Here is a 288,358-nt window from a genome sequence, read left to right as displayed (position 1 = left end):
CGTCATAAATCAAAAATCGTCAATTTTCAGTTGTGCATGTTTTCGGAATGCCCAGAAAATGTACTATTGTATATCCCAGCAAAAGCGGCGTATTGAAGAAAAGGTATTGTTAAATAATAAAAAAATTACATATACTAAATATTTTTCAAATGGAGAAAAAACATTCAGATTTTACCCAAAAAGATGTGTTTCACAGTAAAAAGATCAATAAATGGCTTGATATTTATTTTTAGTACATTGCGTTTTATTTTTAAACTTTAAAAACGTTCTCCTGAAAAATCAAGTTTTTTGATTAATGACGTTCTTGAAAGGAGTGAGTGATATGTAATGCACAGACTTCCAACTTCCTTTTGTATGAAAATAATAGATGCTTCATCTCAAATTCCAACACCTAAAGCATTTATACTCAATAATTATTATATGTGTATACATCGGATCTCTTTGGGTGCCAAAGATCAGTTAAACCGGTTCCAGATCACCTGTTTTAGCCACGTGAAGTGTTATCAAAGCGATAATTAACCATATATGTTAATGACATCTCGCACGCGTCGGTAATATAAAAATGTAAAAACTTATTTTTTTATATTATTTTTTGGAGTATATTTTTATTAGTTTTGAAAACATTGAAAGCATATAAGTTTTAATCAAGTTTTAATAAAGCAATATAAGTTGAAATCTCCATTTAACATTGTAAATTATTATTTGAAACTGTTTTGCTCTACATAAAGTAAAATTTATTGAGTTCAATATAGAAATATTAAGCGATAATTCCTTAAAAAATTAAATTCTTACAGATTTTCAGCAACAAAAAATTCAGCGCTATTTTAAGCAAACCAAAACAAAGGTTTTTTTTATTTATTATTTTTTATTATTATTTTGACTTGATACATATATGTATTAATAATATTTGGACATAAGTGAACTGCAAAATGTAAAATCCAGTGTCGTATTTGTGTTGCGTGTAAATTCTACAAAGAGGACAAATCGTATTAACCCGTTCGGCAGGAAGTTATTAAAACAGGAAGCGTGAACCAAGTAAAGAAATAAAAATAATTTAGTACAGTGGTGTAACGTGGTGTGTATCTACGTCAAAACGCCTGTTTTATTACATCGGTGGGCTATAGGTTACGGTCCAAAAATTGCATTTAGCCTACAATTAGTGAAATACAGGTTGTGATTCTAAAAATTGGATTTACTCTATTATAATACGCATGTTTTTTTATTATTTTTTGACATCTCATCAAAGATGAAGAAGAATATGGAAATCTGGGAATTTACGGGGCTGACGGCCGTCATAGGCTGGTTGAAGTGCTCACTTCACACACGTGTAATATTCACCAATTCTACCCATTATTGACAACCACACTACTCAAATTCTTGGAAGTTCTATATGTATGAACCAATTCAGAAACATTGTTATTGAATCACTAGAACTTCACTAGAGACATCTATTGGTGAGATAAAAAGAAGATTTTTATTGAGCAGAAACTCTTATATCAGTATGTGAGGTCCGAATTTTCGATTTTCTTTAAATAACCAAAACGAGTATATGACAAAATATAAAAACAATCAACAGGTATAATAAATAGGCATAAGAAGCATGTTTAAAAGAAATAAATGAGAAAAACATGAGGTAAGAAGTGAAATGAGAAAATTGACTCAATCATTTTACAAACGCAGCCTTATGTTAAATCAAATAAAAAAATATGGCATTTGGAATTGAAAAGGCTCTGTATCCCTGGTCTGAACATTTTCAGTTATTAAAATGAACAAATAAGAAAATCCATCAAATATGTTATAAGTTCCAATTTGTTTGCATAATGCGGAAAGCTCAAAGCGTTCCAATTTAATTCAGTTTTATGAGAAGTCGTAAACACTCACAGTTTGTCTAGCATATTAATGTGTTTGATGAATTAAATTAAATTATTTAATTGATTGAACATTTATCATTCGGATAGTATTATTAAGTCACATGCATTAAAAGTTGTACCTTATTGCTTTATACACAATTTTTAACACAATTTGACAAGGCCATTAAAAGAAATTTACCAGTATTATAAAAATATTATTTTTTGGTTTTTTAATGTGCTTCAGATAAAGCTCAATCCTTTCAACAACGTCATATATCAAAATTCGTCAATTTTCAGTTGTGCAGGATTTCGGAATGCCCAGAACATGTGCTATATCCCAGCAAAAGTGGCATATTTTAAAACTAATCTTTACCCCCTACAGGGCAGAAAGTGATGTTTTAGCATTTTGAAGAAAAGGTATTATTTAATAAATTTTTTTTAATAAACCAAATATTTTTCAAATGAAGAAAAAACATTCTGGTTTTACCTTAAAAGATCTGCTGCACAGTAAAAGTTCAAACAATGGCTTGATATTTATTTTTAATACATTTTATTATTTTTTTAAACATTAAAAACGATCTCCTGAATAATCAAGTTTTTTTATATATGACGTTGTTGTAAGGAGTGAGCGATTAATTATATTTTGAATACTTTGACATACACGTCAATTTAATAATTAAATTTATTTTATTATTTTTTTTTTTGGCATTAACTTTTTGGAATAATATGTTAATTTAAACATAAAATTATGATATGTTTAAGACCACTGTTTGAGTTGATCAATGTAAACATGACTATTTTGCTAACTCAAAGTTAATGGCAAAAAATGTGAAAGTCTAGATTTCAACTTATCGGCTCGTCATATGTTGGTTTTAGTTATCACTGTATACACTTGTACAATTTACCATTCTACCCATAATTGGCAATCACACTAATAAAATTTCAGGAAAATAATCTGTTTTTATATTATTTAGGTACGCCCTGTATTAAATATCCATATTATTCGTGATCTAAAAAAAAAACTAACTAACCATCACGCCGTTTCCCCGCAGGGGTAGGCAAAGAGAATAGAGCGCCACACCACTCTGTCCTTGCAAACATTCTTCGCCTCTTCCACGTTCATGCATCTCCTCATACATACCCGCCGATTGTTACGACTCCTAACCTTACCACTTTCAAGTATTTGGCATACCTGATCGTGCCATGTTTTTTTCGGTCTTCCTCTGCTTCTTTTCCTTTATTATTATTCTTTTTTTTTCCTTTTTTTTTATTCTTGATCTATGCTAAGATATTAATATTTAAAATATAACACCTAAATGGACAAAATCCTGATTTATAAACAAAGATTCGGACACACAAGCGTTGTAAACATGACTTGTTTTTACAAAACACTTTGAGAACTACAAATGTTCACAGCAACAGGTGAAAATACAATGTTTAGTTTATAAAATATTGTATTTTAACGTACCTTAATGAAAACATTTACAAAATACTTGAAAATACGTGAAAATACAACATTTTGTAAATAAAAATATTTTGTTTTTCACCTATTAGTGAGTACATCTGTAGTTCTTTAAGTATTTTGTAAACGCTAATCGTATTTACAAAAAAATAAGTTTGTCCAAATCTTTGTTCACAAATCTGGGTTTTGTGCACGTTTTTTTTGTGGAACTACATTTCATAAAATAAAATAAAAACTACATAAGTACACAGTCTTTTATCGTATATTTTATTTGACCAGTGACCTGCTTTTTTCGTTACTGACATCAGACTGGGATCATGATGAAAAAACCACAAAGTTGTTTTTATTTTATTTTTTGACATTGTCAAGATTAGTTCTCGAGACTAGTCGTGTTTTCATGAATAAACTAAAAAGTTCTCTAAAACGAGTGTTTAATTTTAATTTATTTTTATTTCTAAATTAAATTTATTTCAATACTTGGATACGTTCGATGTCAACGTATTTCTTTAGTCATTCAATACATACGTCTTCCAAAGAACCGTTCCCTCAGTAACTGCTGCTGAAACTGTACGTTTTTTTACTCATGACGGTAAATCCACATTTCATGTCATTCTTCGGATTCTGCATCTCTTAATGACAGCAAATTAGCTTGAAAATCATCTCATGAATTGTACCAACTAACATAAATACTTTGAATGATATATATTTACTAATAATTATTTTAACGTCTCAGTATACAGTAATCATTTTGATATTTCAACATAGAAGAAGAAAAATATAAACCTGTCGAAGGCTGGTTTTAGAGCTAAGTTTTTTCACGAATAATATTCACTATGTCCGCTTCCGTAGTGTAGTGGTCAGCACGCTTGGCTACCGTTCTGGAGGTTCCGGGTTCGATTCCCAAGGGGGGTAAAATAAATATTAGTAATTTTTTCACTGTAATATTTATTCAAAATTACCATGGACTGGTACCTGAAGCGGAGGGCTGATCACCTTTCTTTCATGTATAAACGATCAAGATAACACTGCGTTTATATGACAGTGCCCTATGCACCATTTAGGTGCGGATAAGGGTTTTTTATATATTATATAATATTCACTATTCTACTCATCTTCTATCATACATCGTTTTGCCGCACATTCGAAGCATTCAGTCTTCTTTCATGCTTATTTTGCTAACTTAATGCTTCCCTTTTATTCGATGAAAGTTTATTTTTCTTTATGTATATTTAACTCAGACTTCCATATTCTTCTTCATTTATGTCGAGACGTATTTATCTGTTTGAGAATTTCAACGCGTACTTACATATGTAGGTAGAGGTATCTATGAATGAACGCCCTAAGGTTTTTGATTTAAATTTAATCCCTGCATGGCCACGGTGACTCACTTTATATGAAGTAAATTGATCTTAATCTAAAAACCTCAATGGTTATATGCGTATTTTACATGTAAGTCAATATCTGGGTCACTTTGTAGCTAGATGTATGGATATCAGATAAGGCCAACATCTAAACGTGAATTAAATCTTATTATTTTTGACATATCGCTCACTCCTTTTAAAAACGTCATACATCAAAAAACTTCATTTTTCAGGATATCGTTTTTAAAGTTTGAAAATAAAATAAAATGTTTTAAAAATAAATACGATATGCCACTTACCACGTGGCATATCGCTCACTCATTTCAAGAACGTCAAAAATCAAAAAACTTGATTTTTCAATAGAACGTTTTTAAAGTTTAAAAATATAATAAAATGTTTAAAAAATAAATATCAAGCCACTTACTGAGCTTTTTACTATGCAACAGATCTGTTTAGGTAAAACCTGAAAGTTTTTTCCCTATTTGAAAAATATTTAGTTTATTTAAAAAAATAATTAAATAATACCTTTTTCTTCAAAATGCGAAAACCACTCTTTCTGCACTGTAGCGGGTAAATATAAACAACATTTTGAGTGTGTCCAAATACTTGTTCACAAAATCTGGATTATCTCCAATTACAAGAGTTATTTTCATATTATTTTTTGACATCTCATCAAAGATGAAGAAGAATATGACGGTCATCAGCGCCGTAAATGCCCAGACTTCCATATTCTTTTTCATCTTTGATGAGATGTCAAAAAATAAAAAGTAAATATTAAATCTAAAATATGTCGCTTTTGCTGGGATAAAGTACATTTTCTAGGCATTATGGAAACATGCACAACTGAAATTTGACGATTTTTGATATTATACATGACGTTGTTGAAAGGAGCGAGCGATATCAACACACATGAAGAAGAATATGGAAGTATGGGCATTTGACGAGGCTTACGAATACTTCAATAGCTAACCAGTGTGCGAAATAATCGCGCAAGTCCAGTCATCTCACGTAAAAATCTTCCATTTCTAAACCGGTATAGAGAAAAGGCTTTAAATTCAATGAAGCATCTCGCGGTTTCGTAGCAGGCCAAGCTCCGTACATTCATGTAGCGGTATCTTTTAGCCACTGGTCTAAGAAGTCAACTATCTACTTGCCTCAGAATACTTCGGCCAACATATATCTCTTGCTCCTTTCAAGAACGTCATAAATCAAAAATCGTCAATTTTCAGTTGTGCATGTTTTCGGAATGCCTAAAAAATGTACTATATATATCTCAGCAAAAGAGGCATGTTTTTAACATAATATTTACCCGCTACAGGGCAGAAAATATTATTTTTGAATTTTGAAGAAAGGGTATTGTTTAATTATTTTTTAACCATACTAAATATTTTTCAAATGGAGAAAAAACCTTCAGGTTTTACCTAAAAAAGATCTGTTGTACAGTAAAATGTTCAATAAGTGGCTTGATATATATTTTTAAAACATTGTATTTTATTTTTAAACTTTGAAAACGTTCTCTTGGACAATCAAGTTTTTTGATTTACGACGTTCTTGAAAGGAGTGAGCGATATGTGAAAGAGAACTGACGAATTGTCCCACAAGTAGAAGTGTTTACATACTAGTCACTATTTGTCGTTTAATTTTTATTTTCTTTATTTTAAATTCTTTTACAGTTCACAGTTTATTATAATAACAAGTACCGTAGAACGAGGCTACTTAAACTTTGATGTGTTACTTGAGCCCAGAACAAAAAAATCTGTATTTGGTCTACAATAATTAACGCATCGACATGATTCATTGTTCCCCTGACAGGTGACTTTTTGTCACGATACTTCGATCGATACCACGATCTAAATATTTTTTTGTACTGGGCTCAATCAACACATCAAAGTTCAAGGAGCCCTGTTCTAAGGTACAAAAAAATATATAATATTAATACAAAAAAAGATCCCAAAAAGGCATGGCCTGTTTGGGAGCATACATTTTAGTTAATGTTATAATAAAAGGGCGCTGGCAAGAATACAATAATTATTAGAAATAAAATCAGATTATAAGTGCTAATATAAACTACAAATATTTGGTTACAACAGAAAACAAAAAATCAAAAATATGAAGAAAAAAAAAGTTAGCTAATATAAACTTTATGAGTTAAATGTTTAAAAGAAGAAGGTATTTAGATCTGTTTTTTTTCATAAATAAATTAAGATTTTTTAAAAATTGAAACAAACTTGAGAAATTAATGTGTAACATGCATATATTCTTTGTGGAATGAACTCAACAGTTTTGTAACTCTATTTTTCATTTCATTTTAAAAAAATCATTTTAAAAATATTAATTAATTTTCTATTTATCAATATTTTTTAATTATATTAGCTTCAGACGTGATTATGCGTTTTTTAATAAATTTTAGTTCTAAGAGTTGAATAAAAATATGACAAATATTATGAATCTATAAAAGGTTACAATTGGAAGCGAAATTTCACCAAAAATTAGGTTTTTACGGGGCTTTTTTCCATATAACGCGGTGGAACGGCGTTTCAGTACCTTTTTTGGATAGATGGATAGATTTTCTACCGGAAAATACCCAAATAACATTTTTTTATACTTTCAATAAACTATTTTTGATATTCTACCCTTTTTAAAACTTTTATAAAGATCAGTGAATTTTTTTAACCATATTAAGTAGTGAATTTAAATTTATTTTAATGGTCATGAGAAAAATATTTCCTTAAATTTATAAAAGTTCCATTTATTTTTGTAGGTATTTGTATAAATTGTATCCAACTTTCTTAAAGTTTTTTTTTACATGTTTCATAACAAAAATGAATGTTTATTTTTTTTAAACGATTTATCGTTGTACAAAATTGAATTTAGTAGAATCAAATTTAGATATTTTTAAATCGTTGTATTTGATCTCATTCATTTGATTTTTAGCACGTATTTTTCCTACCATCGTTAACCTAAATTCACTTGCTATGAAACAGCGATTGACTGCACAGTAATAAAAACAAAATTCCTTCAGATAACTGAATGGCCAGTTGCATCAATTAAAACAATTCGCGTTGTGATGCCAATAATCCAAAGAGATTGCACTTTGATTCAAGGTCTGTGTAAAATACCGAACCATATTGGTAATATTCGATTGCTGACTTTTACAACGACTTGTTATATTAAACGTAACAACGACAAAGTAGTTGCCTGTTATTGTAAACCGAGCAAGACAGCAGATCGATGCAGATAAGATTATTTGTCAGAATAATTTTAACGATACATACATCTTTCAAATAAAACATAAAATTATAAATAATAATAAACCCATAATAAAAGTTTGACCACCAAAAAACTTCCACACACTCCGTAAAAATCTTTAAAATTTCCCTGATGATGACAAGGTTCTTTTTGAAACCGGTAGGTTAAATTGTATTAATAAAAAAGTGGTTATAACAAAGTTATTTTATTTTATAAAGTTTATAAAATGTGCCACAAATAATCTGCGGAAAACATTCAAGAAAAAAATCATGTTATAGACTAAATTGCATATCCTGTGACAAGCAAGTACCTGCCCTATAGCCAGCGTGCTAAGTGACCTTGTCCTTTCACTGTAACGATGAATAGCCGATATGGTTTACTTAGTACAGTGTGGAACTACAGGGTATTTATTCAATAAATAGTACTTTTAATCAACGTTATTTAGCTTACATCTAAAACGATTACATTATAGATATTTCAGAGATAGATCCATAGATTTTTCAGGACGTGTCGGAGTTTTATGATATGGGTCTTTTTTATACTAATTATTGTTTTCATTTGGCAGTCATCCAGTAAAAAGCCATATTTTTCTATACAAATCAAATAATAATAAACAGTATTTAACAATAAAATATTAAATTTATATAGAAACGAGGGTTGAGAGGGATATCGATACAGAAAGATAATAAAATAAGACTTTTATGCAATAAGCACACAGTGTTCAATTTAAAACATAACGTAAATTAATGTTAAATATTTCTTGAAGATACATTATGTCTGCAAAAAGCTACCTCTCTTGTAAGCATATTTCTTGTACTCGTATTTAGGGAGCAAGCACGATTTAAAAAATTCCTCTAGATTGAAATTGTAATTATTATTCATAGGAAAAACGTAAGCAGACTTAAAATATCAATAATTGAAGTTTTACTCAGTAAATTCCACTATTTGTAAAACGTTGTATTTCCTAAGAAAAACTTACATAAAAAATGGATAGATTTACCACAAAGTGACTGCCGAATCAATCAATGAAATTAAAATATCATATTAAAGAAAGCTATAAAAAGTTGGGAGAACAAAAGAGGTTTCGGAAGATCCCAAAAGAGATGGTCCGATGACATAGTCGCTGTGGGGGGTAAAAACTGGCCGCAAGCAGCAACCAACCGGAGGAAATGGAAAAAAGGAGAAGAGGTCTATATCCAGCAGTGGAGGTCAGAGGGCTCATAAAGAAGAAGAAAAAAGATTAAAAATTGAAGAAAAAAACTTGAATGTTTAAAAAGAATATGCGTTTACAATGATTTGAATATTTAACTAACAATAATCTAAGCAAAAAAAAAGATTATTTCAATTATTTCGATGGTAAAAACTACTTTAAATTTCCTTTTTTAACTTGTTAAAATCTCTGTAAGAGATATCAAGTACCCTCATTATTAAACAATCAAAAAAATAATAGACACTTGCAGTGCCCTTTGCACGATTGGTTACAGAAAGGTGTTGAAATAATAAAAATTCAAGCGGTTATACAAAAGATCTTTTTTTAATCTGACCTTGAATACAATGGTTTCTCAATTTTACTGTCACCCTGTCGACCAAACTACGGATTGCAACTTGCATAGATTTTTGTCTTCTCATGAATCAGACATTCTCTTCTGGATAGCGCTGTGTACCTCTGGCCATAGAGCAACACATAAAATATATTTCAACAATAAATAATGTGAAATTTGCATAAATGCATCACGACCACATTAAATAGCGATGCAACGCAAAATGGCGGCCGTCCCACATTACTTCTAACCAGGCAAGCCAAAGGTTAATATATAGTTTGTGACTGTCCACTCTACGTTATGAAGACTTGATTTAATTTTACAAAGGCTATTTACGATTTTTTGAGATATGTTTCTCATAATGATGTGTTATTCTATCAAAATAATTTTAAAAACATATATTTAAACGAAGGGCATTTATAATAAAAAAGTTCCCATATTTTGAAAAAAATTATAGGTTTATTGTTTTCCTTGGCATTATACATCATTTTCAAACTTTAAACTTATTCTTTTTTGCTACATAATTGCCGTTTCTGTGTTAAAACTTTTACAGACGATGTTCTAACTTTTGCATTTTAATTTTAATTTCTAATTCCAACTTTTGCATCCCCAAGTCATAAAATTCTGTCGCCATTCCAATACACAAAATTTTAACGGAAAAATTAGATTACAGAAAGGTGTGTGTACGGTGGATACACGAATGCTCACAGAAAACCACAAGCAGAAAAAGTATTTTATGACTTATGGGTACAAAAGTTGGAGCATCGTTTGCAAAGGTGTTTGGACAGAAACGGCAATTGTGTATATAAAAAATAAGATTTAAGCTTTAAAATGATGTATAATGCTGAGGAAAACAATAAAGCTGTATATATATATATATATATGAGAGCTTTATTTAATGAATGACCTCGTATTAAACTATTAAGTGCCCAGTTGTTTTATTCAGATAATTTTGTAAACAGGGTTACTCAAAATAAAATCCTAAATAAATCATAAAGTAAATTAAACAAATCTTACTAAATAAGTCTTTATTTAAAAAGTTCATTTCTTTGAACATAACATTTTATTTTTATATTGTCATATCTTGGTGGAACTGCATTTAAAATAATTAAATAACAACCATATATTTATAGATTTGGCATTTAATTTGTAGAACTCCATTTGAATTTGTAAATTAAATGTTAAATTCAAACATTGATATTTTGTTTACAAAAAAATTAATTATGATTCATCGTATGTTGGGCCTTTACTAATACGCAAAGGCAAATAGCCGCAAGTTAAAATTAGTAGTTTTGAGATAAACGAGTATTACATTAACTTTAAATTATGCTTTTTGCCTAAAAATGTATCAAATAAATAAAATAATGGGGCTATTTGGATAATTAATATCTTGGTAAAGGAAAGAGATTGAGGAAAATCAGTGTTTGTATCCGATAGAGGTTAGTTATAAGAATTCTCTGAGCCGTGTAACGCTAAACAGCCGCAACTTGAGTTTCGTCTAGTTGCCTTTACACATTAGCTTAAAGTAAAAATGTTTATTTTTGCTAAAAAAAAACTAATTTTGTAAAAATTTTGTAAAAATTTTAAAAGCTAAACTGGCAGTGCACAACGGAGTCCTGGTTCCAACTCTAATGTATGGAAGTGAAACATGGAGTTAGCAAAAGAAGGATGAAAGTAGACTGAATGCAGTCGAAATGCGATCTCTCAGAAGAATGTGTAACAAAACGATGTATGATAGATGTGCGAATAGTGAAATAAGGAAGGAATACAAAGCTGAGATAAGCATTATCGATAAAATTAAGAAAGGTGTGTTGAGATGGTTTGGACATGTATAACGAATGAGTGAGGAAAGAACGGTAAAACAAATTTATGAGGCGAATGTTAGCGGGAAAAGAAGCAGAGGAAGACCGAGAAAAACATGGCACGATCAGGTATGCCAAATACTTGAAAGTGGTCAGGTTAGGAGTCGTAACAATCGGCGGGTATGTATGAGGAGATGCATGAACGTGGAAGAGGCGAAGAATGTTTGCAAGGACAGAGTGGTGTGGCGCTCTATTCTCTCTGCCTACCCCTGCGGGGAAGCGGCGTGATGGTTAGTTAGTTAGTTAGTTTAAAAATGTTTAACAGTTTTAATAAAATATTTAAAGCAATAATTTTGAATCATTGTATCTTAATCTCCAGAAGCACGCAATCCCTTCTAAGCTCGAAGGCTATTCATGTTCCTCGAGATATTTCATTTCAAATTCTTCTGATAAGATCAGTTTTTATTCTGTATTGAGGTAAAGGGTAAGGTATTAGTAATTCGAAAGGTTATTTCGCGTTCTTGACCTGCTAACACAAAAAATAACTCATAACTATTATGAAAACTAATATTTAGCGTAATTAAGAAGTAAACAAGGCGTCGATTTGCATAATGATAACTGTGGGTTTAACTCCTGATTCATTTAATCATTAGAATTGCGTTAAATTAGACCAGGTCTCCTAAATTTGTGTAAAATAGAAGCCGATCCAAAGGGGTCCAAAGTAAATTAACTGAAAAAATACTTCATGGAAAGGTATTTGCGTTAGCGATTAGTTATATTTTCTTTTTTGTTTCTTTTAAACATTCTTTTTACCTTGTGCTTTTATATGTCTATTTAGTATACCCATTTATTGTTTTATATTTTATATTTTTCCCTGTGTTAGTTTTGTTTCATTTTTTATCTTTTTATGTAACATTCTTATTTGTGTTTCAGTCTTGTTAACATAAATCTTATGTCCCAAAATGAGGAATGGAAATTACTCATTGAGAATATTATATATTTTACATGACTTATGTATGATATATGTTTTGAAATAAATAAATTTAAAAATGTCGGTTGGAGTCCAAAAAATAGGATGCATTTTCCTTTATTTTCATATATATATATTTTTAACCTAATAACTTATCATCATCCCGCTTCTCCACAGGGGTAGGCAGAGAGAATAGGACGCCACACAATCTATCTTTGAAAAAATTGTTCGCCTCTTGTACATTCATGCATCTCCTCATAACATGCATACCTGCTGAATATTCCGATTCCTGACCAGTTCGTTTTAAAGTTTTTGAAATACTTATTCATGCCAAGTTTTCCTCGATCTTTCTCTGCGTTAAAAAAAAACTGTGTTCTAAACAAAAAATACAATTTTTTTAAATTTTACTTGCGTAGGTTTAAAGAAAATTTAGTAAGGGCTATTGATTAACCAGCCTTAAGGGGATATTCGCAAACATAGAATTCATTCCACCGGACACCACCGGAGAGTTTACATGTCTGTTCACGGCTGACTTTTTTAAATAATGCATATTGGATATTTTAAACTTTTTGGAATACATAGAGAGAGAAAAATTACTACTCGCCTTACCAAAACTCTTCTTTTCAAGACCTATAAATATAAGAAAAACTTATTTTCCAATGCAAAAACGGTGTTTTAAGGAAGGAAGAAAAAACAATTACGTAAAATGTTATCTGGATTAAGAGAAAATTAAGTTGTGCCTTAACGAATACTAGGCCTTAAGTTCGATCGCCCATGTCACGTACATTTATTTATTTATTTCTTAAAAAAACTTGTACATACATGAACATATGAACCAAAATGAAGATAAATTTATCAGGCTCTTAAGGCAAAGTCTGTGTTTAGCCAAAATAAGGTATTGATTGAAGTACGATAAAATATATTCTCAAACAATTCGGTATACACTGTAAGTGTAAATTTCCAAAGATAAAATTTCAAATTCATATACAAGCTCATAACAGCTCTTGTTTCTTTAATGCATTGCATTTTTTTATTGTTTTAACTCACTCTGGCTTTATATGCAATTTTTAAACGCGTGATTTAGCGTGTGATGCTCGGTTACCTACCAGAGTTACCCATAGCACATCAGACCATACACAGCTCTCGGGTACAGGTTGGGTTAGGTAGAACGACATAATGATAGGTTAGTCTCAGATGGATTCGAACAATTTTCCAAGTTACCACCTTGAAACGAAATTCACTGAAACAAATGGACGGCGCGCTTACATAACAATACAACAGAACAAAAAGTAATCGAAAAACAAAAAGAGATATTTTACTCTTTGGCATCAAATATTTGAACTAGAAAAAATGTAATACAAACCTCATTCTTTCTATAAAATTAACCAAATTATACCAATATTTTAGTTTTTCTTTAATTAAAAAAAATGGATATCTAGTGAAGTTCTAGTGATCCAAGAACAAGGTTTCTAAATTGGTTCATATATATAGAACTTACGAGAATTTGAATAGTATGGTTGTCAATAATGGATAGAATTGGTGAATGTTACACGTGTGTAAAGTGATCACTTAAACCAGCCTATGACGGTCGTCATCCCCGTAAATGCCCAGACTTCCATATTCTTCTTCATCTTTGATGAGATGTCAAAATAATATTATAAAAAAATTGTTTTTATCTTTTACAAAAATACATCAATGGCATAGTACATATTTATATGAGTCTAAGCAGCTTATTAGTTTCCTATTCACTCTGACTTTTTTGGAACTTTTGCATTGCTGATTATGTCCATTCAAGGTATCCGAAGCATTCTTTATTGCATCTAAATCTTAATTGCCTCCAGACGGTTCACGGTTACTTATTTTAAGGATAAACGTTATAACTCCTATTTTGTTATCAGTCTAAATAATTACCATTTTCATTTTTCTATTTCATAAAATTTTGGTCACTGTACGATAAAAAATATATTTAACCTTTCTAGCATTCTAAAACACTCGCGAGACATTTGCAGCACATCAAGAAAAAATGTCAACACTCGCGGTTGGATGACTTGTGAATCAATTGGATGCAATTATTGGTTACATTTCCTTATTTGAACTGCTTATGTACCTGTATGATGAAATGAAAAATCAATTATATTTTTAGCACTTTTATTTAAGGAAATAGTATAAAGCATCCATTGTTTTTCAGATACTTTTATCATTTAATTCCAAATATTATGTACATTTTACCAAAAAGAACCTTTCCATACAGCATTACAATAGTCTTCAATGGCAGACCTCAAATGCATCTGACATTAGAACATGATCGCACCAATACACGCGAAATAAATCGGACACAACACAAACACACTTGAAGTGAATTCACCTGCCCACCACTACACTGACAGCGTGTGGTAACTGAGTGCATGCACACACACAGCCAAACACCCAAACTGGCGTGGCAACGTACATCAAATTACATGCAATTGCGATATCATTACGCCATTTTAACGAATGCATTAGCGATAATCATATTTCAAGAAATATGTTTTTTTTAACTGAAATAATTTTATAATTAAAATGTAACTTTGTTTTAAAATCACTTTAAATATTAATTTTAATTTAATTGCTATGTCTAACTGTTTCGAAGCTAACCGCTTAGTTATCAAGACTGATTAATACTGAAACACTATCTACTCAACACAATTCAAAATATTTTGATGATTGTGAGGCAAAAAGGTGTATAATACTTGTAAAAGTCCAAATAGTGATACAATGAAAGATGCAATGCTGAGATAAACATTATCGATACAGTTTAGAAATATGTGTTTAAATGCTTATGGGCGTATGGAAAATGAGTGAAGAAAGAATGGTAAAATATATTTATAAGGCTAATGTAACTGGAAATATGAGCAGAGGAAGACTGAGTGAAACCTGACATGATTAGTAAATCAAATACTTTTTACTTGAACAAATAGGAATCAAAGGTTTCTTTTAGACCCTACATACGATAAATCGCAATTTAATTATCTTTTATTTAAGCCCAGGTAACATTTATAAAACGGAAAAAATGGTTTTGAAAAGAAAAAAGGTTATTGAACGGTAAGGTTTTTTTAAATTTAGTTTTAAAGGTATCAAACTTTTAAAAACTAAATAAAAAAAATACATATAAGACTCTCCCTAACCTAAACTCCATACCAAAAAATATTTTTTTAATTTCTAATTTACCTTGTTTTAATTAACTTTGTTTAAAACAAATTATTAATTGTAAAATGAACTCCTTCTCTAAATATAAGTATCTACTTTATAAGAGAAGTAGAAACGTCATATTCTAAATTTTTGTATATTTAAATATGTATTTTGCAAAAAAAAATCAATCAAAAAGGAGGGAATTTTTATTTTATTTTATTGAAATAAGTTAAACTGTAATATATATAATAAATAACAACTATATAATTTTTTCTACGTAAATTCTGTTTGACTAACAATTGGGTTTCGTCGTAACCGACATCATCAGACTGGTGTCGGTTATGACGGAAACCAGTTGCTGGTCAAATAAAATTCATTTGGAAAGAATTACGTTGTTGTTATTTTATTCTATAAAATGCAGTTCCACCAAGAAATGTCAGTACAAAACTAAAATCCAATATATATTTTTTAAATCGTTCGCATTCTGAATTTGAACGTTTGAGATCTCACCCTTAATGTGTGTTTATATGTAGGTAATTTTTGATGAAGATGTTTGACTAATCATTAAATAAAACTTTTAAGTAAAACTGGCGTTTCTTTTATTTATTTATTTTACAAAACATATTACATACATAAGTCATATATATAATATTCCCGTTGAGTAATTCGTATTTTTCATTTTGGGACATGGGATTAAGGTTAACAAGACTGGAACACAAATAATAAAGTAAATAAAATAACAAATAATAAACCAAAACTAATACTTTGCAAAATAAAAAAAAAAACAATAAACAGGTATAATAAATAGGCATAAAAAAGATATTTACAATAAATAAATAAGAAAAAACATAAGGTGAGAAGCATATTTAAACGTTAAAATTTTACAATGATTAAAGAAAACACTTGTTTTTTACCACTTGAGTTTTATTATAGACTACATGTTTCAGAAGTTAAACTTCCATCATTCAGGTCTGTATAATAACTAAAATTTAAACTATAAAATTGTTCTATATACTTTCCCCTCTCCTTATTTATAGAACAATTTTATATTTTATATTTTAGTTACTATACAGACCTGAATGATGGAAGTTTAACTTCTGAAACATGTAGTCTATAATAAAACTCAAGTGGTAAAAAACAAGTGTTTTCTTTAATCATAGTAACGTGTCTTACCACAAAGTTAATGCCGAAACAATAAATAAAATATGTTAAAATTTTACATTTCTCATCTCACTACCGTACCCAGAATACAAGTCTCCCATTCTGGCACTGGTCCACTGTTTAACATTGAGCGCAATAACGCAAAAATGCATCATAGCAATGACGGGGCGACCAAACTTGTTTGCGCTACCAACACGCGCACACGCCACACACACAGGCCGGACACACCAACACAGGCGCGGCGCAGTGTGTGCGGCGCTCCTGAGGCGACCCGAGGTACGGCGTCGAATGCGCGCTGAAAAAAGCGTGTGGCCGACGGCGTACCCCATTTTACTTCAAGACCAAACACTACTTACCAAATGTGAGGGGAAAAAACGCACCTGATAAATACCTTTTTTTTTACCATACCATATAAACTTTATAAAATATATAAAACTAAATGTTTGTGTTAAACAATTTTTTTTAATTTTTTTTATATCGTCTCATCAAAGATGAAGAAGAATATGGAAGTCTGGGCATTTACGGGGCTGACGACCGTCATAGGATGGTTTAAGCGATCACTTTACACACGCGTATCATTCACCAATTCTACCCATTATTAACAACCACACTACTCAAATTCTTGGAAGTTCTATATATATATGAACCAATTTAGAAACCTTGTTCTTGAATCATTGTTCTTCACTAGAGACATCTATTGGTGAGATATAAAGAATATTTTTTACCAAGCAGAAACTCTTATATTAGTATGTGAGGTCAAAATCCTGGATTATTATCACACACATGAGAAACGCCAGAAAATACCATTTTCATTTTTATTATTAAGCTTATAATTTGACCAGATAATTTATTTTCAACATTTTGAGTATGTCCAAATACTTGTTCACAAAATCTGGATTATCTCCAATTACAGGAGTTATTTTATATTATTAATAAAATGAAAATAACTCCCGTAATTGGAGATAATCCAGATTTTGTGAACAAGTATTTGGACACACTCAAAATGCTGTAATTTTTTTTGTGTTTCGACACGCACCTTGTCATTTTTAAGGATGGATATGTACTAAACATAGAGCTGAGAAATGTTTATTTTTATATTTATTTCAAAACTGAATGTAAAGGAAAACCTGCACCAGATTTTTAAAAACGTTATAAAAATTATTTCTTTTTTTATTTATTTTTCAAAACATATTACATACATAAGTCATATATAATATTCCCGATGAGTAATTTCTATTTCTCATTTTGGGACATAGGATTAAGGTTAACAAGACTGGAACACAAATAATAATATAACAATTTTTTTATTAATAACCAAAAGTAATACATGGCAAAATATAAAAACAATTAACAGGTTTAATAAATAGGCATAAGAATATTATTTAAAAGAAATAAATGAGAAAAACAAAAGGCATGAAGTTTATTTAAAAAAAAAAAAACAAATGATAAAATACAAAGAAATGAGAAAATATAAAAAACGAAGGAATATAAAAAACATAAGGTAAAAACAAAATAATAAAATATGACTAAACACTACGTTTATATCTTTCCACAAAAGATTTTTTCCGATCATTTAACGAAGCTCAAATTTTGTTTTTAAGCCATTTTGTTTTTGGTATTCTTTTTTCAAACGTTTTTTACAAGCATCTAGTAATCTTTAGGGATATATATGTAATAAACTTATAACATTTTTTCTGTTTCAGTTTAGTACGTATCCAATCTAACAATGACAAGGTGCCTGTCAAAACCGTTTGGAAAATTTGCTAAAAATAAAATATGTTTAAAACTTATTTTGTGTTTTATTTATTTATAAACTTTATAAAATGTGATACATAGTTTCATAAAAAAAGAACATTCAAGAAACTATTTATTTTATCTCAACATATGGATGAAAAATATTTTGAAGTCTACATATTTATAAGACTTACGACTTGCTATAAGACTATAAGAGTGTTTTGTTGAGATACATATTGTGTAATATTTATCATTCTACTCATAAAAGACTCCATAAGATTCCATAAAGAAAGCCATTTTACTCAAAATTAAATATGAATTTAAAATACAAAAAAATAAATTGTGTAATGAAATTATTGGATGACTAAAAAATGAGCAATTTAACAAATAAGATTCAATTATATTACAAAACACCTTAGTAAAATCAATGTACCCTCAGAGTAAAAGGAAAGTTTTATTTTTGTGATAAAATATTATAAAATTATATATTCTTGCTGTTGTCTTATAGCACTTATTTTTACTTTATTGTTCTACTCAAATTACGCATCTTATTACTGTGTATGTTTTTATTATTATTATTTTTACTTAAGCTCTTAAATAAGTCTGCCTATGAACTTTTGCTATATTTTATTCTTTCTGTTTACTTTTAACTGATTTAACGTTTATGATTTTTTTATTGGAATGTTACAATTACCTGTTTTATTTGTTATTCATTATTGTTAATGTATTTATGTTAATGTTCTGGTATATTTCTAAATAAATAAAAATAAAAATATACTTTAATGTTATCCTGTCAATCCTCCTCAAACTTGCACCACAGTTGAAAACTTTAAATTGAACAGTTAAATTATTACCCTTTTTTGAGTTTTTTTTGCGCCCAACTGACAATTATGGTCCAATAATGCTGTGAATAATTTGAATATTCAAAAAATATGAAAAATCATATTTATTTTTCCTGTTTTAGATATTTGCTTTTGTCTTCTTCGTAATATTATTCGTAATTATTTAGTTCATCTCTTTTTTCGTAATCAGAGTTGAAAATAATTTCGAAATCTGAGAGAAAAGCATTAAAAACGAAATAAAATATAAGCACTGCAGTATTATGTAGATAAGGCGTGTCCTTAATTACGCCAAATATTTTCAACCCAATTAAACCAGACCTACTCTAACATAAGCCGTATTGTCTGAACGTATAACACTGAAATTGTATACATTTAATATGCTCCATTTCTGGCCCAGTTGTTGAACGGCTGATAAACTTAAACTGACAGTTATCATCGGATAAATTATGCACGATTCCGAGCCGCAGTCGGTTAAACCTTCGTAATTGAATAAATGATATTTTCGTCAGATGGTTGACATGTTATATAGTCCGTTCACGTCTGGTTGTCAAGTACTAAGCACTCCCTAATTTTTAGTACATGCCAGAGGTAACAGACTATAACTTCCTTTAACAGTAACGAAAATATTTTAATGTAATTATTAAACACATGAAATAACTTTTTTGTATTCTTCTTTTTTAACCCTTATTCGCACCCAATGGTGCATAGGGCACTACATCGTATTGACGCGGTGTTATCTTGATTGTTACTAATATGAAGGCAAGGAACACACTCCTGCGCTTCAGGGTCCAGTCCAGGGCAATATAAAAGAAATATTAGAGTATAAAACCACTTTTAAAAAATCACCCTACCCCCTAGCAACCGAAACCGGCACCTCCAGCATGGTAGCTAAATTCACTAACCATTGTACCACGGAAACGTACAAGTATTTTTAGTGAACAAAAAGGGAAGGGGTAAAAGAAGGGAGAAAAATCAGGGATCAATTTTTGTTAAGATCATTGTTAATATTAACTATTTTTGTAAAGTAATACGTATATGTATATATATATATATATATATATATATATATATATATATATATATATATATATATATATATATATATATATATATATATATATATATATATATATATATATATATATATAAACATATATACGAATCGCATATGTTATATTCAAAATTATCATGTTTTATAGATGGTTATGTGATTCTTCATACGGAAATGTAATAAATTCATTTATGTGTCGTGAATTTGACCCACTATTTTTTCATTCCCAGATAATTTATTTTACAATATAAAAGGAGAATGTTTATTCATTCGTTCTAAGTTATTAAAATCTGTTTGTCTAATCTATTTCAGACTTTGCATCGCTATAAATATACATATTTACCTTGAAAACCACCAACATCTGAATATATTAAAATTGATTGCACGAATCAAATGCAAGGAGTTACGTCTATACGTACCTCGGTCGCTACGAATATGCAGTAACAGACTGCATTAAATGCAATCTTAAAACATGTTTTTCTAATCAATTATGGAGATACAGTTTTATGTCCCTGAATGTTTTCAATTACCGCCATTGTAATTTATCTCAGTGGCGAGAGATGACCTAATATTATAAATTTCTGATTTAACTCTTAAAAAACAAACTAATCATCACGCTGCTTCCTAGCGGGAATACTATATGCAGAGCAACAATATTTTTGTCGTTTTATCTCAGGAGTATTTCTTTAGTAAAAAAGTCATGTCAAAATTAAACATAAAGGTGGAGACTGACTGGAGCATTTCGTCGTAACGATGCGAGCATTCAGGCAGTCGGTACATCGAGCCGAGCGCTCCATCCATAGTTTCGGGTGCTCGCTGATGCTCGCCGCGAGCGATGTTACGACGTTATGTTACAACGAAATGCTCCGGTCAGTCTCCACCTTAAGATTTTGTTTAAATAATAATATAAAGCGAATTATTGGTTAACAACATTTTAACAAGTGTGTCAAAATACTTGTTCACAAATCTGGATTATCTCCAATTACAGAAGTTATTTTTCATATTATTTTTCATATTATCTCATAAAACATGAAGAAGAATATGGAATTCTAGGCATTTACGGGGCTGACGACCATCATAAGCTGGTTTAAGTGATCACTTAAACCAGCCTATGACGGTCGTCAGCCCCGTAAATGCCCAGACTTCCATATTCTTCTTCACGTTTGATGAGATGTCAATAAATAAATTGTTATCGTTTAAATATTAATTTAGGTAAAGATCTAAGCTAACTATCTAACTAACCATTACGCCGCTTCTCCGCAGGAGTAGGCAGAGTGAATAGAACGCCACGCCAATCAGTCCTTGCAAACAATTTTCCCCTCTTCCACGATCATGCATCTCTTCATACATACTCGTACACGCCGATTATTACGACTTTTTCGGACTTTCCATTGCTTAGTTAGCACTAGGCCCCAGTACTCTTACAAGTTCGTATAGGGTATAACTAGACTAAAATTAAAATATCGAAGAACGCTGAAAATATCGTACGCAGTTATAAGTACGCTTGCAGTATCACTAAGTTGCCTTTTTCGGACTTTCCATTGCTTAGTTAGCACTATGCCCAAGTACTCTTACAAGTTCATGAAGGGTATAACTAGCCTAAAAGAAAAATATCGAAGAACGCTGAAAATATCGTACGCAGTTATAAGTACGCTTGCAGTATCACTAAGTTGCCTTTTTCGGACTTTCCATTGCTTAGTTGGCACTAGGCCCCAGTACTCGTACAAGTTCATATGTATTTATTACACGAGAGCCATCTTTACGAACAGGTGCGAGTAATTTCTAGTTTTTCTTACATCTTCCATCCCGCTCTCACTTCCTCTTCCATATCCGGTTCTTCCATCTGTCCTCTTCTCTTTTTCTCCCTACAAAGCTGATTTAAAACCTCGTCCGATGTTTTGTTAATAATCTACTTCGTAAAACTTCACGCATACACACATACACAGATGTAAAGATACATACATAGGTACCTATGTCGTACGAACGACTATGCACAATTTAACACAATTTAACTTTTTTTATTTATTAATTGTTAAATCAAACACACATTTTTTAAATCCACTAATTTGTATTTTATCAATAAATAAAACGCATAAAGATTAATATTATGACATTTTTCGCCTAGTTATGGCATTTTCAAATGACATTCGTTTGAAAATGTCTTAACTAGGCGAAACAACTGTCACAATATTAATTTTTTTAATGTTTTTTGATAATAAATTAAAACTGGTGTTTTATTTAACAATTAATACTTAAATTAAAATGAAGTTCTACAAATTTAACGCCAAATCAATAAATACTATTTTCCTCTTTAATGAAGATTTTTTTTAAATAACTTTATAGCTATAATTACATAACTAGTTGGCCAGTAAAAATGTGAATGGATAAAAAACAAAATGTTTTTATTTCTTAAAATAATATTTCAATATGATCCACAAAGTAAATGCTTTCAATATTTAAAACATAATTAATAATTTGGTCGGGGTGTTTGTGGTGTATTTTACACATTTACCATTCCTCTTCTTACTATCCTACCTGCAGACAAGCCTCTAAAAATAGGGGCTTTGCGGGTTATTCCTATAAAAAAATTAACACAACAAAATCATTTTATTTGTACAATGATTATCATAATTCAAAAGTCAAAATTCCTCAAATGCTGAATATGATAGATACTTTACAGATATAGTGTTTTTAATTGACGTTACAACTTTATTATTCTTTTTCTTCACACCCTTTTCATACCAGATGGTGTAAAGAGCACTGCATCATATAAACGCAGTGCTATCTTGATAGTTTACACATGAAGGGAAGGTGATAAGCCCTCCGCTTATCCAGGGTAATATTGAATAAATATTAAAGTGAAAAATCACTTAAATTTATTCGACCTCCCCCCCTCCTGGGAATCGAACCCGGGACCGCCAGTACGGTAGCTGAGCATTCAAATTCAAATAGGCTATGTATTTTTCGAAAAACGGATTTCGCCATGAAGCTCGAAAGAAAAGCTTAAAAGACCATCTGAATACTAAATTCAGTATCCCCTAATTGTATATTCTGGCCACGAACGGGTGATCGTGCGGTTGTGAGAAAACTTTATCACTCGACCACTAACACTTGAAATAGAGAGCAATGGACCCTGTTATGTGAAACAACCTTTCAAATAGGTGCGCAAAATATACTTTATTTATGAAAAAAAAATTAACGTGAGAAATTTATTTTAGTAACAAAAAATATTTAATAACTATAACGATTGTAGTTAAAAAAAATAAAACAATTATATTGTAATATAAATTAGACTAATATCAAGTTATTTGTTGTTTTTTTACTAAATTTATATAAATTACAAAATAAATTCACAATATTTTTGGGTGTGTTCATACTTGTTCACACATCTGAGTTTCTCCACTTAGGAGCTATTTTTACATTTCGACGAATTTTACCGAAAATAATTGGATCTTGCATATCGTAGTCGTACAGGAGAAAGTGACCAAGTGCATTTGTTTACAAAAACGTGATCATTGACTATTTGATATCTTAATAATAAATAATAAAAACCTCATCCGCACCCCAGTGGTGCATAGGGCACTGCGTCATATAAACACAGTGTTATCTTGATCGTTTACACATGAAGGAAAGGTGATCAGCCCTCCGCTTCAGGTACCAGTCCAGGGTAATATTGAATAAATATTGCAGTGAAAAAATCACTTGTATTTATTTTACCCCCCATGGGAATCGAACGTAGGACCTCCAGAACAGCCGAGCGTGCTGACCATTACACTACGGAGGCGGACGAAATTTGATATCTTACTAGCTTAATATTGCCCTGAAAAAATCCCAAAGCGATTTTAAACATGGAAGTATATTATATTGAATTGTTAAAAATGACAAACTGCATTGATGTTTATTTTCTTGCCAAACAAAAGTGACTTAAATGACCCTCCTGAACTATTTATATTTCGTTAGTTGGTCACTTTCTCCTGTACGACTACGATATATACTTATTACTAAAAGGGTCTCTGCTAAAGACAAACTTTATCAAACTATCTTTAGAATGGTCCCTTGAACTCAAACATAAAATGTCATTGGATTTATGAAAAATGGATGAGTTCCAAAAAATTTAGTTCCTAGTGTGGTTATCGATCATAGGTACAATAGTGAATGTTATTTTTGACATCTCATCAAAGATGAAGAAGAATATGGAAGACCGTCATAGGCTGGTTTAAGTAATCATTTTACACACGTGTAACATTCACCATTCTACCCATTATTGACAACCACACTACACAAATTCTTGGAAGCTCTATATATATGAACCAATTTAGAAACCTTGTTCTTGAATCACTAGAACTTCACTAGAGACATCTATTGGTGAGATGATTGATTCAAATCACTGAGTGCATTAAATTGAATTTGTGACAATTGTTTCCGTTAAAAAATAGAAACCCTACAAAAAAATTAAGATCTTTACCGAAAAGTATATTTAAACGATTAAAGTACATGTATAATAATCATTATTCACTCGAATACAAATTGTTCTCTGAATTTTCTTATCTTAACAACATCTTATCTTATCATTTTAACGTAATGACTTTGTAACCAAAGAAAAACACTTGAGATAAAATAACAAGCACTCATTAGAAAAAGGTTGTTACGCATACAATATTTTTTTTATTATTAAATTGTAACGATGAAATTATTTTGTTTTTATTCATATTTTAGTTGTCTGAACTTGAGATGAAAAATCTATATTTTTTTAAATATAAAATAAGATAGAAATCTGAGTATCTCAGGGTAATTGTGAAGGTTATACTGTATAAGACCGGGTAATTTTCTGGCTCAAGTCATTTTATATACTAACCATTCTATATAAAATGTCTTGAGCCAGAAAATTGCCCGGTCTTATACAGTATAACCTTCACAATTGCCCGGTCATATACAGTATAACCTTCACCATTCCGCCCGTAATTGAACATCCCTATTGAATTAATTTTCGCTACTTTATTTAAATATATATATTTATATTTTGTCCACCTCCGTGATGCAGTAGTCAGCGCGTTTGGCTACCGTGCTGGAGGTCCCGGATTCCCAGTGGGATCAAAATAGATACAAGAAGCGCAGGGCGTATATATATATTTATTTATATATATATATATACATATATATATATATATATATATATATATATATATATATATATATATATATATATATATATATATATATATATATATATATATATATATATATATATATATATATATATATATATATATATATATATATATATATATATATATATATATATATATATATATATATATATATATATATATATATATATATATATATATATATATATATATATTTATATAGTCCCTGGAATACTCAAACTTCTATTTTCTTTCATAAAAATTATAGATGTTTACTTTTGTGATATTATCAATTGGGAAAATAATCCAGTGATTGAAAGAAAAAGAATGATAAATGTCATTTATATTTGTTTATTTATTCAAATAATGCAGTTTAAACAACTCTTAATAATAAAATGCATCACCGTGCATTTTGGTTGTCTTAGTGAAAAATTCGCAGAGCAATGAACTTCGGCATTTTGTGTATATATGTATTACAATATTAAAAACTGTGGACCTTGCAGCGTCTGTGTAGTCGTAAGGTAAAACTGACCTATCCCAACTCAAAATTCGTTGTGACCAAATCTGAATAACAAAGAGCCCAAATAAAACAACTTCGTGCGAGTCTAACGGGTGATTCAAAAGTTTATTAATATTTATTATTAATCGAAATGTATATTTCTGCAGAAAATTATGTTTATATTTTTTAAACAGATTCAAGAAAGAGGGATATTTTCAAGAAAAAAATATTTCAAAATAATAAAACTTATCCTCTATTCACGATAATTTAAGGAAGTGATCAAACAAATTGATGGTTCAAAATCGTGACTCTCATAGTTATCAACTAATATTTTTTTTAAATACTCAATTGAATTGACATACATCCATAATCGATAAAGGTAAGATATAGATTTTTTTTAATATTATTATAAAAGGAAATAATGTTTTCAAATACACAACAGGTGTGTCATATGAAAACAACTCTTAGAAAAACATACAAATCATTAATAACACACTATATGAAAACATAGTACATATTAAAAGCACCAGATTAAAAGCACAGAAATACATTTTTAAAAAGAAATATACTCGTATTACTAGTTTGGTCCAAAGTTTCTTTTGGTTTTACGCAATAAAGCTGTATAAATTGCTTCTATTGTCCAGAAAATTTTGATGAGATGCCTGAATGTATGAAGAATGAAAAGAGTCTGAAAGAGTTTAAAAATATTTTTTTTGTTTACTGTGAGGAAATGAAAATATGTATATGTAGACGTGTTAAATTAAGTGTATAATAGTTTATAATAGTTGTAATATAAGCGTGCTTAAGAAATAATAAAATAAAAATAGTAAAAATAAAGCAAATAAATAAAACTTTTGAATGAAAACATATGAATAATTGGATAACAGAGAAGGATAGATAGAAAAAAATATTCAGCGATCCCTTTTATGATTGAAAAAAAAACTAATCAATAACTTAAAAAACGAGTATGGAAAAAATTCTCCTTGGCATGGGAAAACACCTAACGAGACATTGTTATTTTAACATAAATGTATTATTTTCTCGTCAGCGTATTTTAGCCTAACGGATTTGTACAACCTTAAGTTCTTTACTACTAAGTATCCTATTCAATGCTCCTATTTCAATTTTCCTCTTTTTTAGAGTAATCATTGTCATCATCCATTTCCATTTATCATCTAGCAGTGATATATTTGACCCTAAATTCCTCACTTACATCATATGTGTCACATGGAATCCAAAAGTCTGAACTGCAGGACTTATCATTCTCCCTTCATGGAATCATCGATTGAGGTAAGACCCGATACCTTATGCACCATTTTGGTACTATTAAGGCCATGCACAAAGGTTAAGGTGACTTACGTCATGCTTAATAAATTAATTTAGTATTCAATATTTACCTCTTGCAATTTTATTTATCTTATACCATTCAATCAACAGTACTACATTAAAATATATCAATAATTTTCTGATTATCCTGTAGATAACGATGCAACTGGTTATGTATTAGAACATTCGCTTAGAATACGTTTACGTATAAAAATAAATGATATATGTACGAGGAAAACCCACACCACAACGGCTCGGTTGCTTTGCCAAATAAATTTTGGACCTTTGCGGCCAAACCAATACATACTCAATGCAGGTGTTATCAAAAATTTTTAACAGTACCAAATCATTATATTGAATCTTATAAATATTAAATTCAAATAAATAAAAATTCAATGTACATATATTGTCACATTCAAATGTAAAAAATCACTGTGTAATCAAAGTAATTAAAAGTTATAAATGTTAATTTACGAATTAAAAAAAAATGGTAAAATTTACATGTAAAATAGGTTTATATATATATATATATATATATATATATATATATATATATATATATATATATATATATATATATATATATATATATATATATATATATACATATATATATATACATACATATATATATATATATATATATATATATATATATATATATATATATATATATATATATATATATATATATATATATATATATATATATATATATATATATATATATATATATATATATATATATATATATATATATATATATATATATATACTAATATATATGGTATTACACAAGCTTTTACGAGCACAGGTAAGCAATCTCGAGTGTTGTAGATATTTATACTATCATCTTGCCACTAACTATTTTTCTTCCTCCATTTGAATTCCCATAAAGCAGTAATGTCCTTTCACAGTTAAGTCGAGTTTTCTTCTCAGGGTTTCTTTACTTCTACAGACTGATCTTAGTTCAATTAAATACATTTCCCTTATAGAAAATCTAAGGACCTTACCGGCTTATCTTGGCTTTATGTGATTAAATGAACGTCGTATATACTTGTCACGGTATCCTATCCGAGTAAGGGTACAAAAAAATATAGACATCTTTGTTTGAATTGCGCTGCTATAATTTTTTTTTAAATTAGTCAAATTCGAATCACATTACCGCCTCTTATTGAATTCAGACCCACTTTAATAAAATGTTGACAATCCCTTCTATAATCACACACCTAACCCTTTGGATACCAATACATATGAACTTTTGTGTACAATGTTTTTTTTCAAACTGCTAACACAAGCATGTATTAGTTTACTATGAATTTTAGCGTACGCCGAATAATGAATGAGTCGAATTTGTGAATGAATAGTGCACATTTAAAGTTGAATGTACGACACGTTTTTTGCAAGGTGCATAATATATTACGTCTCATACGGATTTACAAATATAACAGTTGGATCTTGTAGTGTTAATTTTACATGTTCAGTTCAGTGATTGTAGAATATTTGCATTAAAGTTTTTTTTAAAATTTAAGTTGTGTTTTTTATTTAATTTATTTATTCATCACGTTTCAAATGATAATCAAATAAGCTTTAACATTAAAAAAAAAGGTAATGAAACATCGCAACTAATACTTTTCCTGTCTCACAATATAAGCACGTGGTCTGTTCAATACTCACGTCATAAAACAAAATGTATTTAAAGGCACTGCATCCGTTTTTTTTCTTTTTCTATTATATCAAAGTTAATATATATTACAAATACATAGCTTATATATATATATATATATATATATATATATATATATATATATATATATATATATATATATATATATATATATATATATATATTTAAATATATATATATATATATATATATATATATATATATATATATATATATATATATATATATATATATATATATATATATATATATATATATATATATATATATATATATATATATATATATATATATATATATATATATATATATATATATATATACAGTATCTACTCAATGAATTAGGGCCACCCATTATTTTTTTGAATACTCTGAAATCTTTTGGATTATTATATTTATTTTACATAAATACTTTAAGTTTTCTATTGACATCTAATATCATGTATATTACCTTCAATAATATGTAAAATATACCTGGATAATTTAAGCCTTTATAAAATTTCAAACCCTTTTTCTGAGAAAGGTCCCTAATTAGCACAGGTAGACAGATAGTTGAAAGTTCAAAAAATAGTCCTATCTCATTTATTAGTGAAGTTTCTTCAGTTCTGGTTGTTGCTTTGTTTAGAGAGGTTATATAGCTATCGTGTCTTGTGAAAAAAACTTAATTTTTAATTTTAGTTCATAAATTATAATTTTTTTTTGTAAACACAAGTGTTTTTTTTGAAAAGGACAAAATGGGAAAAAGTAAAGACATTTCTGAGGAAAAAAAGTCTAGTGTTATAGTGCTACTGAAATTAAGAATACTATCTAATAGAGAAATTTCAAAAAAAAAAAACGTTTCTCGTCAAACAGTGGACAGAATTTCAAAATCAATAAAAAATCAGTCACCCGCCACCAGCAATCGGCGAAAGAACTGTCGTAGGATTAGAAAAACAACACCGAGGACTGATCGAAAAATCGTTCAAAGTGCCTTAGAAAACCGTAGTGCATCAGCAAAAACATTAAAAATAAAATTGGAAGAAGAGGGTATAAATATATCGGTATCAACACTGAGGCGACGTCTTTACGAAGTAAATCTGAAATGCAGGCGCCCTGTAAAAGTACCAAAATTGACACCACGAATGAAAGCGGATCGATTAAAATGGGCCAGGCTACATCGAAATTACTCGGTAGATGATTGGAAAAAGGTATTTATTTAAATGTAATTTTCAACATATCATTTTAGTAAATAAACTTATATATTTGAATTAAACTTAAATTTTCATTATTTTTCAGGTCATCTTTAGTGATGAGTGCCGGTTAGAAGCCGTGACAGAGAGCCGTCGATTCGTCAGGAGAACACCAATGGAACGTTACAATGAGGCCTGTGTGGTAAAAGTTATCAAACACCCCCTGCAACAATGATATGGCCATGTATTATTAACAATTTACCTGGGCCGTTGTTTTTCGTGGAAGGAACAATGAACCAAAATTCCTATAAGCAGGTCCTCGAACGAATTTTATTGCCTTTCTACCATACACTCGACCCAACAGAAGGTCCATACACCTTCATGCAGGATGGGACACCTTGCCACCGGGCTAAATCAATAATAATTTTTTTTTCTAACAAAAATCTGCCTTTGCTCCCCTGGCCTGGAAATTCTCCGGACCTTAATCCTATAGAAAACGTATGGAGCATGTTAAAAAATAAGGTATACTCATTTCCAAATCTGACAGTAGACTGTCTAAAAAAAAATATTCAAAAAATTTGGTCAGAAGACGAAGAAATAAAAAACATGATAAAACAGTGCATTTTAAGTATGCCAAAAAGAATTGAGGCAGTTATTTCTGCCAAAGGTGGAAATACTAAATACTAACTATATTTATATGAAAGTGTATGCATAATTTAAGCGTAATAAAGTGTTCATGTGTAAATAAAATTCAAGTTTGTTTTATTCAAGGTTTTCTCTGAGTTATTCCTGTTTGAATTGAGAAATTGCGCGAAATTCTGCGTGGCCCTAATTCATTGAGTAGATACTGTATATATATATATATATATATATATATATATATATATATATATATACAGTATCTACTCAATGAATTAGGGCCACGCAGAATTTCGCGCAATTTCTCGCAATTCAAACAGGAATAACTCAGAAAAAACCTTGAATAAAACAACATTGAATTTTATTTACACATGAACACTTTATTACGCTTAAATTATGCATATATTTTCATATAAATATAGTTAGTATTTAGTATTTCCACCTTTGGCAGAAATAACTGCCTCAATTCTTTTTGGCATACTTAAAAAGCACTGTTTTATCATGTTTTTTATTTCTTCGTCTTCTGACCAAATTTTTTGAATATTTTTTTTAGACAGTCTGCTGTCGGATTTGGAAATGAGTATACCTTATTTTTCAACATGCTTCATACGTTTTCTATAGGATTAAGGTCCGGAGAATTTCCAGGCCAGGGGAGCAAAGGCAGATTTTTGTTAGAAAAAAAAATTATTATTGATTTAGCCCGGTGGCAAGGTGCCCCATCCTGCATGAAGGTGTATGGACCTTCTGTTGGGTCGAGTGTATGGTAGAAGGGCAATAAAATTCGTTCGAGGACCTGCTTATAGGAATTTTGGTTCATTGTTCCTTCCACGAAAAACAACGGCCCAGGTAAATTGTTAATAATACATGACCATATCATTGTTGCAGGGGGGTGTTTGATAACTTTTACCACACAGGCCTCATTGTAACGTTCCATTGGTGTTCTCCTGACGAATCGACGGCTCTCTGTCACGGCTTCTAACCGGCACTCATCACTAAAGATGACCTGAAAATTAATGAAAATTTAAGTTTAATTCAAATATATAAGTTTATTTACTTAAATGATATGTTGAAAATTCAATTCAAATAAATACCTTTTTCCAATCATCTACCGAGTAATTTCGATGTAGCCTGGCCCATTTTAATCGATCCGCTTTCATTCGTGGTGTCAATTTTGGTACTTTTACAGGGCGCCTGCATTTCAGATTTACTTCGTAAAGACGTCGCCTCAGTGTTGATACCGATATATTTATACCCTCTTCTTCCAATTTTATTTTTAATGTTTTTGCTGATGTACTACGGTTTTCTAAGGCACTTTGAACGATTTTTCGATCAGCCCTCGGTGTTGTTTTTCTAATCCTACGACAGTTCTTTCGCCGATTGCTGGTGGCGGGTGACTGATTTTTTATTGATTTTGAAATTCTGTCCACTGTTTGACGAGAAACGTTTTCTTTTTTTGAAATTTCTCTATTAGATAGTATTCCTAATTTCAGTAGCACTATAACACTAGACTTTTTTTCCTTAGAAATGTCTTTACTTTTTCCCATTTTGTCCTTTTCAAAAAAAAACACTTGTGTTTACAATTTTTTTTTATACTTTATGAACTAAAATTAAAAATTAAGTTTTTTTTCACAAGACACGATAACTATATGACCTCTCTGAACAAAACAACAACCAGAACTCAAAAAACTTCACTAATAAATGAGATAGGACTATTTTTTGAACTTTCAACTTTCTGTCTACCTGTGCTAATTAGGGACCTTTCTCAGAAAAAGGGTTAAAAAAATTGTAATGGCTTAAATAATCCAGGTATATTTTACATATTATTGAAGGTAATATACATGATATTAGATGTCAATAGAAAACTTAAAGTATTTATGTAAAATAAATAAAATAATCCAAAAGATTTCAGAGTATTCAAAAAAATAATGGGTGGCCCTAATTCATTGAGTAGATACTGTATATATATATATGGTAAAAATAGTAAAGGTTAAATAAAAAATTACAGCTCAAAATATATCTTGCTTCAAGTTATTTTACACTTGGCGGGAATCGATCCCGCGACGCCAGTTTCGCAATCAAGCGTTTACCCTACTACACCACGGCGCCTATCTTAAGTGATAATTAATATGAGAAGGACCTGACGTGACACGCAGAGAAGAAGTATATATATATATATATATATAAATATATATTTATATATATATATATATATATATATATATATATATATATATATATATATATATATATATATATATATATATATATATATATATATATATATATATATATATATATATATATATATATATATATATATATATATATATATATATATATAAATATATATATATATACATATCAGGTGATTTATTTTTTTTAATCTCACAGGGAAACGAACTCAGAATCTGGTACATGGTAGTTAAATGTTGGTAGTAAAGTATCGGGTTGTGATTAGTGTCACGGACTATTGAGTCAAGATTTTCTCGGTTCGAACCCACTCTACCACAATTTGATACCTATTTCTAATAATGAGCCGCCTTGGCTTACAGAAAAAGTATAAAATTGAAGTATTTATAGAAATAATAAAAACACGAATATTTCTCTAAATAGATTTTTAGGCAAAATAATGACAGATGAATCACTTCCAAATGATTTACCACAAAAGAGATACTCATGGCAGTATTGGAATTTCTTAGAATAAACCGCACACTTATTATTAGTAATTTCCCGAAATATTTTCGTTTTAATTTTTTTTTATAAACAAGCGTAGGTGTTGACATTTAACGACATTTTGTGGTTGGCGAATTTTCGGTAAAATATTTCTTTCCAATGTGCATCATGTTTCAATTCATTTTTAGTGATATCCAACATTTAATGACGAAAGTTTGGGTCACAAATGTTACAATGTAACGTAGGTACCTAATTTTTATTAATTCTGAGTTATACAGTCAAAAGTGAAAAAAAATGTACACGTGCAGTTTAAATGGAGTCGCATCAAGAAATGTGAGTAAAAAATTAAATTTAATCCGTTTATATTTAACATTATTTTATAAATTTTAGTTCAAAACTGAAATATTATTCATTGTATCCGTTTATGATTTGGGGTTAGAATATATTCATGATATATTCGAACCCCAAATTATTTTTACATACCTGTAAAACGCCTGAAATCATTATTTTAAATTTTTAATAACAGGTCGTAATCCCTGTAAATGTCTAGAGTTCCGTATACTTTTTTATCTGTGTTAAGTTATCTAAATTTAAAAATAAACTCCTACGTGGAAAAAAACTAAGATTTGTGAACAAGTATCTGAACACAATATAAAATGTAAATAATTTAATATTGATGGTAACCATATTATTAAAATGTCACTTCAAAACTTAAATTTAATTCATTTACGTATAACTAATTTTTGCTTTGCTTGATACATTTCTTCCTAATTTTATTAAATTTTAAACATTGAATATCGTCTGTTATCAGTTTTATTTTAGTGATGACCTGATGGTGGAATGGTTATTGCGAATCTGGTAGTCACGAAGTAAAATTATCAAGTGGTATTACACAAAGTGAACGATGAATGATAAGGAGAGTGTCAAAAGTGGAAAAAGAAACTATGTGAAAAGGAGTTCTTAAATGAAATTACAATGCAGAACAAAAGTTTAATTCGATTCCTTGAATGTTTTTTGCAGACACTTTGTGGCACATTTTATAAACTTTATAAAACAAAACAACTTTGTTTTTAACCACTTTTTCATTGGTACACTTCTTCTCTAACAAATAAAGAAGGAAGGATTAAACCCACCCACTCACTTTGATATGAGTATTTCAATGTTTTAGAATAAGTACATAAACCCTGATGATGACAAGGTTCGTGTCGAAACCGGTTGGAGAAGAAGTGCACCAATAAAAAAGTTTAAATTTAATTCATATATGTTTAAATATACCTATTTTATATTATTTTTGACATCTCATCAGAGATGAAGAAGAATATGGAAGTCTGGGCATTTACGGGGCTGACGACCGTCATAGGCTGGTTTAAGTGATCACTTTACACACGTGTAACATTCACTAATTCTACCCATTATTGACAACCACACTACTCAAATTCTTGGAAGTTCTGTACCAATTTAGAAACCTTGTTCTTGAATCACTAGAACTTCACTAGAGACATCTATTGGTGAGATGTAAAAAGCTTTTTACTAAGCAGAAACTCTTATATACCTATTTTAGAACTTTCACTACAAAAATTAAATTAAATTAAAAAATTATGATTATTCATAATTGTTTCACCGTATTTTAGAAATGTTACTACAAAACTTACATCTAAAACATTTATGATCTACTACATTTTTGCTTAGCTTGGTACATTTCTTCCTGATCAGATTAAATTTGAAACATTAAATATCGCCTGTTATCAGTTTTAATTTCATGTTATTCAGCAAAACGAGCATCACGGTCAACTGCAGAGATAATATGCAAGCACTGGCCTACGTACGCTTCACAGATACGTATTATGTATTAAGCGCAATACATAGATGCATTTAGTACTCAAAATGCAATTCGTTTAAAAGTGTCAAGGTTGTTTTAAATTAAAACATACAACGCAGGCGGCCATATTTATACATGCATTTATAATAATGATGACACAAATCCTAGTTATCAATGGTCCTCAATATGTGTACTGAATCATTTTTAATTCACTGTTATTAACTAAGCTAGTCGTGATGAGAGAATATACGATCAAATATATTTCAAATTAAATGTTTTGATTCGATAACGTTATGTAACCGTACAAAAGTACGTTAACCTATAATTTGTTATGAAATTAAGAATCATTTTGACATCTCAATATCTTCAAACCCTTATCCGCACCTGATGGTGCATAGGACACTGCACCATATAATTGCAGTTTTATCTTGATTGTTAACACACTTCAGTTTTCCTTTAATCGAATAGATTTTTATTGAACACCTGAAGAACATTTTTCATGCCCTTTTTTCTCAAAATTTTGTTTATTGTAACTGTTGGTAGAATTCCTTTTAAAATTTTTGGGTAAAAAAAAACAAGCATCCAAAATTAAAGCAGGATTAAAATCTACTTTTATTTACATACAAATTATAATATGTTTATCATAAACATATTATCATTTTTCGGTAGTGTAATGACAAAGGGGTCATCTGTCAAATTTTTCATTTTCTATGTTTGTTTCACAAAATGTCTAAAACAGTGTATTTCATAATCTGGCAAAAGGATATAGCTGTAGTTGCAATACTTATTTAGTTTTATTAAGATATGTTTATATAAAAATACATAAAACAAATGAGTTATTTTATTTCACAAGTTTGTTTTTGCTCTCCTGTAAAATTTGGTCTGAGACAGAAATACCCTTTTGTCTTTACACTACCGATATGTATATATAAATATTAATATTATGTGTGTATTATAAACATATTACTACAAACATGTATGTTAATAAATGTACAATTCAATCCAATAATCTATTCAATTTTGGATATATTACTTAAAAAATCAACAATATTTTGTGTCCAAATTTTTTATCATTAATTCTCCATTTGATTCACTTAGGAGTTGAAAAAAGTGCTCCAAAAATCCTTTTGTGATTAGAGCACTAGTTTTCAACTCGTTTGTGGGGCAAATATACATTTTGGAAATAAAATTTAAAACTTAAAATATTGAGAATAAAGAAACTAGTCTAGAAATAACTTAAATTATATTTTCAGGCGTCTCTTAGATTACAAAATAATTCCTTAAAAAATCATGGAGGTTTCTACGAATAAAAAAATGATAAATGTCGCCCGCCAAATCACATGTGTTGGATCTTTTCAATTGAAACATAACATAAATACAACTTAAGAAAATTTTAATAATGTTGCTGTCAATAATTACTTCACTAGCCAATGACAGATCATAAGCCCTGTAAATGTTCAAATTTCCATATTCTTCTACATATTTTTTGAGATATTAATAATATAATATTGATAGATTATTCATTACTACAGCCCAAATGTCATTTTATTTTATGAGGTAATTTGTAATTACTGGGTGATCATAATGAGACTACCCTCTTAAATAATTATCATATGATGGATAATAAAATTGCAAAAAAATCTTTTTAATACTAAATACATAAATTTGTATTCATTGAAGTTTATCGAACTTTTTTTTCACGTCAATAACACCTTATCTCGTATGAAATTTGAAAAAAACTGATATTTTTTTCCTATTTTATTAAGAGGCCGTTATAATTTTTCCAATAAACTCACAATATGCATTTTTATTTAAATACAACTGCAATATGAAACAAAATAAATATAAGTGATTTTTCACTGTCATATTTATTCAATATTACCCTGGACTGGTACCTGGAGCGAAGGGCTGATCACCTTTCCTTCAAACGATCGAGATAACACTGCGTTTATATGACGCAGTGCCCTATGCACCATTGGGGTGCGGATAAGGGTTTTATTATTATTATTATATGAAACATGTTTATTTATTTACAACATTTTGAGTGTGTTCAAATACTTGTTCACAAATCTGGATGAAGAATAATATGTAAGTCTGGGTATTTACAGGGCTTATGACTTGTCGTAGGCTGGGTACCACCCACCGGGCTACTTTTTGACATCTCACCATAGATGAAGAAGAATATAGAAATCTGTCTTTTAATAGGGCTTATTATCATAGGCTTGTTACTAGTCAGCTGGTTGCTTATGACAGATCATAATCAAACACTCATATTTTTCTATATCTATGATGAGATGTCATAAAAATAGTAAAAATAACTCCTAAGCGATTGAAATCCAGATGTGTGAACAAGTATTAGTAACTAGTTTAACCTAGTAACTACTTTAAGCTAGTAACCAGCCGATGACCAGTCATAGGTTGGTTAGAAGCTATCTGAGTACTTACCAGCACATGACAGTTCATAAGCTTTGTAAATACTTAGAATTCCATATTCTTCTTTATCTATGTCAGAAAAACTAACCAGCTGGATGGTTACTAACCTATGACAGGTCATAAGCCCTGCAAATATCCACACTTACGTATTCTTCTTCATCTTTGTTGAGATGTAAAAAAAAATAACCAGCTGGATGGTAACCTCCTATGATACGTCACAAGCCCTGTAAATAGCCAGACTTCCTTATTCCTCTTTATTACTATTCTTTTTCATCCTTTGGTCCATGGCCTATAACTACTTTTATCAAACCCTTACTGCACCCTAATGATGCATAGGGTACTGCATCATGTAAATGCATTGTTATCCTGATCGTTAACACATGAAGGCAATGTAATCAGCCCTCCGCTTCAGATACCAGTCCAGGGTAATATTGAATAAATATTAGAGTGGAAAAATCCCTTTTATTTTTTACCCCCCCCCCCCATTGGGAATCGAACCCGGGACCTCCGGAACGGTAGCCGAGCATGCTGACCATTATACTATGGAGGCGGACGTACTTACTTACTTTTAATTTTTTTAAATACTGGTTATTTTTTTGGTTATGTTGAAATGTCAACAAAATGCTTATATCAATAAAATTCATTATTTATTGATTTGGCGTTTAATTTGTAGACCTCCATTTTAATTTATGTATTTATTTTTAAATCAAACACAAATTTTAGTCTAGAAAGTTGTATTTTATTAAAAAAACTCTTAAAAATCAATATTGTGACAATTGTTTCGCCTTGTTTCGGCATCAAATGAATGTTCAAACGAATAGTTATGAAATTCGTTTGAAAATACCATAACTAGGCGAAAAAATTGTCACAATATTTTTTTTATGTATTTTTTTAAATAAAATACAACAACTTAGTAGACTCGAAAATATGTTTTTGATTTAAAAATTAATACATAAAATGCATTATTTTGATAAGTGGATTGAGTCAAACGAGAGCATTGACCGGGTTCATTAATACTTAAATTATGATATCTAATTGTAATAAAATTGTTGTGAAGATAAATGCAATTTAGGTAATTCAGTCGGGGCAGATCCGCACAGACCGCGTTGTTTTGCCAGATAGCGGATAGCGGCGCACACATGTTTGTTCGGCTTAAAAAATGTCATCGCCCCGTAGTGTAGTGGTGTGCATTCGGCAGATAAAAGTGCATGAAACGGTTCGCACATCGGCCTGGGTTCGTTGCACCTTGCCAGCCGTAAAAATGTGCACTCACGCGGCTTTCTACCGCATCGGGAATTCATGCAAAATTTAATTTGTCTATTTTTTGGTCATTGTTCATTGACTTACATTTAATTAATTAATCTTTCAAGTGACATTATGTGGGATGTAGATATTATTGTTATATGCTATATTGGCTTATATTTTATTTATTGTAAAACGTGTTATATACATAAGCTACATATATAATATGCCCGATGAATAATTTTTACCGTTCATTTTGGGACATGGGATTAAGGTTTTAAACCCTTATCCGAACCCCAAATGGTGCATAGGGCACTGCTTCATTTAAACGCAGTGTTATCTTGATTGTTTACACATGAAGGAAAGGTGATCAGCCCTCCGCTTCAGGTACCAGTCCAGGGTAATATCGAACCCGGGACCTCCAAAACGGTAGCCGAGCGTGCTGACCATTACACTACGGAGGCGGAGTCGGAGGGATTAAGGTTAACAAGACTAAAATACAAATAAGAAAAAAAAATCAACTTTACTAACACATGACTAAATGTAACATATAACACAATAAACGTGTATTGTAAATAGGCATATAAAAATTGTAAGGTAAAATGCATGTTTAATGAAACAAATTGTAAAATAGAACTAATCACTGACACATTTTTTTTCCATAAAGTATTTCTTTAGATCAATCATTTTGGATCCTTGACTGGGTGCTATTTGATATACCTACAAATATATGTCAGGCAACTAGTCAATTTGGGTGTTCTGTGTTTAAACTCACTCTTCCACTATTTGGTAACAATATTTAATATCAATTCCCTTAGACATATGTGTATAGGATAAAATTGATACATTTGTGTATATAATAAAAACGCAATAATTTCGATACTTTAAGAAATGGGATGTGAAAACTAGGCTTTTGCTTACTGCAAAATGCTTCAAAAATCACATCAAAACAATCTACAGTAATAATTACAACATTTTGCATTGAATTTTCTCTTTTATATATTTTTTTACACTTTTGTATATTTATAATTAATACGGCATTATTATTTTCTTAAATAAATATATTCTTTCAAATCGTTCGAATAATAATTTTATTTTGTAGATTACCTAAATCGTATCATAAATTGGATAAAAAAAGAGTAATCGAATAATAAAGAAAAAATTAAAAATTCAACAAAAAATTTAGTACATGTAGATAACTAATTTAGTAAGGTATTACGCTCTTTAGAAATATTATGGAGAACGCAAAAATTGGCAATACAAGAGTAGCAGTGTATTCGGTATTCAAATCACTTTTCGTTGCAATTATTATGTGTGTAGCTGTATGTATGATAGTAGCGTTCAGAACCTACATTTCATGTGAGCATTCGATCATCACTTGTTTCAAAACAATTTCGTGTTATTGTACTGAAAATTTAGAAATTGAGATAACCCAAGCCAAGTACAAACATACTCGTTCAATATAGTTTAAAAAAAAACATGCAAAAATCATAGAAAACTAATTTTATATGCAAACAAAATATATTTCTTATTTCTTATTGAATTAATGATACCTTTTTTTGTTTATAAAATAAAACAACTTGGTATTGGTACTTTTATTGGTACTTGTCGACACCGGTTTGAGAAAATGTGTACCAATAAAAAATAATATAATAATAATAATAAAACCCTTATCCGCCCCCCAATGGTGCATAAGGCACTGCTTCATATAAACGCAGTGTTATCTTGATCGTTTATACATGAAGGAAAGGTGATCAGCCCTCCGCTTCAGGTACCAGTCCAGGGTAATATTGAATAAATATTACAGTGAAAAAATCACTTGTATTCATTTGACCCCCCCTGGGAATCGAACCCGGGACCTCCAGAACGGTAGCCGAGCGTGCTGACCATTACACTACGGAGACAATAATAAAAAATAATTAAAAAATATTAAAAAAGTGGTTGAAAACAAAGATGTTTTATTATATAAAGTTTATAAAATGTGCCAAAGTATCTGCAAAAAACATAAATGAAAATATCTTTTTTTATTTTGTTAGTGGTAAAATATACCCAAAACTGAGTGATACATGCCACAAACTGGTACTTTCTATTTTTATGCTGTTTATAACTCGAATGATCACTTATACTCACTCAAATGTGTTTGCTTTACTTTTTCAAGCACTAAACTGATATCTTGATCATAAATAGTATACAGTAAAAAAAATAATGATCAAAATTAATAAAGTACACTTCAGGAGTGATATTGAAAATTTTCTTTTATGATTGTACTTATTTTGTAACATGCTTAAATAAGTTGTTATTTAAAGTTTATGTTTTGCCAATATTTACTCTGAGGATTTTTCTTTAGTTTATTAGCAAAATGGTTTGGAGTAAATAAAATACCTTAATTTTTTTCTTACTTTATTAAAATAAAATGTCTTCATTATTTTAAATCAATCTTAATAAGTACTATTTTTTTAACTCTTATTTTAATAAAAAATTAAACGTATTCACGTATTTATAAAAAATGAGAAAAATTAAATAAATTGAAAAATCCGAATTCTCAGGTGTTAGATTATTCAAATGGTTACATTTGATAGATACGAGAGAAAATTCTTCACTGCAAATCAGAGAACATTAACTATTCTGTATTAGAGACAACATTTGAATAAATTAGATACAACATTTGAATAAATGTATGATTAAGATCTTTGTAAAGTCAAAAACACAAAAATATATTTTTAATTATCATCAAAAATCAGATGATGAAAATCAGATAATTACTAAGGAAACAGGAGACAAATCAAGCTTTACATAGACTTAGAATGTACGAGAACAATCCTAAAATCTACTTTCATTATAAAGGCTTGTATTTTGGGAATATTATAAAATTTGTCCTGTATTCTTAATAAACATCATATATTATAAAACATTTAATATTATTTTTAAATAACATTGAATTATTCATAAGCATTAGAAAATAGATAAGTATGAAATTAATGTGTGGAATATTTCCTAAATTGTGAAACTAGCCATTTGGCGCGTAGTTCAACACAGATAAGCTATCATTTGGTTTTAGGAGTTGATATCGGTGTTATATCGGTCGGTAACTCTCAATTAGAGGTCTCTACAATGTCAACTATCTTTACAACTAAATATTTTATTATTTACAATCGATATAAAGCAATGGACCCAATATATGAAATTATTTTACGCAGCAGTGCTTTTTGATAGAGCAAAGAATAATTATTCGTATTCATTACACTAGATAGTGTTAAATCACATAATTTTTCAATCTCAATATAGATGAAGAAAAATATGGAAGTCTGGACATTTACGTGGCTGACGACCGTTATAGGTTGGTTTAAGTGATACACACGTGTAACATTCACTAATTCTACCCATTATTGGCGACCACACTACTCAAATTCTTGGAAGTTATATATATAAGAACCAAATTCGAAATACTGTTCTTGAATCACCAGAGCTTCACTAGAGACATCTATTGGTAAGATGAAAGAAGCTTTTTATTGAGCAGAAACTCCTTTTAGTATGTGAGGTCCGAATCCTGGATTATTATCATATACATACATGAGAAACGCCAGAAAATATCATTTTCATTTTTATTATTTTAGCTTATAATTTGACCAGTTAATTTTTATTTACAACATTTTGAATTTGTCCAAATACTTGTTCACAAATCTGAATTATCTCCAATTATATTTGGATTAATATATATGATAATCCTTTCAGTGAAACCTATCCGGCAGTTTTTTTTTATTATTATTTATTTACACACTTATTTCTCACTTTGCAATATACTCAAAATAAATAAAATACACTCGTATGGTATTTCATAATTACTTAGTTACTATTTAAATTAAATAAAAAAAACATCATTTTAAATAAGTATTTTATTTCGGTATAGCATTCAAAATTGACAATATTTGTTTTGCTTTACATTAGAATTTATCTTCTTTTTAAGTATTTGAGATAGGAGTTTAATTTCATTGTTTATTAAAAAAATATGTTATGTTGTAATATTTTGCAAAAGGTCAATTCTATTTAAAATTATGTTAGGTATTTTAAAAAATCTCGCCTCAACTTTAAGACTCCGACAACAATCCAAATAAAAAATGCAGCCAGTAAAAACATAAAACGAACATTCGTATTTAATCGCGCATCCAGTACAAACATAAAAACACACATTTGTTACGGAACTTGCAACCAGTAAAATCATGTTTAACTATTTTTATTCGCACAACCAGGAAAAATATTAAAAACTGTTTTTAGTTGCGTAACCAGTAAAAACATAAAAACATATATTAGTTTTTGACCGTGCAAACCAGTATAAACATTAATGACTGTTTTTAATCACACGACTATTAAATTTCATTGATAACTTTATTTAATCGCTAAACCAGAAAAAAACATTAGTTTTTGATCGTGCAACCAGTAAAAATATTAAAAACTGTTTTTAATCGCACAACCAGTGAAACATTAATGACTCTTTTTAATCGCACAACCAGTAAAAACATTAAAATAAACATTATTTATTGAACTTGCAACCAGTAAAAACATTAATAACAGTTTTAATCGCATAACCAGTAAAAACATTAATAACTGTTTTTTATCGCACAACCGGTAAAAACCAGTAAAAACAATCATATTATTTCTTAACATCTCATCAAAGATGAAGAAGAATTTGGAAGTCTGGGCATTTACGGGGCTGACGACCGTCATAGGCTGGTTTAAGTGATCACTTTACACACATGTAACATTCACCAATGCTACCCATCATCGACAACCACACTACTCAAATTTTTGGAAGTTCTATATATATGAACCAATTAAGAAACCTCGTTTTTGAATCACTAGAACTTCACTAGAGACATCTATTGGTGAGATGTAAAGAAAATGTAGATGTCAAAAAAACTCCTATAATCGAAGATAATCCAGATTTTGTCAACAAGTATTTGGACGCACTCAAAATGTTGTAAGTAAAAAAATTTGGCAAGTCGAAAATCATCAGAATCGAAAGTGACCCAGCGCATCGCGTTTCAAACTGCGATGACATTGAACCGAGTTCCCAAACCTACCCCAAGCCAGACGGTAGTAAGGTAGAGCGGTGCGACGGTTCGGCCCCGAAACGCAGCTCGCCTGCATTTTCGGCCAAGTGCATACTGCATACATAATACCGAGTGCATGCCTTCTCGTTTGGCGCATTCAAGGTCAACTGACGAAATGCGAACGAAAGTGAAACGGACGAAAAAGATCGCAGCTGCCTTTTTCGCCGGAAACTATTATTTCACTCTCCGTTTCGAATGAATTTATTTATAAAATCGGTATAGGGTTGTGGTCCCGTGGTTAGTGTCGCGGACTCTTTAGTCAGAGTTTCTCGGTTCGAACCCACTCTACCATAATTTGATACCTATTTCTAATAATGAGCCGCTTAGGCTCATAGAAATAGTATGAAATTGAAATATTTATGTAAGTAATAAAAACACAAATATTTCTCATTAATTTAAAAAATAAATAAAAATGGAAATGGTACTTTCTGGCGTTTCTCGTATGTGTGATTATAATTCAGGATTTAAACCTCACATTCTAGTTAAAGAGTATCTGCTCCATAAAAAGCTTCTTTTCATCTCACCAATAGATGTCTCTAGTCAAGTTCTAGTGATTCAAGAACAATGTTTCAAAATTGGTTCATATATATAGAACTTCCAAGAATTTGTGTAGTGTGGTTGTCGATAATGGGTAGAATTGGTGAATGTTACACGTGTGTACAGTAATGAAAGTAAACCAGCCTATGACGGTCGTCAGCCCCGTAAATGCACCGACTTCCATATTCTTCTTCATCTTTGATGAGATGTCAAAAAATAATGCGATTTTATTTATTTTTTATTTAAGTTTTACTTGGTAAATACAACTTTTTCCTAAAAATCTGTTATAAAAAGTGTTTCAATGCATTCCGCATCATTTTCATCCATATCTCATTATTGATTTTCAGACAAAAATAGCGAATAATTTGTTTTGAATCTACCTTTAAAATAAACACTTAAATCCTTTATTTAGTTGAATTAAAACACAAATAAACCATTTTTAATTTGTGCTTTACTTGGTAAATGCCACTATATTTTAAAATCTATTGTGACACGTGTTTCGATGCATTCTGCATCGTTGTCAAATACAGTATGTGAAGCTCAATCTTAATTTTGATTTGTGTCCTTAGAACGTTGAAACTCTTCATCCTTCAATGTCTCAAGGACAAAACTCTAAAATTTATTGGCTTCACAAACGGTGTTTGAAAATTTTGCAGAATGAATCGAAAGACGTGTCTTAATATATGTTAAGAAATATTTGTATTTACCAAAAATTAAATTTTTTAACTAGAATTTTAATTTTTATTTACTTTTATATAGAAACAATTAGATATTTTCCCAAAATACAATTTTTTTAACTTTCAATGCATACTACATTATTAAGAAATATGTGCATTTTAAAAAACTTACTTATAAAAGTGGTATAAATTATGCTTTGTCGATATTAAAGAAAATCAAATCCTTGAAAATTTTCAAAATTCAGTTGTCTTGTTGTATTATTTTCTCTTAATCTGACTGACATATGCTTATTTTAGAAGCTTTTAAGTAACTGAATATACTTATATGGCATTATTTTTTTATGAATAGAAATACGTTAGTAAAAAAATATACTTACATCATTTATCTTTTTAGTTCGTTTGAATCATTCTTTATCATTCTTTAAGAAAAAAATTAAACATACCTTGGAATTAATTTAAATAATGCAATATGTTTATTCAGCCCTTTTTGAGATCTTTTTCTTTGGATGTATGCAGGATCCAGGACATTACTGAACATTTATTTGGACACACTCAAAATATTGTGAAGGGATGATTTTCACCCACAAAAAAGTTTCATATCACCTTGGAATACATGAACTCGTGCTATTAAAGATATATCTGCCTTTGCACCATTGAGCACGGATAAGGGTAAAAATAAGTTTTTTTTTCGTAAATCTTAAGATATGTTTAAGGTTTTTTTGTTGTTAAATAAATAAAAATAAATTAAAAAAATAAACTGAATTTAACCTTTTGACACAAAACTTCAATTTTATGTTTTGTGGTTGATTTTATAAGTTTTTTTACAACGGAGTTTTTTATTGCAAGTGTTTCCCTTAAATTCGAGGAGACAAGAATGATGATAATGAAAGGACCCGCATAAAATATAAGAATGTTAAACCACTAGCTTAAACAATGAACGTTCCAACCCTTTTCAACATAACCATTAACGTGATATTTTGTTTTATTTTTTACTTCAAACGAATTAAAACCAGTTCACATATCATATTTTTATCCCACATTTTTCATTATGAGTCCTATGCAAAACTGAAAAATCTACTCACAAGGTCGAAGGGTTTGAACAGGCGCTGTAGCGTAGTTGGGTAGACGCTCGACTACGAAACTGGCGTCGTGGACTCCTGCCAATTGAGAATTAATACATATATTAAAAAATAAATGTATTAAAATATTTTTTTTACAATTTAATTATTTTTACAGTGTTTAAATTAGTTACGTTGTTCTTTCCAATGAAGAGACTAAACTCTCGTGTTTGAGGAGAGACTTCATTCATTGTTTATTATTTGTGTTTGTGAGTGATATAATTTGTTTTATTATTTTTTTTTAAATTTTTTACAATTTAAATTAAAAACAATTAGTCTACAATTTTTCTTTATATCTGTAAAAATTGTTTGACATTGCTGTTTGGTATTGTCATATGTCCAAAATGCCTTCACAATACCAAATTTCTTTACATATAAGTATTTTTCACCCTTAAATAGTTTTAAAAAATGTTGTTTTCAAGTATTTTATATCAGCAAGCAATCAGCCCTCCGCTTCAGGTACTAGTCCAGGGTAATATTGAATAAATGTGACAGTGAAAAAATCACTTATTTGTATTTATATTTAATAACAGTATTTTTTAAGGTAGGTGGGAATGGGTTAAGGGAAATAAAAGATGCGAAGGAGAAGCAACGAGGAGTCGTCAGTCACTATATAAAATGTTTAATATACACGTATGTACCATATGAAAATACATATCATGAGTATGACATATTTTATTTGTATTTGTGAATGAAACATATCAACTTATTATGCTGTCAGCATTTTCGGAGCATCAAGGTCGGCCAATGAACGGACTTTTAAATAATAAATATATTTACTGCACTCTAAATTGAATGCATCTTTTCAGTGATTGCGCATTGTGAATGATTATATAAATGATTTAAACTAGAAGGAACCAGCTTATCTATTACTTCATTCAATTTTATTAGTTTTGTCAAAGAAAAGCAAAAGCTTAACAGCGAAAGCTTAACTGGAATAACACAATGGATCTCTGATACCAACCCTTTTGTTTGGATGTGAATAATGTAATCGGCAGAAATTCAATGAATTTTTATTTTGAAAAACATATTTAATATATAAACAGGTCATATCTAGTGACCCAGTCTTTAATTATGTTTATTTTTTTAATCGTAAGTTTTCAAGTATTTTTTTTACCTTTACCAAATTACAAAATACTATTTAAACTGTAAATATCCCGACTTCCATATTCTTCTTCATCATTTTCTTGACATCATCATCTTCACATGTGATATATCAATTTAACAAAATTTGAACAGTCAAATTGTGTACTTTATTTTTTATTGTAAATTTTCTTTAGTATACACCACAAGATTCTTCTTAAAATCTATTGTGTTACTTATTTCGATGCATTTAACATCATTTTGTAACACCATGAAATTGATAATGATGGTGAATGCATCAAAATGCTTTTCTAAGTCAATTCTTTCGAAGCACAAATATTTTAGTATTAATTGATTCGACAGTCTAGTTCAGTGATTCCCAAAGTGGTCTATATTGACCCCCAGAGGTCTATGACAACTTGTAAGGGGTCTATGTTTTAATTTGAATTTAAAATATAAATGTACATGTGTGGTTCAAAGTCAGTAACACTACATATACTGGCTGTCAAAAATACATTTGAAGTTAATGAATTTGATAAAAATCAATATCAGGTAAGGCAAGGGGTCTACGAGATAAAAGAGTTTGGGAACCTCTGGTCTAGTGAAATGTTTTCATTTAAATTATAATTTAACTTGATAAAAAGCATATTTGTATTCTTTTTGACGTATTTTGTTGCATTCAACATCAATTCAATTCAATTCAATTCAATTCAATTCAATTCAATTCAATTCAATTTATTCAATAATTAATATATACATTACAAACAAACATTTAAGGCGTATACATTAAAAAAAAAAAACAAATTAAAAATTACACAAGAAGACTCTTGTTAAATGTGTAGAAGAATCTCGCTTCGGAAAACTCCTTCGGACACATGGAACAGATCAATATCAATATCAATTGAATGGTGTTAGAGAATGATGCTGTATGCGTGTCACAAAAGAGTTAAGAAATTATGATATTTTACAAGTAAATTTGAATTTAAAATGGATAGATATAACAAGACTGCAAAATCAATTAATGATAAAGTGTTTGTGCTTTAAAGAATTAACTTGGAAAAGCGAGTATTTTGTCCATTTAAAAAACTCTCAAATTAAACATGACTTTTTTTATTTTACCAGACCTTTCTTGAACAGCCCTTTGTTGTAAATAATATCTGAATAAAACAATTGGGCACTTTATTACGAATTAAGCCGTCGACCTTCGAAGTAATTTAAGTCTGCACCGCGTACTGTGTCCGGCCATTGGCCGGCCTTGATGCACGAAAAATGCATATAATCAACTTGCATACGACCAAAAATGCAGGAAGTTCAACAAATATCACCCGATATATTGACGCATTTTAATGCAATTAAAAGGAAACATTAATTAAGAAAATACTTTTTAATAAAATTGAATTTTTTGATGGAATTCATACGTTTCGATTTTCATTGTAATGATATTATTTAACAATGATTAAAAAAACACTTCGTTTTTTACCACTTGAGTTTTATTATAGACAACATGTTTCAGAAGTTAAACTCCCATCATTCAGGTCTGTATAATATAATAGTTATTATACAGACCTGAATGATGGAAGTTTAACATCTGAAACGTGTAGTCTATAATAAAACTAAAGTGGTAAAAAACGAAGTGTTTTTTTTTAATCATTGTAACATGTCTTACCACAATGTTAATGCCGAAACAATAAATAAAATAATGATATTATTTACTTGCATACTGTAGCGTAATTTGAAATACTGGTCACAATTTCATTAAAGGAGAAATATTTTACTGAATTATTTAACATTTAGTTTTAACCGTTAATTAGCTTACGTCCAAGTGACTCTGAAATCTAGCTATGGCTAATGCAACACCACTTATCATGGCCCTACTTAAACTTAAAGCAGTTATAACTACAAATAGTCCGCCTCCGTGGTGTAATGGTCAGCGTGTTTAGCTACCTTGCTAGAGGTCCCGGGTTCGATTCCCAGGAGGGGTGAAAATATATATTAGTGATTTTACACAGTAATATTTATTCAATATTACCCTGGACTGGTTCCTGAAGCGCAAGAGTGATCACCTTGCCTTCATGTAAGTAATGATCAACATAACACTGCGTCAGTTCGATGCAGTGCCCAATGCACCATTGGGTGCGGATAAGGGTTATAAGTAAGTAAGTAAGTATAACTACAAAGACATTCAAATGATGACAATTCTAAATCAAACATCTACATCAAATTTACCCTTGATAGATCTAGTAGTGGTATTCCAAAGGTGTTATGTACGAATATGCCATGAAGGTAATGCTATTAAAAAATCAATATTGATTTATGAAACTAACTAACCATCACGCCACACCAATCTGTCTTTGCAAACAATTTTCGCCTCTACCACATTCATACATCTCCTCGTACATGCCCACCGATTTTTCCGACTCCTCACCTGACCACTTTCAAGCATATGAAATTCTCGATCATGCCAAGTTTTTCTCCAATCACATTCATCTCATAAATTTGTTTTGCTATTCTATCTTCACTCATTCCATTCACATGCTTGAACCATCTCAATACATTTTTCTTAATTTTATCTATACTATAATGCTTATTTCAGCCATGCATCCTTTCTTTTTATTCATTTTTTCATGATTTTATTTATCTTTGCAACTATTTCATATAATTTTAGGTTATTTTTTACAAATACGAAATAATAGGTGACATTTCTTACTTTGTATACCAATCGCAGCTGCTAGGCGACAAAATATATTTAATGTTTTATTAAGTTAATTTGAGAGCCATTTTGAATGTGTCGTTCAATTTTCAATGTTGTGTTATTTTATACAAATATGTGTTTTAAAAATATTTTATACTATTTTGTGTTATTGTATACAAATACGAAAGAATAAGTGACATTTCTTACTTTGTATGCCTGTTGCAGCTGCTTGGCGAGCAAATTAATTTAATGTATTATAACGTCAATTTGAGAGCCATTTTGAATATGTCGTTCGATTTTCAATTTTGTGTTATTTTATACAAGTTTGTGGAATTTATACAAATATGACAGTATAAGTGACATTTCCCATCTTGTGTACCAATCGCAGCTGCTAGGTGAGCAAATATATTTAATGTATTATTAAGTCAATTTGAGTCATTTTGAATGTGTCGTTCGATTTTCAATTTTATGTTATTTTATACAAATAGGTGTTGTACAATTATTTTATACAATTTTGTGTTATTTTATACAAATATGAAAGTATAAGTGACATTTCCCATTTTGTTTGCCTATCGCAGCTGCTAGGCGGGCAAATATATTTCATGTATTATTAAGTCAATTTGAGAGCCATTTTGAATGTGTCGTTCGATTTTCAATTTTATGTTATTTTATACAAATAGGTATTGTACAATTATTTTATACAATTTTGTGTTATTTTATACAAATATGAAAGTATAAGAGACATTTCCCATATTGTTTGCCTATCGCAGCTGCTAGGCGAGCGAATATATTTAATGTATTATTATGTCAATTTGAGAGTCATTCTGAATATGTAGTTCGATTTTCAATTTTGTGTTATTTTTTATAAGTTTGTGGAATTTTATACAAATATGACAGTATAAGTGACATTTCTCATTTTGTATACCAATCGCAGCTGCTAGGTGAGCAAATATATTTAATGTATTATTAAGTCAATTTGAGTCATTTTGAATGTGTCGTTCGATTTTCATTTTTTATTTTTTAATACAAATATGTATTGTACAATTATTTTATACAATTCTGTGTTATTTTATACAAATATGAAAGTAACATTTCCCATTCGTATACCTATAGCAGCCGTTAAGCGAGCAAATGTATTTAATGTATTATTAAGTCAATTTGAGAGCCATTTTGAATGTGTCGTTCGATTTTCAAATATGACGACACCTGTTAATTTCCCGCGGTTGTTGGTGAATTTGAGTCGTTCAATATTTGAACCGGTTTAAATATTCAATTTTACGGCATTTTAGCCACTTGACAGTTCCGCTAAAACTTATAACAAAGGGGTTGATTCCATTCGAAGAATTACGTAAAAAGTACGATGTACTTTTACTGTAAGTACGTACGAGAATATTTAAATATCTGAAACAAAATAATTTTAAAACGATAATTAATTTCATAAATTATATCTACGTTCATATTTTTGTTTACATCTCAACATATATAAAGAAGAATATGGAAGTCTGGGCATTTACATAGGTTACGACCGTCATAGGTTTGGTTTAGTAATCACTTTACACTCGTGTAACATTCACCAATTGTGGTTGTAAATTTGAATTTAAATTTCAAGAATTTGAGTAGTGTGGTTGTCTACCATGGGTAGAATTGGTGAATGTTACACGTGCGTAAAGTAATCACTAAACCAAGCCTATGACGGTGTAAGCCCTGTAAATACCCAGACATCCATAATCTTTCATTAATTGATCCGGCAGTCACCTCGTGGTAATATTTATCCATTTTTCTTTTAAGTTTTACTTAGTAAATACCACTATTTCGCAAAATCTATTGTGACACGTGTTTCACTACTACGGTGTTTCAAAATGAAACGGAATACATCGAAGCACGTGTTACAGTAGATTTTTATAAATAATAGTATTTACTAAGTAAATCTTAAATGAAAAGTTCCGTATTCTTCTTCATATATGTTGAGATGTCGAAAATGCATGTTAATTCATGTATGTATTGAAAACTATTAATAGTTTATTATTTATTGATTTATAGTTTCTTTTAATCAAGAAAACAATAGAAATTTTTAAAATATAGCTATGAGGTGTTTAAAAAAAATTAATTAAATAAATAAATAAGTTTTGAACATTCATTGAAGTATTTTCAAAATGGCTGAATTTCGTTTCCGCCAGAATCGCCATTTTGGCGACTGTAATTATTTTAAGCCACATGAACAAACGAGCGTGGGTCATTTTTGATCCCTGTTCAAAAACTAAATATCAAAAGTAAACAAAAACATCAAAGGTAAAGATGTGAACTCGCAACAAAGTTGAATCATTCCAATCCTTCGTGAAATTCGCCATAATAATAATAATCGTGCTTTTTGAACCACGTGTTGTTTTGCTGTCCATTTTCTTGTTTTTGTAGGGCTTATTATAAAATAGTGTACTAGCGGCCTTTACTTTGCACTTGTGTAGTAGAATAAGACCGTTTGTATGTATTGGTGAGATGTACTATTATGTTGTAACCACAATTTTCCTCGTGAACTTGGTATCTTTATAAAATTTGCAATGTTTTTTCTCTTTATTATCAGTATAATTAGTTATTTCATACAATACCATTTTAATATGCGGAATAAAGATACGCTATAAAATCATAAAATGAAATAGTAAAAATGGTGGAAATTTATTCAGATTTTTTATCATTTTTTACCATTCAGGAATGGTAAAAAAATATATTAGCTTTTATTTTAAATGTTTTTTTTATAAAGGCTTTCTTGACTAACTTTATGAATACGGTTTCTCAAGCGGCTTAAAAATAATCAATAAAATGGCAATCGGCGAGTATGAATGAGGAGATGCATGAACGTGGAAGAGGCGAAGAATGTTTGCAAAGACAGAGTGGTGTGGCGTTCTATTCTCTCTGCCTACCCCTGCGGGGAAGCGGCGTGATGGTTAGTTAGTTTTTTTTAAATAAAATGGCTGAAGGAAAGTCCCTTTTTAAACCCTTATCTTCACTTATGTGCATAGAGTACTGCATCATATTGAGGTTTTATATTGATCGTTAATTGCTTAAATGAAAACCGATCAGTCCATTGTCTTTAGTCAATATGTTAGAGTAATATTGAATAAATAGCAAAGAACATATATTTTATTTTAAATATTAAAATCAAACACTGATTTATAGAGTCTACGTAGTTGTATATTTTCATTTTTAAAACATATAAAAATCAAATTCGTGACAATTATATAGCCTTCTTAGGGCATTATCAAACTACCGCAGTACTATCAGCAGTTTGATAATGCCATAACTAAGTGAAACAGCTGTCCCGAATTATGTTTTTATGTATTTTATATACAAATTAGTAGACCCTAAAAACCAGTGTTTGATTTTAATGTTTAAAATGTTAATTATGGAGTTCTATAAATTATACACCAAATCAATAAATAACATATGATCCTCCTCAAAATCGAACCCGGCACCAGTATGGTAGACAAACGAGCTAACCACTACACTACTGAGGACACCGTCAGTGGTTACTAGTCACCTGAAAGGTATTAAAAGCGAATGCATGCAAAAAATATATTTAAATTTTTTATACATATTATTAATTTCTTCAACAAAAAATAATAACTTTATACTATAAATGCTTTATAAAGTATAATAATTTTATTTTTTAAGTACTGGGGTGTTCATAATCCGCATCAGCGCTAATTGAGTGTCACCCTCCTGAAAATGCATGATAGGCCCATAGTACTGAAGTTCTATACAGTTGCAAAGGATCAATACATATGCAATCTTAGTAATATATTATGTATGTACGTACATTCACACACTTCACCTAGTGGTTGATACTTGTCTGGTAATGTAGGGTGCACATAATTTTCGCGTAAAATACAGTATGAATACAAATAAAGACGATAGTTTATGTGTTTTGAATTGTTTTTGAAAATATTCGTTCATTTATCGTGAATTATTAAATGTTTTGAAGTAAATTAATCGCCATAAAGTTTTAATCAATTTTATTATAACTTAAATTGCTTTTCAGTTACAATAATATTTACATACTTAATTGTTTTGCTGTCATAAATAATGAAATAAAACAACTTATTCTTTTTAAAAAATCATAATAATATGTTTTGATGTTTCTCATATTTTGATCTACTTGAGTTCTTGAATAATATTATTTACAATATTGTAAAATTGTTTATTTAATTTTGAAATGTTAAAATATTTTTAAAAAACACTTTTTGATATATCTTATAATTTTGTTAGTTACTAAATTCAGTTAAATCTACTATATAAACGTTTTTATAAAAATAAATAAATTTTTTGTTCATTTTTGAACTCTATATAAATTCATAGAATTCGGACGATACATACATTTCTTTTAAGGACAACTTTATCACCCAATTTTACTAATTCTCAAGACATAAAATATTTATTTAAATTAAAAGTATTATAAGTGTCGTTTTCAAAACTGTTTGTTAAGTATTTATGCTTTTTACGATGGGTTTTCAGAAAGTTAAAATTTTTAGCATTTTATATAGTTATTATATGTTTAAATATTATTCACCGTTTAAATACAAATTGATTTCAAAGAGCTCTACCTGGCCACGCGTTACTGTGGTAAAGTCTGGTTTAATAGAAAATGAAAAAATATAAAGCACACGTTTCTATATGTAGAAGTAATGAAAATATTTAGTGAATAATTTAACAATTGAATCGAAATAATTGAAAATGCTTAGTGACAGCCACATCAAAATATATATATCTGTGCGCCGTGAGTAATATTTAGTATTGCGTTCAACAGATGGAGCTGCCATTGCGATAACAAGTTGTTTTTAATAAACATGTTTCTTCATATCCAAAAATATGTATATAAAAACTAGCGTATATTTCGAACCAATCGTTGAATTACTCAAGAATTAAGATTTTGAACAAACGAACATTTGAGATTTTATTTATTTAGATTTACTTCGGTCTTAATTTTTTTATTCCATGTGCATATAATATTACAACATTTAGAGTGTGTACAAATACTTGTTCACAAAACCTGAATTTGAGTTGTGTGGTTGTCAATAATGGGTAGAATTGGTGAATGTTACACGTGTGTAAGGTGATCACTTAAACCAGCCTATGACGGTCGTCAGCCCCGTAAATGCCCAGACTTCCATATTCTTCTTCATCTTTGATGAGATGTTAAAAAATAATATAATATTACACTTACTATTACTTTTTTTTGTTATCAGTTGTTTTAACTCGCAAATTGGATTACCAGATGCGTAACGCGATGATACAATCTTATCTTCACTTTAAAACAAATTAATTTGTTTTGTTTTTTTGTGTAAACACGAATAATTTAATCTATCTGTTAACAACAATGACTGGTCGAGTTAGAAATATCATATCAATGCTTTAGAAAGTGTAAATAAGTATCGTAATTTTTTCCAAATAATAAAATGTATATTTTAATGATTTTGAAATAAATTTTTCTAATAATAGGAGAGAGGAAAATAAATTCATTTTTAATTGACAAAGATTCGTCTGATATTTATTAAAAGAAGAAAAATGAGGTAAAATAAAATCATTTTAAATAAAACTACCCATTTTTTTATAAATAAACACAATAATAAAATATTAAAGATGTTCCAACAGAAACTAGTTTTTTTTAAGAAAAGGGTTTCTTATCAAAAGGTTGCACAAAAATATTGACATTTACAGAATTTACGCCTTATCTTAAGCTATATCTTAATTTAGGACAATATTACATGAAATTTTAGGTTTTGTGAATTAAAAATTATATATTTAAAATATACCAAAAATATTTTAAATATAACTTATACCTAAAAATATACTTGAAATATACCTAAAACATTTTAAACATAAAATGTATTTTTAACCAAATTTTCAACAATTAATTTTTTTATATATATAAAATTTTATGTTCAGTCGAAAGAATTTATTTATTTTATTGTTTGAGTGCGTCATTGCGTGAGTATAGCGGAACCCCATTTACTGCTAAGTGCATCAGACGAATGCACTTTTGTCCCATTGCACACTGCAACTGAGATGCACCTCACCTTAGCGTGACGTTTACAGCGCTCGCTATAACAGCCAATAATCTCAGTACTCAAGCAAGACTAAAAATGGTCAGACCTCTTTACGTGGTACAGAAAACCATCACTCAAAATCTGTCCGGAAAATAGGCGAATTTCGTGACCTTTCGACTCGCAAAATGGACGATCACAACTGCGCCGAGCTGCTTGACTCTGCCCGCAAGTTCAAGCTTCAAAAAAGTTTTCAAATTACGTGTTTCAAGTTTTCGCACTCGTTTCTGGTGATTTTTTGTGCCACTTTGACATCGTTCTAGAACTAGGCGACTTTACAGTTATTTAATTTATCAGACTTTTCGTGTTGTCTTCAAACATTTCGATTAAATAAACCAACATATTTTAAACAGTGTTATTGCAAAGTTTTAATGTTTACATCCATTTGAATAAACGTGTTTGGTTCAAAACTTAAATAAAAAACTTAATTAATATTTATTTTAAAGTAATTAATACTTACTAAAGACAAAAAGTGATCATTTTTACTTTTGTGGCGTTTTAAATTCAAAATAGCGCGTTTTCAACGTCGAAAAAACGCGTTTTCTGAAGGCTGATTTAAGTGGACTCTCTTGACGTTAAGCTATCCTTGGCTATCAACTTGGCAAAAAGTGGTTTCGATGAATTTTTATAAGTGCAGTCCAGTGTGCAACTAGTTTTCATACTTTGCGAATGTGCATGCAACCTTCCCCGGTGACACTCAAACAAAAGGTTACTTCGAATTATCGTGTTAATAAGATGTGAAAAAACTTTATTTTTAAACATTCAACGCCAGTACAAAAATATGTGCAAAAAAATGTGTGTGATTTTTTAAACATTCAAATATTTTACATATTTTTTAAAATAGATAAGTGAATCTGATCAAATCGTACAAAAAATGCATTTACATGCCGTGCAATTTTATATGACAAAATGTTGAACATTTTTCAGTAGTTTTCAGTGTCGTGAACTCTGTTTGAATCCTGAAATCATTTAAATTGTCAATGATGAAAAGACAAGTCTTGCTGAAGATGTCACGTGACTTTAATGTCCGTTAAGGAAACGGAACTAAGGCCATTTTGGAAGGAAGTAGCGTTGGTCGTAAATCTCAAAACGCGGGCCCAAATAGCGACGGTAGGTGAGTAAACTTATTTGTTTTCTATCCATATAAGATTATCTGTGTATATTGTGGATCTAAAATATGTATTTAGATTCAAATGTTATGTTTGCAACCATGATATATCAATTCTCCAAGGGCTTGCAACTAGGTTCATAGTGGAACGTAATAGTTTCATAATTATTTTACTCTTTACATAGATGGCGCTGCAATCGTCACTAAAAATGGCAATGAAATATTACGCATTATTTTGCAACAAATAAAATACTAAAGTGAACGCTATTTTACTATTTTTTAATCATTATTTAATTTCACTTAAATTATTATTTTAAGGGGTAGATTTTCATACCACGTGTACGTATAACCTAGTTATTTCTTACCCTAATCCACACTCAATGATACATTGGGCACTGCATCAAATTGATGCAATGTTATGTTGATTGTTAATAAAAAAAAGGCAAGGTTTTCAGTCATAAGCTTGAGGATGTTGGATTACTTAATTTATGTTGTTAAAAATATTTTCCTGAATAAATATTAATTAAATACACATATAAACATACATGAGTAATAAAAGTATTTTATTTTTATTTTTAGTATATCATAATCGTACTGGAGAAAGTATTATTGACAATTTGATATCTTACTGGCTTAAGTTTGCCCTGAAAAAATCTCAATGCGATTCTTAACTTGGAAGTATAATATATTGACTTGTTAAAAATGTTTAACTGCATTTTTTTGCCAAGTAAAACTTACTTTAATGGCTCTCCTGAACATTTTACGTTTTGTTAGTTGGTCGCTATCTCCTGTACGAATACGATGTACTTAAATAACCCTGGATTCATAGCTAAAGCTCATGATTGATTGCCTTGCATTCATATAATCAACGATCAACTTAACATTTCATCAATTCGATGCCGTGCCTTATACACCGTTGGGTTTAGGTACGAGTAATAAAAAGAAGAATTACTATTTTTTTAAATGAGACACAAATATTATATTGTACCTGAAATGGCGTGTATCATCTAGATATATTTCAGTTAAATTATATTTAAATATCATTGAAACTCTTAATATCTAAAAAGTTATGTAATTTTTTTTATATAATACCATATTTTTTGGTGAGAGAGTGACACAATTTTAACAACCTTCATCCAATGTTTTCATACTAATCTTGTGTCGAAAATATACAGTACTCAGAAATTTATTTCAAAGCATTTTTAAAAATTCTAATCAATATGTACGAAGGAACTTTTTACTAATATTCACATTTTTATAATGTATATTTAACTTGTCATCGTTATCGGCACCAAAAGTTGCAAAGATCAAAGCATCGATGAAGTGTGTAAGCTCAATCTTTAATCTCATACCAAATTAATATGATAAGTATTGCGTTTTACTATTCAGTACAGGGTAAAATGTTACATTACATAGAGAAAAAAATATTTTTATGACGACCCTTCAGAGAATCGAACCAAAGTCTTAATGCACGGTTGTCATATACTCTAACCATTAGGTACACTATATTGACATATTATACAAAAACTCATATGACTTTCAAAATAAAGACAGATTCACAGTTTTTCTGGTTCAACAAAACATATATGAAATTTAAACATGATATTCCAATAAAAAATTAACAGTTTTATTTTTATATAATATTTGATCATAACATTAAATGACATTGTAAGTTTTAGCATTTCGTCACATTAGCATGTGACAAAAAAGAAAACACACACGAGTTCATATTTCATTCTTCGATAACTTTATTTTCGTATTTGTATACATATGTATATATATAAATATATATATATATATATATATATATATATATATATATATATATATATATATATATATATATATATATATATATACACATATATATATATATATATAAATATATGTGTGTGTGTGTGTGTTTGTGTGTACATAACATATGTATATAAATCAACCTTAAAACCTCAATTTGAAAAACTTGTTTGCAGGTAGGATAGTAAGGATAGGAAAATTATTTGTGAAAAATACAACACACACCAATTGAAAGTAAATATTTCTTGGATCATTTTGCAATACACAGATATCGAACCCGCAACGCCTGTTTTGCAGTCTATCGTCTATTCTACTACTAGTATCTAAACGCTGGCTTAGGGTTAATGCCAAGCATTTTGTCATAGCCCCTCACAAAAAAAAACACATTCGTAATAAATAAATAAACAGATTTTTTGCAATATTTGCTCGGGTTATCGCTTCTGTTTACACAAATCCAGTGTGCTAACATATTCTTTGTCGTGCACTTTCTTTTCTTACTAGAATCGAAAAGAATCCTTATCTGTGCCTTTAGTGTAACATTTGGGTTCATTATTCTGTGATTTACTACACAGTTAGTGACAATGTCTGGCTTTACGGAGCAATAACACATGTGTACATGATAACATTCGGTAAAAAAAATCAATGAATTCACAAAATAAACTATTTTAAGTAATACGGAGAATTTAATATGAATATTTCTCAAGACGAAAAAATAATCGTGACGATTGTTTTTATTTTATATACATATATATATATATATATATATATATATATATATATATATATATATATATATATATATATATATATATATATATATATATATATATATATATATATATATATATATATATATGTAATAAAATAACTAGGTACCTACCTATACATTTTATTAAGTACTTACAAAAAGTACCTACATAAAACAGTTCTACCACCAGATGCCGCATGCGTCGCTCAGAATAAAACAAAAGACTTCCGATAATATTTTTAACTGTCAGAATCACATAGATAGATAGATAGATAGATATAAAAATGATTATAAAGATAAATTAAGAATAAACTTTAATTACAAAGCAACACATTGTTTATTTTATTATTATACACCCACTTTACATATTATTTACACTTAATTTTCAAAAGGAAAATATTACCACGTTATAAAACGACAATTTTGTTAATTGGAAATGGATTATGAAACATTAGATGTATTAAAACAATTACTACAATATGTTCGGAGTGAGAGAGAAAAATTAGAAGATGATCAAAGAAAACAATTAGAAGATAATCAAAGAAGACGTAGAAATCTAAGAGCTAGTGATAAAATTAAAGATAAAAGTCCATGTAAGATTTGTGAAAATTTAAATAAGGGAACTCGATATCACCCTGAAGCAACGTGCTGGTTTAAAACAAAGGAGGATGATAAGATTAATAATAAAAATGAAGATTTACAAATTACACAGAAACAGTGCTTGAAGAATGAAAATAAAAATAATATGAAAAAAAATTCTACAAAATATAAAATAAAATATACTCCAGAAAAGAAGAATTTCGAAGCAGATTGTGTGAGCAGGAATCCAGTATTAGAATCGAAGGAAAATGCAAATGAACAATTAAAAGTTGTAAATTTGGTTAAATTAGAAGATATTTTAAAAGATCAGAATAAAAATGAAGACATACAAATAACACAGAAACAGTGCTTGAAAAATGAAAATAAAAATAAAGTAGAAAAAACTTCTACGAAAGATAAAATAAAATATACTCCAGGAAAGAAGAATTTAGAAGTAGATTGTCTAAGCAGGAATCCAGTATTAAAATCGAATGAAAATGCAGATGAACAATTAAAAGTTGTAAATTTGGTTAAATTAGAAGATAATTTAAAAGAACAGAATAAAAATAAAGACATACAAATAACACAGAAACAGTGCTTGAAAAATGAAAATAAAAATAAAGTAGAAAAAACTTCTACGAAAGATAAAATAAAATATACTCCAGGAAAGAAGAATTTAGAAGTAGATTGTCTAAGCAGGAATCCAGTTTTAGAATCGAATGAAAATGCAGATGAACAATTAAAAGTTGTACATTTGGTTATATTAGAAGATACTTTAAGAGATCTGAATAAAAATGAAGGAATTCAAAAGAAAAAAACAAATGAATTGAAAAAAAACTGTGTCTACTTTAAAAAGGTTAAGAAGAAAAAAAAAAATCAAAAAAAAAAGAAATAAAAAAAAAACAAGAAAGAAAAAAGAGAAAGAAAAAAAAGAAGGAAAAAAGAAAAAAGAAAACAACAACAACTTTATCATATCACTAAACTTATACCAGTCCCTTCACTACAAGAAGATGATCCGGAGGACGAGTGAAAATTTTACTATGAATTTTCATCCCCAAGGGGGGAGATGTAATAAAATAACTAGGTACCTACCTATACATTTTATTAAGTACTTACAAAAAGTACCTACATAAAACAGTTCTACCACCAGATGCCGCATGCGTCGCTCAGAATAAAACAAAAGACTTCCGATAATATTTTTAACTGTCAGAATCACATAGATAGATAGATAGATAGATATAAAAATGATTATAAAGATAAATTAAGAATAAACTTTAATTACAAAGCAACACATTGTTTATTTTATTATTATACACCCACTTTACATATTATTTACACTTAATTTTCAAAAGGAAAATATTACCACGTTATATATATATATATATATATATATATATATAGGTGTGTGTGTAATTTTTCAATTATTCATAACTTCAAATACACCATAGAAAGAAACTATAGATACCTGTCTATAGTCTCTAACATCAATAATTACTAATTAAAAAATATTTAAAAAAAAAAAACATTTTTTTATGTTGAGTGTGTCATAATTTTTGTTCACAAATTTGGGATTTGCTCTTTATTTTTGTTTGTAATGTGTTAAATTCCTGAATTTGAAAACGAAAATTGTATACTCAATATATTCTCAAAACAATTTGGTCTGAAAATAAGTTGAACGAAAATTGATATTTTCATTTATATTTTGACAGACGTCTCCTTGTATTAAAATAAGTACACATATTTTAAGGAACTTCTCGTAAAAAAAATATATTTGTTCAAGATAATTAATTTGATATAAAAATAAAATAAAAATTAAATATGTGTTTTTCAATTCAAAAAAATATAATGATAAAGGCATAATTATTTTATTTGGGTATAGTTTGTTTTCGAAAGTGGATAGTTGCTATTGTCCACAATAGTATCTCATGTGTGGCACATTTCTGTCGTGGATAATTAATGTCGAATAACTTTCGAAAAACTAAACTGAAGATAATGTCTAATCCGGTTTTCTTCTTAGCAAGAAATTTTCGAGAAACTTTCGAATGACCGTTTGTACCTAACTGCATTGGTCAACTGCGAAAACAGGCCATTTAATTTGAGAAAATATTTTTTATTTTTAAAATATTAAAATCCTTCCAATTATATAAAATATATTTACGTGAACACGTATATTTTTGGTTAAATAAATATTTTAAAAAATCTTCATAGAAGAAGAAAAACAAAAAAAAGTTTTTCCATGGATATTTATTCATACTCTGTTATGTTTACCATTCTACCCATAATTATGCAGGTATAATCACGGTAGTTTCGCAGTCGAGTAAACGCTTGACTGCGAATCTTGTGCTGCGGGTTCGATTCCCGCCAATTCCAAAATGAATTCAAGAAATATTCATTTTTAATTGGTCTGGGTATTTGTAATATATTTTTCTCTGATTCTCCCTTTCCTAAGTATGCTACCTGCAGACAAGCCTATAAATAAGAAGCTTTGCGGGTTATTCCTTAAAAATAGAATGATAATAGGTTTCCACGATACTTTAATTTATTATATATCTATAAATTATCTCCAATTAGGAGCTATTTTTTCATACCGTCAAAGGTGGATTTAATCCAACCAATGACGGTCTTAAGCTATTTAAATCCCTAAAATTCCTATATTCTTCTTATTCATCTACATATGTTGAGATGTCATAAAATAATTTTAAAAATAACTGTATCGTCACGGGTTTTGATAAGTGAAGCGTTCATCTAAAAAGGTATAGTAAAAAGTAATTAATAAATAAAACTTTATCATTGGAAAAATCTTCAAAATTCAATTTTTCAGTTAAATAAACTATTTGGAGGTTGCATCCTGAAATTTTCTCCAAACAACATTTTGAGTATGTCCAAATACTTGTGCATAAAATCTGGATTATCTCCAATTACAGGAGTTATTTTCATATTATTATTTGACATCTCATCAAAGTTGAAAAAGAATATGGAAGTCTGGGCATTTTCGGAGCTGACGACCTTCATAGGCTGGTTTAAACCAGCCTATGACGGTCGTCAGCCCCGACTTCCATATTCTTCTTCATCTTTGATGAGATGTCAAAAATTAGTATTTTCTCCAAACGTTCACATTTTATTCTAACGCAAAAATGTTTAATTTTGTGCTTTTCGATGTTTGGGAAAAAACTCTACTATTTCCCTGCTAGGTAGAGACGCCGATTGTCATTGCACATTGCACACTGTACACGGAGCGCACTGCACTTCTAGTGTGCATGGTGCAAGTACTCTATATATGCCTTATACCATTCTCAGTTAAGTGTGCCGGTTAACTCACGTTTTGCAGGTTAAGTTCGCTGGTAGTTAACTAACTGGTTTTCCTGGCTTGATTCGGACGAAGGTTTGTATCTTGAACTTCAAACAAACAGTTATATGTGTTTGTGGTAAATAATACAATTTTAAAACAATTATATGTGATATCGTCATGATACCTTTAGACCATCGAACAGAAATGTTAGAAATAACGTATAATTCAAGATGGCAGCTAATGCAACGTGATTGAATCACGTTTTGATTTAGACTGCCAATGACTCCCTTCAATAATTACAAAAAAAAAATTAAAAATAAATTCATTCGGTTTTAAGTCATTCACATTTCACAGTTTTTGCAGATTTTTTTTTATTTATAAGAGTGGAACTTCATCCCCTTAAATAACAACCATACGATTCGCTTTCTATATAATTTAACTTTTTATTATTTATCAGTCTTGATGAAGAAGCGGTTAGATTAGGTTAAGTTTGGTTAGGTTTAACTTATAACTTTTTAAACTTTTTAAATTTAACTTTTAATTATTTATCAGTCTTGGTAAAGAAGCGGTTAGCTTCAAAACCGGTAGTCATTATAAGTAAGTTATAATAAATTATTTATTATGATTTTAAAACAAGGATTATTAAATTTAGATTATTAAATGAAAATCACAAAGTTAGTGCTTCAAATATATATTATAACTTTTAATTATTTCATTTGTCTAAGCATATCAAAAACTAAAAATATTTTCAGTGTAAAAATATTAGATACATGGTAATCGCGCATATTAAGGTTGTTATCGATATTCTTAATCAATACCTCAAAATCGTTGTGGTAATTCTAACGTCATCAAGAATATAATACTGAAACACATGCAAAAACAAAGATTCAGCTCTTATGACTTTACATAAAAAAAATACAGCTTGTGCCTTTAAAATTAAAAAAGAATTACGTTGAATTGCTTTTGACATTTTCAAAATTTCAAAGATTTGTGTGTATGTAAATGAGTTTTATGGGTAATTATAGGTAATGTCAGATTGTGGTCCTGTGGTAAGTATCACTGACTCTTGAGTTAGAGTTTTTTGGTTCAAACTCACTCTACTACAAATTGATACCTATTTCTTATACTGAGACGGTTAGCCTCACAGAAATAATATTAAATCAAGTATTTTTATAAACAATAAAAAACGAATATTTCTCTTTCTCAATTATTAAATTGAGTGATCACTTACGCCAGTCAACGGCTTGTCATTTACCCTTTTGCTCACACTTGCGAATTTTAATCTTAATCACTTCTTTGCCTCTCTTCAGATATTCATAAAAAATACTTATTAGGTTTGCTTTTCCTGGTGAATATCACAAATCTTAAAATAAATAGAGTTTTGATAAAAAATGTAATTTTAAACTTATATTTAATCGACAATTTTTAAATTTGTATTTGTATTTCATCCTGAAAAAACGCTTTGGTAAAGTTCAAAAGGATTTAAAAATAAACCTTTTCAAAGCGAGGTCAAGCAGTGTATTTCCTTCGGGTCCTAGTCGCTCAGAAACTTGTTTTATTTTTATATTCTTCACTTCCCGTGCGAGGTTAAATTTATCGTTTAAATTTTGAAGAAATATCGTAACGTTTGCTCGCTAAATTTGAAACTTAAGTTACACGCTTCGTCAAAAGTGGGTCAAGGATCCAAGCCTCTTGAGTTTCGGATCCCTTTTTGTTTTTTAAGGTTTTGAGCCGTCAAAACAAAATGCAGTATAACGCGCTGAATGGGTCGTTAAAGCGAGGGAAAGGAAAATTTTCCCTTGAAGAAGGATGTAACCGAATACCAAATATGAAAAAAACGGATTTCTCGAACATTGTTTTATAAATATACATATAGAATAACCTCCCTTTTTCTCATACTCTTGTTATTTTTTGTATTATTTTAATTGGTGAAAATAACTCAAAATCTTCATGCTTAAAAGCACTGTACGTGAATATAAAAAAAATTAAACACAATTTGTTGTTGGTGCTCTTATATTTAGTTACTCTTAATCGACGATTTTATCTTAAAGTGATTTATTAATATAGCTGAAATTATGAATACTATATAAAAAAAACTAACTAACCATCACGCCGCTTCCCCGCAGGGGTAGGCAGAGAGAATAGAGCGCCACACCACTCTGTCCTTGCAAACATTCTTCGCCTCTTCCACGTTCATGCATCTCTTCATACATACCCGCCGATTGTTACGACTCCTAACCTGACCACTTTCAAGTATTTGGCATACCTGATCGTGCCATGTTTTACTCGGTCTTCCTCTGCTTCTTTTCCAGCTAACATTCGCCTCATAAATTTGTTTTACCGTTCTTTCCTCACTCATTCGTTCTACATGTCCAAACCATCTCAACACACCTTTCTTAATTTTATCGATAATGCTTATCTCAGCTTTGCATTCCTTCCTTATTTCACTATTCGCACATCTATCATACATCGTTTTGTTACACATTCTTCTGAGAGATCGCATTTCGACTGCATTCGGTCTACTTTCATCCTTCTTTTGCCAACTCCATGTTTTACTTCCATACATTAGAGTTGGAACCAGGACTCCGTTGTGCACTGCTAGTTTAGCTTCCGCTGATAGGTTTTTATTTGCTATAACTGATTTCAGTGCACCATTCACTTTGTTCCCAGCATTCACTCTCCTTTCTATGTCTTTATCAATCTTTCCATCCCTAGAAAACATACCAATAAGTGTCAGTAATATTAATTTTATGAGTTAACACACCAAAGTAGTTTACAAATACATCAACTGCATAGTATGAATCAATTAATTTCAATTCGGTATAGAACAGTAAATATAGTACTTTTTTCAGTGACTTTACTTTGCTTCAAATATGAACACATTGTTTGCATGAATATTTTATATTTTTTGTATGATTTTTTATATACCCTGGATTGTTACCTGAAGCGGAGGCCTGATCTTCTTTCTTTCATATGTTAACATAACATGCATTTTTTGATGCCGTGCCCAATGCACCTCACGTACACTCCATGAGGGTTTGAAGAAGGAGAATAGATCCTCATAAAAAATTATTAAAATATTACGTTTTTTGTCAAAAAACTAATCATATAACTGGATTAATATTAGTAAAATGTCATTTTCAGCAGGTAAACTGAATAAAACCATAATTTTTAATGGTTTTTTCTCCATAAAAGCTCTCGACATGTGGGTACGTGGATGTTTATAGTCGTACGAATGAATACACGTTACACCACAGCCCACATGCTTGTACACTCATTATGGTGATTTGGTCATATGACCTCGTTTTTGGTAAACTCCGTGACGAGGAACAAAGGCGGACCTTGACCACGCTATCCGTCCCTCTCTCGCTTCCATGTACCGACCCACTCGCACGCTTAACCCTTATGTAACCAGACATTGTGTTAAGTTTTGTGTTTTTGCAAATTTAATATAAATCATATGATGGATTGCTCTTTGTTTACGCCTTTATGGTAATTACGGATCTAAGTATGCATTGTATATGGATTGTGCAATATTTTGTATTCATTTAAAAATATATGGAGTATATCAATTATTAAAAATGAATATTGAATGTATACTGTCAAGAAACGTTGACTCTAAAATCCCTGTTTAAAAATCCCTGTTATTTAAAGCCTTTAGTCCGAATAAAATACCCGCCATTAAATTTTAAATTGCATTTACTTTTAAAACCACATTTATTATATATGACATTTCAAATTATTTGTGTATTTTTCTTGATAATACTTGCTTTTCATAAAGTCAAAATTCATTTTTTTCGAACTAACGTTTTTTGCCAGTATGCCCACGATAAAAAACCTTTTTAAAATAAAAATAAAATAATTTATTGCTTCAGCATTTACTTTGTAGTAATACAAGATGAAATTGTCAATGAGAACATTGATTTTCTTACCACTTGAGTTTATATTCAGACCCGTAGATGGTGGCATCTATAGCTTCCCAAACTAGTAATTAAAATAAAATAAATATTACTCAAGTGGTAAAAAAACAAGTCTTTTTATTTTCAATTTTGAAAAAATAAGTATTACATTATATGTCTTTTTTATACAAACCATATATTCATGTAATATACTTTTAACGATCAAGACTACATCAATAATATTCTGTGCCTGACACACCACTGATTTGGGTTAAAAACGTATATTAAATTAATTCTGTATCAACATCATATTGTTTTTACAATTTTTATTTTTTATTTCTTTATTATGTTTACTTTTTGGCAGAATTCCTGATTTCAGTATTTACGTACTTATAATTATAAAATACTTATAAAATAACACTAAAAAATTAAAAGTAATTACATTACTTAAAAAACCTATCAATAATTATAATGAATTTGCTTTTGCTTGATTTAATTTAAAAATAAATTTAAATGAATAGATTCGCCAGTTTCTTTGTTTAAATATGTTTTAATTTTATATTTCACATTGAAAAGTTTTGTGATACGTATTTTGATGCAGTCAGCTTTATTATACGATATTTTATAATACATCGAAATACTTGTCGAAAAAGATTCGAACAAATACTGGTCTATAACTAAGAAAAGTTGAATTTCTGGGGTATCTTTAATAAAAATAAGTTAATATGGGGTTAGACTGCACCTATGCTTCATGTCACATCTCCTACTTAATGGTACACCAAAGGATCGTCTCAATACTTCATGCTCCAGTTTCCAATTCATACAATCAATTTTGTATAGTAAACTTCTTCGAATCGGGAATTTGAAAAAAAACACCTTTGCGTCATACATACAATGTATACGTACACGTTATTTAAACTTATGTTGATTGTCAGATACTGGATTATTTATTATCAGTTTTATACATATCTCAACTCGAGATGAAACATTAGTGAAGTCTAGTGAAGTCAAGAATTTTTTTTGTGTTTGATCAATATACCTAGAAGCTCCAAGAATTTGAAAAGTATGGTTGCCATTCATGGGCAGAATTGGTGAATGTTACACGTGTGTAAAGCGATCACTTTAACCAGCCTATAATGGTCGTAAGCCCCATAAATGCATAGGCTTCCATATTCTTCTTAATTTATGTTGAGATGTCAAAAAACTAATATGAATAATAACTTTTTTTATAACCCTTATCCGCACCTAACGGTGCATAGGGCACTGCATCAAATTTGTTATCTTGATCATTACTTACATGAAGGCAAGGTGATCACTCTTGCACTTCAGGAACCAGTCCAGTGTAATATTAAATAAATATTACAGTGTTAAATCATTAATATTTATTTTCACCCCCCCCCCTGGGAATCGAACCCGGGACCTCCAGCACGGAAGCTAAACACGCTGACCATTACACCACGGAGGCGGACATATAATAACTCTTAATTGAAGATAATCCAGATTTGAGAACAAGTGTTTGGACACAGTAAAAAATGTTGTATCCCGATAATTTAAGCTGATAAAATTAATGGAATTAGTCACAGGGTGATTAAAAGAAAATTTTAAATATTCCATATCCTGCGTACCCTGCTGGGCAGTCGTTATGTGTGTAAAATCAGATAAAACAAATTGGAAACGTGTTTTGGACTGGTGTCACTTTTATTTTTTGTAACAATCGGTTCGGGAAAACAAAAATTCTCATCTCGACATGTTCAGTGTTTATAATTCCTCCTTTGTTGACATAATACAATTGTTGAGAAGAATCATAGCGAGCAAACGAACGTGTTGAAATCAAATATTTTCATTTTCGTTCCCAAACACGAATCGACAATCAATTGTATTCCATACTTTGGCATACCAAAAATATTTCAATCATTTTTTCAATTAGTGATGTCTTTTGTTATTTTACATTCAATATCGTACCTTGGGTGTTATGTTTTAAATAATGTTTTTTTTTATGAACAAGTCAACGTTAGGTTTCATTTCCTTTTTTTATTCTGTTGAATGTGTATATTGTATATGTGCGTTTAGCTACCGTTGTGAAGACCCGAGTTCGTTTCCCAGTGGGGTCATTTTTTTTAAAAAAGGAATAACCCCAAAGCCTCGTTTTTAGAGGCTTATCCGCAGGTAGAATATTTAGCAAAGGGAGCGTTTACGTAAAAAATACATTTCTAACACCCAAATCAATTCGAAATTAATATTTTTTGAATTTATTTTGAAATTGGCGGGAATTGAACCCGCAATGCCAGTTTCGCAGTCGAACGTCTACCCGACACCCCACGGCGCATGTCTAATTAATTTGGGGCAACACTTCGGGCTAGTCTTTATTCTTGCATTCTATTGATATGGGTTTTCCAGAATCGTGTTCCCCGTCTTTCCCATCTGAATATATCGTAGTCGTACAGGAGAAAATGACCAACTAACAAAACGTAAAATGTTCAGGAAGGCCATTTAAGTCACTTTTGCTTGGCAAGAAAATAAACATAAATGCTGTCAGTTATTTTTAACAAGTCAATATATTATAATTACAAATTTAAAATCCACTAGGATTTTTTTCAAAGTAATATTAAGTTAGTAAGACATCAACTAGTCAATGATCACGTTTTTGCAAAAAATACACTTGGTCACTTTCTCCTGTATGACTACGATATCCGCCATATTAAATTTTTAAAATACGTTAATTTCAATTTACCAAAATTACTCTACTCAAAATTCAGCAGCAGTTCCTTTATTTTAAGTACGAGTATTTCAGTCATGTTTATACATTCGCAATGAAATTATTACCTGATATTTTACAATGACCTAAACAAGAGAGGTGTTCGCAAAACAAATATTTATTTTACTACCTTCTAAGCTCTACAATGCATTGATAGCGTAATTGGGGTCAAGGCCTCTCATTCCATGTTTATGTTTGAAATACCTTTAGCCAATTCACAAATGAAAATTAAGATAATTAATGAAATCAGCACTTAAATTGTTTTTAAACTTAAGAATTATGAAACTTGTGCTTTTTTTTATTTTTCATTTTGTTTGATAATTTTTTAAATTATTTTATACGAGATCTAAGATAACATACCTACATTGTATCTAATATGTTTTATACGTTGTATGGATGATACTCATACAATGTAATCAAACGTTTTGTTTATATGTAAAAAATTTAATTAGCTTCACATACTTTTATTACTTTTTTTTTTATAAAATACATAATACATAACGTAGGATAGGTTTGAATAATTTCACATTATTTATTGCTTTAACCTTCGAGTCAGGCTTCTTGACATTCATCAAGCACAAACATGAGAAAATTAATGTTTTACGTATTTTTCTTAAAAGGAAATCTGGTATTTTTCCATCGACCCACGGCCATCAAACATCAGCGCTCTTGTCACGTGGTGCTATCATGACTACACACTCATTTCATGACTAACAAATTGGCTATCTACCATTAGGACGCTTTATTAATGGGTAATTACTTACCAACGTAATATTAGAACACCATTTTTTATATAAGTTAATATAATAATATTAATATTTTGTATTATTTTATAATAACCGGGCACTCGTTCGTCATAGTTTTCAAGAACTTATTCATTTAATTCAAAATTTTAAAAAATAATCAACTTGTGTGCGATCCATCATGACATATGAAATCGAATGCAAAACGTACACTGTAGTAACGAAACGTGCTAATAAATATCAGAAATTAAGACACCTAGGAGAATATTTGGCAAGAGTCTACAAGATAGAAAAAGGAACACCAGGATAAGAGAAATATGCGAGATGAAAGATATCTTTAGATGGGGAAGACAACGAAGAAGATAATGGTATACGCATGTGAGGAGAATGGACCCACGTTGCATTGCACAGCCAACTCCAATATAGACGACTCCCGGGCAAATAACCTAAGTGATGGATTGACTGAGATGGATGGATTGAGAGCTGGGAATCAACATGCCAAAAGTACAATCCCTAAATTCTCTCAAGGCCAACACACAGAAAAATAAGAAAATTATTTCATGAAAACTCTCTGAGAAGTCTCTGCCTACCTCTGCGGAAGCGGTGTCAACGTAGTTTTTTTTTATATTCCGCGTAATAAAATTGTTTTTTCATTGCAACTGAAATACGTGCAGTGCTACAAAGAATAGTTCAATATGCTTTAGGCATATTCAGTGACATATTTTAATTACGTTGACCCGAATGTTTCATATTTTGTGTGTAAAACTAGACGATAAGGAAATTGTTTTCACGAACGTAACACAATGGGGAGTATATTTGCACCTGTTTAACTGAGTCATATATTGTCATTTTATTTCACATTTATACAAAATTCTAAATAGTTCCCATCCCGTAATGTCTTTACATATATTTCACACCCAACTTTATTGAGCTTTTGGAGGGGCCAAATTTTCGTCAACGTGTTATGCGGATTGCCTAGTAATATGTTTAAAGGCGCCATAGATTTGATCTAGTAGAATTCAATAAAAATAGTAGAATCATTTTACGTATTATTTTTTGACATCTCAACATATATGAAGAAGAATATGGAAGTCTGGAGATTAACGGGGCTTACTACCGCCATAGGCTGGTTTAAGTGATCACTTTACACACGTGTAACATTCACCAATTCTACCCATGATTGACAACCATACTACTCAAATTCTTGGAAGGTATATATATATATATATATATATATATATATATTTATATATATATGTATATATATATGTATATATATATATATATATATGTATATATATATATATATATATATATATATATATATATATATATATATATATATATATATATATATATATATATATATATATATATATATATATATATATATATATATATATATATATATATATATATATATATATATATATATATATATATATATATATATATATTAATATGTGATCCAATTTTTAAACATTGTACAGGAATCGCTAGAATTTCCACTAATGACATCTATTAGTGAGAAGAAAAAGCTTCTTTCTTGAGCAGAAACTCTCATATTTGTATGTGAGGTCCGAATTCGAAAAAATACAATTTTTTTATTTAGCTTATAATTGACAAGATCTAGTCAAAACTAAACTAAACTAAACTAAACAATTACCGAAACCGCCAAAAAATAGCATTTATCTACAAATGTTAATTACTTTGTTTTTTTACATAACTTGTTTTCTTCCTTAGTACAGAATTATGCATATAATACGCAGAAATGTAATGAAAATGGCCAGTAAAACGTGTTTCAGTTGTTAATATATTTATTAATATATCGTCGAACGGTTCGAGGAATGACTAAACGTAATACTGTCAAGGTCTTTATAGACTGTGTACCTGCACTGAACAAGGGCCTCAAAAAAGGGTTGTCAAATGTATATTTTTAATAAAATAATTAATTTAATTAATCTAAGATAAATTAATTGGTAATAATGCTTACATTATATTTTGTATAGTAAAGGCATTGATAAAATTGTGGTATAGTAATAAAATACTCTCCTTATCATCAATGGTTCATTTTGTGTAATACCACTTTTATAAACACTTATTCGTGACTACCAGTTTTGGAAAATTATTTCTTCATCAGGTCGTTAAAATAAAATTATAACGATTTGACATTTGAATGAATTTAAAATTTTGAAAGAGAGAAAGTAGACAAAATATATACTTAGATTCACAATTTTTTTCAAGGCCCATCTCTTTTGTAACATCATAAGGGTTTCCAAAATTAAATATGTTGAATTTTTTTTTTGTACGTAAGAAGTTTATTTACCCTACATTAATTTTGATAGCACATTTTTGGTAGAGTTTTAACTTTTTGGGTTTATTTATGTGAACTCATTTTTTGTATGGCGCATTTTAGAATATTTAAAATTTGTCATAAATTTTATCGTTTAATAATACGTTTGAAATTTTAATATGTGATAGTTTAAATATTTACAGGTTTGATCCGAAATCATATATCCGCTTCTGCAGTGTAGTGGTTAGAACATTTATCTACTGTGCTGGATGTCATCGGTTCAATAAGGTATTTTTAAACCTGAACTTGAAGTTGAATCACTCGACTGATTGCTTTTATGAAAATATCCATCACGATTTCAGTATATCTATGTAACGCTATGCTTTGTGCACCATCAAGTGATAATGAGGAGGGGCTACAAGAATCTAAACATGATTTTTTTTACTTCAACTCTTTCAGCTATTAAAACTCGCTTTTTTTTTTAATTTGTTTCTTCAACACGCTATTTTAATTCTACGTATATGCTAGCATTTCTTTATTCTTTCTTTACTTTTTGTTTTTTATTTTCCTCTATCATATTGAATTTCTGTATTCTTTTGTCTTCATTAGCTAAGATTTTAATCACTTCTAAGAAACCTTGTTTTAATTCTATTCGGTCTAAAATATTATATACGTTTTAACCACTTTATTCTTAACGTTTTTTTTATGTTTATTTATCTATTTATCATATATTACACAAAGCAATTTTTGATCAAAATATAATCTATCTCGTGACCATCAACGGTGAATACAATGAATAAATTGGACCAGAATCTCTGTTGGTCTCTGAATACAATTAATAAGTATGCAGGAAGGCAAACAAGGTGTTCGCTAGAGTTTACACGTGTTTTAAAGATTTTTAAAAACAGTTTGATTATTCGAGCTACTGCATGCTGTTGCAGTTTATGTTTATACAAAGAGATAATGATAATATGTTCTCGAACAAAGGACGCAATAGAAAAATACACTTATTTAACCAAAGCATTATTTTTCTCATTTTTTCTCGGGGTTGTCCGATATTTATATGAAATGCTCATATTTTATTTGTAATAAGTTGTGACAGTTTCAAACAAACAAAAAATAACCCGGTTTTTTTCTAAAAAAACATTTTTTTAATATTATTTTAACTCCCAGATTATTCATTAGGTAAATAAAAAAATATGCCTGTCGATCCAACACTTTTTTATACTTACTTATTTCGTTTTTATTACACATAATTTATTTGTTTCTCTAGTGTAGTGGTTAGCACGTTTGAATACAGTGCTGTATGTCCCGAATTCCATTCTCAGGGGTCAAAATAAATTGAGGAAAATTTTCATTCTACTATTTATTTTTGACTAACCTAGACATACACAAACACTAAATTGCAAGATTTAACACATCAACTTATTTCTCGTAGATTTTACTTATATCGATCAATATAACATTGCGTCAAAGTAACGAAGTGCCTTAAACACCATTAAGTGTGAATAAGGGTTAGAGGAAGTTTTATAAAAAAACGCAAATTGATATGTATGTTGTCGTATGATTTTATGAAATATTTATTTATTAAATTATAATATTTATTAGAAGTTTGTTCCCAAATATTTGTTGAAACATGTATCATATTAAAACTATTCACTTGACGATAAAAGCAATAGAATTTTTCAAAACTAGTCGTGTGTAATGAAATAAAACTACCTCCTCTTCAACCTTCAACGTCCCAAGGACACAACTCTAAAATTTAGACTCAGCTTCACATACGGTGTCTAAAAATGATGCGGAATGCATCGAAACACGTGTCATAATAGATTTTGCGAAATAGTGGCATTTGCCAAGTAAAACATAAATTAAAAATGAAATGAAACTCAATTGGTGGTATTACACAATTGTTTATTTTTTAAATAATTTTCGAGTTATTCCACAAACTTATAGAACTTTGTAGAACGCAAAAAAAAACAATAAAACACAATACACTTTTTTGATCGAGCTTATCACGTTCCTCTTCTAAATACCTGGCATATTACGCGTACTGCGATTTACGCTCTGTGCAATATAATTTAGTACATACAATAAAAGTTGAAAAAATGTAATTTAAAACAATATATCACCACAATGATAATACCGTGACCTCAACATGTAATTTCCGTTCTGTTTCCGGCATTGCTTTACCATTTTGTGTGCATTTTACTATTCTTTATCAATATGCGAAAATACTTATATTCACAGTTTGTGATATTTCTAACATAGTTCTAGTTTAAATGTTTTTTTATGTGCATAATCGCTGATATTATTGGTTTTGAATATGTTTTTAAAAAAGTTTTTTTACACCTTGGGGATTTTTTTTTATTTGTAAATTTTACAGAACAGTTACATAATTACATTTACATTAATGAGTAATTAACACAAAACAGGTATTTGCACCATTCCAGTTACAAAACCTCTCATTTTTAATTTATTAAAAATACCTGGAAAATGTTATTATTAGTAATCATTCATATGATAATTAGATTTTTGTTCATATCTCAATATAGATAAAGAAGTTTGTTGAGATGGAAATATAGAAGTCTGGCCTTTACAGGAATTAGGACCTGTCATCAACTGGTTTGAGGGGATCGTAGCCAATCTCTCATTACTTTTAACGCGTAACATTCAATAATATACTACCACATACAATCTCCACAAGTATTGCAATAACGGCTAGACACTTTTTAACATTCAAAAATTCACTTTTTCAACAATACTTTTCTTGAAGAAAATCTTGCATTCAACTTTCAACAGTAGATTATGTTAATATCTAAATAATAAAAATTGTATTCTTTCATTCAACATTAAACTGCAGATTATTTTGGTTTTCAAATAATATTTACTTTTTTTTTCAATTAAAACATTTTTGGTGATCTGTTCATGCAATATGGAGTTATTATTTTTCTAACGTTCTTGAAAAAAAAAATCAAAATAAAAATCAAATTCAAATAACCTTTTCACCGCCTCTGCTTCATAATAATCAGTTTATCTGTGATAGAAACGTAAATTGTGCACTTTTTTCAGTCTAGGAGATTCAAATGGACCGAGTTGATGTGATCATATTGGATTAAATCTGTGAACACCGTTCTCTAGGGTAGCTTTTTCTATTATCGATACATTTTTAAAATTCTTCAAATACAGAAACAAAAAAAATCCAAACAAAATACGTTTAACATAATATATCCGTCCTTTATTTTTCTACACCCAAAATCAAAGTATTTCTCAAATATTAAATATATTAATGTTTATTTATAGTTACAGTGAATTTTTGAAACATTAGGATTTTTTTTTTACTAAACACAAGCTATTTTATATTTATGTAAGCACTGCAAAATTTGTCACTCAAAAAGATTTTATAATTTATGTAGTTCTTTTTTTTATAAATATATATGAATTGTAAATTTTAAAAATACGAGTATGTCATATTTAAAACAGTTTATTTTTTTATTTTTAAAAATATGCATTCTTCATTGTGTATAAGAAAATACATATACATATATAAGTTTCAAGGTATTTTCATAAAAAAAAGTACTGCTTTAAATATAAATATTGATATATTCTAAAAAATATATAATGTTTCATTTAAGATGTTTTAAATGGCAATGTTTAATACAATAAACAATATATTTTTTGCTATTTATTGGTATTAAGTTGTAACAAAGCACCAAAAAGATAAAATTTATTTTACAACTCTCCATATTGTATACGTAAAAATTGACCAAATAAATAAAAATTGCATCTTACCCAGCTCAAACTCATCAATAAAAAATTGATACTTTCCATTAAAGAAATAAAACATCGTTAGTAGGATCCATCGCTTTACATTTAAGCATGAAGTATGCAACAACCCTAGTTGCACCCCAAACAAGCCTAATTGCATCACCCCAACAGACTCAACAAAGCCTATACTAATATGGATCGGTTCGTTACAATCGGCACTGGACCACAGAAATGCATCCCTTAATTAATTTACATCCCTTACACTGCTCTCGTACAGGGATATTCAAAATAGTTTATCGCCTCAATGTAGAACCAAAATAATAATAAAAATTTTAACGTGTTATTTAACACATTTAATGTACCGTAGAACGGGGCTACTTGAACTATGACGTGTTACTTGAGCCCAGTACAAAAAAGATATTTAAATCTGTATTTGGTCTTCAATAACTAACATATCGTGACAATAAGTGTCACCTGTCAGGGAAAAAATTAATCATGTTGATACGTTTATTATTGTAGACCAAATACAGATCTAAATATTTTTTGTACTGGGCTCAAGTAACACATCAAAGTTCAAGTAACCCCGTTCTACGGTGTGTTTTTTTTTATTCAAAGTATTTACTTTTCGCCATTTCGCTTGATGAATAAATTTTCTCGGGCATATCTAGGATAAATAGCATTGTATTGGTAAATTCGGAAGGCATCAAACATTTGTATATATGAACTTAAATATCATGTAGATTGACATTTATTTGATCGTGTGGTATGGTATTATAACACTCTTCCTATCATTCATCGTAAATTTTGTGTAATATCACTTAAGTGGTATCACACGATGTTTTTAAAATGATATTACACATAGTGAACGCTGGATGATAAGGACAGCATTGGATTTTTTTATTTCAGTAATTCATCTTATTTATCCTCCTCCGTAGTGCTTAGTGGTTAAAGCTTTAAAATGCCGTGTTAGAGGTCTAGTGTTCGATTCCCAGAGAGCTCAAAATGAATATTTTTCTCAGGCTGTCTCAATCAACTCCTAGAAATCTCCTAGAAAAGTATATTTAAAGTTCTTTTTTTTTAGATCCCTGAATGGTTTCTATTTTATTTACATATGTCAGGCAGCTGGTTAATTTGGGTATAAGGTAAACACTTTATACTTTAAAGTTTTTTTTTATATGGCTATGAATTATAATAAAATATAATATATTTATTTTTTGTTTCGGCATTCACTTTGCGGTAAGACATGATAAAATTATATATGAAAAACACATGTTTTTTTATCACTTGAGTTTATTTTTTTATGATGACTAGTTTGGGAAACTATGCTTCCATCGTCAGGTCTAAATGTCAACTTTAGTTTACATTTAGACCTGAAGATGGAAGCATAGCTTCCGAAACTATTCGATGTGATAAAATAAAGACAAGTGGTAAAAAAACAAGTGTTTTTCTTTAACAAATATAATATATGTCCACCAGCAAGATCGATATGAAGCAATCGGTATCATACATATATCCAACGCTACTCAAAGATACTGAAACTAGCTTAAGGTGGCAATGACTACACTGTTTACCCTTTGTATGTGTGTTAGTATGGCTTGTGTCATGGTGCTAGTGTGCTACGCCGTAGCAATAGACATAATAATGGTGGCGTAGCTACATAGGTTTTGTAAGCCGTAGCAGCTTCCAAATATTCCTTTTTCACACCCGTCTGCCTCCCACTCCCCACCCACCCACTTTATCTTCACTCTCTTTTGTAACCAATTTAATTATATTATTAATTTAATTTAATTATTTTACACTTTTTTCCGCCTCCTTACTGTAATGGTCAGCACGCTCGGCTACCGTACTGGAGGTCCCGGGTTCGATTTTCAAAGAGGGTCAAATAAATATAACTGATTTTTTCACTCCAATATTTATTCAATATTACCTGGACTGGTACCTGAAGCGGAGGGCTGATCACGTTTCCTTGATGTGTTAACGATCAAGATAACACTGCGTTTATATGATGCAGTGCCCTATGCACCATTGGGGTGCGGATAAGAGTTTGAAGAAGAAGATACTTTTTTTTTAAATACTAAACTTCTGAAATTCAATTGCTTAAATGGTCAGCTGAAGTGTCTCTTAGAGACAAAATAAAGAGTTCACGCAATCGTGGAATACCAGGATAAGAGAAATATGCGAAATCCAAGATGTCGTTAGATGGGGACGACAACAAAGAAGACATTAATAGTATGCGCGTGTTAGGAGAATGGAACCATCCAGGCTCCCCCACATTGCACTGCACGGCCAACCCCAAGGTACACAGCTCCCAGGCTGACCACCAAAGAGATTGATTGACAGCTGGGAATCAACATTGCAGGAGGCTTATCCCTCTAAAAAACAGGCCACAAGGCCTACACCAAGCAGAAAAAGTATAAGAATCATCATTTTTGGAAACCTGGGTATAACTGATATCAATAGTGAGGTAAATAAAAGTCACTTGAGATGGTATAGGCACATAGAAAGTAGAGAACCTGGACATATTGTAAAGCAGGCATTTGTCATAGTTCTTCCTCGAAAGACATCTAGAGGAAGACCAAAAAAATCTTGGATGCTACAGAAAGATAACATGATTCGAAGGCATGACTAAGGTGACGTTGTATGTGATAGAAAGACCTATAACCCGAGGACGAGGAGACCTGACCCTAATAGTCTACAAAGATGATTAGTTAGGATGGAGCCTGGAAGATGAATAATACTTTTGATTTTTTAAATACCTTTTTTATTTGAAGATTGTATTTTTCATTTGAAAAATACTAAAACCTTTAAGCCGCTTGTACACTACACGGAATTTTACCATCTGGCAGTCCGGTTTTGAAAAATTAAAGCGACTACGACAGTTTAACGTGATTGAATTATCACGCAACGTGTTTATGCACCGTTCAAGAGCACCGATTCGAAGAAAGATGGACAAAAGCACAAGCCAATGCAAACCAATCATCCGTTTTATATGCTAACTGACGTGCCGGACGGTAAAATTCCGTGTAGTGTACAAACGTCCATAGGGGTCAAAGACGTTGATGTAATTTAACAATGATATTGTTACATTCTCCTGAATTGTATGGAGCTGTACCACTGACAATGTATTTCAGGTAATATACCATGTATATATTGTATATCAAAAGCATTGTTAACTTCGTGGTATGGTTATATAACACCGCTTATCATTCATCGTTTACTGTGTGTAATTCCACTTAAAAACACTACTTCTTGACTACCGGTTTCAAAATAACCTTTCCATCATCAGATGAACTGTCTACAGTTGACCTGGTAATGAAATGGTCATTCCAAATTCTTCTTTATCCATGTTGAGATGTCAAAAAATTTAAAATATGTGGAGAAACTCAAATTAAGACACACTCAAATATTTTATTGGAATAACTCGGTAGTGTAATGGCAAAGGGGTATATCTGTCAAATATTTCAAGTTTGTTCCACAAAATGTCTAAAATAGTGTATTCCATATATATAGTTATAATTGCAATACTTATTTACATTATAAAGATATGTGCATTAAAAAATACATAAAACAAATGAGTTATTTAATTTCATTAGTTTGTTTTTGCTCTCCTGTAAAATTTGGTGTGAGACAGATATACCCCTTTGCCTTTGCACTACCGAACTATTCTACTGTTTATTTTATTTTAAAAATAAGTTCAGTTTGTTCGTCAGCAAAATAATGACCATAATTTTTTACACGTGTGTACTGCTATACGATTTTTGAGCGTGTTGATAACGATTTATCAATATAAACTGCTTTGCAATTGTCATTAATAAAAATCGTTAATGACTGCCGCACCGCAAGCGTGACAGAATAAAAACATGATTTCATCATTTCAGTGCCACGAGTGATTATTGTTTTTAACTTTTGGGCGAAACGTGTTAAGCAGTTAAATTTATTTTATTTTATCGACACGGAATACTTGTCAAACACACGTTTAACCGATAATGAACGTTATGACGTGTCAACACTTTCGGTACAGAGCGTTTAGCATGTCGTTGTCGAAACGTGTTGCTTACCAAGGAGAGTGTTTAAGAAAATATATTACAGAAACGTGATGCGTTAGGCAAACATTGAAAGAAAACGAAAGTGTGTAAGGTCTTCAAAATGTTTATATTTACATTAAGATAACAATTCAATAGTCATATTATGTGCGCTGCTGATTTTAAAAAATATATATATTAGTCCTTTGTTTGGTACCGACTTTAAAACGTTTTCAACAAATATAAATGTCTTAACTCGAAAATCATTCAATATCATACATATTACAGTAAAACATCGATATTACGGATTAATTTGTTTAGGGGGTGTCCGTTTAAGCCGGAAGTCCGTTTATATAGCTAACCGTCATGAAAATTCACTTGGACTATAAAATCGGTTTAATAATTATTTAAAACAAATATTAATTATGTTTCATATACCCAATCGCTGGATTAAAAATATATAAGCCCAAATGAGACTCATTTAAAAGCACCGAGTATTTTTTTCATTTTTTTCTATATTTTTTATTTCTTAAGTTATATATATTTACATTTCCTAACAGCAAACAACACATTTATTTTTAAATTCTTTCAGACTTTTTTCATTTTTCATACATTCAGGCATCTCATCATATATTTTTAAACCCTTATACATACAAGCAATTTTGCGACTCGGTTTTTTTTCAACAACGGTAGTCTTATTTTATCCTTATTCCTAGTAATATTTTCATGACAATTTTTGTTTAAAACTATTTTATCCTTAAAATATTTTCATTATTTTGTACCTTAAAAAAAGTATTTAACAATACATTTACATTTGGCGTTAAGTCTGCTTTATTTTTCAGACAATTTTAATAGAACGTTGAAAATTTGGACATTGCTATAAACAATATATTTATAATATTCTTAAAAAATCGGTCATTTTAATTGATGTAATAAAATTTATATTAACTTTTTTTTTAATTCATCGTTTTTGGGCATTACGAAATGTGAACCGAATTTTATTCCACTACTCCACAGAGTAGACTGACACACATACTCCTAACATACCAATATTGGTCCAATCTATACTAAAGATGCAACAGTTTTCAGTCGGCACAAAAGATACTAAGAATTTAAATTTTATTATTTTATATTTGTAATATCATAGACAATTTCTTTCATATTTAGAGTTATATGTTTAAGAAACATAGATTAGGTCATCATCTCTACTTATGGCCTTGATGAGTCTCTAATCCATGATTTGTCCCCTTCCAGAATAATATTAAAGTCAATAAAAAATATAGAAAATTCCTTAAAAAATCATTTTCCCAAAGTCTTCTTTTTAAAATATTTTGACAAGCTTTGCTACAAAATTTTATAGAATAGCAACAACACAAATGAAACAATGTGAATAAATAAAAAATTGTATTGATATTGCACGTATTCAAATTTGTGTGCAAGAGATTTTATTTAGAAAATTATCCAATGAAATATTTGACACCTCTTCTTCCAAAAAAATGAGTTAAGTTTTTCTATATTTTATGAATTATTTTGTCATAAATCTCAAAAATATTTGGACATAATTTTAATGAATCGTTTAATTGCACATAAAAATGGTTTATCAGAAGACTGTGAACAAGAACATCTTAACTTCATTCAATTAGAAGAAAGTTGAAAATTCTGAAAGAAGGGGTGTCTTATAATGATGTCAGTCCAGAATTCTATCAGGAGCAATGGATAAAACATAATAATAAAAACTAAAAACATGAATTACTTTGTTTTCTGTTATTCCTTAAATAATCTATCGAAAACATTTTATCAAAATCCCATTAACATTTTTTTAACTTAACAAGTTAAAAAAATGTTAATCTAATGTTATAATTTTTTTTTAATTTTGAAAACAGTAAACTAACTCTTACCATATTATGGTAAATTTATCAGAGGAACCCTTATAGTATATGGCACTTTTGAACTTAATTTTCCTCAGCAACATGCCCTTGTTTGCTAAAAAAATATTCTCCAATATATTCATCTGTCCTATAAATGGTGAATTTCCACATTTTAAGTATGTTAGATGAAAAACTATATACCACAAAATGTTGAAGTGTAAACAATGATAAGGCTTATCTGTAATTTACACAGTTTTTAAATAAAATTGGTATTTGTATTTTATTGTATACATATTTTTCGGAAAGAAAATATTCCGACTGTACTGTGGGACGACACCTGTGGCTCTGAAAATTTCGCATGTCTCTGTCTCTGTCTCCCGTATAGCCGCATCCCTCTCGCTCTGACGCTTCCTACACGTTCACCAAACAGCAGCAACTGGTTGACGCTGTATGCACGTTAGAACGTTAAGGCAACGTTGTACCACAATCCTCAATTTATTTTGAAATACCCTTATATTTTCCAGCTTCTAGATTTAAAAGTAATCGTAAAGTGATGTCTTTCTACTCTTATTCTTATTTCTACTTTATTCCACTAGTATTTTTTCTATCGTAATAAGTGGTCCACAATTTTTTCCTTGTCTTCCGAATACTTTTTGGAAATACATTTTAAACTATTCTTATCACATATGTATGTATTACACTTACTTTCAATTTACTATTCTCTTTTCCAACCATATCTTGTTCCATATTTCAAATGCACCAAAATAGGTTTAAATATCTTGCACCAAAAATTAAGATATCGTATGTGCATATGTACAAAACTATGGTCCATTTAGATAATAATATGAACTCATTTACTTTAAAACATTAAAATTTCAAATAATAACGTAAAAGTATGTCTAACAATGATTTATTTTTTTAAGTATTTTAGCAGAAGTATATGTACTTTATTTTTGGGCATATTTTTAGATAAATGCAATTTTATGCTCAAAACTTTAAAAACCACGATTTAGCAAAATATGAAATATCTGAGAAAAATTGTTCAAATACATATTATCCTTGACACGTAATACTTTTTTCTCAATACAGATTTAAATGGCTTGAGTATAAAATTGTATTTATCTAAAAATAAACAAGAAATTTTCAATAAATATCAGAGTAAAAAAATACTTATATTTATTTGACCCCCCCCCCCCTCTGGGAATCGAACACAGTACTTTCATGTGTATTTATATAATTTCAAATAAAAAAAAAACAAAATTATATTATTTTTTGACATCTCATCAAAGATGAAGAAGAATATGGAAGTCTGGGCATTTACGGGGCTTACGACCGTCATAGGCTGGTTTGAGTGATCACTTTACACACGTGTAACATTCACCAATTCTACCCATTATTGACAACCACGCCACTCAAATTCTTGGAAGTTCTATATATATGAACCAATTTAGAAACCTTGTTCATGAATCTCTAGAACTTCACTAGAGACATCTATTGGTGAGATGTAAAGAAGCTTTTTATTAAGCAGAAACTCTTATATTAGTATGTGAGATCCAAACCTGGATTATAATCACACACATGAGAAACGCCAGAAAATACCATTTTCATTTTTATTATTAAGCTTATAATTTGACCAGATAATTTATTTACAACATTTTGAGTGTGTCCAAATACTTGTTCACAAAATCTGGATTATCTCCAATTACAGGAGTTATTTTCATATTATTTTTTGACATCTCATCAAAGATGATCATCTTTGATGAGATGTCAAAAAATAATATGAAAATAACTCCTGTAATTGGAGATAATCCAGATTTTGTGAACAAGTATTTGGACACACTCAAAATGTTGTAAACATAATTATAGATCATGATAATTTCACAATGTTTTTATTGAATCAATATTTTATTATTTTCAAAATTACTACCTGAAAATATTTCAGCGCAGTGTAAATAAGGCTCTAGTCTCGAACAAACGAAGTATCATATTATGCTGGTTATGTGCACCGTTTCTATCTTATTGTGAGAGGTGTCGGTCGGTCGAAGGCTGTGTGTACCCGGTCTGGAAGCTATATAGTTTGTATTGCTCACTTGTGTATCTTATACCTACGAACCCCCGTAGAGCCTGATACTAATATGTAGGTACTAGCCTTTCACAGCTTTCAAACGGTCTGTGAATATTGTATTATGGACTTGATTTTCTATTCTTTTTAGTTTATAAGTCAAGTTGCATTTATTTTAATTCGAAATATCAATTTTGAAAGCATACTTTTACATCGAGAAATATTTTTAATAAATTGCAAAAGTTTAAGATTGTTGTAGTCATGTTATCGTGAAATAACAAACTCAATTATCAATAATAATTTAGCTTATTTTTAAAAATGTTTATATTTTGATGAAAAAATTACGTTCAGAATAATAAGAAAAATGATAAATATTTTTTGAAACATTTTATTTCAAGCACGTATGAAATTATTTCAAGTACGTATGAAATTTCAAAATAAAAAATAATAGCACACATGAACATCATATGTAATTCATAGATTTTTTAAAAGTGTTAAAAAAAACTCGTTTGAAATTAAATTAAATTTAAAATTATTCAATCTCCTTATTGAGCATTCTAACATGGACGGTAAAAAATATTAGAAAAATATAAACTTATTTAAATGATCTAATTTATGTAATACAGAATATTCCAACACAAATACTTTCTCCATTTATTTAATTTGACTTAATATTTTATTTTATTTTAACTCTTATCATTGGTTTCGGATACGGGAATACTAATTTTAGTCATGAGGTTAATTTAAAATGAATGAACATCTTATTTAAGGAGTTAATTAATTTTTACTTCTATTTAAATCCATAAACGTAAAATCCCACACAGATACAGCCTATGAATGGGTATATTAAATACAATAAACACTAAGGTATACGGTTAATTTTATTAAATTTTAATTAAAAAACAGGTTGAAAACAAGACAAAAAAAAATATATTTTAAGAAAAAGTGCGAAATAAAAAAACAGTAATTGAATCTCGGTTCAGTTTTTTTGAAAAAAGACAGCTAAAAATGATGAAAGGGTGCTTTTATGTAGAAGAAGTTTTATTTGTAGAAGTATTAAAATCGTATTTCAATTATTAAATGTAGGGCAGAGGTTATTCAAATTTATAATATAATTTTTATTTTATTTTTAATCGAAAATCAGTATGGAAAATATTGCTGAGGAAGTAAAAATAAAACATTTGAGTCTAGATCGTTATCTACGAGATTATTATAACTCGTTTACATTTTTTTATTCTTAAAAAAAATCCATATATTAATCCATATAAAAAAATATTTTGTTTGTATTATTATTAATTAAATGTCTCCGTAGTGTAATGGTCAGCACGCTCGGCTACCGTTCTGGAGGACCCGGGTTTGATTCCCAGGGGGGGTAAAAATAAATATGAGTGATTTTTTCACTGTAATATTTATTCAATACTACCCTGGACTGGTGCCTGAAGCGGAGGGCTGATCACCTTTCCTTCATGTGTAAACGATCAAGGTAACAATGCGTTTATATGACGCAGTACCCTATGCACCATTGGGGTGCGGATAAGGGTTTTATTATTATTATTATTAATTATATTTATGTAGATTTTAGAAAAACATTACAAACCTTCATTTAATAAAGCGCTATGTTGTAAATTTGCGGTGTTCGTAAAATATTTCAATCGAAATGATTATCATTTAAAATAAATATCCAAGAAAATCATACAATTTTGTCGTTTGATATTAAATATTATGTTTTTTTTTCTTTTTATATTTAAGTAGGTTTAAGAAACATATTACAAAGATTCTTTCAATGAAGCTGTATGTCGTAAATGAAGGATGTTCGTAAAATCTTTTTACCGAAAGAATTGTCAATCCGAGAGAAGTTTTATTGATTATGTCGTTTGATTATAAAAATTAAAATTTTATGTTGCTATTAATTATATTTACGTAGGATTTAAAACAATATAAAACAAATCTTCTATAAGTAAAGCTCCATATTGTAAATTTACGGTGTTCGTAATATCTTTCATTAAAGTAACATTTCATAAAAATGGTTGCCATTAATCTATAGATTTTCATCGAGCGTAACAGTCACCCCGCACACACCGTCGCAAAAACGCACACTAAAGGGGTTAAAATATCCTGAGAAAAATAACAAAGCAATCGTCCACCCACCCCCTACCCCGAGCGGCGAGGCCGGGGGAGGGGGGAAGAAAGGGGTGCGTCGGGGAGGGAAATAAGATAAAAAGTGCACGAAAAATTGATATGGGGGTGCAACGAAAAGAAGCGAAGAGGAAGGGAAATAGAAAGAGACGGAGGCTTGAGACAGACACAAACTATTGATCGGCAACGAAAATTCGGTTGCGCTATAAGGGATGCATTTACGTCTTATTTTCCGCGTAAAAACACCCTCTCAAGAACCTCCGAACGATCTTATAAGACTTCGTTATTGAAAATGTTCTCAAGATATTTTACTCTCACATTTGAACACAAAATTTAGTGTAATCATTAATTATACTATATACTTTATTGATTCAGCATTTACTTTGTGGATTGAATGACGTTGATCTTTTAAAATTAAATACTCGTATAAAACCGTATAAAAAAATTATATTACACGCGATTAGCTACCGTGCTGGTGGTTGTCTTGGACTGGTCCTTGAAGCGCAAGAGTGATCACCTTGCTTTCATAAAAGTAACTATCAAGATAACACTGCGTCAATACTATGCACTGCCTTATGCACCATTGGGTGTGGATAAGGGTTAGAAGACACACGACTTGTTTTAAAACTACAGTTCTTTTCTCTATGAAAAGAATTGAATAATAAAATTTAAATAAAATTCAATTTGTATTATACAACTGTTATTTCTTTATAATTAATTATACTTATTGAAAAAATATATATATATTTTTGAATATTTATAATTTTTTAGACTTTTTTAATATTAATTACTGAAAATAGTGTGAAAAAAGTAACTTGTATTTTAAAAAATATATTAATGATATTTAAATATATTAATTTAATAAAAATTTCCTAATCAAATTATTTTTTTACACAACAAAGCCGTGTAAACCGAATCGGTCTTATTATAGGTAGTATCGTGAACATCGAATCTGTGTTCTCTATTCGATTCCTATTTTTTAGCCGATTTCCGCCTTCCTAGTGTAGTGGATAGCATGATTAGCTATTGTGAATGACATCTGTTTAGATTTTCGGGGAAATGCCATACATATTATGTTTTTTTTTTAAATATTAAACTGCAAAACAAATTTATTAGGTGAATTTAATTGAAAAAAGGAGCAGAGGAAGACTGAAAAAACTTGGCACGATCAGGTATGCCAAATACTTGAAGGCGGTCAGGTTAGGAGTCGAAACAATTGGCGGGTATGAATGAGGAGATGCATGAACATGGAAGAGGCGAAGAATGTATGCAAAAACAGAGTGCTGTGGCGTTCTATTCTCTCTGCCTACCCCTACGGCTAAGGGGCGTTATGGTTAGTTAGTTAGTTAGTTATTTGTTGCATCTTTGACTGGTTTACGAGTATATATTTGTATATATTTTTTTTTTAAGATAAATATTTTTGTTTTTTTTTTTCAAAAATACTTCAATTTCATGCTATTTCTGTGAGCCTAAGCGGATTATCATACGAAATAGGTATCAAACTGTGGTAAAGTGGGTTCGAACCGAGAAACTTTGAATCAAGAGTCCGCGTCACTAGCTACGGGACCACAACCCGACACGTGCAGGCCGGGCATCTTAGATTCATATAATTGAAGTATATCGATCAAATGCAGTATTCTATGCACAATTAGTACAGACAAGAGTCCCAGGAAGAAAAACGAATAAAATGGTGTTAATGGATAATATCAGGTACAAACATCAAAGAATCTATTCTTAACAAAATAAATACTGTATTATTTAATACTAATAATATAAAAATACTGTAAATTACTTTGTATTTTTTATAAAATTAAAAAAATCCTAAAATAATTTTTTAGGATTTTTTACGGAGTGTGTGTAAGTTTTTGGTGAGAGTATTTTAATGTTTTAAAAACCTTAATGATGACAAGGTTCTTTTCGAAACCGGTAGGTTAAATTGTATTAATAAAAAAGTGGTTAAAACAAAGTTGATTAATTTTATAAAGTTTATAAAATGTGCCACAAAGTATCTGCGGAAAACATTCAAGATATTATTTGTATCTTTACCTGTTGATGAGAACATCCGTTGTTCTTTAAACTAGTCCTGATAACATCAATGAACTCAAAAGTGGTCTGATGCAAATATTATATTTCTTTTAATTATTTTTTTAACAGTTGTTTATAGGTAAATATTAATACAATATTTTTTTATTGGAAAATGATTGGAATTTTAAACACCCATATGTTAAGTATTTTAGTTTCTAATGTGGCATTGACTATTTTTTAAACGTTATGAATCAATTAGTTGGTATCCCATAATTTGTCTGCGGGTGCAATTGTTAGCAGTCTTGAAATATGTATGTATGTATGCATACATAGGGTAAAGTTTTGGAAAAAACTGTATATTTATGCTGACATTGGTTGTTTTTAAACTGTAATGAGATACAGTTTCAATAAATTGTGATATTATCACATAAATTATTATTTAATTAAGTACTTATATACTTTTAAAAAAACCTGATGTTTTTTGTATAAAAAAATAAATACTTGTAAAACCATTATCGACTTTTTTAATGTATACACGGCTACTTTCTAGAATTTTAGATGTTTTCATCAGCAGATTAATATACAAGCTATTATAGTTTGTAAACAGTTCGTTTTTTAACCGGTAGATGAGAACATTAGCAGTTCTAGAAATAAACTCAAAAATTTGGAAAAAGGTGTTTTATTTTAACATTTAAAAAGTATCACTGGTTCACATTTTGCTGTATCTTCTTTAACATCAAAAAATATTTGCCAAGGACCAAAGCTGAACTTACACTCGGCATAAAGAAAACTTAAAATATGAAATAGAATTATTTATTCTTTATTTATTTCACCCTTACAGACTTCACACATAAAATATTGTGTCAAGACTGTAAAGATATTGGTACATCCTTTCAATTCTTTTTCTTCAAACCTTAAGCATAAAGCACAGCATCATATAAAGGAAGTATTTTCTTGATCGTTACCACATGAAGGAAATATGATTAGCCCTCCGCTTACATGGGTAATATTGAATACATAAAAGAGTGAAAAAATCACTTATATTTATTAAGCGCCTCCTGGGAATCGAACCCGGGACTTCCAATATGGTAACCAGTACGAAAGTGGACAAATTTGATAATTTACTTCTACACCATTCGACTCATTGTTACCATACGCGACTGGCGCGTATTTCTCACGGTGAAAATGTTAGACGAAACTGACGCGTACATTTTGGAGAATCCGTCATAGGTATCTCAATGGCAGGTGGTATAGATTTTAATAATATTGAGTACGCCCTTACTACCTTACTAATATGAATTAAAGTCTACGCAATCAGATTCAGAAACAGATTTTTCCCCACGGATATGATGTATTGGTACTCAACATAAAAGTGTGCGTGTTTCTGGGTGAAATGCCATCGAAAATACGGGGCAATCAAAAGACTTCTTTTAAAAATATTTCAAAATTTATTTTTATACAATACTTTCAATTATATCCTAAATAAAATGTGAAAAAAACCTTCTTTTGTACACGTTTTTAATATAAGAGAGAACGGTTATTTAATTGAAACTTTTAGTTTCGAATCTCATTTGCAATTAAATAATTACTGCAATATAATGTTATTTCTCCCATGCCAGATTTTAAATATGTATTTAGAAAATATTAATAATTTTTTAAAGTTAATAAATACCTTAAGGAATATGATAGGATAGGATAGCAAAATATGATATATTTTAAATATATCTTACCAAGAAGAAACAATTTGTAGAAAGGACATATAAAATTTTGGGTATTTGCAGGGCTTAATAGTTTCAATAGGCTGGTTTAAGTGATCAAATCAGCCAATGACACGTTATGAGACCTGTAAATGTCGAAATGTCTATTTTACCTTCGTTTGAAAAAATACTTTATCGTTGTTAAGACATTTATATTATATCAAGATAGTTTAATCGATCGTTTATAATGGCATTTTTTTATTAATAAAACTAAAATAGTATTAAAATTTAGTATTAAATAAAACTTAAATAGTATTTAAAATAGTATTTAAAATCTTACTATCATCGGATTTAATAAAAATAAACAGTGTTATTAAAATTTTCGAAAAATATTCACTGGTATAAGACCACTTCTGAGTTTATAAATGTAAAAAACAAAACTTGTGATTACATTAATAAACTTAAAAGTAGTATTGTACAACCGTTTTATTATTTTATTTAAATCAAATTGATTTCACAAGGTCAATGTTTACTCAATAAATAATAATAATAAGGATGTTTTGACTTAGTGTGACGCCTGTTTACAATAAGGAGAAAATACGAAAAACATATCTTACATATTTTATAATATCTCACGATTCGGGCTGAAAACTTTTCAGTCGCACCTCGTGAATCTGGGTGGGTAGCTTGTATTAGGGTAGAAAGATGTGGGAAGGGGTTAAGGTGTGTAAGGGGTGAAATTAGTGTGGGTGTTAGAAAGATGTCGACGGGGGCGGGGTGGGGACTACGTCTATGGAAAATTTATGGCGCTTTTAATGAAATTTATTTTCAGCAAGAACACGGTATTTTATAAAACCATGTCGAATTTCCTCTTTTTTTATTTCAATTTTTTTGTAAGAAATAACACTGTACAGATTTTTTTTCTTCACTCAAAAATTGGTAAGGAATTTCCTTTTAATATTCATTTTTATAATTTTTATACATCATAATTATTTCTTTTGGTTCATTGTTTGTCTTTAAATAAACAAGTGGGATTGCATACATTAACTTTGAATACACTCCATTTAAAGTAAAAGTATAAAAAGTAATATTTTTTTTACTTAATATAAATGTTTTTCAAGCTTTTTATAAATTTACCTTATACATTGTAATGAAAGCACTGCATAAAAATATACATAGGTACCCAAGTAATATTATTAAGATAAAAAAGTTAACTCTGCTACTAATAAAACCTGAATTTCAAAAAATCCTTGCATTTGTTTAGGAATTTTTATATTTACTCAAAAAAAATCTTTTTATCATTGTTTATCAATCTCAAAATACTTAAATTTTTAATTTAACTTCAGATGTTAATTTTTTAAAATTATATTTAATATCGTGGCATTAGAAGCAGCAGTTAATAAAATAATATCATTTTCGACATCTCAAAATAGATGGAAAAGAATATGGAAGTCTGGCCATTTCCCGGACGGAATGATCGTCCTAGACTTCCATATTCTTCATCGTCTATGTTGAGATGTCAAAAAATTATAAGAAAAATAATTCCTATAATTGAAGATAATCCATATTTGTGAACAAGTATTTGGAGTTAATTAAATCATTAATATCAAATTCTGTTTAATTATCATTTGCGTTTGTATGCTTAGCTGGTAACGTGTCAAAGCTAATAACAATGCCCATCAGACGGAATCCAATAATGGTGGCGAAACTCCGAAACCAGAAAGCAATTTCCTCTACGCCTCGAAAGTTATCGAACCCTCACGCACACCACGACAGACGAAATGCACCCGAATCTTGTCCCAATCCCAACCTACCCTTGCATTCTCCACCCACCCCTTGTATCCGCTCGTTCACCCACATTCGCCCCCTCTCATACCACCGCTCTTCTCAGACTTACCTAACAAAAATGAGTCTACGCACACAGCCTGAAGAAGGGGGGCAAGTTTCGTATCCCTAATTCTTTTTTGAAATCCATAGAAACAGCATGTCACGTTTTTAAGGTTTAATAACCTCGTGCTAATGGTGCGATTCTCAAAACCATGTATAGTGCAGGTTTGAAATCTAAATTTATTTTGAAGGGATCATATGCACGCAAAAAATGTATTGAAAATTAACATTTTTATTTTTTTTAAACTTTAAAATTAACATTTGTTGTTGTTATTAACTTTGTCCGCTTCTGTAGTGTAATGGTCAGCACGCTCGGTTACCGTTCTGGAGGTCCCGGATTCGATTCCCAGGGGGGTCAAATAAATAAAAGTGATTTTTTCACTGTAATATTTATTCAATATTACCCTGGACTGGTACCTGAAGCGGAGGGCTGATCACCTTTCCTTCGTGTGTAAATGATCAAGATAACACTGTGTTCATATGAAGCAGTGCCCTATGCACCATTGGGGTGCGGATAAGGGTTTTATTATTTTTACTATTATTTATTATTGTTGTTAAAAATCATCAATGTCAGGTATAATCAATCAATGTCAGGTATAATGCGAAATGATATAATAATATTTTATTGAAAACTTTTAACAATCCGTTAATTCTAATGGCCTTCATACAATATTTTATTTATTATAAGACAAAATAGAAATTTATGATTGCTTCATTATTTTAAACGATATACTGCATCGATCTTGTATGAAAACAATTTTTTTTCATCGGTGAATGAATAGAAAATAATAGCTTTTATCATATAATTTCATAATACATGTCTACAGATTTTTTTTAAATTACTGTGTAATACAAAAGATTTTATGCAACTTTTAGTGATTTTTCCTATTTTGTGTTAATATTAGACTACAAGTTGATTCACGTTTTTAAAATAATTGAATCGCACTATACTTTGTGCCCTTTTTTATTCCAATAAAATTTATTGAAATGATTTTTTTTAGTCTTAAATATAATAAATGTTTTGAAGATAAGTAAATTGTTATAATTTTGAAAAATGTTTATATGAAATTAGTCGAATTTGTAAGAAAAGTAATTAGAGCTTCCGTTCTATTTCCTAGGACAAAACAAAGAAAGTACTACAAACATCCGCTACGCACACATTCACCCTGTTTCCAGTTTTATATGATTCGGTCAGCGGGGGGTGGAAATCTACCTCCCCCACGGGGCTATTCCCCTCAGCTAACTACCCCTAGTAGAGAAGAAATAAAAGAAAAATGGAAAAAAACATAAGGCTAAAGCAACACGTACCTACAGATCTTTCAAATGACGTATTTTGTATTAAAATAGTAATCAATCTATTTTTAACGAATATTAATGAAATGAAATGAAGAGATGAAAAGAAAAATACATTGATACGAAATTTGAGATTCCTGTATTTTTAAAACCAAATTGTTATTTTTTACAATGTTTTTTTTACAATGATTAAAGAAAACACTTGTTTTTTACCACTTGAGTTTTATTATAGACTACATGTTTCAGACATTATAATAATATACAGTTATTATACAGACCTGAATGATGGAAGTTTAACTTCTGAAACATGTAGTCTATAATAAAACTGAAGTGGTAAAAAACAAGTGTTTTCTTTAATCATTGTATCATGTCTTACCACAAAGTTAATGCCGAAACAATAAATAAAATGTTTTTTTTTATTATTGTAAATAAAACACTTGTTTTTTACCACTTGAGTATTATATTGTTACGACTAGTTTAAGGTGTTTATTATAGAAGCGCCTGTAGCTTCCGAAACTACTCGTTATAATTTAAAACCAGTGTTTTATTTATAATTAAATCATCTTCTACCACAAAGTGAGTAACGAAACAAAAAATAACACAATGTGTTTTAATTCTAATGATATTTTTACTGACTTCTTTACAGTATGAGATCAGGATTGTATTTTTTCGATATCATCATATCTTAGCAAGATCCAAACAAAAACTTGGAATTATATAAACAAAAATAAAATCTTCAATTATCTTCCCAAATAGCACTTAAGATTTTTTTGAATGTATGACAAGAATATTTTGTTCTTGTTTATCATAATTATAAATAAATAATAAGAACTGATAGAGTCGTATAAAATCTTCAAAAAAATAAATGAATTTGTGCATAGACTTTATTGAAATTTAAATTGAAATAAACAGAATACTTAAATATTATTTTTAACATCTCATCAAAGATGAAGAAGAATATGGAAGTCTGGACATTTACGGGGCTGACGAGCGTCATAGGCTGGTTTAAGTGATCACTTTACACACGTGTAACATTCACCAATTCTACCCATTATTGACAACCACACTACTCAAATTCTTGGAAGTTCTATATATATGAACCAATTTAGAAACCTCGTTCTTGAATCACTAGAACTTCACTAGAGGCATCTATTGGTGAGATGTAAAGAAGCTTTTTATCAAGCAGAAACCCTTATAGTATGTGAGGTCCGAATCCTGGATTATAATCACACACATGAGAAACGCCAGAAAATACCATTTTAATTTTTATTATTAAGCTTATAATTTGACCAGATATGAATAAGTTGTTATAATTATTAGAAAATTAATTATAATTATTAGAAAATAACTCCTGTAATTGGAGATAATCCAGATTTTGTGAACAAGTATTTGGACACACTCAAAATGTTGTATAGAATACTTAAAAGCTATTAAAATGATTACGCACGCATAAAATATAATAATTTCTATGTTTATTTGAATTTCAGCATTAAATAATTAAACAAATAATGCAATATTTTAGATATCCGAAACTCCATGACCTTTCGCCTGAGTCAAAAGATAAATTTTGCCATCCGTTATCGTGACCTTTGTATATTGTGTGTTTAAATAATACACATCATAAATTGCATCAAAATACATATTACGAGTATTTCATGAAAATCAAATTCTCGTAATATGTATTTTTTGTTGTTGTTATTCATGTTTAAATTTTAAATTTGATAAGTCAATTATTTAAAAAAAAACATTTTATGTTTTTTTTTTATTATGGATACATTTTTTTGAATACCTATCAAAATTTATATTGATAGAAACATGATGATAGTCGTAAAAATATTTTTTTTATAATTTCCTAGAAAAAGATCTGAGTTCAAAAATTAATGTTCATGAAACATGAAAATTGCATTACACCACGAAAAAGTCCTTTTATTTGTTTTTGCGACTTATGTACATATATATGTGTAATAATGTATTTTCAAAACATTGTAGAACTAGTCATTCGTACACGTATTTCAAGATATAAGCAAAGTGATCCTAAAATTTTATGAAAACAATTAAGTTTGTCCTTATGAATGAAAAAATGTTTATTCAATTTCATAGTTTTTTACAGTTTTCCGTTTCTGTTTTTTTTTTCAATACTTTTTAAACAATGTCAACAATAAAATTTTGACCTCAGCTTTACTGTCCTATTATTTAAAAAGAATTTTTTCTCAAATTAAAAGGTTTGCATGAATAAAAATATCGTAAAAAAATATTAACATTTTTCTACCAAGTAAATTGATTGACCATGAGACAATCACCTTAAACTATGTTAATTCGGAGTAACGATAAAAAACTTAAATTAATTTTAAAAAAATTAATCTCACTTAAGGCGTTGCTATATGCAGTTTTTGGCTGCATCACACAACCGAAATTTATGCATCTATTCAACTAGGTTATCAGATCAAGAATTTAAATAAAATATGTTCAAATTTAAAAGTTTATCGGATTTTGAATTTGGTCGCGTCATTGAGAATGTAACGAGATAACGTTTAACTGATTGTGAAATTTTAGCGTGTAAATATTTACTATACAGGGTCATTTGTGGTATCTGTCGTTGCATTTTATATAACGTCCAAATCGACTATTCTTAATACCTATCTTATACGAACAAAATAAAAAAATTATAATTATTGTAAATAAATTTAACACTTTATTTTTATGAGTTAACATAAAATCTTGAGGCATACATAAATATTTAATGGTTAAAAAAAATAATTGCCCCATAATTTGAATGTGAATAATTATTTCAATTCATATACATAACTACCATTGTGATAAAAACAGTTTTTCAGATAAATTTAATAAAAATAAAAATTAAATAAATATAAGTATGTATATTTATATATATATATATATATATATATATATATATATATATATATATATATATATATATATATATATATATATATATATATATATATATATATATATATATATATATATATATATATATATATATATATATATATATATATATTTATATATATATATTTATATATATATATATATATATATATATATATATATATGTATATATATATATATATATATATATATATATATATATATATATAAAATATATATATATTGCACTAAAAATAGGATTTCATTTTATTCATTTGAATCTTTTTAAAGGCGGAATTTTTTTATTTAATAATTTATTTTTTTTAATAATGACAGAAGGATATAACATACATGATCATTAAATATGAAAACTCCATAAAAATAGATTTCTATATAGATATATTTAAAAAAGTGTCATTTTCTATGAATTTTCGCATCTTCGTAATTAAAACAAGTACTTTCTGCACAATCCACACCTAAACTGAAAAAATGACTTGCAAAACAAAAAACGTACCTTCGTCGCGTTTTTTTCCTGAAAATTTCCCAAGACAAAGGACGTCGGAGCTACTTCAAACCTCCTACGAGGTGTCCTGACTGCATTCAAAGGTTTTTGGGCTCGAAAATAAGTCTAGAGGGGATGAAGAGGGTGCTCAACTTTTACACTAGAACCCTACCTAGTCTGGAGACGTAAGATAGACACATGCACACATCTCACACATGCAGAGAATGCTTTTTATCGTGGTATTTAAAAGGGAAATAAAATTGTAGATTTTTTATTCAAAATATCATTATAAAATACTACCTTTGAGTACCCTATGTAATGCAATGTTTTCATTAATTTATTCGGTAGTCACTTTGTAGTAAAATCTATCCATTTTTAATTAATTTTTTACTTAGTAAATACCACAAATTAATATTTTACTGAGTATTAACTAAGTAAAACATTGATTAAAAATGCAATGTAATTATATTTTACTTATTGATTTGGCAAATAATTTGTAGAACTACGTAATATATATTTTAAATATTAAAATCAAACACTGATTCATAGGGGCAACTAAATTGTGCATTTTTTAAGTTTTAAAAATAACATCAAATTTAAAAATCATGACTATTGATTCGCCTTGTTATGGCATTACATTGCATTAACAGTAACTTGATTATGCCCAAACAAGGCTGAAAATTGTTTTGAATTTTATACATATATGTTTTTTTTAAATTGCAACTTAGTACACTCTAAAAATTAGCGTTTTATATTAAAATTTAAAATATAATAATTCTATTTATCCAAATTTTATTTTGAGAATATTTGTATTTGTATGTTCTTATATTTATTTTCTTTAAATACAGATGGATATAAAAACACCAAACAAAAAGTGATTTACTGCTTTATTATCTCATTCTATGAATATTAAAAAATCACATATATTCGAATTCATATGATGACAAGCCAAATATGTAATGATGAATACTATTAAGAATTTTGACATAGAAATAAATCCTCTTTATGACCTTTCCAATTAAGAAGCTAGAGAGTCTGTAAATTTGATCAAAGAGGTAATCACTAACCTTTTTAGCTAATTTTTATATCAATATTAATTTCCCTTCTTACAGTTATTATTTTACTTTTGTCCAGAAAATATTTGAACTTTATATATTTCATAAAAACACGTATGACACGTAAACACCGTCAACATGGTGTTTGAAAATGACGCGGAATGCATCAAAACACGTGTATTAATAGATTTTAAGAAATAGTTGTATTTACAAATTGAAACTTAATTTATTTTCTGACATCTCATCAAAGATGAAGAAGAATATGGAAGTCTGGGTATTTACGGGGCTGACGACCGTCATAGGCTGGTTTAAGTGATCACTTTACACACGTGTAACATTCACCAATTCCACCCATTATTGACAACCACACTGCTCAAATTCTTGGAAGTTCTATATATATGAACCAATTTAGAAACCTTGTTCTTGAATCACTAGAACTTCACTAGAGACATCTATTGGTGAGATGTAAAGAAGCTCTTTATTAAGCAGAAACTCTTATATTAGTATGTGAGGTCCAAATCCTGGATTTCAATCACACACATGAGAAACGCCAGAAAATACCATTTTCATTTTTATTACTTAAGCTTAATTTAATACCTGATTTATTTAATTTAAAAATGTGCAATAAAATATTCACAAAATACTGGCCAATGAAAAAAAAATTGGCAGTCAACATATAAAATACCCAAATCTTCATATTTATACAGTGCTGAGTACATTACGCTTTGGATAGGTAGTATTTTCACATAAGTAAATATTTGCTGTTATGCACTCAACACCTGTTGCGCTGTGAAAACACTGGTTTGTCAAAATTTGTGTACTGAATTTCCGAAACCGAAGGCTTACGTATATATCTGCTCACCAAAACCAAACCCATTACGTAATTCATAAATGAACTGATTTTAAATTTATTACTGAATATAAACTTATTTATTGTATGACTATAAACTTATTGCTGAATATAAACTTATTACTTGTATGACTATAAACTTATTACTGAATATAAACTTATTACTTGTATGACATAAACTTATTACTGAACATGAACTTATTACATTAAAAAAAAATAATGAATAAGTTCTCTCGTAATTTATCCTTATGCATAGAAATGAAGCAAAGAGTTGGCCAAAGAAGGATGAAAGTAGACTTAATGCATTCGAAATGCATTTTCTCAGACGAATGTGTAGCAAAACGTTGTATGATAGATGTTCGAATAAGGAAAGAATGCAAGGCTGAGTTAAGTATTATCGATAAAATTAAGAAAGGTGAGTTGACATGGTTTGGACATGTGAATCGAATGAGTGAAGAAAGGACAGTTAAACAAACATATTAGGCATATTAGTTAGTAATAGGAGCAAAGACATTTTCAGGAAAATTTTGCATTATCAAGTATTTTAAATACTTTGTAAAAATATGGGCAGGTCAGGAGTTGAAATAATCGGCGTGTATGTTAGAGAAAATGTATGAATATGGAAGAGGCAAAGATTTTTTGCAAAGACAAATTTATTTTGGTGCGGTGTTTTATTCGTTCTGCCTATCCCTACGGGGAAATGGCGTGCTGGTTATTTAGTTAGTTAGGAAAATTATGTCATATGTTCTTCACAGGTTTATTAAGGTAAAAACGCATTAAATCAATTATTTTTCAACGATTGGCTGGCATTCGTAACACCTGCAGTTCTACGATACTTTACTTCAATACGAACCCTTGTAGTTCACCATTAACCACTATCCAGCCATATTATGTATAATCTATCCTTGTATAATATTATACCAGTGGCAGTTGGTTCGTAGTGCTAGTTGTGTGGTGACTAGATTATAAACATATCGCTCACTCCTATCAAGAACGTCATATATCAAAAATCGTCAATTTTTAGTTGTGCATGTTTTTGGAATGTCCAGAAAATGTACTGCATTCCAAAAAAAGCGGCATATTTTTAACTTAATATCTACTGGGCAAAAAGTATTGTTTTTGTATTTTGAAGAAAAGGTTTTTTTTTGTTTTTTTTTTTAAACATATACATATTTTTCAAATGAAGAAAAAACATTCAGTTTTACCTAAAAAGATCTGTTGCACAGTAAAAAGTTCAATGAGGCTTGACATTTATTTTTAAACATTTTATAATATTTTTAAACTCCTGAAAAATCTAGTTTTTGGATAAATGACGTTGTTGAAAGGAATGAGTGATATGCCTGCTATGATGTATAGAAGAAAACAGTCTTTTTATGTGTTATATTTTAAGCTATTTCTGACCTATTCTTGTACTTTTAGTAACAATCACCCTGTACCACTACTCTAACAATATCCGAATAATTATGTAATAAAACGGGAATTTACAAGCTTTATTCCGTACTTGCAATATTATAACCTATCATAGTACTTTTGACGTTGTTTGATGACAAATTATGTCTTATCTTAGTACGTCTTGTTAGTCATAATGTGTGATAAATAAAATATAGTTTATATGACCTATCACACATTATGACCTATCCTTGTACTTCCAGTGGCAGTCGGCCCGCAGCGCTAGCCATGCGGTGACCGGGCGGCTGGCATGGCAGATACAGTTTATATGACCTATCACACATTATGACCTATCACACACTATGACTTACCCTTGTACTTCCAGTGGCAGTCGGCCCGCAGCGCTAGCCGTGCGGTGACCGGGCGGCTGGCATTTCAGATGCAGTTTATATGACCTACCACACATTATGACCTATCACACACTATGACCTACCCTTGTACTTCTAGTGGCAGTTGGCCCGCTGCGCTAGCCGTGCGGTGACCGGGCGGCTGGCATGGCTGATACAGTTTATATGACCTACCATACATTATGACCTATCACACACTATGACCTACCCTTGTACTTCCAGTGGCAGTCGGCCCGCAGCGCTAGCCGTGCGGTGACCGGGCGGCTGGCATGGCAGATTGCTCGTACGCTCGCTGCCTGCAGGAGAGACGCAGCATTAAACGAGAGCTGCAGCGTTGGACTAAAAACATGGTTTACGTAGTCGGTGAGTGTGTTTGTTTACTTTTGATTTATAAAATTTATTTTAAAAACCCATATAGTTAAATATATATTTTTTTATTTAATAAAAGATAAATATTTGATTTTTATCACGTACAAAAATACTTCAATTTCATAATATTCCTGTGAGCCTAAGTTGTTCGTTTTAAAAAATAGGTATCAAAGTGTGGTAGAGTGGGTTTAAACTCACAAACTTTGACTGAAGAGTCCGCGACACTTACCACGGGAATACAACCCGACTTCTCTTCTTTTTACATCCATCGGCATTTCATGTTTATGCAGTTAGGTAAAGCGTATAAAAACTTATTCCTTAGTACACTGTATAGATACAAGCATATGTAGTTTTTTCTTTTTTTTCGTTTCACGACGAAGAAAAAAATGTTTCCTTAATTTGCGACATATATTTTTTTCTGATATAATTTTGATTATTTTATTGATTTTTCTGTTTTTTTTTCATTTTCCAATTATGATTTTACTTTTTTTTTTCAATTATATAAAAAAAAGTTCAATAAATATCTGTGAAATACTTTTATCTCTTTTTATTAGTGATTTTACTATAAGTGTATCATTGGTTTTATATTCTATATAATTATGATTTTATCACCATTTTATTTTAAATTATGGAAATGTGTAATCAATTTTTATTTCAAACTTTTTTCGCTGTATTTAATTATGATTTTAACCATGAGTTTACTTTTGTTTTTTTTTTAAATAATATCATAAAAATTGATAGTATTATTATTAATTTTTATGAAGTACTTTTATATCAATTTAATTAAAGTTTAGCAGTATTACTTCAAAGAGGGTATAATTTGAAATTCAATACACCAGTCAACGTGGATTAAAAATTACGAAGTAGATTATTGAATGAAAAATATATTTTATGTCAAATCGAACCAGCTAGCGTAGGTTCGGGTTTAAAGTTAATCGAGTAGTGGCGCGAGCGCGGGGGAGGGTGGTTCACTGCCCGTTCCAAAGCCTCCCCAACCTACCCCCAAACACTCCCCATCCCAGAATATTATCCCTGGTGTATCTCCCCTTCTCTCTCTCTCTCTCTCCCCCTCTCTGTCGCCACCTGTTGCCAAGCCAACGGACCCAGCCGATGCACCAATTTCCCAGAAGAAAATTCTAAGTTCGGTCGGACTCCGGTGGCATTTTCCGGGTTTGAGAAAATGCGTCGCTGGCGGCTTCCTTTGTCTGAAAATTTTAATTACTTACCACAAAGCCGAGTGTAAGATTCGAAAAGAAAATTAAATTTCAATTCCTCGACAAACGTAAACTTTTCACTTTGTCTCGCACAAAATGAAATTCGACGTAAAAACTTAAAAATAAAAATAAAATATTAGAAATTTTTTAAAAAACAAATATTTTATGATAAAATGATTTTTCACAGAGAAAACTTATTTTATGTTTCTGTTTTAAATCCTTTTTATCAAAAAAATTAATTCAAATTGATATTTAAATAATGCAACTGATTACTATTGTGAGAATTCAAATCCTGCCTTTTTTATTATTGATAATCAAGTTCTAATATAAAAAAATTCCATTAAGTAAACAAGATTCATACGTACCTCTGAATTATCTAAAAATATATTTTGTATCAAATTACATATTGTTAAAGCCTTTTAAAAATAATATTTAACCACTCACTATGTAATATGTAACTTAACTGAAGACTAATATAAAATTTTAAAATTAATTGTAATGTTTTTTGTTATAGGAAGTTTAATATGATTAATTTTACAAAAAATCTAATTTTGAAACGCTTTGTTTTGAAAATTCCTTTAGTTCTATCAAGCTAGCTCCTGTCAATCGATACGATTTTAAATAAACAGTACTTTTTTTTTTTAACATGTTACACTACGAGAAATATTTTTATTTATTTTTATTATTTTAATAATCGAACAGAAATTCATATTTTATATTCAATATATGAATTTCTGTATCGTTTATTTTTCATACTTAAAACACATATTTAAACAAATATATCCGATGAAATCTTAAAATTTTGAAACAACTAAAATTTTCTTTGTCACCTAAGCTAATACAAAATTCCGGAAGTTTGTTTGGTTATGTATATGCATGTTTATATGTTTGTCCGTTAAAACCTACTAAAAAATTCTACGTTGACGTAAAATTTTCTCAAATCAATCAGATGTTACTTTCTAGGTCAACACATTGATTTCCATACATTCAGCTCTCTCATACAAATTTATTGTACTCATTTAAAATTACTGATATTTTTACAGTTAATATTTTACTATCTTAATGGTTGTAATTGGGGCGCTGGAGTCTCAGTGCCACCTATGATATAAGATACATTATTTTTGACATCTCAACAAAGATTAAGAAGAATATGGAGGTCTGGGCATTTACAGGGCTCATAACCATCAGGTCAAAAATAAAGTAAAAAATAACTGTTCATTGGAAATTTCTCAAAATATTATAAATAAAATAACGTTATCATACAAAAAAATAAATAGAATATTTTATGAAATAATACATTCGTCTTGAATTAGAAATAATTTCTAATATATTTTACGAAATTTAGTTTAATTTTTTTATAATATACAAATTTTAAATCCATCTTTAATCTATGTTAAATCATAAATTAAATTTGAAAATAAAATAAAACATTATCAATTTATTCAAGTTGTACCATCCAAATTACGGCTGCAGGCGGATAAAATCACGAGTTTGTTCATGAAATTAACAGGTGCAAAATAAAAATTAAACAAAAATTTAATATTTGTTTTGGGAAAACATTTTGTCAAAGTTTGAATAAAACGATTTTGTTTATTTGAATATGACGACAACGCAGTGGGGGAGTGTCAGAATTTGATTAACGTATTTTTTTGTCTTTTCTTTTGGGCATCGATTCCAAAGGGACGTTTAAGCGTTAACTGCGTAAGGTATCTAAGTTTAACTTTACTTATATTCGGTAAAAATACTTTTTTTTAGTTACTTAACGTCCTGTAAATGTTGATATACATATATATTTCAAAATACCAACGTTCGTAGATATAAAGGTTCAGGAATAATCCTTAAGTTGTCTACACTACATATGTAAGAGTGGTTTAGTAAAATAACATTTTAATGACGTAATAACTATATAATGGACTTTTAAAAAAACTTAAAAAAATTTATTTAAATTGGTCTGGGTTTTTGTGATGTATTTTTTACTTTTACTTTCCTTATCCTTACTATCCTACCTGCAGACAAGCCTCTTAAAGTAGGGGCTTAGCGGGTTATTCCTTTTAAAATAATGATATTTCTACGTATGGTATAAATTGCTTTAGTCATAATAAGTATTTTTTTATAAAACTAGTCATCGGATTTTTCTGAATACAGTAGAACCTCTCATAACGAGCGAAATTCATTCCAGAATCTTACTCGTTAAGCGAAACATTTTTTGTTTTGACTTCAGCGGATGTCCCGGATCATGAGTTAATGTCGTGAAAAAGGGACTTGACCTTTCTCTGTAACACATGCAAAATGTCACTCGTTAAGGGAGTATTTTCAATAAAAAATTGCTCGCTATGCAAATTACTCGTTATGAGAGGTTTCACTGTATTTTAAAAATTATAACAGCAAGCTTTAAGAAGATCTTGCGATATTTTTCCGAATGGAGATTTACCCTAGTAAAAATTATGATCCGTTGCTTTATTTTTGCATCTATTATTTTGCCATTAATAACTCATATTTAGATCTAAGTGAATTATTACTTTTGTTATATTTTTTAAAATTTAATTATTCGCAAAGCACGTCAAATAGCAACTTGGAAATAAATTCCACGAAAGCCATTATCCTTGTCTTAAAATAGCAAATAAAACGAAAAACTCAATTTTCCTTGCTTAAATCAGGAAAAATTGCTTCAGACCGTCTAGTCTTCGCAGGGTGGCGATAGGCGAAGGGGTCGCTCTAGGGTGGCAATACAGGGTGGTGTGGGAAATCCTCCCTTGCTGTGGGGGCATTTTCATCTGTAAAGTCAGTCATAACAATGAGCGTGTGGTAGTGTTCGGTAGTATAGGAGAAGTTTACGCGTTTTATTTTAATTTTTGTTTCTGGCGTCTAGTACCGTTATTTTTTATATTTTTTCCGGGTTTTTCTCCGACTATCCGTTTTAAAATAAATTTCTAACACCATAAACTTTTTGATTTCGATATTCACTTTATTGAACAATACCAAATTTACATGTTTCGACATTTAAACATAAATGAAGAAGAATATGGAAGACTGGGATTTTTATTATTTACAAGGTTTAAGACCGTCAAAGGCTTGATCGAGTGATCACTTTACACACGTGTAATATTCACCAATTCTACCCATAATTGACAACCACACTACTCAAATTTTTAGGACTTCTAGATATATTGATCAAACTCGTGACACCGTATGCGCGAGTTTCCTACAGGCATCTATTTTGGAATAAGGAATACTTTTTTAAGCAGACTTTTTTCCATTTGTATGTGAGGTACGAATCCGGGATTATTTTTGTACAAGTATTTGTACAAGCTCAAAATGTTATAAATACCATATTTTTATACAAACATATTGCTTGTGCAAAATGGTAGTGATCTGAGAGGTACATTTAAATCAACTTTAGATACTGTAACGTCTAACAAAAAGTAAATCTTTTTCTTCATTTTCACTGAAATTTCAAAATTGAAAAACGTTTAATTAATAATAGAAATAAATACCTCGAGTTTTATTCTTTAATATATATGTGTTATTTTGTATTTAAAATATCGATAACTTAGCTATGATCATTAATTTAGGGGACTTAAAAAATATATGTCAGAACTTCCAGGTGATGAAATTCAAAATTAATTTTAAATATTTTTTTCCTTTTTTGTGACGAACATCGAATGTTACATCATTTCACCAGATGGCACTTTATAGCATAAAGACTGAACCCACTGTCAAGCTTACAAACAAAAGTGCATCGGTATGTCGCGACACCTCTTTTCATCTCTTTCCTTCTTCTGGGGAGAAAAGAGAATAATTTTTCTTCGTCTAGCCGAACCGCGTCTGTGTGAGTGTGTATCCTTGCACGTGCGTAATGCTATCTCCGTGTTAAAAGTACGTGCAACGTGGAAACTCGCACACAATGAAGGGGGTTGGAATGTATTAGTGACTAGGTCAGAATTGGACGGTCCGAAGCCGCTTGGAAAGAACGTTCAGAGCCGCAAAATGGAAATATTCGTTCATCCCCATTTTTTCTCTTCGTTAATATGATAATAATAATGTTAATGTAAATAATGATGAAGATAATGTTAACGTAAATTGTGATAATGATAATGTTTATGTAAATTATGATAATGGTAATGTTAATGTAAACAATGATAGTTATATTGTTTATATAAATAATGATAATGCTTATGTTAATGTAAATAATAATAATGATAATGTTGATGCAATGTTAATGTTGATGTAAATGTTAATAATGATAATAATTTCTCTGCTTTGGTAACGTTCCATATGTAACTGATTTGTACATTTATCGTTAGACGTTTTGCATTTCAGAAACTCTTCAATGGTTCATTTAGCTTACTTTTTTATTATCATTTTATAATAACACATATAATACCTTCTATATTTGATTGGATTAAAATGTAGTAGTAAGTGCTTATGGTTATGGTACAAGAAATGACGGGTTCTTTCCTACAGAATTTTAACAATGAATATAGTATAATTATTATATTTTATATTTTTAAAGGTTTTAAATTTTCACCAATTTTTTTCAATTATAAGTTTTCAATTAAAATAGTGCTGTACAATACCAATGAATCTTTTTTACCTGTACATATAGTTTGTACATTTGGATTAAAATGTATGACATAAAAAATGAAAATTTATTTCACATTCATTTAATTTATTTACTTAAATTAAATGAAAGTCAAATTTAAAAAAAAGTAATAAAAATGCATACAGTAATGTACAAAATAACTAAAAGTCTTTTGCAATAAATGTAATTTAAATTTAATTCGCAATAAATTAAATATTTAATATAGCTGTGTTGCTTTTTACGAAAACCTGGCATTTTTTAAAGTAAAGTAAGTATAAAAAAATAAAAATTAAATGCACTGTACAAACAATAATTAACTTAATTAAAAAAATTAAACCGAAAATTAGTCAAAGAATGTAAAATTTTCATCTCATTAATCCCGAGAATTAAAACTCAATAACCGTATTTGTTTTACCCATTTCATCCCCTGTCTCGTATACTCGACTTATTTCACAAACTATGAAGTAACCCTCTGTCAAAACAAACAAATAAAAAAATTCCACATTTATTTTTTTTCAAAGTAAGCATAGGGAAAATTCCTTTATTATTTGATACTTACGAAAAAATTCAACAAAAAACTCTATGGTTTTAGAAAAGGGGGAAGAAAATGATATTTTTATTCAAAATTTTTGAGTGTGTCCAAAATTTTGTTCTCTTCAATTGAAGCTTAAATATAACTTCTGAAAATTGAGAAATATGGTTGCCAGACGTGGATCGAATTGGTTCATATTACGTAGATTTCTTTAATCACTGGTCGTAAACCTATGGCAGGTCGCAAACCTTTTAAACGCCGGGACTTTCATATGAGATATGAGATATCAGTATGAAAATAATGATTTTTGATTTTTTACATTTTTTGTAAAATCAAACTTCTTTTTTTTTACTTTTGGTGATTTGCAGATATTACTTTATAAAAAAATTGCTATTACAGATATTAAGTACAAACTTATGAAAAATTTTATTTAAAAAAAAATAGTTCCAAATTTCATTATTGTTATGTAAATATTTAATAAAAAAAGTTCCTAATTTTATAACAATTTTTAAAAAAAATTAATCCATTTTTTTCGGAAAAAATACGTTAAATAAATCACCGTTGTCCGAAAAAAGTCAATTTTACTTCACACTTGTTTAGACAGATGGTAATTCAAGTCTGAATAATAAAACACGTTTGAAGTAAAAATTAACTACATTTTGAGGAACTCGTTTGGATAAGTCAAATTTAAAATCTTGAGATATTTAAAATGGTTATGACATTTATCAGCATACCAGAATCATTTTTGATTCAATGAAATATGGTTTCAATTTACTGAAAACATTCACAGGTAAAGTGCAAGTAAAAATATTTTTTACGTGACTTTATAATTACAAAAGTACAAGAACAATATTTGTTTAACTTCTCCGTCAAAATCCGTGTGACTTTATTGTTTTTTATTTTCTTCAAACTATGTACATGTTACACCAAACTATGAACATATTTTTTTTTATATAGATAAGATTTGCTTTGATGGAAAATGTAATTATCAGGAATACACGTTTTTACGTTTATGTATATATATATATATATATATATATATATATATATATATATATATATATATATATATATATATATATATATATATATATATATATATATATATATATATATATATATATATATATATATATATATATATATATATATATATATATATATATATATATATATATATATATATATTTATATATGTGAATATTTATTTTATGAGATTTTTTATAATTTTATTAATTTTCTGGATATTACATTAGACTCTTATTAACAATCTTAAAATAATTACGAAGTAATCTCCAAAAGATTTTAAATACTGGAAATCAGTTATGTTATAGCAATATATCTTTTTAAAGAAAATTTATGTTTTGATGTCTTATTAAATTAATGTTTTTTTTTTCAATAAGAGACGAAATTCAAAGACCTTATTTAAATTTTCCTAGAAAAAACTTGATTTAAGTTATTACCCAGCTTATCAAAGAAGTACAATGTCAAAGACTCCCTCTTTACCCGGTATTTCGTGGACTATAGGACGAACTATTCGCTAGCGGAGCCGATACAAAAAAAAACACATCACACACACGTTCAAGTGGCAGTTCTTTACTCGGAAACTCACACAGTCTCGCAAATTTTTCACAAACTAACACTGAAGAAAATGATTCGACGTAGCGACGCGCCGGCGCACCTCACTCACACAAAGAAGAAGGTTTTACAGTAGTGTGCGTGAAATGCAGCCCATCTCACTCACACGCGGACGGAGTACAGCTGAAATGCACGAGCTCTCCGTACGTACTAGATGTCGCCGCTTCAGCGTGTGTGTGTCGTGTCCGTACGCCTTGCAGTGACGCACACCGACGCGGCTCCCTAGTATCGTGAATTCTAGTATGCACTTCGTCCGGTAGATTGCAGTACGGTTTATGCACATTCGACTGACGGTCGCCTTTGTATTGAGTAGTTATTAGGCCTTAGAAGTATGCAGAATGCAATGTTATGATTGTCACAATAATTGCAACGCGTTATTGAATCACCGCGACAGGACGTCGGATAGCTTACGTCACGACGGCCTTACTTTGGGAAATTCGGGGGTGATCCGTTCTCGAGCCGATTCGCGGAAAATCTTGAAAGATGCCGCTAGTTCTGAGGAAGTGCGAATAGTTTTCCGGATTATTATTCTACATCTTCTCCCGATTTTCGCGTCGGTCTTTTATAGTTCATTTTTGCGTGCTGTTAAATGATTTGTGGTTTTGTACTGCTTCTGTGATGTGATAGGAACTCGCTTCAACCTTGTCCTAATTTAAAACAGTGTGGAATTAGCTTAATTAATTTAATATCATAGAATCACTTATCAGTTTCAATTACAGTAATCGTAATGTGTGAGTGAATTTATTAGTTCAAATGTGTTTCAGGAATACGGTTTTAAAATACTTTGAATCAAATTGAAACAGGTTTCTAGTTTTCCATTTAAAATTTTTTTTAAACGATACGTTTTTTTGTTATAATTTTAATACTTTTGTTAACTTGTGAGTTTTCAGTTCTGAATTAAAACATTTTATTATTCATTTGTTTTTGTTAAAAGAAACGTTGTATATAAATAATTATCTTAATGATATCACATCACAGTACGTTTAAAATCATCTCTCGTATTAAGACGGATTAATAACCAGAAAACATTATCCTTATCAAACTGTTCAAGGCGGCACGACAAAGGAGGCTATAAAATTGTACATTTATTTTTCAGATAAATATTTTCCATAGTTTACAAATCAAATAAACATATCTCGGCGGCGAACATAATATTACACTTTCTCAGAACATAAATTTGAAAATCATACACATACAACGTCGACCAATGGACCGTTTAAAGTTTAAAACAATAAACAAAACATCCTTTCGAAACCATAACTCAAAATGAGGTCAGTGATATTAACATTAACATTTTTTTGACGTTGAAAACAAAAATAAAACAGACTATACTTTTGTGTGTAATTAAAGAAAAGGCCGAAATACCTATCAAAGATCGCGCGTGGGTATTTTTTTAGCCTAAGGCGACCGGAACTCCGTCGGAAAGAAGTCGGCGCGCTTGCGAATGCATTTTCGACTCGTTGCATCACAAAAGTGAGTCCAAATTGAAAGCGAGTACGTATCCCGAAGGGCAGCTGTCGCCGGACCGCAACCATGCCCTAACCCAACCTCGAACGAGACTCCGCAACGTTTCAACTCCGAAGAACCGGAATGATACATATCAATCAAAACGCAAGACGAAAATTGCGGCCAGACCAACTCAAATTAAATTGATTTATGCCCAGACGAAGCCATGTCAAAATCGGCGGGAAAAAGACGCTTGAAAAACAAGCGCTTCAAAAGCTTCCCCACAGATGTCAGCTCGTAATGAAAATTGGCAACACAGCCGCTGTGGAAACTTGAATACTAGGGGGCTACCCGGCTGCCTAAAGTGCGTGGCGAACTGCACATATCCTTTATTTTATTGTCAAGTACCTACCCGCCGCAAGTAGAGCACGAAGTTTGGGGAGAAATTCGGAGGGAGTTGGATCCTCCATTCAAAGACGGACCTACCCGGCGGCCGACGTCGGAGGGGGCCCGCAAGTAAGTACTTTTAACTTTTATGTAAATTAAAAAGTGCGCCACAGATGTGTCTGGGTGAATTCTCGGTGCATTTTTATTTTAAGCTGCAATTCACTTTTTGGCGTAACCGTTGTTTTCGAGCACTCAAATTATTTTATGTGCGTGAGGGAGTACATCCACAGACATATTTATATATACTGTGTACACTCGTACCTTTACAAATAAACGTGTTCGTATCTTCATTCGTCATTTTCTCCGAGTATTAAAATATCTACCTTAAATATCCGTTAGACTAACAATAATTGTAATATTTTTGACATCGCAAAAAAGATGAAGAATTTTTTATTTATTTCTTAGGTAAGCTTATATTACAAGTTATATAAACTATTATAAACACTTAATTTACATCATCTATATATATTTACATTTCCTTGCAGTAAACAAAACATTCATTTTTGAATTCTTTCAGACTCTTTTCATTCTTCATACATTCAGGCATCTCATCATACATTTTCAAACCCTTATACATTATGTGACAACAATTTTGTGACTTAGTTTTTTTCAACAATGGTAGTCTTATTTTATCCTTATTTTTAATAATATGTTGATTTAAATTTTTGTTTTAAACTATTTTATCCTTAAAATATTTGGGAATTTTCGTTAAAAAAATTATGTATAAAGATCAGCGTGTTAAATTTTAATCTCTTATATAATTATATGGAAGTCTCGGCATGTACAGGGCTTACAACCATTCATAGGCTCGGTTAAGTGATCACGTGTAACATTCACCAATTCTACCCATGATTGACAACCACACTACTCAAATTGATTTTTTTTAATGTCTATAGTTTTTGTGGCTTGACTTTGTGAGGAACGAAGAGATAAGGCGTTGGACGCAGCAAATCTTAGTCACAACTGTCGTTAAGAAATGACGATTATAGTATGTTGGCTTGGCCTTTTACAAGGCATCAGGTTCGCGCCGCCCAGGACGATTAGCCCCTCTGCTGACAATTCGTCGGCAGTTCTTGTCAGAACTTCGGGACGCGGATCTGACTTGGGAGGACATAAAATCCTGAAGACAGTTTGTAGACTCCATATACTACACTTAGGGAGTGGATTTGGTTTAATCTAATAATAAAAATTAAGTTTCTACTGAATAAAGTACCTATATCAATATGGATTTTATTTAATTAAAAAAAGAAAAATATTTGTGATTTTATTATTTACACAAATATTTCAATTTCATACTATTTCTGTGAGCCCAAGCGGCTCATTATTAGAAATAAGTATCAAATTGTGGTAGAGTGGGTTCGAACCGAGAAACTTTGACTTAAGAGTCCGCGACACTAACCACGGGACCACAACCCGATAGTATATAACTTTTTCGATCGAATAGTAAAAACAATAACTTAATGCTGTTATTTTAATAATATTTTTTAATTACTTTTAAACATTGTAAAAACTTGTAATTAAAACGTTTGCCCTCCGAAGCGTCTATATGTGATTTGCTTGTACCTAACCGACAACTTGTTTTAAAAGTGCAATGCCATAAACTAGTGCAGTTACTTTTTGCAACAAAATGCATTTCCTTCACACGATTTTATCAAGAAATGGAAAAACTCATGTTTACTTGATGCATTCAGGTTTGTGAACCGAACACTCGTTTATTTTTTCGCATGTACTAAAAAACTTTAAAATAAAAATATGCAAGGCCCTTCCAAGTCGAAGTTAGCTCTTAATATGTACAAATCAATCTGTTATTTATTAATAAAAAAATATTCACATCATTTTAGGTGTGTCCAAATACATGTTTACAAATCTGGGTTTTTCAACTTGGAGGTTAGTTAACATATTTGAAATTTCAACATAGATGAAAAAGAATATGAAAGTCTGGACATTTACAGGGCTAACGACCTGTCACAATTTGTTTAATGTCAGGCAACCAGCCTACGATTGGTCGTAATCCCTGTAAATGTCCAGTTTTCCATATTTTTCTTCTTCTTTGTTGAAATGTCAAAAATTACAAGTATATATATTTATTATAATACACAATAATTCTTCAAAAAGTAAGCCATTCCAAATAATTATTTTTGGGTCTGTTTAAAATAAATAGGGTCGGTCGTTCAATTCATGATAGTACTGCATCAATGTTAATATGTGAATAACAGTGAAAAAAAAAACATTTTTATCTTTAAAGTTTAAAAATACTTTTTTCTGTATACCGTATAATTTTCGGCCTCCATAGTGTAGTGTTTAGCACATTTAGCTACCCAGATTCAATTCAAAGGGGGACAATAACAAAAAAGTCTCTATGGTATTTGTTCAATATTGCCCTTCGCTGGTACTTGACTCGCAGGACTGATTACTTTGCCTTTATACAATAATCGATCAAATTAACATTTCATACATTTAACGCAGTGCCCTATGAACCATTTGGTATGAATAATGATCAGTTGTACTAGTAGTAGTAAAATACTGGGTTCGTTTCCTGGTAAGTCACGGTTTCAAACATACTGACTAGGATATTTCCTCAAGAGTATGTATATATAAACGGCTTATTCCCTTGTCTACTACAATAAATGTTAACACTTTATCAATCCAATGCTGTACTGTATTATTATTAATATATTTATTATTAGTTTGGAATAAGGGTAAGAAAAACGCAATCAGAAATATTTTCGTTTTGATTCCGAATTTGTATTACGGTTATTTTTCCTGTCTCATTGTTTCAAAAATATAAATGTAATTAAAAGTTTTAATATTTGAAAGCAAGTTAAATTTTCTCATAAACAATGAAGCTGCAAATATAATGCCGTCTCATTATTTCTATCTTAATTATCCATTTCCTTCTGTAACATGAAAATCGACACTTGTTTGAAATAATGCATACATTTTTACATTGGGAAAAATTCATGGCTATTTTTAAAGGCACTAACTATTGATTTTCCGACAAAAAAGGCGAATATTATATTTTACTTCTACTTTATAACAAAGAAAACGTATAAATCATTTGTTTTGATGAATTGAAAATTTAATTTATACCATTTTTAATTGAAGTTTTTCTTGATAAATTCATACCACTATTTATTAAAATCTATTGTTACACCCAACGCATCGAAATTCATGTCACAATAGGTTTTTTAAAAATGTGGTATTTAAAATAAATTTAAATTAAAAATGTACAAAGTGACAAATTTACAACATTTTGAGTGTGTTGACTTGTTCACAAATCTGAATTTTCTCCAATTACAGGAGTTATTTTTCATATTATTTTTTGACATCTTTGATGAGATGTCAAAAAATAATATGAAATCAAATTTAACCACTTAATACAAATCAATATAAATAAAATGTATGAGACAAATGTGTTTGGTAATAGAAGCAGAGGAAGATCAAGGAAAACTTTACATGATAAAGTATTTTTGCCTAGAATTTTCACTCATGAATTACATGAAATTAAAGTAACTATTAACATAAAGATTTGATACACTCACGAGTTGGCATAAGCTATAAAACTTAAAAAATGAAGCCTAAGTGGGGTCACGATAAGCGGTGTTGTTTAAACCGTAACTAGATTTTAGAGTCACTTGGAATTCAAAAAAAAATCTAATACTTTAGACATAGTCGTCAGGATAGGAATTGGAATAATCAGTGAGTTTATATGAGGGGATGCATAAATTTGTATCATTTTGTTACAATGATTAAGGAAACACTTGTTTTTATAGCACTTGAGTTTTATTAAAGACTACTAGTTTTGGAGGCTAAACTTCCAACGTCAGGTCTTAATAATAACTAATATATAAAATAAAAATTGTTCTATAAATAAGGAGAGGGGTTAGTTAGGGTAATCATTGTAACATGTCTTTGTAAACCACAAAGTTAATGCCGAAACAATAAATTAAATATCATTTTGTTGTTTTTTTACGAAAAACCCTAATATTTTATTATTTTCACCTATTTATTGATTAATTTAAATTGCTTTGAAAAAAATAGCTGTAAATGGATAGTAATACAAAATGAATTATGAAAATTTCGCTAAATACATTTTCAGCTATCTGAAATTCAGGAACGGGCTACCATAAAAGCTTTCAAAGTTAAACAGCGCGCTGTCCGCTCCAAATTTAAACACTGTCCGCCACATCCTCTCGCCAAATAAACAATACCAACACAGCCTCCACCGGATCCGGCAGCGAGAACACCTGTTGGGCTGCTGGGAGGATAGTGTCCGTAAACCGAACATGTTCACCGTACAATACTTCCGTCTGTACCCAGTACTTGCCTAACTAGCGTTATATATTCACTCAATATACACGTGTTTCAAATTTTCACATATGTATCGTATCATACAACAAACAGAGCTCCTAGATACACGTAGAACCTCGGCGTATCGCTCCGTTATACCGTTATTTTTAACTAACCCTTTTATAATTGAGTTTAACTTTGTTTTTAAACTACTTTATTAATTTAATTACTTATTGATCATTTAACATATGATTCGATATTGCAAAAAAACCTTTAAATAGAAATCTGTTCTGTTTACTGTATTCTATCGAAATTTTAGTAAAAATTGTGACAAAACGTGACTAATCCTGTGTTAAACCAATATGAAATCATTAAATCGCACCAAAAGGTAACAATTTTACAAGCTAGAATTTGATCCTGATTTCTTAAAATCATTTATTTTGGAAATTTAACTTTTTGGTGAGAACCTCCACATATTATATATATATATATATATATATATATATATATATATATATATATATATATATATATATATATATATATATATATATATATATATATATATATATATTTATATATATATATAACGTGGTAATATTTTCCTTTTGAAAATTAAGTGTAAATAATATGTAAAGTGGGTGTATAATAATAAAATAAACAATGTGTTGCTTTGTAATTAAAGAAACGACAATAAAAGTTTATTCTTAATTAATCTTTACAATAATTTTTATATCTATATGATTCTGACAGTTAATAATATTATCGGAAGTCTTTTGTTTTCTTCTGAGTGACGCATGCGACATCTGTTGGTAGAACTGTTTTATGTAGGTACTATTTGTAGGTACTTAATAAAATGTATGGGTAGGTACCTAGTTATTTTATTACATCTCCCCCCTTGGGGATGAAAATTCATAGTAAAATTTTCACTCGTCCTCCGGATCATCTTCTTGTAGTGAAGGGACTGGTATAAGTTTAGTGATATGATAAAGGTTTGATTTTATTTTTTTGTGACCTGTATCAATTCTGTATATTGAGTTAGAAATTTTTTCAATAATTTTATAAGGTCCAATTTTTAGTTCATCCAATTTTTTTCTGTTTAGCTTGTTTCCATTTTCCACATACACCATGTCTCCTACGTTGAATTCGCAGCCTATTCTATTTTTGTCAAATAATGTTTTATTGCAATTATGTGATTTTATTGTATTTTCAAGCGCTATTTTCCTGTCTCTAATCCAGTCATTATTAGATTTTCCTTGTTTTAATTCGTTGGGTAAAATATTTACATCTGTACCATATAAAAGATAACTTGGGGAAAAGTCAGTGACTGAGTGATTAGTATTATTATATTTATTAACACATTCTTGAGCTATTGTGGTCCATGCTCTTCTTTTCCCTTTTTCATTTATTTTGCATCTGATTTTGTTCACCAATGTTTGATTCAGCCTTTCATTTAGGCCATTTGAGAATGGTGCATTTACTGCAGTGAAGATTATTGGGATCTGCTTGTCATTTAAGAATTCCTTGAATTCTTTCGAGTTTATTCCTGGGTATTGGTCGGTGAGAAGCATACCAATATCCTCGGTTTCTGTTATTTTGATTAGTTTTATAAAATCATTTGCATTCTGAGTTTTCGAGGTTAAAATAAATGCGTATCTTGTAAAGTGATCCACTAAGAGATGTAGATATTTTTTTGTTGATCTTGAACCTCCTAAACCTCCAATTGTGTCTAAAGATATTATTTCAAAAGGCTTTGTGGCCGGGCCTAGATGAGACATAAATCCAAATTTCTTTTGTCCTCTTGATTTATTTTTAATACAAATTTCACAATTTCTACAAATTGTTTTTATGTTTTTCGTCAAATTTTTGGCTGTGTAATGTGGACTAATAGTCTTTTGCATTTGTCCAATTCCAATATGGCATAGGTTTTCATGTATGTCTTTTATGATTTCGATGCTAAACGGTTCTGAAAGAATTATTTTTTCTTTTTTCTTGACCTTTTTAAAATAGACATTGTTTTTTTCAATCCATTTGTTTTTTTTCTGTTGAATTCTTTCATTTTTATTCTGATCTCTTAAAATATCTTCTAATTTAACCAAATTTACAACTTTTAATTGTTCATCTGCATTTTCACTCGATTCTAATACTGGATTCCTGCTTAGACAATCTGCTTCTAAATTCTTCTTTCCTGGATTATATTTTATTTCAAATTCATATTGCGATAAATAATATGTTAAATCACCTAACTCTTCATCGGTCCTAGATTTCAGATTCATATTTTCCAAAGGTTTGTGATCTGAATAAACCGTAAATGATTTACCTATTAACCAGTATTGCCAGTATCTTACCGCTTCCTTAATTGCTAAACATTCTAAATATATTGCTTTTTTTTTCTTCTGGGCTTCATTTAGTTTTTTTGAAAAGTATGCCACTGGTTTTTCTCTACCATCGGGCTGCTTTTGTTTCAAAATGGCCCCAACACCTTCTAAAGAAGCATCGGTATAAATGTTGATTGGTAAATCCTGATCAAAAATTTCTAGAACGGGCTGTGAGCAAAGCATGCTTTTTGTTATTTCAAATGCTTTTTGGCATTTATCACACCAAATAAATTTTTGATTTTTCCTTAGTAAGTTATGCAATGGATCTAGTATTATTGCACTCTTTGGTATGTATTCATGGTAAAAGTTTATTTTCCCCAGAAATTGTCTTACATTTTTTATCGTTTTTGGAACAGGAAAATTCTTTATTGAAATCAAATTATCCTTTACTGGTTTTATTGAATTATTTTGAATTATATGACCTAGATATTTTACCAAGTCTGACGCAAATGCGCATTTTGTAAATTTTAACCTGAAACCTTCCGTTTCGATCGCTTCCAGCAACTGTGTTAGATGTTTAATGTGCTCAGCAAAAGTTTTAGAAAATATAAGAATATCATCTATGTAATTAACGGTGAAATCAGTAAGTTTATACTTTCTTAATATGTTACCTAGTATCCTTTGAAAAATTGCTGGTGAGGTCTTCAATCCAAATGGTAGGCAAGTCCATTGGAAATGTCCTTCTTGTGTAACAAATCCCGTCTTTTTTCTGTCTTCGATTCGTAAAGGAATAGACCAAAACGCTGAGTTTATATCTAGTGTTGAAAAAAATTTGCAATTCCTGGTCTTTATCATTAGGTCTTCAATTAAAGGAAATGGTTGAGCTTGAGGCACTACTATTTTATTCAAGTCTCTGAAATCTATACACAGTCTGAATTTTTTGTTTTCCTCTTTTTTAAATGCCAATGTAACAGGTGCAGCAAATGGACTGTAGAATTCTTCTATTATCTTATTATCCAGTAATTTTGCAATTTGTTTTTCTATCTCCTTTTTATCTTCTACAGTACATCTGTAAGGCCTCTTACTGCAATATCTGTCTACTAGTAAGTCTATCCTCGCTTCGTATCCACTAACAGTGCCGATATCATATTTGTCTTTTGCAAAAACGGATTTATATTTGCAAATCAGTTCATTTATTTTAGATTTTTGAAATTGATTTAAATGATTTATTTTTATTTCAAAATCTTCTTCTTTTACATGTTCATTATAATTTATTTTGCATTCCTCGCTGTTGTTATTTTCTGTATTTTTAAATTCACTATTTTTTATTTTATATTTTGTAGAAATTTTTTCTACTTTCTTTTTATTTTCATTTTTCAAGCATTGTCTTTGTGTTATTTTTAAGTCTTCATTTTGGATTAGTTTAAATTTTTTTATCATATCTAATCCTATCAAAAAATCATATTTGAAATTTTCTTCATCAATAATATATACATCAACGTTTTTTTCCAATTCAAATATTTTTATTTTCAAAGTCGTCAAACCGTTTGTCTTTTTAACACCATTAATTGTTACTAAATCTGCTTCATTCATATTGTTTCCTTTTCCTTTTAGTTTTAATAACTTAGAATTTATTAGAGAAACATTTGAACCTGAATCGTAAATTCCAAATATTTCAATTTGATCATTTAGTAATAGTTTGACATTTATTAATGGTGTTACTATTCGTTTTTTTGATCGGTTTCGTTTAACTTAGCTTCTATAACTGAATTGTTTACATGTCTGATAGTATTTTTATTATTAAACTTATCATCCTCCTTTGTTTTAAACCAGCACGTTACTTCAGGGTGATATCGAGTTCCCTTATTTAATTTTTCACAAATCTTACATGGACTTTTATCTTTAATTTTACCACTAGTTCTTAGATTTCCATATCTTCTTTGATCCGAAAACCTTTTTTTATTTATAATGTTTTCGTGTTTTTTTACTTCATTGAATAAATCGACTGTATCTTCTAATTTTTCTCTATCAATCTTATTAATTATAAATTCTGGTAAACCAGCCACAATAAGATCTACTAAGGTACCCATGTCGATCGTTCTTCTCATCTCCAACAAAAGTTTTTCCTTCCTTATGGCATAGTCTAACAAGGAACCGTCGTTATATTTAAAAGATAATGCAAACATTACATGGTTCCATCCCTTGTTTGTAAATGTTTTACAAAAGTTGTTTTTCCATACTATCCATTCTGAGTTCATGGAAAATTTTATCATCATCGAACTGTACCAATCTTCACAACTTTTATCCATAAACAATCTTAATATTTCAATTTTTTTCTCATCCGTTGTCACCTCAAAACGTATACATTCTTTTTCAAAAATATCCATCCACTGGTTTGCATTAGGATTTTTGCTTGTAAATTTTTCAATGATGAACTTCTCTGAAATATCTTTTTAATTTTGATGTTTGCTTACCTGAGCATTTTGTATTAATTTTTCTAGTAAGTTTTGTAATGTTTGAGGAGCAGTATCCATTTTTATTTTTATTTTGTTTCTTTATTTTTGATTAACAAAATTGTCGTTTTATAACGTGGTAATATTTTCCTTTTGAAAATTAAGTGTAAATAATATGTAAAGTGGGTGTATAATAATAAAATAAACAATGTGTTGCTTTGTAATTAAAGAAACGACAATAAAAGTTTATTCTTAATTAATCTTTACAATAATTTTTATATCTATATGATTCTGACAGTTAATAATATTATCGGAAGTCTTTTGTTTTCTTCTGAGTGACGCATGCGACATCTGTTGGTAGAACTGTTTTATGTAGGTACTATTTGTAGGTACTTAATAAAATGTATGGGTAGGTACCTAGTTATTTTATTACATATATATATATATATATATATATATATATATATATATATATATATATATATATATATATATATATATATATATATATATATATATATATATATATATATTTATATATATATATATATATGTACATATATATATATATATATATATATATATATATATATATATATATATATATATATATATATATATATATATATATATATATATATATATATATATATATATATATATATATATATATATATATATATATATATATATATATATATATTTATATTCATATATATATATATATATATATATATATATATATATATATATATATATATATATATATATATATATATATATATATATATATATATATATATATATAAATATATATATATATATATATATATATATATATATATATAAATATATAAATATATATATATATATATATATATATATATATATATATATATATATATATATATATATATATATATATAAATATATATATGTATATATATATATATAATATATATATATATATATATATATATATATATATATATATATATATATATATATATATATATATATATATATATATATAAATATATATATGTATATATATATATATAAATATATATATATATATATATATATATATATATATATATATATATATATATATATATATATATATATATATATATATATATATATATATATATATATATACGTGTTTCAATTTTTCACTGTAATATTAAAATGAAATAACACTAACATTTATTTTAACTACCCTGTGAATCGATTAGAGCCTCCATAATGTAGTGGTTGGCGCGTTAGGCTACCATGCTGGAGATTCCGGGTTTGATTCCCAAGAGGGTCAAAATAAATAGTAGTGATTTTTCAGTCTTATATTTATTTAATATCACCCTGGAAAGGTACCTTAAGTGCAATTCTGATCACCTTTCCTTCGTGTATATAAACGATCAAGATAACGCTGCTTCTATACGAAACAGTGCCCTATGCACCATTGGGTATGGATAAGGGTTAGAGGAAGGAAATCGAACCTGAGACCTCCAGCATGATAGCCAAATGTGTTGAGTATAACACTTTGGAGGCAGATAGTAATTTAACACTACAGTAAATAAATAAAAAATCAATGAAAAGAACTTATAACGATTGTATAAATGCAAATATAATTTCGTCGATTATTATAGTTTTGACAACGTTGTCCTAGTTTAAAAAGCTGCTAACATGACCCAATACGTACAACCCCATAATAAACCGCGTATACATATGATATGCATACAATACCCACAATGCATTACTGTCGTGCTAGTGTCATTCCTTTGCTTTCTCATTTCTCTCTTGATCATACCTTTAGAGAGTTTTTTATTCGATTCTTTAATTTTTCTGATTTGTTAAAATACTATTATTCTGTTTTATAAGAACATCATTTTCATATCAGGGAGTCTTCAAACATTAATCATTAAGTTTTGTATTAAAAAAATATAAATTAAAACCAAATATCGATATTTACGAACTAGGAGACGCCCCATTAATAAAATACTCAAGAGCAGCCGACTCTATGACAGTTGTGCACTGTATACTTACTACGTATCGCTAAATTATCGTTTTCTGACTTTTTAATATTGTAGTTTTTTGTTAAATGACTTTGAACTTAAATAAATATAAGGTTTTCGAGACAAAAGGATATAACGCTTTACTATTTATACATTAAGTGTCTTATAAACCTTAGAAGGATACTTCACCTCAAGTTTTGAAATAAATAAAACAAAAAATTAAAAGGTAACTAAAAATCTAGTTTATTATTTTTCAAAAATAGTAATTACTACACCCATGTACATATCGACTAACTGACTAACCATCACGCCACTTTCTACAGAAGTAGGCAGCGAATCTCAGCGGATAAAATTGTCAGGCGAATGACATGCAGCATCATCAGTTCCGGCTCTAAACTTCTTATATTTTAATTCTTAGTATCTTCCATATTTTAGGTAAATATATTTAACGGTTTTAAATACTAAAACTACCTAACCATTACACCACTTTCCCAAAGGGGAAGGCAGTAAGTATAGAACGCTAAACCAACCTCTGTGTGCAAATAATTTTCGCCTCTGTCGCATTCACACATCTCCGAATAAATACATTTGACCACTTACTGACAGTATTAAAATATTTGATTATACCGATTTATATGTGTACCTACATATTTATATGGAGAGTCAGATTCGCTTTTATTTATTTGACTTTAAACGCACTTATTTTTTTTTTCATTAAAACCTTAATATATGTATAACGGACAAAAAATTCAGTTAAATGTTAAAAAACGTCTTGTTAATATTATGTATAAATTTAAATTCAAATGCCCAATCCATAATTTAAATCATATCAATCCATAATCCAATAAAAGTGTCATAATTCCAAATTGTTTCTTTTTTCAAAGCAGGATTACCAAAAGCAAAAGCATCTATATCAAACAGCAATGACTTCACGACGAATGTCCGAAGATATCAAAAAAAATTGTTTTAGTGTTTCGTTGTATTTTTATGCATTGATCATGTTTTCAAAAATAAAGTTTTATGTAACCTTTATTATATGTAATGTACTTCTGGCTTTAACACATACCCCCTCCCCCCCAATTAGTCTGTTATATCGAAGTTTTGCCATATTAGATTTCCGCGTGACGTCCACTCGCTGTGCTTTTTAAGCCCTGCAGTTTCACGGGTATGCATTAATAATCGCCCGCCGACGTGAATTGAAAATATTTTTTCACAGTGCCTCAAATATGTGCAGTGAATGGTTTTGGGTCGTTATTATTAGTATCGCATGCTGTCACGATAGTCCGGGGATCGATTTCCTTTGTTGTGGCTTTTTAAAAATACAAGTACCCACCTATCGGCCAACAGATGCGAGACAGATACCGCGGGTTTTGTCACATTTCACCAATTGTGTATTGTACTAATTGTCACCGTCCAGTTGATCGGGTGTATTCCAACCTGTTATTATAATAATCAAATGATAATAACATTTTGAGTGTGTTCATTTTTCTGACGTTTCTCATGTGTGTGATTATAATCCAGGATTCGGACCTCACATACTAAGAAAAGAGTTTCTGTTTCATAAAAAGCTTCTTTTCATCTCACCAATAGACTTCTATTACAGGATCGATTCTAGATCTCCAATTACAGGAGTTATTTTCATTTTTTTTACCACCTCACACACTAATATAAGAAATTCTGCTTAATAAAAAGCTTATTTTCATCTCACCAATAGATGTCTCTAGTGAAGTTCTAGTGGTTCAAGAATAATGTTTCAAAATTGGTTCATATATATAAAGAACTTCCAAGAATTTGAGTAGTGTGGTTATCAATAAAGGGTAGAATTGGTGAATATTACACGTGTGTAAAATGATCACTTAAATCAGCCTATGACGGTCGTCAGCCCCTTAAATGCTCAGACATCCATATTCTTCTTCATCTTCGATGAGCTGTCAAAAAATAGATGATAATAATTGCATTATGTGTATGCGGGTATAAAAACTTTTTTTTCTTGGCCTCACTCACATCAGATGGTGCATTGGCCACTTAAGAATAACCGTTAAAAATGTGCCATCAATAAAATGGCTAAAAAATTATTACTTTATAAAACTTTAATTAAAAATTGATAGATTTAACTACAAAGTGACTGCCAAATCAATCAATGAAAAAAAAAATTAGTTTGTAATATATGTAAATTTGAATTGATATTTATCATAACAGATTTTTTTACCCTTTTTCCTACCCAATTATGCATAGAGCACTGTGTCTAGTTGATGTTATGTTATGTTGATCGTGAATGTTATGAAGGCCAAGTGATTAGTTCAGCACTTCAGGCACCAGTCTAGGGTAATATTCAATTCAGTATCATAGTAAAAAAATATTAAAAAACACTTTTATTGGTTCTAACCTACGTAGAATGTAACCAAAACTCCCAGTATAGTAGCCAAATGTAATAACTACTGGACCATGGAGGCGGACAAAAACAATGAAAAAACTATTGATTTATCGATTTAGTAAGTAAATTATATCTTCATCTGATATATTCATCAAACCATGTACAAATTTGGAGTATTTTATTTTCTGTCTTATTCAAAACAGTCATATTACACAAATCAAATCATTAGTCAGTTGATATACGAGTATATCAATTGACTAATTCTAAAAGATGTCGTGTAGAGAAGATTGCACAGCATGCGTATTAAATCTCCTCTTTAAATTGAACATCGATAAGATGATATTTACGGAATTTGTATAACTTGTTTTCGTGAAATCATAAAAAAATGTAATTGACGCAATAATAACTTGATCGTCAATAATATAAAGGCTAAATGATCAATCGTGAACTACAGGTCATATTAAATAAATATTAGAGTTAAAAGTCTCTTATATTTACATCTGGGAATCGAACCCGGGGCTTCTAGCATACCAATTTAACACTCTAACCACTTCAATACGGAGATAAGCATAAAAATATTGTATATATATATATATATATCAATAAATATTCTTTTATTTGGTTTTCAGCATGTATTTATTTATCCAAATATTATGTATCTTTTTATAACGATTTAAATATTAAATTTTGTAATATTTTTTATGACTTTCGTAATAACATCTGACTTCATTTTATTTTTGTGAAAAAATACTCGTTTTTACAGTCTAAAATTATTGTAAATTTATAATCCTGAATTTCAGCTTGTTCTAGCGCATCACAGTGGGTTGGTCTAGGTGTTCATAATATTGCCTACATTAAGGTGTACCCAAAATTTGTCTAGCCATGCGCTGTGAAAATTTCTTGAAATATTTTAGTTCTACTGATATTTACAGTCAAATTTAAGCTTTTCTAAAGGAAACTCCATAAATTGATTGCAGTTCTGTGTTAACAAAATATATTGGCATAAAATAAACAGCCTTTAATTAAATTTCCTAATTTTATTTGGCTTAGGTACATATTAGAAATAGTATCGGATCTAAGTCCCATATAAGTGTCGCGGACGGATCGTCTAGGTTTAAATACACTCCGCCATAACTTAATTTATATTTTGATAACGGGTAAGTTAGGTCAACAAAGATAGTATAAAAAAGGAAATATTTCTTTATACATTTAATAAAAATACAAAAAATAAATAAAAAATTGGGTAGAACGCGAACAAAAATAGGGATTCATATAAAAAAATTACTTTCTATCCGATGACTATGTATGTAGAGAATTGGAATATGGATGAGGTTATTCTTCTTTTGTAGACACTGTCAACATGACAGCGAAATACGTTTGCATTAAAAAGATGGAAGAATTTCCAAATTTAATAAATTAATTTTTAATATTTTTACAAAATAGAATAAAAAAAGTTTCCCTTGCGGCACTCATACATATCAGTATTGCTTAAGTTATATTTGCTTGTACGAGTACAGGTATCCTACCCCGATTGCCTTAGCTTTGCCTGGTGCTCTTTTTTCCTAACGTTTGAATCATCTATCATATCCATTCCTAAATAGCATTAATATTTTAAACACTCGAGTTTCGCTTTCCTCCTTTTTTCTTATATAATTCATTATTCATTCCCCAGAGTTTCTATAATAACGTTATCTATATCCTTTCAAATATATTTTACATAAAAAAATTACAACAATATGTAATTGAAGATCAAGCTCACATCTCAGTGATCCAACGTGATGTCTTACGCACTTTGATTTCGGATAAAAAATAAAATAAAATAATGGTAATACAATGCTCATTTCTTAACATGAATAACATAACTTCACCATCTAATGATAATCCAAATTTAATATCTTTTGAAGTTTAAAAGAGTTATAATTAACTTTCTTATTTATTACTTTTTTATGGAAAGATCTCACTCACTATTCGGTTCTTGAAGAATATCTTTACAAGGATGGGTGAGGAAGGTTTTTATGAAAATTCATTAAAAAAATCAAACCCACTTCTCTAGCTTCACAAAGCGTTTATACCAACTACTCCACGGCGCGTTTTTTTCTTATTTGCTGATTAAAAATGTATGAACATTATAATAATAAATAAATAATTATAATTTAATTTTTATGAATTTTATTACAAAATAATGAATAATCAAGACGTGAATTAAGTTGGTCCGGGTCTGGTTACATCTTTCATCTTTTTTTTTGTTTTTAATTAAATTGTTGTCTTGGGAGAGATGGAATGTGTTCTACCATTATTCCCGTTGTTTGCGTTCAAGTCGTGTGTTCTCCCACATTGCGAAGAAAACAAAATAAAAATAGTACGTTTAAAAGACGAACCACATTTGAGCCATTGTTATCGCTTACCAATTAATCCACGAAAAAATCTAAAATTATACAATATTATTTAATTTTTATTTAAAAAAGTTTGATAAAATACAATGTCTAATATTTAAAGTCCTTAAATAATTTTTATTGCTTTGAATATCCGTCTTACACTTTTATATTGAAATTTTTCACATATTACAACTTTATATATATATATATATATATATATATATATATATATATATATATATATATATATATATATATATATATATATAACTCCGAGCATTCACACCAGACTTTTTTGTTTGCTTTTTCTTACTACATACTAACCTATACAAAAAGTACCTTAAAACATAAATATTTAAAATTTCCTAAGTGCGTTCCTTTGAATGGTTCTAGTATCAATGTTCGCTAATTACAACCCTTTTAGTGGTATTAATTTGTCAGCCATGATCGCCCCACTTGGCGCACCCCTGACTGCGCTGTCGACAGTGTGAACCGTCAAAAGAATATCGATCCACATTAAATATAGAAACCAGATCACGCTGATGTGCGCACCTAACCTAACGTAAAATAACGTAACCTAATGTAACAGCGAGTACGTAACTCTCGCCGAATGCATGGTAACCTAGTGCAACTACATTATATGCGTCACCCTAATGTGATGAGCCGTCATCGCAAGATGTCCCTCATTTGGAGAGGTCCTCACCAAAACGTTACATTTCTATTTTAAATGATTTTAAGTAATCAGGAATTCTAGTTTGTAAAATTGTATCGTTTTGGTGCGATTTAATGATTTTTTATTGGTTTAACACAGGATCGGTCACGTTTTGTCGGAACTTTAATTAAGATTTCGATAGTATACAGTATACAGAACGGATTTGCATTTAAAGGAATTTTTGTGCAATATTGGAAAGGTTACTTTTTGGTGAGAACCTCCTCATTTAGTGTGGTTATGTTAATTTTTTTTAAAGAAAATTTAAATTAAAAACAGAATGTGCAAAATAAGGTACCATATACAGTTGACAACAATTTATGAGGCAATAAAACATAAAGATCTATCAGATACAATGGTGTCTTATTTAAAAAATATGACTAGACGAATAAGACAAATAAATTGCTATGTGACAAATGTTGATTGATATAAGATATTGAATCACTATTTATACACATTTACTATCTTTTCTAAGGTATATAAACTAAATGTGCTTTAAATTCTTGTACATGATAGCCAAGGAGAATTTTCTAAGGCAACTAATAAATATTATTAATAAAATTACAATATATGTATATAAAAAAATTATATACGTAGAAGATGTTTAATAAAATAATATAAATTTGTAACACATTTTTATTACTATCGAACTTATAACAAATAAGGATTAAAAAAATATTATTTTAATTTTAAAACGATTTTCATTTTGTTTTTAATTTTGAAAGCATTAACTTTGTGGATCATATTGATATATTATTTTGAGAAATAAAAAGACTTTATACATCTTTGCTTTGCTGGCCGTACTCGCCAATATTATATTTCGAATATTGAAAACATTTACTTTTTGGATCGTATTGATAAATGGGTTTAATTGTCATAAATTAAACCCTGAAGAGGGCAACAGTTTGTTGCTGAAACTAGTTGGTTGTTAATAGAAAGTTGAATGGATAAAAACAATAAGTCTTTATTTCTCAAAATAATATATGATTTTCATTTTATCTATAGTAACACGTGTTTCGACGCATTCTGCATCATAAAAATTATGCTGAATGCACAGAAACACGTGTCACAATAGATTTTAAGGAAAAATGGTATTTACCAAGTAAAACTTTAATCAAAAAAATATTTTTTCTACATTTTCCAATATCGGGATTTCTCGTTATAAAAGTGCCACATTACGGTGTGTATCGACAGGTCATTGAGTTGAAATTTTTATAATTGCACACTCACTTGTAAAAGTAATATTAAGTGTCTTTTCAATGTCTAGCTGGAAGCAAGAGCCAGAACAGAGAAGCGGTAATTAAAATGTTCTAATCTGTTTAACAAAATGCATTTAAGTTTCGTTGAATGGATCGATGAGTATGAGAACACGCTTTTATATCAACTGGACCTTATTTCAATAATTATTGTAAGTATTAATTTAAAATGAAACACAATTTTTTTTAGTCTACTAAATTGTATTTTGTTAACTTAATCACTTGAAAAAATTATATTGTGACAATTGTTGACAAAACTGTCACTTAAAATTGTGCAGCTACATAAGGACCATAGTCCATTTGATCTTCACATTCGTTTCATAATGCCCTAACAAGGTGAAACAATTGTCGCAATATTAATTTTTTATGTGTTTTTGTTAATAAAATTCAATTAAGTAGACTCTAAAAATCTGTGCTTGATTTAAAATTAATACATAAATTAAAATGGAGTTCTACAAATTAAACGCCAAATCAATAAATACAATAATTATGTCAACTAATATTATTAATAATAGAGTACCTTCGATAGCTTTACATAATTATATTTTTATTTTTATTCTGACGTGTATTTATATATTTTGTTTATTAAAATCATTTGTCCACCTCCGTAGTGTAATGGATAGCACGCTCGGCTACCGTTTATGAAAAAATCGGTCACTTGAATACAAACACGAACGTGTCAACATGTCACAGAATAAAGATGATTGAATTATGTAGACAATAATATTTTGAAGAAAGGATTATCCGTTAATGGATTCAGCAGTCACTTTGTGGTAATACATATCTAATATTAATTTAAGTTTTACATGGTGAAAGCCACTTTTTCTTAAAATCTACTATAACACGTGTTTCGATGCATTCTGCATCATTTTAAAACACATGCATCGAAACACGTGTCAAAGTAGATTTTAAGAAAAAGTGGTATTTACTAAGTAAACCATTAATAAAAAATGGATAGATTTGTGTTTTTTTTATTGATTTGTAATTAAATATGGAATAACATGAATTAAATATTAAAATGAAAGACTTGTATAAGAAAACTTTTTGAGTTTTTATATGTTAACACATGTACCAAATTTGTACAAAATATATTACATTGTTCAAATACACAGTATAATTTTTGTTATTCGGATGCTCTCATAAACAAGTAAAAATACAAAATGTTTGTATTTTCACCTGTTCATTAGAACATTAGTTCTCAACACTAGCCGTCCTAACGTTAATTAACTCAAAAAGTGGTGTTATGCCAGTTTTAATGTATATATTTTATTTGAATCTGGTATTTAAGATATTGTCAAATATAGTTATGGTTCTAGCAAAACTATATTTGACAATATTAAACACAAATCACAAATCCCTTTTTTTTGTTTTTTTCCTTTAAAATACAGTTTTAAAATTGTATTGTGCAAGACTAATGCTGGTTCATGTAATTAATTTAACGAGCCGCTTTTCTCGGCCCTATTTGCGTTATTATTAGTAGTTTAGAGTCCATTGTATGATAAATTTCAGAGTTCTCACAGTCAGTCATTCGTCCGTCTGTCATTTCTTCCCCTCACCGCGGAACTGTTATTTTGTAAACTTGTATTTCATAAACACAATACTCTCATTCAAATGTTCAAACGTCGCATATGAAACGCATTCGAAATACACCTCATTTTCATCGAAAATAACCCACACTATTAAATTCATCATTTTATTCAAATGGTCATATCTGCTGCACAAAAAGTGAAATTCTTCTTTTCCAAATTCCTTATCCGCACCCGATGGTGTATAGGGCACTGCATCATGTGAATGCAGTGTTATCTTGATCGTTAACACTTAAAGGAAAAGTGATTAGAACATAAAAATGAAGGAAAGAAGTGCTGCGCTTAATGTACCAGTCCAGGGTAATATAAAATAAATATTAGAGTGTAAAATCACTCATATTTATTTTCACTCCCCTCCTGGGAATCAAACCCGGGACCTCCAGCACGGTACCTAAACACGCTAATTATTACACTACGGAGGTGGACAAAAAATTAAATGTGAAATTACCACATATTTATTTTCCTCGATTGTTTTATTATTCTTCCTCGATTATTCTTAATCATAACTTTATAAAACTTTTTTTTTGTTAATAAAGGTACATAAAATGTGAGATTTCGTTTGTTCAAAATTCCGAATCTCCACTAGTTTTTCACCGCTTTCTTTGAATCTGTAGCACAACCTTGCATTAAAATAAAAATGCATTAAAAAAACCTATGTCAATAAAAATAAAAATGTAAATATCACTTCGTTTAAAACCTTTTGTGTTCTTAAGTTATTCATCGAGTATATGCAAGATTATTGTTTGTTTAGCGATGTGCATTTCGTATCACTTGATTTAGATACGTGGATCACAATATCCAAATCGTTGAGTTAACCCACTAAAGCGGAATATTCCAAGATTGTGAGCAGGGAAACTGATTTCCTTTCATAAACTCCTGGTATAATCTAATCTAATTATAGAATCAATAATTCAACTCCGTGTCTACAATTTCTCAATTTCAAGCTTAAAACTAACATTTATTTCAAATTCAAACCCATTTATCGTTATACTTTCCGTGGAATGAATTCCATATATCTCTCACTCCTTTCAAGAACGTCATAAATCAAAAATCGTCAATTTTCAGTTGGGCATGTTTTCGCAATGCCGAGAAAATGTACTATATCCCAGCAAAAGAGGCATATTTTTAACTTAATATTTACCCACTACAGGGCAGAAAATGATGTTTTTGCATTTTGAAGAAAATGTATTGTTTAATTATGTTTTTAAATATACTAAATATTTTCAAATGGAAAAAAAACCTTCAGGTTTTACCTAAAAAAATCCGTTACACAGTAAAAAGTTCAATTAGTGGCTAGATATTTATTTTTAATTTATTGTGTTATATTTTTAAACTTTAAAAACATTCTCCTGAAAAATCAAGTTTTTTATTTATGACGTTCTTGAAAGGAGTGAGCGATATGTATGTTAGTATATTATTAAGATAATTGTACAATTTAATATAATTCAAAATGTGTTACTGATATACACATAAGAAGAGTCTCTGCTTAATAAAAGCTTTCCCTATTCCAACATAGATGGCTGTTGTGAACTCACAAATTGTGTGTTACGAGTTTGATCAATATATCAAGGAGTTCTACAAATTTAATAGCGCTTTTGTCAATCATTAGTGGAATTGGCGAACGTAACAGGTGTTTAAAGTAATTTTTTCAACCAAGCCTATGACGGTTGTAAGCCCTGTAAATGCCAGAATTCTATATTCATATTCATATTTATTGAGATGGAAAAAATATGTATTTAATGTTGTCAAAGTATGTGTATTTAAAATGTCCAAATTGGTCTCTCGAATATTTTGACAGCGCCATACATCGCTCACTCCTTTCAACGTCATATATCAAAACACTTGATTTTTCAGGAGATCGTTTTTAAAGTTTAAAAATATTATACAATGAAATTAACTTTTTGCTATGCAACAAATCTTTTTAGGTAAAACCTGAAGGTTTTTCTCCATTTGAAAAATATTTAATATATTTAAAATAATAATTAAACACTACCTTTTCTTCAAAATGTAAAAAAAACACTTTCTACTCTGCAGCGGGTAAATATTAAGTTAAAAATATGCCGTTTTTGCTGGGATATAGTACATTTTCTGGGCATTCCAAAAACATGCAAAACCGAAAATTGCCGATTTTTGATATTTGACGTTATTGAAAGGAGTGAGCGACATTTCAATTTTATTTATTTGACAATAGATACATTCAAAATTGTGGTGTTGACCACATAAAAAATATCAGTTTATTTTTCGTTGACAAAAGTACCTACGCACTTAGTTTATCGTATAACTTGAAACTACATATACTCATATATCTACTCTTAATATAATGTCATGTAACGTAGTTAGCTCATCTTCATCGTTGAAATATACGTTCGAAGTACTCAGTCGTTCGCGTATTACTCGTCTTATTGTCTAGCACTGCGTCTTTTTGATACAGAGCCATTAACTAAAGGTTAATTAGCGACAAATCTTTCTCTAACTACACATTTGTATAGAGTTATTTGAAACTTATTGATTCTGATAGGGGTTGATAAACTCGAGATGTCTCTTTATGCGAATATCAATTTCTCTAACAAAACGTTTCACGACTGAATATCATAAATGAACAATTAATCTAGAAACCGACGGGGTGGAAGATATTGATTAATGAAGAAGGGATTGAACGCGTCTATTTTATGTGTACAAATTATGCATCAAATCATAAAATTAAATACTGAAATAAGTTGTTTAAAATAATAATACAATTTAATAACATTGACCCCATATAAAATTCCCTCCGATAACGCGGTACCTATCTCAACGTTATAGGAGGGTTGACTGTATTAATATTATTATATTTTTCTAAATATATTTACATTTTTATGATTTCCCAAAGTACACGCAAACTTACAATTTTCCACTGGAGTTTTTTGTTATTATTTATAAAATCGTGTGTATAAATCTATGTCCAAGTACTTTTTTTTTGAAAAAGAGTTTTTTAGGGTAACGAACAAACTCAATCACAGGTTAGTAAAGTGAAATTAGAAACGGGTTTCAATTTTTTTGTTGTTTTATCAATATTATTATTATATTATTACAGCTAAAATATTAATATTTCGTTGATTTATTTGAACAACTTTTTAAGGCTTAAAAATTGTTTCATTAATACAATATTTTTATTGGAAAAGTAGGTTTATCAGTCGATTATTTTCAGCCAATGATAACAAAGTACACCTTTTTAAAATAATTCAATCACACTCGACCAATTTCGATTGGGTTCTTTATCTGTATAGAACTATTCCTTATCAAATGGCATTGAGCCAATCACTTAGAAAATTTTATATCAAACCATATATCAGACGTGCTACGAGTAAATACTTCTAAGAAATTTTAATTCACGTATTAACAGAGGCACATGTAATTTTACATCTTATATTAAAATTATCGCACAATTACTTAAGACGTAAAAATCTCAAAAATAAAACAAACAAAAAAATCTAAAAACCTAATTTACTTACTAACTACAGCACTGTTTCTCCACAGGAGTAGCATAGAGAATAGAACTCCATGCCAATATGAAGAAAAAAATCATAAAAATAAAAAGTTTTTCATAATAATAAAACAATGGCTCTGGAATTTTGCTAAAAATGCTAATCTGTATTTGAGGAGAAAAATCAATATATGCTCGTTAAAAAAAACATATTTTTACTATAATGAATATAACATACAGCACAAAATTACACTACCCTCTGATTTCAAACAGCTATATTTGGTATCAAACGTTTTGATCAATATCACAAATCAGTTTTTGGTTGGTTGAAAGATATTGCTTTTTAGCAATAGGGCCGCCAATGTAGTTCTTTCTTTTCTGTACATGAAGTTAAAATAAATTAATAAATTTTACAATTATTAGTTTTTAATTCGGTATTTTTAAATTTATCTCGAAAATTCGTATTATAAGTGTTACAGTTTTGAGGTTGTAATTTTTTTTTTATTTCGTTATTTCAGGACTTCAGAAAAAACATAATAAACGTTTTTCCGTTACTAAAACTTGCTTTTTTTTGCGCAACGTCCTGTAGATGAGTAGGGTTCACATTGTATGTACATCTACTGCATATTGGCTGCACATGCGACTATACTATTCTCCTCTATCAAACTATTAGATTAACACGTTCTGATAGTGTTACCTGTGATAAGAGATAAAATAAATATTGCAATTTCACCATTTTAGGTCAGTGTCTACTGTACCATTAAGCTACTTACCGCGGCTCGAAAAATAAAGAACTTTTTTGTTTACCTGAAAAATGCAAAACTCGAGGAACGCATCATTAATAGACTGAAATTCAGCCATCATGAGAAGCGCAAAACGTAAGTTTTTCAAAGAAACAATACAAATGTGCTATTTTGGCTATTTTTATTCCAATACATGTATCGTATTACTAACTTGTTTTAATTTATCTCAAACAAAGAGCTTTTTCTTAACACATTTTTATAAATTAATCCTTCAAATGATTATTTTTCGTGTTATGTTATTTGAAATATTGATTTTTAATTTAAGTTTTACTTGTTAAATACAACATTTTTACCACTGTATTTATGGGTATGTAAATTTATTGGTATGTATGATATATGTAATGTATTTTAATCGAATTGATCTAAAATTATGCAGTTTTAAAGGTTACAATTCCGGGATTTCTCGGAATAAAAGTGCCACATATTTTTCGGTGTCTATTGACAGATCATCGAATATCAATATCTGTAATTCCACTCACTTAAAAATAACATTTGTGTTTTTTTTTTCAATGTCTAGCTGTAACCAAGAGCAAGAACAGAGAAGCAGGAATAATGTTCACATTGTTTATATTGTTATATATATTTTAACTCTTCTGGAAAACAAACATGAGACCTCCAGTATGGTAGCTAAACTAGCCTACCACTTCAAAAATATTATGCATAGAATATTGATATTCCGTTTTTATTCATATCTTGGAAAATTATTTGGTTCCTATGATATCACGAAGTGCCATACCGTCAATATAATAATTTCAGTTCTGCATCAAAACTTTCATGAATTTGTCAGACGCCCCCTTCCCATAGGAGTCCACTAAACTAATAATGACATAAGTTTGAAACTTCTTTTTTTATGTTGTCGCATTGGCTCCGAGTAGTCGCATTCTGGAGGTGAGCTTCCAATTGCCGACATAAGGTGATATATTTTCACGGCATAATAACAGCAAAAGCCAATAATTGGATTTGAATTTAATCTTCTTCTTCTTCTTCTTCTTCTTCTGCTTTTTCTTCTTCTTCTTCTGCTTCTTCTTCTTCTGCTTCTTCTTCTTCTTCTTCTTCTTCTTCTTCTTCTTCTTTTTCTGCTTGGTGTAGGCCTTGTGGCCTGTTTTTAAGAGGGATTAGCCTCAATGTCGATTGAATTTTATATTTTTATTTAATACTAGCTATACCAGGCCAGCACTGCTGTGACTCAATCCAGTTAAATGTAAAATAAATAAATAAATAAAATAGAAAGCACACATTTCTTAAACGTTCAATTTTACAATGCTTTTGAAGGAATAAAAATATTCCAAATGTATGCAATCTAAAACGTTGAAAATGCTAAGTGACAACAGCAATGTCAAGAATCACGCTGTCCGCCATGTGTAATGTTTAATGTTATGTGTGTTGCTATCACGTTTAACAGCTGGCGCTACCATTAAGGTAAAAAATATTGTTTTAAAAGCATGTTTTTTACCTGTCACATATACTATGTATAATAATATGTTTTGTCAAAAATTTGAAGACATCAATTCATAACTTAAGAAGATATTTTACAAAGCACAAGTACATTTTTTATGAACTTCATGAGGGTAATAAAATTATTTATTTCCGTCATAATTCTGTTTGACGACTCAAATTCGTTTATTTTGTTTGCGGTTTGTGTGCGTTTTATTATTTCAAATTCTGGAAGCAAGATGCATCTTGCAGTCCCGGTGTACCTTGGCATAACATGTGCGGAGTGCATATCTGTTATTGCATATTGCATAACTTTTCGTTTTCCTTAATTCTTGCTTAATATTATTTATGGTTCAAAACAAACATTTGTTTAGCAAATGTCTCCTGCATAACTATGAGCTTATTGAAAACCCGAGTACATTATATTGTACAAAAGATTCGTCAACTGTTTTAATTTATTTTATAAGTTATAGCTTTATTGCATCCACCAATTATTAGGCCTGCGATATTTACTCTCTTTTTAAAAAATCCAGATATAATAAAAACGCTAGTTTTTTTAGTAAAAAACCTACTCATAAAAAATCCCATAATGAATAGAAATCTACATCACGTTTTTAACACATTACATACTTATTAGTACTAGAATATTATTTTTCTTCTTACCTTCTTCCTTATTCTAACGGTGTATAGGGCACTGCATCAAATTGATGCGAATGTAAAGTTATTCGTTAATTATATGAATCCCAGGATAGTATATAAATATATATATATATATATATATATATATATATATATATATATATATATATATATATATATATATATATATATATACATATAAATATATATGTATATATATATAAATATATATATATATATATATATATATATATATATATATATATATATATATATATATATATATATATATATATATATATATATATACAAATATTTTATATATATATACATTAATATAAATTTATTGTTCTCCCCCATAGTGTAATGGTCAGTACGCTTAGCTACCGGATTTGGTTACCAGGGGAGTCAAATAAATATGAGTGCTTTTTTACTCTAATACTTATTCTATATTTACCCTGGACTGGTACCTGAAGCGGAGAGCTGATCACCTTTTCTTCGTGTGTTAACTATCAAGGTAACACTGCGATTATATGATGCAGTGCCCTATGCACCATTGAGTGCGATTAAGAGATTTTTTAGGAATAACCGCAAAGCCTCGACTTTTAGAGCCTTGTCTGCAGGTAGGATAGTAAGGATAGGGAAGATAAAAGTGAACAATATACCACAAAAACCCAGACCGATTGAAAACATATCATTATTGAATTTATTTTACGATTGGCGGGAATCGAACCCACGACGCCAGTTTCATAGTCGAGCGTCTACCCAACTACGCCACGTCAGTTAGAAGAAGAAGTTTTCCCCAACCGAACCTGAAAAATGACAGCAAAAGACCTTTACTTTATTTGTTGGTCACCCATAGTATACTTTGTACTCGTATTTAGATGGTAACGATTGTTTGTTGTAATTGATTACGAGCCTCTTTACTGCCGCTAGTGACCCAAATTAGACGGCGACTGTTGTACGATGTACGATGCATTTGTTTTGCACTAATGACTTGCAGCTAGTACACAAATGCAGACATTGGAATTACGTGTACGGACATACAGTGCGATAATTCACAGCGCAAATTCCACAAATATCGTGTAATTCACATAACACGTTTACTTTATCACCTGAAACTTTTGGATTAAAATGGTAGCCAAATGAATGATAATTTTCTTCTTATTTTTTGACATCTCATCAAAGATGAAGAAGAATATGGAAGTCTGGGCATTTACGGGGCTGACGACCGTCATGGGCTGGGTTAAGTGATCACTTTACACACGTGTAACATTCACCAATTCTACCCATTATTGACAACCACACTACTCAAATTCTTGGTAGTTCCATATATATGAACCAATTTTGAAACATTATTCTTAAATCACTAGAACTTCACTAGAGACATCTATTGGTGAGATGAAAAAAAGCTTTTTACTGAGCAGAAACTCTTTTATTAGTACAGACTTCCATTTTCTTCTTATTCATCTTTGATGAGATGTCAAAAAATAATATGAAAATAACTCCTTTAATTGGAAACAATACAGATTTTGTGATTTTTTTCTGAAGATGAAGTGAATTTTGTGAAGTATTTGGACACACTCAAAATGTTGTAAAATAATTTTCTTATTACCGAGTGAGGAACTAATTTATGTTTTTTGAGATAAAAAAACTTCATTAAGTCTTGCAAAAATCCTTGTTCACAAATCTGGGTTTCTCCACTTAGGAGTTATGTATATTTAACATAAAACATAAGACTTAAACCAGCCCAAATATATCGTTGGCCCTGTAAATACCCAGACATACATATTCTTCTTCATCTTTCTTGAAAATTTTTATAATATTTAAGCCTTTTTATGTTGGATTTTGCAGTTTGAGACAGTAGAAAAAATTCGGAGTATTGAAGCAACCGGTAACTTTTAAGTAACTAAAAATAAAAATTCCCAATGGCCCAACTTTATTTTACTTATATTTTTGCCTTATTTTGAATAGAAAAATATGGTACCTACCTTTTTGCATTCCCGTAGAATTATATTTAATTGTTTTATTATTGTTTGTAATTGCAGCTCCACTGCATCGCGTGTGCGACAGATGTACGTATTATCTCTTGCATACAAGTACAAGATGCATTACACTAGCTCGACGTAACCAAGGACATCTGCTTTTTGATATTCATTCACGCACACAGACACACTCGCGGACGCACATCCAACGCACAGTCCCTTCCAAATTATTACTATCACTCGTCTAGATACCGTTGCTATAAAAACAACGATAGAATACTTGAATATTTTTCGCAGAAACTTAGTGGCACATTTTATAAACTTTATAAAATAAAATAACTTTGTTTTTATCCATTTTTTGTTGGTACATTTTTTCTCCAACCGCTTTCGACAAGAACCTTGTCATCATCAGGGTTAGAATGTACTCTTAAATGTACATTTTAACCCTGATGATGACAAGATTTTTGTCGGAACCGGTCGGAGAAAAAATGTACCAGCAAAAAGTGGTTAATAACAAAGTTGTTTTATTTTATAATTAAAAAAAACGAAGGAATTGCCCATTTGCTTTAATCGTCACAAACGATTGTAATTATAAAGAACGAAACTGAAATCTTCAAACAGATTTTAAAAAAATAGTTTCACATGGTAAATAGTACTATTGGTAGGTACTACAATAGTGGTATTTACCAAATTAAAAATGACTTACTTAAATTAAAAGTTGATAGATTTAACCACAAAGTCACTACCGAATCAATTAATAAATCAAAAAGATACATTGAATGCCATTTATATCTGCCAACAGTCGAATTGGTTGTATCATGTTCTAGCCAGAATGTGCGTGAAAAGTTTTTTTTAAATAATGAGACTTTATTGAGTGATTTGATGGTAAATTACCATATTTTTAGTATAATATTTATTCGAAAAAAAACACAAACATAATAATTTCATTTGGGATAGTACTCCCACTTTTACAAAGACATATACAGAACCACAATACAAATAATATAAATCGTCTACTAACAATGGGTTAATTCAAATGGCAACCCAATTCAAAAAGTCATGCTAATGTTGTGTTATAATAAATATTTTATATGTTCTGAACATTGGTGCATAGGGTAAGGCATCGTATTGACGCAGTGTTATCTTGATCGTTACTTACATGAAGGCAAGGTGATCACTCCGGCACTTCAGGGACCAGTCCAGAGTAATATGAAATAAATATTAGAGTGTAAAATCACCAACATTTATTTTCCCTCTTACCTAGTAATCGAACCCGTTACCTCCAGCACGGTAGCTAAACACACTTACCATTGCACCCCGGAGGTGGACGATCATACTTATGAAAGTATATTAGTTAAAAAAAGGGTATATTTGTTAAAAATAGGGTAAAAATCCATATTAAAAAACAACACAAAAAAAAACAAAAATAACACACTAAAATACAAAAACTTTTTTATCTGAAATATACAACAATCAAAAGTTAAATCAATTATATGGTTGATATTAATTAATATTTTGTATATTATTACTTTTGAATGGCAAGTTTATTAAAATAAATTTAAAGGCAAGAAAAAAAAATTAAATCCTCTATATTTATTAAAACATAATAAACTTCTTATCTTCCAACGCTTTTATTTATTTTACTAACGTTTGTTCAGGATTAAAATGTGCCTACACATTTTTCTGGTTTCACCAAAGAATTTTTCCACTGTACTAATTTTCACGTAAGTCTTCTTTTTGTTATCTCTTTAATTTAGTTCAATTATTACCACATTTATTCTTTAATTATATTTATTAAAATTTAATAAAAATTAATACAAAAAATATGTTAACTTATATAAAAACTTAAATGTTTTAATACTAGGAAATGACCAAAATTCTCATTTGGTACGATTATTGGAAAATTTAAATAAAATGAAGATAGAAATAGAACTAATTGTAGAGTCTTAAAACTTTTCTCATGCTAAAAACTAGATGTGTAATGACGTTATAAACTTTAAGCCTTGATAAAAATGGATAGCAGCGATTGTTAATTTTTAGATTAGATTATACGTGGCAATTTTTAATTATATGTTACCGATCTGAATCGATCTTGAAGTATTTATACAATTATGTATTATTATTATTTATTAAGATATCGGTATATACAAGTATATAGTGATTTTTCATAAAAATCACGTAAAACGTTCATAAATAGGTATGTAATACATATTTTTTGTAAAATATTTTCATCGTAAATCTTAAAACAATAAAGACAACTGAATAAAAATTACTATTAATGTTCTTAATCAAGACGATAATTTTTTTTCGTATCGTGCACTTTTGATAGAATAAAATAAAATTTAATTAGAGTATGGAAAAGGTGAGGTTTGTTTGCAAAGACATAGTAGTGTGGCATTCTATTCTCTCTGCCTACCTTTGCGGGGAAGCGTGGTGGTTTGTTAGTTAGTTTAAATAAATATACAATTCAAAAACACGTTTCCAAATTTTCCATAAGAGCGTACACAGAATCAGACAGTCGACAACATACAGTGGGATGCAAAATTTGGCAAATACGCGAACGACGAATAAATTATTTTTTTTATAATTTTTAATTAAAATAATAAAAAATCATCATTAAAAATTCAAAAAAATATTATATTGGTAAATATATGCAATTTAATTTCTTAAATAATATTTCGTTATAAATATAATGTTATCATGATTTCATAAAAAAATGACATAATAATGACAATATGGTGTGTACTAAATATTGTATTTATGTCTGAGGAGACATCCGGACAGACCATCCGACAAAAATTGGAACCGTGGCTATTTTAACTTTTTTACGGGTTAGTGCTTAAAATATTAATATACTGTTGTTATAAGCTTATTGAAGAAAATAATTTTATTTACTTAACGCAGATTTTAAAATATCGCTTAATGTTTGTTTTTAACAGTCGTTTAAAAATAATTTTAGAAGATTTTGAAATTTATTTTCACAATATGTAATTTTTGCAAAGGCTATGAATCGATACCTTGTTGAATTTTTGGCTTATTTTATTTCGTAAATTTAACATAAACATCTTAAGTGTTATTTTATAGATATTTTTTACACATTTTCTATAAAATATACTGTTTTTTCAGTATCAATTCACTGATAATTTTACAGTGAGTGTTTAACACACTTACCTTATGATTTTTCATTGCAAAATAAAATTGTTATAAAATCACTTTACAACTAATTACGTAGACCAATTTCAAAACAAACAGGTTCTTCCTTTTTTTATTTTATACCGGGTTTTTCGTTTTTTTTTAGATTTTTAAAATACCCTCTCTTCAAATCAACATCTTATATTGGAATAAACTCTCAATGCTCAGAACAAAAAAAAATATACAAGAAATATACAAACATAAAATGTTTTCAAATTAAATATTCCGGGAGACATTTTAAATATTTTATTTTTTATGAGTTGTCCACTTAATTTTGCATCGTACTGTATGTATGCATGTATTTTTTTATTAATTGCTCGACTCCAAATTGTTCAAACGGAGACAGTCAAATTTAACTGCAATGTAATTGCTCAGCTGCCGTATATAATAGTTTTGTACAAATTTGAACATTGTACAAATAACATAACAAGATTCTTGTTTGTTTTTTTAATACTTCTGCAACTTGTTTACGCGAATAAAACCGCTGCTTTTTGTGTATTTAATGCAGTTTCTGAAATTTTGATTTATTCAAATGATGTGTTTGAATAAAGAGCATGTTTGTGCACTTAATAATACTTCTTATATTTTTCAACGAACGGTCTCTAAGTCTGTAAGTGTGATACAAAATTTATAATTTTATTTTAATTCACTTTCAATTTCAATTTTTTCAATAATAACTAACCTAAACATTATAAACTAAAATTTACGCATTTACGCATTTTTATTTCATAACGCACGACTAGTTTCGTAGTGTGTTTTCATCAACAGGTGATTACAAATTATAGTCGTAAGTAATTAAATAAAACTTATGACTATAATTTATATCAGTGGTTTTATACAAGTGTTTTATTTTAAAAGTAATACAGATTAATATTAATGTAACAGTTTAAACATTACTCGCAGTGATCATTAAAAATCGTACACTAATAATTTCAACCGGCATTTGTAGATTTTTCATGTGTAATTTTTATATTGTAGATTTAATTATAATTCCTAATCTAAGAGAGAAGATCTCACAACATTTATATCTCGTTAGCCTAGAAAATCGCTGACTGTAGAAAATTTTATCTTTGAATTTTCTTCTGAATCTTAATTTAAACTTAGTATCTTTACCGTTACTTAAAACGAAAAATACTTATCATAATTGTACGTTAAAACACCTACGTATCTTGAGTGAATTACGAATGACGGAAAAATAAGTCATGTCTTGGTGAAACCATTTTATTTAAAACCACAGAAGTTTTACAAGCGTTCAATGTCAGAGTTGGTTTCCTGTTTGGGTCAAAATGTTAAAGTCCTGGTCGGGATAGAAATCCATTCGGAGTATTAAGAAATAAAATCATCATTCCTTACTGTATCTTAATTTCTTTTAAAAACTAACTAAATTATCAATATAAACTTGTCCTTAAGCATATTTAAGTCGTAAATTTATTTTTTATATGAACTTTTTTTACAGAAAATGGGTATAATACCGGGTTAATAGTATAGGCGATGTCTTTCAACCAACAAAAACAGATTTGTGATACAGGTTAAGGTTTATATGTTTAATTTTGTTTTTAAACTAAGCTTTATATAAAATATAACAAAAATTACTTACCTTACCCCCTTACGCATACTTCTCTGCGCAAAGTATCTACTGAGTAAAAGGAAATTGTAAAAAAAAAAAAAATTTTGACTGCGACATGTATAATTCGCGAAGAAAAAACCTGTAAAATTCGGTTAAAGAGTTTTTTGTAATTTTTAAATATATAAATTTTTTTTAAAACAATTTTGCATTGATCTCAAATTTGATGACGACGATGATATTGGTAATAATGAAACTCGATCACTGGTCAAATAAAATAATTGTGGAAAAAACTATATAGTTGTTATTTTATTTTATGCATATGAAAACCATCATCATGGAGACAGATAATACAAGTTTCTAAACAATTTTTTACCATGTCTTATTGAAGCTGCTGTAAAATTATTCTTTTTTTTTATTTCCATGTTGATTATTTTTTAATAAAACAAACAAATTAATTATTTTTTAATTGATATGGAGGCCACAAATTGTCTCCAGACTTTTCTGTCGGCTGCCAGCTCCTTTGCATCCTCCCAAGTTAGATTCGCGTCCCGAAGTTTTGACGAGAACTGCCGACGAATTGTCAGCAAGGTCGTCCTGGGCGGCGCGAACCTGATGCCTTGTAATTTCCATATAAGTGTCACTTAAACGCATATCAAAAAACCCCTACGTGTTGTCAAACTGATTTATAAATGCATCATACGAATAACGCTCTTAATTGCAGTATTTAGCCTTTATTGAATTTAGTAACGTGATAGCTACAGTACTCTGTGTACCCTTCGGTCATTGGTTCAAGGTCTGCGTCACCTTATTCAGGCCTGACTCTGAGGATCGGTTGCACAAAGCACTACGGGCGGCACACTGTCGCAGGCTCTAACTGCAATTGTTGCACTGAGCCATTCCAACTCAAACGTCAAAAAATTAATTTAAAAACACTAACCGCCTCCGTAGTGTAATGGTCATCACGCTCGGCTACCGTTCTGGAGGTCCCGGGTTCGATTCCCTGGGGGGGTTCAAATAAATATAAGTGATTTTTTCACTGTAATATTTATTCAATATTACCCTGAACTGATACCTGAAGCGGAGGGCTGATCACCTTTCCTTCGTGTGTTAACGATCAAGATAACACTGTGTTTGTATAATGCAGTGCCCTATGCACCATTGAGGTGCGGATAAGGATTTGAATGAATGAAAAACACTACCTTGTGTTCACTTTACTTTTATAATTTTTTTTTAATAACCTTACGTCCAAGCGACTCTGAAATCTACTCAGTCGTTACTCAGGCTTCAACTTTATAAGTTTCATAGCCTATGCCTACTCGTGAGTGGATTTATTTTCTATGTTTAAAGTTACTTTATTTCATGTAATTCATGAGTGAAAATTCTAGGCAAAAACACTATAATTAATAATATAATTAGTTAATTAAGATAATTAGTTAGTTAGTTAAAAGAAGAATCTGGAACATACTCGAAATGTTGTAATATTTTTACTCACTACTTCCGTCAATAATTTATTAAATTAAACGTTGTAGACTAAAATTAAATTAAATTTAACTTGTCCGCCTCCTTGGTGTAATGGTCAGCGTGTTTAGCTACCGTGCTGGAGGTCCCGGGTTCGATTCCCAGGGGGGTTGAAAATAAATGTTTGTCATTTTACACTGTAATTTTTATTTAATACTGGTTCCTGAAGCGCAAGACTGATCACCTTGCTTTCATGTAAGAAATGATCAAGCTAACACTGCGTCAATTCGATGCAGTGCCCTATGCACCATTGGGTGCGGATAAAGGTTATAAGTAAGTAAGTAAGTAACGTTGTAGAATTGTCGTAGAAGTGCCCATGTGCATTGAATGCAATTCAGTACTATCGCTGTATCGCGGTGCAATTTTATCCCACGTTTTTTGAGTCAAGGTGAGGAGGTATCCGCGCAGTGTTTCTAGAATGGCGTCCGAACGCGGCACGACTTTGGCATTGATGGAGTCTAATCTACTCGCTACCAACCATAAGTAGGTACTATCTATTATAATGCCTAGGCCTACTCCAAACTGGTTATACACTGCCTCGTGATTGGCTATTACCTATTGGGGACTAGTTTAGCCTAACGGCTTTTAAAAATGAGCGTATCGCTAGTCTTCTTTCACGTTCTTTTCATTCGATTCTAGAGAATTCAATGGCGATGGCTTTGAAGAATCCTTAAATTCACAAATCGAATGGCAATGATTTTGAAGAATGTGTAAATTCACAATTCGAATCGCAATGATTTTGAAGAATGTGTAAATTCACAATTCGAATGGCAATGATTTTGAAGAATGTGTAAATTCACAATTCGAATGGCAATGATTTTGAAGAATGGATAAATTCAAAATTCGAATGGCGATGACATTGAATAATGTATAAATTTATATTACCCACTGACACTTCGTGATGGGATTGCATTTTTAATATATTATTAGATTAAAACCAATATTTTTAGCTTTTCCACTTTTTTTTTATTTGACCAGCGACCGGGTTTTGTCGTTACCGACATCATCAGACTGATCTGATGATGTCGGTAACGACGAAACCCGGTCGCTGGTCAAATAAAAAAAGTGGAAAAGCTAAAAACATTGGTTTTAATCTAATAATATATTAATAATGTATAATATTAGATTAAAACCAATATTTTAAGCGTTTCCACTTTTTTTATTTGACCAGCGTCCGGGTTTCGTCGTTACCGACATCATCAGACTGGTTTAATGTATAAATTCACAATTCGGTTGGCAATGAAATGGAAGAATGTACACATTCAAAATTCGAATTGGGATGACTTTGAAGAATGTATAAATTCACAATTTGAATGGCGATGAAGAGTGTATAAATTCACAATTTGAATGGCGATGAAGAGTGTATAAATTCACAATTTGAATGGCGATGATTTATTTAACATTTATTTTTTATTCCAATCCTTGAGGTGATGTGTGCTGAAGTCTCCTATGAAGATTCCTATGGCATATTAAACAGCCATTGTAAAAGTATCTTGTGTACGAAAAAACCCAGTGAGGACACATTGTTTTAAATTTGAATTATGTATGATTAAATTGATGAATTAGTTAAATAAAATAAAAGCATTACATAATTATACTAAAGGAACATTTCATGCTCAAATTTTGAAAAATAAAACTCTACTTGAATATACCATTACAAGAAAAAAATATATGTATTCAACTGTTATTTGTCCGATTTTAATGACTACATATTTTTTTTATTCAATATTTACGATATCTTATTTCAAAATTACATCAAATTTATAGAAAATCCAAACAAAATAACTTACAAACCATAACGCGCTTCCCACATGGGTAGGCAGAGAAAATAAAACGCCACATCGATCTGTTTTTTGCACAGAATATTTGCCTTTTCCACATTCATACATCTTCTCATACAAACACGCCGATTCCGGCTCCTGACCTGACCACATTCAAGTAGAAAATCTAATCTTGTTAAACGATAAAAACAAACGTTTTAATAATTTTTATTTGCTCTTCTATAAATTAGGTCATAACGAAATTGGCTATAATAAACTATCACTCCTAAAAAATGTTCCCTTGAACAGAGGTTTGACTGATAACGGGCCATACAATATAGCGTTGGGGAATTGTGACCCTTATGATGATAAAGCCTTCCCATTGGCTTGAGATAAAACAAATCTTATCTAGTGCAATATTTACCGTTTCACACAAAATCCTTCGGCAAACACTGCAAAAATATTTGTCTACGCAATCGTGAAAAGGATAATAAAAAAAGTGGAACAGTTGACTTCTTTTCCGAGAAAAATTGCATGGTTCACTAACACGATAGATAGTCATGTTATTTGTGAAAATGTATCATTGGTTCACTAACACGATAGATAGTCATGTTATTTGTGAAAATGTATCATTGGTTCACTAACACGATAGATAGTCATGTTATTTGTGAAAATGTATCATTGGTTCACTAACACGATAGATAGTCATGTTATTTGTGAAAATGTATCATTGGTTCACTAACACGATAGATAGTCATGTTATTTGTGAAAATGTATCATTGGTTCACTAACACGATATAGTCATGTTATTTGTGAAAATGTATCATTGGTTCACTAACACGATAGATAGTCATGTTATTTGTGAAAATGTATCATTTTGTATTAAAATTTCACAAACAAAGTGTTTTATAAATTCAATAAATATTGAAACGAACCAATTAATACGAATATTAATGGTTACCCATATTTTAACTATCGATTTTTATTAACCATTTATTCAGGGGCCTGATTCGTTTTGAGGTAAACAATAATTTGACATGACCTTATTCTGAAAAAATAAAAAGTAACCATAACCTTACCAATTTTTTTAAAAATATTAATTTCGAAATAAATCATTAAATTGATTTCAAATTTTTCACTATTGATATTGAGCTTGAGTCCCTCTCCAAGCACAAGAGCTTTGTCTCTTTTTTGAAGAGGCACAGCGTAACTAGTATAAGATATGTTAAAAGTAGCAATGTCTAGTAAATGCATTTAATTGTATTAAAAATATTTATCGTAACTGCATTAAATAAATACAAAAAATACATTAAATTACAATTTTTTTTTAAAAAAAACTGTTATACCTACTTCACAAAAATCTTGATCCAATGCGGCGCCTGCACCATTGAGTGCATATAAGAGTCTGAAAAACGTGCAAAATGACGTCATTAATAACTCACTATATACAATTTAGTTAAAAACAGTTGTATTTTTTTATATTTAATTTTAGTCAATTAATTATTTTAAAATTCTTATCATTGAATTGAATTTTCATATTATTTTTTGACATCTCATCAAAGATGAAGAAGAATATGGAAGTCTGGAATATGGAAATATAGAAATAACTCCTGTAGTTGTAGATAATCCAGATTTTGTGAACAAGTATTTGAACACACTCAAAATGTTGGGAATTGAATTTTATTAATATATAAGTGAATTTTATTCAAATATTTTTAACATCTTTTTTCAAATAAGAAAAAATGATAGGTACCTCATGGGTACCAGGATGCTATACCACCCAGGAGGTATTTGTATAAACATTCTACATTCACGGTATAAACAAGTTAAGTTTACTATAACGCGCAATAGAATTTTTATTGGGCAGGGAACCAGGAAGGCGTGGCCTAAGGACCGCCCCTATACGGCCTGCAAGGCGATGCCAGTGCAGGTATTAGGTATTACATATTATTGTCAGTTTTTTTGTTGTTGTTTTTTTTTTAATGAAGGCGTTAGCTGCACGGTCGGAGGAAAACATCCAATAAAAAATGGGTCATGCATCGGTAACGGTATGCAAAATATATTTACCAGCAGATACTTGGTAATATTAAAATGCATAGTTTTTCTAAAACCTTTCCGAGATTATGGACGTAAATAAACGTCGGTGCGAATTCTCCTTAAAGGAGTATCGACGATAATGAACGTCGAAGTCCGTTTGTCAGTTAGTATGATGTAGCTTGTATAGAAATGAATTCTGTGGATATTTGTGTGTGATTTTGTCACAATTGAAAAATATTTCGATGAGGTGTTTTTTTTTTATTATTTTAACATAATTTTTATCTTCATAATACATCGATTTAATGAAGAAAAAAAAATTTTTTCATGTAAAAATAACTCATTCCCCAGAGAAAGTTGGATATCAAGTTTTGTACTCCCGGAAAGGTTAACTTTTATACATGTGAAGTTTTTACTAAAGCTATTGAAAATATATTTCTTTCTTTTGGGTCTTGTAGGAATAAACCAAATATTCTTTGTATAGGAGCAAGTGTACTGTTTATTGACCGATTATCGCTTTCGCTACATTGACAGTCATCGGGTGAATTTGTAAATGGAATTGAATAGCATATTTATATTTAAAATGTAACTTCGTTTTAAAATCACTATTAATATTTTTTTATTACTTAATTATAATATCTACCGGTTTTGAAGCTAACCGGTAGATATTATATTATATTAGCATTATAATTAAGTTATAATCAAATATTTATTGTGATTTTAAAACAAACTTACATTTCAATTATAAAATGGAAAATCACAAAGTTAGTGCTTCAAATATAAACTATAGTATAATACCATTTGTATCAATATTACAAAAATACAATTTATGATATAAAATACAATAAATAATAGAATTCTACGTCTAAGATTGTATAACAATATTGTTATCTTTGAATTGTAAATGAAGAAGAAGATAAAGAGTTCAGAATGACCTCTCGATGAAGGATTTTTTTTATTATGTAATATTATTATTAGCTAAAAGAAGCTTGGAGTTAGCCAAATAACAGTGAAAGTAGACTGAATGCAGTCGAAATTCTCTAGGACGAATGTGCGGCAAAACGATGTATGACAGATGTTTGAATGGTGAAAAAAATAAAGAAAAAAACACTATCGATAAAATTAAGATAGGTGTGTTGAGATGGTTTGTACACGTGGAACGAATGAGTAATGAAAGAATGGTAAAATAAATTTATGAGGCAAATATAGTTCTAAAAAAAGCAGGAGAACGTACAAGAAAAACTTGGCACGATCAGGTATGTCAAACCCTTGAAAACTGTCGGATCAGGTGTCAAAATAATCGGCGTGTATGTATGAGGAGATGCTAGAATTTGGAAGATACGAAAAGAGTTTTATTTGACAGAGTGGTATGGCGTTTTATTCTCTCTCCCTACTCCTGCTGTGAAACGGCGTGATGTTAAGTTAGTTACTTATTTGTAATTATTGCTAATTTATGCAATTATCATATGTTTTTTTCCAATGCCATATGCATTATTGGCGCCTTGCCTGTGGCGTAGTTGGGCTCGACTGCGAAACTGGCGTTGCGGGTTTGATTCGTGCCGATTGCGAAACAAATTCATGAAATATTTCTTTTTTATTGGTTTGGGTGCTGGTGATGTATTTTTCATATTAACCTCCCCTATCCTTTCAATCCCACCTGCAGACAAGCCTCTAAAAGTAGAGGCTTTAAAGGTTTATTTTTATTTTAAATATATAATTAATAAAACTCATTTATTTTTTTACAAAAATGTTAATAACATTAGTATATAACCACTCACTGAGATTTTTATGCCTACCGGTTTCGAGACGTACCTTACTTAAAACTACACAAAATGTTTATTTAACACATGCGATTTTTGGTCGACCTGAAGACCAACATGCACTAAAGTTTTTACCACAGACATGCGTTATGAGCCGAGGTTGAACATGCAATGTAACGCATGTCTATGGTAAAAACTTAAGTGCATGTTGGTCTTCGGGTTGACCAAAAATCGAATGTGTTAAACATTTTGTGTAGTTTTAAGTGTGTAAATGGTGCTATGGTGGTGATGGGTGGTATTGTTTGCATGCTGTGGTAGTGATTGTCCTGACGAAGAGACGGGTACGTCTCTAAACCGGTAGACATAAAAATCTCGGTGAGTGGTTTCATACTAATATTATTAACATTTTTGTAAAAAAAAAATGTAAAAATGACTAACCACAAAGTAAATGCTTTAATTATTAATATATTGAGAATAATTATTAAAAGCTCGTTAAAGTTCTGGATCCAGCCCTTGCGAGCGCCACTTCTTGCTTTAATATGCGCTATTCTTGGGCCACAAATAAGCGCACTCGTAGCACGCTCTACGGCGTAGCGTAACACCTGCCCAATAGCGGGGCACGTAGCAATCATTGTGGCCGCTGAATTATTGATGCAGAACTAGCCGACATAGCTGCGAATAGGTTGCCACGTGCGGAAGTGACATTTCACTTACATCGTTTAATTTTATATTCTACATATCGTAGTCATACAGGAGAAAGTGACCAAGTGTACTTCTTACAAAAACGTGATCATTGACTATTTGATATCTTACTAGCCTAATATTGCCCTAAAAAAAACACAAAGGATTTTAAACTTGAAAGTATTGAAGTATTATATTGACTTGTTAAAAATGACTAACCGCGTTGATTTGTTGGGTAATATATCCAAAATAAAACACGGTTTTTGTTGGATTGGATTTCTACATTTATTTATGTATATTTTAATACGTGACGCGTTTCGTCTTCTTAGGACATTATCAAACACTGACTAAAAACATTTACAAATTGTCCTTATATACTAACAATAATTGCTATAATTAGGTCTAGGATTACATATAATTGCGTTGTAATTATAACTGCGTTGATGTTTATTTTCTTGCCAACCAAAAGTGACATAAATGGCCCGCCTGAACATTTTACGTTTTGTTAGTTGGTCACTTTCTCCTGTACGACTACGATATTATAACCCTTTATTTTATCAATTAAAATACAACACATTTTTTTGTATTTTAAAAATCTACCATAATTGCCTCTGTAGTGCAATTAATGGCCAGCGCGTTGCTACCGTGCTGGAGGTCCGGGGTTCGATTCCCTGGGGGGGTCAAATAAATATAAGTGAATATATTTTATATTTGAAGCACTAACTTTGTGATTTTCCATTTTATAATTAAAATGTAACTTTGTTTCAAAATCACTATATTTTGAAACAAAGTTACATTTTAATTATAAACATATGTGATTTTTCACTCTGATATTTATTCAATAATACCCTGGACTGGTACCTAAAGCGAAAGGCTGATCACCTTTCCTTTACGTTTTAACGATCATAATAACACTATTTTTATATGATGCAGTGTCCTATGCACCATCAGGTGCGGATAAGGGTTTGAAGAGGAAGATTATTGCTGAACGAACCAACAGTATGATTTTACTAAAATATATAAAATTATTATTATGATTTTATTAAAATATATAAAATGTACAAAATATACAAAATTTGAGTTTTATTTTAAAAAGTTATAAAATGTGCCGCAAAGTATCATCAAAAAATATTCACGAAAATATCTGAGTTAACAAATTTTCTAAAACCAGTAACCGAATTCATCACTCATCACTCTCATTGAATTATCATCGTCTTATGAGATAAATATCATTTACGAATCATGAATTATGTATTACAATTTACTTTGTATACAAATATTTTTTTTCCGTAGGAATGTTTTTTTTCGATTAAAAGAATAACGTAAAAAGTATTCAGGCTCACAGAACTGTAATTTTATTTCCATAATCACAGTTTAATTACGGTGGAATAATCTAAAAATAATTATATTGCGATAGGCTGTGATAATTAGGTATTATCCAAACAGGAATAAAATTTCGCGTGCAATTATTCCGATTCAACTATTATTAACATACATATGTACATGTTTTCATTGATTACCACATTTTAATCTTCCTAAAACACATTAAAATTTGTACAGATACAAAAAAGGTGCACTTAAAAAACGATAAACCGGTGAAAGAAATAAGTTTATTTATTTACTGGATAAACCATGTCAGTTATTACTATGAAATGTTACATTTTTTATGAGTATTTAAAAAAATCTGTTTTTTAGGTTTTATTCAATTAAAAAAATATAAGCAATTAAAAAAATAAGTTTAAAAAATGCATTAATTTAGTAATGTGTTACACAAAACATTTGCACAAAAAATTGCACATCGTTTATTTTCTAACCAATATTTGTCAATTACTTATATATCGCTCACTCCTTTCAAGAACGTCATAAATCAAAAATCGTCAATTTTGAGTTGTGCATGTTTTCGTAATGCCCAGAAAATGTACTATATCCCAGCAAAAGCAGCATATTTTTAACTTAATATTTACCCGCTACAGGGCAGAAAGTGTCATTTTTGCATTTTGAAGAAAAGGTATTGTTTGATAATTTTTTTAAATATACTGAATTTTTTTTTAAATGGAGAAAAAATATTCAGGTTTTACTTAAAAAGATCTGTTGCACAGTAAAAAGTTAAATAAGTGGCTTGATATTTATTTTTAAAGCATTGTATTATATTTTTAAACTTTAAAAACGTTCTCCTGAAAAACAAAGTTTTTTTTATTTATGACGTTCTTGAAAGGAGTGAGCGATATGCTTATCAATCACTCCCGTTTTTCTGCTTTCATTTAAACAGTATATTTAAAATAAAAAAATATATTCTTAAATATATCATTTTATACATGTGATAATATGTTCAATTTTAGTAGTTTATTTTTTTAGTTTTTGACTTTCCAGTAGGCATATTATTTTAATGTAGAATATTGTATGAGGCAACTTATAGACATCGTTTGATTTAAAAAACTTACTAATTTAACCATAGATGTCGCCGAAAAAATAACACATGGAATATCTTTTCAATTGAAGAAGAAATATAAGTCGATGAATGCTACACTCGTATAAAGTGATAACTTAACCAGCCTTCGAAAGGTCGTAAGCTCTTTAAATACCCAGACTTTCGCATTCTTCTTCACATATGTTGAGATATCAAAAATACAATTAAAACTTGTTTTTATATGTTTTAACAATTATGTACGTTAATGACTTCATTTTTTTGGCTTGAACGAAATCTACTCTTCATTGATTTATGAATAAAACCATACTTTCAATAGTAGTACTTTTTTTTAGAGAATTTATTAATTTTTTTGAGTATTTAGTTAGTACACACACAAAACAAAACCCTTATCCGTACCCCAATGGTGCATAGGGCACTGCGTCATATAAACGCAGTGTTATCTTGATCGTTTACATATGAAGGAAAGGTGATCAGCCCTTCGCTTCAGGTACCAGTCCAGGGTAATATTGAATAAATATGACAGTGAAAAAATCACTTATATTTATTTTACCCCCCTTGGGAATCGAACCCGGGACCTCCAGAACGGTAGCCGAGCGTGCTGACCATTACACCACGGAGGCGGCAATGACACAATGACAGCAAATTTTATGTGAAGCAATATGTCACAACCCACCAAAATTATCTTTCTTTTGCTATAAAAAGAATGTTTGCTCTTTATATCTCATCAAGAAGAAGAAAACATATTTTCCAACACCCTATGTACATATACAGATCCTCTAATTTACACCGTCATATAAAATATTCATTTAAAACGTATAATTTCAAGATAAAAGTTGAATTGATAATTAAGGCGATTTTGTTCGCTACTGCACTAGTAACTAGAATTTTAACCCTCCGTTTTGTGTTAATTTACATTTACATAAAATTATCCTCACCAAGATAAACATTTTTACACAAAATATGAAAATCATGCGTTGCATAATCAAAGGTTAGGTCTTTCTTGGAGGAAAGTAACGGTCAATAAATTACGATGAGAATGTGCGTCTACACCCATTTTGAATGCGAATTTCCTTTCTCACAATACTTGCGAAGCGTCACGGTCTAAGCGCATCACTGCCATAAATAATGAACACATGCACTGTGTACTTAATACACAAAGTGCAATTTCAGTGTGTATTTTTTTTGTAGATATACCATATTACTAGACCGATAACTAAATATTTTTCTATCGAAAACTACTCATGTCAACCCATGATATAACTATATGTGAAAAACATATACAGAAATTCAATGTAGATCTTAATACAACGGTATTTTCTAAAATATTTGTTAACATACTCGTTTATCAATTTGATGGGCACAAAATAAAAGAAAAAATGTCTATTAGGTTGAAGGTTTAACTGAAGATTATCACAAAAGAAATACGCAGGATGAATCGAATTTTTTTAAACTTATCTTTCTATTCAGTATGTCAATATATTTATGTTATCTTTCAAACAAACAAAATAACTTTTTTTATGTTCTACTTGGTTAATATTTCTAAAATAATATTGTGAGACGTGTTTCGATGCTTTCCTCATCATTTCCAAACGTTTTATTTTTATTTTACGGTCTTTGAAAATTATGCGAATGTATCGAAACAAGCGCCATAATAGATTTCGAATAAAAGTGGTATTTACCAAGTAAAACTTAAAATATAAATGGATATGTATTACCACAAAGTGACTGCTGAATCCATTTACGGAAAAAATATAATCTTTTCTTTAAAATATTATTGTCTACATAATTCAATAATCTTTATACTTTGACATGTTGACAAGTTTGTGTTTATATTCAAGTGACAGATTTTTTTCATAAACGCTCGTTGTCTATGCCTTTGTTTAAGGGAATAACCCACAAAGTCTCTATTTTAGAGGTCTATCTGCAGCTAGGATAGTATAGATAAGGAAGGTATACGTAAAAAATACATCAGAAACACTCAGACCAATTAAATTAAATATAAATTAAATTCATCTTTAACTCTCGGGAATCGAACCCACGACGCCGGTTTCGCAGACGAGGGTCTACCCAATTATGCCACGGTGTCTGTAAAAACACGATATTAATATTCAATCCCATTAAAACTTATAACCAGATTCTCCATATTTGAACCTGTTTTTTTCATTACCCTTCCTTCATTTTATTACACGTACATTAAAATTTAAAGTCAACTTATGTTTATGTGCATTAAAGTAAAGTATTGTAATAATTCATCATTACGAGAGAATTGCCCATTAAACGAAGTTATATTATCTTTTTTATCCGAATAAATAAAATATTAAGAAACGTACGCATTGTTATAAAAAATATATTATCTTTTAGGTAAAAATTTTATAATATGTTGATAAGAAAAAAAACTTTAATGTGTTTTAAGTTTTTTCACTCTAATATATATTCAATATTACCCTGGACTGATATCTAAAGCGGAGGGCTGATCACCTTTCCTTCATGTGTGAACGATCAAGATAACACTGCGTTTATATGATGCAGTACTCTCTACGCACCATCGGGTGCGGATGAGGGTTCATCAGACATCTATTCAGGATGAGGGTTCATCAGACAAAACTATTTTTTTATGATTTTTCTACATCAGATAATGAGTCATATTTAATTTATATTTAAAAATAAAAATAAAACATAATTGTTCCGTAAGCGTAGTGCAAATTAGTTTGAAGTATCAAAATATTGAAATTATTAAATTTTTTCGCTATATTGTTTCGCCCTTTTAAGGCAAAAAATAAAATTCCCCGCGTCTGTTGGTTCTAGTTTGAAATAAATTAATATTAATTCATGGTGGGGAATCTTAACTAACGCATACTGACGCCATATATGGATAAATGATAAATATGTATTTTTCCAAACAATGTAAGCGAAAAATACGTAGGTATGGATATTAAAACGTGCATACTCTTTGGTGGGAAAAATTGATGAATCGAGTGTGCTTATTTGTAAACTGAAACAAGAAGGCACTGAAAAAACAGACATGTGTTATAAAAGCGGCTAGCGCCAAATATAGATGTGGAATTGTATGATACATTGTATTTTATACGCTCAATTTCCTTCGTATAAACTATTTATTACCTGGTTGAAATTGAATTATGACCAAAAGACTTTGTTATTACATAATTATGTTTATTTGTCCATCCTTCATTATGCTACATTATTCTTCATCTACTTCAAGAGCCCTCTGTCCTCCACTGCTAGATATAGGCCTCTTCCCTTCTTTCCGTTTCCTCTGATCGGTTGCTGCTTGCAGCCAGTTTCTACCCCCCACAGCGACTACGTCGTCGGACCATTTCTTTTGGGGTCTTCCGACATCTCTTCTGTTTTCCAAAGATTTCCATCGTAAAAATTTTGGGATTCATCTTGTCGAGTCCTGCCTTGCAAAATGTCCGGCAGGACATCTCTTCTGTTTTCCAAAGATCTCCATCGTAAAAATTTTGGGATTCATCTTGTCGAGTCCTGCCTTGCAAAATGTCCGGCAGGACATTTTGCAAGGCAGGACTCGATATAATGTCTACCGGTTTCGAAGCTAACCGCTTCTTGATAAAGAAGCGGTTAGCTTCGAAACCGGTAGACATTATAATCAAATTATAATTAAATATTTAACGTGATTTTAAAACAAAGTTACGTTTTATTTGTAATACAAATCGTTTATGGTCATCCTGAGCCGTACATAGTTTTGCTGTTCAAACAGTACATCACGTGTGTGCGAATAAAATGAGTCTGGAAATAGACCGTTTGTGTTGGTCGATTAGGAATGGGCAGTCCGATGGGTGAAACAGTGGGGATTGTTCCTTTTCTTACAAAAGACCTTCACCAACTTAGCATACTCGAGTCGAGTGCTAATTCTCTCGTGATTTTCAGCAATTTGCTACATCACCGCCAGAAACAAAATCCGCCAGATCCATGTATGTAAGTCGACTTTACAAAAAATGCAAAATTCTCCGGGTAACATTTATGTTTCAAAGATTTGTCGATCTTTAGATAAATATTATGAAATACAGAATTTTCCACGTTTTTTGGATTTTTTTTAGTATTAAAAAAATACGAGACATAAACCGATAATGACGTCATCTTAATTTTTGACCTACCCCCGCTCTCTGATTGGCCAATATGGGTTAGAAGGCGAATTTCATTAATATAGCGGAATTTGAAATACAACAATGTTTTTAAGTATTTTTAAACAGGGTTTTCTAGTAAATAAATACTTTAAACAATAAAACTCACAATTGATATTCCGATAGAGTATTTATTTTAAAATCTTATAAAATTGGATTTGGCGGATTTTGAAAGTAGGCGACACATATTACAAAACTGGATTCAATACTCCTATACACCGAATGCAAAACCTCGGCAATGATTTCGCGGACCATATCGATATCTAGAATAAATATTTCACTTCCTAACTATAAGGCCATAATAATTACAATATTTAAACATAATGCAAAATTTATTTATTGATTTGGCGTTTAATTCTTTAGTACTCCATTTTAATTTGTGAATTAATTTTTAAATCAAACGTAGATTTTTTGAGTCTACGAAGTTGTATTTTATTGAAAACATATAAAAATTAATATTGTGACAATTGTTCCGTCTAGTTATGGCATTTTCAAACGAATGTCATTCGAATGGCATTTTCAAAACAACAAAAAAATCTGTGTTTGATTTAAAAATTAATTCATAACGCATCATTTCTTATTTTATGTGTTCATCCTTGTTTAGATAAGTATTTTTCGAACCAATAATAAACTTAAAAAGAGAAAACATATGTATTTTATTATCATATTATTTTATACAACATGTAATATGTTATGTACAAATTAGCTACTGCCGTTCATAAGGGAAGAAAAAACATTAAACATATAAGTACTAAATTGTACTTGTCTTTAGAATAAGACAAGTAATGGAAGCTAGTGCAACAGCAATGCAATCAAAACCATGGTAAATGCTTATGACTACAGTGTCAAGAAACACGCTCGCTGCCATGAGCAATTCACCTTTTAATTAAATTATTTTTTTTTTAAATCGAGACCTATCTCATCTCCAGCATATGGCAAATAAAAATTAACATTACTCAGCTGTTAAATTCTGTCCATGTTTTCACCACTCCTTACCTCAAACTTATTTAATTTTAAACTTTGGAGTATTTAGTGCGACACCCTATATTATTTGTGGAAGAAAATGACAACTAATTTGAGTAAGAAAACGTCATTACCATTATAAGAATTAAAGAAATAAAGGAAACAAGAACAGAAAAAGAATATAAGAAAGAAAAAAATGTATATTTGATACATTCAGAAAATAGGTAATATTAAAGAAAAACAATAATTAAAATAATAAAAAAATAATAAAAATCCAATAATCATAAATATCAAATAAGATTATGAATTATTTGTTATTTATTTATAATAAAGAATGCCATTTAATACTTGTTGTAACTAAAATGATTATGCTGGTAGTCAAATATGTTTATTTTATTAAATTTGTCCATCTGTTAGTAGAGGTTAAATTAAGAGCATTTCAAGAGGTGTTCTTGAACGATCGTTTATTGTTAAGTTTATTTAATAAGTACGAAAGATTATATCCAATTTGCGAACAAAATAGTGAACAGATGTTGTTAACAAAATGTTTTATTAGTATCCAAATATTTACCTTGTTTATTTGTTCCAGGTCTAGAACGGGTGGCTGAGGAGTTGATGGGTCGCAGGAAATGGAAACTCTATCAGGACGTGTTACTAGCCAGAAACCTTCCTCTGCAACAGCCAGACCAGAGCGAATCCCCAGTGGAGCCTACTTCTATAGAGAACCAGGACATAACGGACACTCGGGAGCTCAACCCTCAGGAGAATCAAACGGAAGAGGAAGAAGAACGACCCATGATAGCCACCACGGAAGCGCTACAGCGCAACAACAGCGCCACAGACCTCACCCAAGACCCCCAAGACCAAACTTTAAGAAAAGATCAAGAAAAACAATCGGAGACCGCCATAGTCTCACTGGACGAAGATTCCAAAGAACCGATAGAATTGAAACCATCAGAAGACGGTCCTTCGACTCTGAAAGAGGAGAACAACACACCGCAGACAACGTTAAAGATAAAAACCATAGAAGAGATCAACACAGTTGGTAATAACGATGGTGGTGGAGCGACTGAAACTATTTTAGAAAGCTTGATCAAGAGAAGTAGCACTGGGCCGCCAAGGAAAGTACAGCCAGCGGACTGGAGGCCACAGGACAAGTGCTACTTCTGTGTGGATGGAGAGCTGGTCAGACCGGGATCTGAACAGCATCCAGCTGCCCCCGAACAACCTCCGGTTAGTACACTATTTATAACTATCCCCGCGAATCAAAACTACATTAATTATAATGATGCAATTTTTTCATTAATTGATTCAATCAAATCTAACAATTTATAATAGGTTAACACATTGGCTTCCAAATATATCATAGGGAAGATTAAGGATGGCATTTTACTTGACATCTCAAAATAGATGAAAAAGAATATGAAAGTCTAAGCATTTAAAGGGCTTGCAACTTGTCATAAGCTGATTTCATTTACTTAATCGTAACGTGCAACACTTATGATTGACAACCACTCTACTGAAGTTAATTAAATTTTAGGAATATCTATTTATATTTATTAACCTCTTGACCTAGTACATGTGTACATGATCGCGAATAGGGTAGAATTGGTGAATATTACACCTGTGTAAAGTGATCACTTAACCAGACTATAACAAGTCGCAAGCCCTGTAAATGCCCAGATATTCTTCTTCATCTACATATCGGCTGTCCAAACTCAAAACACAGTAAGGGACATTTTTTTGTAATACGTTTTTTATGCATTTTTGGACTAAGTAGATTCTACTTAGTCCAAAAATGCAACAAAAAAAACGTACTACAAAAAAATGTCCCTTACTGTGTGTTAAGTTTGGACAGCCAATATGCTGAGATGTAAAAAATGTAATAAATACAATAACTCCCAAGTGGAGATAATCCAGAATTGTGAATAAGTATTTAGGCCTACTCAATATGTTGTATATAGTCTACCTGCATGTTTTGTTATTTTACCAAGTAATTTTTTTTTATATTGCACTGTAAGTAATGTATTTTTACCTACTTTATTACAGAGTCCTCAAGCCGCGGGGGAGTCGGGATCCGAGTCTGGGTCCAGCCGTTCTGGGCCCAGCCCAGCGGGACCTCTCGGGGGACCTGGTCCAGTTGTGCAGCCCTCGTACCTCCTCAACCAACAGGCTCAGGCTCTAGCGCACCTCCTTCAACTGCAGCAAAACAGACATCCAACCATGAATCAGGTAATAAAGTCTTCTTATGCTTCTCCTGAGATGTTGATTCCCAGCTATCAATCCATCACTTTGGTAGTCAACCTGGGAGGCGTTTATCTTGATTTTGGCCATGCGGTGCAATGTCTGGATGAGAAATCTGTATGGTTCCATTCTCCTCAAATGCGCATGCCATTGTCTCCTTCGTTACCTTCCCCACCAAACGACATCTTCGATTTCGCATATTTTTCTTATCCTGGTGTTCCTTATTCTCATAAGTCATTTGGTCACAAGCATATAAAAAGACCTATTTAATGAATTAAATATTTCAATAAACTCCCTATAGAAATTTAAAAAAATAGAAGATTTAAAAATTCTTAAGAAAAAAATTAAGGCCCATTACATATAAATCTTGAAAAAATATATAAAAAGACTATTATACCATTAATTATATAAAACATTAAACCACGAAGACTAAGTCCCTCTCCAAGCTCAAGAGCTCAGTCTCTTAATATTATCTCTTAGTACTAGTATTAGATATGTTAAAAGTAGGAATGTCTACTAAATGCATTAAATTGTATTAAAAATTATGTAACTATATCCCTGAGGATTGATAGATCTAGGCAGACAATTACTAAACTAAAACAATTTTTACTTCATTAGGTCCAATCCATGGCAGCATCCCTTGCTGCCGTAGCAGCCCTCGGTTCTCCAGGACTTGGTGGCCTACCTTCTCTTCCTCCCTCTCTTGTGCCTCAAGGACTATTGCCTCCACACTGGTACCTTCAACAGCGGCAAGAAAGGTAAGTTCTTTATTTCCTACACATGTATCAAAATTATTGAATATTTTTTAAAACCTTTTCCACAACTGAAGATTTATAGGATATATTTTGTCAAGGCTCTACTCGTTTACGAGTTATTTTAAATTTAAAGGATAATCTTGAATGATTCCATATTTATATCATTTAGTATCAAAACTAAATTATTAATTTCTACTGTTTTGAGATAATCACGAGAAATGTGATATATATCTTGAAATTCAAATTTATCATAAAAACAAGAAAGTCATTAATTAAGATATCACATTAAAGTTAGATATTTAAATTGTTTTGCATTTTTTAAAGTAGGTACGTATACCAATTTATTCAGTTATTAGACATTTTTTCTTGTTGAGACAGTCACGTTTTAAATACAAGGTATTCATTCCTCGCCTTTTTATATTTTTATAAATAGGATTTATTTATTTATGAATCAAAGAAACGTTATATTTATATTAATTAAGAAACGTTACATTATAAATTTTAGACATTGAAGAACTTAAAAATAATCTTTTTTATGTCTTTTTTTGTTATAAACTAAAAAATACTACTCACGTGTCGAAATGCCTGCAGCTTATCGGTTGAAAATGTATGTCACAGTTTAAAACTAGCTTTAGGCCGTACTTGTTACATTCTGATACTATGTATTTTTTAATTTTAAATACACCAAATCCATATGGATAATTCACATTCTGATTTCACAGGCTTACCAAAAGTAAGTTTTGTTTCAATTAATCTGTTCGATACTGTACATTTACTTTTTTATATACAATACAATGATAGAGTTTGATCCTGTGTATTGAAAAGATAATCCTTTGCAGTGAGCTCACATTCGGAGGAATCATTTCATTAGTCACTTAAATTGACCTTATTACTTAGAATGATCGGTGAATGACGTCACGATTAGCGGTTTGGGACAGCCAATCATGAATCGAGATTGCTTACAAGGATATAAGAAACCAATCAACTTGCATATTATGTATAGAGCTGCCAGGGAACGTTTGGCTTACGTATGGAAAAGAAGTATTAGTATTTTAGTATTGTAGTATTAGTATATATTTTACATCTTCTTCTTCTTCTTCTTCAAATTTTTGTTTGGCTTTTCATTCTTCTAGATCGTTCTAGCCAGTGTTGAGTTATTTAGTATTTTACAAAAAATGATGCTGTATAAATTATGATATATTTTTTTAAATTATAAGTATTTTATATTTTTATTCGCAACCGTAACGGTCAGCACGCTCGGCTATCGTACTAGTCCCTAGCTCGATTCCCTGGGGGGTCGAATAAATATAATTGAATTTTTTCTCTCTCTTCTTATTTTATTTCACCCAGGGTGTTTTTGAATAATATTATTGAATGAATGCAATTTTGTCCGCCTTCATAGTGTAGTGGTTAACGCGCTTGGCTAGGCGCTATGCTGGAGGTCACGGGTTCGATTCCCAGGGGGAGGTCAAATAAATATAAGTGATTTTTTCACCGTAATATTTATTCAATACTACCCTGGTACCTTAAGCGGAGGGCTGATAAACTTGCCTTCACATGTTAACGTTTAAGATAACACTGTGTTTATATGATGCAATGGCCTATGCACCATCGGGTACGGATAAGGGTTTGAAGATATGAAGAAGTATTACACTAGTAGTATTTTTCAAAAATGACGCTGTATAAATTATGATTAAGTATTATTATTATATGTGAATATTGGTTGACAACATAGTAAAAAATAAGACATTTTAGTGACAGAAGACCAAAGCTTAATTTTGGTACGTTCAAAAGTAACCGATTTACTAATTATTACGCCATTTACTCTTAGGGGTAGTCAGAGAGAATAGAACGCCATACCACTCTGTCTTTGTAAAAAATGTTCTCTTCTTCCACATTCTTGCTTCTTCTTATACTTTGCCTTATATTTCAACATACGAACTGACTACATTCAAGTATTTTTAAATTTTATCATGCCAAGTTTTCCTCAGTCTTCCTCTGTAATAGGTTGAAGAAAAAGTAATTTCGTATTTTGCGCCCTTTTTTTACTAAGTATATCTAGTTCATTATTGGTCACATCGCATAGGTCGGGTCAGTACTTTATTGATCTTTTTTTATATTTTTTTATTAAAATTAATTGTATACATGAATTTTAATAACAATTTGAAACATACTTAATTTTTTTATGCAGAGACCTAACAACCCACCTTGTATTATTTTTAATTATTTTAACCTAATATATGTACACACAAAAAATAGAGAAAAATTAAGAATATAAACTTTTTACAATTTTCGTAAAATTAACTCTTGATCATTTACCCATTCCTTTATTTTGCCTTGATCCATCGCAATATCTATTTTTTACCAACTTTTATACAATATGTGGAGGTCCTCACCAAAATGTTACATTTCCATTTTAAATGATTCTAAGTAAACAAGAATTCTAGTTTGTGATTTTTTTACGTTTTGGTGCGATTTAATGATTTCATATTGGTTTAACACAGGATTTTTACAACTTTAATTAAGATTTCGATAGAGTACAGTAAGCAGAACAGATTTGCATTTAACGGGGTTTTTTGTGCAATATTGGAAATGTTACTTTTTGGTGGGGACATATCGCTCACTCCTTTCAAGAACGTCATAAATAAAAAATCGACAATTTTTAGTTGTTTATGTTTTCGGAATGCCCAGAAAATGTACTATATCCAAACAAAAGAGGCATATTTTTAACTTAATATTTACCCGCTAGAGGGCAGAAAGTTTTGTTTTTTCATTTTTAAGAAAAGGTATTGTTTAATTATTTTTTTAAATACACTAAATATTTTTCTAATTGAGAAAAAACCCTCAGATTTTACCTGAAAAGATCTGTTGCACAGTAAAAAGTTCAAAAAGTGGCTTGATATTTATTTTTAAAACATTGTGTTATATTTTTAAACTTTAAAAACGTTCTCTTGAAAAGTTTTTTGATTTATGACGTTCTTAAAAGGAGTGAGCGATATATTAAAATATAATGTGCCTTGTTCATTTTTTAATGTTCATTTTACTTTAAATTCAAATTACTCACTATCTTATTTTGACTTATATTTAATCGAAAACTTTATTTTCAGATTAGCACGTTTTGGTTTTAAAAATGCCTGTAGTAAATTAACGATACGGGTGTAACATGTTCATATGTAGATAAAACACGTTCATGTATAATGCATAGTTGAAATGGAGAACGAATGAGAAAATATTATTTAAGTATCTGTATTAAATATTATACATCGAAGGATTCTAATGTGACTGAATTACACAAGATTGTTCGAGTACTGACATGCAACCCTAGTGTATTAGGCATTGCTTCAATTCTCCTTTGATTATCTTTTTTTAACTAAATATTTGTCCGCCTCCATAGTATAATAGTCAGGGCGCTTGCCTACGGTACTGGAGGTCCCGGGCTCGATTTCCAGGGTGAGGTCGAATAAATTTGATTGATGATGTGATTTTTCGCTTTTAAAACACTTTTGCCAAAGAATCCACTCCTTTCTAACAAAACTTTTTTTAATCACTAAACAATTAGTCAGTCACTTGTGGTCATATATAATTAAGAATCAACTTCACGTATAGTGCATCTTAACACATATCATACATATGTATGTATAAAAATTTTAAAAAATTAAAACAATATTAATATAATTTTTTATCAGGTATTGGATTATTATTTTCATCATCAATATCATCATCACATTACACTCATCAAGATGAAGAAAAATATGGAAGTCTGGACATTTGCGGGGCTGACTACCGTCAAAGGCTGGTTAAAGTGAATGCCCAGATTTCCATATTGTTCTTCATCTTTGATAAGATGTCAAAAAAAACTATAATACATAAATAATACATAGATATTAAAATAAATTTTATTCCGGAAAACTAGCATTTTACTGCATTATCCTTAGTTTTTAACACATATGCGTATTGTACGTATTTACATGTATTTTTTTTTTATAGAATTCTTTACATGTATTTACATAAGAAAATTGCATTGATTTCCATCTCCAGGCCCTCCCAGCAAGAGAGGGTGGCAACGCCCCCTCGGAGCTCGCCCCCCGCCACGGCCGAGCAGCCCCTGGACCTGAGCGCGCGCCCCACGGGCGGCACGGGGCCCCCGTCGCCCTCCGCCCTAGAAGCGCGCCTGGCCGGGCTGCGCGGGGCTCCGATAGACCCCAAACTGTTCAAGTAAGTGAAATTTCAAGTCAATCGATCGATTCAGCAATAAGAGTATAGCGACGCCAAACCGATTTTCAATTGAAAAATTAATCATCATAATCCACGAGGATATAATTAAATACATGCGGAGCCGATAAATACAACTTCGTTTATAGTAAGGTACTTGCAATATATTGCCAATACCTAAATAATCTAGCTGCCTTATATGTTTAAAATATAATTCAGTCAGAGATTCAAAATGAATGAACTGACAAAATATTTTATAAAATGATTAAAAAACACTTATTTTTATACCACTTGAGTTTATTAATGACTACTTGTTTCGGAAGCAAAACATCCATCGTCAGGTCTGAATTAAAACTAGAATATAAAATAATAAAAAACTATTCTATATCTTTCCATGAAATATTTTATGGAAAGATATTTGTCTGAGTGATTAGTTAAGTTTTCTCATTTTCCTTTCAACATGCTTCTTACCTAATGTTTTTTATAAGCCTATTTGCTGTACCTTTTATTGCTTTATATTTTACATTTTGCCATGTGTTTTCTTAATTGACATTTTTTTATATGTTTTTCAGTCTTTTTAACCTTAATCTCATGTCCCAAAACAAAAAATGAGTAATGGACATTACTGCTTAAGCTTCTTACCTTATTTTTTTTAATACTTTTACTACACCGGTATTATGTTTTATATTTTTTCCAGTGTTAGGTCTTAATTTTTCACTTTCGTATTTGTTTTCTTTACTTTCTTATCTTTTTTTAACTTTTTTATTTGTTTTTCAGTCTTATTAACCTAAATTTTTAAATGAGTAATGGAAATTACTCATCGGGAATATTATATATGTAACATTTATGTATGTTACAAGTTTTAAAATAGAATAAAAGATTATTTAAGAGTATAGTTGTTAGACTTATGACAGTCTGAAGCAAGCATTTTAATTAGCATCATAATAATAATGATAAATTTAGATAATTTATTTACAACAATTTTCGTAAAATTGTACCTCACCTATGTATTTGAGAATTACTCTCACATAACACAAAAAAGCACCTCTCAGCAATAATAAATAGAAAGAGATGAATCGATGCGATGCCTTTTATTTATTTATTTAAACTTCATGTACAGAAAATAAAAAGTACATTGGCGGGCTTATTGCTAAAAAGCAATATCTTCCAACCGACCAAAAACGGACTGTTTGGTCGGTTGGAAGAAACGGTTTGATACCATATATAGCCATTTGCAATCAGAGGGTGGATAGTACTTGAACATTTAAAAAAACATAAATTGCAAATTGACATTTAAAAAAAACATAAATTACCAAAAGACGATAATAAGGAGGGCAAAGGAAGAAGGGAGTTTGGGGAAGGAGGTAGAGGGAGGAGGTTTGATCGACAGTTAGGATTCTAATGACAGATAGTAAAGTCTCAGACGTTTTTAAAAGTTAATACATATTATTGTCTGATGTAATAGATTTTATCAAAAAACTAAAAAACAAAAAAAAGAAAATGAAAAAAAAAAGTAACAAAAAAGTATTCTAGGATTCTAATGATAAATAGGTAGAATCAGGTAGCAAGTTTAAGGAAGAGAGGAAGGGTCAGGGGAGGAGGAGATGGACAGTTAGGGTTTTACACCGCTAAGTATATATTGATATTAGATATAAAAATAAAACTAAAAATAAATTTGTATGAGACCACTTTTTGAGATTATTAATGTTAACATGACTAGTATCGAGAACTACAGATGTTCTCATAAACAGATAAAAGTACAAATATTTTGCATTTTTCACCAGTTGATGAGACCATCGGTAGTTCTCAAAACTAGTCGTAATTATATTAATTAACTCAAAAGTTATCATTTACAAGTTATGTTTATGTTCATATTTTATTCATTACGATATTCCAGAAAGTTATTTTATTTATTGTTTCGGCATTTACTTTGTGGTAAGACATGTTAAAATGATTAACGAAACACTTGTTAGTAATATTTTTTTTGGAATTTGCGAATCACATATTCCTCTCTCATAAATTAAAATTATTACACTTCGTACCACGTACCACTTAGGCCAAATTATGAATTATTTAGAAAATTTATAAATGCGAAGAAACCTTAATAATTATAATGATTTATTAAATAATATATTGTTTCAAAACTCTTCACCTTTGTTTTCCATTTTTCCTTTATTTTCAAACTCCGCCCCCTTGACTAACCCCTTCCCCCTAACTTACCCCTATCCTTATTTATAATATAGAACAGTTATTTTTGTATTTTAGTTATTATTCAGACCTGACGATGTAAGTTTAGCTTCCGAAACTAGTAGTCATTAATAAACTCAAGTTCATTTTTCCACAAAATTATTGTCAAATCAATAAATAATATATTTTGAGATTAGTGGGCAAGTACTTCAAACATTTAATAAGATAGATGTTTATTGGGTTCACTGATTTATACCTCAATTCTTCGTATTTTCATAAGATATACCACTTAAAATAAACAGAACGTTCTAAACTCATTTTTAAAAAGGGCATTGTGCCCCCGAATTATCCATATAACTATACTAAAATGAACCATCAACAATCAACCAAATAAAAACTAGTATTCGATCATTATTACTTATAAATTTAAAAGAGCCATATGTAGGTGTTTATTTGACTATGCAAATGTAAAGATCGAACATGTGATTTCGATAAAAAGGTCAACAATTATATATTTTTATCTTGGTGACAAGTGCAAGGTTTTATGGTTACATAAGTATACAAATATTGAACGTTTGAACAGCAAAATGTTTATTTTGTCCCCAAATTACAATAACAAATCGTCCAAATTTCTTATTGACACAGCTTTTTAATGTAAGGAATAACATTTACGTAATTCACGATATACAGCAATACAATATATTTTTTTAAATGTTTTCAATTCAATTCAAACCCTTATCCGCACCCCAATGGTGCATAGGGTACTGCATCATATAATATAAACGCAGTGTTATCTTGATCATTCACACATGAAGGAAAGGTGATCAACCCTCCGCTTCAGGTACAAGTTCAGGGTAATGTAGAATAAATATTGGAGTGAAAAAATCACTTATATTTATTTGACCCCCCCCCCCTGAGAATCGAACCCGGGATCTCTAGAACGGTAGCCGAGCGTGCTGACAATTACAATACGGAGGCGGACAAAATGTACCTATGTTAAATGTACAGCTACCCTCACTGATAGTTACTATTACCCGCCTTATTATGGAGTTAATATTAAAAATCTATTTTAAAAAAGAAGCATCTTTTTCCTACAAATTTTGTTTTTAATGCTAATCATCTTCTTTTTTTATAAAACATTTATTGTAAAACAACAACTTTTCCAATACAATTTTTACAAAAGGTTAAATTATATTGACTGAGTTTTGTAGTTTATTTTTCTTGGGGAAAATTAAAAATTCCTTTTTGAGATATTTCAAGAAACCATTATTTCCCTCTCGGTAAATTGAGTGTGTCTTTTTCGACAAGAAAAAAGTGTCTTATGCAAGTATTTTTTAGTAGATAACAAATATTAGTTTTAAAAATTATATAAAAAGTGTGGTTTTTAAACCCGTTACAATATTTTCACGCACTCATGAGTAGTATCAAATTATGTTTGGCCTGATTTGTTTATACTATTCAAATTTAGTGTCTATGCAAAATTTCTACTAAAACGCACAAATTTTTAACCTTTTCATACAGAATTGTTTCGTTACATATTTTATTTTTCTTTTGTGTATTCGCTTTTTTCATCAATTTGTTACGGCCACCCTCAGTTTTCCAATAAACTTGATATAAACTATGATTTGTATTGTATTTTCGTGAAGATTTTGGGGTCTATCTTATGGGATCCTGTCTTTAATATATCCTGCCCAAATTATTATTCGTCCTTATTTTTTTTTAAATATAACTTTGGTTACTAAACGTACATATTAAAGATTTATATTTTCCCCTCTGAAGTTGATTTTTGTAGACACTAATATTACTTTTTGCTTATTATTAAGTATTCGTTCTCGAAAAGGTTGAAATGAAACATGATATATCAAAATATCTAAACCAAATTCCCAGAGTGTCAAAATACTCATGAAAAAAGTGTTAACCTTTCTAATTCTCAAGTAGAAAAAAAAAACAGTAAAATCATCAAAACTCCTAAACATTTTTTTTTGTTAAATTCACATTTATCGTCAGTATTTTAACGTCTACAGTATAGGGACAATGTGTTCATAACTATTTAAATATTTTTAATTTTATTAACTAGTGTATTTAAACATAATGTCAGATTATAACCGGTTTGTGAACATTTTGTAAGTTAAATAATTTTACAACATTTTCCAAATACTTGTTCACAAAATCTGGATTATCTCCAATTACAGGAGTTATTTTCATATTATTTTTTGACATCTTATCAACTCATCTTCTTCATCTTTGATGAGATGTCAAAAAATATATACATAAATTAATTTTAGTTTATTATTTCTAAGTTAAATTATTTGTCTTAAAGTGTGAATAAAAGCAAAATATAAATTACTTAATGCTTTTGATATTTAAATACGAATATTTACAGCCAATCCGTTAACTTAAAGATAACTCATTATTTATTCTTGTAATTGATGCTGTTAAGAAAAATAGATTTTTAAATATATAATATGTAACTCCGATTCATAAGATTCCTCTAATCTAACTTTCGCCTTAAAAAAATTAAATATCAGCACCTTTGAAATGGTATTTAACAAAAATATGGCACTGTATAAACTATCCAATATTTCTTTTAATTTTAATTAATATTTTTATCACAGTGTTTAACATGTATAGATATAAAGGAATCGAAGAGTGTACGAGTATGTCAGGACAGAAGAGTGTGGCGTTCCATCCTCTCTGCCTACCCCTGCGGGGAAACGGCGTGATGGTAGTAGTGATAGTAGTAGTTGTGTTTAACAAAAAAAAACAATTATAAATTGAACTGCCGAATGAAAAATTGTATTTAAAAATGTGTTTTGTTGTTAAAACCGTTAATTTATGAATTTCAGCATTTACAGTGAATCAAAATTAACTCTAAAAACAGCCAATAAATCACTTAATATTACTCTTAATAATACCGGTAATATATGAGAAATATAAAGTGCACTTAAGAATACTTAAGGTAGACATATTTCTTGAGAACATACCAACGGCAAGCAAGTTTCAAGTCAAATAAAGCTTCCGTACTTATGTACATTCCAGACAAAAGTCATTAAACCTTCAAAAATGCTTACGAGTCTGACATTTTCATATGGCGCACACACATACGCGAAATTTCTTCGTATTTTCGTGTTTTGACGACATTTTTACGATCTATTGTTGAAAATGAGCTGTCTTCCTCGTAAAGGAGACAACCAACTAATAAAATTCGCTCAAAATGGCCGATAACACAGCAACCATAACTAGAGATCCATTTACAACGTTAAATTCATTTTATACATTAATTACTTAATTTTCAAATCAAACATTGATTTTAAGAGTCTAACAAATTGTATTATCGGGTTGCGGTCCCGTGGTTAGTGTCGCGGACTATTATGTCAGAGTTTCTCGATTCGAATCCACTGTACTACAATTTGATATCTATTTCTAATAATGAGCCGCTTATTCTCACAGAAATAGTATGAAATTGAAATATTTTTGTAAATAATAAAAATATAAATATTTCTTTTTTTAATTATAATAATCGTATTTCAAAAAACATAAATATAAATTTCGTGACAATTCTTTCGCCTTGTTATGGCATTTTCAAACTAATGTGAAGATTATATGGACTGAGGTTCCTTATATAGCTATACCTATACAATTCTACCTACCTATTCAGTTTACAAGGCAAACATACAATTATAAAATGTAAACCTAGTAAAATAGTATCGATAAAATATATTATCATAAATCAATGATTGTTATTAGATTTATGTAAAATGTAACCTCCAAATACGTTAAAAATAATTTCATTAATCAATTCAGCAGTCACTTTGTGGGATAAATGAAATTATGGTAACCTTAAGCATAAAGAGTAAATCCACTCACGAGTAGGCATAGGCTATGAAACTTATAAAGTTGAAGCCTGAGTAGGGACATGATAAAAGGTGTTGCATAAGCCGTAGCTAGATTTCAGAGTCACTTGGACGTTGGGTAATTCAAACATAGAAAATAAAAATCTATCCCACAACGTTTCACAATAGATTTTAAGAAATTGTGGTATTTACCAAGTAAAACTTAAATAAAAAGGTTAAAATAATTCAAATAAAAAAAAATGTTTCAGATTATATTTAATATTTTTTGTTACATTTTAAATATAAAAATCCCGTTTAAACCCACGACAGTATGAACATAAGTCCCTTCACCTCATTTATGTGGGTGTATAAAGCGAAGTCTTAGTATTCATAGACGAAACATAGTACGCATTTGCTGTTAATGAATAATTTATTTTAAAAACCAGTAAAGTATGATGTTTTTTCTCTGTAGGTAAATAAAAAATAAACTGCTTGGTGTATGTATGCGTCAGTGCAATTCGCCCCAGAAAAATAAACATTAAAATGAATCCTCAGACGCAGATAAGCGGGTCGATGCACTCAGGATCCAAATGGTTGGCGCATTTTTATATCATATTAATAATAAAAAACATTGATGTGCATGCACAATTCGCTCAGATTCAATACTGCATTCATTCACCCGTCATACGATGTAATACGTATTCACGTGTATAGGAAATAAGTGGTTTTTTTTAAATACTCCGTAAATACCACTATTTCTATAAATCTATTGTGATACGTGTTTCGATGCATTAAGCAAATTTTAAAACAACAGATTTTAAGAAAAAATTGGTATTTTCCATGTAAATTGAAATAAAAGAATTAATAGATATTACTACAAAGTGACTACCGAATCTAATTAAAGTGATTTAAAATTACAGGATTTTTTTTTAAATTAGGTAATGAAAATAAAAGTATGGTTTTTTAAAACTACACAGTTGTAAAAGATCACATTTGTGAGAAATTTTTGTAAACATGACTAGTTTCGAGGACTACAGATGTTCTCATAAACAGGTGAAAATATAAACTGTTGAGAACATCTGTAGGTCTCGGAACTAAACGTGTTAATTACATAAGATTTCATATTTAAATCATCATGTTATTCCACAACGTTTATGCAAAATTAAAAAAAAAAACTATTATTAACAAAGCTAGAGAATAAGACTAGGTACCATAGTATGAGATAATATTAAAAAACGTGAATTTGATGAGGTTTGTTTCGAATATAAAAAAATCCCAAAAAATGTAAATATAATTATTTTCCTAGTGGACTAGCGCTCCTTTCTACATAACGCCAGCCAATTAAATGAGCATTTTTTTGTTATTTACAGAAAAATAGCAACATTTAAATGTTTTTAAATGCTGTAGAAATTAATAAAAATTTCTAATGGGTAAAAATAACCTTTTTATAATCTTCTCGCTGCTCATATAATACCTTTACGTATACATGTAATTCAAACTTTATTTTTAGTTTGTGTTTTTGGATAAATATTTGGTCAGATATCAATGCAATTCATGAAATATTAAACCGCAATCTAAATATTCTTATCTTTTACAGACGAAATGCGTAAAGTCAATGCACTTATATCGTCCAATGAACACATCAAAAATGGAAAACCATGTTCGCACACTTGATTTTTTGCCCACCAATGTAAACGTTTTATGTACAAGGAGTTTAATAAATAAATCAATAAGCGTTGAAAACCTTCCCATTTAAAATTGAGTAAAGTAATAAAACCTCAAATTGAATTCTAAGAGTAATCTCAATTTGCACTTTTCGTGTTTGCATAATTGGTTCATAAGTGTCAAAATCGCTTATCGTTCAATGACCAGATTTATGGCGCCACCAATACTGAGCACAGAAAATATTGCGGGGGCAATGGCTTCGTTGGATACGAAAAAAGATCTTAGCGCATAATTAATATAATATTTATATTTATCGATCATTTTATAATAAATTCACTTGTTATTTTTTATTAGCCAACCGCAACAAAATAATGTTTCACGAGATAACAGTTTGATTGACGGAAATAATTGCACTAAATTCTTTGTTTTTCTGTTTTTTTTATCTTTATTTTTTTAATTGGCACTTTTAACTACCAGGAAATAAGTTCAATTGTTTTTTTGTGATAAGAATTGAGCCCTGAATATTATTATTTTATGTATTTGATTTTTCAAATCTCAATGTATTTTTTATCACAAATGTTGTGATTTATGTTTGTAGGAAATATTAAGCTAATTTTTTTTTAATATTATATTTTAATATTTAAAATATTGGCTTTCGAAGAAGATCCTTGGAGATTGCCTGGTTACACAGTATGATCATGTTCTCTGCATCCTATGCGCCCACAATACCTCAAAACCTTTTTTTCTCCCTTACTCAAGACATCTGTTACACCCAGGTCTCCGTGAATGCGTGAACTCTTTATTTTTTTTAATTAATATTTTACTCAGTAAATACTACTTTTATGGTATTACTAATAGTGGTATATACCAAGTAAAACATCAATTAAAAATGGATATATTTTACCACAAAGTGACTGCCGAATCAATTAATGAAATCTTTATTTTTTCTCTAAGGGACACTAAGACCATCTAAGCATTCGCATTTCAGCAGTTTCTAGTTGCCTTGAGTAGGTGAAAGAAATATATATATATATAAATATATATATATATATATATATATATATATATATATATATATATATATTTATATATATATATATATATATATAAATATATATATATAATATATATATATATATATATATATATATATATATATATATATATATATATATATATATATATATATATATATATATATATATATATATATATATATATATATATATATATATATATATATATATATATATATATATATATATATATATATATATATATATATATATATATATTATATATATATATTTATATATATATATATATATATATATATATATATATATATATATATGTATATATTTATATATATATATATATATATATATATATATATATATATATATATATATATATATATATATATACACACATATATATATATATATACACAAATATATTTCGAAGTCCTATGAAAGAGTTTAGGTAGATCTTGTTTGCAACGTGGTATCTGAAATTTTGAGATGTTCAAGAAAATATGTATCCAGAAAACTTTGAACTTTGAGAAACAAAAATACCTTTGTGACAAAGGATCATCAACTCAAAGAGAAACTGTAAATATCTATGTTGAGTATTTTAAAAATATTTGCACACGGCAAAAATGCGTTTAGCATCCGAAACGCTTTTGTCATCGCCGTAATAGTACTACACGAACAAAAATGATCGAAAAATGCCAAAGTAAGAGGGGCGATAACATTCTGTCTGAGTTTACACAATGTCTGGGAGGGAAGGCATTTGCGGCGTGGCATAAATACGTACAATGTGCATGTGTGCTTATAACAAAGGATAATGCGGTAAAATACTAGTTTTCCGGAATGAAATATATTTTAAAATCTTTTATTTTTTTATCTATGATTCAATATTTTTATCCATTGTTTGAATATAATATTTTTTGTAATAAATTATATCACTCACAAATACGAACAATTAATAATAATTGTAAGTTCCTCTCCAGCACAAAAGCTTAGTCTCTTTATTGGAAAGATCAGTGTTATTAATTTTAAGATTGTAAAGTAGAAATGTCAGGATAATGATTTAAATTATTATAAAAAACTCTTGTTCCGATATTAAATTAATAAAATTCCTTTATGTTAGTTCTTATTTTTATAAATAAGAAATTTCGGTTGACTATGGTGCCCTCAGTTGAAAATTTATATTTAAATAAATAGCTTTCAGCTTATATTTTGCTTGGCTATGGGCTAACGACCAATCGACAAAAATGTTCGCTATTTTGCCCCATTTTCATTCGTTAAATCGAAACGTATTTACTACTTTCATATTTTTCTGAAATTTTTTCATATTCAAGTCTTTTTTCAGGAATTAAAAAGAAAAACATTTTAAAATTTGACATTGTAATAGGAAAATATCAAATGTACCCAAAAAATAACATATTACGAATATTATATAAATAAAATATGTTTAAATAAAAGTTTTTAGACTTGTCCATCTTGCATTATCATATGTTGAAATGCAGGTATGACCTTGCCTTCATGTAACTAACGATCAAGTAAAGACTGCATCTATGCAATGTAATACCCTATGCGCTATTGGATACGTATAAGGGTTAAAATAATAACGATTTTATCATACTTTGTTCATGATGTACATATTTAGTGAATAATATATTTAGTAAAATGCTATATTCTGACGATATCTCTTTATTTCAAATATTCTTGCTAACGCAGCATTGTCTTATTTACTATTAGTTTAATAATTATACTACGCAGAAATTCAATTCAATTCAAACCCTTATCCGCACCCCAATGGTGCATAGGGCACTGCATTATATAAACATAGTGTTATCTTGATCGTTAACACACGAAGGAAAGGTGATCAGCCCTCCGCTTTAGGTACTAGTCCAGGGTAATATTGAGTAAATATTAAAGTGAAAAAATCACTTATGTTTATTTGACCCCCCCCCTGGGAATCGAACCCGGGACCTCCAGAATGGTAGCCGACCGTGCTGACCATTGCACTACGGAGTCGGACTACGCAGAAAATGCAACTAAATATTAATTTTTAATTAAGGGGGTTTTCTCAGTTTTCAACAAAGTTGCGCCACTGGCAGACTTGTAAAAATAAAACGTAATGCTGAAAAAACGATGCCTAAGTACACAAAAGGACACTAACCTGAGTTGAAACGGGGCAACGAAATCATATCGCGTTGTTTGGAATACCACACACTGTACCTAACTCGGGAATTTGTCTCAAATTTTTAATTAAAACTTTGCGAGGTGCTTTATTTGATAAAAGTTCACACACAGATTTGAAATACGCGGAAATTTTTATGAAAACGGAGGTGTTTTTCAAAATAAGCTCGAGTTTAATTCGTATAATATTAAAAGTTATTTTTAATTTATGTTTTACTTATAAAATATAATATAAAACCCTTATCCGCACCCCAATGGTGCATAGGGCACTGCTTTATATAAACGCAGTGTTATCTTAATCGTTTACACATGAAGGAAAGGTGATCAGCCCCCCGCTTCAAGACCATGTTTTACTTAGTAAATAATAATAATAAATCCCTTATCTGCTCCCAAATGGTGCATAGGACACTGTGTCATATAAACGCAGTGTTATCTTGATCGTTTTAACACATGAAGGAAAGGTGATCAGCCCTCCGCTTCAGGTACCAGTCCATGGTAATATTGAATAAATATTACAGTGAAAAAATCACTTAGTAAATACCACTACTTATTAAAATCTACTGTGACACGTGTTTTCATGCGGAATGCATCGACCGATCACCTTGCCTTCTTATAATTAGCAATGAAGAAAATACCATGTCAATAGGACTCAGTGTCCTATGGATCATTGGGTGCGAATAAGGTTAAGCAAGAAACATAAAATATTGGGGATTCTGTTATCTAATTGAATGAATTTCCCCCTTCAAGCATTGGTAATAATAACTTATAATTTCATTAATTGATTCGGCAGTCACTTTGTGGCAAAATCTATCCATTTTTAATAAAAGTTTTACTTGGTAAATACCACTTTATCTTAAAATCTACTGTGACACGTGTTTCGATGTATTCCGCATCATCATACGGTGTTTGAAAATGATGCGGAATGCATCGAAACACGTGTCGCAGTAGATTTTAAGAAATAGTGGTATTTACTAAGTACAACTTACATATTAAAAAAATCCATATACTTCTTTATCTTCGCTTAGATGTCAAAAATAATGTGACATAAATTAATTCATAAGTAAATTGCCAATACCCAAAGTAACCAGCTGCCTTACATATCGCTCACTCCTTTCAAGAACGTCATAAATCAAAAATCGTCAATTTTCAGTTGTGCATGTTTTCGGAATGCCCAGAAAACGTACTATATCCCAGCAAAAGCGGCATATTTTTAACTTAATATTTACCCGCTTCAGGGCAGAAAGTATTGTTTTTGCATTTTGAAGAAAAGGTATTGTTTAATATTTTTTTTTAAATATACTAAATATTTTTCAAATGTAGAAAAAACCTTCAGGTTTTACCTAAAAAGATCTGTTGCACAGTAAAAAGTTCAGTAAGTGGCTTGATATTTATTTTTAATACATTGTATTATATTTTTTAACTTTAAAAACGTTCTCCTGAAAAATTAAGTATTTTGATTTATGACGTTCTTGAAAGGAGTGAGCGATATATAAAATAAAACCCATTCGAGGATCCAAAATAAATGATCTGAGAAGGTACTTTATGGAAAGACATATATCTAGTGATTAGTCATATTTTCTTATTTTGTTTTTGCCTTGTGTTTTTTTCTCATTTGTTATATTTTCTCATTTTGTAGTCGTACAGGAGAAAGTGACCAACTAACAAAACGTAAAATGTTCAGGAGTGCCATTTAAGTCACTTTTGCTCGGCGAGAAAATAAACATCGATGCTGTTAGTCATTTTTAACAAGTCAATATATTATACTTACAATTTACAATCGTTTTGGGTTTTTTTTCAGGGCAATATTAAGCTAGTAAGAAATCAAATCACGTTTTTGTAAAAAATGCACTTGGTCACTTTCTCCTGTATGACTACGATTTGTTTATTTTAAATATGCTTCTTATGCCTATTTATTATACCTGTTTATTGTTTTTATATTTTGTCGTATTTTAGTATTAGTTTTGGTTATTTAAAAAAAAAACCTTTTTTGTTACTTTATTATTTGTGTTCCAGTCTTGTTAACCGTAATCCCATATCCCAAAATGAGAAATAGAAATTACTCATCGGGAATATTATATGTATATATGACTTATGTATGTAATGTGTTTAGAAATAAATAAATAAAAAAATTAAAAATCTTTTTTTTCCAGCCGGGCGAAACCGCGCATCGCGCCGACCGGCGGCCGACGGGCCTACTCCGAGGCCGAGCTGCAGATGGCGCTGCGCGACATCCAGTCCGGCCGGCTGGGCACCAGGAGGGCGGCCGTCATCTACAACATCCCCCGCTCCACGCTCAGGAACAAGGTGTACAAGCTGGCCGTGGAGCGCGAGCGTGAGGCGCGCCTGCCGGGCCAGCAACTCTCAGGTGCTGCCGATAGAGGTAACACGGCAAATGAGAGCACTGATGACCTAGAAAGAAGTACTGATGGTCTGCGCTAAAGAACTGAGCACGTTTTTATGATCTAGACCAGGGTGGAGAACCTTTTCATTTCGAAAGGCCACATTTCGCTCACTCCTTTCAAGAATGTCATAAATCAAAAAACTTGATTTTTCAATAGAACGTTTTTGAATTATTTATTGTTACTGCAGACAGTAGGTAGAATTCCATTTTGAATTGTTGGGTAATATAATATATCCCAAATAAAACACGGTTTGTTTGATTGAATTCTACATTTATTTATGTATATGTTAATACGTGATGCGTTTCGTCTTCTTAGGACATTACCAAACGTTTGCGTTTGATAATGTCCTTAGAAGAAGAAACACTAAGTGTTTGATAATGTCCTAAGAAGACGAAACGCGTCACGTATTAACATGTACATAAATAAATGTAGAATTCAATCCAACAAACCTTGTTTTATTTTGGATATATTACCAAACAATTTAACGTTTTTAAAGTTTAAAAATATAGTAAAAGTATTGAAAATAAATATAAAGCCACTTATTGAACTTTTTACTGTGCAACAGATCTTTTTAAGTAAAACCTGAATGTTTTTTCTCCATCGGAAAAATATTAAGTTTATTAAAAAAATAATTAAACAATACTTTTTCCTCAAAATGCAAAAACAACACTTTCTGCCGTGTAGCGGGTAAATATTAAGTTTAAAATATGCCTCTTTTGCTGGGATAAAGTCAATTTTCTGGGTATTCCGAAAACATGCACAACTGAAAATTGACGATTTTTGATTTTTGACATTCTTAAAAAGAGTGAGCGATTTGTTTATCTAATTCAACATAAGACTGCGTTTGTAAAGAAAAATAACTCAATCCATTGATTACTTCTCAAGTTTTGAGGTCAAAAACACACAGAACTTAATTTTTTACGAACTTCTTATGCTTCATACCGTATTTAGTTTTTTTTATTGACAAAGTTAAAAGGCTGTTAAAGAGCCATGAGGCTGCAGGTTCCTGACCTCTGGTCTAAACGCTTTTTGCTTAATATTATAAATATATTATTTCCTGAATTTATGGTATAACACAGGCCAACACACATTTTGGTGCCCGCGATTGTTTAACTGTTCCTAGTTAATTTTTGGCTGCATGATCTGAAAAAGCAATTTTATCCGGATATTCCATAATCCTTGATATCGATCTTCTATAGTTTATTATTTAGTCCTGATGCAATCTTTAACTCCTGTTCTTCACTAAAATCACCCAAGTTTTCTGGAAAGCGATCTAGGTGGTTGTGGTGGTTATGAACTTTTATGCTCGTGTTACAACCGAGAACTTGAAAATTTGAAAGCATCGAAAGTTAGTATTGAATGTTGCATGGCTTCATTGCTATCCATCGTGATTATCAGTACCTACTTCTGTTGATCTAAAGATGAAGAAAAAAATACGAATTGCAATTTCAAAAAAATAAAGATGATTTGAAAATTATTATTATTTACATACATTGACTACAGTGCTCAATTTTGATACGCATTAATGTTTATAAATATTTATATCTAGCATGATTTCTTTTTGTATATTTTTTATAAGTAGTATGTTTCTTATTTTAAATCTAATATTTTGTTTTATTTTTGTTTCAGCAGATGACTCCAATGATGTAACCGATGATGTTGATGATGATAAGGATTCTGTAATGGAAGAAGATAAAGAAGAAGAAAGAGAACCATCCAGGCCATTACTCTCGATGGAAGACATCTTACGGTACTCCCAAATGGAGAATTCCAGCTATGGTCAATCTGAGAATCTTCGTTCGTTATTACAAAAAGGGCAAAAGTTTTACGATTTGGAGAGCCCGAAAAGAGAAGCGGTACCGGAGCCATGGCCAACGCCAGAACAAAATGTTAATGCTTATTTACAATCACTCATGATGGCCAGCGGTCTAGGAGCGCCGATGGCTAAACCAGAAGAAAACAACAGTGTCCCTATGATGCCAGAAATAGTTAGACTTCTGGCAGAAGAGAGACACAACATCTTAAAAGAACAACTTATGAAAAGAGAAAACCTCAATAACGGGAAACAAAATGAACTCTCTGAAGATGATTTAGCAATGAACAAACGAATTTTATCTCGACAAAGTTCTTCGGCAAGCTCTGTTATTACTAAAAATGACAGAACGACACCTGTGCGCAAAACGGAATCACCCGATGATGAGGCGATGGAGGTAGAGCATACGGGAGGAGAATCTAGAGATTCACCTTCTAATGTTATTCTCAAAATTCCGTCCTTCAAACCCCTAGTGCAGGGAGCGAGTTCTGGTAAGAACGGCGGTGACGCCTTCTCCGGTCCAGCTACACCTCCACATGCTACGTACTTCAACCGCAGCCCTCATCAAGATGTTTCTCCTGTCTCCCGTCCATCGGACCGCCTTTCTCCGTCAATGGGTCACATGAAAGGGATGTTTTCTTTGAAAGACGTGATTGCAAAGAGTATAAGTCAAAAATTTCAACAGCACGGCCCTCCGTCAAATCACAACAGTGACTTGAGCCATTTAAAAGTTAACTCTTCGGCAATGGACGCCATGGAAAGCTTAAACGCTTTTAAACGTGGAGGAATGACCCCACCCGTAGGCCAAGGAATTTCAGTCATCAAAAATCTGACTACTCACGACTTGACCAGAAGTTTTGGATCAAATAACTCTGGGTCACAGAATCAACAAAATAACGCTATAGGTGGAAAAGGTACACGACCAAAAAGAGGAAAGTACAGAAACTATGATAGAGATAGCCTTGTTGAGGCCGTGAAAGCTGTTCAAAGAGGGGAAATGTCAGTTCATAGGGCGGGAAGTTATTACGGAGTTCCACACTCCACACTCGAGTACAAAGTTAAGGAAAGACATTTGATGAGGCCGAGAAAACGAGAGCCCAAGAACCCAAATCCGGATGATAAATTACAAGCACTTAGCACCAGTAAACCCACAGACATTCCAGGTGCTAGTGTTTTAAGATCTGAAAAACCAAAAATTATGCAGAAACCCCCCACTAAACCCAATTTTCCCGCTAGTTCTCCAAACGGGATGAAGATGCCACCCATATTCGATGGTAGCAGTTTAGGTCTCGGCTACAATCCCTCGCCGTTTCCTTTCTGGCCGCATGCGCCACCCTTTCCCGGCCTTCCAGTAGAATTTTCACCCAGGAATCCTGGAACCTCCGCTTCATTTCCTCCCAACCCGGAATCATTTTTTGCCTCTCAAATGATGCAAAGATTGCAAGAAGAGTCGGCGAGGCTGCCCGGGCCGACCAGAAAGGATCCTCTCTCGGAATCAGCGAGAGAAATGGCAGAGCTCTACGAAGGAGCTGGTGGAGCTAACGGATCGTTTTTGGAGGGAATCATCCGATCAACCCTTGAAAGGCCTGGACAAAGGAGTGGGAGCGGTGAAGGGGAAACTGACTCTGGAGAAGCAGGTAGGAGACGCCTGAGACCTGACGATTTGCTACTGGCCGAAGAGATGCGGGAAGCAGCGAGGAGACTTCGCGCCAGAGAAGCCACCGCACCGACCCCTCCGACTCAACCTCATCCATCGTAGAATAGCGGCGATTGCAGATTCATCCCTGACTTTCCGCAAGAGCGCCTGCGCGGTTCACCGTAGTAGTAGTGACTTGTAAAGTAATCGTAAAATATAAATATATTTTTGACTCGGTGTACTGGTCTGACGTGACCGAGCGCACTCTGCGGTGGAGGAAGCTAACGAAGGACTCGAAGTGATCGATTGACTCGCAGATTACTGAATTGTCACCCTTCGTTGTGTTCATATAGTTCGCCTGTGCTGGTGTTGATTCCCCATCGGCTCGAAGGAAAGTCACTCTTTCGTGTACACGCGATATTTTTGATGTTCTATCTCTCTTGAAATTATACATTTATCCAAATTACATTTTGAAAAAAAGTGTTAAATTATATGCATTTGTAAGTGTTTGGCGTTCAAAATTATACATAATCTCTAATATTAATGTACGTTTGGTGTATTCGGCTGAAATAATTGTATTATATTTATAGTATTATATTATATAACATAACCAATATTAATACGTTGATGTTCGTGTAAAATTAATCCAAATTTATCTATGTGTCTTGAAAGTATTGTATACCTCACCGAACATTACATTAAATTAGATATTCTTTAAAAATATTCATATTTGATCGAATATTCGGTAAAGTTTGTATCTCGTATTGTATTTACAGATTTTTTGTAAAACTACATAAACAGTTACGACCGCTTTCGAAGGCGAACTAATACTCTAAAATATTATGAAAAAAAAATATTTTAAAAATTACGATCATCGGGCAGTGGTCTGATTAAAGAAAAATTATGTCTATCTGTGATTTACCAAAATTTTGAATGTATATTTTCTCTAAAAATATCTTAGTGTCAGAGAAACTAGCTGGTAGTTTACTTATATTTAGCAAAAGGAATCAAAGAAACTTATTAACTGTAAATGAGGGCAGTGGGGCGTTTTGTAAAAAGTAAAAACAGAATCTTTAACTTGTTTTTAATTAAAACAAAGAAGTGCAATTAGATCGATTAAACGGTAACATATTTGTTATATTTACACCATTAATTATATACATATATATAATGTTAGTATATATATCTATATACCTTATGAGGGAGATTGTTTTTGTTTTATAACGGAGAGATATAAGATTGATTAAGTACTGGTAATTACGATGTAGCGTCAATATTTCAGATTTCAGGAGTAGCGTGGAAGAAATTATAATGAAAACTTTTCTTGATATCGCACGTCGATAAAATTATCCTTTAGCGATTTGAATGTCTTATTTTGAGTCTTAAATAAGAATATTTCCTGCTGTGATTTTAAAACTTAAACAGTTTATTATTATTATATCACCGAATAAGAGTAAATATATTCCTAATTTTTCATCACGAATCTAGTAAAAAATTTAATAAAAACTTAAGTATTACAATGCGTATTCGTTCTTATACGCAGGGCTTTTTTTAAAACGAAAAAGGTCCTGGAACTCACTTCTTGTCAAGCTTTTTACTTTAAAAAATTCATTACAATACCATATTTTATCATTTTGACGAATTATAAAAATGTAGATTGTAATGACGTAAGCAAAAAACATTGTTTTGTCTTATTGTTTTTGCAAATTAAGAAAATATATATATATATCCATGAAAAAAGGTGCCAGAACGCCGCTCTACCGCGTTACATGGAAAAAAAGCCTTGCTTATACGTATACCATGTTCATATGTTAAAATTGACATGGCATCATAGTTTTTTTTTCTTCTCGTATCTTCAAAACTTAAGTATTACAATGCGTATTCGTTCTATTAGAAAAAAAAACTATTCATGGATTTCAAACCCAAAAAATATTAATAAAGAATAAAGCAACTAGTATCAGATTTGTAATCAGCATTTTAAAATACTATTGAAATTAAAACGGGAATAATTTTGTCGGTCGGTGTTGCCAATTGATTACTATCCGACTTTTTGGCTGCTCCATCTTTTATTGAATGATGATTCGTATCAAGAAATGTTTCGATTATAAATACTTCATCACGCTACTATTAAACAAATCCCTCTTTGGAAAAAAACCTCTCAATACAACCCACCATAACCTTACCTATACCGACAGTCAAGTCCCTCAGAAGCAAATGAATTCACTTTGTCAAGCTTTTATGTTTATTTCTATATTAATTTTATTTTGATTGTTTTATTATTTTGTAAAAATATTATTAAAATAGATTCTACGTTGTGCAATATTTAATTAAGGTGTCGCTTGAATTTTTCTAGTAGGTTGATTTATTGCAGCAAATTTCTGATGTTTCTTTGTGCGAAGCTTGAAGGTGTATTCATTTGTGAGGGCATTTTTCACTTCAACCGGATTAAAAATCAACAATAAACAAACACACACGCAAAGATACAATAATGTAAATTACATAACCGAACTCAGTTATAGAAATATAAAGGATTCACATGTTAAGAACTTAAATAATATTTAATACACTAAGCCGCGATCAATGTGCACGGATACATATTTTCGTCGGACCAACTATTTTTTATGTTAACGACATAAACATATCCATAGAAACTTGGTGAGATGTACTCAGTATAGATGAATTGTTGGAAAAAAGTTATTTTTGGATTTATTATTCGTGTCATTGAGAAAACATTGGAAATATCATTCGCGTAGCGCGATCCATAATCTTAAATGTTTGGTGCTTTAGGAGGTTAGAACTTCCGATCTTTGGTTAAAGTCTGTCTTAAATTTATCTAAAATTATTCTATAACAGTATGTCAGGGGGGAAAGTGCTCCCTTTCGCCCACCCGCGACGAAATGTCTACGTGCATCTGTACATCGCAACCATTGGAACTTGTACATTTCGATATTATTATTCCAACCAAGTATGTGCCAGAAAAACTTTTGTATTTTTCAAAGCTGTTTCGGATGTTGTGTCGCGGCCGCGTCGCGCTCTAACGGAGAAATCTACATCATTACATAGTAATCGGATAAATATATATTATGTGTATTAGGATACTAGCCGTAAGTCGAACCTACTCGGAGATCAACCATCGGGGCACCGCGAGGCGCGTGGCCCCAGACTCGAGTGCCGGGTTACTATCAGTAGTTAGGTAAAATATTATTAAGTCATGTTAAATCACAGCTAGGATGGTCAAATTGTTTGTAGACGCGTCTAACGCCGTCGCGTCGACGGCTAGACGCATTCGGCGCGCGAGGCAAGTCGGCCGAGCTTTCCTGGAACCAAGATGGCTGCCGCCGCTTCGCGCGCCTTTAGGAAACTTACTTAGTATGTGTTCAAAATTATGTGCAATTTTTAACACTCTAATTTTAATGTTTTTCAAACACATAAATTTCCATTTTTCTCAATGTGATATCTAGTTATTATCAAAAAAACATAAAGATAATACTATGTATTATATTATATCGTATGTATCATTATCGTTATTATTCTCTTTTTATAATAATCTTACAACTTACTCACCTGTCGTTATTTTTTGTGGTCCAAGATTTTCACATTGTGACAAAAATATCAAATTTACAAATTAAATATACATACTATTTATCTATTTAAATATCATAACACAAATAGTCGGTGTTAATCTAAAAACTATTGTATACGGCCCCAATGTAAATGCGAGTGATATTTATTATTGTACGCCCTTTAGGTTAGGTTCGTGCCTGTAAACATTTATTTGGACGCGTGGAAAAGTATTTTGGCTTATCGGTGTTCTCGCGCTACTTTCTATCATATATTCGTGTGACGAAATTTAGATAAAATTAAATATTTGAATGTTGTACCTAACCAAGTTAGCTCGCGAAATTTCGTTATTCTTAATTTTACCTAGGTGTTGTAATAATTTCGAACAATTTATCGACATATGTATATACTATATGTACGTAATTTACTCGCGGTTGCAATCGATGAAGACAATTTTCACATCCCAGTAATATAATAATTCACATTCCACTTTTAGATATTCCTTATGTTAATATACATTTTTCTTTCATACCTTTTTCTAATCTTACGTTCCCCTTCCAACTTACGCAATTCCCGAGGACTATTTTTAGTTGTAAGCGAGCACAGCATGTGTTCAACTTTTTACATATTTCTTTAACAATTTATTTTACATGTTAATATTATTTTAACGATAGAAATTCGAGTTTATTGTTTTATTATTAGGGTAAACTCTGAGAATTACTTAAAGTTTGATTTTCCTGTTTTAAAATTTATTTTTTAGTGTATTAAATAAATAATTTATTTTGATAGTTTCATTTTGCATACTGGTACAAGTTTTATGATTACGAATAATTATTATATTGAATATTGGAGAACTATTGTTAACATGTTATTATAGATTATTTATTGTATTTTCCAAGAGGGTGTTCATCTTCTGATCCAGTGGTTTGAGTGAGCCAATGTATAAAGCATTTTCGATTAATTTTGCATTCAACGTAGAAATAAAGTTAGACTTGAAAAATAATTTGATTGCAATTTACATAATATTGTGTATTGATTATTCACATTTGAGCGTTTAGCTTTTATATGTATTTTAAGGATATGTAATAGCTGATTGATAGGTAAATATTTTTATATTTTAAAAATGCCGACATATGTTGCACACTTTAATTTCAGTTCTAAGTGTCTGTGTACGCATTATATATATAAAATTATAAATAAGTCTTCAACTATTATTATATTAAATGTTGTGTTATATTATGAATATATTAATAAAAATACATTTTCGTTACGATTGATTAGTATGTAATCCATTGATAAATCGGTGTTCATTTTAAAGTTCAATTTTTTTTTGTTTTTATTCGAGGAACGTTAGTTTAAGTTCGTTCATAAGTGAATTCAATAGAATTGATAATATAAATAATTAACCCACAGTGAAAATTATTTTGAATATCAGCATTCCTTTAAAAACCAACATCTCTAGATATGCACTTAATTATTCATGAAACTGAAACTGAATATAACTTTTGGATAGACAAAAATATCAGCTAAAACGATCATAAATTGATCTCTCATCTGTAGTTATCAAAATTTTATTTATATAAAACCATGAGATCATTATTATTTTATTTTTTATTTCCAATAAAAATATTTGTAGCATTTTGAAAACAGCATTATTGGTCTAAAATCGTAATTTTATTCATATATTTATATGATTCTAAACACTTCTAGCCACTCTCTTGACAACTGTCATTATTCCCGCCAATTTTATCTTAAATATAAACAATCGGCTCAAGAACGGTGTATTTTGGTCGAGTTTTTTTTTATCTTTATCATCGACATACAGCAATGAACTAAGATGTACCTTAATATTTGAAATGATGATTTAAAACACTTTGTTCATAATCCTACAAAAGTTTTTTTTTATAATTATGCTGTATTATTGATTTTGGTTTTTAAAGGAATGCCTTTAAATCATATTCACAAACATATGTATAATAATATTCATTACACATTTATTTAGGCGATAATCCAATGGCATAGGGCCGACTCATGCCGACTTAATTTCAAAATTTACAGATTGAAAAAAAATCGACGGAGATGTGGAATTGTGTGTTCATGAATGGTGCATTACTATACTTCTGTCATGTTATAATTCGTTATAAGTGTAGCCGAAGTATGTTCCGGGAGGATTTTGAAGAAGGAAAAGTGTATAGTGATGAGAAATTTTATAAAATTCCTCATATTTTTTTTTATAGGAATGTTGTGTAGGAATGTTTGAAATTGCGAACGTTGCCAAAAAGTTTACTTGACATTATTTCTTTATTTGAAATAAAGAATGTTGTTTTAATAAAAAAATGCCAAATAAATAAACATTGAAACTTCAAGTAACATGTTTAAAAATATGCGTTTTCAATTTTAAATTGACTGTTTTCTAAAATGATATTGGCAATGCTTTAATTTAAAGATAGGAATGTTGTACTTTATAATTGAGAGTGATTTAGTGGTATTTGAATTTGAGAAGATTTTAACAATTAAATTGGCAATTAAAATCGGAAATTCGTTGAAAACGGTTGTGATTTTGAAAGGGAAAAGTGTTTTAAAGGGGCTTTAATAGAGGCTATCGCTATGCGACTTTTAAAATTATTTAAGACTGAGTCTTGCTAAAACTAAGATTAAAATGGAATTAATGTTAAAATTTAGATGAATTGGTTGAACAAGTGTCAAGTGCACGAATCTGCTGTATGCCATGATATACGTACATTCTTTTATTTTTAACATATTCGGAATTTATTGATTTTTTTAACCTACACCCAACCTTCTTTCAAAACAATTTTTCTCGAACGGTTTGAAATATTATGTTAAAGAAATCAATACTTTTCCATCATCCATGTTCATTATAAAATAGAGATCAGGGACCAAACCAACAGAATCATATCCGTAAACCAATCATTATACCGCTTAACATTCTGATAACTAAAAGACATTTTATCAATCATCATATAACACATATGATTCTTGTAAAAAATATCATTCATTTTGAGTAATATTTTTATTGCATTTTGGTTGATAAAACAATGATATATACCATTCCATTTTTGACAATATATATATAAAATATAATGTATACCATAACCACACCTTTTTACAAGAAATTTATCCGGGCAAGTGTGTTTTGCCTTAATCACAAAAATATATTTGTACAATTATTATTTTTATTCAAAAGGTAAAAATATTTTTTCGGTGTTAAATTGATGACGTTTTTTATATTTTTAAAAAAAGTTTAATTTACGAGGCTCATCATTTATCGCATTAAAAAATGTTTAATTATTAATTATTGTCAGTCTTAAAGATTGGAGAATGAGGATTATGATTGAAAAATATTTTTAAAAAACCATAGCAGAGTACCTAATATTATATTAAATTGAGTAATTATTCCTATATGTGTAGAATATTGTATTCTTATTGTTTGAGATAACCTTCAAATTTTGTAAAATGTGCACTTGTTTGAAAATTTTAAAGTTGTACAATAATTGTTATGTACATATTTGTCACAAATTTGTGCCCTTTTAAAAAAAATCGTGAAACGTTTTTCTAATGTTAAAATGCACTTTTTGGAATGTTCGAATATTTTATTTGTTTTTCACTTTTTGGGACTTGCAGAGATAACACGCATTTAATTGTTTTTTAATAAATTTTTCAATAATACTTCATTAAATACTGAGAATTTTTTTTATATGTTCTGTATTGAATGAAAATAAATGTGGTATTTCATATTTTTTGTCACAGTTACAAAAATTCATGAAAAGTATGAATATTACAACTTTTTGGAGTATATTCGAGTGCAGAAAGCACACATTTAATTTTATTGAAATATTTCATAAACATATACCTTTTTAATACTAAGATATCGTGAAATATTTCAATATATATATAAACTTTTTGTAACATGTAAATATATCAACTTTTTGTAATATGTGAATATTCTACCAACTGACGACTTTTTGCAAGATTTCAATATTTTCTTTAAATGAAAGTAGAATATTCGAATATTGAAGAAACGTGCAAACTTTGTAATATTTAACAAAATCACCAACTTTTGTAAGATTTGAATATTGTAAAATCTTGCAACTTTTGTCAATATTCGAATTTCGCGTTCGAATATTGAGAGAGCGCATATTTGTTGGGATGCTTTTGCTTTGTATAAGAATTTCTCGACTTTAAATGTTTGTGATTACGCATTTTGAATTGAAAACGATGGTGTAAAACCGTAAAATTATTGTAAGCCGTAATTTTCCTTTTTCAAAATATTTCGTGACACAAGGCGCATTGTGGGGATTGTTATTTTCAGAGTATATTAAAAGAAAAAAAAATACTATGTTATCGATAAAAAATGAAAAAAATCTGAAAATTATAACTAATATAAATAATATTGTACTATATTTATATTGTGACAATGGAGTAATCAGTATTTATAATACTGTAATAAAAATACTGAAAAATTAAATGACTTTTTATTTTTATATGAAGTTTGATCTAGACCAGAGGTTCCCAAACACTTTTATCTCGTAGACCCCTTGCCTTACCTGATATTGATTTTTATCAAATTCATTAACTTCAAATATATAGTGTTACTCACTTTGAACCACACATATTAGGTTTTATACATTTATATTTTAAATTCAAATTAAAACATACACCCCTTGCAAGTTGTCATAGACCCCTGGGGGTCGATATAGGCCACTTTGGGAATCACTGATCTAGACCAAGGTTTCACGCATCCCAGTAAGTTGGAACACAACTTTATTGATAGTTTTGTCTCGAAACCCAAATGACTTACAAAATTTCTCAATCGAAAACAGACGAAAGTAAATTTTCCCTCCTTAGAAATTTTAAGAAATCCTGGTCATTTCGAAAAATTCCTAAAAACTGGATATAAATATTATACATATCGTAGTCATACAGGAGAAACTGACCAAATGCATTTCTTCCAAAAACGTGATCATTGACTATTTGATATCTTACTAGCTTAATATTGCCCGTAAAAAATTCCAAAGGATTTTAAACTAGGAAGTATAATATATTGACTTGTTAAAAATGACAACTGCATTGATGTATATTTTCTTGCCGAGCAAAAGTGACTTAAATGGCCCTCCTGAACATTTTATGTTTTGTTAGTTGGTCACTTTCTCCTGTACGGCTACGATATTTATATCCAGTTTTTAGCAATTTTTCGTTGGGAAATGTTCCATATTTAGATTCTGAATAATCCTGTGTGAAAATCGGTGAAGCAGTCTATAAAAACTGGGAATACAATTTTAAGAGTAGGTAAAGATTTATTAAATATCTAGTGTGAAGTATTGTACATTGAGTAGTCAATATTTCCGTTTATGGTTTAGAGAAAATATGGTAAAAATATTCAAAATTAATGTTTTTTTTATTGCTTATGTGTGACTTTTTTAGGTTAAATTTCGAATGAGCCATAGATTTTGAACGAACATCTATTAAAAAAATGTTTTTAATTGATCTGATATAACTTATTAAATAAATCATAGATAAATATGTATGCATTTATTTCTGACCTAAAAACAGAGTAAAAAAAATAACCTTTTGCAAAAATTGATCCTTGAAAGAATATCGATATAAAAATCAGAGATAAATGATTAACGGAAGTATTTTCATCTTACATATTTCTTTTAGTCCCTAAATCAAGACATTTAAAGTTCCCTGGTACGAGTAACGAACTAACCTTATGGTAACTAACCATCGCGCCTCTTACCCGCAGAAGTAGGCAGAGAAAATAGATCGCCACAATAGTTTGTCTTCGCCTCTTCCACATTCATCGCATCTCCTCATACATACCTGCCGATCATTCCGACTCCTGACCTGATCACTTACAAGTATTTTAAATACTTCATCATGACAAGTTTTCCTCGGTCTTCCTATCCTTCTATTACCAACCACATTCGCCTCATAATTTTATTTTACTATTCTTTCTTCACTAATTCGATTCACATGCCCAAACCATCTCACACCTTTCTTAATTTTATCGATAGTGCATATCTCAGCCTTGCACTCTTTCCTTATATAGCTTAAGTCTTAACTAACATTCTTTATAAAGGGTCCGCCAAATAACTTTTTTTTTTCAAAAACAGGGCGCAAAACATCGAGTGTAGCACGGCTTCGGCACGGCTTCGGCTGTGTGGCACGTAGCGCCGTCCTGTTGAAACCAAATGTTGCCAATATCCTCCTCTTCAATTTTTGTGAACAAAAATCCGTTCAACATGGCCCGATAACGATCGCCATTGACTGTAACGGCCACTCCTTGCTCATTTTCAAAGAAAAATGGCCCAATTATGCCTCTGGACCAAAATCCGCACCAAACAGTGACTCGTTTTGGGTGTACCGGCTTTTCAATGTATGCGTGCGGGTTTTCTGTGCCCCAAATACGACAATTTTGCTTGTTTACATACCCGCCAAGATCAAAATGAGCTTCATCCGAAAAGATGATTTTTTTGGCAAAATCGGCATCTTCTGTAAGTCGATCGCAGGCCCACTCAGCGAAGCGAAAACGCATTGGATGGTCAGTTGGCTTCAACTCCTGAACCAATTGGACTTTGTATGGCGTCATACCAAGGTCTTTATGCAAAATTCGTCTCAATGATGTCTCCGAAATGTTCAATTGTTGAGAACGACGGTGAATTGATGTTGATGGCGCTTCACGCACACTTTCTGCCACAACATCGATATTCTCGGGTGTACGCACTGTTTTTGGCTTTTCACGCTTTGGTTTATCGATGAGGATGCCAGTTTCTTTCACTTTTTTCACAAGATAACGAACATACGGAGCTGACGGTGCTTCTCTTCTTCCAAAAACCGTACGCAATTTTCGCACACATTCTGCAACATTACCATGATTTTCAAAGTAATGTCGCAATATTTCTCAGCGTTGTTCAAGCGTATACACAACCATATTCGCTTAGCGGAAGGATAAAACTAATTATTTGTCAAATCAGACATGAGCTAAGTGTTACCATTCACGAAATAAGCACTAGTTGAAAAAAAAACTTTAGATGGCAGACCCTATATATTATAAATTTCTTTCAATCAGTGATTTTTTTTATATTTCTTTTCCCTAAAAGAAAGTAGTAGTTATACTATTTCAAAATGTAGTAATAATAAAATCATAGCAACAAAACTATCCGTGATGTTAAACGCGTAGTCACAAAAGCTTAATGTTACATCAATTTTTTATGTTAATTTTGTTTGTAGAATGATAATACCCAATTTCAGTATTTTCGATCTTACAAAGTGCCCTTTCTGACAATCGGCCTTACGCCGGCCGTCGGTATTTCGTTTTGACAAGATGGCCGCCCTTGAACGCCTCTGAAACTCCCGCCGAAAAGTTGCGTCAAAAAATATACGGACGGAAGAAAATCCACTGAACCAGACGACCTTCGAAACACAAAACAAATGCTGCCAGACTGTGAAGTGAAATAAAAACGTCGAGTACCTACCGGGGTAAGTACTTCAGTACGTAGGTAGGCACACACACAGTACTTGTTCATGGTCAAATTTGGTATGAAAGCGTTTTGAAGAGGGGCGTACAGTACCTATAATATCAATATGTTATATTTTAGTAAAACAGTCGTATTTTCAAACGGTTTTTTTTTCAGCAATAATGTTTTTTCATGATTCGTTTGAGAAATTATATTTAAAAACTATGACTGAAAATTTATTTTAGCAATACCAATTGATAGTTTTCCTGAATTTTTACCTTTTTATATAATCCTTAATATTTAAAAGTATGTATTAAACTCATTCTTTCTCATTTTTTAAATGTTCAATAAAAAATACATTCTTTTTTGACATCTCATCAAAGATGAAGAAGAATATGGAAGTCTGGGCATTTACGGGGATGACGACCGTCATAGGCTGGTTTCACCAATTCACCAATTCTACCCATTATTGAGAACCACACTACTCAAATTCTTGGAAGTTCTATAAATATATATATATATATATATATATATATATATATATATATATATATATATATATATATATATATATATATATATATATATATATATATATATATATATATATATATATATATATATATATATATATATATATATATATATATATATATATATATATATATATATATATATATATAAATATATATATATATATATATATATATATATATATATATATATATATATATATATATATATATATATATATATATATATATATATATATATATATATATATATATATATATATATGAACCAATTTTGAAACATTATTCTTGGATCACTAGAACTTCACTAGAGACATCTTTTGGTGAGATGAAAAGAAGCTTTTTATTGAGCAGAAACTCTTTTATTAGTATGTGAGGTCCGAATCCTGGATTATACAAAATACTTTTTCTATTTATATTTTTTAGTAGGTATAAATATTTGTGAAAATTAAGGCTAATCTATAAATCCATACCAATTCTCTTAAACTGTTTTTATTTAATAAATGATCATGCGAAATGACGCAGAAAACATGATTCGTCTCGGACCTTCGGCTGAACTTTGGCCAAATGTGCATTTAATTTAGTGCACTGTAACTCAAGGTCTCCTGCGGATAAACGAGTTTGCTTTTCAATTTTCAAAATAAGACGAGCATCTTTGAGACCCAGGGCTGTATTTAACTTAATATTTTTTAAAGTTGACACAATTCATTTCGATGTTAAACTAGCCTTTCTTGTACTTTGTATTAGCTATTTTTAATCAATCGATGTAATTCATTTAACCAAAAAGTTTTTCTTCTAGGTTTAGAATTGGTCTCATTTCATAAATTGATTCGGCAGTCACATTGTGGTAAAATCTAACCATTTTTAATTTAAGATTTACTTAGTTCATTCAAACCCTTACCCGCACCCCAATGGTGCAAAGGGCATTGCATCATATAAACGCAGTGTTATCTTGATCATTAACACATGAAGGAAATGTGATCAGCCCTCCGCTTCAGGTACCAGTCCAGGTTAATATTGAATAAATATTAGAGTGAAAAAATCACTTCTTATATTTATAAGACCCTCCCTGGGAATCGAACCCGGGACCTCCAGCACGGTAGCCGAGCGTGCTGACAATTACACTACAGAGGCGGACAAAAAATAAATAAATACCACTCTTTTTTAATCTAATGTGACACGTGTTTCGATGCTAACCGCATCATTTTCAAATACCGTATTGAAAATACGTGCCTTTAAAAAAATAACATGTCATTTCAGGGATTCTATACAGGAGTAACAGATTTTACTATCTATCGTAGATACTTTTAACTTAACTTCATTTAACTTCGGCATTTTGAAATGGGTTTTCATTTAGTATCATCGAGATCACTGATTATATTTCTACAATATTTGTTCTAAACCGGATGTTTAAATGCTACAGTTATTTTCACTACCAAATTACAACGTTAACTTTCTTATAGAATCACATGGAATATCTGGGTCATGTGCTAAAAGGAGATAGGTACGAGCTGTTGCACCTAATCAAAAAGTCAAAATAGATGGTCGACAAGGTGTGGGGAGAACACAGATCTCCTGGCTCCAGGATATACGAGATCGGATGGGGATCAGGACCATCGAAGCGCTGTTGAAAGCTGCTCAAGACAAGGATATTTACTCTCAAGTGATACAGGGGGACCTGACATGACACGCGAAGAAGAAGAAGATGGAACCACGGATAAGAAGGTAGATTATATTATGATTCGATTACATATTACTTCTTATAATTCTAAAAATGTACAATATATATACCGTAGAACGGGGCTACTTGAACTATGATGTGTTAATTTAGCCCAGTACAAAAAAAAATCTGTATTTGGTCTACAATAATGAACGTATCGTTACAATAAGTGTCACCTGTCAGAAAAACAATGAATTATGCCGATACGTTCATTATTGTAGACCAAATACAGATCTAATTTTTTTTTTGTACTGGGCTCAAGTAACACATCAAAGTTCAAGTAGCCCCGTTCTACGGTATATATTATTTTACTTTTAATAGTGCATATACGATAAATATGTTTACTCTTATATCAGAAAAAAGACCACTCATTGATTTAAATTTACGATTTTTTTTATGTTAAATTTTATTTTTTCTCAGAAGAAAGCTCACTTCATTTTTTATGTTTTTTTTTATTTAATTAATATTTTTGCATTTCACTTTATAATTTAATTACAGGTGCAAAATTAGAATATTGTATAAAAAATATTATCAATTTTACAATTCTGCCCTTAAGAAACGTTCATTGGTTTGGCTTTCATGGTCACAATTTACGAGTTAACGACCCGTATCCATCAGTATACTTGTGGGTAGGTACTATAGTCACAGGCATCAAGAAATGCTATCAAAAGCTGCAATGATTTGTGCTAAAATTCATTAAATATTAATTAATATTTTTTTTATATTAAAATATTGTCTAATATTTAATAAAGACAGCAAAAATTTACATTCCAATTTATTATTTACGTGTTATATTTACAATTAACTACTTAATTCCTTTTCATGTGATAATTTCACGTATAATTCATATTTTTCTTCAAGTTTCCGTATTTATATCATACTTATTCATGTGGTTCAAAAAGTCAATTCTATGAAAACCCACTACCGTCCAAAATTACCCCTCATTACGTTTAATTTTCCCAAGTCTAGCAACAAAAATGGCTATTTTTAAAAGACTGGCGACACTCGGCACGCGATTTCTCAATTTGGCGATAATGCTACACATATATTTTTTTCAAAAGCTGGACAAATTTAATGCAGTATATTCAGTTAATTGTATTTGCACATACTCGAATATAATTATTCCTTCTTGAAAACACAATATTTCTTTATGAATATAGTACCTACCCTACATAAAGAAAAAATATAATATTAGCAAAATAGGTTTTTTTATTTTAATTTTAATTTAATTTAATTACTTTAATTGATTTACTTCCTTTCAATTGAATTAGTTCACAAGGCACTCATATCAAATGATACAGAGTTACCTTGATCGGAAACCAAAGAATATTAATCGTACAATCCGGTACACTCCGGACTAAAAGTCATAGTAACCTGACACGCTGCACTAGTAAAATCTAGTGCCTTTGGCGCCATTTAATCCAAATAATTGATTGCATTTAGATACATGACCACGTATTTATCTAGATACGTATCGAGGACTTGTATTTCTTTAAATATCGGCGATGGATATTTACCGATTTTTTTAGAAGATAAATATTTGTGTTTTTATTATTTTCACAAATATTTCAATTTCATACTATTTCTGTGAACCTAAGCTCCTCATTATTAGAAATAGGTATGAAATTGCGGTAGAGGGGTTCGAACCGAGAAACTCTGACTTAAGAGTCCGCTACACTAACCACGGGACCACAGCCCGACAGTTTATTTTGTGATTAAGGAGTAACATTGTTTTAAGTATTATTTCTAGGAAATATCCCGATTTTCCAAGTACATTCTATATTTTGGCCATGTTATCAGAATTACGTTCAAGTCGTGGTTTTTTTTAACAAACATACCTGAAAGACGTTTCAATAGATATTGAGGTTCTCTCTCATCGTTGCTGCGTTAATTGTGTGTGTACTGTTGAAAAACCAGGACATAATCTATTTAAGTACCTAGTTATCAACTTTTTTTCACATGAGAACACTGAACTCATACACTTTCAAGAAAAGAAAAAACATAATAAAATTGCTCTAAACATTTGGCTAAGTATTACGAGAGTAAGTACTTTTTTTGTAAATTGTATTCTACTTATTGAACACTTGATAGCATCTTGAGGAAATTCTTTAAATTAATAAAAAAAAATCCTGGCAAGATAAAATTGCGCTAAGAAAACAATATACATAATGCTTCACGTAGCTTCGTTTATAAAAGTGTTTCCACAGCTTTTTACCCGGCGATTTGGGATCCTTACTTCTCTTCATGTTCAAGGCTAGAACAATGATGCATAATTCAAGATGCTGGTGATGAGACGAGACAGGAATACCGAAACGTCAACGAGATTCTAAATGTCACGGAAGATATTTCCCGCGTATTTAAAACCGGGTTTAAATTTCTCGCTTATCGTATCTTGACATCTTCGATTTATTTATTAATAAAGAGGATATTATTTTGTCATTAAATTACCAATGCAGTTTTTAGTATCGAATTATTATATTTAATTACATACGCTATGGCGTAACGGGGCAGACACTCGACTGCGAAACCGATGTCACTGATTTATTCCTGCCAATGGCGAAATAAATATAAAGATGTTTTACAATTAGTCTGGATATGGTAATACATATCTCATACCTTTTTTATTATTTTACGATTTCTCTCCTACACCCTGTCCCAAGTTGATTAATGGCCCATAGTTTCTTCGTCTAGTAAACTAATCATTTCAGGATCCATTTTTTTTAATTATTTTTAAAAAAATATGTATTCAGAAAAAACTTATTAATTACTATATAAATCTACAATAAGTTATTTAAGTAAGTGAAGTTTGTGAAATAAAGAGTGAATATTTTTGAAGAAAGGATATAAGAATTAAAATAGGTTGGTTTTTACGTAAATTACGAAAAAATTCTAAAATTTTATTTTGATACGGACTAAAAAGTATACTTTTACGTAGGTACTCATTATTTAGATGCACAACTGATAATTTATTTCAATAACTATTTAGATATCGAATTTAATAAATACCACTCAAATAAATACAGGCCATTTTGTAATGTCATTTTCTCGTCTTACTAATTATCATAGACAGGATATCGCTTTCCCTTCCAGTTGCCAGACGCCAGACACAAATTCCCCAAATAGTCCAATGTTTACAGCCCCCTAAAAATTAAAAAAACGCACACAAGCACACCTGCCCGGGTGGGTACCGAGGAAGTACCTACCCACTACTACTATTACTACTACTACTACTACTACCACTACTACCGGGCAGAACATCCAATTAGTCAACTCGCGTGCAGCGGGCGACTGACATACACCAACAAAAACGTATTAATGCTGAGGAAAACTGAACTACACTTCCGTAAGCGACCTACCTTATGCCGAAATAACGTAACCGCGCGTGTGTGTTCGAAAAAACACGCAGACATCGTAATGTCATCTACCTTAACCCTATAACTACCAAAAGTATTAACCATCCTACTCTCGGGTTATTTTCAGGCATATTTTTATATAAACAGGCAAAAAAATCATGTTTGTTGTCACAAAATATTGTCAAGTATGAAACCTAATAAAAAAATGGTCAGTGTATCCGGTACGCATTTAATATTTTTGAAACAGATATCTTTTCTCGTGCGCGTAGGTCATACGGTTTAGCGCGGAATGATGAAGAAAAACCGCGCGTATCACGTACGTTCGTATGTGTAGGGCGGTTAAAGGACACAACGAAAAACATGTTGACTATATTAATAATAAATTAAAAATGAGTTGAGTTCGCCAAGTTATCTTCTAGTAACATATTTACTTATTGTGATGGACTGTTTGTCAAAAATTCCTTTTAGTAAAGGGGAAAGGAGTACGATGTCTTCCTATGTAGTGAAAATAGGTGAGACGTCTGTGAGATTTAGGGGCCATTTTCAATAATTTGAGATTAAAAATTATGCATAGAGAATTTGAGATTGAAAATTAGCTTCATTGTTTAAGAATTTCTGACGCAAAATATGGAGATTTTTTTTATTGTTTTTGCCAAAAAAATATATACATTTGACCTTATTAATAAAATTTCTGAATTAAAACTAACTAACTAACCATCACGCTGCTTCTCCGCAGGGGTGGGCAGAGAGAATAGAACGTCACACCAATCTGTCCTTGAAAAATTTTCGCCTCATCTATATTCATGCATTTCCCAAACATACCCGCCGATTATTCCGACTCCTGACCTGATCACGTCCAAGTATTTGAAATACTTGATCATGCCAATTATTTATTGGTCTTCCTCTGCTTCAATTACCATCCACATTCATAAAAAAAAATTCTGTCCTTGCTATGTGAGGCAAGTAAGCATTTCATTTGATAAACCAATGAAAAATACAATTCAATAATTCTTATTATATCAAAGTAGATACCGCCGATTTTCTTCGCTGGCAAAGACACTAGTATCGAGAGAGTTAAACAATGAATAATGTATGTGAATTGGCGAGCCGAAAAGCCGAAGTCGAGCTTTGTTCGTGTTCCCCCCTTTCGTGGGATGTTATTCGGTGTTGTGCAAGGTCAGTTGTTGCCGGCCATTTACCATTTACTCCATCCGCTTTAGGAGCGCCTACCTCAACTGGCGTCGACCGAAATGCTTTTAAAGCTATCGCCATTTTGATTATCACGTAGCCACGGAAAAGTTTTTACGAAATATAATAGAATAGTTTATTAAACATACTGCGATGTGCGTGCGTATATTATATACAAAGGTATATTTATACATATTATTGATTGAACTATTGACTCTTTATTTACTGTTTAATGTTTCGTTATTTAACGATTTTTTTAGATGATGAAAAGTAGGTTTTAACCTACTCTCATTATTAATTCGAAATACTCCTTTTACCAAACATGGTAGATATATGTTTAGTTTTATAAGATGTTTCTGCGTTTTTGGTATTGTGATTCTATGGATGTTTTCCTAATAATTTGATGAAAAGCCAAATGAATGAAATAATCAAATGATTGCAATGTTCTCATCAGTATTAAAACCTAGGGGTAGGTAGGTAATTAATTTGTTTTTTATTGGAACGAAACATTAACCATAAAGTTTATTGTAATAATTTAATTTAATATTAGGTATGTATCACCATAGGCCCAGCGTAGAATATCATTCCAGAAATATTTTTTCAAATGGCAATCTAAATGGCTTCCCGGATTAGTGACTAATCCGGTATTCGAAATTCAAACAACACTATCACCATATCTATTTAAGTATTGCTAGTATCATAAATATTTAAATATAAATAAAATATTTCAATATAATGGGTAGCTACCTACTCTCCCGTAGTATTTTTTTTTTCAAAAATCAATTGTAGCTAAAGAACAGCTTATCTCTACAATACGTACTACTAAAACCTACTATAATTATAATAATAATTGGCGGGTATGTATGAGGAGTTGCATGAATGTGGAAGAAGCGAACATTGTTTACAAAGACAGATTGGCATTCTATTCTCTCTGCCTATAATGAATACACATGCATACAAATGTGTGTTGAAATGGTTTGGGCATGTGAATAGAATGAGTGAAGAAAAAACACTAGGTAAAACAAATTTATGAAGCAGTAACTAATTTATGTGATAGAAGGTAATAGAAGCAGAGGAATAACCAAGAAAACTTGGCATGATCAAGTATTTCAAATACTTAAAAGTGGTCAGGTCAGCAGTCGGAATAATCGGTAGGTACGTATGAGGAGATGCATGAATGTGGAAGGGGCGAATATTCCTGCGAGGAAGCGGTGTGAGTTAAATTTAATAACTTACTAATTAATTAATAACTAATTGATTACTACTAATAGCATTTGTTATTATAATTCATTTTACAAATATTTTTCCTATTTGCGTACATGTTTTTTTTTTATTTTGTTTCCCAAGTTCTCTATTATTTTATTGTTACTAATATCAAACACATTTCTTTTAATTATTGTCTAAAGTACGCAATACGGAGGTCATGACTTGGAAGAAGCGACTAAAATGGTCGAATATTTATTATATAGGCATCTATGGAAAAATGTCAACTTAAAAAACAAACACAACAACTTACCACGGAGACATCTAGCGATGAGTAGAGAAACATTTTTTCCCCATCACAGGGAACATCAGAAAATAAACTTGGAAGTCAAAGACATCATTAATTTCCTTTGCTTCGTTCAGATAATTTATTTATTTTTTGATGTGAGATAATAGTTTTAGAGATATGATAATAAGCTTTGAATTATGATTAAATAAACTTTAATTTTTTTTATATTTAAGCTTTTTGGTAAAGTAAAATATTTGCATACTAACGTTCGTGTCAAATTTCTGTACTAACTTCAGTCAAATCCGGCAAAATGGCAGATATCAGTAAAGCTGAACTACGCAAAGAAATAAATGGTAAATATATTTTTGGCCCCTTTATTCTCATGTTTGGAGTTCGAAATTCGTAAAACTAGCATCGAAATAATATTTGGAACAAATTTTCCCTAGTGATATTCATCGGTTTATATGTGAAAAAAGCGTGTTTTACTCTTGTCCGCCCCGGCATTTTCGACTAGTTCTATACAACGAAACAATGGCCATAGTAAGTCCAACAGCATTTCCATACAAATTTCTCGTTTTTATTTTTAGAATATCTCTGTATTTACGTGTTGATTTTCAATGAACGATTAGACAATTTTAACAAGAAAAATGTGGCGGACGTTTCTGAATACTTAGCTTCTCGATTAAACGTTTAAATTTGTAGATACACTCGTGGTCGTATATTTTATAAACGTCTCTGTACACTTTGACAAAATTAAATTGTTGGAACATGTTGTTTGTTTTCGCTGGGAGTGTTGTCCGATATTTGGGTTCTATAAATAGTTATTCAGTGTGACTAATAATCGTTAGTGTATCGATTTATTTACAATTTTCTGTCACAATGCCTGTATATTTGAAATTTTAAAATTGTGTTTTGAATTGGATCGATCAGTTATGGCGGTAAAGTTTGAATCGGTTTATGACAGACGCTTGGTGCGCACGAATTTTCGTGGTTTGATGATAGTTTTTAGATAATAAAGATGTCCATTAAACTGGTTGTTGCCTGGTTTCTATACTTCAATATTTGTTGTTAATTAACCAATAAAATACAGAAAGGACAAAACCAGAGGCATAAAAACTGAACTCTTATGATCAAGGTTACTTTTATGTTTGAATAACATATAGTTTGTAACTTGAAAGAAAAAAGTCATTGTTTGAAAGGAGACTCCTTTTCCTTTGGAATGAGATCTCAGCACATAATGAGTGACTCCTCATTAAACTGAGACGTTTTTTCACTGGGATTTTTATTTGTATTTGGGACTAAGAAAATATATATGGCAAATCTGAGCGGGAGAACAGAACGAGGACGGCCGAAAAAGACTTGGCATGATCAAATCAATCAGAACCTAAAATCTGGCGGTGTCAAAAGTCTGCGTAATCGGAGGGCATGTATGACTAAATGTATGGATGTGAAGGAGGTGAGGAGTGTATGTCAGGACAGAAGAGTGTGGCATTACATCCTCTGTGCCTACCCCTGCGGGGAAACGGGATGATGGTTGTAGTAGTAGTAGTAGATTTGTATTTGGTAACCGGTGATGTTCGTCATCAAAAGATTTGATTGAACTTTTTTAACCGTTACCCCAAAATATTTTTGCGTAAGTCAATATTACCCCCTCCCCCTATTTTAAAAAGAAGACAATTAATGTTGATTTTAAATAAACATTTATTGAATTAATTTACATGGATGGTAAAAAAAAATACAGTGAAACCTCTATCTATCGTTCCTCGAATAATCCTTTTTCCGGATGTGTCGTTTATTTCTTCTATCCCGACTTAATTTCATACTAAACTAAACCGCATCGATCGTTTCTCTATCACCATTTACCGCATTTATCATTCGAATTAAGCTGCATATTTGATACATTTTGTCTGTTTTTTTTTTTACATTATTTCCAATTTTCTTACATTCAACGGCAACGTATGGGATAGAAACTATCGAAAGCTTGTGTAACTGAAACCAAAAGCCGAAAATATACTATTGACTTACGAAAATAAAACAGTTAAAAAACAGAAGTATTTTTTTAAATTCTATTCAGGTTTGTATTTTTTTTTAAATAAATACATTTGCATCTGAAACATGTATTCTTCTTTGAATTTTAGCCTACGAATGGTTATGCAGATTGGGAGAACGGTATCTTTACTCAGTCGTATCTATTTGCGTATTGACCTCTTAATCCCGCATTCATAGTTTATTTTAATACGTCCCTTTAAAACCGATAGATAGAGGTTTCACTGTACATGTAAATAGTAAGTATGTAATAGACTAACAAAATAAAATTCTCAAATTGGATCACACAAAAATTAAGGTTTTCGGGTTTCCTTTTCAGTTTTTGGAGAAATGATGTTCTTCATGTTTGATAGGTACACTTTCTTCAAAATTGGGACTCCAAATATAACAAAGCACACACACAACGCGTGTCTCCAACTTCTCACGCACACACCTGAATTGTTTAAGTTTGTAAAAATACTAACACATTTATGAAATAGCAAACTAGAAAAAATTCCTTACTACCCCAAAAAAAACATTTTTACCCCATTTGGGGTTAATTTACCCTGTTTCCCCGACCGCTGCACTAACCGAATGGTTATCAGTGGATTTATAAATCAAAACACATGATTTGTTAACATGATTCACTAAAAATTCCATAATCAAAAAAATTGTGCCCAGTCATATATATAATCAAAGGGACAATCCAATCTTGATATATAAACATTTAAAATTACTGCCGGTACGTGGAATATTGTGGATGAGTATCATCGTTGAACAACAAACTGGACAAAAATATTGAAATCCTTTAGTACACAACCATGATACAGGATTTACACACAACGAAGGTTTGATAGTCCCAAGAATTAACAATAAATATGGGAGTCGAACACTGCAATATATCGTTCGGAACATTTTTAATTTGTTGCCGACGGATGTTAGAGGTCAAAATAAAATATGGAACAAAGGCAAAATAAATGTATGGGTAAATGATCGAGAGTTAATTTTATGAAAATTGTAAAATGTTAATATTCTTAATTTTTTTCTCTTTTTTGTGTCTATATTGGGTTAAAATCGTTAAAAACAATAAAAAATGTATTACAAAAGAACTCCACCGACAAGACACACAAGGTGGCTTGGTGAGTCTCTGCAAAAGAAAAAGTTCTAAATACTTATAAATTGTGATTTAACCCTTTTTCATCCGGTGTTGTTTTAAAACAATAAAAATGTATTAAAAAAGAACTCCACCGACAAGACACACAAGGTGGCTTGGTGGGTCTCTGCAAAAAAAAAAAGTTCTAAATATAAATAAATTGTGATGTAAATAAATGTATACAAATAAATAAAAATAAATAAATAAACTTATATGTATATGATTTGTTTTTCTCATCCAGCCATCCTGAAGGATGCCGACCTTAGGGTGATGTCAGCCAAGAAGGTCCGGCAGCAGCTTGAAGAGAAGCTGGACTGTAACCTTAACTCGCGGAAGAAGGAAATCGACGATCTGGTCATGAACTACGTCAATTCCAAGGAGGAGGATGATAACGATCAGTCGGAAGAGGAGGAAGAAGATGATGATGAGGTAATTTCGATTAATATTTCCAACTCGCGCTACTAATATTTATTATCAAATTCCTGGGAAATGAACCCATGAAATGACCTGAAATGAACCCATGAAAAGAACGGTAGCTAAACGCGCTAACCATTACACTACGGAAGCAGTCATCTGACAAATAGTTAGTTTAGCAGTTTGTTACATTAAATGTGATTGGGAACATTTTTTTGATACTAACGGTGATATGTATTTACTACAACTTGACTTTAAAAATGAGAATATCAATATAAAATATTATAAATACTTGCTCAGAATTTTCAAATTCTTCCGTAATATAATTACGTAATGCATAAAAGTTATTCATTTGCAGCGACAGAAATAAATAAATTGTTAAAATAATCGAGGATAGAATCACCAATACACAAACGTTTCCCAGAGTATGCGTGCGTGCCGCACTTTACGTACACGCGTACGCGGCTTCATACTGTTTTGACAATCTCATTTTAGCTGTGCACGAGTCATCGTTCGTGGTGGTCGTGTCTCTACGCTAGGTACGGCGGCAATTGCGATGTATTTTTTTTCTCTTATTTTAGGTATTTACCTGAGCTAACATTTCAAAATTGATACATTTCTACTTCAATTAAGCTCAATAAAAGCAACATTTAGGAATATTTTCATTTAATCGCGTTTTTAAATCACATTTTCATATGGTGTACAAAATATATCCTTGCATCCTCCCAAGTCAGATCCGCGTCCCGAAGCTCTGACGAGAACTGCTTACTAATTGTCAGCAGTGGTCGTTCTGGGCAGCGTAGTAAAAGAGGCAAGCGTGATTAAGGGTCTCAAGAGGCAGCGGAGTACATGGCCAAGCCAACTGAATCGCCTTTTCTTGACGACAGTTGTGACCAAGATTTGCTGATTTGCTGCAAGATTTGCTGCATCCTACGCCTTATCTCTTCACTCCTCACAAAGTCAAACCACCGCACGCCTAAAATTCTCCGCAGACACCTATTCTCAAAGCTCAGTACACGGCTGTTCTGGGCAACAAAATAAAAGGGAATGGTTAATTTCCCAATTATTTTCAGGAAAACGACAAGAAAAAGGGTGCCAAGCGGCCGGCCCCCAAGAAGCCCGCCGGCAAGGCCAAGAAGGCCAAGGCGGATTCCAGCGACGAGGGCGAGGAGTCCAAGGACTCGAAGGACTCGGGGTCCGAGGAGGAGGAGTACGAGGCCAAGAAGCCCGTCCCCAGGAAGAAGGCCCCCCCCAAGAAGAAGGGCAAGGGCTCCGAGTCGGACTCGGACTCCGACTGGGGCAAGACTGAGAAGCCCAAGAAGGCAGCTAGCGTGAGTATAACATGTCAAGTTGTCAACCAGTGTTCCCATATGTTCTGTCTCAGACTAAATTTTACAGGAGAGCAAAAACAAACTTGTGAAATTAAATAACTCACTTGTGTTATGTATTTTTTATATGTACATATCTTAATAAAACTAAATAAGTATTGCAGCTACAGCTTTATCCTTTTGCTGGATTACGGAATACACTATTTTAAACATTTTGTGGGACAAACTTAGAAAATGAAAAATTTGACAGATATACCCCTTTGCCTTTACACTACCGATATACAGATTTATCTGTATCGATACAGATTAGGACATTGTTATAAAATTTATTATTATTTTAAAAATTGACTATTTTGTACTAACAAAACAACTTCTTAACAATGAGCCATGCTACAAACTAAAAATAGTAAAGGATTTGATTTCTAAAATTGGTATAAAAAGTAATAAATATATTTTATGTAAGTACCAATACTGTTTTATTTTCTCAAAAAGGCACCATAAATTATTGGTTATAAAATTTATATTATATAGATTTCATACAGATTTTGAGTTATTGATTCTATACAGTTTTCTAGACTGTGTAATTCAGATTTTTTTTGGTTTGGCATATGGGAACACTGTTGTCTATTATAACTCAACTTTGTTTGGTTTAGTGAAGCTTAAACCCATTTTTAGCTCAAATAAACCAAGTTGTCGTATCTTATTTTGTTATACGGGTGTTTCCACTTAAAATTAGATATTTTAAAAGCAAATTGGACGCCTTACCACTTATCATGGCCCTACTTGACTTTAACTTTATAAATTTTATGCATATACCTACTTGTGAGTGGGTTTAAAATTACTATAATATCATGTAATTCTTGAGAGAAAATCCTAGGCAAAAACAATCGCTTTATTCCACCAAATTATTCTAAAATATTAGTGACATGACTACCAAACAAGGTTATAGCACTTCAAATGTGTCCTTAAAATGCTTAATTTTGAGTTGTGGATGTCCTCACCAAAACGTTACATTTCCATTATAAATGATTTAAGTAATCAGGAATTCTAACTTGTAAAATTGTTACGTTTTGGTACGATTTAATGATTTCATATTGGTTTAACACAGGATTGGTCATGTTTTGTCGCAACTTTAATTAAGATTTCGATAGAATACAGTAAACAGAACAGATATGCATTTAACCCTTTGAGGACAGAATAAAAAATATTTTACTTGACACATTTTTATTTCTAGAAATTATTTACAAATAAGTGTATACAGCAACTGAAAATTTACTGAAAATTGTGCACACAGATTGATACAATATTTATCCTGGTGCTTGGTAGTTAGCAACAAAGACCATGTTTTATAAAGTATAAATAAAAGCATTTTTTCTTGAAAAAATTAGGTAATATATAACACTACTTATTTTTAGTACTATTATGACTATAACTTACTTGTCGTTTTGTTTATTTCGTTCAATAACCTTACAAAATTGATAAACTAAGATACAGATAACCTATAAATATCCCGACATGTGCACATCGCCACAATAAATAGTCTGAAATAAGCTCCAAGACAATGATACCAACATGAAATCTATACAAGCACTATTTCTGTTACATAGGCAACACATATTGCACTATGGTTTTAACTAGAAACCTGTAGGCACTTAGACAATTTATTTTAAATTTGTGGTTAGCAGCAGTAACCAGTTGTCCTGAAAGGGTTCAAGTATTTTTTGTGCAATATTAGAAATGTGACTTTTTGTAACTCCACAGTTATGATGTTACGTTAGAAAAGGTTTAAGTGTTTGGTTTATCCCCCAGGGTCGCGGGAAAGGCGGCGGCTACACGCGAGCGTACAAGCTGTCTCCGCAGCTGGCCTCCCTGATGGGCGAGGACTCGATGGCCCGCCACGAGGTGGTGAAGCGGGTCTGGGCCATCATCAAGGAGAAGAACCTGTACGATCCGGGCAACAAGCAGTTCGCCATCTGCGACGACGAGCTCTACAAGGTCATGGGAGTCAAGCGCTTCCGGACCTTCGGGATGATGAAATACCTCAAGTCCCACTTCCACAACTAAGTCCCGTGGGCCCCTCCTGCCTTCTGACCGGCGCTGCTAATCTGGGAGTATTTCCAATCGTGATATTATGGTACTGACCTTGATTTTGCCGCGCCATGTCGAAATTATCGCCACACGGCCGTACGAAGGTTGAATGGGTTTTTTCGATGTCGGCCCGTGGCAATTTTGGAAATGATACGTTGTTTTAATGTGTAAATAATATTTCAAATTACAATTTCTCCATGTGCACCGAGGAAATAAAATGTGACCCGACATAACTATTAAATATCTTTGGATTATGTACCAATTTTTTGACTTGCGTATTTTACATGCTATCCAAATTCAATACCAACACTATTTTTTTTGCGTTTGACTAAAAATTTAATACCTTTGGGTTAAATTTAAAAGAATCCACTCGGGATGATATAAATATGTGATAATTTTTTAAGTAATCTACAAAATGAAACTCGAATATTTCTTCTTCTTCTTCCATGTACTATCCCTGAGTGGAGCATATAGCCACCACAAGCTTCCAAGCCACCCTGTCATGTGCCATTTCCTTGACTAAAAACACTATGTTCATATGATGCAGTGCCCTATGGCGTATTGAATGCAGATAAGGGTTAAACAAAGAAATAAATCATACATCTTTAATTAATGTGCAATGACACCTGGTGTTCTCCACTTCCATAGTGCAATGGTTAGCGCGTTTGGCTATAGCACTTGGAAGTCCTGGTTCCAATTCCCTGTGAGGTCAATAAAAAAATCATATACGTATCAAGGTTCACATAATTCAATATGTCATCCATGGCACCAAAAACACAAGATCTGTTGTCTTAACTTTGTTTTATTCACGCTTACGGTAAAGTAATCTAATGACCTATGCACCACTTTGTGAATAAAGGAAGATCATATCGCTCACTCCTTTCAAGAACGTCATAAATCAAAATACTTGATTTTTCAGGAGAACGTTTTTAAAGTTTAAAAATATAATAGAATGTATTAAAAATAAATATCAAGCCACTTATTAAACTTTTTACTGTGCAACATATTATTTTAGGTAAAACCTGAAGGTTTTTTCTCCATTTGAAAAATATTTAATATATTTAAAAAAATAATTAAACAATGCCTTTTCTTCAAAATGCAAAAACAACACTTTTTGCCCTGTAGTGGGTAAATATTAAGTTAAAAATATGCCTCTTTTGGTAGGATATAGTACATTTTCTGGGCATTCCGAAAACATTCACAACTGAAAATTGACGATTTTTGATTTATGACGTTCTTGAAAGGAGTGAGCGATATGTGTATATTATTGTGCTGTTTATTTCTAAAATTATATTTTTTACTTGTGTTGATATTGCATTTGAATAGCGAATAAGAAAAAATTGACATCAATAATGGTTTGATAAATTCATTGACAATTCATTGAAAGCATATTTTTCAAGATGTAATTTATAATACCTATAATTTAGGTATACTTTTTCAAATCTGAGGCCATTTTTGCTGTCATGTTTATATAATAAATAAATAAAAGATTATTATAATGGCACCTGTCATAAAAGTAGTGACAACTTTAGATTATCCACAAGTCATTTAAAACTCAGATAGTTACATGTAAGTTTTTAAATATAATGAACACTGCGAATACACCTTATAAAAGTAGATTGTATGGAAGATTACATTGAATTTTATTTTTGTAAGTCAAAATTAATATAATTTAAGTGCGCGGTACATTTAAGAAAAATTATATTTTTTTGTAAATTTCCCATTTTAGTGTAATTTAATATTACATATACCCTTTTTCTCATTTTCGATACTGACCGGATTTTATAGAACCTATTTTTACAACAGTTTTTTTTTAAGTAGAAATTTCGTATGTCCGCAACTAGTCAATCGTTGACAGTATGATGCATAATCATAAAAGATATTATTAATTGTATTATTTTTATATAAAATTCAAAGTGCATCATCTCTAAAGTACACCACTTAAAAAAACATTTTGTAATATTTACTCGTCAATGATATTTAAACTGAAGGATTTTTTTATTCAGTCGTAAATCAATTACTTATTTCTATGAAAAAGAATCTTGCAGACTATCTTTGGCAACAATAAACATTCGACAAAACATTAACATGACTTGTCGTAATTGAGAAAACTTACATCATTATAACTGGATTAATATGTGTTATAACCAGGACTTTTTTTAAACAATACTGATATTAGTTCATTACAATACCATAGTATATCATTTTGACGAATTATATAAATATAGATTGTAATTACTTAAGTGCTAACATTGTTTTGTCTAATTGATTTTGAAAATCTTAAAAAAATATATCAGTGAATAAAGGTTCTGGAATGCCATTCTACCGCGTTACATGGAAGAAGAAAAAACACTGGTTATAACCTTATATCTTTCTTTACTTAGTGAAGTAATATAAAAATCCACTATTATTTCCCTATATAACTGAGTAGATTTAGTATAATAAAAGATCGTAAGATTATTGATGTATATTTTTTGCACTGCATTTATTAATTAATTAAATGTGTTTTTGCATCCATTTGATAAAAACATCATTCATAAAATTAAATATCCAATGGTTAGTATGGTGTAAAGAAAGACATGCTCCAACGTAAAGAACTATGTCAACCCAAATACAGTGGAACCTCTTATAACGAGCACCTCTCATAACGATTAATTCGCATAGCAAGCAAAAAAGTATGTGCAAAAGTTGCTCCCTTAACGAGTGACATTTTGCATGAGTTACAAAGAAAGGGCAAGACCCTTTTTCACGACATTCACTTGTGAACCGGGACTTGCGCGCCAGTCAAAACAAAAATTGTTTCGCTTAACGAGTAAGATTCTGGAACGAACTATTCTCGTTATGAGAGGTTCCACTGTACGAATGTTGAAGATAACTCCAAGATGGACTGATCACTATTGATATTTAAATTTCAACCGAAATAATTACATCCAGTATCCTATACACATTGAGTAATTATACTATAGAGATGACACTACATGAAAGCATGAAAAATAAGTATGCTGAAATGGTTTGCAGGAACGGGAAAGTACACTTAGGAATCAGACTATACACTTGGAGATCAAGAGCACTAATACATAGGGCACTTATCCACTACACGGAATGCCGTGTAATTTTACCGTCCGGCACGTCAGTTAGCGTTTTAAAACGACGATTGGCTTGTGCTTTTGTCCATCTTTCTTCGGATCGGTGCGTGAACACGTTGCGCGTAAATTCGATCACGGTAAACTGTCGTTGTTTTTATTTTTCAAAACCGGACTGCCGGACGGTCGAATTCCAGGTAGTGGACAATCGCCCATATAGATATGTCTAGGTACAGTATTTCATCTCCTACGAACTGTTTTCTGCGAAAAAGAGAAAAATTGTAATTATTAATATTTGTTGAACTAAAGCCATTTAGTTTGCAAGTAATTAATAACCCTTTTTTATCTAATGTGTAGTTTAAATCATGATGGATACAAATTAATTTGAATCTGTAATTTGTTTTTGCTTTTTTTTGTCTAGTTCATTTACACATACATACTTGATTATATATTTGGTACCAATTGGAGAAATATTGTTATCCGAAAACTTTGTTATTTTTAAGGTTAACTCATAGTCTAGTCTAGTTCAGAGGTTCCCAAACTTGAGTCCATTGCCCACTAGATGGTAAATTTTTCAGTTGTACACTTCTCGATATAGTTGATGTCGTTTCACTTTTTCTTTTAAAAGTATCCATTACCCTTTTTTAGTATATTACAAATTTTGCTATTTAAAACTTGATTGTCCCCTAAGCGACTTCAATCGTCCACAGGGTGATATGCTGATGTTGGGAATCACTGCTGTAGTTTTATGTTTTTTTTTATGACTGTATTACAATAGTCAAGTTTATAAAATAATTGTGTTCACATTTTTTTATACAATAAAACATTGGAACAACCAATTAATGATAATGGAAACTATTTTTTTTTATAGTTTTCAAATGAACGGTGTGCTTATGTGTTAGTTATAAAAGATATAAAATAATGTGAATTAATAAAAAAATAAAATAAATGATGTGCCTTTTTTATTTCTTGAATAATATTTAAATTCAAAATATTTATTTTAAATTTTTCTGTCTCCGTAGTGTAATGGTTAGTGGGTTTAGCTACCCTGCTGGAGGTCCCGGGTTCAATTCCCAGGGGGAGGGGGTGAAAATAAATATTAGTGAATTAACACTAATATATATTTAATATTACCCTGGACTGGTCCCCGAAGCGCAGGAGTGATCACCTTGCCTTCATGTAAGTAACAACCAAAATAACACTGCGTCAATATGATGCAGTGCCCTATGCACCATTGGGTGTAGATAAGGGTTAGAAGAAGAATATTTGATTGATAAAAAAATAATTTTTCAAAAAATATATTAAATAGAATCTTAATACACATTAGGTTTTCGCATTATAAAATTGTTGGTACCTAATGCTTAACATCCATAATATGTTTCTTAACGCTTTCCGGTCCCCCAAAATTAAAAAAAAAAATCTAGGTAGACAGTTACATTCCAATTGGAAAAAAAATATTTGGTCCCCATACTGTTGTAATAGATACAAGTGACAAAAATGTAACCTTGGAAATTAAATTAATAATACTTATGATGAAAAAAATGACGAATAATATCCAACATGGGACCTAATAGGAAAAAATCTATGTCTAATGTGATTTGACATTGGACCAGTAAGGGTTAAACAATTTGGGTATACATTCAAGACGGGTAGTGATTTATTTATTCCAGCATAATAATTTGCGGTTGTCATAATAAATAGCGGTTTCTCTTTAAAATTGTTACATCAATACGCTATCCGTGTGATTTAATCTTTAGTCAAATATTAATAGTATTTAGATTGTTTCCATGGATACAAATCGGTTAACAGTTTGTTAAATCTGTTTCAAACTGTCACTCAAATCCTTGATTTTAGATATTTAAACTAAATTATCTCCAACATGTCTGAAAATATTGAATCAAATATTTCCAACATTCTGGTTGAAATGTCGTTTGAAAATACTGACATAGATGAAGATTTTTTGAAATATTACGTTCGGCTCACAGCACTAAATCCAGAATTAATAAATAACTCTAATAAATATTCCTTTAAAGAAGACTTCAAAGAATTGGTTCTGGCCTGTATTGAAAATGCTTCAGGTATACAATTTATAACTTTAACAATCATGACAGTCTAGTAATTTAAAAAAATATACTTTTCTTTGTAATGTGTTTCCAATTTAATTTTATTATATTACATAGTTTAGTTTTTTATATTACGTTTGTATACAACAAAATGACAAATTTCTATCTCTACCAAATAACTATAGTAGCAGAAGTTAGTGTGAATTATAAATAAATATATAATACAGATATAGCAAAAAAAATGTATACATGAGCGAGAATATCCAATGACATAACAGAAGGATGATGTCCTTCATAAAACGTGCTGCTGAAATCAAATATGTCGATATCTCAAGGTACTTACTTCAGTAAAAAAAATGCCCTCCTAATTCCTTCCATGCGCTCCTTGATAGTTCTAGATTTTAGTGAACTGTCATGGTCTCTTGATGGCATTCTATTACATATCATTAAATTTTAATTTTTAATATCAAAATGTTTCCATGCTAGTGTTATATGTAATTTCTAACACCTAATGTTAATGCTTCTAAAGAAAGGGGATATTAAAAAGAATAATAGAGTAATTTCTGAACTGATTTATATAACATTTTCATAAAGCTTTCCCAATTATCTCTAGTAAATAGTATATTTTATGTTCCAAACAGATGAGAACCATCCAGCAATTCTCACATTGATGATGCAAAATTATTATTTGAAGAATTATGACACTTTCGACAACCTTATCAAGAAGAATCAAAATAAAATTAATGTCTGTACTGAAGTTCTTCTGAAGGATATAACGCATTCGAATCCTAAAACAAAAGATGAGAAAGAAAAGCTACTTCGCCGTATTTCTATTTACCTTGTTTTGAAATCTGGTCTAGGAAATCCAGGGAATATACAGGTATATTATGTTGAAATGGTTGTCCAATTACTTAATTATTTTTTTTCAAATTCAAGGATAAATATCTGTTTATGGTCCATACAAATTAGGGTACGTGACACTTTTGTCATTAATGTATCTTTCTGTTTTTAAAGATGATTATCCCGGGAAGGTACATCAGTGTCTCACAAACCCTTATGAATTTATCCATTCAAATATCTTTAATTTTGCAAAACTCTTCAGGTTTTACGAGAAGGTACTGCCTCCTTGAATAGCGTGTTCACAAAGGAGGACTTAAATATATTTACAGAGTTGAGGAATGTGGAAAAAGACAATCAGCTTCAGGAACTATTAAGCTATGTCTCTGGTATCAGAATATTCAACAAGGACTGCGGAAAGGGAGGTGAAAGTATTCCAGAATGTAAGTAAACAAAAAACATATTTTTTCTCCAACCGAAAAGAAAAAAATTTGGAGAAAAAATCTACCAATAAAAAGTGGTTAAAAACAAAGTTGTTTTGCATCTGCAAAAAACATTCAAGGACAAAAAAGCCTATTTTTTTTCATAGTGGAAAAAAATTATTGATGAAATTTCTAGTGCATGTGCAAAGGGTTTGAATTATTTAAAAAGTTCATTAATATTTTTTTTTGGCAATTGAAAAATTGTATAACATTATACATTTAACAAGATTATTATTATACCTATGCTATATCGCTCACTCCTTTCAAGAACGTCGTAAATCGAAAATCGTCAATTTTCAATTGTGCATGTTTTCGGAATGCCCAGAAAATGTACTATACCCCAGCAAAAGAGGCATATTTTTAACTTAACATTTACCCGCTACAGGGCAGAAAATGTTGTTTTTTCATTTTTAAGAAAAGGTATTATTTAATTATTTTTTTAAATATATTAAATATTTTTCAAATAGAGAAAAAACCTTCAGGCTACCTAAAAAGATAGGTTACACACTAAAAAGTTCAATAACTGGCTTGATATTTATTTTTAATACATTGTGTTATATTTTTAAACTTTTAAAACGCTCTCCTGAAAAATCAAGTTTTTTGATTTATGACGTTCTTGAAAGGAGTGAGCGATATGTGAAAACTCAACTTAGTATTGATTCATAAAAATGATTATACAGTGCATTGAAAGCGATTATCATAATTTACGTATTTTATTAATTATCTTTCATATTTTCAGTGGCCACAGCCCTTCCAGAGGCAGTAGAAGCCACGAGTTTGGCACTTTCCCATTGTTTGATTCGCATTATGGAGCGTGTCAATCTTTTGACCACATCCATCGATGCCTATGTCACCGTTAACCCCATAACCAAACATATCAATGTCGAAATACCTAGCGAACAGAATATAACCATCGACGACTTCAACAAAACTTGTAAAGTACTTTCCCTATACAGGCAATATGAAGTTTTTGTTAGAAAACTGATTAACGATATGGATAGAATAAGAGTCGACAACAAAGAATTGGTTTTGAATTTTGCTTCACAACTTTATGACTTACACTCTTTGGTTCGATATCGGACTGCAGTACCAGCTGACCAAGTATTTGTGAGTAACTTTAAATGTTTTAATATTAAATCAACAATAGAAAGTGAAAAGACTAGAAGTTATTGTTAGATATAAAATGAGTTATTATCTTCTTCTTACCTAAAATAAAACACTGTAATGCTGAAAAACCAATCACATAGGACACTAACCTGAGTCAAAATGAAGCAACGAAATCATATCGCGTTGTTTGGAATACCACACACTGTAACTCGGGAATTAGTCTCAAATTTTTAATTAAAACTTTGTGAGTCGCTTTATTTGTATTTTATACGCCTCCGTAGTGTAATGGTCAGCATGCTCGGCATACCGTTCTGGATGTTCCGGGTTCGATTCCCAGGGGGGAAATAAATATAAGTATAAATATAACTTTTTCACTCCAATGTTTATTCAATATTATCTCGGACTGGTACCTGAAGCGGAGGGCGTATAAGGGTTTGTAGAAGTGAAGAATAAAATTATGTTTCTAGTTTTAGCAATGTTTTTTATTTTTATTTTATAAAATACAAAGCAACCAGAAAAAACTTTAAATCTATTTACTTTGCTGTGATATACAAGTATTACAAAAATTGTTATCAAGATTTCAAAGAATAAAGTTTTCATTTTATTTCAGCCATATTTCGTACAGCTCTGGCTCCATTGGCAACTAATGCAAAATGACATGTTCATTGTTTCAACAATCAATGATATCATGTGGAATTTGGACACATGGCACGAGAAATTGCAGATTTCACATGAAACTATCGACTCTCTACTCAATGGAAGAACTATTGTGTCTGATGCGCAGAGGATACAACAAACAGAAAATTCGAAAATTGAGCAAAGAATGAACAAATGCCAAGTCATTGCGCAAGATGACGATGAGTCTGATAGAATAATGCTACAGGTGTTTAATATTATCTTATAATTACTCTGGCCTGGCTAAAATTAGCCCTTGACTCGAGTCATAAATCGCAATATAGAGGGGTCTCGCTTACACTATCCACCTTATGAGCGCTTGTGCACTACACGGAATTTAACTGTCCGGCATTCCGGTTTATTACGGTCCGATATGGCACGCCATACAAATATATATATGTACTAGTTTGTACACTATACGTAATTTTACTGTCCGGCATTTTACTTTTCCCCATTCCGGACCGTTTTTTTTATTATTCATTGGCGAGCGGGGAGGGCGCGGGGAGGGGAGCGCATGCACATGACACTGCGTTGGCCCTTCCCTTACTTTCTCAGCAACCTGCCCTCATACCACACGCCTCGCTCGTTTCATTCAAATAAAAGCTACTACGAAGTTTGACAGTTTAGCTAGATCGAGTTCACGCGCACCGATCGAGCGCACTAATCCAGAGAAAGACGGACAAGTGCAAAAGCCATTTTTTTTCATTCTACACCGGACCATAAAAAACCGGACTGCCGGAGAGTAAAATTCCGTGTAGGGCACAAACGCTCTATGGGTGCCCAACCAAATGTTCTACAGAGTGTCCTACAATAAGTACTAGTGAGATCTCCTTTTTATCATGACTTATTGTCCAAGTTCGCTGCTGATTGAAATTTATTTAATTTGATAAAGATAATACTAACAAAAGAGCTCGGAATGATACTGTGATTTAAGAAAGCAAATGGAGAAGGAATATGTAATAGGTATTATAGAGGATAATAGCAGTAATGGCCAGGGCATTACCAAATACATCGTTAAATACCTGTACTCATGCTGAATGTTTTTTCTTGTTCATACTAATATTAATTAATTAACATATTTTGTTTTTAGTATTTAGGATTCTGTGCTCTTTGTTTGTGTGTTGGCGCATTGGTCCCAGGCAATCCGAAATTAGGAATATGCAGTTGGACTGGAAAAAACTTTGTGTTTTGTTCAGTCGAACATGCAAAGTATTTTGGATACAATCCTGAAAGGTATTTAAGTTTTCTTTTTTTTTACCTTTATTTAATTAGATGATAGTGAAAAGGCCATATATATGTGACCTAAAGACCACACTTAATGCATTATCCCTCACTATTCCTATCTTGGTGAACTTTAGTTTAAAAGATGTTTTGCAACAATACATTTATTCTTTTTATTTTCTAGGTATATCAAAGAAGTTCTCAATTTCGTAAGAAACAATGTTGAACTGATAAATTTCTTACAACTCTATGAGGATGTTTATGCAGTACGTAACTTGATGTCTTTACGGACAAAACCTGCAAGTACAGGTACCTATGTATATATCACAAATATTGTTTTATATTAAATATCTTAAACTCATTTATTTCATTGAAAAAAAACATCATTTTGAAAATCATTGAAACCATTAAGAGAGGATTTCTAAAACAGTTTTTATGTTTTGTTTTTTAGTGAAGATGGTTGAGAAAAACATGCAAACAGAATTACATCCAATCCCAACATTTATCGATAAGGAATACAGCTGGAATATTTGGGAACACAAAAGAAGAGCTGTCCAATTGGTAATTGATTATTATTACAATCTTTTACTTTAAAATAATTGCAATATGTTAAATAAAAATCATTTGTATTGTAAGATAGTATAAGCTCATATCTTTTATGAAATAAATGTTTTATTTCAGGCTAACATAGTCAAGTGCCAGACCCATTCCACCCAAACTCGCTACAGTTATGGCAGATTTGAATTTGGTTGCCAAACGGATAATATGAGAGACAAAATGAGCCAAACAATGGCCAATGCATCAACGTCAACACCGGCTATCAAAAACTTTGTCTGGGGCCTCCGTGGACAGAAGGAAGATGTCCAACATGTCATTAACTTGACACAGCCAATAGCTAGAAAATGTCAGCCTGATGATTAAAAAAAACCTATCTGATGAACTCACTTTACCTTTAAATTGGGGGTATTATGAATAAACCTATCTTGAAACATATGCATGTATTTGTTGAGATTCTCACTACACCTTTAAGTCCATTTTTCATCTATACTGAGATATAAAAATCTTGATATGAGCAAGTCCTGGATTGAAGTATATATTTGTAGATTATGTACTTTCATAACAAACAATATACACTTGATGCATGGTTTCAAAATTTGTAATGACGACTCATGGCATGAGAATATTTGGGTTCATAAATAACATATCACATTTGATGTAAGATAATTCTCGGAATGCATTTACACCGAGTAGAAAATCAAATGATCTCTCGCATACAGCTCGCGATATAACAAATTCACCCACACCAAGGTCACGATGGACTTGGTAATGAAAGTCATTTTTCATTTGCAATTTAGAATATGATGAAATATACATATATTTGTAGGTTTTTTATCATTTATACTTAACTACATGCACTTATTTTATATAAACAAATATATGACTTTGACATGCATTTTTGCTACAATGAAAGTAAGTTAATTTAAATTACATTGTTGTTTTGTATTGTGATGTGACCGTGAATTGTGATGTGTGCTTTTGATATGAAATTTATTTGAATAAATCTATTAAAAATATTTTTGACAGTGAAAATCTACCTACCTATATTTATAATACCTATTTTTATTTTACTAAATAGTTTTTTTAACGCATGGAATTCTTGAATAAAAAATCATTTAAGTAGTCAAAATTATGTCAAAACGCATTAATTTTTAGATGTTTCTACTTTTGATTTAATATGGCTTAGTAATAAGATAACTTTTTTGTTGTTTTGAATACTTTATTTGTACTAAATATAATAATTATGGTGAATCTGCATGATGTCAGCATTTTTTGTTGCTGCGAGAAGTTCTTTCATAAAAGAACTCATTTGAAGAAATGTTCAAAATAATTAATGAGGTACATTTTATTATTTAATACGACTATAAAGTCTTCTTCTTATTGATCAGTCACAGTGAGTATTTGTGGTCAAACATTACTAATGCAAGTTGGTGTAATTTACTTTTGATGTATATTTTTTTGTAGTTCTTTCAACTTTATAACCATTTCATAATAAATTATTTTTAGATGAAGTATGCTGATAAAAAAAATGATAAGTATGTACTTGACAATATTCATTATATGCTGTGTGTATACGAGTATGTGTAATCTGCACATATTATGTAGGGGCAACTACTGCACCTGTGGACCAACTCCTGATTTTTCAATTTAATAAAAATTATATTATTTTAATAGTTTAAAATTAATAATCTCATTTTAATCCAAAGTTTTAAAATGTCAATCTCAAGGTAGATTTTTATCATGAAAAAGAATACTCATGTTCATCCATATATACAATCTTAAAGTATTCTATCAATACACGTAAAGTCTATATTGATAGAACCCTTTTTAATTTATCGAATAAAATAAACATTTATACCCTTATTTACTTTACAGTGTACAACGCGTTCTCAAGGTTGTAAAAAGAAATATGAAATTTTTCACTCCTGTTTTATTTTTAATATATTAACCTTGACTGGTACCAGAACTTAACACTTTATTTTCATAAATTTATTGATCATGTTAACATTCCATCAACTGATGCAGTGCTCTATGTACCATTGAGATAAGAGTAACATTGAACAAAATAATATTTAGGAAACAAAATAATATCTAGGAACCACTTCATCGCCTCAAAACACTTGTACTGATTACAGAATATTAATTATACATAGTATTATAGCTTGCTGGAAAGAGAGAAAAGTTGAATATACAAACCGCTCAAACTAAAAAACATTTCTTTTCAGTTACTTCCATAATCTTATATTATTGTCTACATTTTTTTTCATTTTTTTTTTTTCATTTTTTATTTCACTTATGACAATATTTCTCTGATGCTCTGACATAGATATCTAATTTTTACATCAACTAAATACAAGCAAAAATCATTAGTCATTAACAGTGTTGGTACACACAGTCGACCTATCATATCTGTGCCTATTTTGTGTGATAATTTGATCTTTATTATCATTTGTATATTAAATTTATGATGCCATTTTTTAAGCCTGTGTGAAAATTTCCGTCAATGTAATAAACACAATTTGAATTCTATATTTTTGCGATTTTTACATTTATTTAAGGTAACTATTATTCATTTAAGTTTTTCTTTGTTTATTTACTTCTTAACGTGTCCGGGAGTATGGCCGTACATGTACGGCCGATACGGAATATGATTTATGACACGATTTATATCAAAACATGTTAAAAATATGATTTGTCGATATTTCGAAAATTTTGAGATACTTAAATCATGTTTACTGGTGTAAATATTTTTGTTTATTCAATAAAATATGTTGCTTATAACATCGACTATGATAGAAAATTATAAAAGTAAAAAACAATAGCAAAAACAAATTCAATCCTTAGATACAGATTTGTCCGCAGAAACTCACTCCCCGACAGGTTAATATTATAATTCTTACACTTATTTATTAATATTTATATTTTGAAAATGAAAACAAACTTACATGGAAATTGTTGAACTACATTAAAATCTATATCTTTTTTCCCCTTATCTGTATTCAGTTGTGCATACGCCACTAAGTAGTGTTACTTTTGTCTTTATTTTTGGTAAAGACAACTCTACATCATTCTGATACACCGAAAAATGCAGATAAGGGGAAGAAATGTAAATGTTTATTAAATTAAAAGAAATATGTTTTAATCGCAAATAAAACTTAATGATACCTACTTGCCTAAATTAATACCTTCTTATTTTTCTTACCGTTCCATTCCTCACCCGATAATACGTAGGGCACTGCTTAATTTGCCACTTTTTTCAGATATTTTAAAAAATAATTTTCTGGCCATGGATAATTCATTTTCTACAAATGAAGAAGAAGAAGAATGCAATAATATATTAATTCATAACCAGCCTCCGATAAAGTTACGTGTAAAATCAATTTCATCCTTACTTGCTAATCCTGATGATAAAATAAATACTAAGCGGAGATCCAAAGACTCTTTTTTATCAATGACTTTAAAAAGTAAACTGGACCAAGCGAAAGATATACCATCCGAATGTTTTGTTGATGTTTTTGAAAGTTTACTGAATAACAAAGTCATCTCCTGCAGTCCAGATTATGATAAAGATCATTTAAAAAACCGGTCTAAAAGGTTTTCAGCAAATAACTCCCTTGTCGATAGAGATGTGAAAATATTTGACTATGTGTCGAGTAAATGTGAACATGCCAAAAATGTGAACAGCAAAAACTCCACAGTTCAAAGATCTGCAAACGTTTCCATATTAGATGAGGATTTTGATTTATTTGATGATAATAATAATAATTATAATATGAACACTGGATCGAATAATTTTTTTTTATCAATGCCAAGATCGGAAGAAAATTTTCCATCTATATTTGGGAAATTCAAATCGGAGATTTCATGAAAGTCGCAACATAATTTTTATGAAAACAATATTATGTATGATCAAGGTAAATCCATAATAATACAAGTGACTGGTTTTCATCACTGGGGGTTTATATAAAAAAAAAACTTATCTACACGGACTGATTTTTTATTAAATACCTTAATTTAAATGTTATTAATGATATAATAATCAAGTGAAATACTAATAAATTCTTCTTACCTTCTTTTTGTTTATTTTATTTATTTTTAAATAATATTGACCCTATTGAAAATCTGGATTGAGACCATATTTATGGCGGTCTATCACACTTACATGACTAGAGAAAACATGGAGAAAAAAGAAGCTAACTTATGCTCATAGAAAAGCAACAAGTTCTTTTTTCAGTCAGCCAATCAAACAAAAGAAAGGTTAAATGCTACAGTAAAACCTCTATCGTATGGATTGATGTAATTCTGAAGAAAGGAAAAGTTTTTACTGCGGATTGTTGTTTGAAGCACCCACCTTTGTTTTTAAAATTCATTAAATAAATAATTGATGGGAAGCACGAACTTTTTTTAGCATTTATTTCAAGGCGTAGCATACAGTTGAGAAACACTGTTGCACTGGGTAAAATTTAACAATACATTGTTGGGGATTGAAGTATGTACAGTAAAATCCCGGTTAGTCAAAATAAAGGGGGGACAACCATTTCGGATAACAAATTTTTCCGTTAACCCATTAACATCTAAAAATAACCTACATATGCACTAAAATGTGTGTAGGAGAAATGAATTAGTTTTATTTTGAAATAATTTACTTTACATATGTTATGTATGTAGTTTTAGTACAACATGTACATAGCCAAATACTTATGTTTACATCTATGTATTAAGAAACTCTGTGATTTTTTTTTAATGTCCCTTTACAACGTTTGCGAGCGGTGATATCCCGCCATCTTTTTACTACATAGAAAGACGTCAGCAGATGTTGACTCACTGAATTGTTCAACAAATTTGAAGACAAACTAAAATAACAACTTATGTAGTTTGACTTAATTAAAAAAAACCTTTATGAATACTAAAAATATGTGTACTGTATCCCAAGTTCAGTTAATCGGGGTTTTACTGTACTTGTATTTTAAGAGGGGTTTGCTTACATTGTTTCTTAATTTCTAATGTAATAGACTTTAAACAGTAAACAGTTAGTTTTAATAGGAAACATAAGTCAAGTGTGTGTGTGTATGTACCAACTCAGTAGTTGTTTTTATTGTCTTTATTTTCATGTTATTAATTTTCAATAGCGTGAAGCTATCTCAATTAACATATGTATTTACTTTTTTATTCAAGTGCTCAGAATCCGTAAATAAAATTATTCTCCATTATTCTAACAAAGATCTACGTGTTGAATCATCAGTGTTGATCATTTAGATCTGATATCATTAACCTTTGTATTTTTAAAAAAATATTACAAAATATTGAAAAACAAAATGGCATTGAATTAGGAATTTGAGAAACAACTCCTTTGTCTAAGGAGTTGTTTCTCCTTAGTTTCTACTAAGTCCTTCGGAGTAGATTGTGATATCAGTAAGAAGCTAGATGGCAAACAGGTATCAACAACCTATTCCAATGCCGTCTGTCCTCACCATCAAGTTAAGAATGCCTATTTTAGCCTCATCTTTTAACGTATTACAGCTACATTCTCCTCTAAATCTCCCTCGTGATATGATACCTAGATGCATCTGACACAATGCCATCTGTAGATATCTTAACACATTTCAGACAGGTATTTAATATGCCTGCGAATCGCTGGCGACGGGATTTGATAATTACATTTTGAATATTGAAAGAATTAACTTTGTGGATCATATTGATATATTATTTCCAGAAACAAAAAGACTTTGTGTTTTGATTAAAACACGTGGGTGGATCAAAACACAAAGTCTTTTTATTTCTCGAAATAATATATTTGATAATTATGTTCATATAGTTAATACCTTAACAAAGAGATTGGTAATATATAATATTCATATAAAAACATTGGATAATTCCTTCTTTTCTGCCTTTGAAATGATGCCAGCGCAAAAGGTAAAAATACCCTTCCCGTTCTTAAGCATCAAGCGATCAAACGGGTAGAAATACCTTTTTCATCCGAAGTGTGTTAAAATGGGATGGCATCGTTTGGATGTGTCACCTGTTTCACATATAATGCATGCGGATCACGATTTTACATGACCCCGCCTTCCATTCTCCAGATTGGTCATGAGGTGATATTAAACTTTTAGAAGTGTCGGGTTGCGGTCCCGTGCTTAGTGTCGCGGACTCTTAAGTCAGAGTTTCTCGGTTCGAACCCCTCTACCGCAATTTGATACCTATTTCTAATAATGCTTAGGCTCACAGAAATAGTATGAAATTGAAATACGTGTGTAAATAATAAAAAACACAATTATTTCTCTTTTTAAAAGAAAAGAAAGAAATGAGTTGAATTTCAGTTTAAATAAACCGTTTCGTCCATAATAACCAAGACATACACATATTGTTTATGAGAAGCAAAAAAGTCATAAATAAAACACAAAAATAAGTATGCATAATTTATTATTTAAAAAGATAAAAAAATATATTTACAAGTTTTTATCCCCCTTATGTATGGTCTAATATATTTTTATTTCTTAGTCTAAAGCTTAGGTTTCCAACAGGGGCAGTACCTCCCCCTAGCGGGCGCTGGAGAGATCTTCTAGGGCATACTAAAGGCCCTAGGAGACAAAAAAGAGGGCTGGGAAATTAGAAATATATTTTTATTCCTCCCCCTCTAGAAGGAATTCTGGCAATTTTCTTCCCTCTGTCGATGAGAAATTTTAGAAGGTGGGCTCTAGATAAAGAAAAGTTTGAAATCCGTGGTCTAAAGTAATTAGTACAAATACACATTTTCAAGATAAGGAACAAGTTTTTTTTTTTTACAATTAAATGGAATTTTTTTATCACAAATGTTTGGTAGAATTTTTAAGTTTCAATAGATCTTTCTTAGAACTCCTAGCTAATGTTATATTGTCAGAAATTAACTTTAATTTTTCTTGTTCGTGGTGTAGCTGTTCCATCTCTTTCAGCAATTGTTCCAGGGAGTCTTGTGTTATATCTGGGGTAATATTTAATTTCTCTTCCTTTTTCTGCAAATAAAAAGAAAAAAAACTGTACTAGATATATATATTGGCTACAAAAGAACACACATTTCACAGGCACAATTTAAATATGAGTAAAAAAAAAAAAAAGATCATTAAAGTGTAATATCATTTTCACAAAATCATGCTACCCAGATTACAAAAATTTCAATGCAGTCTGAAATATTGGCACAGTACTTACAATAATCCAGATAAATGCTACCATAGTAAAATTGGGCAAAGAAATGTATGAACTTTAAAATTTAAATACACTAAAAAGTCTCTCAAATTACAAACTAAATACAGATGATTTTTTTTTGGAAAAACAAGCAGTATTTTACATTTTGATAAATATATTATGACACAATTTATGTCCATCGTAATAGATCTGAATGTCGAAGTGACGTCAGAAACCTAACAACAATAAACCCTAATTTAAATAAGAAGTGTTAGTATTTGAGACATGATCTGAATCTTGCTATATGCCACACTGAACATCTAGGATCGCAAAGAATGGAAACAGACGATTGCTATAAAAGTGGATCAAGGAACCACAATGTTCAACAATAATCAAGACAACTAAAAGAGGAATTATTCAAATAATTTAAAAACGCTACAAACCTTAGCATCCTTAATAAACTTTTCATAATTTGCCACTTTTCCTTTGACCACAGCGACTTCCTTTTGACTTTCCTCCGTAGTTGGCAACTTTGCCATGTCCTTTTTCATTTCTTTCAATTCTTCTTTAAACCTCTCCAATTCCTGTCTGTCCCTCTCATTCTGCTGCTCCCTGTTCTTTATCAGTTGACTCAAATGCAAATTATGGCGCTGGTATTTGAGGGTGTCTAGCAATTGCTCCGCATTACTCGTGAATACGCCTTCCTTGTCAAGAGTCGTAATATTTGTGGTCATTTGATACATGACCATATCGTCTATAAGTTTCTTCGCTTCTGTTGACATGCCTTCAAAAACAAATGGCATCTTGGAAAATAATGCCTTATGTTCTTTACCTGTAAAAATTGAGAAAACTTATTTAGAAAATGTATGTATTACTAGCAATTAAATACAAAGAGGGAATGAATCATGAAATAATGATGCATCAATACTACAGTGGAAACACTCCATGTTCTTAAATCAGAAGGAACGTCTTTTACCTATGCTGCATTTTCCTTGGACCAATCCTTGTCATATAATTTAGACAGTAATATGGTATGGTACACGAGAAGTGTTTAAAGAGTGTTTCTTTAATTGTTAAAATCTATGAACCTTTAAATTTATATCTGTGCTTATTCATGTAGTTCAATTGTTTTTATTACTTTATTTAATGTTAAAATATTTGTAAATCAGAGATATATATATTTTTATTATATAATTAATGTCTCGTCACGGTTCTACTTGGTGAAATGTTTATCAACATAAAGAAGTATTGTAATATCTAAATAAATAAATAATAATAATAAAAAATTCAAGATATTCTCTACTATTTCCTCATGTAATAACTTTGACTTTGAAATGAGCTTTGAATATTTTAATATTTTTTGTAGAAGCTTGGGTAAATAACAATAATAGAAATAAAAGAGCAAGAACACATTTAAATTTTATTTCAACTACAAATTAAAAACGATACAGTTTTATCACAACTTAAGTTTTATTTTAGGAAATTTCACTAATTCTTCGAGTTTCTTAGCCACCATGAATAGAGTTCTCTCCGATAAATTAGGGCCCATTATTTGGATGGAGAGAGGCAAGTTATTTTTGGAAAGTCTTATTGGTACGGATAATGCCGGAACTCCCGCCATGTTGGCCGGTTGGGTACAGTAATCGTGTAAGGCGCATTGATCCCGATTATTTTTCTTCATAAAATCACTATAAGTCGGTGCGTCTCCGATTGTCGTAGGGGTTAGTAGGATATCGACGGAATTAGAGGATGCCTCGAAAACTTTTTTAAAATCGTCACTGATTAGTCGCCTGATTTTCATGGCTTTAACAAAATACTTCTCGTAGTTTCTCGTGAGTAGAAAATAGTTTCCCGCCAAAATTCTGTTGCGGACGACTTCGTTGAACCCTTGCGATCGAGCGGTAGCGTATAATTCGTTGGTGGATTTACAGTCTGTTGGTCTGAGGCCGTATTCTAAGCCATCGTATCTCGCCATATTGCTCGCTACTTCGCACTGGTTTAAGATGTGATAAACCGCGATCGAAGCATTTGTATATGGCATGCTGACTTGCATAGCTCTCGCCCCCTCGCTTTCGAGCAAATCCGCTACCATCATCCACGTGTCTAATATCTCTGGTGACATATTTTTGCAATGATATTCTTGCGGAATACCAACCCTGATACCTTTCAAACTAATTTCATCAGTCTTCGCGGGTAATGTTATATTTTTGAAATCTTCTTTTATCGTTGTGGAATCGAGCTTGTCAGGTCCGGCGATGCAGTTATAAAGTGCGAGGCAGTCGTTGACGTTTCTCGCTAATATTCCCGGGACGTCGAGAGAGTTGACTAGAGGTATTAGTCCGTATCTTGAAACAGTACCGTAAGTCGGTTTCAACCCGACTAATCCGCAAAGAGCTGCGGGGTTTCTTGTAGAGCCACCTGTATCCGAACCGATCGCAGCCATGCAACTTCCGGAAGCCACTGCGACTGCGGAACCTCCCGAACTTCCTCCAGCAATCCGCCAATCTGAGCTTTCTTTTCGATCGACATCAAATTCTGAGCCCCAGACATTTTTCGTGGGTCCAAATAAAGAATCGACCGTTCCCGATCCCATGGCAAACTGGTCCAAGTTACTTTTCCCTATCAAAACAGCTCCGGCGTTCTTCAACTTCGAAACAATAGTGGCGTCGTACGTGGGAATGAAATTCTCGAGCATTTTAGAAGCGCAAGTAGTTTTCACGCCCTCGGTGCAAAAATTATCCTTAACAGCTATAGGGATGCCGAATAGTGGCTTTCCAACCTGATTTGCAATATCTTTGTCGCATTTTTTTGCAGTTTCAGACGCCGCAGACGATGTCAAAGTAATGAATGCATTCAGCGGTTTGATACTATCGGCTCTTTTTAAAGACTCTAGAACTACGTCGGAAGGTTTAAGAGAACCATCTTTATATCGTTTTCTAACTTGTCTTATTGTCAGTGAGATTAATCTATCCATGTTTGTTGTCAAGCCATGCCAATACAAAAATTTTAAGAGGATTTCCGCGGGACTTATGAGTGTAAAAATCTGACAGCCAAGAAACTAAGGTTATGAAAGTTCAAAAATGTCGGCAAAATAGGAATCTTCACAGAATTTTGACTTACTTAACGCTTGTGTTTCGTCCGTATTTCTCATCCGGATAAAATCTGCTATTTCTTGAACCCCCGTAGTATTTCTGTCCATGATTTAATTTGGATATAACTTAATAAACACACATTAAACGCTTATTTTATATTTTTAATAACTTCTTAAATTCCAAACAAATTCAAATCGCGATACCGTAGACAAACACATATTAAAGACAACGAACATAGAGGATTTGATTAATGTTTCTCAAACTTTTTAATCCATCGTTATTTCAGTAAAATAAGAAGCTTTAAATAAATTATAAAAATAAAAATCAACAATTAAATTACATTGAATGAAATAAAACTGCTCCAGTTTACAACAGAAACAAAATCAGTAATTAATTTAAACCTTATACCACGGGACTTGTTTCAATGAACATTAATATGGGATTATCGTAAAAATGTACTATCATAAAAAACTTAAGTGTATCACGTTTTTGAGAGCTTAAAAAAAGGAACATAAATTATCGGTAAAAAATCTAATATACGTGCTAGTTTTCACTACATTCTTAACAGGTATTGCCTTGGTACTCCCCACAGATTGGATGTCCATCGTAAATTTTACGAATGTCCCGTAATCTAAGATTCATTTACAAAAATTATACCTTCCAAAGTAGTGCAATATTCAAAACATCATTTACTTACCATTTAATCCTGGTATCGGTTTTTTCTCTTTACTGAAATGTCTGTGTTGTTTGGTGCACGGAAAGCGAAAAACTAGTCTTGGATACATAAAACGAAAATCCTTATCACTATTCGACATGATGAGTTGGTGATTGGAGACCTGATCAATACGAAGTGCAGTACTGCTAATGTGTAAACCGTAATTATGAGCAAGTTTGAATAAGGGGCGGTCCCTTTAACAATTAGGGTGGGACAATGTATGGAATTACCTCTTACGTTCGATGACTCATTGGTAGTGGATGACGCGGTTATTATGCTAATTTGGGTTATTCCATCAAACAACTGCAATTTATTGATTATTACACTATAGAAAATACGTAAACTTAGAAGAAGAAATTGACGTCGAATGATGAATATGATTTGGAACTATAATAATGCAACAGACATTTAGATTGTAATTTATATGTATGTAGAATAGAGTTTTACGCTTAATGCTGGTTCAGAAATCAATCCACTGTTTTTTTTCATTTATCAACACACATCTTTAGACTTAACTACGTCCTATAAAATTATTTTAATTTTGATTTTAATATTCCGAGCATCATATTAATGCAGATCTAGATTGCAAATTTTTAATTTTATTTTATTAAATTAAAATTAAATTCGTGATTTAAAAAATAAATATTTACCATAACATTCAGTTGTTGTCCGCCTCCGTAGTGTAATGGTCAGCATGCTTGGCTATCGTTCTGGAGGTCCCGGGTTCGATTCCCAAAGGGGGTAAAATAAATATAAGTGAATTTTTCACTGTAATATTTGTTCAATATTATTATCCTGGACTGGTACCTGAAGTGAAGGGCTGATCACCTTCCCTTCATGTGCAAACGATCAAGATAACACTGCGTTTATATGACGCAGTGCCCTATGCATCATTGGGGTGCGGATAAGGGTTTTATTATAACATTCAGGAATGGGACGCATACTAAGCTTCATTAAAAGTTTTACAATCACAGAAAAACTCAGTACCTACTTATATAATGCAACTGGTTAGTGAAAATGCATGAAATCTAAACATTTGACGTGTCGTCTCATTTGTCTATTATTTGTGAGCTGTCATTTCGCCGATATTTTCGTGCCAGCTAATGCGTTGACTAATTGAAAAAATGTTAACTAAATTCGAAACAAAATCGGCACGAGTAAAAGGATTGTCTTTTCATTCGAAAAGGCCTTGGATCCTCGCCAGTTTACACAATGGCGTCATCCAATTGTGGGATTATCGCATGTGCACTCTCTTGGAGAAGTTCGATGAACATGATGGCCCTGTCAGAGGAATATGTTTCCATAGCCAGCAGCCATTATTCGTTTCTGGCGGAGACGACTACAAAATAAAGGTATATATTATTCATTTGCCATTGCAAATATCAACACTATAGTTACATATTTGAACAATTTCGAGTCCTAGGCCGATTGTAGTTTCGGCTTCCGATAAATCGCCATTACTTGCCTTCTAATTATCTACAATAGGAAATTTAGTACTATGAAGTTACTATGTAGTCCTTGCCTCGATTCCCAACCAAATCGGCGCTTTTACGCATATTTTACTGATTTTTTTTTTATTATCAATAACAGTAATAATTATAATGTAATACTATGTTGATGTAATTCACCATCAAGATAACACCATATTTATCAAATAAGTGCCCACTAAACTATTTCATGCAATAGTAAAAAAACATTTATGTACATAAAATTCTGATGCAATAATTATTTCCAGTGTTTGCACATTATACCACACAAAGGATATATTTGTAAACAGGGCTTTTTTAAAGCCAACTCACTTTTTTAAGTAATTCATTTATTTAATATGGTTTTATTTATTTAATTATCTAGACATTTCTACTTTTACAATCTTAAAATTAATAACGCATTTCTCTCCAATAAAGAGACTAAGCTCTTGTGCTTTGGAGATGGACTTACACTTATTATTTATTGTTTATGTTTGTTGGTAGTATAATTTATTTTTATTACTTAAAAAAAAAACAGTTCATTACAATACCATATTTTATCGTTTAGACTAATTATATAAATATATATAGATTGTAATTACGTAAACGCAAACATTGTTTTGTCTAATTGATTTTTTTTAACTAAAAATATATAAGTACATACATATCGCTCACTTCTTTCAAGAACGTCATAAATCAAAAATCGTCAATTTTCAGTTGTGCATGTTTTCGAAATGCCCAGAAAATGTACTATATCCCAGCAAAAGAGGCATATTTTTAACTTAATATTTACCCGCTACAGGGCAAAAAGTGTTGTTTTTGCATTTTGATGAAAAGTTATTGTTTAATTATTTTTTTAAATATACTTAATATTTTTCAAATTGAGAAAAAACCTTCAGGTTTTACCTTAAAAGATCTGTTACACAGTAAAAAGTTTAATAAGTGGCTTGATATTTATTTTTAATACATTGTATCCTATTTTTAAACTTTAAAAACATTCTCCTGAAAAATCAAGTTTTTTGATTTATGACGTTCTTGAAAGTAGTGAGCGATATGTCTGTGAAAAAAGGTGCTGGAATGCCGTTCCACCGCATTACATGAAAAAAAAGCCCAGCTTGTAAATGTTGGTGACTCTTGAAGTCCTTTTATCATTTTGGCGACTTTTGCCAATTAAGAAATACTATGAAAATATTAGTAAGTAAAAATGTTTTTTTTTAACAGGTGTGGAATTACAAGCAGAGAAGATGTATTTTCACTCTCCTTGGCCATTTGGACTATATCCGAACCACCGTATTCCACCACGAGTATCCTTGGATTCTCAGTGCCTCCGATGACCAGGTATATTACAAATGACATTCACTTTAACTAGAAAATTGATTTTAGTACAAAAACTTGTCAATCCAATGATATAACTGCAATCCAAACATTACAAAATAATCCAAAAATCCACCCCGAAGGACGACATGTGCGCTACTAAAAGGATATCGGCTGAAACAGTATCAAGTCGCGTTCGCGTGTATGCAATGCACAACACTCACACACACACACACGCACAGGGAAATACTTGTGTATCGGTGATTCTATCCCCGATTGTTTCACAAATTATTTATGTTCGTCGCTGATATTATAACACTTTTATATTAACGTAATTATATTACGGAGGAAAACAATAATTCGGAGCCTATATCTATTATATTTTATACGGATATTCTTATTATTAGAGTCGTAAATACATATTACCAGGAAGGAAAGGTTAACCCACTTTATTACTTCATATGTGGCCGTGCACTTCCCAGATTTTAGCAGCGCTTCTTTGGATCCAATAGATTGATTGATTGTTGTAGACCGGCAGTCGGGGAACCGGTGTAAATTACCCCAAATGGGGTAAAAATTATGTTTTTTTAGGGTAATAAGGAAATATTTCTAGTTTGCTATTTCAAAAACTTGTTAGTATTTTTACAAACTTAAACATTTGGGAAATCGATTAAACGCTGAATAGTATATTCTAATTGCTCTTACATCAAAAAGTTCCAATTTCGAAGTAATTTTTATTTTACATTTATTTACTTATTTATTTCATAGAAACATATTTGTTTCATAGATACATTTTTTTTACATTGTATTGGATCAATAATCTTGTATGTATTTTAATTGTATCAAACATGAAGCAACATCTTCTCTCCAAAAACTGAAAAGGATACCTGAAAACCAAAACTTTTGTTTGATCCAATTTAAAAATTGTATTTTGTTTGTCTATTGCATACTTAATTTTTTCATGTATTTTTATTTTATTTTCCTTGTAAATTAATTCAGTAAATAATGTTAATTTAAAATATATATTTATTGTCTTCTTTTCAAAATGGGAGGAGGGGGTAATATCGACTTATGTAAAAATATTTTGGGGTAATGGTTAAAAAAAAATCCCCGACCGCTGCTGTAGACCATCCGCATCTGGAACTATCACTCGCAGTCACTTTTTAATTGATGTTTTGTATGTATACGCATTAAATGTTAGTTTGTAATGTATAGCTGGTGGTGTGGTGATTCGGACTACTTTTATTGTGGCGTGTTGCCGTTGTGATGTGGTCACTTGTTGTGACCTCTTGTTTGTGATGTGGGTTTGGTGACCAGAATGAAAATGAAATAATATACTATCAGCTGGTTCCTTTATTGAAACAAATGCAAATTTACTTTAAATACTGAAATCAAATAATGACAAATAATTTATAATATACGGAGTTGAAGAAGTTAAGTTAAAACCGCCTCGGCCCTGCTCACATCAGCGCGGTAACACAACGGTGTTGCTACAAATGTATATATGAATTATTGTTGATTATTGTAGACCATCCGCATCTGGAACTGGCAGTCGCGGCAGTGCATCTGCGTGCTGACGGGGCACAACCACTACGTGATGTGCGCGCAGTTCCACCCCACCGAGGACCTGGTGGTGTCGGCCTCGCTGGACCAGAGCGTGCGCGTGTGGGACGTGGGCGGGCTGCGCAAGAAGAACGTGGCGCCCGGCCCGCAGGGCCTGCACCACCACCTGCGCAACCCGCAGTCCACCGACCTCTTCGGACAGGTGACACCATCTCATAATGCTACCTTATATCGCTCACTCCTTTCAAGAACGTCATAAATAAAAAAACTTTAAGTTTAAAAATATAGTACAATGTATTAAAAATATATATCAAGCCACTTATTGAACTTTTTACTGTACAACAGATCTTTTTGGGTAAAACCTGAAAGTTTTTTCTCCATTTGAAAAATATGTATTTAGGATTTTTTTTTAAAAATTATTAAACAATACCTTTTCTTCGAAATGAAAAAACAACACTTTCTGCCCTGTAGCGGGTAAATAGTAAGTTAAAAATATTTATTGTAACTGCAGACAGTTGGTAGAATTCCATATTAAATTGTTGGGTAATATATCCAAAATAAAACAAGTTTTTTGTTGGATTGAATTCTACATTTATTTATGTATATACATCAAACACATGTGTTTGATAATATCCTAAGAAGACAAAACGCGTCACGTATTAAGATATACATAAATAAATGTAGAATTCAATCCAACAAAAACCTTGTTTTATTTTGGATATATTACCCAACAGTTAAAAACATGCCTCTTTTGCTAAGATGTAGTAAATTTTATGGACATTCCGAAAACATGCACTACTGAAAATTGACGATTTTTGATTTATGACGTTCTTGAAAGGAGTGAGCGATATAACAGCTGAGGTAAGTTAAAATCATTCGCATAGATTAGCCGGTTGATGCTGCCCGTCAGTTAACATAGCCGGCTCGAAATCCCCCATATATGAATTTTAATTTGATAACTTTAGTATAGTCCGCCTCCGTGGTGTAATGGTCAGCATGCTGAGCTACCATACTCTAGGTTTCGGGGTTCAGTTCGCAGTTTTTCACTCTAATATTTATTCATATTACCCTGAATTGTACCTGAAGCAGAGGGCTGATCACCTTTCCTTCATGTGTTAATGATCCAGATAACACTGTGTTTATATGACGCAGTGCCCTATACACCATTGGGTGCGGATTAGGATCAGAAAAAAAAACTTTAGTATTATAAGAGCTAGTTACTCCATATTTTTTATAATCTCAAAAATAATATAAAATTTTCTGTCTTTTATTTATATAATTTCAAAGCGTTGAATGTTTGAAACTATTGTTTTTGATAAAAAGCCAAGATCAGTCGGTATTTCGAGTTCTACTTACTTATATATCAGCATGTTAATTTTTTGTCTGCTAGCGACATGTTATTTTTTCACTCTATAAATGCGGTATTACTACAAGGAGAGAGCGAGACAATAAGATTACTGCACTTTCGTTTGATCCAATTTTTTAACTCTCGCGGATGGCCGCCGTCAGTCGCCTTTCAGCACCGCGCTGCAAAGGACTTGGAATTTGTGACTCAGATGCTGGCGAGTTACGAGTTACGTCCATACAAATATGAACTGGGGTTTTTTAGTACTCTGCTTCGGATCACGAGTAATTTTTGGATGAACAGTACCAGAAAGTATAATAAATGTATTTATAGTATCTTAAGTAAAAATATAAATTAAACACTGCAGACAGATTTTTTTTTGTATTTTATGAATTTTGTGGTATGGTAATATAATATTTCTCTATGTCAATTTTTTTTTTTTTGTATAAATCTCAGACCATAATAATTTTATTTTAATGACCTGATGATGAAACAATTATTTCGAAAGCAGTAGCTTGGAATTAGTGTTTACTAAAGTGGTATTACACAAAGTGAACGATGAATGATAAGACAATTAGACAAGAGTGTTAGACATTTTTTTTATGAATCACATCACTCTTTCTACTTTCTGAATGTCAAAGTTATATCCGAGATACTAAACCATGTAATAATGTGTAGTTTTGAATTTTTTCCCAGGCTGAAGTGATATTACACAAAGTGATATCACACAAAGTGAACGATGAATGATAAGGAGAGTGTGACAATTTTTTATGAATCACATCACTCTTTCTACTTTCTGAATGCCAAAGTTATATCCATGATACTAAACCATGTAATAATGTGTAGTTTTGATATTTTTTTCACAGGCTGATGCTGTGGTAAAGCATGTTCTGGAAGGGCACGATCGAGGAGTGAACTGGGCAACATTCCACCCGACCATTCCTCTGATAGTCTCCGCTGCCGATGACAGACAGATTAAACTCTGGAGAATGAACGACTCCAAGGTAATATTTACATATTTACCATTTACATTATGGACGGGAAAGGTATTTCTACCCGTTTGGTCGATTGATGCTTAAGGACGGGAAGGGTATTTTTACCTTCTGCGCCGGCCTCATTTCAAAGGCAAAAAAGAAGGAATTATTTAATATTTTTATATGATTATTATGAACCAATCTCTGTGTTAAGGTCTTAATTACTACTACTACTACCATCACGCCATTTCACTGCAGGGGTAGGCAGAAAGGATGGAGCACCACACTCTTCTGTCCTGGCATACACTCCTCGCCTCCTTCACATCCATACATCTAGCCATGCATGCATGTCATACGCAGACTTTTGACACCACCAGAATTTAATCTCTTTATTATATTTTAATTTATCGTGCCTTAAGTCTTTTTCGGCCTTAACTATACAAAATTATCAAATCCCGTCACCAGCAGTCCAAACTATATAGTCTTTCCACATTAATTTTTAAAGGTTATGAGGAAAAAACTGTAATGGTGGAGACTGACCAAAGCATTTCGTCGTAACATAACGTTGTAACATCGCTCGCGGCGAGCATCCGAAAATATGGATGGAGCGCTCGGCTCGCTGTAGTGACTGCCTGAATGCTCGCATCGTAACGTGTTACGTTACGACGAAATGCTCCGGTCAGTCTCCACCTTTAAGTTGTTATTTTATTATTAAGTTGTTATTTACCATTTTATGCTGTCATCCACTTTTAGACATAATTCCTATTTGAAATATTTTCTCTCTTGCAGGCTTGGGAGGTGGACACCTGCAGGGGGCACTACAACAATGTGTCTTGTGTCCTGTTCCACGCTCGCCAAGAAGTGATGATCTCAGACTCCGAGGATCGCTCCATTCGAGTCTGGGACATGTCCAAACGTCTGTGCCTCAACACTTTCCGCAGAGAGAATGACAGGTTGCTAAATTGTTTATTTATCAATTCAGCTTATTTTTATTGCAAACTTTGAAGGTGAAGTGTGCACGCCCCTTAACCCTTTCCACTCTGACCATTTTTTCTCATAACTGATCAGCTACTCTGATAAAAAAATGCGACGTTTATCTACCATTAAAATAAATATTTTAGTTCCGTAATTTTGGGACACTGTCTGGCAATTCATATGACCATGTTAATTCAGATTAACTGTATTTATCTGATATATTTTTTTGTAGAATATACTTGGGTTATAGAGAAATCAGTGATTAATGTTATACCTGCGCCGGGCCAGACATTGTGGCCCACGGAGCTGTCTACTAGAATCATACGGGCCAGAATGTCTGGCCTACAGAGTGGTATGAGTTAACACGTTCAATGCTAACTATAATTAGAAGATATTTCATGTCACGCTGAGAATATTAGGCTCTTCTAAAGTAAGTAAATAATATGTAAAATGAATTGAAATCAAGGTAAGAATACCGTCCGCACCCTTTTATGCCATTACAAATGAAGTAACTTCATCCCAGGTATAAAAGGACAGTTATTTTTTCAAGGGCGAGCGAATCAAAGCTATGTTTACACGTGCAATTTTTTTTACTGGAAAGATTGTTTATAATTTTTAACTATCCCGTTCCAAAGGGAGTATAAATTTCAATAGTAATTGTACCTCATAATGTTAAAAAGTAACAAACAAACATTGGATTTTTTCTGCTGAATTTTTCCATTCATTTTTCGCATTTTTGTCTTCGCGTATCGCCGTTCCAACACGCGGCATCATAATCTATCTATCCCCACAGTTTAGTCATCGGTGGAACATCGTCAATTTGCACGCGTGTTCATTGTGTTCCCGATACGCAAACGTTATTTGGCAAATACAGAGTGATTTTTGTCGTTCTTATAAGAATTATAATTAATTTATATTATCTACTGACATTTATTGGTGCAATTGCATTTTTACGTTTATTATATAAAAATTCGGAATGGAAACCAAATGGCAGACGTTAAAGAAGAAAATTCATTCTGTATTTTACCATGTAGCTTGTAAAAGATAATGCAAGAAAACGAAGCTGATTAAAATCACATAATAAGCTCCATCAAAAGGCATTTAGCTTATTTGCAGATGAAATGGGGGAAGAATTCCCCTAAGATAAGTCGCTATAATTTCGACCTCTGCAAATCTGACAAAACAAAAACAAAATAACGTGTGTGGTTTGCGACGAATTTATATGTTTGAGACATAAACATGAGGTAAAAAAGTTTTACTGTCCAAACTGTTCACACAACGTTATTTGATTTTTATATTGTTTTTCACTGTCTGGATTTTTTTTAAACATTCTTTGTTTTTTTTTCCCATAATATAACGACCAATTATAAACACGCTGTATAGTACGCTTCTTACTCTATCCTCACCCCTCCCCGCACGCATCATTTCCAGTGACATCCGGCCGAAGCGCTACTACAAGTAGTGTCCAGTGATATTTGACCTTCAGGTGGAATTGAATGACATTTCCGCAGAGAACTTATTCGCAATTATGTTTTTTTTATGTAGATGTTGTGTCAAACAAATATGTACAAGGAAGATTGTTTTTTTTCCAAATAAAAACAAGAACAATTGATTTTTTTCTTATATTTTCAAACAAGTAAATAAAACTAAAGTGATCAGAATTGTTTTTCGTGGTAAATACGAAAACATGGTTCCAGACACAATCCTGGTCCGTCTGGACATTGAAGACAACAAAATATGGAGTCTTTTCTTGTCTTTTTTTCACTCCAGCAATATTTACACCATCTTCTTTTCGTTGTGCCGCGATCGTCTTTCGGGCAAAAACTTGGGAGGTGTGAAATAATTTCCTGTTTCGGTATTTGCATTGAGGGAGGAGGGCCGAGGAGTTTTTCAATAACTTGAAGTCTGAAATCGTATAGACTCATTTTCTTTTCGCTATTCATATTGAATAAGTATTATTAATTATTTTTAGTGCCAAACCATTGGATTCTCCCAATACATATAATTTGATGCCATATTTTGCCAATGTACTTTTTATTTTCTGTACATGAAGTTTAAATAAAAATAAAAATAAAATAAGTAAAAAGAATTTAATAACATTGTCTGAAACAAATGTATGCCCAATTTCTTGTACCACCGCAAAGTTTTTCTTCTTATTGGGTAGTACGCTAACATTTGGTCGTGGAAATCAACACCGCTCATGAATTTATTGTACTTTATTATCATTTTGGGCTTTACAACAGCCTTTCCATGACGATTTGTTGTTTTCGTTAGTTCTCCATCAAATTCGGAAGATATGGCCAACACTTCTCGGCGATCTTTCCACTTGGTTCTGCAGATACCTTTATCGGTATATTGACTCACAGACTCCCCAGTTTTAAGTTTTTTTTTTAAAACTTCATTCGGATTAAATTTCCTGTTAGCTCGCAAAGTGCCCGTAACATATGTTTTTTGGCTCAATAAGGTTTCTACCAGAGACACTATTGTAATAGTTATCCATAAAAAGGGAGTGACCGACTTGGGTGCTCCCTTCCATGAGCTTATGGACAACTTTACTGGTGTGATCCTTTCCACTCAACTCCTGGTCGGCTGAACCACCGTACACAATTATTTTTAGTGCCAAACCATTGGATTCTCCCAATACATATAATTTGATGCCATATTTTGCCTTTTTCCCCTTCATGTACTGCCGCATAACGAGCCTCCCTCGCCACAGTACCAAAGACTCGTCAATTGACAAGTTTTTATTGGGTGCATAAATTGCACTCATCCGGTCGTTGAAAAAATGTATCAGTGGATTTATTTTCCCTAAACTAGTGGTGTCCGCTTCATTATTATTAAAATCTAATGATCTAAGAATTAAAAAAAACTTATCCCGAGACATATACTGTGAGAGTGCTGTCAGATTGAAGAGATGATGTTTCTTCCAATAATCCGTGAGGCGATTCAATCGAATAGTTCCCGTGTGCAGTAAAAGCCCCAGCCATACTTTTAATGTTTCTGTGGTGAGGTCATTCCAACGAGTTATTCTGCTTTTATCTCCTTCAGAATGAGCCATAATTTCCAAAGCATAATGATTGGTCTGTTGGACAAGAAGATTATAGAAGTCATCATTGGCTATCATATTGAAGTAATCTATTGGTTCTCTCCCTGAAATTTCAATTTTTATACCTGGTCTTCCAGTAAAAAGGATCTCTTGGGCTTGCGTTGGCGTGTTTGACCAACTTCTCGAAGTTGAAGGTAGAGTGGGCGGTGGTTTTTTTGGAACATATTGTCGTCTTCGCTGTCACTTTCATCGTCTGTTTCCATATCACTATCTATTTCGTTTTCACTAATTGAATCGTATTCTATCTCACTTTCATCACTATCACTCACATTTTCCACTCTTGGTCGCTTTGATGTAGATGGTTGATCCATTTTTTAATATTTTTTGTAAAATACTTAAAAATACACAAAAATGGTTTCAATGTTAGTCAAATAATATAAAAAATTCAATATTTTAGTTCTGCGAAAATACAAAACACTATTTATAAATACAAAAACAAACTAATAAAAAGGTGAATTTCACTTAACTATTGATAATACTCACTAAACTATTGTCAATCTAAAGTTATTTCACCCAAACAAACAAAAATTTAAAAATAAAAACGAAAAAAATTGCATATATTTCGACCCGTGTGAATATGGCTTTTCGTGTAAACGCTGCTTTTCGCACTAAAACAATAAAAACGCGCTACGTGACTTATTCGAGTGAGGGTTGAACTAGGAATGACTAATAATGACAGGTCACCTCAGGCTGAGGCTATACACATCTCAAAAGTCACCCTGCGCTTCTTAGTTTAAGATTTATTCAAACAAACGCGTCTGGTGCGTTGAGCGCGTGGCGGTCACGTCAACCGTCAACGCGTCTCACGCGGTGTCAGCAATGAACGTGTTAAGATTCATATGGCAAATATATACAATAAAAAAGAGAACATATAAGTCAAGTTTTTAATATTGTCTGGTATGCAATAATAAGACCCCAGAGCAGTCATGTACTTAGCTTTGAGAATAGGTTTCTTTGAAGAATTTTAGGCATGCAGTGGTTTGACTTTGTGAGGAGTGAAGAGATAAAGCATAGGACGCAGCAAATCTTGGTAACATCTGTCGTCAAGAAAAGGTGATTCAGTTAGCTGGGCCATGTATTCCGCACGCCTCCCGAGAACCACCATCAAACATGCCTCTTTTACAAGGCATCAGGTTCGTGCCGCCCGGGACGACCACTACTGACAATTCGTCGGCATTTCTCACCTGAAATTCAAGATGCGGACCTGATTTAAGAAGATGCAAAGAAGCTGGTGGCTGACAGAAAAGCCTGGAGACCGTTCACAAACTGTCTCCAGGTTTTTCTGTCCCGAAGTTCTGACGAGAACTGCCGACAAATTGTCAGCAGTGGTCCTGGGCGACGCGAACCTGATGCCCTGTTAAGGCTCTCAGGAGGCATGCGGAGTACATGGCCAAGCCAACTGAATCGCCTTTTCTTGAGGACAGTTGTGACCAAGATTTGCTGCGTAAATTCAAGATAAATGTCATAAATTTAAATTATATTGCATTATTTTCTCACGGATTGTGTAATGATTGCGCTATTTTCTTGCAGATTCTGGGTGCTGACAGCGCATCCCACTTTGAACCTGTTTGCGGCGGGACACGACACAGGGATGGTCCTCTTCAAGCTGGAGCGGGAGCGGCCAGCATACGCTGTGCACAGCGGAGTGCTGTACTACGTGAAGGAGCGGACACTGCGACGCCTTCATCTGGGCACGCAGGTGGACACGGCTGTCATGCAAATCAAGGCGGCTGGCAGGACTCCACCCTACAGGTGAGACTAACTTATCCTAATGCATTATTTGCGGGAAACTACTAATGTGCAAAGGCAAATAGCCGCATGTTAAAAATAGTGTTTTGAGATAAACGAGTTTATAGTTAATTTCTCGAATTCACTTGTGGATTATCGATGAGAGTTATCATGAGGAACCACAGTCAACATGTGTAGTCATAGTTTACGAGAATGCACCACATCCATACTGCATACATTTTTTTCCAGCATCTGTTATGATAAGTTATAAAATGTTAATTAATTCTATAATTAATTAACATTTTATAACTTTGTTTTAAAAACACTTTGAATATTTTACTATAACCGGTTAGCTTTGAAACCGGTAGATGTTATTATTAAGTTATAATAAAATATTTATAGTGTTTTTAAAACAAAGTTACATTTTAATTATAAAATGGAAAATCACAAAGTTAGTGCTGCAAATATAAACTATATTAATTAATTCTGTTGTGTTCCAGTCTCTCGTACAACCAGGCGGAGTCGTGCGTGCTGCTGACGCACCGCCCGCAAGGCGGGGGCCCAGATAAGTGCACCTACGAGCTGTACACGGTGCCCGCCGACAGCGAAGGGCCCCCGCCGCCCCCCGAAGAGCCCCGCCGTGGAGGCGCCGTCACCGCGCTCTGGGTGGCCCGCAACAGGTTCGCCACCCTCGACAGGAACAACCAGGTGAGCCAGCCGCGTTTAGCTAATTCTCTCTTCTCCGTCTTATTCCTCATTACTGAGGGTTGTGACCCTTGTGGGAGCAATCACTCTTCTCCAGTTATCCCTTGACTGCTCTGCACGTAGCGCTCCAACCACCGAGGTGCCTGCTGCTGCCTTAATTTGATCATTCCATTGTGTGGGGATCTTCCTCTCCTCTCTTCCCCTCCAGGCTACCGACCACAACCAGTCGTTCCAGGCTATCCTCGTTGTCACACGCAACGTGTCCAAAAAACTGGGGAATCCGTTGGGTACAGGCATTGGCCAGAATCAAGCCACTCGAGTGTAGTTCCTGGCGAATGGACTTGTTGGTGTGTCTAGCTGTCCATGGAATTCGGAGGATGCGCCCCCAACAACACAACATTTTCAAAGTGTCAATTTTTCTCCTTTCTACTGCTTTTATGGTCCATGTTTCAGCAGCATAGAGAAAAATGGAGTGGACCAAGCTCCTTACAAGCTTTGTCTTGGTATTGTTACTGACACCCCGGTCTTTCCAGATTTTGTCTAGCTTAGACATGGCACTTTTGGCGATGGCGATACGACATCTGATCTCTACTTCGCAAGTTCCTTCATTGCTGATTTGAGATCCAAATATTTCCAGAGAGTGTAACGTGGACCCTTTGGAGGAGCTGAGTAGACAGTAAAAAAATTGTGAAGTCCGCTGCCCCTTATGTGGCATCTAAAAGCCCCATTCATATAAAATATCAGATTACACACATAACAAGCTCTTAAGACACTTCGAACGAGAAAGGTAATTCTACCCGTTCGGTCGATTGATGCATAAGAACGGGAAGGGTATTTTTACCTTCTGCGCCGGCCTCATTTTAAAGGCAAAAAAGTCATTATCTTATGTTTTTAAATGAATAATATATACCAATCTCTTTGTTAAGGTCTAAACTATTAGTACACAATTATCAAATCCCGTTGCCAGCAGTCCGCAGGCGTAAAAAAAATAGCTATCTGAAATGTGTTAATGGCAAAATCCTTTAAGGAAATATGACTTTTGTCAAAAAAAGTCATACGTCAGTGTGTGTCATCAATAAGTTAAACCTCACTAAGCGTTTTGTCTTCCGTTTTTCTTTGTTGTTGTTATTTTAAAGAATATTTTTCTTTCCCTCAGTTGGTGATCAAGAATCTGAAAAATGAGGTCACAAAGAAAGTGCAGACGCCCGTATGTGATGAAATATTTTACGCGGGTACGGGAATGTTGCTGCTACGAGATCCGGAAAATCTGACGCTATTTGATGTCCAACAGAAACGCACCATGGCTCAGGTATAGTGCCCGCACATTTAGCTCGCAACTTCTGGCTAATGCATACCTTGTTTTATGTGTTCATCTTTGTTTAGATAAGTACTTTTCGAACCAATAATATATTTAAAAAAAGAGAAAACATATTATCGAAACCCTTGAAATATTGTTTGCATCTAGATTGGTTCAATGTAGATACTACTGAAATTACATCAATAACCAGTGAATCGAAAATGTTTAATAATAATAAAACCCTTATCCGCACCCCAATGGTGCATAGGGCACTGCGTCATATAAACGCAGTGTTATCTTGATCGTTTGCACATGAAGGAAAGGTGATCAGCCCTCCGCTTCAGGTACCAGTCCAGGGTAATATTGAATAAATATGACAGTGAAAAAATCAGTTTAATTATTTTATTTAGTTTTAATTTATTCATAATAATCTAATTAAAACTAAATTTATTCTTTTTTATTAATTTATCATAACGCTAATTTAGTGCAACAATTTCGTAATTATACTTCACCATTCAGACATTGTAGCAACAGAAATGGCACCATTTTACTCAATTCTACAATAACACTCGCGTCATCTCCCAGAATTTTACCACAAAATTATTTCTGTCCATGTTTCAGTCTTTACACACATTTTTACATATTTAACTTCTTTTAAAAAAAAATTGTTATTACGTCATAAAGTATACAACATGTAATATATTTTGTACAAATTGGCTACTGCCGTTAATAAAGAAATTACAAATATAAATAAACTTTGTTTTTCTTCTCCGGCGTTGATATATAGTATTTCAAATCTCCAGGTGAAGATAGCCAAGTGCCGCTACGTGATCTGGTCGGTGGACATGTCCCTGGTGGCGCTGCTGGCCAAGAACACTGTGACCATCTGCAACAGGAAGCTGGAGACTCTGTGCTCCATCCACGAGAACACGCGCGTCAAGTCGGGCGCCTGGGACGACTCGGGACTTGTGTTCATCTACACCACGAGTAACCACATCAAGTACACTTGCTCCAACGGGTAAGAGAGCTTTGTTCTGTTTAGCTTGTAGATTTGAAAACTTGATTCTCTAGTTCTTTTGTCTCAATCCTGTGGGTTGGTCCGCAGCAACAAATGACATCTTCTTCGCCACTCCGGTCTATTTTGCGAAACCCTTGAATGTATTTTTTATCATTCTTTCCTGGATCTGGTGGCGCATAGAGCGTTGCATTCACTCGTATGTTCTTGACAACATGATCATTTCACACTGAATTTTAAGCAACCAATATATATACTTTTTTTGAATGAAGGGTTAATACTGTCTTCTTCATTCTTCAAACCCTTATCTACACGCAATGATGCACAAGGCACTGCATCATATAAACGCAGTGTTATCTGGATCATTAACACATGAAGGAAAGGTGTTCAGCCCTCCGCTTCAGGTACCACTGGGGTTGAATAAATATTAGAGTGAAAATAATAATATATTAAAACCCTTATCCGCACCCCAATGGTGCATAGGGCACTGTGTCTTATAAACGCAGTGTTATCATGATTGTTTTACACATGAAGGAAAGGTGATCAGTCCTCCGCTTCAGGTACCAGTCCATGGTAATATTGAATAAATATTACAGTGAAAAAATTACTTATATTTATTTTACCCCCTCGGGAATCGAACCCGGGACCTCCAGAACGGTAGCCGAGCGTGCTTACCATTACACTACGGAGGCGGACACTATAATTTTTAAGACATAAACTAAATATGGTATAAATCCTTGTTCATAATAGGCAAGGAGAATTTTACGAGTTAACAGAGTATGGTGATCAAAATGTCTAACCTGTTAACATTTATTTCTTAAATGCTAAAAATTGGCGTTTGATTTCAGCGATCACGGCATAATCCGCACGCTGAACCTGCCCGTGTATGTGACGCTGGTGAAGGGCTCGCAGGCCTTCTGCCTGGACCGCGAGTGCCGGCCGCGCGTGCTGAAGATCGACCCCACGGAATACAAGTTCAAGCTGGCGCTCATCAGCCGCAAGTACGACGTGGTGCTCAACATGGTGCGCACCGCCAACCTCGTCGGCCAGTCCATCATCGCCTACCTGCAGCAGAAAGGTGGGCTTCTTCTTCTTCCTGGCTATATCCCAACTTATCGTATTTGTAGACTGCTGGGGTCAGCTCTCCTCGTCCTCAGGTTGTAGGTCCTTCTGTCACGGACAACGTCACCTAGGCCATGCCTTCGAATCATGTTACCTTTCAGCAGCGTCCATGATTTTTTTGGTTTACAATATGTTGGACAAACTTATTTCCTCTGCTTAACTTTAGAACCCTGCAAGCTGGCCCTGACACATTGTCAGTCTTTGGATTACCGAGAGAACAATCGCCCTCACTGCCAGACTTGCATCTTAGCGTTTGTTTCTCCATGAAGCTTTGGTTTATTTTACTATAAAGTTTTTATCCACCGATGGTCGTCACGTGTGGAACCGGAGTGGAACAGCTAACTAGGGCTGTAGCCACTGTCATTGGTCAAGCAAGAACTAAAGAAGAATGTACTTGTTCATGCCAAAAATTGTGTATTTTTTATAACAATTTGTTTATCACAATTGTAGGCATAAATGTATTCTTGAAGAACAAAGAGACGCAGTTCATTAAGTTTTAAATGTTTACAATATTGTCCCCACCACATGCAACTCCTTTAAAATCGTATATAAGGGGTGGAGGACCAATATTTTCGTGCTCAGATTAGATTAATATTCAAATGTGTATACGTCGCGCTCGCTCTTTTTCTATTGGTGTCGCTTTGTTCTTATAACTTTGTAATTTTTTATAAATAAATAATTGACTATCATTTGCGCGTTTCCGTCTTCCTCATCACAAGTTTGAACAACAAACTAGACAAAAATATCAAAATCCTTTAGTACACAACCATGATACACGATTTACACACAACAAATAGTTGATAGTCGATAGTCCCAAGAATTAACAGTAAATATGGGAGTCGAACACTGCAATATATCGTTCCGAACATTTTTAATTTGTTGCCGACGGATGTTAGAGGTCAAAATAAAATATGGAACAAACGCAAAATAAAGGAATGGGTAAATGATCAAGAGTTAATTTTATGAAAATTGTAAAATGTTTAATTTTTTTCTCTTTTTTGTGTCTAAATTAGGTTAAAATCGTTAAAAACAATAAAAAATGTATTATAAAAGAACTCCACCGACAAGACACACAAGGTGGCTTGGTGGGTGGGTCTCTGCAAAAAAAAAAAAAAGTTCTAAATATGTATAAATTGTGATAAAATGTGACAAATAAAAAAAATTAAAAATTAAAATAAAAAGTGTTCCAGTACCATTAGACGAAACAGTACTGTAGACTGTAATTTATAAATGGATATCATCTCTCCAGGATACCCCGAAGTGGCTCTGCACTTTGTCAAGGATGAGAAGACGAGGTTCTCCCTCGCCCTGGAGTGTGGCAACATCGAGGCTGCTCTGGAAGCTGCCAAGTCCATAGACAGCGCAGCTTGCTGGGAGAAGCTGGCCAAGGCTGCGCTGGCCCAAGGCAATCACCAGGTAACAAATTGCATTCATATCAATCAACCTCACCCTAATCTTAACCTTAATTGGACCGTGTTATGCAGAGACCATCCAATTCACAATATGCAAAATTCGACTTTTTAATGAAAAATTTACTTCATCAAAAGTGATTTTTTTAAAATATAGGTCTTGGTAAATACCGGTACAGTACGTCCTCTACTTTTTATTTTATTTTATTGGAAGGAAGAACAACAGTTACAATATATGATAAATCAGAATACAAAAAATAAAATCATGAGTACCAATTACAGTTCTTCACAACTATGCATAAGAAAAGTCTATATATAAGAAGAGACATGAGACAAGGATGGGTTAAAGAGAAAAGGAGATGGCAGTGATAGGAAAAGGAGAAAAATAAAGGACAGGGAATAGAATTACCTTTTTAGGTTTATAAGATTTTGAACAATTTAGCTTTAAAGTTTAAAAGATTGGAGTAGAACATATCAAGGTGGGTACAACATTCATACTTAGCAATTAATTCGTTCCAAAGGTTTTCGTGTAAGTCAAAAAATCACATTAGTCAAAAAAAAATGTGTTTTTTTTAAATATATATAGTATGTAATAACATGCACTAGTTTCAAAAGATATAAGTCCTCTTCTTCTTCAAACCCTTATCTGCACCCCAATGGTGCATAGGGCACTTCATCATATAAACGCAGTGTAATCTTGACCATTAACACATAAAGAAAAGGTGATCAGCCCTCCGCTCCAGGGTATTTTGAATAAATATTAGGGTGAAAAAATCACTTATATTTATTTAACCCCCCCCCCCCTGGGAATCGAACTCGGGACCTCTACAACGGTAGCCGAGCGTGCTGACTATTACAATACGGAGGCGGACAATATTAACCTCGTCTTAATCTGAACCTTAATTGGACCGCGTTACGCAGAAACCGTCCAACTTTTTTTCAAAAAAAATTTACTTTTTGATGAATGCTACTTCATCAGTAGTAATAGTAAATTTTTATTAAGTTTTACTTAGTAAATACCACTATTTCTTAAAATCTATCGTGACATGTGTTTCGATGCATTCCGCATAATTTTCAAACACCTTATTTTACAGTAAAACCCTCTATAACGTTGAGATAGATACTGCATTATCCGCGGAAAATTTATAGGGGATAAATGTTTTTAGATTGTATTTTAATTTAATAATAATAATAATAAATCTTTATTCTAGTTTGACTAAATGGTGGGTGCAATACTTAGTCAGCCATATATGTTTTACAACATTTTTTTATAAAATAAAATTAAAATTACAATAAAAAACAAATAAAAATAAAGAAAAGAAATAAAAGAAAAAATAAACTAAATAACGACTCATTTCAGTCATTTCTGCTGGTTAAATGTAAAAATACAATTTAAAACATTAACCCCCTATAACTTTCGCTCCGATAATGCGATACTTTTGTCAGGTTTTACTGTAATAAGTAAAACTTGATGAAAGCAAAATGAGTTTAAGAAAACTGGAGTATTAAAATCTTCCGAGGTATCAATATTCTTCGAGGTTTATCAGAAATGACAGGTTTCGTCAGGGTTTACTGCAATATGTAAAACTTGATAAAAGCAGAATGAGGTTAAGAAAAATGGAGTATTAAAATCTTCCCAGGTATCAATATTCTTCGAGGTTTATCAGAAATGACAGGGTTCGTCAGGGTTTACTGTAATATGTAAAACTTGATGAAAGCAGAATGAGTTTAAGAAAAATGGAGTATTAAAATCTTCCGAGGTATCCATATTCTTCGAGGTCTATCTGAAATGACGTTTTGCTTCCATTTTGCAGATTGTAGAGATGTGCTATCAGCGGACCAAGAATTTCGAGAAGCTGTCCTTCCTGTACCTGGTCACCGGGAACTTGGAGAAACTCAAGAAGATGATGAAGATTGCGGAGATTCGCAAGGACAACTCCGCGCACTTCCAGACCGCGCTGCAACTCGGGGACCCCAAGGAGAGATTCAGGATCCTCAACAATTGTGGACAGGTAATGGACAGTGCCCACCTGGCACATTACTTGGGGCTCTAGGTCTACGGTCTTTCAATTTCTCAATTTCAATTTATTCAATAATTAATATAAACATTACAAACTAACATTTAAGGCGTAAACATTAAAAAATATATATATATTAAAAAGTAAGCAAGAAGACTCTTGTTAAATGTGTAGAAGAATCCCGCTTCGGAAAACTCCTTCGGACACATGGAACAGATCAACATCCAATATGATATTGTTCAACATAGCGGTAGCTCTTCCTACAGGCATAACCATCGGCAGGTTGGTCCTGTGTATAGGAATGTGAAACAATCTATGCCGACACTTTTGTCCGCCTCCGTATTGTAATGGTCAACATGCTCGGCTACCGTTCTGGAGGTCCTGGAGGTTCGATTCCCAGGGAGGGTCAAATAAATATAAGTGATTTTTTCACTCTTATATTTATTCAATACTACCCTGAACTTGTACCTGAAGCGGAGGGTTGTCCACCTTTCCTTCATGTGTGAATGATCAAGATAACACTGCGTTTATATGATGCAGTGCCCTATGCACCATTGGGGTGTGGATTTCGAGAAGAAGAAGAATAACACTCCTTATCATTCATCATTCACTTTGTGTAATACCGCTTTATAGTGGTATTATACAAAATGAACGATGAATGATAAGGAAAATGTAAATAATATAGTTACTAGCTTTACCCAGCGTATTCGTTGCCGTGGCTCAGTCTGGTTAAATAGAAAATATACTCACTCTTCCGGGGACATGTGTGTTTCCAGAAAACCTTGGCGTACATGACGGCCATCACGCACGGACTGCAGGAGGAGTCGGAGCAGGTGCGCTCCGGGATGGAGGTGGAGGAGGACAAGCTGCCGAAGCTGCTGCCTGGAGCCAGGTTCATCCGGCCCCCACTGCCGGTGCACAAGGCGCAGGCCAACTGGCCGCTGCTGACGGTCTCCAGGTAATATGCTTCGTCATTCATGATGCAGTGTCAGTCATAATAATACCATATCCTTCATTCTCATTCGTGATACAGTGTCAGTCATAATAATACCATATCCTTCATCCTCATTTGTGATACAGTGTCAGTCATAATAATACCATATCCTTCATCCTCATTCATGATACAGTGTCATCAATGAGGGTAAATATTAAATGTAATATATTTATAGCAACTTGTGACAGTTGGTAGAATTCCGTTTTAAATTGTTGGGTAATACATCCAAAATTAAACAAGGTTATTGGATTGAATTCTACTTTTATTTACATTAACATATATGATAATACTAACGCATTTCATCTTATTAAGAGAAGATTACTAGAGTGTTTGATAATGTCTTAATAAGACAAAATGCGTCACATATCATATATGTAAATAAAAGTAGAATTCAATCCAATAACCTTGTTTAATTTTGGATATGTTACCCAACAATTTAAAATGTAGTACATATACTCTAAATATGAAGGGATTTTTTTAAGTCCCTATAATCAATAACTCTGCCTCCATAGTGCAGTGGCTATCGCGGTAGGCTGCCATGCTGGAGGTCCCGGGTTTAATTCCTAAGAAGGTTGAAATAAATGTTAGCGATGTTTCAATATTATATTTATTTTATATGACCCTGGACTGGCACCTGAAACGGAAGGTTGATCACCTTTCCTTCGTTAACAATCAAGATAACACTGGGTTTATATGATGCAGTGCCCTATGCACTATTGGGTGCCTATAAGGGTTAGAAGAAGAATTATAAATGCTGCTCAGCTACTGAGTATGTTTTCAACATACAGAACTAATAAAAAATATGCCAGCAGACCTCAGAATGAGGAATGCATTTCAATTAATTCAGTAATACCCAATGCAATATAAACAAGGCTTAATACACAAACTGTATAGGTCAGGGGTTCCCAATATTTTTCAGCCCGCGGCGCACTTACAAGTTTAGTATTTTGTCACGGTGCCCTACAATTAGTAAGCTATTTGGAATAGATATAGTGACTACATATATAGCTTATATATTGTTGATGCTACATCTCCGACGCACACTTAAAATTTAAATTTAAAGATAGAAAGCACTTAATGAAAGGTCCTTTATATATTATAGTCCAAAGAAATAGGTACCTACAATAATAGTAGTTGGGTAGATAGGCACAAAAATTAACAACAAAAAAGAAAATATTTGTGGTTTCGGATAATGATAGAGGATCGACTCACGGCGCCCCGCTTTACTTTCTACGGCGCACCAAGGCGCCGCGGTGCACACTTTGGGAACCCCTGGTATAGGTATTATAATAGTTTTTTTCACTATTGAAAGGTAATAATGCAATTTTATCTTTTTATTTCAGAGGCTTCTTCGAAGGTCAGATGATGGCCAGAGGGCCTTCCGGAGTCCAGTCCGCCCTGGCAGCCACCGAGAGCTCCGACATGCTGGGACCTGATGCTGCGGCCCAAGGAGAAGTCGGCGCCGCCTGGGGAGATGATGACGATGATATCCTAGAGGGAGACGAAAAACCAGAGGTGAATTACATTCAGTTTGTTAGATTTTCTCAGCCATTCAGATGCTGCAGAGACCCACCAAGCCAAGCCTCCTTATGTGTCTTAACGGTAGAGTTCTATTTACATACGTTATTTTCATATATTTTAACAAAATATACATACAAAAAACCGTCCGCCTCCGTAGTGTAATGGTCAGCACGCTCGGCTACCATTCTGGAAGTCCCGGGTTCGATTTCCAGAGGGGGGTCTAATAAATGTGATTTTTCACTTTAATATTTATTCAATATTACCCTGGACTGATACCTGAAGTGGAGGGGTGATCACCTTTCCTTTGTGTGTTAACGATCAAGATAACACTGCGTTTATATGATGCAGTGCCCTATGCACCATTGGGGTGCAGATAAGGGTTCGAATTCGACATACAAAAAACTAAAAATTTAAAGTGTTTTACAATTTTCACAGTATTCACTTTTAATTTTACCCATTTTATTATTTTGCCTTTGGTCCATATTTTATTTTACCCCTTACCTCCCTCGGCATCAAATTAAAAATGCTGGAAACCATATATTGAAGTATGTTCTACTCCCATATTTACTGTTTTCTCTTGGGACCATCTCAGTCCTTCGTTGTATCATATTCAAGATAATTACATGATTGCTGCTAAGATATATATATATATATATATATATATATATATATATATATATATATATATATATATATATATATATATATATATATATATATATATATATATATATATATATATATATATATATATATATATATATATATATATATAAAGTTTTGTACTTACATTTCTTGCTGGAACTGTTCTAACATATAATTATACAAATCTTGCCTAAAACCTCTACCATAACTTACATGTAATTATTATTACATATAAAACAGTATTTAAACTCATTGAATTTAAATTCATTTTGTCAGAAAAATTATATAAAATCATGGTTTTCAACTCCTGTCTTGTTGTGTATATAATTTTGTCTAGCCTCACACCAGTGTGATGATGTCGGTTACGACGAAAACCGGTTGCTGGTCAAATAAAATTAATGTGGAAAAAATTACGCAGTTATTTTATTCTATAAGGGATATTTGAATAAATATTAGTGAATTTACACTATAATATTTATTTAATATTACTCTGGACTGGTTCCTGAAGCGCAGAAGTAATCACATTGCCTTCATATAATTAACAATCAAGATAACATTGCGTCAATACGATGCAGTGCCCTATGCACCATTGAGTGCGGATAAGGGTTTGAAAAAAAAATTAAGAGATATTTTAACAGCTGTACACAATGCACACTAAATTGTAATTATTAAATGCAATTCCAATGGGTGGATATGGATAAGAAGAAGCAGATGATGTTGTTAAAAGGTATTTTCCGCCTCTGTAGTGTAATGGTCAGCATGCTCAAGCTACCATACTGGAGGTCCCGGGTTCGAATCCCAAGGGGGGTTAAATAAATATAAGTGATTTTTCACTTTAGATAAGGGATATAATAAAGAAAAGACACAGGATGCGGAATATATGCTGGTTTACTCATTGAGACTGTATAATTTAATAATTCAGGGTGGAGAGGCGGGCGCCGGGTCCGAGGGCGCCGGGTGGGAGGTGGACGAGGAGCTGGAACTGCCCGAGGAGCTGCTGCCCGCCGGGGGCGCGGCGGCCGCGGCCGGGGAGGCCTACTTCTCCGCACCCACGCGCGGACGCACCGCCGAGAACATCTGGCCGGAGAACTCTCAGCTGCCGGCCGACCACATTGCGGCAGGGTCCTTCGAGACTGCGGCTAGGTTTGGATTACTTCATCATTAGATGAATTATGATTAGACTCTAATGTATGGAAGTGAACATGGAGTTGGCAAAAGAAGGATGAAAGTAGACTGAATGCAGTCGAAATGCGATCTCTCAGAAGATGTTTGCTTTGAATAATAGAAGAAATCTTGTTTTACGGCCCGATGTAAAATGTCATTTCTCAAATCTGGCCTGGCTGCTGATAAGGTTGGCCACCCATGTCCTAGAGGTTCCAAAAGATATTATAAAAGTATCTGCTATTGGGACTATTGTTGTTTTCTACCATCAACTTTTTTGAATAATAAATTACAATTTGGCAGTATTTTAGTAGTAATTTTGTCTGCCTCTGTGGTGTAATGGTCAGCACGCTGGGTTACCATTCTGGAGGTCCCGGGTTCGCTTCCCAGGGGGGTCAAATAAATATTAATGATTTTTCCACTCTGATATTTATTCAATATTACCCTGGACTGGTACCTGAAGCGGAGGGCTGGTCACCTTTCCTTCATGTGTTTACAATCATGATAACACTGTGTTTATATGATGCAGTGCCCTATGGACCATTGGGTGCGGATAAGGGTTAGAAAGAGAGAGAGAGACAATTTAGTAGACTCTAAAAATCAGTGTTTGATTATAATTTTTAATATTTAAATTAAAATAGAGCTCTACAAATTACAGTAAACCTCTCTAAAACGTTAGACAGGTACCGCGTTATCAGAAGGGACGTTTTAAAGGATTAAGGTTTTTAAGATGTATTTTAATTTTAAATGACTCATTTTAGTCATTTCCTGCTAGTTCAAATGTAAAAATACAATTAAAAACATTAACCTTTCCAAATTTTCCCTAAGATAAAGGGGTACCTATGTATCTCAATGTTGTAGGGGGGTTTACTCTAAATGCCAAATCTATCCACCGGTTTGCTGCCACGAGCGCGTTAACGCGCTTTCCAATGTCGTGCTCGCCAGGCCGGCCATACGAAATGCGCTCTCCTTTGAGCTTGTTGCAAGCCAATATCAAATCCGATTGGATTTTTTTTTATTACTATCTATTAGAAAGATCAAGAAACCCTAAAATATAAAAATCTACTGGTATAATCAATGTTACAGTCATCTTTCTAAAAGCTTTTACTGATGGTCTTTGATACAGGGTTACCGACTAGTTTTTTTATGACTTTAAATTTTCGTGCAATATTAACATATAGTTTAATCCTTTTTCTCATCTAAAATGAATAAACATCTATTTTATTAACACAGTTATATTCCACTACATTTATAAATATGTTTGTTTTTTCTGTATCAAGTTGTGACAACCCTGAATATTTAAAAATTGTGTTTTTCTGAGTAAACGGTAGCTCAAACGCTACACGGTCTATATATTTGGTAAGTTTTTGTAATATCCTTTGTATCTGCAATATTAATGAATTGTTTTTTAGGTTTCATTTTTGTTAAAAATCACAGCTTGCTGGATACGGCCATATAAACACCTTCCGGCATTTAAAAGGTTAATGAGTTAATTAATTTCGAATATTTGTTGTCAGGCTACTGAACCAGCAGGTGGGGATAGTGAACTTCGCCCCGTACAAGTCGCTGTTCATGCAAATCTTCTCGGGGGCCAGCCTCACCTTCCCGGGCCTGTGGGGCCTGCCGCCCCTCACGCACCACCTGCAGAGGAACTGGAAGGAAGCCACGCCCAAGAATGGCCTGCCCTGCTTCAGTAAGTTCCTCCAAACTGACCACTCCTATATCGTAGTCGTACGGGAGAAAATGACCAACTAACAAAACGTAAAATGCAGTGGCGGTCGGTGACTTATTGTAGAAGGGATGCTGGACATCAAATGTTTATACTCGTACTTACTACGTACTAGATATCAAATATGCACATCTAGACGCCATCTCCACATATCCAAAACTCAATAATTACAGATACAAAATATCATTGATTCATTTTTATTTATTTAAATTATTAAGTAAATCGCAGGTTAATAATATTCAATAACAGTTTGACTTCAGTCTTCAAGCTCGAAAGTAAACTGTCAAAGCAACGCGCGCACTAAGAACAATCCAATAGAGTATGTGATTCTGTTATTTATTTTTTATTTTTTTGAATTACCTAACGTCCAAGTGACTCTGAAATCTAGCTACGGCTTATGCAACACCGTTTATCATGTCCCTACTCAGGCTTCAACTTTATAAGTTTCATAGCCTATGCCTACTTGTGAGTGGATTTACTCTTTATGTTTAAAGTTACTATAATTTCAATTCATGAGTGAAAATTCTAGGCAAAAACACTCGCTATTCTGTTCATTATACGCATTAGTATTTAAGGCGTTTTTTGTATGTCGGATGCTGTCATTAATGTCGTATAAAGTTGATATGGATGTTGACTTGGGGGTCTCAGTGCGCATGCGCGGAAAGGACTCAAGTTCTGACATTGTGCACGCGGTTTACAAATCGCATCCAGTATTGCTTGTTTACATGCTTTTTACGCGTTTCACAGTATTTGAGAATGTGTGTGTATTTAGACTCGCCCGCGATCTTTGTATCGTGTCGCTCGTTGCGCGTACGCTGAGACGGGACGTTCACGTTCTATTATAATAAAAATATTTGTATGATTTTGTACAGCGCTGTTTTTGTAAAAAGAACATAATATGGTCGCTGTAGAAATATCAAAATAGATAGAAGTTTAAATCTTTTTACTCTAAAATGCAAGGGATGCGGAGCATCCACAGCATGTATGGACGGACTGCGCTTGCTATATACGTGGTTGTTATGTCTGAATATCCTGAGGTGCATTGTTCTACCGGTACACATGAGAGGTCACCATATTAATTTATCCATTAAAATGATGTCTACATTTGACCCGATGATGGAATGATTTAGAAATTGGCAGTCATGATGTAGTGTTTTTAAGTGGTATTACACAAAGTGAACAATGACTGATAAGGAGAGTGTTATATTACCATGCCACAAAGTTAACAATGGTTTTTATATACAAAAAAATATATTATCCGATAAATATGTAAAAATTTATTACTAAAATGAATAAAATTTAATAACAATATTTATATACAATCTTATATGGTACAAATAGTTTTTTGTGTGTATATTGTCTATGTATAAAAAGAAGAAATGTAGTGGTAACCGTGTTTGGCTACCGCGCTCGAGGTCCCGGGTTCGATTCCCAGGGAGGTCATAATAAATAACGATTTTCACTCTCCTATTTACTTAATACCACCCCAGATTGGTGCAAGAAGCGCAGGACTGATCGTCTTGCCTTCGTACAATTGACAATCAAGATAACACTCCGTTGATATGATGCAGCGCCTTATGCACCATAGGGTGCCGTTACAAGAATATTTATAGGCGGAAGAGTAATTGCCTTAAATTGCCGGAGTGACAAAAATTGCAATGTGTAAAGCGGTGTGTACACTTCGCATCGACAATTTCCAGTTGTGCATGTTTTCGGAATGCCCAGAAAATGTACTATATCCCAGCAAAAGTGACATATTTTTAACTTAATATTTACCTGCTACGGGGCAAAAAGTGTTGTTTTTGCATTTTGATGAAAAGGTATTGTTAAATAATTTTTTAAAATATACTACATATTTTTCAAATGGAAAAAAAAACCTTCAGGCTTTAACTAAAACGATCTGTTGCACAGTAAATAGTTCAATAAGTGGCTTGATATTTATTTTTATTACATTTTATTATATTTTTAAACTTTAAAAACGATCTCCTGAAAAATCAAGTTTTATGATATTACATGACGTTGTTGAAAGGAGTGAGTGACTTGTTGTCTCATGGCAAAGCGTGTATCATTCCTTGAAGATGTAAACACTTTAGGATTATCCTGTAGAACAGCGAGCGCACACATGTAAAGATTGTTGTCTTTGTCCAGCCATAACGCTGAGCAGCCTGGTCACGGAGCTGCAGCAGTGCTACCAGCTGACCACGGCGGGCAAGTTCTCGGAGGCCGTGGACAAGCTGCAGGGCGCGCTGCTGGCCGTGCCGCTGCTGGTGGTGGACACCAAGCAGGACGTGGCCGAGGCCCAGCAGCTGCTGCAGATCTGCCGCGAGTACGTGCTCGGCCTGCAGATGGAGACCGTCCGCAAGTGTGAGTCCCTGCTGGCTGTCCCGCCACATTTAATCTCAAATAACACCGAGATTTTCTCTGAACACTTAATCGGCAGGCGCCGTGGCGTAGTGGGTAGACGCTCAACTGCAAAACTGGCGTTGCGGGTTCGATTCCCGCCAATTGCAAAATGAATTCAAGAAAGATTTATTTTCAATTGGTCTGGGTATTTGTGATGTACTTTTCACATTTACCTTCCCTATCTTTACTAACCTACCTGCAGAAAAGCATCTAAAATAGACGCTTTGCGGGTTATTCCTTTAAAAATAAAAATAAATAAAAAAACTTATCCGGTGGCACAGACCAGAAACAACACTTAATTCAAAATCCCTAAAATGCATATCAAATTACAAAAATCAAATGGTATGGATGCTTGATCACAGGCAGAATGGTAAACGTTATACCAATGAACTACAATGTGATGTTCAATTTGTATTTTTATATTTTTAACTGATTTACATAGAAAATAAATAGAAATTGATAAAAATTATCAATAAAATAAAGGCAGCGAACAAAATAACTAATGTAAATCATTTTAAAAAATAAATAGAAATAGGAAAACACTGATTTGTATATGAAAAATTGTTCTTTTTTCCCCTTCAAATTAAATAAATAAGCTTTTAATGTACTCTGCTCCTCGAATTCAAATGAACAAACCTTTGATTTTTTCTTCCGATTACTAATTGTACCAAACGAAGCATGCTTAATACTTGATATTTATTGAATTTAATGACTATTTTCATTTTTCCAGGTTTACCCAAAGCTTCACTGGATGAACAGAAACGCAACTGCGAATTGGCCGCATACTTCACCCACTGCCGCCTCCAGCCCGTCCATCAGATCCTCACTCTCCGAACAGCCCTCAACATGTTCTTCAAACTGAAGAACTTCAAAACCGCCGCGTCATTTGCCAGAAGGCTCCTGGAACTCGGGCCCAAACCCGAAGTGGCTCAACAAGCCAGAAAGGTCTTGCAGGCTTGCGATAAAAACCCTGTAGACGAACACAAACTGGCATACGATGAACACAATCCGTTCAATATTTGCGGGATCAGCTATAAACCCATTTATAGAGGAAAGCCCGAAGAGAAATGCAGCCTTTGCGGAGCTAGCTTCCTTCCGGAATACCGGGGACATACTTGTTCCATCTGCAACGTCGCCGAGATCGGTAAAGACTGCATCGGACTGAGAATCTCCGCAATTCAGTTTCACTCGAGATAACTAGTTATACCTCTAGACGCACGACATACCGCTAGATGCATTTTTCAATAGCATTTCTGCTTATTATTGTAAGCGTAGAGAAGATGAGTTATTTTATGAATGAAGTATAACACCAGGAGCCATTACGAGTGCATAAAATATTTTTGTAGTGTGGAAGATTTCCGAAATGTTGTTTTTTTTACTCCGTTGCGTTTTGTATATACATGGAGAAATTTACATTTGATGTTTAAAAGACAGTCATTTCTTTTTTATGCCATGAATTTTATCCGATGGCTAATTATCCGATATCGTTTAAAATAATTATAATATACATATATAAAAATAAAATGTTAAAAATGAAAATCATGCTGGTGTTTTATTTTCACAACGTAATAGGAAAAACAGAAAAAAAACTCAACTAAATCAAAATTATGTATTTTACATTGAAATAATGTAACAGCATTATTAAACAATCCAAAAACTTTACACAATACAGTTTAATAATAAAAATATTTTTTTTCTCTAGAACATACTTTCCGAAATATTCACGCTTTAGTCTTTAAAAACTAAGTAATTCCTAATAAAACGAAGAACTCGAAATCACAGACTTTCAGCATCCATAAATTCAATCACTCTCTGCACATTATGTATTTATTTAATCTGGATTTTAAATTTGGATAAAGATCATTTTTCTATTGTCAGTAATGTTATAGTTAAAAAGTAATGTAGTTCAATTAACAGTCTAGTAAAAATATGTATTGAGGTAGTTTATTCTCCATTTTTATCTTTATTCTTCTTTTTCTTCTTCTTCTTGGGTTCTCCTACTGTCTCATCTAGATTTGCACCATTTTCGGTGCCATTTCCATTCTGTAGAGACTCATCGGCATCTGCTTGATCGACTTCCGAATGTTTTCGCTTTTTATTCTGAAACCAAAACAAGTTTCACAAGTCAATACTAGATCTGGTTCAATAACACACTTCCTGCACTTCCATTTCCAACAATAATAATAAAAAAAAATATTTAGTGAAATTGAAAAAATATCGAGTTGTTTCACCTTTTTCTTCTTCTTTTTGTCTCCCTCCTCCTCCCCGTTGGTAATGACAGCCGAAGCTGCCTCCTCCATGGCCTCCTTCATCACATCCACATTCTTCCGAGGAACATCTCCGCACTCGTAGAACTTGAGACGGTCCTCCACTTGCTGTTTCAACTTCTCACCAAATACAGACGACTGCAATTCTGGAAATAAAAATGGAGTTATACAGCCGCCAAATGGACTAAAACAATGGCATAGACAAACCGTTACCTTGTTTGAGTCATGGACTATTTAGAAAATTAATGCAAAATGTTTCATCTATTACTATTTACAGTATTTTATATGCATTCAATAGTGATAGATTTAAAATTTAGATAGACAAGTTAAAGCTCCGCGATTGGTCATACCTATTATGGGCACCGAGACTGCATGGCGCAAACTGCCAGTTGAGGTAGTGGATTCAATTGACAATTTGCCTGTCAAAAATTTTCTTTCCGATTTCGCAATGAATATTTTCTTTTGTCAAAATTGTATTTTTAATTTCGGGATATATTGTCACATTGCATTATCGAAAGTTTTATAATATACAAAGTTTAGACAAGACTTAATTGCAAATTATTTTTCTTCTAATTAGACAACAATGTTGTTGGGTGGTTTTTTCATTAACTAATCACAAATAACCGCAAACCCAAATCCGATCTGTACAATGTTTTTTAGCGTCTCGTGCTCTACCAAAAGTAAGTGTAAGTGTCTCTTGTTCTTTACCAACGGTATGTGAGACGATTTGCCGTAAACAATGTGTTGGCAAACTTTTACTAAAATTATTATGCTTTTATCAAATTCTTTTCATTTTGCTACCTAGCAATGAAAACATTAGCCGACTTTACACACATGCACAGTGGCCACGTGATTAATTTTGTGTGAATTTGAGGTGAAAGGGTGAATATCTGAAGTTGTGACTATGAAACAAGAAAGCTCGCATTGTCAAGTTGTATACACCTTGTATGTGGCTTTTCACGCAGGTCAACCCACGCGATGGCACACATGGGTAGTGTAAAGACAAAGGAGTACAATATCTGTCTCAGACCAAATTTTACAGGAGAGCAAAAACAAACTTATGAAATGAAATAACTCATTTGTTTTATGTTTTTTTATTTGTGCATATCTTAATAAAACTAAATAAGTATTGCAACTACAGCTAAATCCTTTTGCCAGATTATGGAATACACTATATTAGACATTTTGTGGAAGAAAATGAAAAATTTGACAGATATACCTCTTTGATATTACACTACCGACATATGGCCAATGTCCGCCTACCTAAGCAGAAGCAGTATGACAGTTAGTATTACTCACCAGCGAAGCAGTCAATCCTGGATGCAATGGAGCACTTGTTTGCGAGGTAGCGGGAGATGCGTCCCTTGTTCTTGAGGCCGGCGCGACCGATGAACGAAGAGTGGTACAGCAATCCGTACTTGGGAGTGTTGCCGCGCGTCTTCAGGGCTCGGAACAGAGCCTTCTCCGCACCTGTTTAAAACAATTTTAAGAATAATTATTACTACATATCCAGATAAAATACAAGATCTATATTATAGACATTTCACAATCACATAGAGGCAGTCAGTGGTAATGCATTGAAAATGCTAGGATTTGTTCTGCGTACTGCCAGGGTTTTCAAAAATACCCGCATGCTGAGAACTCTTTATAACTCCTTTGTGCGAAGTAGACTCGAGAGTGGCTCGATGATTTGGGGCCCACACGAGCTTAAGTACTCTCTTATAGTAGAGAAAGTCCAAAAGAAGTTTCTGTGGTATCTCTACATGAGAGAGTACGGCTATTATCCTTGGCTCTACCTGACCGAGTTTCTCCAGGGTATGCTTGGCTACAATAGTTTAGAGACTATGTAGAAGGAATGTGTATTTGATTACGCATTTTTATCCATTGTTGATCGTATTTTATCCATTGTTGATCGCATTTTTATCCGTTGGTGATCGATAATCCTGAAATTATCTGGAACATTGGTCTGTATGTTCCCGATAGTTACTTAGACAGCGTCGACATAGATTGTTTCACATTCCTATACACAGAACCAACCTGCCGATGGTTATGCCTGTAGGAAGAGCTACCTCTATGTTGAGCAATATCTCATTGGATATTGATCTGTTCCATGTGTCTGAAGGAGTTTTCCGAAGCGGGATTCTTCTACACCTTTAGCAATAGTATTCTTGCTTATTTTAGTTAATGTATACAATTTAAATTTAAGTTTGTAAAGTGTATGTTAATATAAATAAATAAATTGAATTGAATTGAATTGAATATAGATAACTATATAATTATTGTTTCGACATTATAACCAAATTATAAATTGTTTTTTACCACTTGATAATTATATTGTTACGACTAGTTTCGGAAGCTACAGATGCTTCCATCTACGGGTTTGAATATAAACTTTTGGTTTCGAATATAAAATTCAAACGACAAAACGGACACCGCTCTATGTCACCAAATTTGATGTCATCGGGTGCGTTATGGGGCGTATCCCTTTATGTATTTATGCTTTATAGAGCTGTAATAGAAGTAGTGTGGATTCGTTTCTGTGACGTCGTTGGTTATCAACTTACAAAAACGTTTTACAAAGGCAAATTTCGCTAAAGAAAATGATGAATGAAAATATTGATTATATCGGCTGTTATAAACACAAAACGAGTCTTAAACAATCCTTTAAAGGTCAAGTATGTTAAATTAGATTTTCCTGTAGAGTGATAATACCCTATTTTTTTTCCAACATTATAACCAAACATGCTATAGTATTAACAAAAGATGTGAAAAAAGGTTCGAAATTGGTATGGTTCATTTGTTTACCCAGAATCTGCACAGTGGAGGCGGGGAATTTGGCGAGGTTGGTCAGGCTGCCAGCCTTGGAGATGAGGCGAGCTCCCACTTGGTCCCCGATGAGGCAGGCCAGGTTGGGAGCCACGCCGTTCATCTTCTTGTGCAGGTACTCGGATATCTGTTTTCTGCAAATTTCAACATATATTATTACATAATACGCACACTGTGATAGGAAGCTACATATATAAGATGCGAATTAACGAATGCTGGGCCTTAAAGGTATTATCAATACATTCGTACATACATACCATATACTCGTATATTACATTCATTAAAAAAAAAACACATAAGTGCATTCATTCAAAGCGAAACTGACTTGTTCTTATATTAATTGGTGCATATTAGATACTTGGTTATAGTTATAAATAAAGCTTGCATAACCTGTTAACCAGGCGGTCCGCTGTCCAATTACGCAACTTGTAACGGGCGCGAATACTGATTCACTCCGTGTCTTAAATTCATGTCGAGACATGTATGGATGACTAATACCTTTGTTGTTCGAAAAATATACGTCCATATATATATAATATAATAAACATATATTTCAAGGACGTATTCATATGTCCTACCCGTACCCAATATTGTTTACGTTTGACGTATTTATGCGTCCCGCCCGGTTAACGGGTTAAACAATAGACATTGATCCTGATTTGTATATAATAACCAGCAAGCTTCTATTTTAGAGGCTTGTCTGCAGGTAGGATGGTAAGTAAAGGTAAATGTGAAAAATTCATCACAAATACCCAGACCAATTGAAAATAAATCTGTCTTGAATTTATTTTGCACTTGACGGGAATCAACCCCGCGACGCCTGGTTTGCAGTCGAGAGTCTACCCAACTACTCCACGGCCCCTGCTATAGGGTTGTTTACTGTATTTGACATGGTTCACGTGTGTTACCTGTATTCGCTAAGCTTGACAAGTCGCCCGGCAAACATCTCGATGTTGATGAGGTCCACGGGCGAGATGTCCATCCCCATGGACATCTTGGAGGCGTCCAGGATGGCCTGCGCCTTGTCTCCGTCCATCAGGATGTCGGTGAGCGGCTCCAGCGACTCCTCGCTCAGGTCCTTCCTGTTCTTGATGTGCTCGGCCACCTTGGCATACAAGTAGTTGTCGGGGACTATCTTGATCAGCTCCGGGAAGTGGTAGGAGTACCACTCTCTGGAATATAAGGATTACGTCGGTCAGTTGAAGATATTTTGAGACAATTTTGAGACGACAACAATACACATTTTTTTTTTGTAGATGTAAGTATATTAATGTCCAACTCTGTAGTGTAATGATCAGCACGCTCGGCTACTGTACTGAAGGTCCCGAGTTCAATTCCCAGGGGGTGGTCAAATAAATAAGTGATTTTTTCACTTTTATATTTATTCAATATTACCGTAGATTGGTACCAAAAGCAGAGGGCTGATCACCTCGGCTGTCCAAACTTAAAACACAGTAAGGGACATTTTTTTGTAGTACGTTTGTAGTAAGTAGAATCTACTTTGTCCAAAAATGCAAAAAAAAACTACAAAAAAGTACTAAAAAAAAGTAGTACAAAAACAGTACTACAAAAAAAATGTCCCTTACTGTGTTTTGAGTTTGGACAGCCGACCTATCCTTCATGTGTTAAGGATAATCAAGAAAACACTGCATTTATATGTTGCAGTGCCCTATGCACCATCGGGTACGGACAAGGGTTTGAAGAAGAAGAATAAAGTATATGAATGGCCTATGATTGTGGTGTTGATTACGTGCTGGTGTTGCGGTTATCCTGACTAAGAGACAGGTACAAAAAAAGCTACCAACCTTATCCGCATAGAAAATGTATTAATATCCTTGTCCAGCTGGTCGAGGAGAGCGATGGACTGTATGATCATGTTGTCGGCTCGGTGCACGTTGAACTTCACCTTGGCGCGGGAGTAGGAGTGCCCCAAGCCCAGCTGCGCCACAGCCGCAGTCTTGCTGGTGAAGCCCTTCACCAGCTTCGGGAAGTGGTGACGGATTCCTGGAAACGTCCATAATGCAGCAAAACCATACAAACATGTAGAAAACTATTATTGGCATTTTATTATTATTGCAAAGGGCTGATCACCTTTCCTTCATGTGTTATTGATCAAGATAACACTGCGTTTATATAATGCAGTGCGCTATGCACCATTGGGTGCGGATGAGGTTTTAAAGAAGATTATTACTATTTGATTATAGGAAGGCTCGAGGGCTTTGGTGGTGAGCTCATCTCATGCACTGTAGCTTAAAAAAAACATCTAAGTGCTTTTTAAGTAGGTTGACTCCAGGGGAATTAAAAAAATTGATTTTGACTGCGAACTTTTCAAAGTAGGTGAAAAAGGGGGAAGAAGATTTTGTTCATACTACTCTTAACAAATTGTTTGCAAGAAACGCTTAAAGGGTCTTTTACACACTGTTGGTAGAGCGCGAGAGACGCCAAAAAACATTGTACAGATCGGAATTGGGTTTGCGGTTACTCGTCAGACTTTTTGAGTATAATTATACTCAAGTTATAATTATACTCAAAAATAAGTTGATGAAACACTGGCCGGACAACAATGTGTTAATGTATTTTAGATATGTATTCCATCAACATTTGTCCGCCTCCGTAGTGTAATGGTCAGCACGCTCAGCTACCGTTCTGGAGGTCCCGGGTTCGATTCCCAGGGGGTTCAAATAAATATTAGTGAATTTTTTCACTGTAATATTTATTCAATATTACCCTGGACTGGTACCTGAAGCGGAAGGCTGATCACCTTTCCTTCATGTGTAAACGATCAAGATAACACTGCGTTTATATGACGCAGTGCCCTATGCACCATTGGGGTGCGGATAAGGGTTTTATTATTATTATTATTCCATCAACACCAGGCGCCTTTCTGCTCTTCAACTTAGAGGTTTCATTAACCTAGTAAAATTTAATTTAAAAAATGTCATTTGGCCTTACCTCTGACAATCTCAGGGACCGCACCGATGTGTGTGCAAGGGATGCCCAACACTTCGCTGATAGCAGCTCCGAGTTTGGCATCCAGAACTCCGAGTGTGGTCTTCGCCCTCTTACTCGGTTTGGGAAGTGCTCCATCCAGGAATAGTTGCAAATCCTCAGGAACAACACCTACAAATCAAATATCTCTAATTTTTTTTTATTCATGAAAAATTTAAGATTATTCTCATATAAAACATGAACAATCCTAACAACAAACCATCACTGGGAAAGAAAAGATGGAGGGAAATAATAAAAGCAATGAAAACACATCCTATCAATAATTGTGTCGGGTTGTGGTCCAGTGGTGTGTCGCGGACTCTTGAGTTTTTGGGTTCGAACACACTCTACTTATACCTATTTTTAATAATGAGCCGCTTAGGCTAACAGAAATAGTATGAAATTGAAGTATTTTTGTAAAAAATAAACACACTATTTTTTTTTTTTTTTTTGTAATGATAATAATTTTAGATACTTTTAACAAGAAAATTTACAGAATTGTTAAGGTTTTTTTTTAAATACTGTATATAAAATTATTCTCAACTTCTTATAAAAAACACATTAAGAACGGGAAAAGTATTTTTACCCATTCGATCGATTGATGCTTAAGGACAGAAAGGGTTTTTTTACCTTCTTCGCAAGCCTCATTTCGAAGGCAGAAGAAAAGAAGGAATTATCTAATGTTTTTATTTGAATATTATGTTTTAATTTCTTTGTCAAGGTCTTAACTATGTGTCCATAACTATCAAATCTCATCGCCAGCGGTCCGCAGGCGTAATAAACACCCGTCCGAAATGTGTTGAGCTTATTAATTCAGTCACCGATGACTAATATCAAAGTGGATGATTAGTCGATGATCTCTAGTTACAACATACCTTCCGAGACACTGTTGATATTCTCCAGCGCCGTGACGGCCGTCTTGAACGGCTGGAAGCCGATCAGCTTCACGAGGGAGTTGAATCGGTCCAGCGAAGTCACGGAGGCCTCCAGCTGCGGCAGCAAGGTCGCCACTTCCTCAAACTCCAGCACATTGAATAGGGCGTAGCCTGCCGCATGCTCATAGAGCACCATCAACTTGACCGGCTGAAGGGAAGGACAATGATAAGTAAACAAATCGGTACATGGTATGGTGATTAGGCTACCATTCACAAGCTGCCTTGTTTGTTTTCCAAAAGAAAGACAATACAAAATCCGGGAAACAATGAATCATGTCGAAACGTTCATTATTGCAAACCAAATACAGATCTAAATATTTTTTGTACTGAGCCACATCAAAGTTCAAGAAGTCCCGTTCTACGGTTCTCATTTTAAAAATATTTTTTATACGGCGCAAGATGCACCGCACCGTATTGATACGGAGTTATCTTGCACCCGTAGTGCCAGTCCAGGGTGATAATGAATCTATATTCTGGTAAAAAAAAAATTAACTACATTTATTTAAACACCGATGGAAATTGACTCGGGAGCTCCAGCACGGTTGCTAAACTCGCTAAACTATAACAAATTATTAATTTATAATGTTTACACAAGGAGAATGCATGTTATTGTTTTTTACATGCTGATATTTTGAAGTACAACTTCTACGATTATTGAATTTTCGAGGCCTATTTTTTGTAAATTTTGCTGATATTTTAGTGATTATTACAAATTTAAAAATAAAAACACACATATTCAGTGCTTTTATCGAGCTAGAACTCGGCTTCTAAGTTAATAACATAGCTTACGCGTGTCTTTATTTTAATATTTATTTCCTAACCACAAAACCTACCCGGTACAAATATAATTATTTGACTACGGAAACCGAAAAAAAACCTTTTAAAAACACACTAAATGATTTAACGGATAGTAAAATTAATATAAAAACAGTTGTTATTGCACGCGTTTACATAAAATTGAAAATGCGTAGTGATAACATGCGGTCTAACCTTTAAAAAATATACGAGAAAAAACTCGGGAAAAGAAATTAGTAAAAAAATCCTCAAATAAAGGAAAGGGAACATTATAAAACCGAAAATAAAGATAAAATCGACTATTTTCTTACCATATTGAATTCTTTCTTTTTAACTATCCATACGAGATAAACACAGCGTCCACACGTGGTAAAAATAGGAAATTTATCATAGACAGAGAACAGCCAAGACAGAGAGAGTGACGTTCTATTGACATATATATTTCAGGTATACCAATCTGACAAATAATGAAATTGGTACCTACCTACTCTTCAAAAAATGAGAGTGTTTCACATTTTTTTACAAAGCGATGTAAACATTAACGACACTAAACTCGATTGTTGTAATGTGATCTTAATCGATAATAAGATGAAATCAAACTGATTTATCCTACCTTTGGATCTTTTCGATCTGGTGAGTAAGTGTTTACTTCAAACCACATAGAAACCAACCTTGTGCTGTTTCTGTTTCAACCTCGTGAGGGATGAAGATATCTCGTATAGTACCTATTTCAAAACCATTGGCTTAATAAATTCAGTACAATAAATTGGGTGTTATTATAACCTTTTCTTTTATTAATTATTCTTCTTTCTTCAAACCCTTATCCGCACCCCAATGGTGCATAGGGCACTGCATCAAATAAACGCAGTATTATCTTGATCGTTAACACATGAAGGGAAGGATATCGGTCTCCCGGTTCAGTTACCAGTCCAGGGTTATATTGAATAAATATTAGTGAATTTTTTTTATTTTTATTAGATTCCCCCCCCCCCCCCCCTGGGAATCTAATCCGGGACCTCCAGAATGGTAGCCGAGCGGAAATGGAACCATTACATTACAGAGGCGGGCATACTAGTACATAAACTAAACTACAAAATTGTTATTATTTTTTAATTTACATTAGAGATCAAAGTGGTATTTTATAATTTTGACGCAAAAACAAAATAATGTATGCGTGAATTATTATCATAACTAGCAACTTTGCCTACAAGCACCACAAATAAAAAATTAAAACCAATAAATAACATAATATCTTTTCCATTTTTATTTACCAAATCAAATATGTATATAAAAACATCGTAAATAAATATTCATATTTCTAGGAATTCCGTATAACGTAACGTAACGGCTAACAAAGTCTTCTTTCATTTAGACAATATCATGTGTAGTTTTATGCCATTTTTTGCCTTCCACCTAAATAAGGTGACTATTTGCTGAGAGCTAACTGAATTCAATTTTTGTTAGATACACTTCTGTTTTTTAGTCTTAAACTGTCCTGGTTAAGTCTCTTGAAAAAGCAGGGCTTAAATGGTAAAACCAGCAGTCAGCTTAGCTTAAAATAAAGGTTAAGTGGGAAGAATAGACAAAACCATCAAATATGCACACAGCAATGCTGCCAAATATCTTTACATTATCATTCTGTCTCAATCAGCATCCATTCTTAATCGCATGAGACCTTTCCCTGTGACCATGAATATGTTTCATGTACGCTTTACTATTCGCAGATTGAAATTCGCAACTACCACATGAAAACTCTTTGGGAACGTGTATCGCCATGTGCTTTTTCAAGTTGCTTGAATGTTTGCAGGAATAGCTGCACAGATTGCAGACAAACGGGTTCTCATTGGAATGGGTTCTTTTGTGGATTTTTAAATTGGTGGCCAATGTACAGGCAAAAGGACATAAATCACAGGAGTAAGGCTTCTCTCCTGTGTGTATTCGCATGTGTGTCCGTAATCTATTTACCTGGGGGCTTGTGTAATTGCACTCCGAACATGCAAATGGCTTTTCTCCCGTATGAGTCCTGATATGGATTTTCAAATTACCAGAATGTGAACAAGCAAAATAACAGAAGTTACACACAAAGGGTTTTTCCCCCGAGTGGACTCGCATATGGACTCTCATTTTACTTTTAAGATTGCAAGTGTAGGAACATTCCTCACAACTGATAATTTCTCTCACTCTGCCATTTCTTAAACCGGGTTGCTGATTCTTTTTATCATTTCCATCAACGCCACTATTTCTAATTTTCTTGATTTGGCATGTTTTTTTATGCTGCTGTAAACAGCCAGGTTTTTTGTAGTATTTGTTGCATGTTTCACAAAGAAATTCACCTAGAACATGAAGAAAAAAAAATTATAAAGAAATAATAATAATCTTGTTTTTTTGGTGGTTATGAAGAAAGCTCGGAACAACTCCCACACTCTTCTTATTTTGGTCCAATCTCTTATACTTCTCAAACAGGACATCTACTTTCTTCCAACTTCTCGACTTCAAAATAATAATACTTGGTACAATAATTAAAGAAAACACTTCGTTTTTTACCACTTGAGTTTTATTATAGACTACATGTTTCAGAATTCTTCGCCATTGCTTTCAATTTTTCCTTTGTTTTCAAACTCCGTTCCTTGACTAACCCCTTCCCCTTACTTTCCCCTCTCCCTATTTATAGAAAAATTTTATATTTTAGTTATTATACAGACCTGAATGATGGAAGTTTAACTTCTGAAACATGTAGTCTATAATAAAACTCAAGTGGTAAAAAACGAAGTGTTTTCTTTAATTATTGTAACATGTCTTACCACAAAGTTAATGCCGAAACAATAAATAAAATATAATACTTGGTCATTAAATACCATATATTATGTGTTTGCTTGTCAGAAATGCACAATTAAAATTTTGGAGATATTAAAAATACTTTTAAAAACTACCGCAACCATTGCGTATCCATATTTGAGTTAATTTAACATTAGACAAATGCAATATTTTGATTTTTTCCATGTATTCCAACACTTTTGTTTACTATTTGGCTATACATAATTCTATAATAAACATTAAAATATATATTATTTCATATATTCTGCAGTAAGCATCAGTCAAAAAAGTGACATGGTTTCGAGCAATTTGTGATTCTTTTAGATGTTCACCATAAAAATATATTTAACCGTATACCATAAAAAATATATATATCTTGCAAAAAACAACTTTAAAAAATATGTAAATGTACAAAAAAATACACTGCTTGCAGCTGTTTACCTATAATCTTTCTGAAAATTGCCTTATCTTCATCCCCGTATATACTTTTATTAGGTTTGTCTTGTGACTTAGTATTGGTGGTAGTTTGTAAATTCGTTTCGTCTTTATTAGATAATTTAACTTGTAACAAAATGTCTTCTTTATTCTCCATCTTCACATTCTTTTTTTGCATATTATTCTTATTTGATGGCTTTTCGCCCTTCAGGGGTGTTTTAGATATTAAACTATCCTAGAATGAAAACATACATAATTACTTACACAATATAAAGAATATATCGGTAGGTACAAGATATACAAAAATAATTTCGATTCGTCAAATGTTGAGGAGGGAAACATATTGATCATTTTAGTTTTTTTTTCGGCAATATACTCGTAAGTAAGCAACAAACTATTTAAAATATAATATCACAGGTAGTAAAAAAACGTAAAAATATAATTATTTGTTTCTCCTGAACATATGACGTATTTTTAATTATTTTTTACCTCGTATCTATCAATATTAACATATACATATACATATTTGAAACTGAAATAAATGCAATCTTGACTTTAAGTGTAAACTAATAAAATAGATAATATACAAAAAGCACAATTTACTCACGTCCATTATAGATTTGATTTAAGAGATAGGTATATTTTTTTAATATTAATTCATAATTATATCTTATCCAACCGCTGATTGTTAATTTGATCTAATCAAAACAACAATAAATAAGACCAATCAAAGACTAACTAATTTGGACCAATCTCGACATCAATTTGACATTTGATTTGACATTAGGTTTGGATATAGAGTTGGCACTACTGTCAAAATGTCATATTTTCCATACGAAACTGATTTTGACCATACAATATAAACAAAATTGTACGACATTCCTAAAGTACCAAAAAATGTTATGTATTTTTTTATAGACCAGTTTTTCGAGTAAACAGCTCCACAGACTTATTATTCTGTAGAACGATTTCTACCGGAACTGAAAGCACAAAAAATATAAGACCGTGACAGATGACTAATACAAAAATAATGTATTCTTTTACTATACAGAAGCAAAAACCGACAAGTACCTACATAGTTTTAAATACATACATAAAAAACATAGTTTCTCGATATATATTTATGAAATAAATTAGATATGTTGAAAAGGCCTTCCAAAATTTGCTAAAAACTGCAGTAAACAAACTTACCATCACGCCTCTTCCTCAAGGGTAGGCAGAGAGAATAGAATGCCACACCAATCTGTCTTTGCAATCAATCTTAACCTTTTTGACATTCATGCATCGATTGCATACTTGGCGATTTTTCAGACTCCTGACCTGACCAGTTTCATGTACTTGAACATGCAGTATGGTAACGAAATAGGAGCCTACCATTATCCTTGACCAGATAGACCAAAAAATGCAAGGCAGAAACAGAGCAGTAGCCTGAAGCAATTGATACATTGATAATTTCATCTCACCAATAGATGTCAATAGTGAAGTTCTAAGGATTCAAGAATAATGTTTTAAAATTGGTTCATACATATAGAACTTCCAAGAATTTGAGTAGTGTGGTTGTCAATAATGGGTAGAATTGGTGAATGTTACACGTGTGTAAAGTGATCACTTAAACCAGCCTATGACGGTCGTCAGCCCCGTAAATGCCCAGACTTCCATTTTCTTCTTCATCTTTGATGAGATGTCAAAAAATAATATATTGAAAGTGACCTAAATCCATCATGAACCCGTATCATATAAACGCAGTGTTATCTTGATCATTAAAACGTGAAAGAAAGGTGATCAGCCCTCTGTTTAGGTACCAGTCCAGGGTAATATTGAATAAATATCAGAGTGAAAAAAAAATCACTTATATTTATTTGACCACCCCTGGGAATTGAACCCGGGACCTCCAGAATGGTAGCCGAGCGTGCTGAACATTCCACTACGGAGGCGAACAAAACCTAAATTTACAAATCATTTATTATACATTTAGGCAGGCGCCGTGGTGTAGTAGGGTAGACCTACTGCAAAATCGGCGTCGCGGGTTTGATTCCCGCCAATTGCAAAATAAATTGAAGAAAGATTTATTTTCAATTGGTCTGGGTGTTTGAGATGTGCTTTTCACATTTACCTTCCCTATCCTTACATTAATATCCTACCTGCAGACAATCTTCTAAAAGTAGAGGCTTTGCGGGTTATTCCTTTAAAAAATATATATAAGTAAATACATTTTTTATATATATTTATTAAAAAAATATATAAAAAATATATATAAGTATTACATATATATAAGTAAACACAAACAATTTTCTTTATATGTATACCCAATTATTAGCCAGCATAGGACACTAGTTTGAGTAGCAGAATGTTTGATGGGATACAGATCACAAAGTGAAAGACACTGCTGCTTTATGGTAAAAGAAATAATTAATTTAAATTTTACTTGGTAGATACCATTCTTAAAATTTTATTACTGAAACACGCGTCACAGTAGATTTTAGGAAAAGTGGTAATAACCAAGAAAAATTTACTTATTATATACTAATAACCCATATCCACACCCAATGGTGCATAGGGCACTGAATCGTATTGACGCAGTGTTACCTTGATCATTACTTACATGATGGCAAGGTGATCACTCTTGCGCTTCAGGAACCATTCTAGGGTAATATTAAATAAATATTACAGTGTAAAATCACTAATATTTATTTTCACCCCCCCTGGGAATCGAACCCGGGACTTCCAACACGGTTGCTAAACACGCTGACCATTACACCACGGAGGCGGACAAAGAATATTAAAGATATTACCACAATTTGACTACCAAATCAGTGAAATTAGAGAAATAGTAATAGGTAGGAAAAATAAAATGGTAGAAATGGATAGGGCATTTGTAATTGCATACGTATACTCGTACTGGCTTGCGTAACTTATTCACTGCTAATGTGTAAGTCCCTTAGGGTCAGACTATGTTTACAGCAATAAAAATTACATTAACCATTTTGTTTTATGTCGACGACACATTGTAAATTGGGTTCTATACATATTTGTAGTAATAATAATTTACTTGGAGAGACTGCAGATTTATTTTCAATAAATACCCTCAATCAAATGCAAAAAATAAACACTTAATATATTTTTTAAATTTTTAAATATTTTATATATAATATATTACAGATCACATAAAAATCAAAACGAAATAAATATTAAGTTTTTACATCTAAATAAAACATTTTATTTATTTTTGATGGGAAAAAAAACAAGAAATATAAAATGAGTTCATTTTAGTTATTGTTAAAAACAAATGAGGTAACCTTTTTTCGCTCCCAGTGGTGCATAGGGCACTATTGTATTGACACAGCATTTTCTAAATCATCAATTATATGAAGGCAAGTTGATTTTTCCTGCGCTCAAATACCATTCGAAGGTGATATTAAATAGAGTGAAAAATCACAAAAAAACTGCTCCGCATGCGAATCGGCTTGAGACCTCCATCACGTAGATAGATTAACGCGCTAACCACTACACTACAGAGGCGGACAAAATCTTCTGTATTACTATTCACCAATAAAAAAATATTGAACAGAATATATCAAATTATCTTATCCATAAATATAATGTTGACATTATATCAATGAAATATTGTGGGAAAAAATATATAATCAATAAAAATCACAAATATAACTAAGCATAAATCATACAAGAAGATAACACAAGCTTGTTATAAAACTAAGTAATATAGTAAGTTACATTTACCATAAGGGTGCAGTCTTAGCTAGAATAGTTATTTTTGTTAATATAACTAAATTACAAACTAATATTAAATAACACAAGATATAATATTACAATACTAAATTAAAACAAATGCATGGTATATAAAATTTTCTTAACAACCTTTTGTTTATCCTGTAGTAGTAGATGTAATAGCTGCAAAACATTTGTTTTTAATTTACATTCTGGTTATAATAATCCACAACTTTAGATTCTCAATGCATATCAGAAAGAAAAGTCTAATGGCTCAATGGTAAGTTGGTTTGAATCAAAATTAAAATAAAGTACATTGGATTCCTAAAATTTGTAACAACACTTATGAAGAATGCTACAAAAATTGTTATTCCATTATTTTTAAGAAACTAAATATGGATCTAGGAAATTCTTTGACAGGACTGTCTAATATGACGGTTCTCTTTTTATTATTTTAGCACTGGTCTTAAAGATAATAATGAACACATAATTTAATAGCGTATAAAACACAAACACCACAGTTAGAAGAATAAATAGGGTGAGCCTTTAAGTAGTGAATGATTAGTCTGTTGAATAATCTTTGAAGTCGATACCGCTATAATTCATTTTGCTCAGGTAGGAAAAATTATATCTGGTAAATGGCTACCTCTAGCATTGATGGAAGATTCAGACAATTTTTTGGCACTTTCTGATGTAGTACAATGTCAAAATATCAGAATATTAGCCCTCAGATCGGCAACAGAATGTGGGTGAATAATTTGTTCATATTGAATTTTTTTGTGGTTGCATATGGCGGGTGTACTGGCAAAAAACGGTAACTCAAAAATATGCAATTTTGACTTAATGATGCATATTATCATGTATTCAACGTTCTATAAATTGGCAAAATATACATAGTTTAATATGTCATATTTATATAAATATGGTTTTACCATATGATTTTACAAGTAAATTCAACTTTAATAGCGGGTATTTTATTCAGGCTAAAAGCTTTAAATAACAGGAATTATTCACACAGAGATTTGAGTTAAGAATTTTAGAGTTTGCCAGTATACCCTAGATATATTGCTCTATAAAAACATGTAAGCCGGCACTATGCAAAAAAAAACAGTCTGAGCAATATCAAGAGATATCGATTCTAAATTTTAATCATTCACTCAAGTACGGCCCACCCTATTGTTATCAAATATTGTGAAAAACAGTGCATAAAAAAATACCTCCTTTGGTGTGAAGATAATAATACAAAATATTAATAATTAATCAAAATTTAAACACTGACAGATGCTTTGAAATCAATACATCAAGCATTGATATAAGTAGGACAAAGACTTTCACTTACAATGTTATGACAATATCTAAATGTTTGTATGCAAATGCTGGATTTAATTGTTATGAAGATATATTACAAATGTCTCAGCCGAGATGAACATATTTTATTTTCGAGAATGGAAATATGAAAGTTCTAGGCATTTACAGACCTACAAATAACTTCCAAAGTATATATACACAAAATAAAATAATCAAAATAATATAGATGTTCAATGATGGCCATAGTGATGGATGATAGTGTATAAAATGATCACTGAAATCAGGCAATGACAGTAATATTACAAGACCTGTAAATGTCCAGACTTTTTATATTCCCATCCTCCAAAAACTGTATCACCTCCGTTAACACCTATAATATTTTTGAAATCGTTAACAGTAATAATTTAAAACAGGTTTTTCTCAGTCTAAATTTGCCCAAATAGGTTTATTTGACCAGTGAAAATCCTCAAATAATAAAGTAACCAAATTATACATTCAAGTTAGTAAAACATACATAAACTATACTTCCTTAATGTTCTTTGGTGAATCTTAGTACATATACAATATAGGTTATTTTTACAAAGCGTGATCTGACAATCGTATTAATGATATGCATTACATCCCGTATATTTATGCCATGAAAAATTGATTACAGTAGCAATGACAACATTGTCTAAATGTTGAGTTAACATGCCATTTAAATTCCAGTTTGTCAACTACTGTTTTATTCCAAAATGTTCAGGGTATCAATAACTAGCATAAATATATTTTTTTTAATGTTCAGAAAACCTTAAGGTGGGGACTGACTGGAGCATTTCGTCGTAACGTAATGTTGTTTGCGGCGAGCATCCGACATCGGATGGAGCACTCGGAACGCTGTACTGACAATACGAATGCTCACATTGTAACGTGTTATGTTATGACGAAATGACTCCGGTCAGTCCCCATCTTTAGTTTTTAATTACTATAAACTAGACATTAAAAAAAAAAAAAATTATTAGTAAATCAATCATCTTGATTTGTCCAAAAACTGGAAACTTTACCCCATGTATTGTTAAAAATTAGATAGTTATTTTTAAACGAATGTTTTTATTTTATTTATTTAAATAAGAAATTAAGCATGAGTGTAAAAAAAGCCTAAACTACATCAGTATTATTATAAGCACCAATACATTTTATAACTACTATTTTGGAATTCTATAAGAAAATTTAAAAATATTAAAAGATATGGATGTAATTTAAATTGTTACAAGACGAAAAACAAATAATTTTTTTTATTAGAATTGAGAAAACGCATGGAATAATTACATTTTTTATTTCATTTTATGATAATCCTGAATCCACAATGTTTATATTGTCCAAATGTCATGTGAAAGGTGATCACACAATATGACATGGAAGGAGTCACATGGTGGGCTTCTCATCGAAGGCGAAACTACGATATTGCGTGGTCGGCTTCTAGTGAAATGCGTCTGACTACACAATATCACGTGGTCAGCTTCTAGCAAAAAGAGTCTGACCACACAATATCACAGTCAGCCTCTAGTGGAAGGAGTCTAGTCTCACGATAATGTGTGATGTTAATAATCAAATTTAAATTAAATTTCAACTCTCAGCTTCATCCAAAAATAATTTTGTATCCATGTAGTTATTTTACAAAATAAATAGAAACAATTGTGTTCTCACTATATACACGAATACAGCTCAATACTATTTTTAGGTAAGCCTAAGCGGCTTGTGTTTGAAAATAGGAATTAAGTTATGACAGTATGACTAACATGGGACCAAAACCCGACTCAATAGTACCCCTTATTATTTTCTTAAACCTACACTACTCTGCTAAGCGCACGGGGGGTAACTGACATTGTAAGGTACATAAATATTTTCATTTTTGGTAAAAAATCAGTAAAGAAATTTCAGTGGAACTTCTACCTTAATTAAATAAAATAAAGCGCTATTTTCGTAAAATATTACCTCAATTGAGCTTTATTTAATTAATCTATTCCTAGTACAGTTTGGATATGAATAGATTTAAAAAAAAAATTAAACTTTGTTGTACTGAGAATAGATTATAGTTTAAGCAGAAATTATTATTGTTTAGAGAGAGAATCGCAATTATAAAATCAGGAAAATCCAAATCCCGTTCAAGTTTTTATTTTACTAATGATTTAGTAGAAAATTTAGCAAGTTTTATTAAACTGAACATATGATAAAATCTAAATGTACTTTAATCTCAAAGTTATTTTTCCGGCTCGCTTGCAATGTAGTTGCCCCTGCATGGCTAGTAAGCAGTATGTAATACATATATGTATAATGATATCAAAATGCAAAAAGTTACCTAGATTATACATTCATATAATTTTTATAGACAGCTAATGGGCATACAAAAGTAAAATTAAGTATGTATAAGTTACTAAGTAATTAGACATTTTATTCATTAAAACAGTAGTATTTTGTTTGCAACTCCAACATTACTTATTACTCCAATCCTGTTTTCAACTTTAGGGTAAAAATTAATTGCTATATGTACTTGTATAAAATATCTCATCAATAATTAAAAGATAAGAGAAGATTGTAGTATCTGGATTCTACAAGAAATTAATTTTGCCTCTCTTTTTCTGATCTAAGTGATAAAAATATATTGAGAAAAAAATATAACTCAAGTTGTTGAGGATTACATACCCTACAATATTGACTGATATACTTTTCAGCCTAAAGTTGAAAACATTCAGAATTCAAGATGCAGATAACGCTCCAGGGTTAGAGTTACATATATCTAGCTTTGAAACTACAGATGTTTTCCCTTAATAATTGTAAATTTCTAAATGATTAATGGGATTTCAGAATGACCGGATCAATACAGGCGGACCTCAAGTTTCGCATATGATTGATTCCTGAAAATGTGTGCGAAAGTTAAATGTTCGAAAGTAGAGGGATTAAAAAAAAAATTAAAAAACACCAAAAGTTGTACTTTAAAAGTATTTTTTATAAAAAAAATTACATTGTATTTATATTTTCAAAAATTATATTTTCTTAATAAACTTGTCGAGAGTTCGGCTGTCCAAACTCAAAACACAGTAAGGAACATTTTTTTTGTAGTACTTTTTTTTTTGCATTTTTGGACTAAGTAGATTCTACTTAGTCCAAAAATGTAAAAAAAAAAAAATGTCCCTTACTGTGTTTTAAGTTTGGACAGCCGAGTTGTATTTTACTCTTTTTCTTTTCTTCATAGAGAGTTCTGTAACATGAAGTACTATTAAGTTATGCGTTCTACATTGGGATCACATTCAATTCAGTATGTACATAACACTTTTCACAGTACGGACCTGGTTCATATGCATTTCATAGTGTGAAAGGGAAACAACTGCACGGAAACAAAACATTTTTGCATTATTGCAAAGAAAAAGTTTTTTTTTTAAATGAGCAGAATAGCGAACTGTGCGAAAGTCCAATGTGCCAAAGATGAGGTCTGCCATTACTTCACTATTCTCACATAGAAATATTACAGATGAGAAATTTCCTAAACTTAATGCCACTTCAATTAGTACAGAATATTTTACATACAGTTTGGGAAATGTAACGATAAATGTATATATTATTATAAAACTGTTTACCTACAAATGGATATCAAAAAATTACTTATAAAAATGTTACTGTAAAGTTTTTGGCACGACTTTTTACAAGACTCAAAACGATTATCGTTCTAATACATTTCTATGTAAACAAAACACTAGATACACCTGTCTCTTGATTTACGTAGGATTATTTTTTATGCATATGTGGCATCACTTTAGTAAAAGATTTATTTTCACATATTAAAAATAAGAGTGACTAAAAATAAGCATTAAGCTCAAATAATTCACATATGTCTGTTTGAGAACATGTAGTCCATATGCTTTGTTTACAAAACAATTCTTAGTAGTGGTCAGAAAAAAATATTTGTGCTTTATTTGGTCTAAAAAAGCATACATTTGTTTAATTTTTTGTTGTTGTAGAAATCACTTTCATAGACAATTGACGCAGGAGCTGAGATTCGAAGGGTCCATTCAAGAGTAGCTTGCTACTTCTATGACCAGAAAAAGTTAAGTTTTATTAGTTTTGTTTGCTTACTTTGTTATTTCTTATCCCTTTGTTATGTATATTAGTTGATATGGGTGGAACAGAATGACCAAAATACTGTGTAAATCGATATAAGATATGTGGTATTCATATAAATTTATACATTAAAAAAAAAACATAAAGCTGACAAAATTTCTGTTATTAGTTTAAATATCAGATGTGTGCTGGTAACCATTACAAATTGCATTCTCATTTGACTAGCAAAAATTAAGAAAATTTGGAAGACTTTTCATACATTAGAAATCTCACCGTTTTATGTGTGTATATTTTCATTGTGTCAAATGTAATATTACAGGCATGATTATAATTTTGTAGCTCTTCATTAATATTGTTATTTATACAGGGGTTTACTTGAGGACCCAGGTAAAAAAATTACAGAAGTTTATATCTGAGTGCAGTCAGAGAGGTCCTAAGGTGAATAAGATGTATTTAATAAGAAGTTAATGCAACCACGAATAGTTACTTGCTGTCAATAAATTATTCCTCTTCAGTTGCTTGCTTGGTTAGGTTTATTTACTATATACATATTTAAGATAGCTGCTTTCATTTCTGTAAAACTTTATAGAGATGATATAGATGACCAACCATTTTTAAATAATGGACAGCCAAAAAGTCCATCGTGTAAAAAGCGTGTTGCAGGTACGTGGCCCTGCAATGATAAAAATAGTATGTATTACACATATCGCTCACTCCTTTCAAGAAAGTCATAAATAAAAAATCGTCAATTTTCGGCTGTGCATGTTTTCGGAATGCCTATAAAATGTACTATATCAAAGCAAAAGAGGCATGTTTTTAACTAAATATTTACCCGCTACAGGGCAGAAAGAGTTGTTTTTGCATTTTGAAGAAAAGGTTAAATTTTTTTTTAAATGTACTAAATATTTTTCAAATGGAGAAAAAACCTTCAGGTTTTACCTAAAAAGATCTGTTGTACAGTAAACAGTTCAATAAGTGGCTTGATATTTATTTTTAATACATTGTATTATATTTTTATACTTTAAAAACATTCTCCTGAAAAATCAAGTTTTTTGGTTTATGACGTTCTTGAAAGGAGTAAGCGATATGTTATGATGCGATTAGTACTTTGGTGAATATGTATAGAAATATTATCATTTGGCACTCCTATTAGGCGCCTTGATACTAATTACTGGTATATTTTAGATAAACCAGGATGCACCCAAAAAAATATGGTAGAGATTTTTTTATGAAGATAATTATTTCATTTTCCTTAATCTATATCTGCTCCCTATGTTGAACATATGGAGTCAACAAACTGCCTCCGGGCTCTTCTGTCAGCTGCCAACTGCTTTGCATACTCCCAAGTTAGGTCTACGTCTCAAATAGAACTGCTAACAAACTGTCAGCAGTAGACATACTGGAGGATAAACTCCAAGCAATTTTTTTCATTTCAATATGTATATTTCACAAGAATGAATGTATCTTACGGTTAAAATGTTGTTCCTTAATTATGAGGATGACGAAAACTTCTTTTTCACAGAATGAGGCATTTCTTTGGTTTAACTGGATCCGGTGGTTGAAGAGCGGCTAGAATCGCTTCATCAAATACGTTTTTCAGTCCTTTCTGAAAAATTCAAAATGTAAAATTGTAAAGTTAAACATCATAATACATATACTGCAAATACCGTGGATGCAATTTCAACACAACTCGGGTATAAGTAAATTGTTTTTTTTTCTAGATTCCGTCATCGTACAAATTACAAAAAAAGGTCCTAAAAAGGGTTTTTTCCTATAATGACCTTTGAAAATATAGTGAAAGATGAATGTTAAAGCTATAGAGTACAGCAGTATGTGTGGTTTGCGAGGTGAATATGGATTTTTCAAAATTAAGTCTTTGCCCAGTAAAACTGTAAATTTACTACACTTGCGGGCGTCAGAGTCCACTCAAACATAGGATTGTACATATGAAACATTAGTGATGTTATAAATATCAGAGTATGTATTTTTTGATATCTCAGCATAGATAACGAAGAATATGGAATTCTGGGTATTTACAGTCATAGGTGATCACTTTACACACGTGTAACATTCACCAATTCTACCCATGATTGACAACCACACTACTCAATTTTCAGAACCCTTAGATATATTGGTCAAACTCGAGACACAGTTTGTGTGAGTTCACTATCGACATCTTTTAAGCTTTTATTAAGCAAAGACTCTTTCTATTGTATTCGTAAGTAAGGTCCGAATGTTGGATTAAATTCACATACTTGAGCCCGCTTGAAAACATCATCATTCGAGTATTTGTTGGATGGAAACACCTTTACTAAGTATTTATTGATTTGGCGTTTAATTTGTAGATACCATTTTAATTAATTATGCATTGATTGTTAAATCAAACACAGATTTTTTTGAGTCTACTAAGTTATATTTTATTGTTAAAAATCACATAAAAATTTATATTGTGACCATTGTTTTATTTTAATATTGTGACAAACATTTGTCACAATATTAATTTTTATGTGTTTTTTAACAATAAAATACAACTTAGTAGACTCAAAAAATCTGTTTTTGTTTTGAATATTGAAAGCAACTTTGTGGATCATATTGATATATTACTTTGAGAAATAAAAAGACTTTGTTTTTTGATCCACTAACATTTTTATTAACCAACTAGTGTTGGCAACAATCTGTTGCCCTCTTCAGGGTTTAATTCTTTTTTATATATATGTTTAGTCATAAATTAAACCCTGAAGAGGGCAACAGGTTGTTGCCAAAACTAGTTGGTTAGTAAAAATGTGAGTGGATCAAAAAAACAAAGTCTTTTTATTTCCAAAATAATAAATCTTTTTTTGATTTAACAATTAATATGTAAACCTTTACTAAGAATCAAAAATACTTCAAGCTGCCAGACTTTAAGTCTACCTTAGAAGCATATAGAAGATAATAAATATCCATCAGACTGAGGAAAGGATTACCAACCTGAGTCAGAGCGGAGCACTCCACGTACTTGACGGCCCGCAGCTCCCGGGCCAGCTTCTCGCCCTGCTCCAAGGTCAGCGGGCGCTGCTTGTTCTTGGCGAGCTTCTCCAGCACCGCCATGTCGTCGCGCAGGTCGATCTGCGTCCCCACCAGCAGGAAGGGGGTCTTCTGGCAGTGGTGCATTATCTCTGGTACCCACTGAATTCAATCACAATCAAAATGTTAAAACTGCACTCCGTTTAACACAGTTCGGACGGGAAAGGTATTTCTACCCATTTAGTCGATTGATGCTTAACCTGTTAACCGGGCGGGATGCATAAATACGTCAAACGTAAACAATATCGGGTACGGGTAGGACTTATAAATACGTCCTTGAAATAAATGTTTATTATTTTATATATATGGACGTATATTTTTCGAATAACAAAGGTATTAGTTATCCATACATGTCTCAACATGAATTTAAGACACGGAGTGAATCAGTATTCGCGCCCGTTACAAGTTGCGTAATTGGACAGCGGACCGCTCGGTTAACAAGTTAAGGACGGGTAGGGTATTTTTACCTTCTGCGCCGGCCTCATTTCAAAGGTAGAAAAGATGGATTTATCCATTTTTTTATATGAATATTATATAGCAATCTCTTTCTTAAAGTATAAACTATATGAACATTATTATCAAATCCTATCGACAGCGGTCTGCAGGCGTAAAAAATACCGGTTGAACATGTGTTAAGAGGTAGAAAAAAACATTTAAGGTTATTAAAAAGATCATCAAATGGAAAGTGAAAAATGCAAATACATGTCACACAAAAAATGATTAAAAAAATATTAAAATACTTAAAAAACATGAAGCATTTATTACATTCTTCTTCAAACCCTTATGCACCTTACGCACCCGATGGTGCATAGGGTACTACATCATAAAAACGCAGTGTTATCTTGATCTTTAACACATGAAGAAAGGTGATCAGCCCTCCGATTCAGGTACCACTCTGGGTTGATATTCAATAAATATTAGTGAAAAAAATCACTTATATTTATTTGACCCCCCCCCTGAGAATCGAAACCCGGGACCTCCAGTTCGGTAGCTGAGCGTGCTGACCATTAAACTACGGAGGCGGAGGCACTTCATTTAAGGGGTTAAAAAATATTTCAGATTATGAAAAAAATTGTCAATTGGAAAGTGCGAAATACAAACATATGTCACACAAAAAATATTTAAAACAAATACCTAAAAAATCATAAATTGAATGGTCCGTGTAAAACGCACAGTCCACCTTCATATAGAGTAATAGTGAGCGCATTTTGGCTAGAGTGCTGGAGGTCCCAAGTTCGATTCCCAGGGATGTCAAAACAGTAAGAAAAATCACTCAAATATTTATCTAATATTACCCTGGACTGGCACCTGGCCTTTTTATAGTTAATGATCAAGAAAACATTGTTTTAATTTGACTCGGTATCCTTTGCACCTAAGATGCAGATAAAACTCAAGAATTTTTTTTTATGACTAATTGAGATTTGGGTCACTGCTGTATGCATGATGTGTTTCACTTTTATTTAAATGATATTGTTTGTGTGAAGAAACCATTGTTTAAAAATATTCGGATGATAGATATGCCAACCTTATTAAAATTCAACTATGTATTTCATTCTCAGGTCACGATTCTATTTGCTATTTACTAACAAAAATGTTTTACAAAAACGAATATTTTTAACAGCTAACCTTTTCTCTGACATTTTCAAACGAATTTGGATGAACAACCGAGAAACAAACGAGGAAGACATCAGTCTGCGGATAACTCAATGGACGGAGGCGGTCATAATCTTCCTGACCTGAAAAAAACATAACATTAGTACTCCCAAAATAATAAAGGATATAATTTGAGAAATCCTAGACATATTATTGTGCACTTTTGCGGTTATATGGGTGATGGTTACCTGCAGTATCGAATAGACCCAGCGTATAAGGCTCTCCTCCTATCATGACGGTAACGGCGTAGTTATCAAACACTGTAGGAACATATTCGGAAGGAAATTTATTAGTGGTATAGCTGATAAGCAGACAAGTTTTTCCCATTGTGCCATCGCCGACAACAACACACTTTATTGTTTGCATTTTGATGATATCGTGTGCGTATATTCACTGTATAATATTTATCAATACCCCTCCAAGGATTATTGGCTATATAAGGATACAGTTTCAACGATTCTACGAAATAAAAAACAAAATTCTAATTTTAAACGCGACGTCCTCTCAATTTAAAAGATTTTTGCCATAGCCACTAAAAAAAATAATGACTCAACTAACCATAGACAGAAAGCAAGAAAGTAAATGTGAACGCAGCAAAAAAAAAAGAGTACTTACCTATCGTTCGACCAAATTTTCTAGATGTTTTGAAAATTTTTACATGGTCAAAATCAGTTTTGTATGAAAAATAAAATACCGGCGCTTCCCAGGAATTATTAATTGTCAAGTGCACACATGTGAAATTTGACAGGTCGTAAGTTTTAAGGTTATGTGGATATTTTACAAATACATCATTATAAGTTAACTCAAGTTGAAAAACTAATAACAAAATGGTTAAAGTGAAAAACAAAAAGAACTTCGGCTTAGCCGATAAATTACACGCGAAAAAATCTCAATCTAAAGTTAAAAAATCACTAAATCCTTTCGAAGTACACATAAATAAAGAGAAGTTTAAAGTTCTCGGTAAGAAATCAAAAAATGATTGGGGCTTGCCTGGAGTCTCTCGAGCTAAGGCTTTAAAAAAGGTAAATATCCTGATAGATGTACCAGTGTTGACATATGCATTTTTTTTAAAAATCATATTTTTTTATAATTTACTTACAATATAACCTTTTTCAGAGGAAAAATACGCTCGGCCATGAGTTGAAACTTGTTAATAAAACCAACACTTTCCTGGACAAGAGAATCGGTGAAAAAAATGTGGCTTTAAGTGAAGAAGATAAAATAAGTGCTAGATTTGCGACAGAAAGAATTCAACAACATAAATTGAAATCAGAAAAACACAGTATTTATAATTTAGCTGATGATGAAGTTCTCACGCATAGGTAATGTTGAACCATGTAACCTTTAAAATAATAAAAAATTGAGTCACGTAAGTGTAAATGAAGAATTCGCAAAGTTCCCACCTAGAAAATCATAAGCCGAAACAGAAATAAAGAGTTACTTGACGATAGGTATTTCAAACATTCTCAACCTGTTTTTCTTATTAATTTCTGGGCAGAATACACTGTTAGTGATTGGTATAATAGTCCTCGGTCGGCAGATATCCGTATGCTCAAAAAATCGTTACGACTCAATCAACAAGTCAATCAGTGGCTATTTTTTGTTCTCTGTTTTTTTTCTTCATTTTTATAAATGCATGTCTAAAAAGATCCATGGTGATTTACCGCAGTTCGGTACTCTACTGGACTTCTCCACACCTTCTTTATGCATCTGTGACACTATAATGCATCCCTTATGAGATCAGTTTTGTCCACATGCCGAAAGTATATCGCTCACTCCTTTCAAGAACGTCATAAATCAAAATACTTGATTTTTCAGGAGAACGTTTTTAAAGTTTAAAAATAACACAATGTATTAAAAATAAATATCAAGCCACTTATTGAACTTTTTACAGTGCAACAGATCTTTTTAGGTAATACCTGAAGGTTTTTTCTCCATTTCAAAAATATTTAGGATATTTAAAAAAATTATTAAACAATACATTTTCTTCAAAATGCAAAAACAACATTTTCTGCCCTGTAGCGGGTAAATATTTAGTTTAAAATATGCCTCTTTTGCTGGGATATTATATATTTCCTGGGCATTACGAAATCATGCACAACTGAAAATTGACAATTTTTGATTTATGACGTTCTTGAAAGGAGTGAGCGATATGTCAAATTTTACCAATCAGTTTGCGTCATCTAATTTAAGAGATATTTTAACAGCTGTACACAATGCACACTGAATTGTAATTATTAAATGCAATTCCAATGGGTGGATATGGATTAGAAGAAGCAGATGATGTTATAAAAGGTATTTTCCGCCTCCGTAGCGTAATGGTCAGCATGCTTAACCCATCGGCATACCTGCCGCCAAATCTTGGCAGCTAAGTATATTTTACATTCGCATATCAGCCGCAGTTTAAGCCACGCCCCCATCCGTGGTAGTTCATATTTTAAAGATACTTTAGTGTGATATCTACAAATCAGTAAAGAAAGCTTTATGTAATGCATTATTTCTTAT

General features: G+C 31.3%; 10 protein-coding genes and 1 long non-coding RNA gene across 29 annotated transcripts in view; 5 read left to right on the top strand and 6 right to left on the bottom strand.

The window, feature by feature from the left end:
- Positions 1–56,152: 56,152 nt before the first annotated feature.
- Eip93F (Ecdysone-induced protein 93F) lies at positions 56,153–183,614 on the top strand. 18 transcript variants are annotated; one of them, XM_088258729.1, is made up of 8 exons: positions 56,153–57,249; positions 101,413–101,553; positions 159,768–160,411; positions 161,228–161,410; positions 162,041–162,180; positions 166,216–166,392; positions 179,434–179,663; positions 181,315–183,614. In XM_088258729.1, exons 2-8 carry the CDS (start codon positions 101,460–101,462, stop codon positions 183,255–183,257), a joined length of 3,411 nt encoding a protein of 1,136 aa, XP_088114855.1. In that variant the 5' UTR covers positions 56,153–57,249; positions 101,413–101,459; the 3' UTR covers positions 183,258–183,614. The 18 variants fall into 18 exon arrangements, with proteins under 18 accessions (XP_088114855.1, XP_088114858.1, XP_088114857.1 ...); XM_088258732.1 differs by having other exon boundaries at positions 179,434–179,648; positions 181,318–183,608; XM_088258731.1 differs by having other exon boundaries at positions 181,318–183,608.
- On the bottom strand, positions 104,104–109,726 carry LOC148310280 (uncharacterized). The gene is made up of 2 exons (XR_015837420.1): positions 109,351–109,726; positions 104,104–105,547 (listed from the first exon to the last, which is right to left on the bottom strand). It is a non-coding gene; the product is annotated as an uncharacterized LOC148310280 (long non-coding RNA).
- Positions 183,615–202,753: 19,139 nt separating the features above from the next.
- Non2 (upstream activation factor subunit spp27 homolog Non2) lies at positions 202,754–210,807 on the top strand. Its single transcript, XM_088258764.1, has 4 exons — positions 202,754–202,812; positions 205,879–206,066; positions 207,125–207,382; positions 209,189–210,807. Exons 1-4 carry the CDS (start codon positions 202,770–202,772, stop codon positions 209,441–209,443), a joined length of 744 nt encoding a protein of 247 aa, XP_088114890.1. The 5' UTR covers positions 202,754–202,769; the 3' UTR covers positions 209,444–210,807.
- A 3,326-nt stretch (positions 210,808–214,133) lies between these two features.
- Positions 214,134–222,742, top strand: LOC148310277 (cilia- and flagella-associated protein 206). The gene is made up of 9 exons (XM_088258726.1): positions 214,134–214,628; positions 215,255–215,493; positions 215,716–215,893; positions 216,672–217,039; positions 217,650–217,922; positions 218,805–218,947; positions 219,120–219,244; positions 219,387–219,496; positions 219,617–222,742. Exons 1-9 carry the CDS (start codon positions 214,430–214,432, stop codon positions 219,854–219,856), a joined length of 1,875 nt encoding a protein of 624 aa, XP_088114852.1. The 5' UTR covers positions 214,134–214,429; the 3' UTR covers positions 219,857–222,742.
- A 3,154-nt stretch (positions 222,743–225,896) lies between these two features.
- Positions 225,897–229,973, bottom strand: LOC148310275 (uncharacterized). The gene is made up of 3 exons (XM_088258690.1): positions 229,772–229,973; positions 227,095–227,483; positions 225,897–226,482 (listed from the first exon to the last, which is right to left on the bottom strand). Exons 1-3 carry the CDS (start codon positions 229,848–229,850, stop codon positions 226,297–226,299), a joined length of 654 nt encoding a protein of 217 aa, XP_088114816.1. The 5' UTR covers positions 229,851–229,973; the 3' UTR covers positions 225,897–226,296.
- On the bottom strand, positions 228,058–229,736 carry GatA (glutamyl-tRNA(Gln) amidotransferase subunit A, mitochondrial). Its single transcript, XM_088258689.1, has one exon. It carries the CDS (start codon positions 229,623–229,625, stop codon positions 228,108–228,110), a length of 1,518 nt encoding a protein of 505 aa, XP_088114815.1. The 5' UTR covers positions 229,626–229,736; the 3' UTR covers positions 228,058–228,107.
- A 1,536-nt stretch (positions 229,974–231,509) lies between the features above and the next one.
- alphaCOP (coatomer subunit alpha) lies at positions 231,510–260,490 on the top strand. The gene is made up of 18 exons (XM_088258761.1): positions 231,510–231,810; positions 233,146–233,262; positions 234,767–235,003; positions 237,013–237,150; positions 237,910–238,073; positions 242,732–242,953; positions 243,430–243,637; positions 244,791–244,943; positions 245,735–245,949; positions 246,795–247,024; positions 248,318–248,484; positions 250,292–250,489; positions 251,272–251,453; positions 252,833–253,004; positions 254,578–254,798; positions 256,334–256,509; positions 258,694–258,909; positions 259,679–260,490. Exons 1-18 carry the CDS (start codon positions 231,583–231,585, stop codon positions 260,143–260,145), a joined length of 3,711 nt encoding a protein of 1,236 aa, XP_088114887.1. The 5' UTR covers positions 231,510–231,582; the 3' UTR covers positions 260,146–260,490.
- A 53-nt stretch (positions 260,491–260,543) lies between these two features.
- Nop56 (Nop56 ribonucleoprotein) lies at positions 260,544–269,150 on the bottom strand. The gene is made up of 9 exons (XM_088258762.1): positions 269,071–269,150; positions 267,905–268,112; positions 266,994–267,161; positions 265,847–266,045; positions 264,950–265,213; positions 264,021–264,175; positions 262,515–262,685; positions 261,180–261,361; positions 260,544–261,048 (listed from the first exon to the last, which is right to left on the bottom strand). The coding sequence occupies exons 1-9, from the start codon at positions 269,071–269,073 to the stop codon at positions 260,893–260,895; spliced, it is 1,506 nt and encodes a 501-aa protein (XP_088114888.1). The 5' UTR covers positions 269,074–269,150; the 3' UTR covers positions 260,544–260,892.
- Positions 269,151–270,000: 850 nt separating this feature from the next.
- LOC148310272 (uncharacterized) lies at positions 270,001–273,339 on the bottom strand. The gene is made up of 3 exons (XM_088258699.1): positions 272,616–273,339; positions 272,015–272,243; positions 270,001–271,092 (listed from the first exon to the last, which is right to left on the bottom strand). The coding sequence occupies exons 1-3, from the start codon at positions 272,619–272,621 to the stop codon at positions 270,407–270,409; spliced, it is 921 nt and encodes a 306-aa protein (XP_088114825.1). The 5' UTR covers positions 272,622–273,339; the 3' UTR covers positions 270,001–270,406.
- A 6,917-nt stretch (positions 273,340–280,256) lies between these two features.
- On the bottom strand, positions 280,257–286,387 carry LOC148310271 (cdc42 homolog). Of its 2 annotated transcripts, none has more exons than XR_015837421.1 (5): positions 286,042–286,387; positions 285,827–285,936; positions 284,105–284,302; positions 282,245–282,743; positions 280,257–281,853 (listed from the first exon to the last, which is right to left on the bottom strand). XR_015837421.1 is itself a non-coding variant. In XM_088258760.1 (5 exons), the coding sequence occupies exons 1-4, from the start codon at positions 286,217–286,219 to the stop codon at positions 282,654–282,656; spliced, it is 576 nt and encodes a 191-aa protein (XP_088114886.1). In that variant the 5' UTR covers positions 286,220–286,387; the 3' UTR covers positions 280,257–281,810; positions 282,607–282,653. The 2 variants fall into 2 exon arrangements, 1 of the variants encoding a protein (XP_088114886.1); XM_088258760.1 differs by having other exon boundaries at positions 280,257–281,810; positions 282,607–282,743.
- Positions 286,388–286,613: 226 nt separating this feature from the next.
- The window catches only part of l(3)07882 (Nucleolar protein 14 homolog l(3)07882), a 12,073-nt gene continuing 10,328 nt past the window's right edge, over positions 286,614–288,358 (top strand). Inside the window, exons 1-2 of the mRNA XM_088258758.1 lie at positions 286,614–286,875; positions 286,970–287,175. Of these exons, the coding sequence (XP_088114884.1) occupies positions 286,681–286,875; positions 286,970–287,175 (401 nt within the window). The 5' untranslated portion in view covers positions 286,614–286,680. The remainder of the gene's footprint in view (positions 286,876–286,969; positions 287,176–288,358) is intronic.

The sequence above is a fragment of the Brachycentrus maculatus genome, unplaced genomic scaffold (assembly GCF_059751285.1).
Source record: "Brachycentrus maculatus isolate JH-2025_06_01 unplaced genomic scaffold, ASM5975128v1 h1tg000102l, whole genome shotgun sequence".
Taxonomy (NCBI): domain Eukaryota; kingdom Metazoa; phylum Arthropoda; class Insecta; order Trichoptera; family Brachycentridae; genus Brachycentrus; species Brachycentrus maculatus.
Note: the sequence above shows the minus strand (reverse complement) of the source record. Positions and strands in the feature narration are given on the sequence as shown.

Coding starts and splice junctions, on each gene's coding strand:
- Eip93F (XM_088258729.1), top strand. CDS start 101,460: ATGGCAGATTGCTCGTACGCTCGCTGCCTGCAGGAGAGACGCAGCATT. Junction 166,393..179,433: donor ATAGACCCCAAACTGTTCAA/GTAAGTGAAATT, acceptor TTTTTTTTCCAG/CCGGGCGAAACCGCGCATCG. Junction 179,664..181,314: donor CTCAGGTGCTGCCGATAGAG/GTAACACGGCAA, acceptor TTTTTGTTTCAG/CAGATGACTCCAATGATGTA.
- Non2 (XM_088258764.1), top strand. CDS start 202,770: ATGGCAGATATCAGTAAAGCTGAACTACGCAAAGAAATAAATG. Junction 202,813..205,878: donor ACTACGCAAAGAAATAAATG/GTAAATATATTT, acceptor TTTCTCATCCAG/CCATCCTGAAGGATGCCGAC. Junction 206,067..207,124: donor AGGAAGAAGATGATGATGAG/GTAATTTCGATT, acceptor AATTATTTTCAG/GAAAACGACAAGAAAAAGGG.
- LOC148310271 (XM_088258760.1), bottom strand. CDS start 286,219: ATGCAAACAATAAAGTGTGTTGTTGTCGGCGATGGCACAATGGGAAAA. Junction 285,937..286,041: donor GGGTCTATTCGATACTGCAG/GTAACCATCACC, acceptor TGTTTTTTTCAG/GTCAGGAAGATTATGACCGC. Junction 284,303..285,826: donor TTGAAAATGTCAGAGAAAAG/GTTAGCTGTTAA, acceptor GATTGAATTCAG/TGGGTACCAGAGATAATGCA.
- LOC148310277 (XM_088258726.1), top strand. CDS start 214,430: ATGTCTGAAAATATTGAATCAAATATTTCCAACATTCTGGTTGAAATG. Junction 217,040..217,649: donor TACCAGCTGACCAAGTATTT/GTGAGTAACTTT, acceptor ATTTTATTTCAG/CCATATTTCGTACAGCTCTG. Junction 217,923..218,804: donor CTGATAGAATAATGCTACAG/GTGTTTAATATT, acceptor TTTTGTTTTTAG/TATTTAGGATTCTGTGCTCT.
- GatA (XM_088258689.1), bottom strand. CDS start 229,625: ATGGATAGATTAATCTCACTGACAATAAGACAAGTTAGAAAACGATAT.
- alphaCOP (XM_088258761.1), top strand. CDS start 231,583: ATGTTAACTAAATTCGAAACAAAATCGGCACGAGTAAAAGGATTGTCT. Junction 231,811..233,145: donor GAGACGACTACAAAATAAAG/GTATATATTATT, acceptor TTTTTTTAACAG/GTGTGGAATTACAAGCAGAG. Junction 233,263..234,766: donor TCAGTGCCTCCGATGACCAG/GTATATTACAAA, acceptor TGATTATTGTAG/ACCATCCGCATCTGGAACTG.
- LOC148310275 (XM_088258690.1), bottom strand. CDS start 229,850: ATGGACAGAAATACTACGGGGGTTCAAGAAATAGCAGATTTTATCCGG. Junction 227,484..229,771: donor GGACGAAACACAAGCGTTAA/GTAAGTCAAAAT, acceptor CAATTTTTACAG/GTAAAGAACATAAGGCATTA. Junction 226,483..227,094: donor AGTTTATTAAGGATGCTAAG/GTTTGTAGCGTT, acceptor TTTTATTTGCAG/AAAAAGGAAGAGAAATTAAA.
- Nop56 (XM_088258762.1), bottom strand. Junction 266,046..266,993: donor GGTCCCTGAGATTGTCAGAG/GTAAGGCCAAAT, acceptor GGACGTTTCCAG/GAATCCGTCACCACTTCCCG. Junction 264,176..264,949: donor GTCAAGCTTAGCGAATACAG/GTAACACACGTG, acceptor TGAAATTTGCAG/AAAACAGATATCCGAGTACC.
- LOC148310272 (XM_088258699.1), bottom strand. Junction 271,093..272,014: donor AATTTTCAGAAAGATTATAG/GTAAACAGCTGC, acceptor TTCATGTTCTAG/GTGAATTTCTTTGTGAAACA.